This window comes from Aotus nancymaae, unplaced genomic scaffold (assembly GCF_030222135.1).
Source record: "Aotus nancymaae isolate 86718 unplaced genomic scaffold, 86718_ANA_hifiasm-v0.15.2.pri h1tg000014l, whole genome shotgun sequence".
Taxonomy (NCBI): domain Eukaryota; kingdom Metazoa; phylum Chordata; class Mammalia; order Primates; family Aotidae; genus Aotus; species Aotus nancymaae.
The window spans coordinates 16,318,731-16,607,088 of record NW_026988425.1 but is presented as its reverse complement, the minus strand read 5'-3'; the positions used below and the strand labels follow the sequence as shown (position 1 = coordinate 16,607,088).

Here is a 288,358-nt window from a genome sequence, read left to right as displayed (position 1 = left end):
GATGAATTGTAGTGGCAAGTTTTTTCAAGCCAATTTTTAATTGTTCAAACTAGAAGAAATGGAGAACCTTAGAGTAGAAATAAGGCTCTAGGGAAAGGAAATAAAAGAATTGTTCCTTTTGCATGTTTTCTAAATACTCCCTGTTGGCTCTTAATGAGATGCTTGATTGCATGTTGGCTCTGGAGTTGCATGAAGCTCTGCCATAAATTAGTGAGATGGAGAGAATTTGAATGAGGGTATTGCAGAAGCAGGCACACTGGAAACCTCTCCCCATATTCCATTTGGCTAAACTCTGATTCTGTGGATGCATGGTCGGCATTCTCAGAGCTATCTTCAAGTTAACCAACTTTGCAAATAACTTTCTGCAATCACTGGGCCAACAACTATGCTAAACAGGTAAATTTACATTGACTGGGCACATTTACTTAAACCACTTTCCCACTCCCTTCCCAGTCACCCCCATCTCCTTTCATTAAGAAAACCCAGTCATTGATTATTTGTCTGAATGAAATAAGTTCCTATGAACATAGAGTGTTTCTATTACAAAACAGATGAGAAACAGAAAGGATGGAACAGTGGATCGCAAGGGGAAATAGTCCTAAAGCAAAGCAGCAGAGATTAGAGGGTTGTAAGGAAGAATTTCCAGAGAAGTGCATAGAAAAAGGTTACCTGGGTGAAGGAAATTACTGAGGAGGAAAGAAACAGCTCTCTATTATTTCAGGTGGTTTGACATCTCCTACGCTGAGGAAGATGTCTTCTGAGGGCCCTTCAATTCTCAGTGAAACAGGATTCCCTGGTCGCCCTTGCAGGACATGCAACAGGGGTGTGGCTCTGTGTTCACCTTCCATGAGCTCAAACCCTTTAAGGAAGGTGGAGCATGCAGAAGGGCAGGTGCAGGAACTGTCTAGGGCTAGGTGTCTGAGACTCCCAAAGCCTAAGTGGGTGTGTGTTACAGTGGGTTCTTTTAGCCTTGCTGTCCATGGATGGCGTAAGTGTTAACTAGCTCAGTAGAACCTCTGCAGTTTTGCAAGTGCAGAGAGCCGGTGTGACAGCTTTCTGTATCCCAAGTTCTTGTCCAGCATCCCGGAAGAATTGGGCCACACATGGGCTTGAAGGATGAATGCAGGGGTTTAATTGAGTAATGGAGCTGACTCTCAGCAGGATGGTTGGGGAGCTGAACAGGGGATGGAGTGGGAAGATGATCTTCCTTTGGAGTTTGGCCATCCAGTGGCCGATTTTCCACCTATCCCCAGCCAAACCCCTCCCAACATTCCTTCTCTTCTCTCCTTCTCTGCCACACCATTATGCCATTCATCTGCTAGTCTCCTTGTCTCCCCATCTGCTTGTCTGTTTCTGGAGCCTGGGGTTCAGGGTTTATATGAGTACAAGATAGGAGGCATGGTGGGCCAAAAGGCAACTTTTGGGGTGCAAAACCAGAAATTCCTGTTCTCACTTAGGGTGGCGAGTGTCCAGACTTCAGGGTGGGGCCTTTGCCGGGGAACGACCCTCTTCTACCCAGTATTTCCCTGTCTCCTGTCCATATCATTGGCTGCTTCCTCAAATTAAAATTTAATTTGGCTTCTTGGTTTATGGCAGCTTCCTTAAAAATGGTGAAGCTCAACTTGGGACACCAGTGATTTTTTGTCTCCCAGAAACATTTGAGAAGGTCTAGAGACATTTTAGTTGTCACAGCTGGGGAGGGGAGAGGCACTACTGGTATTTAGTAGAGACCAGAGATACTGCTAATGTGCTAGAATGTACAGGGCAATCTTCACAACAAAGATTGATTGTGCCCCAAATCTCAAGAGTGACAAGGTTGAAAGGAGGAGCCAGTTTTTTTAAATTGTACTTTAGGCTCTGGGGTACATGCACAGATCATGCAGGATTGTTGCATAGGTACACACATGGCAATGTGGCCTGCTGCCACCATCCCCCTGTCACCCTCATCTGGCATTTCTCCCCATGTTATCCCTCCCCGACCTCCCCACTCCCCTGCCGTCCCTCCCTTGGCCCTGAAAACAGACCCCAGTGTGTGATGCTCCCCTCCCTGTGTCCATGTGTTCTCATTATTCAACACCTGCCTATGAGTGAGAACATGCGGTGTTTGATTTTATGTTCTTGTGTCAGTTTGCTGAGAATGTTGATTTCCAGATTCATCCATGTCCCTACAAAGGACATGAACTCTCCTTTATTATGGCTGCATAGTATTCCATGGTGTATATATGCCACATTTTCCTTGTCCAGTCTATCATCGATGGGCATTTGGGTTGGTTCCAGGTCTTTGCTGTTGTAAACAGTGCTGCTATGAACATATGTGTGCATGTGTCTTTATAATAGAATGATTTATAATCCTTCGGGTTATAAATAAATCCTGTTACTGGTTATACCCACTAATGGGATTGCTGGGTTAAACGGAATTTCTATTTCTAGGTCCTTGAGGAAGTGCCACATTGTCTTCCACAATGGTTGAACTAGTTTACACTCCCACCAACAGTGTAAAAGTGTTTCTATTTCTCCACATCCTCTCCAGCATTTGTTGTCTTCAGATTTTTTAATATCGCCATTCTAACTGGCATGAAGTGGTGTCTCAATGTGGTTTTGATTTGCGCTTCTCTAATAATCAGTGATGATGAGCATTTTTTCATATGTTTGTTGGCCTCATATATGTCTTCTTTTGAAAAGTATCTGTTCATATCCTTCTCCCACTTTTGAAGAGGTTTGTTTGTTTTTTTCTTGTAAATCTGTTTTACTTTTTTTGTAGATTCTGGATATTAGCCCTTTGTCAGATGGGCAGATTGCAAAAATTTTTTCCCATTCTGTTGGTTGCCAATTCACTCTAATGATTGTTTCTTTTGCTGTACAGAAGCTCTGGAGTTTAATTAGGTCCCATTTGTCTATTTTGGCTTTTGTTGCCAATGCTTTTGGTGTTTTAGTCATGAAGTCCTTGCCTATGCCTATGTCCTTAATGGTTTTGCTTAGATTTTCTTCTAGGGTTTTTATGGTGTTAGGTCTTATGTTTAAATCTTTAATCTATCTGGAGTTAATTTTAGTGTAAGGTGTCAGGAAGGGGTCCAGTTTCTGCTTTCTGCACACTGATTGCCAGTTTTCCAAACACCATTTATTAAACAGTGAATTATTTCCCCATTCCTTGTTTTTGTGAGGTTTGTCAAAGATCAGATGGTTGTAGATGTGTGGCATGGCCTCCAAAGCCTCTGTTCTGTTACATTGATCTATATCTCTGTTTTGGTACCAGTACCATGCTGTTTTGATTACAGTAGCCTTGTAGTAGAGTTTGAAGTCAGGTAGTGTGATGCCTCCAGCTTTGTTCTTTTTGCTTAGAATTGACTTGGCTATGTGGGCTCTCTTTTGGTTCCATATGAAGTTTAAGGTAGTTTTTTCCAGTTCTGTGAAGAAGGTCATTGGTAGCTTGATGGGGATAGCATTGAATCTATAAATTACTTTGGGCAGTTTGGCCATTTTCACGATATTGATTCTTCCTAACCATGAGCATGGAATGTTTCTCCATTTGTTTGTGTCCTCTCTCATTTCCTTGAGCAGTGCTTTGTAGTTCTCCTTGAAGAGATCCTTTACATCCTTTGTTAGCTGTATTCCTAGGTATTTCATTCTCTTTGTAGCAATTGCGAATGGGAGTTTCCTCATGATTTAGCTCTCTGTTAGTCTGTTATTGGTGTATAGAAATGCTTGTGATTTCTGCACATTGATTTTGTATCCTGAGACTTTGCTGAAGTTGCTTATCAGTTTCAGGAGATTTTGGACTGAGATGATAGGGTCTTCTAAATATACAATCATGTCATCTGCAAATACAGACAATTTGACTTCCTCTTTTCGTAATTGAATACCATTTATTTCTTTTTCTTGCCTGATTGCTTTGGCTAGAACTTCCAATACTATATTGAATAGGAGTGGTGAGAGAGGGCATCCTTGTCTAGTGCCGGATTTCAAAGGGAATGCTTCCAGTTTTTGCCCATTCAGTATGATATTGGCTGTAGGTTTGTCATAAATAGATTTATTATTTTGAAATATGTTCCTTCAATACCTAGTTTATTGAGAGTTTTTAGCATAAAGGGCTGTTGAATTTTGTCGAAGGCCTTCTCTGCATCTATTGAGCTAATCATGTGATTTTTGTCTTTGGTTCTGTTTATGTGGTGGATTACGTTTACAGACTTGCGTATGTTGAACCAGCCTTGCATCCCTGGAATGAAGCCTACTTGATTGTGATGAATAAGCTTTTTGATGTGCTGTTGCAATTGGTTTGCCAGTATTTTATTGAAGATTTTGCATCTATGTTCATCATGGATATTGGCCTGAAGTTTTCTTGTTGAGTTTCTGCCAGGTTTTGGTATTAGGATGATGTTAGTCTCATAAAATGATTTGGGAAGGATTCTCTCTTTTTGTATTGTTTGGAATAGTTTCAGAAGGAATGGTACCAGCTGGAGGAGCCAATTTTTATGGTAATGAAAAGAAGGACCACTTTATATAGTCATGAACAAACTAATAGGAAATTAGGAAGGACTTAATTTCTTCTGACTAAAAGGAAGGAAATACAGGCAAGGAAAGGCAAAGATGTGACAAGATGATTTAATGTCCTTGTCAGATATATGTGGTCACATGACATAGAGGTCTTGTCTGTATGGCTTAGAATCACTTTGGCTACCTGCCCAGAGCCGCAGGGTTATAACTGATTTGCATATAATGATGTTTACATAAAATGTGTAGTTGTAATAAATACAAACAGTGGTGGGTTTTTAAAAGTTTTTTTAAATGCACCTCTTTCTTCCAGCGCTGGATAATTATCATTTACTGGGTACTTACTACATTCTGGCACTGTTCCTCAATATATTTAAACAAATATTTACATTTAGTTTCTTTTTGTTTTGAAACAGCAACCTACATCAGTTATCCTCATAAGAATAGGTTAATTGTTTCAGAAACAGAAGGAACTTTTATTAGGTCCCTTGCTTTTCCACATATATTGTAAATGAGTACAGAGGAGGTACAGATTGGGATGGAAAGACTTTTTCCAGGTTTCTGCAGGAGGGAGAATGGGCCTTATGGACTTACAATATTAACAGTCCTAAGGAGCTTACAGGGATTCACACATAACAACCTTAAACAACTTTGTTTGATGTCTATTTCCTCAGTCTAAACTTTGAATTTGTCTCTAATGAGGTCTTCCTACTTAAGGGTCTGAATTCTGTCCTTTACTGCCAACCAGCTAGAGGTGAGTCATCCACTCATCTGAACAAGATACAGGATTTGTTGATCATTTATTTTGAGGAAACCAGGAACCTGGTAAAATTGGATTCCAAACTTTCTGAATATGGTAACAGGTGCGTTTTTCTGTGATGAGTTTCTGTATCTGCATGATAATCTAAATAATCTATGGCTCTGAAAATGTTAGGAACCACGGCAGTGGTATGTGATGCTAATAAACCCAGGATTACAAGCTTCTACTCTCTATGGCTATCCGCTGTAAATAGAAGAATCTCCATGCTGTCATCCTGGACCTCACAATTGACCCTAAGAATTGCATGCAAATGTGTGTGCTGTTAGTCACCGAGGAATCAAGAAAAACAGTATACATGAATCAGAATCCCCCACTGCCTCCCCTTCACATGGTAGTTGCCAACAAGGAAGACTTGTTATGAAAACTCATCAATCAGATCTACATGTGGAGCTTCAAATAAATGACACTCATCTTTCAGTTCAGATGTTGGAACCGGTAGAGAGGTGGGCTAGAGAAGACAGATAGATGGGGAATAAAAGGAAAGTTGCCTTTATTATTGATAAAGCTGATGGGAAAACATGGTTTTAAATGTGGCCTGAATTCCTCCTGAATTCAAAAGACTTACTCTAGCTGTCCCAGATTCAGCTGAACAACCGCAGGGGAGCTTCTTTCCGTAGCCGATCAGAATGTCTGATTTGCAGAAGGGGACCTCATCTCTGAAGGGGCTGCACCTGGTGTTACTTCCTTCTAATCTTCTGATCTCATCCACCAGGTATTTTCTCTTTCCTGTAGGACCAGTGAGTGAAGGGTGGAAGGCAGTTTCCCTCAATAATTTTCCTTCTGGAGTGTTGGATGCATATTTTCTGCTCTCGTGAGAATATAGAGTTAGGAATAATTTTCTTTCCCAGGTTTAAGTGAATCTCTGCATCAAATGCAATTATAAAACAATCTTGATGGAGACCTATCTTGAGTGGCTTGTTTCAAAAGTAGAAATAAGAGTCTGTCAAGACCATGCAAAACAGAAAATGTATTGATTAGAGAGGTTTCTGAGAGACTTCCCGTAGAAGGGTGGATCCCTTTAGCCAATATCATGTAAAGCCAAATGATGAGAGCTAGACCTTTGTAAGGAGAACTACAATTTGCTAGAAGGAAAGGCTTCAAAGTGAGAAGCATGCAGTGAGCCACAGAGAAGCAATCTCCCAGGAAAAACTGTGAGTTGAAGATGGGTCACATTCTGGGAAGGACATTTACATGTGTTTTTCTTCTCTAATTTTATCTCTCTTGACTCTACAAAAAGTTCTCTGGCTTTCTATCAAGCATCCAGTGAAATTTAAATGCTTGCAATTTGTCACCCTTCTTAAATAGTAACGGTAATTACCTCTGGGAAAGGTCAGAAGAACCAGGCTTTGGAGGCATAATGTTCTCAAGAGGCTTTAGGGTCCTTATCTGTATGGTAACACAGTGTCCCAATTTGTCTGGCCTGTCTGTCTCAGTTTATACCTGATGTCCTGGTATAACTATTAATATCCTTCCATTCATTCTCAAGAGTGTCCCAGTTTGGATAATAAATCATATAGTCATTCCACTTTTTCTTTAATGTTTAATTTTTTTCTTTTTTAAAAGAGGAATAAATTTATTGTTATTTATATAATTAGAATTAGTTTTATAAAAGGCTGTAACATGATTCTTGCCTTGCGGGGGAGTCAATTGGTTGTAGTAATAAAACAAGCATCAGTATGATGCTTTTCAGCTTACAGAAGACTTCTGCTAGTACTTCTGCTAGAAGAGTTAAATGGGCGGGGTTTAATATATTCTGAATAGATGAGTGAATGGGCGAAGGTAGAGTGACAGGCATAGCAGGCATTAATGCATTAGCTACACAAAAATTGTCAACAGCATCTCATACTCATGTACTTTTGTTCTCACCCAACCTAGTGACGGTATTGTGTGGGACTTTTTCTTTCTTGCCTTTATCTAGGAAAATGATACTTGGAATTGTGCTGGTCTTAACACAAAAGTTGGCCCTTCTCCCCAACTCCTAATCTGTACTTTCTTTAACCTCTAATTTAAGCTATTTTCTAGCTTCCATTATGATGCCAATTATCATAGGCATTACTGTACAAAGTAAGATAAAACATCACCATTCTCTCTTTTTTTTTTAGATGGAGTTTCACTCTTGTTACCCAGGCTGGAGTGCAATGGCTCTATCTTGGGTCACCACAACCTCCGCCTCCTGGGTTCAAGTGATTCTCCTGCCTCAGCCTCCTGAGTAGCTGAGATTACAGGTGTGCACCACCATGACCGGCTAATTTTTGTATTTTTAGTAGAGACGGGGTTTCACCATGTTGACCAGGATGGTCTCAATCTCTTGACCTTGTGATCCACCCACCTCGGCCTCCCAAAGTGCTGGGAAAACATCACCATTCTCAAAACAAACTACTGTGGGGAACTGTTTCCCAGTTTCTTTTGTTTGACATGGAATCATTGAAGTCTCTCTTTGCATGAGACCCTCCAGCCCATCTTCTCTGCCAGGTTGTGGGACCCTGGCTGTTGTATGGCATTTATTAATATGTCACACAGAAGAGAAGGAAGAACCTAGCAAGTCAAAAGAGATCACCCTTTTCCTTCTTTCCCTTCAAACTCACTGTCAGGAAAGCGGATTAGTGGGTGGCAGTGGTGGTATTTGGATTCACATTAATAGTTATTTCCAGGACTGATAGCCCACCCATAGTCTTCAGTGAAGGTAGTGTTGCTTTTTAAAATTAGAAAATATCTTGGAACCAGTTGGTAGACAGCCATTGTCCCAAAGTCCAGTTAGTTGTCTTGTGCCCAGTTTTTAATTTTTTTTGACTCCCAGTCACCCGTGGATGTCCCCGGATCTAGCAAATAGGGGTCAACATCTGTCACAGCAAGGGGTACTGAGACCTTGCTCCAACCCATTCTGATTAGCCTGCGCCATGCAGTTGTCAAATAACCACCCCACTTGTTCTCCTGAATCTCCTCGTTAAGGTGCCTAAACATGAATTTGGCATGAGTTTCCCCAACTTTAAAGTAGGAAGCAAACTAGTAAGTTTAGATCAAGCTTATTTTTTTCCTGGTTTGTGTGTGTGTGTGTGTGTGTGTGTGTGTGTGAATGTGAGTGTGTGTGACTGTGAGTGGTAGGAGTGTGTGTGTGTGCATTCATGCATCAAATCGCCCTGACATTGTCTATCTTTTAGAGTGTCTCCAATTAAGATTGCTACTCAAAAATTTGACTGTTTTGTTTTCATTGAAAACACCCTTTAGAGGTAGGTATTCCCTGCAAACAAAATATGAGCTCCTGTTTGACAGATGGTCATCCAAATTTTGGATAACTTTGATAATGGAAGATCACTACCTCAGAGGTCATTTGCCTTCTGAAGTAAATTACACAGCACAGCCTATTCTCATTTCTCAGAAATGTTCTTTATCACAAAAAGCCACATATAATCACCAGCAACAGGATTAGTCTGTCTTTGCTTAGAAAATATTTCTCTGGAAAACCTTTTCTTAGCCAATGTTTTCATTTTCATATGCATGAACACTTTATAATATTTGAGAAATGTTACAAACCTAAGGAGACCACATGATTATGATTTCTATCTTGTGACTGAGAAGTATGCTTTGTGCATATTTAGGTAATCCATTATTGGGTTAATCAGTCATTCTTATAAAAGGAATGAATGAATGAATGAACAAAGGACCCCAGGCAGAGGTTTTTTTAGCTTTCGAAGAAAATTTCTAAGGATGGAAACTTCCACTGTTCACAATAACAAAGACTTGGCACCAACCCAAAGTCCATCAATGATAGACTGGATAAAAAAAATGTGACACATATACAGCATGGAATACTACACAGCTGTAAAAAAGGGTGAATTCATGTTCTTTGCAGGGACATGGATGAAGCTGAAAACCATCATTCTCAGCAAAGTAGCATAAGAACAGAAAACCAAACACCGCATGTTCTCACTCATCAATGGGAGTTGAACAATGAGAACACATGGACACAGGGAGGGGAACATCACACACTGGGGCTGTTGAGGGGTGGGGAACTAGGGGAGGGATAGCATTAGGAGAAATACCTAATGTAGATGACTGGTTGATGGGTGCAGCAAACCACCATGGCATGTGTATACCTATGTAACAAACCTGCACATTCTGCGCATGTACCCCGGAACTTATAATAATAATAAAAACAGAAACTTCATGAGCTCTGATTGGCCTATTTCAATATTTTATTATGGCAATGATGATGAATTTCTCCTTATGTCCAACTGAAATCTCTGCAGCTTTATAATAATCAAATTTATTCCTTTTTCACACTCCAGGTAGGTTTCCTTTGTCTGGTTCCATTCCAGGATCAGCCTTTGTTATTGATAAGGCAGGGGCAGAAGGAAGAAAGATCTAATATGTATTACAGGCGTCTAGTGTTCTAGAGCAGAGCAGGAGTCCCCAGGCTGCGGGCCACAGATGGTACCAGTCCATGGCCTATTAGGAACCAGACTGCACAGTAGGAGGTGAGTGGCCAGTGAGTGATTGATGCTTCGCCTCCTGTCAATCATCACCAGCATTAGATTCTCATAGGAGTGCAAACTCTATTGTGAACTGTGCATGTGAAGGATCTCGGTTGTGGGCTCCTTATGAGAATCGAATGCCTGATGATCTGTCACTATCTCCCATTACCCCCTTATGGGACTGTCTAGTTGCAGGAAAACAAGCTCAAGGCTCCCACTGATTCCACATTATGGTGAGTTGTATAATTATTTCATTGTATATCACAATGTCATAATGAAACAGTAAAGTACACAATAAATGTAATGTGCTTGAGTTATCCTGAAACTATCCCCCTGGCACCCCCTCCGTGGATAGGATAACTCAAGCACATTACATTTATAAATTGTTTTCCACAAAACTCTTCCCTGGTGCCAAAAAGGTTGGGGACTGCTGTTCTATAGAATGCTATTACCAAATTTATCTCCCCATAAAATAAAGGGGAGCATTTTTTTTCTTATTCTAGATACATAATTGTTTTAATAAATAAAAAACTATTCACTTTCCCCTATAGCAAGTGAGGCCAACTCTGTTTCTGTATCAGGTGATATTTCAGTTTTGGATATTCAGAAGAAAGGAAAAGGTTGTCATTGTAAACATGTAGGGAAGAATGTGTTCCAAATTTCTAGAAAAGCTGTATGTTGTAATTAGTGCTCAAACATAAAAGAAAGAATAATGTATTTTGCCTCTTGACATTCTCATTTCTAATTAAGCCAACTAGGATACCCATTCAAACCTTCCCAGAGTATAATCAGAAAAGCACAGAAAGAAATTTTATCATGGGACTTCCAGTGACAGGACTTTTAATTCTGGTTATATAAAGAAATATATTAATACATAATTTAATGGCAAATCTCATGATTTTTGTTCAGCCTTTAGCTTCGACTACTTTTGAAAGGATGCTTATCTAAAAGACATTAGAGAGCCTGTAACTTATCCTCTTGATCTGCAAAGAGGGAACTGAGGCTAATGTATTGCTTGTAAACAAATATCCTTCTTCAAGGGATTGAGCATTGAGGAACAGTGCTGTACAACTTTGGACAACATTATTCATCTCTTTATTTTTATCTGGGTCAGATCAATCTCCTGCCATCCTGCCTCCATGGCTCCTTCAGTTAGAAAGAAGGACCGCACAGCATCCAATGACTCTGGTTTGGTGGAAAGTGTCCCCTAAGACTTCCAACCCTTTTTAATTGAACTCTGTGGTTGCAAAATAACCTCTGGGTTTCTCAGCAGGCTTGCCTATACTAGGAGAGATGTGGATCATTCTCCTGGTGCAAGATAACAAATAAATTGTCACCATTCTGATTTTTAAATGTTCCTGTGAATTTGATGGTTTTGAGGTTCTTTAAAAAATACAAAAACCTCTGCGTAGATTTGAGTTTCCTTCATAGATTCTTTTTAGTATCCCAGGAGTAACAGGAGGTGTAGGGTGTTAGGAGAACAGAAGGCAGGGGATAGAGTGAAATGAATGGATTTGGGTAATATTACGGGAGTAGAGACATGAGTGAGAAGAACAGTTAGAGTGAATGATTAGACATGTGCAAAAAAGGATAATTCAAGGGTGACTTCTTGAACTTTGACTTCTGAATTCAACCAACAAAAAATCTGAAGGCCAGACCCTGGACCTATGTAATTCCCCATCCTCTGCTTTTCTTCCTTTACTTAAAGCCCCAGCTCTATAGCCACTTCGCTAGCTGGTCAGGTATCTCTTGCAGGACTTAATTCAGTCCCTACATCACAAGAGAGACTGTTTTGTTAATAAAGCCATGGAACCTTCTAGATAGGTTTCAATGTGGGCTGACCATCTTCTGAATTTTACTGAAAAGTGAATATTGCTAAACCGAACATCTAGGGATTATTCTGTCAGGACTACCAATGGTTCCGTCTACATTATGCTAACAGTTGATCACTTAACTCATTCAAACAATTGTTCCTCTCCGATAGTGGGCTTGAAATTCTGTTATCCCTTTCTGAATTGCCTGTTGTTTGAGGCCAAATTGCACGTCACCCGTTGCTTTCGTATTGTGAAAACTCAATATATCTACTTCCCTACTGAGTCAGAAGGGGACAATTTAGATTAATATTTTATATTTTAAATGCCTCCAAGATACTATCTGATTCATTCTCATAACAATTTTGGGAGACAGGGAGGAAGCAGGTAAATGCACATTTCACGTAGTTTTTACTTAGTGGAAAATTTAGTGCTGTTAGGGCAAAGATGAAAAATGAAGAAATTATTCATATGGAATCTAATTGAAGATCATCATTCTTGATGACATTTATGACTTGCTTCTGGCAGGAACTTTGTTTGTTGTAGTGATATGAGGAATATTCTACTCTGTATTTGAAGGTGACACCATTATCTCCCCCATTAGTTGTGTGTGGGCTTTCAGATGTTTTTGTAATAGAAAGGCCAGATTTTCATTAAGCCATTTGCACTCTCTCTTGACATTGTGACGATTGACACACATTTCTGATGCCTGCCTTGGGATAAGTATTACAGCTATCACCACACTCAGAGAAAAACAAGTTGCCTGCCTGGGGATTTGAACTTTTGCCACTGGCCTCATTAATATGGTGTGCTAACCAACTGAGGTAGCCAGGGGCTATGCAATTATAAAACAGCATGAATCAAACCTGGTCTAGGGTTCTGAGATTTAACCTTTGAATATATCCATTAGCTATGACGTTATCTCTGTGGAAGAATGTGGCCTTTCTCCAAAGATATTTACTGCAAAACGATTTGCTGTGAGCCTTCATAGAAATCTATTTTTCAAATTTAATAAGGACAGAAACATTAGTGAATCTTGAGGAAATAAAACTTAGTGTTTTGCTAATGTTTTTGAATGATATTTATAATATGTCATTCATCTATGATGATTGCTCTCAATAACTTTTTAATAATAAGAGCATACTCGAATGACATCTGAATTTATGTTCAGCTATTTACATCTTATTCACATGTAGGAGGAACTAGCATTTTAAAATTAGATCACAAATATCAAAATATTACTCAAAATGGCAGCTTCTTAGAAATGCTAGAATGTGGCAAAAGATCCATGAATGCATTACTAGCAAAAAAGTGAAGTTTTTGTAGTCAGTACATTCCTTCAAGCTACTTTAAAAATGAAGCGCTTCATTATATTGTAATTATTAATGATTTAAAACCAGTGGAGGTTTTTAATATGGATATAAAACCATTCTAGGAAGTGAAGATGCTACGGAAATGGTGTTACTTTTATAAACTGAAAGCAGCTTGACTATTCTGATTGGCAAACAAATTTCTGTGTCTCCCTCGCTTCCCTTATTCAATTGGTTATCAGGTCTGGCTGATTCTACCATCCAAATAGTTCTCTAATCCAAAGCTGGTGCCAGGACCTCTATGCTGGTCCAGACCACCCCCATGTCTCACAGGAATGATGGCAACATCTCTGATCTTGTCTTCTGCCCCTAATCTTGCCTCCCTTTAATCCATTTTCTATAATTTATAAAATGCAAATGAGATTATCTTACTTCCTGATTCAATTCTTGCCAAACATTTTCTATGTTCTTATGATAAAGTCTCCCATTATTATCATTCCTTCCAAGGAAGCCTTCCTACATGGGTGTTGTATGAGCAGTGGGTGTATGTGTGTGTGTGTTTGTGTGTACAGCGTTTTGGGGAGGTGGTCTCATATTAATAAAAGACCTCATGTTTAGACTTCTTTATTTCTAAGAAGTTTACTTCCACAGTCATTGAAATTTATATACTTGTGCTGAAACATTTAAGTGCAAACATTTAAAATATTCAATTATTAGAATCCTCTTTTGACATTTCTTTTATTTTTTGAGACAGAGTCTTGCTCTGTCACCCAGACTGGGGTGCAATGGCACGATCTTGTCTCACTGTAACCTCCACCTCCAGCGCTCAAGTGATTCTCCTGCCTCAGCCTCCTGAGTAGCTGGGATTACAGGCACGTGCCCCCACACCCAGCTAATTTTTGTATTTTTAGTAGAGATGGGGTTTTACCATGTTGCCCAGGCTGGTCTTGAACTCCTGACCTCATGTGATCCACCCGCCTCGGCCTCCCAAAGTGCTAAGATTACAGGTGTGAACCACTGCACCTGGCTCATTTCTTTATTTTGTAATGTCCTGGTAGCCTAAGGGACAGATAAATTGAACTGGCCTTGATTTCTCTCAAATGAGAGGCCCTGCTGACAAGCAACTGCATATTCCCCAGCCCTTCAGGAGGATTTCTTGCTTTGACTTCCAAATACTCGCAAGTTCTGAGCTCTTTCATGAGTGTGTTTTGTTTTCATAACTGTTTGATGCTCTCTCTTGTCTGTGGAACTTCCCACAAAAGTGTTCTTAACAATGTTTTCACTTTCCTGACTGAATTCTACTCATATTTTGATCTTTCAGGTCTTAGTTTAAGACTTGAAACTTAAACTAAGACAAAAACTTTCTCTTTCTGGAACTTTCCTTGATAAAGATAGGTGCTGTTCTTGGGCTTTAACGGGATACAAAGTTGGGCATGCCTAGCTTTATCACCTCCCTCAATAACCATTAGGCTTTCTTTCCTAAGGGCTAAACAGAAACCATCCCTTTCAAAAGACTGCTCTGCTGTTATCAAGCAACCACCTGATGCTTCTCCTCTTTTTGCAGTTTTGGCACAATTTACCAGCATTCCTTCCTGATGAGAGATCACTAACCACGAAGTGGGTCTGGCCAGTCTACGGAAGATGTGTAGTGAGGGCTTTCACATCCTCTGCTTCACCTTTTGACATCAGAAGGCTGAAAACTCTACCCTTGGATCGTATTCACGTTGTCATTTTTAAAACATGGGTCCCAAGAAGAGGCATGAGACTCAACTGGGTGTGTGTGTATTTCTGTATTTCTCCTTTCGTAAATATTCGTGACTTCGCCTGTAGCTTATGGAATATGCACATTCAGCCACCAGGCTCAGCATAAATTCCCATTTCCTTTTCCCTTCCCTCCAAGTGTCTGTTTCCAGCTTCTGGCCAGAAAACTATACTTCCCAGCCTGTCTGAATGGCCACCCTGCTGGCTGCAACCCTTTATGAGAAATAAAACTCTCCTTTCCAAGTTTTTAAAAAGATAGGTGCTGTTATCGTACGCCTCTCACTGGCCAGTTCTTAGAGTTTTCCCCATCGAATTTGCAAGCTCTTGACATTCTTGCTCATGTTGGTATTCCTGATGTCTAGCAGAGAGCTAAGCATCTTACAGGCATTGACTGTGTGTTAGTTCCATAGTTGCTGCATGGGGACAGGGACTTTGTGCAGTTCACTGCTATATTCCCCAGCACCTATGACAATGCCTGGCACATAGTAAATGCTCAATAAACATTTTGTGAATAACTCTCTACTACATAATGGGACACATATGACACCACTGAGATCTTTGGTAAGTGCTATAAATGTACATTATTCATGTCAGGAATCAGAGTACAAATGCATCCCATTGTAAACGCTGAAACAGGAAGGGACTAGCCTGCCATTTCTCTGGTCTATCCTTAGAATCTGTGGTTTGTCCTCAGAAAGCAGGAAGCCATGCTTGTCAGCCACCACATTTTTGAGCGTTTTTTTCTTTTTTAATAAATTAACAGTAACTTGCTTCAGTGGAAAAAAATAATGGATAACAATTATTAAAAAAAAAAGCACGGTCTTTAACTTTGTCTCATGAAAACTTGGCTGCATTTTTGCCTAGATAACAAAAGGTTCAAATGATTGAAAAGACAGCTGACCCTAATTAGCTAAGAATACCAGTACAGCTTCATGTTTAAATTTTTCTACCGTGGTTCTGAATTCATAACTAAGAAAAGAAGAAAGGCTTCCCAGATGGCTTTTAGTGCATTAAAAATGGGAATAACAAATGTTTAAAAATATTTTCCAAGGCTCAGTTTTTTGATATCTATGTCTATGATTTATAAAACTAGGAAATAAATCTAAATTTTTTTCCACAATAGACTATAACATAGACTTTCAAGAAAATTATCCAAATTCTTAGAAGTTAAGGTTTTTATTGTGTAAGTGCTTAACAACTTATAACAACTATTAGTACTTGGATCTCTGTTTCTAATTTACTGTTACTTTTACATACATAAATATAATTTAATCCTTATGCTATTTTTTAAGCCAAGTATAATTATTCTTTCTTTTTTTTCTTTTTTTTGCGGTGGAGTTTTGCTCTTGTCTCCCAGGCTGGAGTGCAATAGTGCGGTCTCAGCTCACTGCAACCTCCACTTCCTTGGTTCAAGCAATTCTCCTGCCTTAGCCTCTTGAGTATCTGGGATGTGGGTGTCTGCCACGACATCCAGCTAATTTTTGTGTCTTTAGTAGAAACAAGGTTTCACCATGTTGGCCGGGCTGGTCTTGACCTCCTGACCTCAGGTGATCTGCCTGCCTTGGCCTCCCAAAGTGCTGGGATTACAGGCATGAGCCACCAAACCCGGCCTATTTCAATTTTATAGAAAAAGATTCTAAAGATTAGAATGGTTAAATGGCTTGCTCAAGGGCACGCAGGATGTGGTGGTGGAGTACAATGTCCTTTTTGTAGTTCAGCCCCTTCCTCTGAGTGTTTGTTGGACTCCAGAAAACGACTCTCCAAAAAGCTATCTGAATTATTGTTGTGTAACTATTATTTTGCTGCATCAGGTATTCCAGGAAAGTGGGCTGTCAGGGATGGTTAAAGAGTAGTTTCTCACCTTCTATTCAGCTTTCATGTCAACGTCTTTACCAGTTTCATGATTGACCTCCAGATTGGCAAATTTGATGAGAACATTGTTTTTCGCTTGTGTTTGAAATTGACAACTCAACTTCCTTTGAAGAACTTTTCCCTTCTGCTGCCACAATCCAACAACCCCTCCGTGGTCTGTGACAGCCATATATCAATTGCTTCCTCCATAGCTTGTCTGAACCTGAACTCACTGTCCTTCTCAAGTATTTTCCTTCCTGTGTTCTTGAGATTAATGATCAGTGCCATCATCACCTCAGTTGTCTGTGATGGTTAATGGTATGGGCCAGCTTGGCTAGGTTGGTCAAATGCTAGTCTTGATGTTGCTAGCTTAGGAAGGTATTTGGTAGATGTGATGAAATTTACAATCATTTTAATTTAAGTAAAGTAGATTACTCTTCATAGTGTGGGTGGTCTCTTCGAATCAGTTGAAGACTTTGAGTAAAAATTGAGATTTTCCAAAGAAGAAATTCTGCTTCAAGACTATAACATAGAAATTCTACATGGGTTTTCAGCCTACCTGGCCAGCCTAACGGATTTCTGACTAGCATCAACTCTTACATGAATTTCTAGCTGGCAGTCTTCTCTACTTAGAGTATTTCTCTCTCTCTCTTTCTGTTCAATTGTTTTCTGAACGATTGAACAATTGGAGGATAAGTTAAAGTTATAGCTTACTACTAAATACTTCATGTGTGTTCCCTATGAGCAAGGATGCTCCAACTACCAAAATCACTGATGCAATGCTGTTAAGTCACTGTCCATTTAACATTTTCTGATAGTCCCAATAGTGCCATTTATAGCTATTTTTGTTTCTGACTCAGAATCCAATCCAGGGTCGTGCATTGCTTTTTAGCTGTCATGTCTCTTTAGTCAGTTCCTCAGCAACCCTTTGTCTTTTATGACTTTGGCAGTTTTTCAGAGTGTGTGTCAGTTATTTTGTAGAATATTCCTTGATTTGTTTTTGTTGCTGTTTCCTTATGATTGGATTCAGGTTATTTATTTTTGGCAAGAACATGACAAATGTGATATTGATTATGTTCCAGAGCATTCCAATTAAGAGTTTGAAGCCCAACACATAAGACTCCTTTGACCACCCTGATTCCTGTTCCTGACTCCTACATCCCCCCTACTTCCCATCCCAATTTAGAGATAACCATTGTTAAATATGAAGTCTCCAGTCTTTTAAAAATAAATTTACAAACCTACGTATGTATTAAGAGACAGTCTATAGTATTGTTTTATACTCCTAAAGTTATACAAGTAACTATACATACAAAATGTCTGCATGTGTCTGAGACCCATCCTTGATGATGCATACAGACCTTATGTGATTCCTCTGACCAGCTTCCAGATTGTGCAGTTTCATGTGGGCCAGGGAATTTTTCCAGGTGGCTAGAATATAGATTCCACAAAATAATATCTATTTTGTTTATTACTATGTCACAAATCCAGGGTTATCCCATCATCCATGCTCAATTAATGTCTGCTGGATGAACTGGAATAAAGTGCTTTAATCAGAGGACTCTTCCAGGCCAAGTCTAGGGCAGCTTTCCACACAGGGCTCTATTATCAGCCAAGGGACTTATTGATCCCAAAGGCTGTGACATTTACTCTTGTGTTCTGATGATGATGGCAGTTCTGATAGATAAAATCTCATCTTTCTGAAAGTTTCCTTAAATATTTATTTTTGGATTCACTCTGCGAGGGCAGAGTTGGTAATCAAGATCAACGTAAGTTGCTGGATGCACACACTTCTTTACTGTCGTAGGAGAACATTATTAGTATTTGAGAAGAGCAAGTCTCCATATATTGCGGCTATTAAAACTTCAACACAAAGCTTTTTCAGGATGTTTTAATGATCAGTGAATGACTTAATGAATGTTGAGCTGCAGGCTATTAACCCTGACTCTGACCTCTATTAGCTATGAATTAACGCAGAGATGTAGGCTGCTAAGAAGGGATCAGAGTAAGTATAGGGAGTAATTAAGCTTCAGTGGGTCCCTAGGTTTTTGCATTTCTCAATGTAGTAACCTGTGTAATTACCAAAGAGAGTTGATCACTCTGAACTTGGGAAAAAAGAATTTTTGTTCGTTGATTCTTAATTTGCATGTGAATGAAATGGGGTACATCCTTTCTTCTCACTTTGAAGATAGTGGGAAAAGAACGAGGCTTCAATAGAGTAAAATTGATGATAGAGGAAAGCAACCACATGCTTTCAACCATGTAATAGAATTGTCTGGGGGAAATGACTTAGTATTTGTGTTTTCCCCAAATACACTTCTATAATTGGCCGAGTGCAAACACAGAGGTTTTCACCTTCCCACAAGAAGCGGGTAAAGCGTATTTCTTCTGATCAACAGAATATCTGATTAGGTAGCGTATTGTTCAACTCTGACATGTCATCAAATGCAATACTCTTTGAATATTTATGAAGCATCAGGAATTCTATTGGTTAACATATTTACTCTGTAAGATTTTACATTTGTAGTTTGTAGACTATGAACAAAACAAAAGTCATTCCCCAAAGGTGATTATTTGAAAACAATTTTCCCTGTTTTATGAACCAAATCTAGTCATTTTGATTACATTCCTAATTTTTATCAGGTTTCCCAGTATAGGATTCTAGTATTCTGGAGACTTTTTATGCCATTTTTCATTAGGAAGAAAGAAAGGAAAGAAGGAAAGAAGGAAAGAAAAAAAGAGAAAGAACAAAAATAAGCCTTTTCTATTTTTATAACTTTTAATTTCAAGGGTATATGTGCAGGTTTGTTCCATAGCTAAACTTGTGTCACGGGGGTTTGTCATACATATTATTTCATCACCCAGTTATTAAGCCTAGTAGCCATTAATTATTTTTTCTGATCTCCCTCCTCCCAACCTCTGCCCTCAGGTAGGCCTAGTGTCTGTTGTTCCCCTCTATGTGTCCATGTGTTCTCATCATTTAGCTCCCACTTATAATTGAGAACCTGCGGTATCTGGTTGTCTGTTCCATTATCTGGTTGTCTGTTCCTGTGTTCATTTGCTAAGTAAAATGACCTCCAACTCCATCCATGTTCCTGCAAAGGACATAATGTCATTCTTCTTATGGCTGCATAGTATTCCATGGTATGTATATATATATCTCTACACCACATTTTCTTTATTCAGCCTAACATTGATGGGCATTTAGGTTGATTCCATGTCTTTGCTACTGTGACTAGTGGTGCAATAAACATATATTTTCAGATGTCTTTATGATAAAATGATTTATATTCCTTTGGATATGTACCCAGTAATGGGATTGCTGGGTCAAATGGTAGTTCTGTTTTAGGCACTTGGAGGAATCACCACACTACTTTCCACAATGGTTGGACTAATTTACATTCCCATCAACAGTGTATAAGGGTTCCATTTTCTCTACAACCTTGCCAGTATCTGTTATTTTTTGACTTTTTATTTTTAAAATTTATTATTATTATTATTATTATTATTATTATTATTATTTGAGACAGAGTTTCACTCTTGTTGCCCAGGCTGGAGTACAGTGGTGCAATCTCGGCTCACTGCAACATCCACCTCTTGGGTTCAAGTGATTATCCTGCCTCAGCCTCCCAAGTAGTTGGGACTATATGCACTTGCCACCATGCCCAGCTAATTTTTTGTATTTTTAGTAGAGACGAGGTTTCACGATGTTAGCCAGGATGGTATTGACCTCCTGACTTTGTGATCCACCTGCCTCAGCCTCCCAAAGTGCTAAGATGACAGGTGTAAGTCACCACAGCTGGCTGACTTTTTAATAATAGCCATTCTGACTGGTGTGACATGGTATCTCATTGTGGTTTAGATTTGCATTTCTCTAATAATCAGTGATGTTGAGCTTTCTTCATGTGCTTGTTTGCTGCGTGTATGTCTTCTTTGCAAAATGTCTATCGTGTCCTTTTCCTATTTTTTTTTTCCATGGGGTTGTTTTTTTCTTTTACATTTGTTTAAGTTTCTTATACATGCTGGATATTAGACCTCTGTCACCTGTATAGTTTGTGAATTTTTTTCCCATTCTGTAGGTTGTCTGTTTACTCTGTTGGTAGTTTCTTCTGTTGTTTAGAAGCTCTTTAGTTTAATAGATCCTATTTCTGTTTTTGTTGCAATTGCTTTTGGTGTCTTTGACATGAAATCTTTGCTGTTCCTATCTCCAGAATAGTATTGCCTAGGTTGTCTTCCAAGGATTTTGTGGTTTGGGGTTTTATGTTTTTTATATTTACGTTTCTAATCCATTTTGAGTTTACTTTTGTATATGGTTTAAGAAAGGGGTCCAGATATATTCTTCTGCATATAGCTACCCAGTTATCCCACCACCGTTGAACAGGGAGTCCTTCTCCATTGCTTGTTTTTGTCAGCTTTGTGGAAGATCAGATGGTTGTAGGTGTGTGGTCTTATTTCTGGGCTTTCTATTCTGTTCCACTGGTCTATGTATTTGTTTTTGTCCCAGCACCATACTGTTTTGGTTAATGTAGCACAGTAGTGTAGTTGGAAGGCAGGTAGCATGATGTCTACAGCTTTGTAGTAGCTTTGTAGTTTGAAGTCAGGTAGTATGACCATTTAATGATATTGATTTCATACCCATGAGCATGGAATGCTTTTCCATTTGTTTGTATTATCTCTGATTTCTTGGAGCAGTGTTTTGTAGTTATCATTGCAGAGATCTTTCACCTCCATGATTAGCTATATTCCTAGGTATTTTATTCTTTTATGGGAATTGTGAGTAGGATTGCATTCCTGGATTGACTGTTGTTGGTGTATAAGAGTGCTAGTGATTTTTGTACATTGACTTTGTATCCTCAGACTTTGCTGGAGTTGTTTATCATCTTAAGGAGTTATGGGGTTTTCTAGATATAGAATATGTCATCTGCAAATGGATAGTTTGACTTCCTCTCTTCTTATTTGGATGCCCTTTGTTTATTTCTGTTGCCTAATTGCTCCAGCCAGGATTTCTAATACTATGTTAAATAGAAGTGGTGAGAGAGGGCATCCTTGTCTTGTGCTGGTTTTCAAGGAAAATGCTTCCAGCTTTTGCCCATTCAGTATGATGTTGACTAACATTTGTCATAGATGGCTCTTATTGTTTTGAGTTGTATTCCTTCATTTCCTAGTTTATTGAGAGTTTTTAGCATAATGGGGTGTTGAATTTTGTTGAAAGCTTTTTCTGCATCTATTGAGATAATCATGTGGTTTTTTGTCTTTAGCTCTGTTTAATGTGAAATGTTATTCTGATGAATTGCATTTATTAATCTGTGTGTGTTTAACTGAACTTGAACCCTGGGGATGAAGCCTACTTGATAATGGTGCATTAGGATTAGCTCTTTCAAATGATGCTGGATTTGGTTTACAAGTATTTTTTTGAGGATTTTTGCATCAATGTTCATCATCATATTGGCCTGAAGTTTTCTTTGTATGTTGTGTCTCTGTTAGGTTTTGGTATCAAGATGATGCTGGCCTCAAAGAATGGAAAGGGAAGACTAGTACCAGACACTGCAAAAACATGCTTAAGTATACAGACTAGTGACACTATAAAGCGATCACATAAACAAGTCTGAATAATAACCAGCTAACATCATGATGACAGGATCAAACCCACGCATATCAATACTAACCTTGAATATAAATGTGCCAAATGCCCCAATTAAAAGACACAGAGTAGTAAAGTGGATAAAGGACCAAGACCCAATGATATGCTGTTTTCAAGAGACTAATTTCACATGCAGCAACAGCCAAAATAAAGGGATAGAAAGAAATCTATCAAGCAAATAGAAAAACAGAAAAAAGTGGAGTTGCAATCCTAATTTCAGACAAAATAGAATTTAGACTAACAAAGATCAGAAAAAAAACAAGGACATTACATAATAGTAAAGTGTTCAATTCAACAAGAAGATCTAACTATCCTAAATATATATGCACCCAACACAGGAACACCCAGATTCATCGAATAAGTTCTTAGAGACCTGCAAAGAGACTTAGAGTCCTATGCAATAATTGTGGGGACTTCAACACTCCACTCACAGTGTTAGACAGATTAGCAAGGCAGAAAATTGACAAAGATATTCAGGAACTGAACTTAGCACTGGATCAAATGAACATGATAGACATCTACAGAACTTTCCACCCAACATCAATGGAAAATACATTCTTCTCATTGCCACATACTCTAAAATTGACCACACAATTGAACATAAAACAATCCTCAGCAAATGCAAAAGACCTGAAATCATACCAACCACTCTCTCAGACCACAGCACACAGCACAAAAAAATTAGAAATCAAGAATAAGAAAATCACTCCAAACCATACAATTAAATGGAAATTAAATAACCTGCTCCTGAGTGACTTTTGGATAAATAACAAAATTAAGGCAGAAATCAAGAAGTTCTTTGAAACTAATGAGAACAAGAGTATAACATACCAGAATCTCTGGAACACAATTTAGGCAATGTTAAGAGGGAAATTAACAGCACTAAACACCCACATCAAAAGGTTAGAAAGATCTCAATTTAACCACCTAACATCACAACTAAAAGAACTGTAGAAACCAAGAGCAAATCAACCTCAAAGCTAACAGAAGACAAGAAATAACTCAAATTACAGCTGAACTGAAGGAGACTGAGAAAAAACCATTCAAAAGATTGATGAATCCAGGACTTGGTTTATTGAAAAAATTAATAAAATATATAGAACACTAGCTAGAGTAATAAGGAAGAAAAGAGAAAAGATCCAAATAAACACAATTAGAAATGACAAAGGGGATATAACCATTGACTCCACAGAAATATAAATAACCTTCAGAGTATATTATGAACACCTCTTTGTACACAAACTAGAAAATACAGAAGAAATGGATGAATTCTTGGAAATATACACCATCCCAAGACTGCACCAGAGAGAAATTGAATCCCTGAATAGACCAATAACAAGCTCTGAAATTGAATCAGTAATAAATAGCCTACGGACCAAAAAAAAAAAAAAAAAAGTCCAGGACCAGATGGATTCACAGGCAGATTCTACCAGATGTACAAATAAGGCCTTTTCATAAAATTAAATTAAATTCTACTTATCAAGGGCTATGAAACTTTGTTTCTAGGACACTCTGGTTTCCCCTGAACTATAGATATGATAACTCATGTGCAGAGTTGATCGTTAATGAGGAGGGGCATCTTTAGCAAGGAAAGGGGGAATCTATGACTATTGACAAGTGCAGAAAACTTATAAGGGTATCTAAGTCTTGGAGACTTAGGCTTCAACATGCATCTCTTAAAGAAACACATGGTAAGGGATGACAGGAAAGGAGCAATTATTTGACAAAAATGCTTGGAGGACTCCACCTCCTCTCTACTCCTACCATACTTGAATAATTTTCCCAAAATATGTGTCATGAGAATGGTCTTTACAAAAGAAAATGAGAAGAGAAATGGAATATATGTGTGTGTATCTGCATTATATGTGTATACACATGTATATATGTATATTTGTGAGGTGTGTGTGCGTGTATTAAGCCTGGGATGGAGGCTGAATTAATACTGATAATATGAGCCATTTCAAAAATGGTGAAGATGTTTATCCAGTTTTCTTAAGAAAGCAGGACAAGTCTGCCTGTTTAGCGTCATTATGTTGTACAATGAATAGACATTTATCAAATATCTCTGTTGAGATTCACTTAGGGTGGTGGCAAAATATTAAGGAGACTATTAGGGAAAGTTATAGATTATAGTCTCAAACCTTTTGGAAGTCCGAAAGGTTTTACTGGGGCAGGCCAAAGGTGGCCAGCTGGTCTGTCACTAGGGACTAAGAGATAGGGATGATCAAAGTCCTTCCCAGTTTAAGTTGTTTATCCCACATTCCTTTGTCTCTACTCTAACTGTTTACTCATGTAAACTTTGTGCTGGATGGTCCTTTCAGTGAGAGATCAAAGGGGAATTTTCTGTTAATAGTGTTTACTTTGGGCCTGGAATCTAAAGCTTTTAATCATTTGTAAAACCACTCTTTCAACCATGTTAATTATCCAGAGTGTGTTGACTTAGAACCTCTGTTGTAAAATCGTAATGGAATAAATGTGTGAATGCACAGAGGGTCTTGGTCGATTGGTTGCATTTCACTCTTTGAAAGCATCCAATGGCCATCCCTAGCCTACTTGAATCACTGATCCAGGTGTGAGAGTGCATTCATTCATGCGTCCTTGAGTTAGGGTCTGCAGGCCAGACTTCCGCAGGTGGTGGTCGATGTCTCATACCTCCAAGGTGCTGGTCACTGTTCCAAACACTGCAGACTCAAAAAACAAGACAGACTAAATCTTTGTCCTCATTGAACTTATATTCTAGCAACAAAAAAAGACAAGCTACAAGTTAACAGATAAATATCATTTCATATTGTACCAAGTACCAGTAAGACAAAAAAGCAAGGTAAGGACATCAGAATCAAAGGGAAAGGCAATTGGCACAGGGTGGCCAGGGAAGACCTCACTGAAGCAAACCCTGATGATTTGAAAGAGTCAGTCTTGTGAATATCTGAAGTGAGAGTATTTCATGGAAAGAAGGCAGCAAATGTCAAGGGGAAAGTTTGGAGCAAACATACTATGTTTGAAGGAGAATGGAAAACCCAGTGACCCTGGCTTAGTGGCTAGGGGACAGTGGCAGGAGATGAATTAGAAAGGCTGGGTAAAGCTGTGTTATGGTCGGTCTTACAGGCTATGATAAGGAGTTAAGATTTTATTCTGAATGTGATACAAATTTTTGGATGGTTCAAAACAGAGATGTGACATGAACCTAGGTCTTCTTCCCCACATTTTGCAGGCAACTTCCAAACTAAAATAATGATAAAGAGAATGGCTTTCATAAGACATGAGTTTAATTGGGCATGAGCATGGGATTATAATCCAGGATACACATGCTATGACAGGTCATAGGCATATCTGGAGAGATGGGGGCAAAAGGAACTTTTTAAAGACAAAATGCAGAAACCTATACAAGTTGTTTTAAAATGTTACCTTTGGCTGCAAGGATTAATAATGAGGGTGGCATCAGTCCAAGGTTGAACAGGCAGTTGCTGGGCAGATGTCCTCACGGAAGTATTCTTTGTGCAAGGTTGCAGTTTTCAAAAAGTTCTTGTGATAGTTCTTGTAATCAGGCAAATATGTTTGAAGACTCTCTTTTCATAACCTCCTGGCTCCATTTAGTCTGGGTTTAACATAAATGGCTCAATTTTGGTACTGACAACTCTCACATTTTCCCCTTTGATCAAAATCTTTCTCTGAAAGCAAAGCTGATCAATCAACCTGCAGTTAGGTTTTGATTGTCCTTTGGTGCTGGGATGGACCTGACCTGGTTGATTTGGTCCCATGTTGGAAGAAAGTGATTGGCTAGGAATCAGTGTCAAAATATTTTTAGCCAAGACGAGGAGGATTAGAAAGAGTGTCTCGTAGGCTGATTCTGCCTATAATATATTGTTAGTTCAGTTTTGTCAGCTTCATGGATGTTGGTTATCATTTTGAAATGTTGCACCAGCATTATCCTATTAAATGTTGTACTTCTGCGAACTTTGACAAGCAAAGGGTACAAAGTTTAAAAAGGATTTTACAGAGTAAAAATAACAGCAGTAGGATTACACAAAACCCCAGTTTGAATAATGGTGCTGAGCTATGAATCTGGCCTGAAGGCAACCACTTAAACAAATCAAAAGATCACCATGGGGTAATTGAATCAGAAGAACCTGGAGGAATTCAGAATTTAGTCCAGATTTTAAGTTAATAACAAAATCCCCCAAACATTGAAGGATTCCAGTCTAATAACAGGTATACTATGGCTTTTTTTTTTTGAGACATAATTTTTCTCTGTAGTTACCCAATTTTTACCAAAGATAATCAAAATAAGACCATTTGTTTGTGCAGTAAGTTTAGTTTCACTGAGGTTGGGCCTGATTATTTACATAAATGGAGCAAGAATAGCAATTGGCCACATGGGAATCTCAGATTTTAAAACCTCTCAAAGTTCAGGGATTGTAAAGAGACTGAGGGAAACTGGCTGCAATTGGGTTTGGTTTGGGGGAGGTGGAAACATTTGTCCCCATGCCATTTTTCAACTGGAAGAAAGGAAGGAGGAAACTAAGGAATGAAGGAAAGGAGAAAGAAATAGGCCCCTTACGTAATCATCAGTCATATAAAGACCTGTCTCTATGGCATGCCTTGGTTTGGTTGAATGTGATATTTCTTAAGAATAATGATAGACTGGATTAAGAAAATGTGGCACAGATACACCATGGAATACTATGCAGCCCCATAAAAAGGATGAGTTCACGTCCTTTGCAGGGACATGGATAAAACTGGAAACCATCATTCTCAGCAAACTAACATAAGAACAGAAAACCAAACACCACATGTTCTCACTCATATGTGGGAGTTGATGAGAACATAAGTGGGAGTTGATGAGAGCAATGAGAACACATGGATACATGGAGGGGAACATCACACACTGGGGCCTGTCAGGAGCCCTAGGAGAAGGATAGCATTAGAAGAAATACCTAATGTAGATGACGAGTTGATGGGTGCAGCAAACCACCATGGCACGTGTATACCTATGTAACAAGCCTGCATATTCTGCACATCTATCCCAAAACTCAGAGTATAATATTCTGCGCATGTATCCTAGAACTTAGAGTATAATCATAAAAAAAGAATAATGACACTGAAGTTTCCCTGTTATTTAAAGACACAAGACAGAGTAATTGTCAAAATCACCACCACTTAAATTTGATAGTGCAGCACGTGGCCCAGTGGCTGGTCAGTCTACTGAATTTAAGAGAATGTGTTTCTTTGTCCTCATTAAGGTAACTACTTGAACAGCAAAGAATTAATGCCAAATTACATAAAAATTTTAATAAACTAAGGATAAAAATTGGACATATTGATTAAAATCTGCAGGGATATAGTAATGTTATAATCAGAACTACATAAAAATTTTAATAAACTAAGGGTAAAAATTGGACATATTGATTAAAATCTGCAGAGATATAGTAATGTTATAATCAGAACTTTTTTTTCTGTCATCTTTGATTTTCAAAAAGCAAGGAACATCCCAGTGGCAACAGGCACAGGCAGCAGCCAGAACGTGGTTTCTAATAACATTCTCAAACGAAAGGAACCAAGGCTTTGGAGAACTGGCTGATTCTAGGATTGAGGGAAGAAATAGACAAGACGAGGCTAGAGCATCTGGCAGCATTGGAAAGCAAGGAACTTTCCTCCCTTCCCCCCAAAACCCCACAATGATAGGATATGCCAAAGATGCACAGGAGCCAACGGAAATAGCTCCCAATGGCCCAAACTGAACAATTTGAACAACAACAATAACGAAAAATAAAGCAATATTTGATTGTAATTCAAAGTATAAAATAAGTATCCAAGAGTTTATACTGATATAAATAAAATGATGAATCAAATTAACAAATGGGAGAGAAAAGACAAATCTGTGCAGAAGAATTCCAAATAAGTTACATGGATACTTGGCCTTCAAGCAGGAAGAGCATAACTTTCCATTCCTCAGGTGTAGGCTGCAAATATTGACTTCCTTCCAGTATGGAAAGTTCAGTATGGAGAGGAATGGGGTAAAAGAGCAAATTGACTATGGACAGATCTGGTGATCAAGGTCAATATCAGTCGTAAAAAATCATGCTGATGGCATGTGATGTGATACAAATGGCACTTTACCTCTGTGGTCTTCCTCTCTAAAACCCAGAATCCCAGTCGTCTTATGAGAAAAATATCAGACAAGTCCCAATAGTGGAGAAGTCTACAAAATATCTGATCAGTTCTCATACCTGTCAATGTCATCAAAAATAAAGAAGGTTGACAAACAGCCACAGACAAGGGACATTTAAGAAGGTGTGATGGCTATAGGCAATGACAGGAGAGGAATGAGAGGTTAAAACTGAGGAAATCTGAATAAAGTATGAACTTTAGTTAATAAGAATGTATCAATATTGAATCATTAATTGTAACAAAGATACCATACTAATATAAGATGTTAATAATATAAAGAAACTGAGTGTCGTGCATACAAAAGTCCTCTGTACTCCTTCATTTTTCTATACAGCCAAAACAGTTTTAAAAATAAAGTCCATTTTCATAAAAGCCAGGAGAGGTGTTTGTTAAATTGCAAAATGACAGCAAGCCTGGGACTAGGGTGAGACAAGGGAAGCACTAGCTTCAAGTGTAAAATTAAAGACAGCACCAAAACCCCCATCAATCTGCATAAATATTTCACTGTGATATTTTTAAAAACAAAATTAATGCAAAAAATTAGGATGAACCCAATGTCAAAAATGTAAACGAAGACAGATCAGAATCAGTGGCAGGTGGACCCTCAGTGGATCTTGAAACGAAAGGAAAAATCAGTAATGTGGGTCAGATTCTAATTCTGTTTTCATTTGAAATTTTGATATTTTGTTTATCCTGGATGATTTGCATTTGTTTGATTTGTAAAAATATTGCCATAAGATATTTATGTTGATTCCTGAGTTTTTGCTTAAAGTTTGTGCTCAGATGAGTGCCTCACTCAGCCCTAAGTATCTGTCATGCTTAGACTTCATCATCTACCCCTCTGCGTCAGCCACAATGCTTCCTTTGCTCTTCCGGAACATCCTAGGCATGCTCCTTCATTAGGTCTTTTGCACTGGAATCCTTTCTGCCTGAAATGTGTTTCTTCCTGGAAAATATGTAGGCTGGTTCCTCAGCTCTTCTCAGTTTATTGCTCAAACAGCACTTTATCTGAAATATCTCCTGTGGCCTCTCCACTCAAATACAATCTCTATCTTCTCCTGTAGTTCCCAGTTTTTCCTTTTTGCTGTCTTTCTCTTTTCACCTCCATGGACTAATCGCAATGTAAGCTGCTCTGTATTTTACTTATTTTAAAAAATTTATTGTCTGGCATCTACTAGATTGTAAGCTTAGTGGAGGCAGAAGTTTCATTTACTGTATTTGTCTATTCTGTTTCCTGCCTGATGCATAGTAGGTTCTCAGAAAATATTTGTTGACTGAATAAGTAAGCAGTTTAACCACCAGCAGCGCCACTGAAAGCCTTGAAGGGGTCACATTTGACTCAGGTAGACATGAAATGTGAAACGTTTAATAATCTAGTAGAATAGACTCAGTTTGAAAGACTAATTGAAGTTAAGAAAAGTTTCTGGGAAATGACGTTGGGTGTAATCATTATTATTTTTTTAATATTGAAAATCTTCATTTGTAATGACCTTCTGCAAGAAAACAGTATCTGACCAGGATGCTCCCAAAATGACTTGGAAAAAAAGATGTCAAAATCTGTGCTATAGAATTCCAATACATCTGAAATCTGAAAATACATTTAACTAATAGCAAGTGAGGAAAATATTGACTTATTTTATTGCTGTTGGTGTCACTGATTTTACAGAATTTATCCAGAAAGGACAAAACGTTGCTAGAAATGTGAAAGTATCTGCTTCTGTTGATTCAAAAAAAAAAAAAAAAAAAAAGTCTCACTAATTATCTTCTTCCCCCCACAACAATAATGTACTTCAAACAATTAGGAAAGTGTAAATTGTAATATGATAAGCATTCAGATTCTTCCCAACCAGTATGTCAAATCATACTATTTTTTCGTATTTGCTGATATTTTCCTGTTTTTTCCCCTAAGAAATAGAGCCTAATGGCTGTGATAGATCCTGTACCTCTCCTCATTTTCCTGATTCTTACTAACTGTCCAGTTTTCTTTCCTAAATTTGCTTTTAATCATACTCCTGTATATTATTGTACTTTTATTACTATGTATGTATCCATAAACAATTTATAGTTGCTTTGCAGATTTTTTTAACACTTTAATTACATCATTCTGTACATGTTCATCAGAAACATTTTTCTCTTGTTAAAGGCCATGTTTTTTTAGTCATCATGTTGATACATGCGGTTTTGTGTACTGTCAGTTTCTATTGTATAAATACACCTTTTCAAAATGCTGCATGCATTGTTCCTTACACATATCTCCTTGTGTCCACAAAGGAGAATTCTCTAAGATTGCTGCCCAGGTGTAGGTCTGTATATCCTCCACTTTGCTATAAATCGACTGATTGTTCTCCAAAGTAGTTATGTCACTCATGGGCATTTTCCATTAGATCATGACATAGTTTCTATGAATTGCTTTTTGTACAAATATGATATCATCCAATCTGATTACTCACCTTGTACTCCATTGTTTTTTTCTTAGTGACTTCTGACTCTATCTGGAAAGCTCATCATACTCAAAGGTTAAAGTTTTATTAGCATTAAACAGTCTCTAAAGAATTTGACATGGATTCTGAAAATAATTTCATCAGAGGAGCTCAACAAATATTTTAAGTAATAGTTTTATCATTTGAATAAGTATGTATTTTCTATAGCTTATAACTCTGATAGACTATGTCTCATGTTAAGGTGCAAATGTATTGTTCGTTCTAAAAAGTCATTGCTTAACAGATGTATTAGGAAAGAAAGGTGTAGAAAAAGCTTGGAAGAGAAGACGAATATATCTTAAAACTGATTTAATCAGCATCCCTGTAGATCTTACTTTTTATCTCAAGGGTTGTAAAGCTGAGAAAGGGAAGAAAATGATTTGTGGTGCTTCAGTTAGAGCCAAGTTTATTGGGAGTATTCTTGGGAGAATTGGCAAAACAAGAAGTTCATTTGGTCAGTCTTCTTTGCCTCTGCTAACCTTCTCCCCATCTCCCTCCAGCTGCCCATTCACTGATGCTTGAGGTGGAGACAGGTAGAAAGAAAAAATAAAGAAATAATAATAATGGTAATAATAATAACCAACTCTGCACTGCTTTTGGGGGGCAACTTTTATTATATTGCTTCATTTCAAACAAAAGTAAGCTTTCTGATTCCTCTTTTTAACCCCACCCCATGCCATGCCATTTTTTCTCTTATTCTCTGATTCTATCATCTTTCTCTTCTTTTCACTTTCACCTGTGTCCTCAAAATGAAAAATGACAGGCATAGGACAGGTAGGTGGAGGCACACTAGGATGGAGAAATTATATCCATGACCTGCTTGAATGAAGCTGGGAGGACAGTCTTTTCCTTCAGCCCAATGTTTGCTCCTCCGGGGGGCTGCAACATCTTTTGTCTCACTCCTTTTAGATCATTCAGTCTTATTTTACCCAATGTCTTTTGGGTAAAGCAATGACTATTGCCCTCCGAGTCTCCCCTTTCCACCTACGAGAATATAATTCTTTCTGTGCCTTTCTGTATTGGGAGAGAACCTGCTTAGACAGCTGCTAAGAAAAAGTCTTTCAAATAATTCGTTCTCACTACAAAAGGCCTATTAGTGAACAAAGTAGTATGGCAAAAAGCATCACTTTAATTCAAAAGAACAGAGTCCAGCTGTCAACCTACATCTGCTGCCATTTCCCACATCCAGAAAGAGATCCTGGAGGTCATTTGGTAGAAAATGACTTTGTCAATATCAGGCTTAACATCACCACCATGACCGAGTTCTATTCTCCTATTCTAAAGTACAAACGGACTTTGTAAAAAGGCTCAGGTGGATGGAGGTTAACATTTTTCAGGACTTTAATGGAATTCCTGAACTCACTTTTCTCAAAGGAATGAGAGCACTTGACCTCAACGGACTAGCTGTTTAGAAATATATATGCAGGGAGAGGGATAGCATTAGGAGACATACCTAATGTAGATGACAGGGTGATGGATGCAGCAAATCACCATGGCATGTGTATACCTATGTTCAAACCTGCATAGTCTGCATGTGTATCCCAGAACTTAAAGTATAATTAAAAAAGAAAAGAAAAATATACTCAGGCTCCTCAGCTCTGCAAACACTAATGGAAGAAATGGGGTAAATTAAGAGATTTATCTTGGTGTGTTCAAATGGTTGAAACCATGTTGCTCAACTTTATGTCACTCAAATAATGAGTAGGAAAGTCACTTAAAATTGCTCCCTGAATTTTTCTTGATATGAACAGTATAAGGGTCTTTGTATCCATAGACTTGAGAAGTGGTTGGGTTAATCAAAATACATTTATTAATTGCTGACGTTAATAAATGCCCAGCATCATGGGTGACTCTCAGACAAAAAGCAACTCTGAAATCCTAGTCCTTTTACCTAGTAAGTGTTTTACCAGGTGTATTACTTTTCTTGAATGGAAGTTTCAAATTAGCACAAATTGGAAAACTTAAAAAAAAAAACAGAAATGTATTTGTTCAGCACTTAGAAGATCGAAGTCCTAGATCACGATGTAGCAGGATTGATTCCTTCAGGAGGCTTTGAGGAAGAAGCTGTCCATGCCTCTCTCTGAGCTGCTGGTGGCTGCTGGCAGTCCTTGGTGTTCTCTGGGTTGCAGATGCATCACTACAGCTCTGCCTCCATCTTCACATTACCTTCTTCTCTTTGTGTCTTTATGTCCTCTCCTCTTAAAAGGACACTAGTCATTCAGGCCCACCCTAAATCCAGGGTGAAATCAACTTGGGATCTTTAACTAATTATACCAGCAAATACCCTATTTCCAAATAAGGTTCCATTCTGATGTTCCAGGTAGATAGGAATTTTGAGTGGACACTAATCAGCCCACTACACCAACCAAATATGCAAGAAACAACGTCAACAGTGCTTCCTAAAATACAGCCTAGGGGCCAGTGGTAGTTCATAAAAATATTCTATGCATTTGCCCCCAGCTGTTTTGTGAGATGCTTGTGCTCATGGGAAGAACACATAATGATACCACCTCTGTCATCTGTACCAATGCCAAGCTCAAGCCCAGGGGAGCTGATAAGTAGACTGGATCATCCATATACTTAATGAGAGCACCAGGTCTAATTATGATGCATTACAAGCCACCAGAGACCCAAGTGTCCCAGGACACTGATTCCCATGTATCTCCAAACCTAATGAATCACACAGTTCTCTGAATCTGCAACCCATTGGTAGTAATGGTCAGACATTAGCAATATCCCATATCCTCAACCTTTTCTCTGTATGACCCTTCACCTTCTTGATCCAACTGAAACTCATTCCCTAAGGATTCTTATTCCCTATAAACTACTCAGATGGTGCTTTTGTTTTTCTTGTACACACCATGTGCCATGTGGCCTGGGGATGGGGTATATTGCTGCCTGAACACAATGTGTCCTCTCTTCTTCAAAATCCCTAAACCCCTCATCAGAATTCATCACCTGCTACCTTTCCTAGTTGTAGTCATCCACCAGGATGTACATATTCACATCCTCTTTGAGGCTTTTATTCTCTGGTTCATAGACTTTTTTTTCCAACACTGTTCCTGGTGATCTCAACATTCATATACATGATCCACCTAACATCCCAGCATCTCACTACCTTCGCCTTACTTCCAGAGATCTTTTCCCCCAACTCTTCTGAGTGCAGTACAGGGGAAATGAAATGTGAGCCACAAATATGAGCCATATGTGTAATTTTTAATATTAGAGTAGCTGCATGTACAAAGTAAAGAGAAACAGGCAAGACCTACTTTTAGTGGAATATTTTATTTGACTCAATATATCCAAAATATTGTTTAGACATGTAATAAATATGAGTATTAATGATACATTTTAAATTTTTGTAGCAAGTCTTTGAAACTTAATGTGTATCTACTTTTGCAGCATATCCCAATTTGAACTGGCCATATTTTAGTTTTCAATAGCCACATGAAGTTAGTAGTAGCAATGTTACGTAGCTCAACTCTAGAGAATGGTCATACACTAGGTCTTGTTATAACTGTTAAGTGAATACCGTCATCATCCTGACTTCAAGGGGCCTGAACCTGCCCTTACCTCCTCATTTGTTAACCCTAGAACTCCCAGCGCAAGCATTTTTATGCTCAATGAAGACCTCCCTTATCTTTCTAATGTCCATACTTTTTCTATTCTTTCCACTCCATCTACTCAATCTATAGAGCATTCTATAGATATGTACAGTTATATATGCCATTCTAGCTATTCCTTTTTAAATCTATATTCTGTCTATTCTAATAACCCTTTTACAAATAGCCTATCCCTTGCCTCTCTCTTTTGTACTTGACCAGTAAAACTCTATCTCCAGTTAGACTCAACTCTTGATCTATTTGTTGTACGCCTGCACCAGAACAGCTGACTGTGCCTAGAGAAGGTATGACCACAAGAATCTCAAGTGGGGACTCAGAATTGCCTTGAAATATACTGCATTTAGCCATTCAATGACTTCTCCCATTTTCGGAGACAGCTGTTGACATTTTCTCCTCTCTTCTCAAACTGATTAACTAACTCCTCATTTTAGTTAGAAAATAGAGGCAGTCAGAGGAGAACAGCCTCATTTTTCTACAGCAAATCTACCAGTTTAACAACATCCAAATCCTGCTCCTCTGCTGGTTCTCCTGTTGATAGGATGGTGACCACCTGCTCCTATCTCAGGCCAACCTCTCGTCATGGATCCGTTATTTCTTTTTTTCCTCTTAATTCTGAAGTGCCCAGTGGCTTAGGTCTCAAAATCCTTCTCTCTAACTGACCCCATTAAATCTCTTGTATACCCCTATGTGGTGATGTTCCTAATACTTTTTCCTCTCTGAGCTCTCTCCTGAGCTCCAGACTCTTAAGTCCAACCCCCCATCAACATCTTCTCCTTGAGGTCTGAAATGTATCTCAAATGTAAACTTTCCAGCTCAAACTTTTGATTCCACCTTCCCCAAACCACTCTTCCTCCAATGATTCATGTAAAAAAAGAGAAACCCCTACAATTTGACTCCTGATTCCTTATTTTCCCTCAGATGCCATTTCTAATTCTTCACAGAGCTCGTTGTGTCTACCACTAAAATATATATGAATCCAGCCCCAATTCCTAACATTTCCCCCTTTAGCTCTCTGGCCCAAGTCACCAGGGTCTTCCTGCTGTATTGCCAGAACTCCCACAGGGTGAACGTTTGAAATGTAAGTCAGATTTCTTCCAACCCAATCCATGTCTTTCTATCACACATAAAATCAAATTTTAACACTATAATATGGCCCGTAAGCCCTGTCCATGTCACTGACTTTATCACTTACTATTTTTCTCCTTTGCTTATTCCAGACCACCCACACTGATTTTCTTGCTGATATTTACATGTACCAAGGTTACTTCTGGATCAGGGATTTATACATTCTAGTTCCTCTCACTTGTCCTCAAAGATTTTTCAGGTCTCTTCTCTTCTCCAATGTTACCTTCCTGACCACCGTAGCTAACATGTAAACAAATTGCCACCCCCACATGGATCTTTTTCTTTTAGTCTTGATTTATTTCGACTTGTAGCACTTATTGGCACCCGAGATTACATTCCATATTTATTTGTTTACTTGTTTATGTTCACTACCCTCTTATAAAATTTTAGTTACATACATGTATGGACTTAATCTATTTTGTTTACTGATATATCCTTAGGACCTAGAATGAGACCTCAATGCTTGGAACATAATAGATGCTAAGTAAGTAATTGCGGAGTAAATGAATGACTCTAAGCCATATTTTTCTCATAAGAGTCCTTTATAACATAAATTGTCACTGTAATGTTTCACATAATCCATATGTCACATCATGTTTGACAAAATTACAATTCTATAAGGGACAAGCTTGCTATCATAAAGTTAGCAAGTAAGATAGGCATCACTCTGCTTCCATCCAATCTAAAATTCTGTATTCTACTCAATGCTTTTAATGTAACAGTGCTCACGTTTTAGTTTCTGACCTGAAAGAACAACCAGTGATATTTCTTATTTTTAGAAAATAAAGTTAAATTTTTGGTTGTGTTATTTGACCTCACCTAAAAGAAAAAATTACACTGACCAAGGAAAATTGAGTCACAGGAAAAATTGTTCAATGGCAAAGGAAAAGCAAACTGTGTAGCTATTTCTTTCTTTTCTTTTTTTTTTTTGAGATGGAGTTTCACTCTTGTTGCCCAGGCTAGAGTGCAATGGTGCGATCTTGGCTTACCACAACCTCCGTCTTCTGGGTTCAAGCGATTCTCCTACCTCAGCCTCCCAAATAGCTGGGACTACAGGCATGCGCCACCACGCCTGGCTACTTTTTTTTTTTTTTTTTAATTTTCAGTAAAGACCAAGTTTCTCCACGTTGGTCACTGTCTAGTTTTTGTATTTGAGACAGATACACTGAAATATTTCAATGTGAAGTTATATGATTGCTTAAGATTTGCTTTAAAATAATCTGGAGATCTGGAGCAATGGGAGTGGTTATGGATGAAACAAAATTGCTGAAACAAAACATTTGTCAAATAACTTTCCCTACTTTTGTGTATGTTTGAAAGTTTCCACACTAAAAATGTGTAAATAGCAACAACAAAAATACCTAGGAGTTAAACCAAGTTTTCATGATACCCACAAATAAATAATTAAACAAAACCCTCCAAAATTACAAAAAACAAACAAACTCCTCTTACTTTGTATGCACTGTTTTCAGAAGAGGGCCTCAGTCCTTGTTTGAGGTCTAACTGTCTCTCCTGCTCAGACATAATTTTGGCACCATCATTGTGTGGCCTCGGAAATGGTCCCCGATGGATCCTGAAAAGTCTGACCTGGAGGTGTTTGCAGCCAACTTTATGAGTATATCTCTGTGTTTGTTGTTGTTAGTGATGATTTGTTTGTTCATTTTTTTTTGACAGAGTCTTGCTCTGTTGCCCAGGCTGGAGTGCAGTGGCATGATCATGGCTCACTGCAACCTCCACCTCCCGGGTTCAAGTGATTCTACTGCCTCAGCCTCCGGACCAGCTGGGACTACAGGCATGCACCATTATGCCCAGCTAATTTTTGTATTTTTAGTAGAGACAGGGTTTCACCATATTGACCAGGTTGGTCTCAAACTCCTGACCTTGTGATTCAGCTGCCTCAGCCTCCCAAAGTGCTGGAATTACAGGTGTGAGCCACCATGCCCAGCCTGTTTGTTCATTTTTTGAGACAGGGTCTTGCTCTATTGCCCAGGCTGGAGAGCAGTGGTGCCATCATAGCTCACTGCAGCCTTCAACTCCTAGGCTCAAGCCATTCTCCCACTTCAGCCTCCTGAGTAGCCGGGATTACATGTGCAAGCCACTGCTCTTGCATCTCTGTGTTCTTGCTTCTGATCAGCCGTCTCTATTTCTCTCCAAGTGTTCTCCCTAGTGCAAACTTTTACCTTTCCCTCTAAGGTTATTTATTCCTCAGAAAGGCCACTTCCTTTCAACTGTGGCCCTGATAAACTCCTGGTTTGACAGACTATTTGCTATGGTTTGGCTGTGTCCCCACCTAAATCTCAACTTGAATTGTATCTCCCACAATTCCCATGTGTTGTGGGAGGGAACCTGTGGGGAGGTAATTGAATCACAAGGGCTGGTCTTTCCCATGCTATTTTTGTGATAGTGAGTAAGTCTCAGGAGATCTGATGGGTTTATCAGGGGTTTCCACTTTTGCTTCTTCCTCATTTTTCTCTTGCCGTTGCCATGTAAGAAGTGCCTTTTGCCTCCCGCCATGATTCTGAGGCCTCCCAAGCCATGTGGAACTGTAAGTCCAATTAAACCTCTTTTTGTTCCCAGTTTCAGGTATGTCTTTATCAGCAGTGTTAAAATGGACTAATACACTATTCCTTCATGGACTTTGCCTGATGGCATCTTAGGCAGCCGACTTCTCACCTCCCTCTGTTGCCTGGGTGGGAGGGGAGTATACATTTGCAGGTTTGTTATAATTCCCTCCATATTTCCAGCAGCTAGGACAGGAATAAAGCCTTATGGACAACTGTAATAAAAGAGGTTTCCCAAAATACCTAGAAACCGGTGCCAAAGGACACCTATCACTACTTACCACTGGAACAGATGCCCACTGTCAACACCTGACCAAGGCCTGTCCACTGTGGGCCCCATAGCAGCCCCCCTATTGGGATTGCCCTAGATTTTCAAATATAAACCCCTGCTAGAAACTAAACTTCCCCTTTCAATTCGTTCAACAGAGGACCTGAGGATATAAACAATCATAATCATATATGGGAAGGTAGCGATTTACCTTTGAGTAGGTTTAGCAGTGCTTGGGGGCTTGATATATTCTAAATGGAACTTTCAACAGATTTTATGTGATTATGAAGAAAGTTCTGACATTTATGGGCCTCCATCTCCTTACAAATTAATGGAGGTGACCTGAATTTCTACCTACCTCACCTGTTCATAACGGGCATTCTTATACAGGTGTGATCAGATGTGCAATACACTGTTGGTCTACACTGGCTGAGAGGTGTCACCATATAGTTAAAAAGGAATGCAACTGATTCTTTTTAAACAAGTGCTGACATGCACTTTTCCACATAACTACTGTTCTTTTCACATGGGTGACATGCAACACAATGCAAGAGCTCAGGGCATTTACTGTAGCTCTTCTTTGGGAATGGTTCCTATACTTTCTTTGGAATATTTGTGATCATTGTGTCAGGCTGATTTACCATGAGGACAGATTCAATTATTTTAAACAACTGTATTAGGGTTTTGGTTTGGCCTTAACTGAATCTGGTCATATGACCTGATATGGCTTGGCTCTTTGTCTTCACTGACATCTCATCTTGAATTCTAATCCTCACATGTTGAAGGAGGAACCTGGTGGGAGGTGATTGGATCATGGGGGCTGTTTCCCGCATGCTGGTCTCATGATGGTGAGTGAGCTCTCACTAGATCTGATGGTTTAAAAGTGAGGCACTTCCCCTTTGTGCCCTCTCTCTCCTGCCACCTTGTGTAGAAGGTGCTTGCTTCTCCTCTGCCTTCCGCCATGACTATAAGTTTCCTGAGGCCTCCCTAGTCATGTGGGACCATGAATCAATTAAACCTCTTTTGCTTATAAATTACCCAGTCTCTGGTAGTATCTTTATAGTGGTGTGGAAACAGACTAATGCAGACCAGGCCTAGCTAGTTCTATGGAAGGCAAAGAAATTTATTCTTATTGTTTGTGGTCATGTACCATATACCAGCTTAATATCAGGAGGTTTATTATCACAGAAAAAAGGGTGAACTACTATTGGATGATGACAATGGGCTTGCATCATCCTGTTGCGTATTATAAATTTGGATAATACACATTTGGTGAAAAATAATCATACAAAAATATCTAGAAAAATCATATAATCAACTGGCTCTCATATACGGTAGAGGTCTGTGTGAGAGAGAGAGAGACAGAGAGAGAGAAACTCTTGAATGACTGATAAACTCCCCCAAAGATAGGTTCAAAAAGGTTTGGAGAGCATCACTGAGGTAAGTCCATAACCTCTTAGAAGAATGCCTTTAAGGAGGATATCAGCAATCTGAGTTCTTAACACCTGCTATGTTGCACTTCAAACAAATACATGGTGATGAACATCACACTTTGTGTACTAGGAACATAACATGATTTTCTTCTACCTGCGTAATCAGATATGTGGCATAACAAATACCTTTTTAATTTCCTCATTGAAATAAATACGCGATCATGACTGTAAACAGATACTGGTATGATTGCAGGGTTTAGTAATACCTTTGGACGATGATTTGGGGTGTAATGATTTCTCCCTCCTTCTCCCCCATTAGCTTTGCCTCTGCTGCTGTTAAATGCTATCCTTTTAATCAGTCTTAATTGCTTTGCCTTGTACTGAGACTTGCTTAGGGACTCCTCAGAGGCATATTGTTTTGTGGGAGACAGCTGTTTTTACTAGCTCAGACTGACTGGAGTTATATGTAGTGATGATAATAATAAATTGTCTACACGTACACACACACCACATGGGGACCCACTGATGAAAATTAGTGTTTTATGTGTATGTGATGCTTCCTTTGCATTTACAAACGTTCAGCTTAACTCTCCCCCTCCAGCTGCTGCAACGAACCTGGTAAGCTTACAGAAGGGTCAAAAGTTGCACCCTCAACTTCCAAGATTCCCTTGTAATTTCCTAATGAACATATTTACTGTTTAAGTTCCCCCTTCCAGTTCTATTTAATAGGAAACCATACAGATCCTAGGCTTTTAGTTCTGCTCTTATTCCGTGAATATAAAGCAATCCCCACTTCCAAAAATGCATTATGTGTGAAATTGATATGTTTGTTAAGTTCAGCTACATTTTCTCTTCCTATAAGGCACTAGTGACTATAAAAAAGGAAGGAGCCCTTAGTTTAAAAATATTGATTTCCATTGGAAAGAAAAGTGGAATCAGATCCTTACTAATGTGTTTGATAATAGTTCTTCTTTGTTTAAAATTATCAATCAAAGTTTATTGACCGATTTTATAGTATTTGAAATGAATATATACTGGAAACAGATCACCTATTTGAAATAACATAATAGAGTCTCATTATAGTCTCATTTTAAATCTGCCTCTCATGAGCCATGTATGCCAATCTAATGAGATCTCTTAGTTACAGTGACAAATATCCCCTCTCACTGCTGTAGGAAGCATGTAAAGCAGAAAATACAATTGTTCACACACTGGTATTTCAATGGCAATCTATATTGACCTTGACAGTGGTATTAAAGGGCATTATGTTTACATGATATAAAGTATTCTTCAGAGCCTCTGGCTTTTATTTGTCTTTAGGTCTTTATTATAAATACTGTTTTTTTCCCTAGTTTTGCATATCCTCATTGTTTTTCCTTTTTTTTTTTTTTTCATTTTGGACATTAGCATATTATGTCACAGCTTCACTGCTACCATAATTTACCCTACAGGTTACCAGAGCAGTATAAATTGCAGCTGTAATTTCTCTTTCTCCTGTTTGATTTCCATTGGGACCATTACAGCAGAGTGAACTGGATGGCCTTCCCCAAAAGAGGGAGCAATTGGTGTCTCAGGTCAGAGGTGATCACACTGGCCCCATGGCATATGGTGTCCAGGGATGATGTGGCCAGTAATGAAGGGGAAAGTTGATTCTCCTGTTAAGAGCCTTCTCACTATTCTTCCAGGCTGGCCTTCATCTTCCTGTATCTCTAGCATGTACCTGTACCCCTGGCAGTTTTCTTTGGATGTGGTGTAGTAGAGACTGCATTGGTGAAGGCTTCTGCTCTGGACTCTATCTCTTCTTATGCCAATTTTGATGTGATGGCATCTTTGAGCCTATTTACTCATCTTTAAAATGGGTGTAGTGTAATGGAAAGAATCTTGGGATCAGGCAGACGTAGGCTCCAATTTCGGTTTTTCCTGTGACTAGCTGTGTGACCTGGAGTAGTTTCCCTCCTCTCAGGGATGTGGACACAGTGTAGAAAGTGGGGTCTTTGAAGGGGCAGCCTCCTTTCAGAAGTTTACATTTCTCTGCTTTCTTGCCCTACTGACCTCCCACTGCTTTTGTGAGTTTGGTGAAAAAACATTAGAGAACGCACTTTGAAAATTGTCTGGCAATGTCAGATGGTTTTAAATGGTGGAAAACATAATCAGAAGCATATTTTGATCAGATAATGATAACTGATGACAATGGTCACATCAGAAGGTCACTCACCCCTGTCCTGTCACAGCGACTTTTAGAAGGTTCAATGTGGATCAAGTTCTTATGTGTATTTTATTCACTTCTATTTTCATTTTTTAATAATCCCAAATAATCTGTGGCTTTCATGGTGTGAAATTAAATCCAAATAATTCAAAAGTTATAGCATTTTAGAACTAAGGGATCTGAGTTTGTCAAATGATGCCTGCACATGGCCAGTAATACAATGGAAGCCACTTACTTCCAGCTGCTTGCCAACCAGCTGCTTCAGTGTGCTGTTGTGCTGGTGAGACTCTATTTGTCTCCCTAGTTATTCTCTAGCCTTCTCTGCCCTGCTCAGTATCTGTCCTCTGTCTCTGTCCTGGAAGGCAGGTCCCTGTGGACCACAACCAAGAACCCTCCTTTGCCTTTCCAGTTGGATTTGGCCAAAGAGAGGCACTGGGAGGGATGTTAAGAGTGGGAAGAGGAGGAGGCCAGAGTGTTTCTTCTTTGCTTCCTCGAGTGGCCTGTCTCTCTCGGTAACTTGGTGACTTCAGCCATGGTCCCTCACTCAAGGCTGCAGGTAGGCTCCTTTGACACCAATTCCCATCCTTACCCCTCCAGCCCGAGGATTGGTCTCTGCTGTTGCTGTCCTCTTGGTGCCTCAGTGTCCCTTGTTTGTTCCTTTAGCTCTTCCCATATCTCTGTGAGTGGTCCTTTTCTTCCAGCCACTGTGTTTGGCGATCCAGGATGAATTCTGTTCCCTGCTGGGACTCTGATCTTCACTGGCAGAGTCCTCAATTCATCAAGTCCACATAGTGAGTACCTAGTGCCTCAGCTTCCTAGTCTCAGCCCCCGAAACATGTGAGATCATGAGAAAGCCTCAGCCCCGAGCTGTATCTGATTGTTCCTGCTAGAAATGCCCCTAATTAGTTATAGTTTTCTATTTTCACTTCAATTTGTGGGTAGTTGGGGGGAGGGTTGAAGCAAAACTACAAACATGAAAAACATTTCATCTTCTCTAAAATTGTTATTTAAGCAGATGTTCAAAGTAGTTTAGATAAGAATCTACATAGTAGATACACATATAAACTTAATAAACTTCCACACCATGAAAAACTTTTTTTGTTGTTTCAATAAAATGTGATAGTTGAATATGTAATGCCTCTAAAAAGTCCCTAAAGCATTTTAGGCAGTAGTGAGGGCATAAACTATACATACATAAAATGAGATAATTTTTATTATGTGATAACGTCAGGAGTCATAACAGCCATCCCAGGAGAGTGTGACCTCCTCTCTGGCCAGCAGATTCTCCAGTTCTTAATGTTAAGAAAATAAAAACTAAAATGGAGAAATTGTTTTTAAAAATTGGAAAGAATAAATATCAGTATAATACCAAACTCATCACAGTATGAAAAAGGTTTTTATATTTAAAACATAGGAGAAAGAAAGAAAAGGGTAATAGGGATGCTCAGAGTTTTTAAGAAGACGAAAAGCAAAGCGTAAAAAGACAAAACATTTCATAGATGGTGGAAGCTGAGAGTTTTACAAGATCTCATAATTTATGCTAAGTGGCCTCCCAACCTTTTGAAAAACTGAATGAGAAAAAAATTAAAACTGGACGGAGAATGAGTGTGATGACTGGACGGAGAATGAGTGTGATGAAATGACAGAATCAGCTTTCAGAAAATGGATAATAAGAAACTTCTGTGAGCTAAAAGAACATGTTCTAACCCAATGCAAAGAAACTAAGAACCTTGAAAAAAGACTTGACGAAATGCTAACGAGAATGGACAACTTAGAGAGGAATATGAATGAATTGATGGAGCTGAAAAACACAACACGAGAACTTCACGAAGCATGTACAAGTTTCAACAGCAGAATTGACCAAGCAGAAGAAAGGATATCAGAAGTTGAAGATCAACTCAATGAAATAAAACGAGAAGGGAATATTAGAGAAAACAAGGTAAAAAGGAATGAACAGAGTCAACAAGAAATATGGGACTACGTGAAAAGACCTAATCTACGTTTGATAGGTGTACCTGAATGTGACGAAGAGAATGCATCCAAGCTGGAAAATACTCTTCAGGATATTATCCAGGAAAACTTCCCCAACCTAGCAAGACAGGCCAAGATTCAAGTCCAGGAAATACAGAGAACACCACAAAGATATTCCTCTAGAAGAGCAACCCCAAGGCACATAATCATCAGATTCGCCAGGGTTGAAATGAAGGAGAAAATACTAAGGGCAGCCAGAGAGAAAGGTCGGGTTACCCACAAAGAGAAACCCATCAGACTCACAGCAGATCTCTCAGCAGAAACCCTACAGGCCAGAAGAGAGTGGGGGCCGATATTCAACATCCTTAAAGAAAAGAACTTTCAACCCAGAATTTCATATCCAGCCAAACTAAGCTTCATAAGTGAAGGAAAAATAAAATCCTTTGTGAACAAGCAAGTACTCACAGATTTCATCACCACCAGACCAGCTTTACAAGAGCTCCTGAAGGAGACACTACACATAGAAAAAAACAACCAGCACCAGTCACTCCAAAAACGCACAAAATGGTAAAGAGCAGCAACACAATGAAGAATCTGCATCAACCAATGGGAAAAACAGCCAGCTAGCATCAAAATGACAGGACTAAACTCACACATAACAATATTAACCCTAAATGTAAATGGACTAAATGCCCCAATCAAAAGACACAGACTGGCAAATTGGATAAAAAGCCAAAACCCATCAGTGTGCTGTATCCAGGAAACCCACCTCACATGCAAGGATACACAAAGGCTCAAAATAAAGGGATGGAGGAAGATTTACCAAGCAAATGGAGAGCAAAAAAAAGCAGGAGTTGCAATTCTCATCTCTGATAAAATAGACTTTAAAGCAACAAAGATCAAAAGAGACAAAGAAGGACATTACATAATGGTAAAAGGATCAATACAACAAGAAGAGCTAACGATCCTAAATATATATGCACCTAATACAGGAGCACCCAGATACATAAGGCAAGTTCTTAAAGACTTGCAAAGAGACATAGACTCCCACACATTAATATTGGGAGACTTCAACACACCATTGTTAATATTAGACAGATCAACGAGACAGAAAATTAATAAGGATATCCAGGACTTGAACTCAGACCTGGACCAAGCAAACCTAATAGACATTTACAGAACTCTCCAGCCCAAATCCACAGAATATATATTCTTCTCAGCACCACATCACACCTACTCTAAAATTGACCACATAATTGGAAGTAAATCACTCCTCAGCAAATGCAAAAGAACAGAAACCATAACAAACAGTCTCTCAGACCACAGTGCAATCAAGTTAGAACTCAGAATTCAGAAGCCAACCCAGAACCGCACATCCTCATGGAAATTGAACAACTTTCTCCTGAATGTTGACTGGATAAACACTGAAATGAAGGCAGAAATAAAGATGTTCTTCGAAACCAACGAGAATGAAGACACCACATACCAGAATCTCTGGGACACATTTAAAGCAGTCTCTAGAGGAAAATATATAGCAATAAGTGCCCACATGAGAAGAAAGGAGAGAACTAAAATTGACACCCTATCATCAAAATTGAAAGAGCTAGAGGAGCAAGATCAAAAAAACTCAAAACCTAGCAGAAGACAAGAAATAACTAAGATCAAAGCAGAAATGAAGGAGATAGAGACACGAAAAACCCTTCAAAAAATCAATAAATCCAGGAGCTGGTTTTTTGAAAAGATCAACAAAATAGACAGACCACTAGCCAAACTAATAAAAAAGAAAAGAGAGAATAACCAAATAGATGCAATAAAAAATGATAAAGGGGATATCACCACAGATGCCACAGAAATTCAAACCATCATCAGAGATTATTACAAACAACTCTATGCACATAAATTAGAAAACCTGGAAGAAATGGATAAATTCCTGGACAGTAGTCTCCTCCCATGCCTAAACCAGGAAGAAGTCGAAACCCTGAATAGACCAATAACAAGGTCTGAAGTCGAGGCAGCAATTAAGAGCCTACCACCCAAAAAAAGCCCAGGCCCAGATGGTTTCACAACCGAATTCTACCAGACATACAAAGAGGAACTGGTACCATTCCTACTGAAATTATTCCAAATAATCCAAAAAGAGGGAATCCTTCCCAAATCATTTTATGAGACCAACATCATCCTAATACCAAAACCCGGCAGAGACTCAACAAGAAAAGAAAACTACAGGCCAATATCCATGATGAACATAGATGCAAAAATCTTCAATAAAATACTGGCAAGCCGATTACAACAGCACATCAAAAAGCTTATCCACCATGATCAAGTAGGATTCATCCCGGGGATGCAAGGCTGGTTCAATATACGCAAGTCTATAAATGTAATTCACCACATAAACAGAACCAAAAACAAAAACCACATGATTATCTCAATTGATGCAGAGAAGGCCTTCGACAAAATTCAACAGCCCTTTATGCTAAAAACCCTCAATAAACTAGGTATCGATGGAATGTATCTCAAAATAATAAAAGCTATTTATGACAAACCGACAGCCAATATCATACTGAATGGGCAAAAACTGGAAGCATTCCCTTTGAAATCTGGCACTAGACAAGGATGCCCTCTCTCACCACTCCTATTCAATATAGTACTGGAAGTTCTAGCCAGAGCAATCAGGCAAGAAAAAGAAATAAAGGGTATTCGATTAGGAAAGGAGGAAGTCAAATTGTCTCTATTTGCAGACGACATGATTGTATATCTAGAAGACCCTATCGCCTCAGCCCAAAATCTCCTGAAACTGATAAGCAACTTCAGCAAAGTCTCAGGATACAAAATCAATGTGCAAAAATCACAAGCATTCCTATACACCAATAACAGACTTAAAGAGAGCCAAATCAAGAACGAACTGCCATTCACAATTGCTACAAAGAGAATAAAATACCTAGGAATACAACTAACAAGGAACGTAAAGGACCTCTTCAAGGAGAACTACAAATCACTGCTCAACGAAATAAGAGAGGACACAAACAGATGGAGAAACATTCCATGTTCATGGTTAGGAAGAATTAATATCGTGAAAATGGCCATACTGCCCAAAGTAATTTACAGATTCAACGCTATCCCCATCAAGCTACCAATGACCTTCCTCACAGAACTGGAAAAAACCACTTTAAACTTCATATGGAACCAAAAGAGAGCCCGCATAGCCAAGTCAATTCTAAGCAAAAAGAACAAAGCGGGAGGCATCACACTACCGGACATCAAACTCTACTACAAGGCTACAGTAATCAAAACAGCATGGTACTGGTACCAAAACAGAGATATAGACCAATGGAACAGAACAGAGGCGTCGGAGGCGACACAACATATCTACAACCACCTGATCTTTGACAAACCTGAAAAAAACAAGCAATGGGGAAAGGATTCCCTGTTCAATAAGTGGTGTTGGGAAAACTGGCTAGCCATATGCAGAAAGCAGAAACTGGACCCCTTCCTGACACCTTACACTAAAATTGACTCCAGATGGATTAAAGACTTAAACATAAGACGTAACACCATAAAAACACTAGAAGGAAACCTAGGCAAAACCATTCAGGACATAGGCGTAGGCAAGGACTTTATGACCAAAACACCAAAAGCATCGGCAACAAAAGCCAAAATAGACAAATGGGACCTAATCAAACTCCACAGCTTTTGCACGGCAAAAGAAACAATCAATAGAGTGAATCGGCAACCAACAGAATGGGAAAAAATTTTTGCAGCCTACCCGTCTGACAAAGGGCTGATATCCAGAATTTACAATGAACTAAACCAGATTTACAAGAAAAAAGCAAACAAGCACATTCAAAAATGGGCGAAGGATATGAACAGATACTTTACAAAAGAAGACATACAAGAGGCCAACAAACATATGAAAAAATGCTCATCATCACTGGTCATCAGAGAAATGCAAATCAAAACTACATTGAGATACCATCTCACGCCAGTTAGAATGGCGATCATTAAAAAATCTCGAGACAACAGATGCTGGAGAGGATGTGGAGAAATAGGAACACTTTTACACTGTTGGTGGGAGTGTAAATTAGTTCAACCACTGTGGAAAACAGTGTGGCGATTCCTCAAGGACCTAGAAATAGAAATTCCATTTGACCCAGCAATCCCATTACTGGGCATATATCCAAAGGATTATAAATCATTCTACTATAAGGACACATGCACACGAATGTTCATTGCAGCACAGTTTACAATAGCAAAGACCTGGAACCAGCCCAAATGCCCATCGATGATAGACTGGACAGAAAAAATGTGGCACACATACACCATGGAATATTATGCAGCCATTAAAAAGGAGGAGTTCACATCCTTCGTAGGGACATGGATGAACCTGGAAAACATCATTCTCAGCAAACCGACACAAGAACACAAAATCAAACACCACATGTTCTCACTCATAGGCGGGTGTTGAACAAGGAGAACACATGGACACAGGGAGGGGAGCACTATACACGGGGGTCTGTTGGGGGGGAGGGGGGATAGTGGGGGGGGTGGGGAGTTGGGGAGGGATAGCATGGGGAGAAATGCCAGATATAGGTGAAGGGGAGGGAGGCAGCAAATCATACTGCCACGTGTGCACCTGTGCAACAACCTTGCATGTTATTCACATGTACCCCAAAACCTAAAATGCAATAAAAAAATAAATAAATAAATAAATAAAAAATAAATAAAAAAAAAATAAAAAATTACCCAGGGTTTCAAGGAGAAGTTAAATGAGTTAAATAAAAAAGACAAATAAATGAAAAAACAAAGAAAAATAAGTTAAATAAGTTTTTCTTTTTAAAAAAAGACTAGAAATTGGCCAAGAATTAAAGTTTAGAGGGAAAAGGATAAATATATGTGGTTTAAAAAATCAGAATACTAACATAAAGCAAAGTGGTTGCAACAATTTGAAAGTACTTCCAATAATATAGAAGTTAAAAAAAGAAGAACCTTCAGAAAAAAAATGTTAATAAATGAGATATAATTCCATAACCCTTTTTCAAATGGCTTGGTGAAATAAATATTCAAGGTTTTTATTGTTTGTTACAAAAATATATGTTTTATATAAAAAAGTAAGTGGATACATGCTCCAGTATATTGCCACTAAAAAGGAACTAATATCTCAAATGAATCATCTGTAGAGTCAATGCAGAGCTACCGCAAGGGATCCTGGTACTAAAAAAAAAAAGCAAAATGTTTTACAGTTAATAAGCACTAAGAAATTGTCACCTTCCGTTATGGGTTGAATTATGTTTCCCCAAAAATTAGGTTGAGGCCCTAACCCAAGTACCTATTTGGACCTAGAGATTTGCAGATATAATCAAGTTTAAGATGAGGTCATTAGGGTGGGCCCTAATCCCATATTATTGGTGTCCTTATGAAAAGAGGGAAATTTGGATGGAAACAGACACACACACACACACACACACACACACACACACACACACACACAGAACACCACGTGGCAACAGAGGCAGGGACTAGAGTGATGCAGCTGCAAGCCCAGGAACCCCAGGGATTGATGGCCACCATCAAAAACTAGGAGGAGGCAAGGAAACATTCCACCCAGAGCCTCAGAACTGTGAGAGAATACATTTTGGCTACTTAAGCCACCCAGTTTGTGCTTCCCTGTTACTGTAGCCCTAGCAAACTCATGTAACTTCCTTTTTTCTTATGACAGCGGAGTCCTGAAGGCAGAGTGCTGAGTGGTACGTGTGCTCTATTCTGGGTGCAGGCAATAATGGGGTGCATTGTTTACAGAGAATTTGTAAGCAGTAGTAAAATTGGACTAAGAGGTGGCCTGTTTTTCATTATCACTGTATGTCAGCAATTCCAAACCACGTCAGTGATTATCAATTACTTCTCCTCGCAAGAGTGTTGTTGGTGTCAGATCTAAACATTTGCTGCAATTGTTGTTGAATTTTAAAAATGTATATGTAAACTTCAGATTGGTACATTTATATTCCATGTCCTTTCACAAAGAATCCATTCTACTTGGAAGTTAATTTGAACTCCCGAATATACAGTTGGCCTGCAACCCATACAGACTTGGCCACTCTTATTGCTTTTGGAGTAAATTTCTAAAGTTTCAGAATTGCTTGAGTGCTTGTCAGGGCCAGCTTGTGTCTTCCACTCCTCTGATGCTACATATTCCTGTGTTTAAACACTAAATTTACCCTAATCAGGCATAGTACTGTAATTGTCAGGATGAAACTTGAGCTACTTTAATTCTACTTCCTTATGTAACCATTTGGAATTTTTATTGGTATTTAAAAGTTTTCAATGTCAGGGGAGGAGGAGAGGGAAAAATTGAAAGCTGCCAGAAAGGTCAGAAAAGATATGGATACTGACAGCATCAGGAGGCAGGGAAATACTGGGTAGAAGAGGGCGGTCCCTGGCGAGGGCCTCGCCCTTAAGCCTGGACCCATGGCCCAAAGCAAGAACTTTACATCTGTTTCCCCCCTCAAATGTTGCCTTTTCCAAAACCATGCTGGCCCGCCCTGCCCACCATCCTGTACTTATAAAAACCCCAGGCTCTACTGACAGCAGAGTGGCTGAGAAGGAGAGAAGATAAGAAGCAGACGTCAGAGAAGGAGACAAGGGAAGAAGCAGACATCAGAGAGAAGCAGCTTGACTTCAGAAGGACAGCTTGATGGTGGGACCTTGGGATGAGTTTGGGTGGGGATTGTCAAACTCCAGGAGAAGAATACCTTCTCACTCCGTCCCCTTTCCAGCTCTCCATCCTGCTGAGAGCCACTTTCATTGGCAATAAAATTCCCACATTTACTATCTTCAATTTGTTTGTGTGACCTGACTCTCTGGATACTGAACAAGAGCTTGGGATACCGAAGGCTGTCACACTGAGCTGTTAAACACTTAAGCTGCCTGTGGATAGCAAAGCTAAAAGAGCACACTGTAACACATGCCCCCTGGTCTCCAGGGGTCATGGGTCCCACCCAGATGCTGCTGTGGGGCCGCACAGAGTTCTGCTTCTGCTGGCACCCAGAAGCCCTCATCTGGGCCCCTGTACCTGCTCACCTGTGTGCTCACCCTCCTGCAAGGGGTTGAGAGCTGCAGGCAGAGTAAAGGACCTGCCCTGTTTATGAGTCCTGTGAAGCGGTCAGGGAAAATTTTCTGTTTTAATACTGTTATGATTTCAGGAATTTATTGTGAAATAGGAGTTTTATGTGTCTCCACCAAACTTATTCTTGCATTTAAGACTTTTTATAAACAACTATTTGTAGGTCTGTGGCTTAACATGAAAGAAGCTTTTCTAAAATAAAACATAGTGTGAGTCAATCAACTATGATTGTGACTAGATGAATGAATTTTATTATATTGTGTATTGAACATGAATATGTGAAGATCAATGTTGACTAAGTCTTTGGCAGATTTACAAAGTTAAGCCTGGAAAAAGAGAAACTGTTATGTTATTATTCATTACAGAGATGAACCACTACATAGGCAATTTTTTGCCCTTTTCAAAAAAATGCTTTCTATATAATTAAAAAGTGCCAATCCATACTGTATTAGTTTTCTAGGGTTGCTGAAATAGACTATGGCAAACTGCGTGGCTTAAAACAACAGAATAATTTTCTCTTACAATTCTGGAAACTGATAGCTCAAAATCAAGGTGTTGGCAGGGTTGGGTCCTTTTGAAGGTGCTAACAGAGGCTTCCTATCATGCCCCTCTCAGACTCTGTTGGCAGCCTGGCATCCTTGGCATTCTTTGTCTTGTAGACACATCAATCTGAAACAGGAGAATTCCCTGATCCCCTAGTTGGACTTGCAACAGGGATGTTGGAGTATGCAGAAAGGCAGGTGCATATTTTTGGGCTCCAGCCCCACAGTGGCGTCTAGGGGTGTGTTACAATTAATGCTCTTTTAGCAGTTGTCACTTGTGGATGGCTAAGTGCTCAACCAGCTCAGTGGAGAGTCAGGGTGACAGCCACTTACACCCTGCCCTCTTGGTACCTGGGTCCTTGTCTGGCATCCAGGAAGAATCAGGTCACATGGACTTGAAGGATAGTGAATGCAAGGATTTTATTTAGTGCTGGAGGTGGCTGTCAGTGGGATGGATGGGGAACTGGAAAGGGGATGGAGTGGGAAGATGAGTCCCACTAGAGTCCAGCTGTCCTGCAGCTGATCTCCTTTTCGAATGTCCCCAGCTGAACTCCTCTCAATGTTCAGACACTTCTTTTCTTCTCTCCTTCTCTGCTGCATCACTCTGCCACTCTGCCACTCTGCTGCTCTTCTGCTCATAGAGCCTGAGGTTTGGGATTTATATGGGTACAGGATGGGGGGCATGGTGGGCCAAGAGGCAACATTTGGGCACAAAAACCAAGAATACCTGTTCCCATTTAGGGCCATGGGTTTCCATGCTTGAGGGTGGGGCCTTTGTCAGGGACCTGCCCTCTTCTACCTAGTGTTTTCCTGCCTTCTGTTGATATCAAATCTATGCTTCCATCCTCACATGTGTTCTCCCCTGTGAGTCTTTATCCTCTTCTTATAAGGACAAATCATTAGCTTTAGGGCTCACCAGTTAATCCAGGATGATCTTATCTCATGATCCTTCACTTAATTACATCTAAAAGACTGTTATTAGAATGAGGAATGGGCTGTATCTTTTGAAAGGCCACCATTCAACCCAATACAATGACTGGTTTTCTATTTTTTACTTTAATGCTTATTTTATATTTTATCATTTTAATTTTTATTAGCATGACTTTTTTATACAAACTCCATAAAAGAAAAATTTCACTGTCTTTTTCTTTTTGAGCCATTGTTATAATTTTAGTTTGTAATTATTATAAAAATACTGAAGATAATTATGGTGTACAGAGGAGAGGGGCGTTATAAAAGTTTCTGGTCTGAATGTCAAATAGCTGGATGTGAATTGCTCATGGGCTGCAAGGTCAAAAGAACAAAACAGAAAGAAGAGCACAACCTGGAAATTGGAGGGTTGAGAGAAGCATTGAAGAATTCAGCAGTGTGTGAAGTGTGTGTAAGGTCTCTCTGTGTAGACCTTACAGACGGGCTTTAGAGTCTGCCAGTCTGATTCATAACCCCAACATGCTGCCCTTATAATAAGATCTGACCTTAGCATCTGTGACAAAAATGTAAATGCCCTTGAGTTCAACCAAGCACAGAGACTTTTCAGAAGAGGGTACAGTGTAGGAAATTCATAATCATTTTTCTCTTGTGAATGTAGGTACGTCAGGATTCTCTAGGAAAAAAGAACCAATATACATATATAATATATATGCACACATAATCATGTGTCACTTAACAACAGGAACATGTTCTGAGATATGCATCGTTAGGCAATTTCATCACTGTGTAAACATCACAGTGTACTTACATGAACCTAGATGGTGTAGCCTACTATACACCCTAGGCTATGTGGGGACAGCCTTTTGCTTCTAGGCTAAAACCTATACAGCATGTGACTTTGCTGAATATTCTAGGCAACTGTACCAGAATGGTAAGTATTTGTGTATCAAAAAATATTTAAACCTAGAAAAAGTACAGTAAAAATAGTATCATAATCTTATGGGACCACTGTCATATATGCAACCTTTCATTGACTGAAAGATTTATGCAGCATGTGACTGTATATAAAAAGAGATTTATTATGAGGCATTAGTTCACATGATTGTGCAGGCTGACAAATCCCATGATTTTTCATCTGTGAGCTGGGAACCCAGGAAAGTCACTAGGGTAGTTCTAGTCCAAACATAAAAAGCTGAGAACCACGAGTGCCAATGTCTGAGGGCAGGGAAGATGCATTTCCAGCTCAAGCACAGAGGGCAAATTTGCCCTTTTCCACACTTTATATTTGAGCCCTCAATGGATTGGATGAGGCCCACCAAATTAGGGTGATCTTTTTTTTTCTTCAAAAAAAGAAATGGGCTCTCACTGTATTGATCTGGCTGGATTCAAACTTCTGGGCTTAAGTGATTCTCCTGCCTTAGCCTCCTGAGTAGCTGAGACTACAGGTATACTCCAGCTTCTTTTTTAGTCAATCATCTACTTGTTCAAATGCCAATATCTTCCAGAAACACCCTCACAGATAGACCCAGAAATAATATCATACCAGCTATCTGGGCTTCCCTTGGCTCAGTCAAGTTGATACATAAAAATTAATCAAGGTAGTAGGTGTACAAAGTAGGAACTGTGTGGGCTCTGGAGTCCTGGCAAGAACAAAGCCAATCCTGGCTGCTTAAGGCAGAGGAACATTAGGGTTGAGAAAAGTGGTCTTGAAAAAAATAGAAGATATGAGAGCACCGGGGCGATGAAGGAAGGAGCCAGCTACCTTTGCTTATTGTAGCATTTTTCACCTCTGATGAGAAAAATGGAAGATGAAAGAACAGTGAATGATATAAATGATTAGTAAGATATAACATGTCAGTTAAAACAGTCCTTTAATGAAGAAGTCATCCAAAACCTTTCATTTTTAAACTGGAAATGGGAAGTCCACAGAGGTCAAAAGTGTTACCCAGGAAGGCTGATTGCATTGGTATGGAAGCCAATATTCCATGATGCTGGAAAGAAACTTTCAGTGCTTGTTCAGTATATTGTCATCATCTGACCTAGAGATTTCCCTTAACTCTTTACCAGATATTTATGAAGCATATCTGAACCGAAGCAAATTTATTTATGCAAATATTTCATTTATACTCTCAAATTTTACTGTAGGAAAAAATCAAAGTAAAGTAGAAAAAAATCAAAAGCTAACTGAGTTAGATACCATACTATTCTCAAAAATATTTACCTTCTATAAATTTAGTCTCAGATATGTTAAATGACAACCACTTAGAAATGCATTACACAATTCTTTTAATAAAATGTAAAATCCAGAGTTAATAGCTATATATATTTTAATGACACATATTTATTGCTACACATGATTTATTGCATACATTAAGTATGAAGTTTCCATGGGCAATAATAAATGTGATTTATGAGTTGCAAGTTAGTGTGAAATCTATTTCTTATTCTATTGAGGACAGTCTCAAAACCCATCAAAACTTAGAAAAAAATTAAAAATAATCAAAGATTTATTTGTCAAATCATCTTTTAGTTCTACAAAATATATTTTAAAATAAAATTTATGTTTACATTTCCATCATGGTTTACTAAAATGAAAGGTGTAATTTTAAGGCTTTTTAAATTTTAATCACCTGAGGTTTATCATTATTTTTTATGGTTTTGGGTAAATAACTTTCTTTTGTATTTTTTAAAATTAAAAATTAATTTTGCCTATTATAAAATCAGTGAATGTAAATTATAAAAAACTTAAAAATCAAAAATTAGAAAATTAAAACATTTCCAACATGAACAGCATTTTAACAAATGTAGTTTTAAATTTTTTACATAAACATTTTTTAACAAATGAAATAGTATGTTATATAATGTCCAGTAATCTGCCTTTTGGTTAGTATTTTCTACTTTTTCATATAAATAAAATCATGTCCCATCTAGTATACACACCATATTACAGTTGCCCCAATTATAACCAAAATGTCTTTACAGCTGGTTTGTTCCAAGACAAATCTACTTCAGGACCATACATTGTTTCTTGTCATCATGTTAATTGTCTGTAATCTAGAACAAGGGCAGCAGGCCCAATCCATCAGGCTGCCTGCTTTTTGTAAATAAAGTTTTTTGAAAACACAAGCACTCTTATTTGTTTAAATATTGTCCATGATTGCTTTTTCTCTACAAAGGCAGAGTTGAGTAGCTGTGTCAGAGGCTGGAGAGCCCACGGAGTTGTAAATATTTACATCCTGGCCCTTTACAGAAAAGATTTGCTGACTTCTGATCTACAACAATCTTCTTTTTTTTATGACACTGAATTTTTGATGTGTCTGGGCCAGTTGTCCTTGAAAATGTCCCACTTTGTAGACTTGGCTGTTTCTTGCAGTATCTTAGTGTATTATTTTTATTGAATATTTTTGCTCATTCTGTTACAAAAATCTCAATACCTTTCTTATAGACTAAAAGGACACATTGAATGGAATGAATACAGGCAATTCTCTGGTCCTGCCAATTTTTCTTTTTAGCTTTTTTTTTTTCCTGACCTTTAACTGGGGATAAGTCTTTTCAACTTACTAACAACAACAGAAGTTTTAGTATGAAAATGCCTTGGGACAAAGTGTAATGGAGGAGATAGCATGAGTAAATGGCTTGATTTTAAAGCAGGGGATCATGGGGGATGGAGAAAATAAAGCAATGTTGGAAACTCAATCATACTAAGGTATGAATGACTGATAAGACCCAAGTCTATGAGCAATAGAAGCCAGCAGCCTACAGGACGTTTTTGGTTTCCTGAAAGAGTAGAAAGAATAACTATAAGGAAGAGAACTTTCTATTTCAAAGTTTTTCCTGGGGCCAATTCTGAGCAGTAACTATTGAGCAGGTAAGACGATTGCCCATGTTTTAATCTTCTCTGTAGGTGGCACTGAATAGTCATATAGAGAAATAAGGAAGCTGTATCACTTGCTTGGTAAAATTGTGATTAGATTTTTATCCTGTTATTTATAAACTCCAAATATCCTTTAAGAGTCTGTTTTCTTAAACTCATAACATTCTGTATTATTCAATGAATAATTTGAAAACTATGATACAGTTTGCTACAACACTAGCTTTTCAAATACTGGATCATTATTTTGTGACCTTGGATTATAGTATGTTGGCTGACTTCTGCCCAAAGCCGAGTTTACTAAACTTCTTGCAGCAAGGGAGATCTTCAGTTTATCTTAAAAGGAGGAAGTTAGGGAAGAATTTTTTTAAAAATAGGGTTTGGAGATCTGAGCCAAGTGGTTTAACTGGGCAACATCAATGGCATAAAAATGTAGGTTCGGCGAACAGAACAAAGCCAGGTCCTGAGGATGCGCTGTTTGCATAGGTGAGCACATTGTTGTTCTGATAGGAGAGCTGTTTGCCCAGATGAGCCAACTATTTGTCTTGATAAATTGGCTTGCAAGGATTTCCTGAAGCAAATGGTGCAGTTAATTATTGGTTTACAGTCTTATCTTCCTGGGTATGAATTACCTGAAACAATTAGGTCATATCGACATAGGTGGTCTCTGTTCTCGGTCCCAGTGGCTGAGTTTTGTTGACTCAGGTGGTCTTATATCTCAAGCACTTCATAAAAACTGAAATTAAAAAAAAAAAAAGCTGTGATGTTAAATTATTGCCTTGTTTCTACATACTTATCAGAGGTATTTGTTTTGTGTTTACCAAAATCACACTAAGTTTTCCAATTTACTCTCTTTATAACGATTTTATTTTGAGTGACCTCATTTGCTATTTGTAAAAACAAATATTAAAGGTATGAAGATACTGCATCGTTTTCTTTAGTAATAAGCATAGCCTCCTTAGACAACTTTTTAACTTTTATTTTTAATCTTTGTTGGTACATAATAGGTATGTATATTTATGGGTACATGAGATATTTTGACACAGGCATGCAATGTGTTAAAACAATCCAATTACATGCTTTAAGTAATTTTAAAATGTATAGTTAAGTTGTTATTGACTATAGTCCTTTCATTTTGCTATTAAATAGTAGGTCTTATTGACTCCTAGTATTTTTTTGTACCTATGAGCCATCCCTACCCCCCAACCTCCCAACTACCCTTCCTAGGCTCTGGTAACCATCCCTCTACTCTCTATGTCCATGAGTTGAATTGCTTTGATTTTTAGACCTCACAAATGAGTGAGAATATGTGATGGGTTTGTCTTTCTGTGTCTGGCTTATTTCACCTAACATAATAATCTCTGGTTCCATCCATGTTGTTGCAAATGACTGGATCTCATTCCTTTTATGGCTGAATAATACTCCATGGTGTATATGTACCACATTTTCTTTATCCATTCATCTGTTGATGAACACTTAGCTTGCTTCCAAATCTTAGCTATTGTAAACAGTGCTGTAACAAACATGGGAGTGCAGGTATCTCTTCTATACACTGCTTTCCTTTCTTTGGGTTACGTACCCAGCAGCAGGATTGCTGGGTCATATGGTAGCTAAGTTTTTAGCTTTTTGAGGAACCTCCAAACTGTTCTCCATAGTGGTTGTGCTAATTTACATTCCAACCAACAGTGTACAAAGGTTTCCTTTTCTCCATATCCCTGCCAGCCTTTGTTACTGCCTGACTTTTGGACATAAGCCATTTTAGCTGGGGTGAGATGGTATCTCATTGTAGTTTTTATTTGTATTTCTCTGATGATCAAGGATGTTGAGCAGCTTTTCATATGTCTGTTTGCCATTTGTATGTCTTCTTTTGAGAAATGTCTATTCAAATATTTTGCCCATTTTTTTATTGGATTATTAGATTTTTTTTCCTATAGAGTTGTTTGAGCTCCTTATGTATTCTAGTTATTAATCCCATGTCAGAGAAATAGTTTGCAAATATTTTCTTTCATTCTGTCAGTTTTCCCTTCATTTTGTTGATATCTTTTGCTGTGCAAAAGCTCTTTAACTTGATGTGATCGCAAGCTTTTATAAATTAAAAGAATAGAGCAAAGCTAACATGCTCATCAGAGGCTTCTGAAGTGTTGTTTCTAGTAAAATATGAAGATGAAATCTGTTTTTGAAGAAATATTTTAAAACAATTTTGCCAATTACTACTTCTTACTTATTATAAAAATTACTTTTATGATAAAACAATTTTGCCAATTATTTCTTTTATTATAAAAATTATTTCTTAATATACTTTCTACAAAAAATAAGCAGTTTTTCATTCACACTTTCTGTCACATTTAACAGATATTTATTGGGTATCTACCATTTGCAAGGCACTGTATAAAGTCTCTAGAGAATACAAAGGGGAATTTCCCCAGGGCCTTGCCCTTCAAGAGCTGATAGTTTAACAAAATGTGTGGCACAGAAAATTATAAATGAACTGAATGTTATGTAATTAATAGGAATAATACTAAGTACTTCCAAATGATAGTCTTTATGCATAATTTTCAAAAATTAAAAAATTTGGGATTTTATGCAAATATAGAATAACATGAACCAGAAGTTTATTAACGCATTAATGAGGGAACCACTCAGGTGAATAAGGTGGTTCAAAGAGCATTTTGAAGGACTGGGTATTTATAGGCACTATGAGAAAAGAATGGTAGAATATAATGGGCAGGTTAGATACAAAATTAGTTAATGTCCTGCAGGGCAGCAAAGTCATAACCTTGAGGATGATCTTTTCTAACAGAATAAAATTGACAAGTACACATATAATTTCACAGAGCCTAAGCCCTTAATTAATAGTAAACAGTAACGTCAAATGTAGGCACTCCCCAGAGATAATTAAATAATCTTTTTTTATGAGCCAATTATATGTGACATTGAAAGTAGTATTTTCATGTGGGAATTCCTAAACAACATTTCTTGGAAATGTTATTCTGAATCCTGAGTCCCCTTCCAAAAATCAATCAAGATAATAGAAACAGGGAAAACCATAATTCTTCTACAGGAATTAGAGCTTGATGGGCACAGTGGCTCATGCCTGTAAACCCAACACTTTGGGAGGCTGAGGCAAATGAATCATTTGAGGCCAGGAGTTTGAGACCAGCCTGGTCAACACAGTGAAATGCTGTCTCTACTAAAAATATAAAAATTAGCAGGGTGTGGTGGCACATGCCTGTAATCCCAGCTACTTGGGGGCACTGAGGCATGAGAATCACTTGAATCTGAAGGCAGATGTTGCAGTGAGCAGAGATTGTACCACTGCGCTCCAGTCTGGGAGACACAGCGAGACTCTATCAAAAAAAAGAAAAGAAAAGAAAAGAATTAGAGTTTAACAATCTATATAGAGACATAACTGGTTCAGAAGAATCCACTGACATCAAGTAGAACGCAAGTGTAGTGAAGTGAATGATTAATCATATGCAGAGTGAAAGGTTAAGGTCAATGCTTCTAGGAATCAGCAAAGATTTAGACAATTTTCCTTAACAGACATTAGCATGAGGATCAGAACCTCAACAGTGGAATTTCCCACACTTAGGTTCTCTTTCAGTTTGGCTGTGACTTGATCAATACCTATTGGCCGTTGGCATTATGAATAGGCAAGAAGGGAAATGGGATCTTTTAGAGACAGGAAGAAAATTGGTTGTGGGAAGGAAGAGTCTGGGCAGAATAATTGTTTTTTTCCTGAACTTGGACAGCATAAGAAGAAATAGATCAGACTCTATTATATATCCATGAAGAAACTAAAACACTAAAGTCAATACTAACCCTATTTACTCATGAATTCATTCAGTCCTTTGTAATCAATTCTTATTCTCTAGAATCTTGGATCGGTAATTTGCTTTAACGAAGTTTTTTGCTTCTTCTGCACTAAAGAGATTCCTGGATATCTTGACTGTCACTGTCTCTCTCTCTACAATCTCCTGACTCATACATATATAAACAAAATAAAGAGCAAAAGCATTTATATACACACCGAGACTCTCCATTAATTAATTCAGTTTCATTATAGTCTAAGGTGTAAAGCTATGTAGGGACCTTGGAAATTAGGTTCAAGCTGACATAGTACAAAACATTATTACTGCTTAAGAATGTTTGTTAGAATTTTGCTTAAATTTATTTGAACGCATGGTTTTGTTTTTTCACATCCTAAATATGATGTAGAAGTAATGTTAGCTATGTAATCAATAGACTAATATTAATAGTTTAGAAAATAAGATTAGTTATTTCTGCATGAGAAAGCAAAACCAAATAAAATAAAACATACACTTGAATTACATGTCACACAGATAACCCCAAGGAAAAGATACAGAGTTGCTATTTTTAAAATTAATTTTTTAAACTGACAAATAAAAATTGTATATATTTATCATGTACAATATGAGGTTTTGAAATATGTTTATGTTGTGGCATAGTTAAATCAAGCTAATTAACATATCTATTATCTTATATACTTAATTTTTTGTGGTGAGAACACTTAAAAATCTACTGACTTGGTGATTTTCAAGGATACAATACATTGTTATTGAATATACTCACCAAGTTGTACAGTAGATCTCCTGAACTTATTTCTCTTGCCCAACTGAAATTTTTTATCCTTCTCTGTTTTCTCAAACCAAAATTATTACATCAGTCTGACTTGTTCAAAGATTCACCTTCAATATGTGAACCTGAATTCTTGTTTAAAAATAGCTTCTAAGCCAGCAGTTTCTGACATGAGTTACTTCTCTTATTTTCAATAGTTAAGTAATCAAAGTATTAGAAACTCAATTTCTTTATTTTCTGGGAATTGTAACAAATAATTAATTTATATAAGTACATATTTATTTTTATAAACCAATCAAAATTTCTTTAACTGAAGAGGTGTTACAATCTACTTTAATAATAACCTCTGGAAGTAGGAGGGCATTTAAGGAAAGGTAAAGGCCTTTCCCAGTTACAGACACCAAGGTATCCAAAGAGCTTGTGGCTGCGGTCATAAAACCACAGGGCTTACAGGTCAGGGTGAGCACAGACATGTGAAGACTTACCTGTCTGGGTCTCACAGAGCAATTCTTTTTTCTGGATTTGAGATATATATAGATAAGAAAACAGAAAAGACCAATGAACTGGAAACTCTGTCATCTTTCACCAGCTACAGCTTATCAAATGCTCAAACCCTCAAACCAGATTCCCAATATTTATTTTCCTAAGGGGAATAATTTATCAGCATGTGCAAACACACAGCCACAGAGACACAATGAAAGCTTGCAGCTTTCTGCACAAACCAGAAACAGAACCAAATTTGGCCAAGAACTGGAAACAAAAGGAAAGATACAGACAGCATCAGGTTAAAAAGGAGAGAGAGGCCAGGCACGGTGGCTCACACTTGTAATCCCAGCACTTTGGGAGGCCAAGGCGGGCAGGTCACCTGAGGTCAGGAGTTCAACACCAGCCTGGCCAAAATGGTGAAACCCCGTCTCTACTAAATACAAAAAAAATTAGCTGGCATGGTGGTACATGCTTGTAATCCCAGCTATTTCGGAGGGTGAGGCAGGAGAATCACTTGAACCCAGGAGGTGAAGCCAAGACTATGCCACTGCACTCCAGCCTGGGCCACAGAGAGAAAGAGAGGGAGAGGAAACACCAAAGGTAAGGTTCTAGCACTGCTGGTTCTAGTCATTTTCTAAAGGACACGAAATTGGTTAGTGTCCTGTAAGACAATACAAGCATAATAACTGGATTTATGTTTTCAACTGGACTGAAATCTACAAATAAAATTCTAACTTCATAATGTTTATGCTTTAATCAAATAGTAAACAGTGAAATCTCACTTAGGGGCATTTCCATAAATAATTAATTCTTGGGTAGGCCTGTCAAAGAATGACATGTGGGCCTCAAAGACCTTGTATAGACTTTGGATTTTACCCAGAATGCAATGTTTTCAAGACAGTGATGAAGGTAGCTTAGATTAGGGTATTGGCAAGGGAAACTGAGAACACTGTGGATTCAAGATATACCCAGGATGATTGTCAGGTTACTGGCATGAGTGACTGGGGTATGTGGGTGTCAGTTACTGAGATAGAGAGAACTGGAGGGAGAGCAGATGGAGAGGAGGTAAGGGGTGGAATTTGGGAGGCAGCAGGTTAAAGATGTCTATGAGACAATCAAGAGGTTATTTTAAGTAGACACTTGGAAATTTGAGTCTGGGGCTTGAAGGAGATGGCAAAATAAGGGATCATGGCAGACTGGGACTGGAAATGTTTTTGGGCTTAGTTGACCTCAACAAGGAGAGACTGCTGGTGAGATGTGTGTGCAGAACAGAGACCTTGGTACTCCAATATTGGGAAAACAGGTCCAAGAGGAACGATCAACACAGGAGACAGAGAGCAAGAGGCTACTGAGGTAGGAAAAGAACCTAGAGAAGAGAATGAATTTTGAGGGTTTATCAAAGAAAACAGAAACTTAGTCACTGTTATGGGTTGAATTATGTTCTCCCAAAAGTTATGTTGAAATCTTAACTCCTGGTACCTTGGACTATGAGCTTACTTGGACATAAGGTTGTTGCCAATGTGATTAGTTAAGATGAGGTCATACTGGAACAGGATGAGTCCTTAATCCAATACGATAGGCGACCTTGTAAGAAAAGGTCAATGCACACGAAAACACAGACACAAGGAGAATATTATGTGACATCAAAGGCAGGAACTGGAGCAATGCAACTGCAAGCCAAGGAATGCCGAGGTTGGACAGCCACCATCATGAACTAGGAGGAGGCACGAAGGATTCCACCCAGAGCCTCACATCTGCAAGTGTGCATTTCTGTGGTTTTAAGCCAGTCAGTGTGTGGTTGCAACAGCCCTAGGAAGCCAGTAAATTTGCTGCCGGCTTCAAATCCAGCAAGATAAGGAAGGTAAATGTCCATTGGAGTAATATTACACTGAGCATTAGGGACTTGAGCAAGAGTGGCTTCGCTGAAGATAAGGCTGAGCCAGGCTGGAGCATGTGGAACAGAGAACAGAGACAGGTGAACAAGTGGAGGCTGCCTTGTAGAGCAGAAGTCCCCAAACTTGGTGTGCTGGCATCAGCTCTAAGATGACTTGGGAGCTGTGTGCCCCAACACAGTTGTAAGCTGACAACTTTTTTCATCATAATTTTAAGTAATCTCAGAAGATGTGCTTTTTGGCATATTATAACCACTGAAACTTTAAGATAAAACTATCATATGATTATTTAAACTATACCTAGGGGAATCAATAAAAAAATCACCATTTGATATCCAATAATTCACTTAAAATATTCATGAACAAGTTCTTAAACAGTTGGAAATTCTGTACCATTTTTTCTCCTTGTAATCTTATTTTCAACCGATTTCTTCTATAGAATTTCATTGTAATATATGTCTATGTTTGGATTTTTTTTTGAGCAATCTATGCAACAAAATATAGAAATTAAAATTAAATTTAAAAAAGTTCTTCTGACCATAAAATTTGAATATTCAGTATTCTTTTCTGGACTGGATCTGTTGTTAGTAATATTTGCATTCAGTTGGTCACAACAATATAGTGCATTATAAAATGAAAAATAATTATTAAACATATAACATTTGTTGGAAATACAAGTGTTAATGAGATAGAGTTTTTAAAGTAGTTTAAGTATTCATGGATCAATATTATTTTTTGCAAGGATAAGATAATTTTGTATCAATGCTTTTCCTACATTTTCTTTTTATTAATATGCTGTCTGATGTTCTCACTTATAAGTGGGAGCTGAATGATGAGAACACATGGACAAACGGCAGGGAAAACCACATTGGGGCCTGTTGTAGGGTGGGATGGGGGAGGGAGAGCATCAGGAAGAATAGCTAATGGATTCTGGGCTTAATACCTAGGTGATGGGATGATATATGCAGCAAACCACCATGGCACATATTTACCTGTGTAACAAACCTGTATGTGTACTCCTGAACTTAAAATAAGAGTTGAAAATTAAAAAAAAATGCTGTCTGAGAAAACTTTTCACACAAATAAGTAGATAAGAACAGAAGGACTTCTAGTAATGCCATTCAAAAAAATGTTAAAAACTTTTTTTAGAGACAAAGTCTTACTCTGTCACCAGGCTTGAGGTGGCATGATCATAGCTCATTGCAGCGTGGGACTCCTGGGCTCAAGCGATCCTCTCACCTCAGCCTCCCGAGTAACTGGAAATAGGCACATGCCACCATGGCTGGCTAATTTTTTTAAATTATATTTTATTTCATTTTAGGTTTTGGGGTACATGTGAAGAATATGCAACATTGTTGCATAGGTACATACATGGCAGTGTGGTTTGCTGCCTTCCTTACCATCACCTATATCTGGCATTTCTCCCCATGTTATCCCTCCCCAACTCCCCACCCTGCGCTTTCCATCCCCTAGTTCCCCCCGACAGACCCCAGTGTGTGATGCTCCCCTCCCTGTGTCCATGTGTTCTCATTGTGCAACACCCACCTATGAGTGAGAACATGCAGTGTTTGGTTTTCTGTTCTTGTGTCAGTTTGCTGAGAATGATGGTTTCCAGGTTCATCCATGTCCCTACAAAGGACACGAACTCATCGTTTTTTATGGCTGCATAGTATTCCATGGTGTATATGTGCCACATTTTCCCTGTCCAGTCTATCATCAGTGGGCATTTGGGTTGGTTCCAAGTCTTTGCTATTATAAACAGCGCCACAATGAACATTCGTGTGCATGTGTCCTCATAATAGAATGATTCATAATCCTTTGGATATATACCCAGTAATGGAATTGCTGGGTCAAATGGAATTTCTATTTCTAGGTCCTTGAGGAATCGCCACACTATCTTCCACAATGGTTGAACTAATTTACACTCCCACCAACAGTGTAAAAGTGTTCTTCTTTCTCCACATCCTCTCCAGCATCTGTTGTCTCCAGATTTTTAATGATCGCCATTCTAACTGGCATAAGATGGTATCTCAATGTAGTTTTGATTTGTATTTCTCTAATGGCCAGTGATGATGAGCATTTTTTCATATGTTTGTTGGCCTCATTTATGTCTTCTTTTGTAAAGTGTTTGTTCATATCCTTTGCCCACTTTTGAATGGGCTTGTTTGTTTTTTACTTGTAAATCTGTTAAACAGGGAATCCTTTCCCCATTGCTTGTTTTTGTCAGGTTTGTCAAAGATCAGATGGTTGTAGATGTGTGGCATTGCCTCCAAGGCCTCTGTTCTGTTCCATTGGTCTATATCTCTGTTTTGGTACCAGTACCATGCTGTTTTGATTACTGTAGCCTTGTAGTATAGTTTGAAGTCAAGTAGTGTGATACTTCCAGCTTTGTTCTTTTTGCTTAGAATTGACTTGGCTATGCAGGCTCTCTTTTGGTTCCATATGAAATTTAAGGTGTTTTTTTCCAGTTCTGTGAAGAAGGTCATTGCTGGCTTGATGGGGATAGTATTGAATCTGTAAATTACTCTGTGCAGTATGGCCATTTTCACGATATTGATTCTTCCTAACCATGAGCATGGAATGTTTCTCCATCTATTTGTGTCCTCTCTTATTTCATTGAGCAGTAGTTTGTAGTTCTCCTTGAAGAGGTCCTTTATTAGTTGTTAGTTGTATTCCTAGGTATTTTATTCTCTTTGTAGCAATTAATTTTTTAAATGTTAGTTTAGTAGAGACAAAATCACACTATGTTGCCCAGGCTGGTCTCAAACCCCTGGGCTCAAGCAGTCCTCCTGCCTTGGCCTCCTGAAGTGCTGAGATTTTAGGCATGAGCCGTGTCATCCAGCCCATTTGATTCTTTAAATACCTTTGAGTATATGGCACAAATCAGAGTGTACATCATAAAGAATCACGAAGTGACCATGATTGACGTAAGAATGAGGTTCTCCTTTAGTTGCAGCAAAAGTAATCATTGGAAAAGGATCTGTTATCCAGCTACTACAGTTATTCCCTTTCTCTCCACCTATACCATTTTGAATTATCCCTTTGTCTGGGCTGGGGGGAGTGGGTATTATGCCTGAAGGCAATGAAGCTGAGAAGGTTTAAGCCTCACCATTGCTTACTTGCACCTGACCCAGCAAGTGCCGGGGGTTGAGAGCTTTGCTACTTGAAGTGTGGATTGTGTCTGGGCAATGCCAGCATTACCCAGGCATGCCCTGGGTATTGTCAAATATGTACAATCTCAGGTGCCAATCAGACCTACTGAGTCAGGACCTACATCTTAATAAGTTCCCTGATACACGTATGTATTTTAAGGTTTGAGAAGCATTGCTATCAGGTATTCTAACTTAGAAGAAACACCAGGTTGTAGTCTATAAGCATTTCTAGTAAATTGCCCAAAGATGTCTCGGAAGAAAGGACCTGGTTTCCCAAGACTCTGGTATCTGGTGTTTTCTTTGCTCATTCTAAGTGCATATTCACTTTCATACCAGATGTTATACTCAGAAATTTTTTCTTAAATGGGACTTCCAATGTCGTCTAACTTCCAGGGCTCACAAAACCCACTGCTGTTCTTGGCTAAGGCTGTGTGCTGCAAGTGGAGGGGCAGGGGAAGGTGAGGAGAGGCCCAGATGGAGAGGAAGCTCAGCAGAAGTGCACCAAGATTGGGAGTGGTGACTGCTGACTTGAGGTTGGTAGCACCAATATGGCTGTGGGATTTTCTTTTTTTTAAAACAAGAACTGGAGGCAGACAAGAGGAAGGTGGGTGAGTGCATCCTTCCTGTATGAGTTTTACTGGGTAGATGCAAGAGAGGGAGAAGAGGAATGAGAAAATTAAAGTTATGCCTCTCATTTTATCCTCAGATAATTAGCATTTTACAGTTGAAGGAACTGAGACTTGAGTCAAATGATTTTCTAGAATACCACACTGTCCCTGACCCAGTTTATCACCTGTGCAGATCCACTTAGCCTTGCTGCCTTCCAAGATGTGATGACTCACTCAGTGGAGAGACCGCTGCCCCTGTGAGTCTGCAGGGGCAGGGGAGGCTGGTCTTTGGCATGGCCTCTATCATGGCTCTGAGGGAAGAGCTGCTCCTCTCTGATGCTCAACTTGGCTTAGCAGTGGGTTCCAGATCCTTCTACCACCTCTAGGCTCCTGCCAGGCACTGTGCTGTGGGTAATGCAATAGGGCTTCTCAACACCATTTAAGTGGTGTTCCCTGGCCCTGATGGGCAGCTGTTAGGAAGCTCTATTGCATTGAGAGGCCACTGCCTCCTAAAGCAATAGTGGGAGCCACTGCCCATTGGGTGGATTAAAAGAAGAGAATAGGTAAGAACTGGCAAGTGTATTCCTCTCCCCTGATGGGTGGTTTTAAGGCTCAGGGCTTCCCCATGGTGTGTCTAGGGAGGATCCTGTGCTGAGAACCAGCTGTGCCTTTCTTGGAAGCTCTGGCTGTCTCAGGAGTACACCACCTTCAATTTACTTTCTACCCTTTCTCCCTCATTCCGGATGCTTTGGGATTGTGCCTCTCAAGGAAGCCTTAGCACACAGCCCTGCCTCAGCTTTTGTTTCCAAGAAAGCCTGGGCTAGGACACTTTTCTGGGAGGCAGCAGAGCCAGCAGCAGAAGCAAATCCTCATTTTTGAGCACCCACTATATGCCATGCACGAAGCTAAACTCTAGGAATGCACAGCAAAATAACAAAAAGATGATCTCCTTTTTTTAGGAGACACAAATCCAGGCTTTCCCATCTCCTGATTTTGTGCTTTCTAGACTCTATTATAGTGATTGAAATGGACAGTTTTTCTCTGGAAACTGGATAGAATGGAAACTTTCACTAGATGGATCCTACTGGAAAAAGTTAAATGCCTCCCTTCACACTTTTCAGAATTCATCAATTTTGTTTTCAGAGTGGATGTAAAAGTATAGCTCTCTCTTTCCATGTAAATATAAAACAGAAAGAGAGCAGCCAGCAATATGCCCCGTAAAAATAATTCACCTCAAATGGGGAGATTCTTCTTTCCCTAGAAGACATGCTTTTCCTTCACTCTATTGATATATCTGAGGAGTCTTATGGTAATGTAGGTTAGAAGTCATTCTAACAATGAATGAATACATACCAGGCTTTTCATTTCTTGCCTCCCACATAAGTGCCATTATTTGCCCTTGATTCATTTGTTCATGGTATTTATTCGTTCCGTAACTGAGAAAAGGTTGTGGCACCGAATTCAATAAAATGAACAATTGACTCTGAAGTCATTTCAGCCTTTCGTGAAGAATTCAGCAGCCTGCTTTGCACAAAGAATTTGGACGTTTGGGAGAATTTGAAGCTGGCGTAGAATAGACCACAAAGATCAACATTTTACACAGGAGGAAACTAAGTCCCAGGGAGGGTAAGAGGATTTTCCAACATTAGCTAGCAGTAGAACTGGGACCACAGCCTACTCAGGCCCTTTTGCTATGGTGATGATTGGGAACTATTTACTTGATCAGGAAAATATTTTCTATTTTAATATTCAAGTATTCATCCACCTACGACAATCCTCTCTTAAAAGCAAGCAACTGGAATGAAGTCTACTTCTTTAAGAAAGGGCCATAACCTTGGACTTAAACATTTATGAGGAAAGCATTCCTATTTGCAACTGTTATGTAAGAATTTGGGAACAGCTGTAGCATAAGACCGTAGCATATAATGCCTCTTCCTTCACTCTACTGGCAAAGCCAAGACTATCTTGAATACATTCTCTAGATATCTCCCTGGCCTTACATTTTGTCCAGATTAAATGTGTCCAGAACACCCTACATATAATTTTGAAGAATTGACAATATTTAGCGATGATAGCATCATGGTAATCATTACTTTGAAAGTATACACCTAACTGCCTGGTCTAAATTGGAGAAAATGTTTACCCCATAAAAAGATTTAGTGGATTTTAAAGGTGGTTCCATCTACCACTTAAAAGTTTATATAAAATGATTGCTTGTCTCGTTTAAGCAAATTTTTGAAATTTGCTGCATAAGAATAATGAAATGAACTCCAATGAGATTAATTTAGTATAGTGCTTTCTATAATTAAATCTTAACTTAAGATTAGTACTGCAAATACGAGTAAGCAACCAAATGGAATACATTTTAACTAGGCCCTAAGAGTCTAACAGGAAAATCCAGGCTGAACAAAGAACTCAGGTATTATGCAAATTGAACATGTTTTATATGATATCAAACCATAAGATGGAAAACTTTGTTAAAGTTTCGATAGAAATCTAAATACTTTACACACTTACATTCTAAACAAATTCAGTCCTGCCCTCTGCAATTTTTCCTACTATTTTAGTTTGAAAAATTGAGGGAATATCTTCATGTCAGTGTGTAGTTAAAAGAGTCCTAGATTTTGATTTAGGTAACTGGGGTTCTAGTCCCAACTCTCCAGTAAAACAGTGTCTTGACAAAGCTGCATAACCTCTATCATTATTTGTAAAATGAGGGCTTTAGTCTATCAGACAATATCTGTGCTTCCTGTCTAGTTCAGTGACTCTAAATAAATATCAGTCTGTGCTCTCGTATTTAAATACACATTTAGCTCTTGGTGTTATTTTTATCATTACATGTTTAAGGAGCTTATACTGGCTGAAGTAACTTTGAGAAATAATGCTATACAAGAAAGTCATTTTACGTATACTCCTATTTTTTAATCAATCATGGCCCTTAAAATTGTTCAATGTCAATGTCAATCAGATTCTAAACCCTTCAGAAACATCAGATTCTCAAATTATAGCACCATGTCTTCCAGGGGGATATTTTCTGAATGAAAGAACATACTGAATATCTGCAGTCATTTGCAATTCATGAAGAATGCATCAGGTCTCTTATGGTTTACCACACTCAGGTGAAAGACTTAGTTGGCTAAATTGTTTATTTGTGATATACTTCATGATACACCTTTCCAAGTTTTCATGTATTCAGTCAAAGATCTTAGGGGTCAAAGACACTCATGAGTAAAATCTATTTCTGTCAAATAAAGCATAGTAGAAATATCACATTTGGTCATTGACCAACTGTGAATTACACAGGATCCATATTTGTGTCCTAACTTTACAGAAGAAACTGAGTTTAGGAGAATTTGAGTAACTTGGCCAATACTACACAGCCATTGAGCTGAGACCAGAATCTAAGCCTTTCACTCATTTCTCTGTCCCCTACACAATAGGTTCTTCTGATTTGCCTAAAATGAGAAAAAAAGGTAGACATGGAAGGTAAGAAATGCCGTATTCTATAAGTGGATAAAGAGAGCAACAAAGCAAAGGCGGATGGTTTGCCCAGTGAATCCCAGGGAATTTGAAAGCAGTCAAATGATTTATCTCACATATAATTTATTTTGCTTCTCTGGCCCTTAATAGAGATGGAAGTTAATTCTTGAAAAGCTAGCTTGCAAAAATAGTTCTTTTTTTTTTCTTTTTGAGATGGAGTCTCACTGTGTTGCCTAGGCTGGAGGGCAGTGGTGGGATCTCGGCTTTCTGCAACCTCCTCCTCCCGGGTTCAAGTGATCGTCCTGCCTCAGCCTCCTGAGTAGCTGGGATTACAGGCATGCACCACCACACATGGATGAATTTTGCATTTTTAGTAGAGACGGGGTTTCAACATGTTGCCCAGGCTGGTTTCGAGCTCTAATCCCAAGTGATTCACCTGCCTCGACCTCCCAAAGTTCTGGGATTACAGGCAAGAGCCACTGTGCCTGGTAACAAAAATAGTTTTTGTTTAACATCAGGAATGTTAAGGCTTAAATTAGGCAGTAGCAGCTTTAAAAGCTCAACTAATGGAGGAAATACCTCTCTCTTTCATTCTTAGGATATAGGGAAAAAGACAACATGGTAATAACGATGCTGGTGAAGGTGGTTGGTTCTTCACAGAAAAGGTTCCCAGGGCGATGAATAAAATTGAACAAAAATAATTTGATTCACACATATGTAGATTAAAATACAGAGATTTGCTAGATATATAATGATGTATTCCAAGTCAAAAAAAGTATCAATAACTTATTGCAGGACAAATATAGTCTGTTTGCTATATTGAAATTTCTTCAGAAAAGGAAAAGCAACTTATCTTTATATGAGTAATTGTTCATAGAATTTGGCATAATTCAATCATCAGTGAATGATTATTAAAAATAAATGCAAAGAACTCCATCTCTTTGTCCCACTATTTTGCCATTTGACAAAATGTCCTCGAGAATGTAAAGATTTGTTAACTCTGCATTTAATAAGAAATGTTAACATAGGTAGTATAATTCAGATTCTCAACCCCAAATGCCCATTTGGTGGTTCAAACATGCAACCAGGGTGGAGAGCCCCTGCTGTAGTAGAAAAGGCATGGGTCCTGATGTCAGATGTCTGGATGTGGGAACCAATTTTCCGATTTATTTATTTAATTTGATGGATTAAAAATATCAAATTGATTTTATTAATCTGTTGTATATAACATTTGAACTGTAGTTCTTATTCAGGGGTGAATCCTGCTGTGTACAGCCTGCAGCTCATATAATTTAGATAAGAAAGTAATATAAAAAATCTTACCATTGCAACTATTGGCAAACTGTACAATCAAATAAACATAAGGTTAAGGGTCAACAGCTTCACAGTAAATCCCACTCTGGCTTTAGCATCAGATTAGTGAAGGTGTCTTGTCGAAGAGTAGACATAAGATTGTGTTATGGCTCTAAAGGACTTAGCATAGTATTATTATGACAATGAAAGGAAGAATAAGGTTTTGTGAATGTCATTTGAAGTTGAATTATTATTGCTGAACATACGGTGCTACCCTCATTAGCATGTGTACATTGAATAGTTTTTCCCCCCCTAGAATTTCACAGTCAAGAGATAATCATTTACTGTTTTTAGATTGTTGTTCAAAATAGTTTACCTAATGACTAAATGAAGTAAGTCATCCTTAATATCACTGTGAGAAGTTAGGTACGTATAACTTGGGTCTGAAGCAAGTTATACGTACCTAACTTGTAAACAAAAGAATATTTGTTTAAGTAAACCAAAGAAAATTTGTTTGCTTACATGAAAAATATGTATATGTATTTTACATGAAACTGCCTGTGCCACTTTTATGTAATGTTGTTTTATATCTCCTATAGATCCCATCTATTCACATTCTTCAACATCGTCTAGATCTTTTATCTCATCATACATATGCCATGGTTGCATGTTCAATTCATGTGCTGAGGAAGATCAGGTCTCAGTCTCCAGTCTTCCCTCCTGAGTTCGAGATATATACAGATGTTTTCTAGACCTCCACATTCCACCCAAGTATCACTATTCACAACTGTCAGCAGGGTAACTGACCCCTCCCTGTCTGGGATCCCTCTCTTAGTGAAGGACACACTATCCACACAGCTACCTAAGAAGAAAACCTTGCAATCGGCCAGAGTCCTTCCTCTTCCTCACCCCTGACATTTGATGAACAACTAGGATTCATGGATTCTGCCCCTGTATCCATTATTTATCCCCTTCTCTCTCTCTCCATTGTCTCTCATTTGGATCAGGCCCTCAGTGTCTTGCACTGAACCATTGCAACATCCTATGAACAGGTTTACCGTCCCTCCCACTATTAGAGTATTCTTTCAGTAGTGTAAATTTGATCATGTTTTCAATTCCTCAATAGTTCACCATTTTTTAATGTAAAATTCTCAAGAGCATGCCACATTTATGATGTGGTCTCTAATTTACTCCTCCTATTGCTCTTTGGTTCAGTATGAAAGAGCTTCCTGAAGTTTTTAACATGCCAGCGTTCTCATTTCTGCACCTTTGGCCAAGGCTGCCTTTCCTGGTTTCTTTGCCTACTTCTGCATACGACATGAGCATGTCTCTAGGGCTCAGCACAGGCATTGCCTCCTGATAGAAGCTTCCCTGCTTCTCCCCACATCCAGACTGAGTTTGGTGCCTCTTTGCTGAGCTTCCTTAGCAATCTGTGTGCACCTGTACTTCAGCAGTAATCAATCTCTGTTATTCCTGTTCTCGTGTCTGCTTCTCTCACTAGACCATCAGCTCCTGTCCTTAACTTCAACATCTCTGATAAGTGCCACATAGGCAATGTCAACACATATTTGTTGAATGCATGAAAGGAAAAATAAGTATTGTTATGTACCAGGGACTGTATTGGAGAAGCGAATTGACATGAGCCTGTTTTGATGCCACCATGCAACCTTCTTTGGACATTCAAAGAAGGCCTGTTAGAAAGCCCTGTGGCATTTGCAAAATGCTAGTGCATTCTGAGTACTCCAAGGGGCTTGAGAGCATTGACTCTAGGCAGTACAGTGAAGATGAAGATGCTCGCCTTCCAAGCGCCTCTCATCCATTTCTGCGTTCCCACCTCCTCTTTGGTATCTTTCCATTTCCTCTAGGGGACTTTTGGTTTCACCCGCTCATATCCTCATGCTTGCTAAATACACCACCTGTGGGTCCCACAGATAATAAAATTAAATGTGAAGTTAATATTTACATGAGCTGTACTAGTCCATTCTCACACTGCTATAAAGAACTACCTGAGACTGGGTAGTTTATGAAGAAAAGAGGTTGAGGAACTCACAGTTCCACAGGCTGTACAGGAAGCATTGCTGGGAGGCCTCAGGAAACTCACAATCATGGCGGAAGGTGAAGGGGATGGAGGCAAGTGTGTAGTCCTTTCCCGTTTTCTCTCTCTCTCTCCTGCTCTACCATGGTAAGATAGAGCAGGAGAGAGAGAGAGAGAAACAGGGAAAAGGCTACATACTTTTAAACAACCAGATCTTGTGAGAATTCACTCATTCATTATCATGAGAACAGCAAAGGGGGAATCCACCTCCATGATCCAATCACCTCCCACCACATCCCTCCCCCAACACTTGAGATTACAATTTGAGATGAGATTTGGGTGGGGACACAGAGCTAAATCCTATCATTCTGCCCCTGGCCCCTCCAAAATCTCATGTCCTTCTCACATTTCAAAACCAATCATGTCTTCCCCACAGTCCCCTAAAGTCATAACTAATTTCAGCATTAACTCAGAAGTCCAAGTCCAAAGTCTCATCTGAGATAAGGCAAGTCCCTTCCACCTATGAGCCTGTAAAATAAAGAGCAAGTTAGGATAGGCACAAGATGGACGAATAGGAACAGCTCTGGCCTGCAGTTCCCAGCGAGAGTGCATCGGAAGATGAGTGAGCTCCACATTTCCAACTGAGGTACCAGGTTAATCTCATTGGGACTGGTTAGACAGTGGGAATAACCCGAGGTGGGCAAATGGAAGCAGGGTGGGGCATTGCCTCACCCGGGAGGCACAAGGGGCTGGAGAACTCGCTCTCCCAGCCAAGGGAAGACATTAGGGACTTTTCTGGACACTATGGTACTCTGGCTCAGATACGGTGCTTTTCCCACAGTCTACACAATCCGCAGACCAGGTGACTCCCTCCGGCACCTACAGTGCCAAGCTAAAAACCACTGGCTTGAAATTATTGCAGTCAGCACAGCAACCTGAGCTCAACTTGGTACATTTGAGCTTGGGAGGGGGAGAGGCACCTGCCATTGCTGAGGTAGGCGTTTCAACATTGCCTGTGTAAACAAAGCCGCTGGAAAGTTTACACAGCAGCTGGGCAGAGCCCAGCACACAGCTGAGCAAGGCCTCTGAAGGCAGACTGTCAAGTAGATTCCCTTGTTGCTGGACGGGGCATCTCAGAAAAAAAAAAGATAGCAGGCCACCTTCCTGGGACAGAGCACCTGGGAAAAGGAGTGGTTGTGGGTTCCACTTCAGAAGACTTAAATGTCCCTGCCCAGCAGCCTGAAGGCAGCGACGGATCCCCCAGCACAATGCTTGAGCTCCATTAAGGGACAGGCTACCTCAGGTTGCTCCCTGACCCCCATGTGTCCTAACCTGGAGAAACATCATACAGGAGAGCTCTGGCTGACATATGGTAGGTACTGTTTGGGGATGAAGCTACCAGAAGAAGGAATAGGCAAAAATCTATGCTGTTTTGCAACTCCTGTGGGTGACTCCCAGGCAAGAAGGGTCTCAAAGGACCTTCAGCAAACTCCAGCAGACCTTCAGCAGAGGGGCCTGACTGTTAGAAGGAAAAGTAACAAACAGAAAGAAATAACTTTAACATCAACAGAAAAGATGTCCACTCAGAAACTCCACCCAAAATCATCAACTTCAAAGACCAAAGGAAGACAAATCCATGAAGATGGTAAGAAACCAGTGCAAAAAGGCTGAAACTGCCAAAAGCTAAAATGCCTCTTCTCCTCCAAGGGATCACAACTCCTCCCAGCAAGGGAACAAAGCTGGAGGGATAATGAGTGTGATGAATTGACAGAAGCAGGCTTCAGAAAGTGGGTAATAACAAACTTTTCCAAGGTGAAGGAGCATGTTCTAACCTAATGCAAGGAAAGTAAGAACTTTGAAAAAAGATTAGATGAAATACTTACTAGAATAACCAGAGTGAAGAAGAACATAAATGACATGATGGAGCTGAAAAACACAACATGAGAACTATGTGAAGCATATACAAGTTTCAATAGCTGAATTGATCAAATAGAAGAAAAATATCAGAGATTGAAGATCAACTCAATGAAATAAAGTGAGAAGTCAAGATTAGAGAAAAAAGAGTGAAAAGAAATGAATAAAGACTCCCAGAAATATGGATTATGTGAAAAGACCTAATCTATGTTTGAGCAGTGTACCTGAAAGTGATGGGAAGAATGAAAGCAAATTAGAGAACACCATTCAGGATATTATCCAGAACTTCCCCAACCTAACAAGGCAGGCCAACATTCAAATACAGAAAATACAGGGAACACCACAAAGGTATTCCTCAAGAAGAGCAACTGCAGGACACATAATCATCAGATTCATCAGGGTTGAAATGAAGGGAAAAATGCTAAGGGCAGCCAGAGAGAAATGTCGGGTTACCCACAAAGGGAAGCCCATCAGACTCACAGCAGATCTCTCAGCAGAAACCATACAAGCCAGAAGAGAGTGGGGACCAATATTCAACATCCTAAAAGAAAATAATTTTCAATCCAGAATTTCGTATCTGGCCAAACTAAGCTTCATAAGAGAAGGAGAAATAAAATCCTTTACAGACAAGCAAGTGCTGAGAGATTTCTTCACCACCAGGCCTGCCCTACAAGAGCTCCTGAAGGAAGCACTAAACATGGAAAGGAACAACAAGTACCAGCCACTGCAAAAATATATTAAACTGTAGACCATTGACACTATCAAGAAAATGCATCAACTAATGGGCAAAACAAGCAGCTAGCATCAAAATGGAAGGATCAAATTCACACATAGCAATATTAACCTTAAATGTAAATGGGCTAAATGCCCCAATCAAAAGATACAGACTGGCAAATTGGATAAAAAGTCAAGACCCATTGGTGTACTGTATTCAGGAAACCCATCTCACATGCAAAGACACACATAGGCTCAAAATAAAGGGATGGAAAAAGATTTACCAAGCAAATGGAGAGCAAAAAAACCCTGGGGTTGCAATCCTAGTCTCTGATAAAACAGACCTTAAACCAACAAAGATCAAAAGAGACAAAGAAGGGCATTACATAATGGTAAAGGGATTAATGCAACAAGAAGAGCTAACTATCCTAAATATATATACACCCAATACAGGAAAACCCAGATACATAAAGCAAGTTCTTAATGACCTACAAAGAGGCTTAGACTCCCACACAATAATAGTGGGAGAATTTAACACCCCACTGTCAATAATAGAGCAACGAGACAGATAATTAACAAGGATATCCTGGACTTGAACTCAGATCTGGACCAAGCAGACCTAATAGAAATCTACAGAACTCTTCACCCCCAAACCACACAGTATACATTCTTCTCAGTACCACATCCCACTTATTCTAAAATTGACCACATAATTGGAAGTAAAACACTCCTCAGCAAATGCAAAAGAATGGAAATCATAACAAACAGTCTTTCAGACCACAGTGCAATCAAATTAGAACTCAGGATTAAGAAACTAACTCAAAGCTGCACAACTACATGGAAACTAAACAACCTGCTCTTGAATGACTACTGGATAAATAATGAAATGAAGGCAGAAATAAAGATGTTCTTCGAAACCAATAAGAACAAAGACACGATGTACAAGAATCTCTGGGACACATTTAAAGCAGTGTATAGAGGGAAATTTATAGTACCAAATGCCCACAAGAGAAGTGGGGAAAGATAAAATCAACACCCTAATGTCATGATTAAAAGAACTAGAGGACCAAGATCAAACAAACTCAAAAGCTAGCAGAAGACAAGAAATAACTAAGATCAAAGCAGAAACGAAGGAGATAGAGGCACAAAAAAACCTTCAAAAAATCAATAAATCCAGGAGGTGGTTTTTTGAAAAGGTCAAAAAATTAGATAGACCATTAGCCAAACTAATAAAAAAGAAAAGAGAGAAGATTCAAATAGATGCAATAAAAAATGATAAAGGGGATATCACCATCAATCCCACAGAAATACAAACTACCATCAGAGATTACTACAAACACCCCTATGCAAATAAACCAGTAAATCTAGAAGAAATGGATAAATTCTTGGACACTTACACCCTCCCAAGACTAAACCAGGAAGAAGTTGAATTCCTGAATAGGCCAATAACAAGGTCGGAAGTTGAGGCAGCAATTCATAGCCTACCAACCAAAACAAATCCAGAACCCGATGCATTCACAGCCGAATTCTACCAGAGATACAAAGAGAAGCTAATGCCATTCCTTCTGAAACTATTCCAAACAATATAAAAAGAGGGAATCCTCACTAATTTGATTTATGAGACCAACATCATCCTGATACCAAAACCTGGCAGAGATGCAACTAAAAAAGAAAATTTCAGACCTATATCCATGATGAACATTGTTGCAAAAATCTTCAATAAAATACTGGCAAACCAATTGCAACAGCACATCAAAAAGCTTATCCATCATGATTGAGTTGGCCTCATCCCAGGGATGCAAGGCTGGTTTAATATCTGCAAATCTATAAACATAATCCATCACATAAACAGAACCAAAAACAAAAACCACGTGATTATCTCAATAGATGCAGAGAATGCCTTTGACAAAATTCAACAGAACTTTATGCTAAAAACTCTCAATAAACTATCAATGGATCATATCTCAAAATAATAAGAACTATTTATGACAAAACCACAGTCAACATCATACTGAATGGACAAAAACTGGAAGTGGTCCCTTTGAAAACTGGCACAAGCAAGATGCCCTCTCTTACCACTCCTATTCAACATAGTATTGGAAGTTCTGGCAAGGGCCATCAGGCAAGAGAAAGAAATAAAGGTATTTGAATAGGAAGAGAGGATGTCAAATTGTCCCTGTTTGCAGATGACATGGTTGTATATTTAGAAAACCCCATCATCTCAGCCCAAAATCTCCCTAAGCTGATAAGCAACTTCAGCAAAGTCTCAGTTTGCAAAAATCACAAGCATTCCTATACACCAATAATAGACAAACACAGAGCCAAATCATGAGTGAACTCCCATTCACAATTGCTACAAAGTGAATAAAATACCTAGGTATACAACTAACAAGGGATGCGAAGGACATCTTCAAGGAGAACTACAAATCACTGCTTAAGGAAATAAGAGAGGACACAAACAGATGGAAAACATTCCATGCTCACGGTTGGGAAGAATTAGTATCGTGAAAATGGCCATACTGCCCAAAGTAATTTATAAATTCAATACTATCCCCATCAAGCTACCAATGACTTTCTTCACAGAATTGGAAAAAACCACCTTAAATGTCATATGGAACCAAAAAAGAGCCTGCATAGCCAAGACGATCCTAAGTGAAAAAAAAAACAAAAACAAAAAACAAAGCTGGAGGCATCATGCTACCTGACTTCAAACTATAGTACAAGGCTACTGTAATCAAACAGCATGGTATTGGTACCAAAACAGAGATATAGACCAATGGAACAGAATGGAGACCTCAGAAAGAATGACAGACAACTACAACCATCTGATCTTTGACAAACCTAACAGAAACAAGCAATGGGGAATGGATTTTCTATTTAATAAATGGTGTTCAGAAAACTGGCTAGCCATATACAGAAAGTTGAAACTGTATGCCTTCCTTATACCTTATACAAAAATTAACTCTAAATGGATTAAAGATTTAAACATGAGGCATAACACCATAAAAACTCCAGAAGAAAACCTACCCAATACCACTCAGGACATAGGCAGGGAAAGGACTTCATGACTAAAACACCAGAAGCAATGGCAACAAAAGCCAAAATAGACAAATGGGATCTAATTAAGAGCTTCTGCACAGCAAAAGAAACACAGCAAAAGAGTGAACTGACAACCAACAGAATGGAAAAAAAATTTTGCCATGTACCCATCTGACAAAGGGCTAATATCTGGAATCTAGGGAGAATTTAAACAAATTTACAAGAAACAAACAAACAACCCATCAAAAAGTGGGCAAAGGATATGAACAGACGCTTTTCAAAAGAAGGCATTTATGCAGCCAACAAACATGAAAAAATGCTCATCATCACTGGTCATTAGAGAAATGCAAATCAAAACCACATTGAGATACCACCTCAAGAGAGTTAGAATGGCGATCATTAAAAAATCAGGAGAAAACAGATGCTGGAGAGGATGTAGAGAAATAAGAACACTTTTACACTGTTGGTGGGAGTGTAAATTAATTCAACCATTGTGGAAGACAGTGTGGTGATTCCTCAAGGATTTAGAAATAGAAATACCATTTGACTCAGCAATCCCATTACTGGGTATATACCCAAAAGATTATAAATCATTTTATTATAAAGACACATGTACACATATGTTCATTGTGGCACTGTTTACAATAGCAAAGACTTGGAACCAACCCAAATGCCCGTCAATGACAGACTGGATAAAGAAAATGTGGCACATATACACCATGGAATACTATGCACCCATTAAAAAGGATGAATTCATGTCCTTTGTAGGGACATGGATTAAGCTGGAAACCATCATTCTCAGCAAACTAACACAATAACAGAAAATCAAATACCACATGTTCTCACTCATAAGTGAGTGTTGAAAAATGAGAACACAGGGACAAAGGGACACAGAGAGGGGAATATCACACACCAGGGCCTGGGGGGCATGCTAGGGGAGGAATAGCAGGGGGTGGGGGGATTGGGGAGGGATAGCATTAGGAGAAATACCCATTGTGGATGATGGGGCAATGAATGCAGCAAGCCACCACCACGGCACATGTATACCTGTGTAACAAACCTGCACGATCTGCACATGTATCCCAGAACTTAAAATATAATAAAAAAGTAAAAATAAAAAGTAAAAAGCAAGTTAGTTACTTCCAAGATACAATGCAGGTACAGGCACTGGGTAAATGCTCCTGTTCCAAAAAAGGGAATTTGGCCAAAACAAAGGGGCTACAGGCCCCATGCAAGTCTGAAACCCAGCAGGGCAGTCATTAAATCTTAAAGCTCAGAAATAATCTCCTTTGATTCCATGTTCCACATCCAGGGCATGCTGATGCAAGAGGTGGGCTTCCAAGGCCTTGGGCATGAGCACAAATGGTGAATCACTCACTCCACAAATGTATATTGAATGCTTCTTTTGTGCCAGGGGCTACAGGTGCAGTAGCAAACAAAATAGTCAGAGCTTATGCTATTATAACACTTACAGTGCATAAGGAAACTGATCATAAGCAAACAAATGCATAATATAAAGTTGAGTAGTGATAAATGCTATGAATACAAGTATAGCAGATAAATCACAAGTGCAAAGTTTAGCTCTTTTTGTGAGATAGTCAGCAGTGACCTCTTTAATTCTGAACTTCTATCAGAATCTGAGTGACAGAAGATATGGAAAACTGTGCTCTCTGTGGAAGTAAGATTCAGAGAGAAGAATCAGAAAGTCCAAAGTCTTCCTAACAAGAGAAAGCCTAAGGCTTTGAGAAACTGAAGAATCCAGCCTGGCTGAAATGGAAGAGTATTCAGAGTAGACAGAGGCCAGATCACAAGGCTCTGTGGGCCCTGGAAGGTATTTGAGGTTTTATTCCAGTATGATCTGAAGCCATTGTGACCTTCGGAGCAGGGATATGTGATTAATATTTTAAAAGGATCATTCTGGTTACTATATGAAGTATGGATTTTAATGGGATAAGAATGGAAGCAGGGAGACCAATAAAGAGGTTATTGTCATTCTTCAGGTGAGAGCTGAAGAATGACAAAATTAGAATGCATTTTAAAGATAGAGCTGGCAGGATGTTTTTGCTGATGTGATTGTGGATTTGAAAAAGAGAGGTATCAAAAGAAATGCCAAGATTTTTACCCTCAGCAACTAAAACAAGGTAGATTGGCTGAAGAGAAGGGTTGGGAGAGCATATCGTAAATTCTGTATTAGACAAATTACATTTAAAATTTTTCGTGGACATTTACATGTAAATTTAGAATATGTTTTCAGCTATAAAAAGCTAGTGTTTCTGGAAGTTTAAGAGCTGGAGATATAGCTATGAAAAATTCCAATGTGTAAATGCTTTTAAAAATTGGGAGATTGGATGGCTTAAACTGAGGAAAGAACGTGACTAGAGAAAAGTTTCAAAACCTGAGCACTGGGGCACTATAACCATCGGAGTAGAATTTTTCAAAACACAGGTTATGAACCAGTAGAGGTCCTGAAATCAATTTAATGGTGGCAACAGGCATTAAAAAGAATTAGTCAATACCCTGTAAACTGAAAATTATGAGCCCCTCAATTGACTGAATGGAACCTTCCTCTCCAGCCAAGGACATTCCAAAGTAAACCTAAAAAACTAGTTCAGACCATGATGGGAAGGAGGGGTTGGACGTGCCTCATTATGCACTCTTTCTTTTAAAATTCAGGCACAACTGATAAGCATTAACATTAAAACAGAGATCTTAAGACTGACAAAACAGACTCTTTGTAGCAATAAGATACCAAATCCCAACCTGATTCTAGTGACAGCCCATGACAGCTAGCAGGCCCTAAAAGACATCAGGGTATTTTACCCCAAAATATATTTCTTTGATATACTTTGAAGTGACTCTGGAAAGCTGTCTCTTGTGGGGAAAATCTATATTCTGTAGACAATCCTCTCTCCTTTCCAGGTCTTTTCTCGATCCAGGAGAGATTAATTGAGAGTCTAGCATTTTTTTAGTGGGGGTGTAATTAGAGATATTCACCATCTATTCTCTCTGAAGTTTGCTATCTGGAGGTTTCATCTGCATAATTAAAACCATGGTCCCCATAATTCCTTATCTTAACCTGAACACTCCTTTCTATTGATTCTAGGTCCTTGGATAATAATTTAACTCCTTCAACCAACCCAGTTGCCATTAAGAAAATCTTTGAATCCAGCTACAACCTATAACCACCCCCCCAATAACCCCACAACCCCCACTCTGCTTCAAGTCGTCCTGCCTTTCTGGGCCAAATCAATGCATAATCCATATGTATTGATTGATACCTTATGTCTCCCTAAAATGTATAAAACCAAGTTACAGCCTGACTACTTTAGGCACACGTTCTCTGGACCTCCTGGGGCTGTGTCATGGGTCATGGTCCTCCACATTTGGCTTAGAATAAATTTCTTTAGATATTTTACAGAGTTTGACACTTTTCTGTCAACAAGGCTAAAACAGATTAGACAACTCTAACTAGAATAGACAATTGTCAACATATATCTCATGTAGTAAATGTAAATTCCATTTTTTGAGACTTTTCTGTTTCTGGTTTGTGTATTAGGTTGCATTAAAAAATTTATGTCCTGGTATTTTGAGGTAGGAGCAGATGGAAAACTAGCAACAGAGACAAAGAAAGAATAGCCATTGAAGTAAGAAAAACCAAGAGAGTGTATGTCCCCAAATCCAGTAGAAAAAACTGTTTCAAGGAGAAGGAAATATTCAGTGTAAAGACATAACAATTGGGTTTGGTAACAGGAGGTCATTGGTAACTTTATCAAGGGTAATTTCAGTGAAGGAGTGGGGTGAAAGCTTGATTAGAGTGAGATAAAAAAAAAGAAGAGGAAGTAGAAACAGCAAGTTAAGTCATATGAAACAGTAGAAAAATGAGGCAGTAACTAGCGTTATGTAACTTCAACTCAGCATAATATAACTTTGTGGCAAAGCACAGTAAAACATGTCTTGGCTTTCTGACCTCCTGAGCTGGGAGGCAGTGGTATCCTCAGCCCACTGTCTCCCAGCTCAGGAAAGAATTACAATCATTGGTGTTTTGAATTTGAGTTCTTGTTTTGATGTAGTTCTGTTTCCTAATCTAATTTTAAAGATTTTTTTATAGTAGTCATATCATTTACAGATTGAACTGTTCTCTAAACCTAGTGCTACTTTTAAAATCAAAGAGTAAAGACAAAAAACATATTTTGAACTCTAATTCATTTTATAAAATTGATATTATTTTTTCCTTAATTGTTTGATAGAATTCATGTATGAAGCCCTATGTGCCTGGCATTTTGTTGGGAAGGTTTTAAATAAAAATACATGTCTTTAATTATTATAGGACTATTCTAATTTTTTATTTCCTCTTCTGTCAGTTTTAGTAATTCATATCATTCAAGTAATTAACCCTTTAAGTCTTGATATAAATGTTTATACATTTTATTATTCTTTTGATGTCTGTAAATTGTTAGTGATATTGTCTCTTTCATTCTTGATATTGGTCATCTGTTTTTTTTTCTGGTTTTTTTTTTTTTTTTTTGAGACAGAGTTTCACTCTTGTTACCCAGGGTGGAGTCCAATGGTGTGATCTCGGCTCATTGCAACCTCCGCCTCCTGGGTTCAGGAGATTCTCCTGCCTCAGCCTCCTGAGTAGCTGGGATTACAGGCATGCAAACCGTGCCCAGCTAATTTTTTGTATTTTTAGTAGAGACGGGGTTTCACCATGTTGACCAGGATGGTCTCGATCTCTTGACCTCGTGATCCACCCGCCTTGACCTCCCAAAGTGCTGGGATTACAGGCGTGAGCCACCGCACTCAGCCCTTTTTTTTCTGTTTTTATCTTGATCAGTCTAGGTAGGGTGTTACTGATTTTGTTAATATTTTCAAAAAATCAAAATTCTGTTTCATGATTTTCTTTATTATTCATCTGTTTTCTATTTCATTAATATCTACTCTTTCCATTTTATTTCTTTTCTTCTTATTTTTGGGTTTTTACTTTTTTCTCTTTATTTTTAAGGTGAAAGCAATGACCATTTATTTTAATCCTTTCCTCTTTTTTATATAAGCAAGTCGAGACATAAAATTCTCCTTAAATACTGCATTCCAAAAATTTGGATATGTATTATTTCAATTATCATTCATGTAAGAATATTTTCTAATTTCTTCTTTAACCCAGGGGTTATTAAGACATAGATTCCTTGATTTCAAAATATTTGGAGATTTTCAGATAACTGTTTTAAAATCAACGTAGTTAATTTTGTTGTCAAAAGACACGTTCCATATGATATTAATTGTTAAAATCTATTGTAGCTTGTTTTATGGCACAGCCTATGGTTGGTATTGGTGAGTGCTCTATGATTACTTGGACAAAAAGGTGAATTGTGTCAGGTCAGTTGATGGTGTTGTTCAAGTCTTCTATATCCATACAGAGTGTTTTTGTAATTATTCTGTCTATTACAGAGAAAGGAAAGTATACAATAAAAGGGAAACAGTAAAAAGATAGGCAAAAATAGTAAAAAAGAAAGTTAAAAAAAGGCAAACCATAAAATGCAATAAATAAATATAAAATACAAGTATACAATAGTATACTTTCATTTTCCTCTGGAATTAAGCAATGAGAGAAATTATTCATATTTATTTAAACATTTATTTTTTTCTGGAAATTTTCATTCCTTTACGTGGACTGAATTTTCACCTGATACCCTTTTCCATTAGTCTGAGTATTCCATATCTTAATATACCCTATAGTGCTTATCTGCTGGTAACAGATTCTTTTAGTATTTGCTTGTCTGAAAATGACTTTATTTGTCCTTCATTTCTGAAGGATAGTTTTTTCAGATTTGGACTTTCCCTTTCAGTACTATAAACATGTCATTCTAATGTAGTCTGATTTACATTGTTTCTAGTGAGATTAACAGTCTATCTAAGGATATTAGAGTTATTGTTTCTTCCTTGTAAGTAGTGTGTCTTTTTTCTTCTGAATCATTTTAAAAGATTTTTTTTTGTTTATGACCTTATTAATTTTGGAATATAGTCTTTTCCAAAAAAAAAGCAGTCATACTTTTGAAATCCTTAAAGACTGAAATTTATCCCATGTTGCTAAAAATAAACTATTTAAATTTACTATGGACCAATTTTCTTCCTGTTATGTATCACATTATATTGCTTCTTTGCCATGTCTAGTAACTTTTTATTATATGCTGGACATTATGAATGCCATATTGCTGAATACCTGGCTTTTGTATTCTTCCTTAACAGAATGTTGAGTTTTGTTCCAGCAGACAGTTAATTTACTTAAGCTTAATTAATTCATACCTCGTGTTTAAGGTACGCTAGGGAAATTTCAGAGTAGTTTTTACGTAGAACTAGATTAGCATTACCTCTCCTGGGTCTCTACTGAACGTTAGAATTATTTAATAAGATGTCTACACTATGACTAGTTATTACTCAAATATATCCCAGCCTGGGTGTCTTCTAGTAGCTGTTCAACTCTGTTTCTCAGTAGTTTTTCTCTCATCAGCAGTTGCTTTTCTTTTTTTTTGCCCCACATTTTGGATTCTTGCCCCATGCATGGAAAGTTGTGTATTGGATCCAAGACTAAGGAAAACCACATTCAGAATCCTGGAGGTCCTTTTCTGCACAGGTCTCCATTTCTGTTCCACAATGTCTGTCTATCTCAGGATACTAAAGCTATGATATCTGCATCCTCAGGGCAGAGACCTCTGTCCTTTCTTGCCCTCCACCCTTGTATTTGTCAGTGCTTCCAGGCAGGAAGCTGGGGTAACTGGGAATCATCTTACATTTACTTTTCTTAGGAATCACAGATCTGTGCTGCCTGTTTTCTAACACCTAAAAAAAAATTTCATATATTTTGTCCAGTTTTACTGTTGTTTATGGTGAGAGGGCTGGTCTGGTACAAGTTACTCTGTGATGACCACAGGCAGAAGGCCTCTAATATGTTTTGAAATACAGCTTATGAGTTTATAACATAGCCATCTTTGCAAGTTTTAAAAATTCATTTGTCTTATGAATGTTACATAAAGAACAGTTTTCTCTATTTTGACAAAATTGACTAGACTCTCTCGAGTCCCAGGAAGTAAAGTTTTCACTGCATAAAACTTGGACACCTTCCCAACATTTGCCCTTTCAAAACTGAAATGGCAAAAAGGAAAGAGTAACCAAGAATCTACAAGTAATTCTATATTCTGGACATCCCAGTGCAATCCAAGTGCTGATTTATAAAAAGCAAAGGGATATTTACTTTTTGAGCTTGGAATCGTTGATGAATTTCAAAGAGCACTAGACTAAATAGCAGAAGAGTTGAGTCTTGTCCTGGTTCTATCACTTACTAATCATCTGATCTTGGATAAATATGATAATTTCCTCATCTGTGAAATTACAACTGGTTTATCTACCTCATGAGATTAATATGTAGCTTAGATGTACTTAAATAGATTGAAAAAACATTGTAGACCATAAAACATTATATAAATATAAAATATATGGTTCCTTATACCTTGAAAAATATGAGCCAAATTTATAAGAAAACATGATAATTTTTCTAAGTGCAAAACATTCAAGGCAAAAAGGTCAATAATGGAATGGAAATAAAAACTTACTTAGAGGGGATAACATTTATTTTTTTGTTTATAAATTAATTGAAAACCACTGAGTGTTCTTAGAAGCAAAGAAAACTTTCTTCAGTCTAATACAAATTTTTAAATTTGGTGCTATAAATTGTTTTATAGTACTTTAATTTTATCTTAGTTTTATTTATGGGAGTGTTTTCTAGAAATAGTTATTACACTAAAAAGTTCATAGAAGAAAGGAATACCTCAATAGTTATAATTTATTCTGCTAGTTCTGATAATCATAGATGCTATGCCTTCAACTTTTGACCCAAATTCAAAAGAATATTTTCCTGCTCTCAAATAGCCTTTTCCAAAAAAGCAATCATACTTTGAAACCTTCAAAGATTGAGACTTACCTGATGTTAAAAATAAGCTATTTACATTTTTAAGCCAAACAGGATATCGTTGGGGACAGAACTTTTCTTTCCTCTACTTAATGGGCATATTTACCTCAAAGTCACAGAATCATAAGACATAAGATCCAGAAGAGATTATGGATATCATCGGAGACATGATTGCATTTTATAAAATTCAGCATTGATGGTGACCCACTAGGGGGTCCATATGCAATACAGACAGATGGGGGTTCAATACAAAATGGAAAATTAATCAATGCCAGGTTCACTCATGACTATAGAATGTATCACTTTATTCTCAAAGGTTATTTGGCTTCTTAATATTTTTGAATACTTTTGTCATCATTAGTAGAGAGTATTGTGCTCAGTATCTTGGGAAGTAACAAAGGAAGTGAACAATAGAGGTTCTTCCTGTAAATATCTTGCCCTGAGATGAGAAAGAAAGCCTAGTGCAGGGAGCTGTTATTGTCATTTCGATATACATGAGTTTGGCTGGCTGAATTGAACCAGTTTCACAGGGCTTACTATGTCCCAGGTTGATGTAGTTGTGATAGGTTCAAAAATAAAAAAGAGATGGTCCTTATCCTCTTGTACCTTAAAGTCTGGTAGTGATGAAAGATTCACAAAGACATAAAATCCAAAGCACTACATGCGTTAATACAAATGGGTCCAAGATTAAACGCTGTAATAAGATGAAAGGGAGGTGATAGGCAGTAAAAGTAGAGGAGAAGCCAGTGACAGCGGAGATGCAAAGGCTACAGATGTGTGAGGTATTTAGGAAGTAGACAATAGTAAATGGTAACTAAGTGGATGTGGTAGGTAAGGGAGAAGGAGGTGTCTAAGATGGCAGTGATTTGTTTGTAGTTTTAGGTAGATGGTTATGAAATGGTGCCACTAATCAACAGACAAGATGCTAAGAGCTGTAAAAATGAGTGGCACAGGGGACAGAAACAATGAGTTCCATTTTCTAACTTGTTGACTTTGAATTACTGTGGAAAATCCTGGTAGAAATGCCAGGAAGACCTTTGGAGATATATATCACCATAAGCCAAGAAAAAAGGCATGAACTCAAGAAAAAGATTTGGAGATTTATGATGTTTAAGGCATAATGCAAACAGTGGACACAAGTTAGGTTATCTAAGAAAAGGGGATAGAGAGAATATTAATCCGATAAAGAACTCCTGGAAAAGACCAAAATTTAAGGGCTAATTGAAGTAAAAGGACATTATGAATAAGGCTGAGAAAGGAGAGTCAGAAAGATAGAAGTGAATGTTGTCTTCTACACCTGCATGCATGGCTGACAGAACCCTGTGTGCTGTGGAATAATACCTTTCCATCGTCCCTGGGGAGGTGGATAATCAATATCGTAGTCTAATCATAAACTAAGCCAATCACAGACATTCCGCCTTGCTAGGGCTGATAATCCAGGAACATGTAATGCAGTCCCAGTCAGGAAGAAATAAGGGGAAATCCGAGGGCTACCATTATTTTTCTTGCTTTTAGAAATGGACCAAGGACATGATTTTCCTGTTTTCAGTCTCTCAAGGGACATGTCTGATGAGATTATTATGACTACGGCATCCCTCTTGAGATTCTGAAGTAGCAGGCCTGGAAATAAAAGCCAAGAACTCACTGAGGAAATCAGAAGAGGAAGAGGGAAGCACCTGAGGGGTTTTGTTGAGCAAACCTGAAACCGCTGGTCTCTGCCTATTTTTTGTGTAACAAATTATATCCTGTACATTGTTGAGAGAGAGAGAGAGAAAGAGGAGAGAAAGAAAAAGGAATGAAAGAAAGGAAAGAAGGAAGGAAATTAGTCAAATTGGGAGAGAGTAATATGAAAATCAGGGTAGTATTATTTACAAAGGATGGAAATAATTGCAGAGGATCATTGGTAACCCTAACAGCTGAAACCATGTGGTCAATATCCAGATGGTGGTAGAAAAGGAACAAAAGGGCATTGAGCAAGAGAAAAATAAATATTGACAACATTTTCCAGAGATTGGTTGAAAAGGGAAGGTAGGAAGACATCTAAAGAGATGCAAGGAGAAGAAATAATTAATTTTTAGAAGGAGAAAATTTTTCCTAATGTTCATAGGTAGGGTCAAGAGTTAGGGAAGATGGAGTAGCTAAAGATATAGTAGAGAGAAAATGATTTATGGGGAAAGTCTCTGGAAAGTCAGAAGGGGCTGGCTTAAGGAGAAAGAGGAAGGTTGTTACTTTGAAGAGCAAGGACATAACATTCTCAGATCCTGAGTGGAAGAGAATTTTGGTTTTGGAGAATGGAAGGGGTGAGTGTTGGTGTGGAAGCAGGAGTGGCCACATTCTGCATCCTTGAACACGCTCAAGCAGCTGCCTCTTGGCTAACTGAAGAGTGGAATTAGTCCAAGAATGTGACCCTGTTAAATCATGCATGTAATTGTATCCAAATGAATGACAGGTCAGTGGATTTGTTGCTATTATTAAGTTAAAATACATACCACAGAGCCCTACCAAGATTTGTGTGGGTCCCAGGCAATAAGTGACCACATCTATAAAAAAGCAAAAGATGAATTAATGTGTTAAAGATAAGGAGGTGATTTTGTAAGATTACTCCTAAAAATGAATAGTATATCTAGATTTAATATCTTGTGACCCAATTCTATTAGCCTAGTACCTTGACACATGGAATGATAAACAGTGTGTGTGTTCTTCGAATTTTAAAATTAAACACATGGATAGCAATTTGAGCATAAGCTGTTTGTTTGTTTGTTTGTTTGTTTGTTTATTTATTTATTTATTTGCCCATCTGGTTCATTTAGGCCATTTGCCTTGAAGAAGTCAGGATCCTGTCCATCTGGTAGCAGGCTTAGGAAAGGCAGGAAATAGCGTGGTTCCTGAAGGAGATCTAGGGTCACTTGTTCAACATGGTAAAACGTTAACATAAGATATGGCATGATATTATTAACTGTTCTTTTCTATTTGCTTACTAAACATTAACAACCACCCACTTGGGTTTGTCTTTTAATAAACATGGTACTTATTTGGTAATCTATTGCTATGTAATTAATTGCACCAAAACAACAAAAATTACTTCAGTGTTTCCTCTCACAATTCTGGGTGTTGACTGGGCTCCATCAGGCAGTTTTGCTTGGGGACCTCCCATGATGTTGTAGCAAATGGTGTCTGGGGCTAGAGGTATCTTGGGGCTCATCTGCTCACATGTTGGGACTCTTGTATGGCTATTGGCTGGGATCCCAACTGAAGCTTTAGGCCAGAAACCTGGCCTCTCTGTGGTCTTGCCATATCCTCGTAGCATGATGGCTGGGTTCCAGAAATGAGTGTCCTGAGAGAATCAGGTCAAATCTGAATTGCCTTTTATGTTCCACTCTCAGAAGTTCCAGAGCATCAATTCTGCTGTCATCACAGACCCTCCAAGATTCAAGGAGAAGGACAAACCGCCACCCTCTTTATAGGAGGTGTGTCAGCATCCACAGGGAGAAGGAATGGGGATGGGAGCTCTTTGGGCAGCCGTTTTGAAAAATAACATTTGCATACTGCCCAACAGACAGAGTGGATCTCTGTCTAGACGACAGTCTTCAGGCAAGTGCTTCACATCTTTTTCAACCCCACTATCCCATAAACCTTCTTGGGAGATTTTGGCTTTGTGGACCTACGTCTTCTCAGGCCACAAATGACACCTATGTACGCCATCTGACAAGTCAAGGCTGAAGTTATTCTTTGCCAGAGACATTCTGTAAAAAGTAGAATTTATTTTTTGCAGTGGATTTAAGTAAATAGCAAAACTGAACAGAGTACAGAGATTCTCATATACCCTTCCCAGTCATACATGCACAGCCTCCCCAACTGTTGACATCTGCCACCAGAGAGGTACACTTGTTACAACTGATAAACCAGCAATGACACATCATTATCACCCAAAGTCCAGAGTTTACATTAGGATTCACCTCTTGGTGGTGTATTCTTTGGGTTTTGACAAATATATAATGATGTATATTCACATTATAGTATCATACTGGCAGTTTTGCTGACAGAAAAATCCTCTGTGCTTGACTTCTTCATCTTTTCCTTTCTTCTGCAGCCTGGCAACCATTGGGACTTTTTTTTTGTTTTTTTTTTTTTGAGACAGGAGTCTTGCACTGTCACCTGGGCTGGAGTGCAGTGATGCCATCTCGGCTCACAGCAACCTCTGCCTCCTGGGTTCAAGCAACTCTCCTGCCTCAGCCTCCCAAGTAGCTGGGATTACAGGCTCCTGCCACCATGCCCAGCTAATTTTTTGTATTTTTAGTATAGATGGGGTTTCACCATGTTGGTCAGGCTGGTCTCGAACTCCTGACCTCAGTGATCCACCTGTCTCAGCCTCCCAAATTGCTGGGATTAGAAGTGTGAGTCACTGCACCCAGCCGAGACGTTTTAATTAAGATGTGCTGACTCTTCTTCCTGCATCTAGTCATTCTTTTTTATCTTCTTCAATCTGTATTGTATTTTGTTGTTACAATTACATTTCCTAAGAAAAAAAATTTAAACAGATTTCTCTCCTCATCAAAATGTCAATGGTTTTTCATTGCCTATAAATTAAGTTGCAAAGTTTCATTATTTGTGCTTATTGTACAATAATTAAATTTTAAAAAGTCAGTGTATTGACAAATAGTTGGCATGCAATAACTTGGTTTGAGGATTACTAATATAGCAAAATATTATTTTTCTTCATCTTCTATTTCTCCACTCCTAACTGAGCTCCTTTCTGGGGCACAGGATGTACCTAGCTCCATTCTCAATCCTCAGCCTAAATGAAGCTAAATTAGCAGAAAGATGTGTTTTGTAAAACCAGAAATAAAGAGCCATACTTCAAGCACAGTAACACCCTAGAGTTATGATAAAAGCTCCATCTGCTAGATGCTTCATCTTTGGGGTCATATTAGAAAAGATGGACTTTTTTTCATCCTTTCCTTCAGAATCAGGCCCTGTCCCAGATTCATTAATGGAGAGCACGGGGAGGGATCTGATACTTTTAAGTAACTAACAGTCTGGACTGAAGTCAGAGAGTAGGAGCAACTAGGATTCTTTGAAGAAGTCAAGAGAAGTCCCTACACCTAGAGCAGAAGTTCACACATTACAACCAGTGGTCCAAATCTAGTACACCATCTGTTTTATTTTCTTTAATTAAAAAATATGTAGTTGACAAATAAACAATATATATAGTCAAGGTGTACCACATGATGACCTGATATACATTGCGTACTGACAACCACAGTCAAATTAATTGACACATCCATTGCCACCCATAGTACTATTTGTATGTGTGTGTGTGGGGAGAAGGGCACTTAATATATACTCTCTTATCAAATTTCAAGTAAGCAAAACAGTATTGTTATCTATAGTTATCATACCATTCATTAGATCCCTAAAACTTTTCATCTTATAACTGAAAGTTTACACCCTTTGACCAACATCTTCTTATCCTGCCTGGCCCCCACCTACAGCCCCTAGAAACTATCTTTTTACTCTGCTTCTATGAGTTCAACATTTTTAGATTTCATACATAAGTGAGATCATATATGTGTTAGGGTATTCTTGTATTGCTATAAAGAAATATCTCAGATTGGGTAATTTATTACCCAATCGGTTTAATTGGCCCATAATTCTGCAGGCTGTACAGAAAACACAGTGCTGGCATCTGCTCAGCTTCTAGGGAGGCTTCAGGGAGCTTTTATTCATGGTGGAAGGTGAAGCAGGAGCAGGCACATCACATGGCCAGAGCAGGAGCAAGACAGGGAGTGTAGGAGGAAGGTGCTTCAGTTTACAACAACCAGATCTCATGAGAACTCACACTATCATGAAGACAACACCAAAAGGATAATGCTAAACCATTCATGAGAAATCTGCCCCAATGATCACTTCACCTTCCATCAGGCCCCACCTCTAGCACTGAGGATTACAATTCAACATGAGATTTGAGCGGGACAAATATTCAAAGTAAATCAATACAGTATTTGTCTTTCTGTGGCTGTCTACTACTTTCATCTGATGTAATGTCCTCTAGATATGTCCATGTTGTCACAAATGACAGAATTTCCTTCTTTATGGCTGAATAATATTCCATTGTGGATATAGATCACATTTAAAAAATTCAATCATCCATTAATGGACACTTAGGATAGTTTTCCATATGTCAGGTACTATGAATAGTGCTGCAGTAAACATGGGGGTGCAGATATGTATTTGAAATGCTGATTTCATTTCCTTTGAACATGCACCCAGAAGTAGGATTGCTGGAGGGTATGGTAGTTCTATTTTTCATTTTTGGAGGCCATTCTATACTGCTTTCCATAATGTCCCTATCAATCTATATTCCCACCAACAATGTACAAGGGTTCCCCTTTCTCCACACCTTCATCAACATCTATCTCTTGTTTTTTAATTATAGCCATCCTTACAGGTGTGAGGTGATGCCTCATTGTGGTTTTGATTTGCATTTCTCTGATGATTAGTGACCTTGAACACCTTTTCATATACCTGTTGGCCATGTGTATATCATTTTTGGAAAAATATTTTTTCAGGTTCTCTGCCCATTTTGAAATTGTGTTATTTGGAGCAAGAATTATTTTGTGGCTCAACTTTCATTATTGAGTTGTGTGAGTTCCTTATATATTTAGGATATTCACCCCTTATCAGATACATGATTTGCAAATATTCTATCCCAATATTTAGGTTGTCTTTGCATTTTTGTGAATTGTTTCATTTGATATGCAGAAGCTTTTCAGTGTGATGTAGTCCCACTTGATTATTTTTGCTTTGTTGCTGCCATCTGTTTTTTGAATAAAGTTTTATTGGAGCACAGCCACACCATTCTTTTATGTATTGTCTATGACTGCTTCTGTGCTACAACAGCACAATTGAGTAGTTGTGATAGAGATTGTTTGGCTTGTGAAACTTAAAATGTTTACTCTCTGGCCCTTTGAAGAAATGTTTTTGGCCTCTGATCTGTAAAACCACGGTGAAGAGAAAAGGTATCAGAAGCCACAGAAAGGAGACTGCCTTGGGACTTCCTGAATGGTCTTACTATAGGTGACAGGTCATAAAGAGGAAATGTACAAACTGTTTGGCATCAACTTCTGAATTCCGCACTGTGGGACAGTAGCAAGACACCTTCTGGAGATGGACTAGACATTTATGCACTTCCAAATAGTGATGTCAAAAGCTGTTACACAAAGATGAGAACTTTCATCATTTACAGTTTCATATCTCATTTCATCACATCACATTCTCTATCCATCCTTCACTATAGTCTTCTTCCCATAATGAGACCTGAGCCTTCAGGTTGCTGGGACTTTGTTCAAGTTTCTTCCTGGGTCCATAGTGCTTTTTCTCTTTGCTGAAGACTTTGTAGCTTCATCTGAATCACCACCTCCCCAGAAAGCTCCACATTCCTACCACCCCCACGGGATTTGAGCTTCCTTGGTGCCTCTTGGCACAATTTGGTGTACACCAGATTATTAGTGCATGTTTTTCTCTCCCCGACCAGATCATCAGCAACTGGATGGCAGAAATGGGGCTCTTTTGTTTGTCTTAACTTTTCACAAAATTTCAATCTCCCCAACTCCTCTAATCCCTATCTTCCAATTAATACAGTGCCTTATAGATTGTAAATATTTAGCAAACATTTATTGACTTGAAATGAGAGTTTTGAAAATAAAACCATCTTAGTTCAATTCCTCTTTCTTGTAGAAATCTAAAGAAAGAGTACTTTGGCTCAAAAGTTTTTTAGTGCAGTTGTTTCAAAAAGTAAAAATAATCTACCCATCTGAAAAAGAGCTACTACCCAGAATCTACAAAGAACTAAAGCAGATTTACAAGAAAAAAAATACAACCCCATCAAAAAGTGAGCAAAGGATATGAACAGACACTTTTCAAAAGAAGATATTTATGCGGCCAACAAACATATGAAAAAATGCTCATCATCACCGGTCATTAGAGAAATGCAAATTAAAACCACACTGAGATACCATCTCATGCCAGTTAGGATGGCATTCATTAAAAATTCTGGAGACAACAGATGCTGGAGAGGATGTGGAGAAATAGGAACACTTTTACACTGTTGGTGGAAGTGTAAATTAATTCAACCATTGTGGAATATGGTGTGGCGATTCCTCAAGGATTTAGAAATAGAAATACCATTTGACCCAGCAATCCCATTATTGGTTATATACCCGAAGCATTATAAAACTTTCTACTGTAAAGACACATGCACACTTATGTTCACTGTGGCACTGTTTACAATAGCAAAGACCTGGACTCAATCCAAATGCCCATCAAAGATAGACTGGACAAAGAAAATGTGGCACATATACATCATGGAATACTGTGCAGCCATAAAAAATGATGAGTTTGTGTCCTTTGTAGGGACATGGATGAATCTGGAAACCATCATTCTCAGCAAACTGACACAAGAACAGAAAACCAAACACTGCATGTTCTCACTCATAGGCAGATATTGAACAATGAGAACACATGGGCACAAGGAGGGGAACATCACACATTGGGGTAGGTTAGGGGTGGGAAACTAGGGGAGGGACAGCGTGGGGGCAGGGAGGCTGGGGAGGAGAAACACTGGGAGAAATGCCTGATGTAGGCGATGGGGGGACAGAGACTGCAAACCACCATGGCATGTGTGTACCTATGCAACAACCCTGTGGGATGTGCACATGCACCCCAGAACTTAAAGTACAATAAAAAAGAATTAGGATTTTTTTTGGTCTCTTTAAAGAATGTCATTGGTATTTTGATGAAAATTGCATTGAATCTGTAGATTGCTTTGGGTAGTGTGAGCATTTTAACAATATTGATGCTTCCAATCCATGAACAACAAATATCTTTCCAAAAAAAATTATTCTCTGAATAATTTTTAGAAGCTTAAAATCTGTCATCCAATGAAGAAATGAAACCTAGGTGTGAGTGGTGCCATGTCCTGAAAACAGGGGGCTAAATAGATATTATGACTGGAGAAGAAGACCACTTATGGCAGCAGCTACCATCTCTCTGCTCAGTGGAGAGATCAGCTGCTCCTCCTTCACTCACATCTACTCTGTGATTCTCACCTTCAGTTAAGATTAAACTAGATGGAAGGCTGAGCCCAGGAAGCCTGAATAAGATTCTTCTATCCCAGTATGTACATTTTGAGCTAGGAGGAAAGAGAGTACTGATTTTGTTCCTGAAAGAAAATCATACCATTCAAATATAAATTAATTTCCTCTCTTCAGTGGTGGCTGCCATTATCCCCAACTTGGTATCATCATTATAGTCATTTTGGGTTTTTAAATGGCATAGGAGAAAGTGATTAAATCAATTATATAAAAATGTTCAAAAATAGCATTGTTTTAGATGTGAGTGAATAATGAAAAGTTTAAATCCAGAGTAATTATTTATTTATTTATTTTGTTTGTATTTTATAATTTTTTACTGATATGTCATAATTGTACCTATTCTGGGGATAGACATGATGTTTTGATGCCTGTACAATCTGAATTGATCAAATTCAGGTAGCTGAGATATCCCTCACCTGAAACATTTTTATTTTCTTTGTATAGGGAGCATTACAATTCTTCTGGATACTTTGAAATACACAATTATTATTAACTGTAATTTCCCTCCTGCAGTCTCAAATAGTAGAACTTATCCTTCAATCTAACTGCGTCTTTGTACCCATTAACCAACTTCTCTTCATCCTCTTCTTCCCTCTTCTCTTCCCAGCTCTGGTAACCACCATTGTACTCTACCTCCATGAGGTAACTTTTGTAGCTCTCACATATGAGTGAGAACACATCATATTTATCTTTTCATGCCTGGCTTATTTCACTTACTATAATGATCTCCAGTTTCATCCATGTTGCTGCAAATAACAGAATTTCATTATTTTTTATGGGTGAATAACATTTTATTGTATATATATATATCACATTTAAAAAATCCATTTATCTGTTGATGAACACTTAGGTTGATCTATATTTTGGCTATTGTGAATAATGCTGCATAAACATGGGAGTGCAGTTATCTCGCCAATAGAATGATTTCCTTTTTTTGGGATACACAGATAGCAGTGAGATTGCTAGATCATATGGTAGTTCTATTTTTATTTTTTAAGGGTCCTCCATACTGTTATCTGTAACGATAGTACCAATTTACATTCCCGCCAATGTTGTTTGAGGGCTCCCGATTCTCCATATCCTTGCCAGAATTTGTTATTCTTTTTTGTCTTTTTGATAACAGTCATTCTAATTGGGGTGAGATAATACTTGATTGCTCTAATTTGCATTTCCCTGATGATTAGTGATGTTCGGCATTCTTTTATATAGCTGTTGGCCATTTGTGTGTCTTCTTTTGAAAAGTATCCATTCAAATCTTTTGCCTGTTTTTAATTGAATTATGTTTTTTTTTTTTTTTTTTTTTTTTTTGCTTTGAGTTATTTCAGCTCCTTATATATATTGGTTATTAATTTCTTATCAGATGGATAGTTTGCAATTATTTTCTCCCATTCTGTGGGTTGTCTTTTTACTTGGTTATTTCCTTTGCTGTGCAGAAGCTTAAAAACTAAAACAAGAATTGTATCATAAAAAGTGTATCTACTGACATGTATAATCTTTGTTGTTCTAAGTGTCATATAGCTGATTTGTTACACTGAGAGTTTAGTCTAATATCAAATGAGCCAATAAGGGCTAAACCGACAGCACTCAGAAGGACGGATATTATAGGGATAGTTACAGCCAAGGTAGTTGCAGTAGCAAGGGGCTTTTACTTTTTTTTTTTTCTAAAAAGTGAGTAAATAGATTTTGTTTAGGAAGAATTAATATTTAATATAAAATTTACTTATATATTTTAGAGGATTTTTTTTAATGAAACACATTTTGCTTCTAGGAGTCTACTATTTCAATGTTGTTTACTATCCTCATAGAGGTAGTAATATTCTCTATTCTTATTCTAGCAAGGAGTTGTAATGTTTATTTTGATATGAAGAATAGAAAAAAAGCATGCCATATGCAAAACTAAATCCCTAAATAAGACTACTGAAAACCATCATCTTGATGTACAGTGTTTTCCTGGCTTAGCTCAATGAAGGCAGAGCTCAGTGTTTGGATCAGAGTCAAATTCTCTCTAATAGCCATGAACGTACAGACACTAAATTTCTCTTTACTCAGATATAAATCCACTGCCTAATGTTAAGCAATCTTCATTGAATTGATATTCTTCCTCTCAACTTATTTTACTTAATCATATTTATTAGAGAAGTTTAGCACATCAGAAGTGCATTTAAAAATATTTCCCATGATTAACCTTAGGGCAAAAAACTTAATGCAATGTATATTGCCAAGTTCATTAACTATCTTCTTGATAGGCTAACAGCTGCATGATGAAGACAGTGGCCATCAATTAAATGAACAGTGATTTTGAGACCACAGTTTTCAATAGGGAATAGTCAGTTAGGCTGTGGGCACTGAGGAGCAGCCACTGGGCAGACATATTTCCAAGCATATTAGTTGCATACTTTATAGATAGTATTTGTAAGAAGAAAACCTAAGCAAATTTGTCAATTTTGTGAAAAACAAACAAACAAAACAAAATACATTTGCTTGGCTTAGAAGAATTTTAACAAAAGATTAATTTTTAGAATGGCATTTACAATATCATGATTATATATTAGTATGCAAAATTTGTTATTTATTTAAGGTATAGGCAGATGTACATAATAAGAAGTATAAAGTATCAAGCTTGCAAGTATCTTTATTCCCTTATGGAATGATGTCATTAAATACAAATACATTTAAAGGAGACTGCTGAAACTCACAGAACTGATATTTTCTGATGAAGCAAGCAGTATCTTATTTTGGGGAACAGAGTTGACTAACATCTCAAAGTAAAAAGGAAATGCTGTGAATTTCATGTTTAAATTGATAAGGTAGTACATTACAACACGGCTGACCCAGGGAAGGGATGATCCATCCATGACAAGTAATGTGTCAAAGTACCTCTCTCTTCTTGTAGAGATTCAATTGGATCAGGAGGGAAGTTGTTTAAATGGTGATACTTGTAAAAGGCATATTTCTGAGGGTCAGAAGACTCTTCTGACAGAAGCAGAAGTCTCTTCTCGTCATAAAACTTAGGACAACCCCTGAGCTGGTCCATGTGAAGTACGTAGCCCAGGACCCAGCACAAAGCATCTGCTTAAGACATTTAGCTATTATCATTATTAACCCAATAAGAATAATGGCATAAAAATCTCTAGGTTGCTTATTACCACCTTAAGATAAGGCTTCTTTAAGGATGTTGATTTACTATAACATTACACTATTGACAGAAAGAAAATGAAGGGTGTAATGTGAATATTATCCCTTGACTTTGCTCAGGGAAAATAAAGTTCTGTTTAGTCATTTATTGAAATTAAGAAGTTTCATGAAACCTGAGATTATTTTATCCAGAAGAAATCCAAATGTTATTAGGAAGCAGAAATATTAATTTTATATTATATGTTCATCAAGAAATCTGTCATTCTGGAGAGATAGATAAATAAATAAAATGTTCTAAAATTGCTATTCTCACCTAGGATAGAAAAAGACATTTGTTTTCACCAACCACATTTACTAGTGTTGGCTTTGGTCATATAAGAACTAGAGCTAGGTGTTCATTCATTCAGAAAGCATATTGAGTCCTCTCTTTTCTCTGTTTTCTAGATGATGAAGAGTCTGCAGAGGATAAGAAAGCCAAGTTCCTTGCTATCAGGGAGCTTACATTCCAATGAGGAGTAGGGAAAGTTAAGGATAGACAATAAGCAAAAAATAAACAATATACAATAAGTAATTGCAATATGCAATAAACAAAAATCAGGAAATGCACTGAAGAAAGTAAAGTCAAAGTGATGGTAGGTTTATTTGAGATAGATGGGGTTGGTGATGGCCTTGGTAATGACGTTTATGCTGAGTCCTGAATAGTGAGAATAAGGCCAGGGACCATGTCAAGATCTTTGGAAATATTAATAACATTTCAGGCAGAGGAGTCAGTATGATAAAGTCTCCAAAGATGGCTTCCATCAAGTCCTTCCCTTCCTATATGGACGTTATTCTGCTTATTAGGAGGTGGAGCCTTTTTCACCCTTCACTGAAATCTGGACTGGCATTATGAATTGTTTTCGCAGATATGTAGCTGCACCAGTTCCAGGCCTATCTTTTTAGAGACCTGGAAGCTTCTGTTTTCATTTATTGAGGCCAGCTGCCTTTAAAAAGTTTAACCACTCTGCAACTGCCATGCTGTCAGGAAGCCCAAGCTACAGGGAGGACTATGTGGAGTAACATGTAAGTGCCAGACATGTGAGTAAAGCCTTCACCAACCTTCTAGCCTACCCTACCTGAAAGCAACCATGTGAGTGAACATAATCATTATTGAGGAGAAGAATCACCCAGCTGAGCCCAGTCACTTCATAGAATTGTGAGAAATAACTTGTTAAGTCACTACTTTGAGGAGTGGTTTTTCATACAGCAATGACTAACTGAAGCAATCAGAACAGAACAGCCAAAAAAATGGAACTTTCCTTTTAGGTTGTCTAAATCCTCAGAATTGAGAGCAGTTAAAGCCTCCTCAAGTTCTGAAGAGAGGTTCTAGAAATACTCCCTGTATAACTTGCCAGGAGGTAGACAAGAAATTGTCAGATTGTTACTGAGAGCAGCATGCTTTGAAGTGTATTTGTAGGTACGAAAGTGCGGTGATGTTTCCCGTTCCTTTCTCTGTTGGAGAAAAAGAATGAATCCTGGTTCTTTTTCTAAGTTGTATGCAGGAGGCAGCAATTGAGTAACTTCCAGAGGACCCAGGGAGACTTTACTATTACTTTCTCTCACAGAGCTTGCTTATAGAAGCTCAGAGAACTGACTACTGCTGTCAGCACAAACGAAAAGATAATTCTTGGAGTATCTGAGATTTAGTTGGCAAAGAGGCTGTTGCCCACCTTTCGGTTGGAGAAGTCTGAAGATAGAGGCTGGCTAAGGCTGGCAATGGTAGGATGAGGAGAGTGTACAGCAGTGAAAGATTCTGCATGCCTGGGAGAGGAAAGGACACACATGTGGGAATGTGCCTAACAGCCATTTAGGCCTTATGGAGGCTGCCTCAGAGTCCCCCACCCAAAGGCTACTTGCTAAAGGGGAGGATCTCAAGCACGCACCATGAGATGGATGAGCTGTGGAGGTGGGGCTGAGTAGCTGGCCAGAGAATGTGTTGCTCACACTGGGGAACGTTGGGTGGAGCAGGGGCCTCTGCAGCAGTGGCAGTGGGATGGAGGATGTCTCTGAAGAAGTCATGGTACTGTCCATACAAGGCAGAGCTAGCATTTGGATGTCAGCTATGGCAGAGCACATTTGAAAGCAAGAGACAACTCAAGTAGCTCCAGGTACATAACCAGTCGTGGCATCTATTATTGCTAATCCCTCCTCACTCTCCCCAACCAAGAGGAGCCAGATGCTAGCAAGGAGGAGATAAAGCAAGGAGAGGGAAATAAGAGGACCTGAGCTGCCCGCTTCTGCTGGTTTCCAGGACCAGACCTGAGCTGGGGCCGGGGGGAGCTGACACTCTTTACACTGGGGGTGAGACCATATTTTTTATTTAGAAAGTGAGTGGAAAGCTAAGAGCACTGTCTGACATAGCTGGAAAGGGAAGGGAGGACAGGTTCAACAGAGCGTCTTTTAGAATAGTGGTGGGTGAAGAATCAAGCTCTCTCCTGATGGAACCCTCCCAAAGTTAGCCCATTCAATAGACCAGTTACAAGTTCGAAAGCCCTATGGGAGGAGCAGGTTTATTATGTTTGAGGATCTGAAGGAAGGCGACTGTGGCAGAAAAAGAATGAGCAGAAAGCAAGGAGGAGAATGGGGAGGTGAGTCTGGAGGGGAGAGCAGAGAGCGGGGCAGGGGTGAAGTCATGTTGCTTTGCAGCCCAGGAGAAGCATTTTGAATTTTACTCTGAGTGTTTTAGGAAACCACTGGAGAGTTTTAGGAAGAAAAATAATAGAATCTTATTTTCATTTGTTTTTAAAACCTCTGGCTACTCTGGGGAACGGGCAGTAGTGCGTGAGAGTAGAATCACAGACCTGCGAGGAAGCTGTTACAGTCATTGCAGGGAGAGATGGGAGACGCTGAAGAGAACGATACCAGGCGGAGGGGATTAGTCAAGTATTTTGATAACTGAATGAGATAAGTAAGAGATATATTTGGTAATGTTATTTGACAAATTAAAGGCCATCAAGACTGTTAGGGGTCGGGCTGATGCTATTTTTCAATGCATTGGACTTAATATTTGAGCAGCTCTTAGATTTCATTGCACATATGAATCCCCTGGGACTTGGTTAACATTGCAACTTCCTGGGTCTCCTCCTTAGCTCTTCTGATTCAGTAAGAAAGGCATGAGGCCCTGGAGTATGCACTGTCAAAAGCACCCAGGTAAGGTTCAGGGACTCTGAAAAACCCTGACTCGTTGCTCTGAAAGACTCTTCAGTTCCCTGTGATTTCTGCTTTCTCAGATGTCCAGTTAACTCTGCACTCTGAATTTCAATATTTATTAAATATTGTCTTACATTGGTTTCTTTATCTTCATCTCATTTTTTTAACCCTCGAGCATTAAACGCTTTGAGGACCAGCTTTTTTCTCTTTCCTCCTTCTTTTTTAATTTCCCTTCTTATGGAACGGAATTCTGGGTGCATAAGGACTTTTTAACTGTTTTTTTTTTTTAATTATCATCTGACTTCAAGATTCAAAATTTTTAACTGTTTTGAAAGCAACACAGCCTTCTTGATGTAAAAGCATTTAAAAGATAATGTATCGATTACAAGCTGAGCAATTTAGAGAGACAGAAGAAAAGCTTAGTGAAATAAATAAAGAACTCATTTTCTGTAGCATATAACAGAGAACTGTCTCCACCTTTCCCTTTCATAACCAAGGACAGTTTGGAAGAATAGACTTTGAAGCCATAGGCAATAAATGGTAAATGAAAATATACAAATGCCTTTATCAGACATTTTAATCTGAAAAGTGAAGAATACCCCTAAGGTAGCAGACGTTTAATGTTGTGCTATCGGCCCTAATGGAGGACAGCTTGCTTTTACCTACAACGAAATGGAATTTGCTCCAGATATCTGGATAACCCTGATGCAGTAGGAAATACGTGATTCAATCATATGGGGCATAATTACTCAGATTGGAACAAGGCAAAGTTGTTAAATGTTCTAAACTGTCCCAGACAAGATAATCTAGAGGCAGATTGGATAGGCATTATCTTTTTGACGCTCATGAAGAGAGGACATCATCCAAGTCATTACGGAGACAGAAACAAAAGGCAAGTGTGAGAAGAAGTCTATTCTTTTCTTCCAAATAATCAGCTTTTTAATTTTTATTTTTTACCAAAGGAAGTCCAAAAGACACTTTAGCAACAAAATATTTTTCTAACAAAATTTGTCTAGGAAAAATCAAAAATTGGTTATAGCTAGTAAAAGCTTTCTAGCAAAATTTGTCTAAAAAATAAAAAATTAGTTATATCTGGTAAAAGCTAATAGCTAATCCAAAGTGTGTGTTTACACCAAGTCAGATGTAGACAATTTGATCATCGAATTATCACACTTATTTACCCAACACTGAGGCCAAATCAACAGAAATCAGCTCACCAAAGTGTAGGCTATTTGCCATACCGGAAGAGCAGGTGGAAACTGCCATAAAAACCACTGGATTCAACTTTTTGTTTTACACAGCTTTACACAGCTTTATCTGAGACAGGGAAACACATGAAACTCTTTTCCCAAGCTGAAAAGAATTCAGTATGCCTCCTAATTGTTCAATTCTTGTAACAGCATACAAGTGGAAAGTAAATAGGCACACTGTTGTTTCAATAAGCTACAAAAACATCAGCCTCAAACAAAACTTAGATAAGATTCTTTCAGTTGCATATCAAGGGCTGGATAGTTAAGTGATACATGGCTGGACTATAATCAGCAACTTTTGTTTTTGGAAAAATACTTTTCCAAATAATAAAGTGTATTTAATGTCATTGAATTCTAAAGTAGCACATTATATCTTTTTGGTGCTTATGTTTACAAAAAAGTAGAGCACCACTTTTCCCATTTCGTGAGGAAGACTCTTGACCCTTTTTTTGGGCAAAATGGGATGTTTGATAAAAGAAACTATAAACATTGAAATATTGTTGTTTCTGCCACAGTGTGGAGTCACAATGTTTAGGGAAGAAGTGAGGTATTTATCAAGCTAATTAGTTTTTTTTTTTTTTTTTTTAAATTCCAAAACTTCTTAATAATTATTTATAAAATACAGTTTTATGCCTCCTTGGAAATAGCCTAAAGTACAATAAGTTAGTTCAATGGCATTGAAATCAAGATGATATAGAAAGGGCTGAGATGATTGTTCTGCTATCTCAAACTAATGTCTCTGCTAGAATCTACTTGATAGTTCTGATTCTTCAAAAAATATTCAATTTGGGAAAAAAATTGATATGTCTGGACTATGTCTGGAAGTATGATGTCATTCACCTATTTTTTCAAAAAGAAAGTCTTTGGGCACAGAATGATTTTTATTTTCATGTTATCAGATTGATCAAGCCATTGGAGCACAAATTTTCAATCGAAAAAGGAATGTGTTTGGTCTTGTTAATTAACACAGGAGAGTCGATTACAATGGGCAAGCCAGGCTTCTAGCATCAGAAGAGGACCTTTACAGGAACACACCTCATTAACTCTCCTGTCCCTGGGAAGCATGTAAATCTGCAAGCGAACTTCAGGAAGAGGAAAACTCTATTTAACCAGGTGATTTACAGCATCTTCCTGCTGGGGTCCTCACGCTTTGTCCATCCTTATAGCCTTTAGTTCATGAGAAATATTTCCCTTTTAGAAAAGAGTATCTAAATTTGCCCTTCAGCCTGAATGTCAGAACAGAAGACTTGACATAAGCAACAGGAAGCAGCCACACATGAATGAGACTTTTAAAAACATCACAACCAAAATATGTTCGAATTTTGACATACTATGGTTTGAGAATATAGGGCTACATGAAGAGTGGATGGAATTTTATTTTGTCATCTAGCAAAGTTCAAGGAGATATCTGGCCAGGGAAATCAACATATAAAAAGGAGAAACCACTGTTTAATTTTGTTTGTTTGCTTTTGTAGCTAAATAAAGTGATTGTCCTAGATATGCTCAAATTTACCATCTGGTTCTCATTCCATATTCTCTTGGTTTAAAAAAACCCACTAGATCCAGGACTGCCTATTAGGGCTATTCTGATTAGGAAGAGATGGGAGGACAGATGGTAGAATTAGGTGGTGGAAAAACTGATGGGACAGTGAACTACTTAGCATTAACACTCTGCTTCCAGAGAAGCTGACGAATACAGTTGGACTGAAACTCTAAGTTGAATGTCACACCTAGAAAAATTCCTCTGCAAAAATTATCCCTAATTAAAAGTAAAATTTTGACCAAACTGTATATATATTAACATAAAAGCTTTTCCAATTCTGTGCGGACCATCATTATGGTGGTTTGTTTTAGTCCACATTTATTGAGAATTTAATTTATCTCAGCATGCTGTCTCATTCACTTCTCAAATAACACTAAAAATAAGGTATTCCTACTATTTCTGATTTTCAGACCAAGAAACTGAGACTTTGAGAGTTACATAACTTGCTCAAGGTCAAACAACCAATAAGTGGTGGAATGGGAGACTCAAAGCCAATCTGATTTTGAAGTTCTTACTTACTATGCCATACTGCTTTCTGCAGACTTTAATAATTGCTAAAGCAGCCAGATCATATTTATCTGCTTTAATCCTCCATATTAAACATAACATTCAATATGTTGCTGCCAATGTCAGTCCTTTCCTTCCGCTCTTCTTTTGATATATGATTTTAACTTCTCTAGAATTGAGAGAGTTTTCAAATAATAACACATCCAGTACAATATCGAATCCTAGATGCCATCTCGCCAATCCTTTACATTTTCTTTTTCATAGCATTTCCTTACTTACTGTACAAAATAGCATTGATCATTGTCTAGCCCGTCTCAGTTCTGCTAACATGCACAATTAACTTTGCCACCACCCTTAGGCCTTCTAGGACATTAATATTTGACTGACTTCACTCAATTATTGACAGTGCATGTTTTAAATTCTTTTATATATATATTAGATTGTAATTTGCCAAGTTGAATTTCAGTTACTCTGTGGTTTTCTCCTCAACTGATTCCTCTGTCATTGCAGCAACTTTCAACTTAGAATCAGATTTTATTACAGTGGTGTTTTTGCATTCCTCCAGATTACTAATAAAGATGTTAAACCAGACCAGACCTTTGAAGTGACCCTTTGGTTTCTATTTGTATGCTGTTTCAGGAAGACCATCCAGGAATAGCTGAAAGTGAATGCAAATTGTGAAATTGTATTGCAAGAAGCTTCTAAACTTGTTATCAAGGGTCAAAATAATTCCCCATGTGACAATCAAATGGAAATGGCTTGGGATAGTGGGAATAAAACATGAAGTAAGAAGCGTAAGACACAGGGAAGTGGATGAAACAATTTCAGCTCTTGCTGCTAGAGATGACATGAAGAACAATGTGTCTAATGCCAGGATATTGGGTTTTTTTAAAAAAATGATGGTTTCCCCAATATTAAAAAATAATTAAATCATATGACTTTCACAGCACAGGTTTATTTTTCATCTCTTTGAGATCACAATGCCATAACGTGAATGTTATTGCCTAGAAATGGTGAAACACACAATGGCCCTACACAGCCACTTTCTCTTTGGCATCAGATCTAAGTCTATTAATTTCCACTGGATTTTGTCAGGTGTCTGAAATTTAGCAGTGCAACTAAGTGGCTTGTATATAATAAGGGTGCAACAAATATTTGTTTAATAGAAAATTCTTTATAATCAAATCGGAAACTCTGCCATATTAAAGAGATGCTCCTACAGGATACAATACTACCTCGTTCCTTCCTTTATCTCCCTTTTCACCTTTATCTCTGTAGGGCATTTGACTTCTATTTATTATACCTAAAGTGGATTATTGCTGTCTTAGACTGCTGGGGCTGCTGTAACAAAGCACTGCAAACTGGGTGCTTAAACAACAGGAATATACTTTCTTACAGTTCTGGAGGCTGAAAGTCCAAGTTCAGGTGCTGTCAGAGATGGTCTCTGGTGAAGCCTCTGTTTCTGGCTTGCAGATAGTAGCCTCTCTCTGTCCTCACAAGGTCTTTTCTCTGTGCCTGCAGGAGAGACAGAGCTCGCTGGTATCTCTTCCTCTCCTTATAAGGACATCATTTCCTAGAATTAAGGCCTTATGACCTCATTTAATGTTAATTACCTTCCTAACAGCACTATCTCCAAATACAGTCACATTGGAGATTAGGGGTTCAACTTATGAATTTAACCCAGTCCACAGCATAATCAGTCTCCCACACTTGCTGATGCTACCTGTCTCCTCCACATTTGAGCTGGAATCTCAGTTTAGGTGTGCTCTATTTCCCCTCTTTTCACCTCTTGCTATTGCTTAAGCCACACCCCCACTCCCGAGTCTCTGTGTACTTAGCCCTCCTTACCACCTCACTGCAATGCCCTGCTTTGGAAGATGTGAGGCAGTCCTTAGCCTCATGAGTCTGAGGTGACATCCTTGGCTACTGTCCTGGGTTGAATAGTGTCCCCCTAAAATTCTTGCCCACCCAGAACCTGGGAACCTGTTACTTTATTTGGAAATGGGCTTCTTCGCTGATGTAACCAAGTTAAGATAAGGTCATACTGAGGTAAGGTGGGCCCTAAATCCTACGACTAGTGTCATTATAAGGAGAAGGAGATGGAGACACAGGGACATGAAGACACAGACACATACAGAGGAAAGGCAGTCATGTGAAGATGCAGGCAGAAGTAGAGTGATTCAGTCACAAGCCAAGGAAAGCCAAGGACGGCTGGCAGGCAGTGGCAGTGAGGAGAGTGGCATGGGACAGATTCTTCTCCAGAGCCTCCAGATGGAACCGACCCTGCTGACAACTTGATTTTGGACAACTGGTCTCCAGAACCGTGAGAATACATTTCTGTTATTTCAAGCTACCTGGTTTGTGGGACTTCTGTTCCAACAGTCCTAGGACACTAACACAGTTGCTATGGCACCTGGAGCTGCAATCCTTCCTAACATATCTCATGCCCTGGTCCACCCGCAATGGTCCAGCATCCGATGACCTGTGCACCCCACGCTTCCCTGCACAACCACTCATTGGAATGCATTTCTACCCCTGCCTGTCCCAACCCTTCTGCTGGGACCTGTTTTAAGCGTCCCTCATCAGTCCGTGATCTACAGGAGCTATTTGGTCAGATCACAATCACACTGTTTAAATTCCCTTCATTGCCTGGAACAGTATCAGATTTGATTTCTTGATTATTTGTTTATTTTTCCTCTCCTCCATCCAGAATGCAAGTTCCTTGAGAGCAGATACCATGACTGTCTTGTTCATCATTGTATTCACGACAGTACCCAGAACTCTTGCCAGACCAACGAGTATTTGTTGGGCAATATAGAAAATGATCTGTATCTGTCATCAAAACTTCCTCAGTATTTTTTCTTAACCTTCTTTCATCTTATTCTTGCTCCATGACACTGCTTTTCTAGTAAACATGTTGAACAAAAGATTTTTAGTCATCCACATCGTGAAAAACTTGGGACTTGGCATTAGGAATATCTTGCATTTTCTTGGTTGTCACTTCTATACAATTTCTCCTACCTTTCCTTCTAAACCTCCAGCTCCATTGAGTCCCTGTCATTAGACTGTACCACTTGCATTCCTGCCTAATTGCTGCCTTTAACCAGTATCTGGTTACATCCCATTTTGTTGAATTGTTGATGACTTCACCAGACTGTCTCTTCATTTCAATCCCTCCCCATTCTTGATGATTTCAACATCCATGTCTAGGAGCTATGCCCACATTTTGGTTTCTTAGGTCCTCAGCTATTCACCTGTATTACTTATTCTCCATCCTATCCAGCAATTCACTCTTACGGTTTCACTCTTGACATTGTCATTGTCAATAAGGAGATTACTTAATAACCTTGACATCAAGCACTGACTTCTAACTCCTATCTTCCAGTCAACCATCTCTGTTCTTTGCACTTGAGCTATTTTTCTGTCTCAAAATTCTTCCACGTATATTTCCAAAAAATTCTCATGACTGGTTACAAACCGTATTAGTCTGTTTTTGTGCTTATATGAAAAAATACCCAAGACTGGATAATTTATAAAGAAAAAGGGCTTAATTGACTCACAGTTCTACATGGCTAGGAGACCTCAGGAAACATACAATCATAGTAGAAGGCACCTCTTCAAAGGGCAGCAGGAGAAGAATGAGTGCCCAGTAAAGAGTAAAGAGCCTTATAAAACCATCAGATCTCATGAGAACTCAGGTACTACCACAAGAACAGCATAGAGGAAACTGGCCTCATGATTCAATTATCTCCATCTCATCCCACCCTTGACACATGGGGATTATTACAATTCAAGGTGAGATGTGGGTGGGGACACAGCTAAACCATATCACAAGCCTCATGCTATCACTTTCCCCCTTAACCACCCTTGATTTCAAACCTTTCATTTTAATTACTCCATCAGAAACTCTTACTTCTGTATGTTGCTCTTATCTCCAAATCTCCCCTGCAATTCCAATTCAGCTATTTATTTTCTCCATGCTGAATTCAAGCAGCTAAACATTACTGGAGAAAATTATACAGTTATGTTGATTTGGCATACTGTAAATGATTTTAACTAATTATCAACAAATCTTCAATGAATGATCAACATTGTCCCATAATCTCACTGCATTTCCTTAACATGTTTAATTTCTCATTGTCCAAAATGTCTATTTTACACCCTTTAATCTCTTTATATCTTCTTCTCTGACCTTCAGCAGATGACCTTATCTCATAGTTTATTAACAGAAGCAATCAGATGGGAATTCTGCTTCACCCACCCTCAAATCTGTCAGTGTATCTCCATCTCTCTTGTATTTCTTGATTTCCCTCTTTTTACTGTGGAGTAAGGACTCCTGTCGCTATCTCATGCCACTTTGTCTCCCTACACCCTGGATCCCAACACTTTCTGAGTTCTCAGTTTGTACCTGCTGTTATCCATATCCAACTCCTGCATCAGTTTCTCTCTCCCTACAGGAACAATGTTCCAATATCGTCTATCTAAAAAAATGCTTTGACTTCACATCCATATCCAGTTATCTATTCATTTATTTTCTTTCCACATCTTAAATGGCTGTCAGTTGATGTTGATATGATGTCTCTATGTCACACTGCAATACTCAGCCCATGCTAACTGCACTTTCATCAGTACCACTCCACGGATACTCATTTGGTCAAGGAGGTCACTAATGACTACCATATTGCCATGCCCGATAGTTACATTTATCTTTTAACTTCCTTTATCTTAAAGCTGACTACTTCTTTCTAAAACAGTTTCTTCTCTTGGCTTCTGTGATACCACTCTCTCTTGGTTTGAGTTCTTTTCATAAACTTCTCCTTTTTAGACAACAAGTTCTCAGAGAGCCCCAGGGATCTCTCCCATCTCCCTTGCTACAGACACTACTACAGATCTCATCTACTCCATGCAATTTAATACTATCTGTAAATCAGTGACTCACTCACATAATTACCTCTGACATCTTCCTAAGCTCTGGGCTGGCATATCTAAATATCTAATCACCTTTTGGATATATCATAAACATCTCAAACTTAATGTGGCCAAAGAGAATGCATATCTCTCTACATCCCCTCAACAAACTCGTTTCTTCCCAGTATCTCTGCTTCAGTTAATGCACCCAGTTCCTTGAGCAAAAAATTTATGATTTGGTTCCTCCACCTGCTTGGTACCTTTCTATCCAATTCATAAACAACAGCTATTGAGGGCACTTCTAAGGTATGTCCCGAGCTTGACCACTTCTGGATATCTCTATTCCTATTGCCCTAATCCAAGCCGTTGTCAGCTTTCATTTCGGCTGCTGTGATAGCTTCTGAACTTGTCTCTCTGCTTTTCCCCTTGACACTTTATAACCCATCCTGTGCACAGTGGCCAATATAATCTTGTAAAATTTAAATATGATCTAATCACTCCACTTCTTAAAAGGCTGCAGGAGCTTTTTATAGCAATTGGGACAAAATCCAATCATTTTTCCTCTTACACTACCTACTTTCTCTGCCTACATTTCAAATTTCACCTCATGCCGTCACTCCTGACCCACCATGCTCCCACCACGTGAGCCTCCTTCCCTGCTTAGGACGCCTATTTCCTCTGCTGGGAATGTTCTTCCTCCCAGATCTTCACTTGGCTGCCTCTTACTGCCATGCATGCTTGCTTAATTGAAATATTACCTCTTTGGAGAGACCTTTGACCACACAACTTAAAACTGACACCTAGTTTTGATGTATTGCATCAGGTCTCTGTATAGCATTTTATCACCAGCTGACATATTCTCCACGTATTTTTTTTTTTTTTTTTTTTTGCTTTCCTTTCTCACTTGTAATGGAAGGCCCATGGAAACAGGTACCTTTTTTTGTTCAGAGAACAAACGCTATAAGCATGGCCTGACCCAAGAGTAGCTGCTCACTAAGTGTTTGCTGAAGGTGTGAATACATAAAGAGCTGAATAAATTATTACCATGTTGTATTCATGGAGGTTTCCAAAGATCACCAAGGTGTAGACCACCTTCCTTTCTTTTGCTGAGAAGATTTCCTGTAGCCCTCCGCTTGCTAACGGCCATGATGTTATTCAGTTTTAGAATATGCTTATTCTTTTATTACCCTGAACGTTTCATTTATTCAATTCTAATATGGATAAGTTATCAGCACTGCGAAGTTAGAATTTTTCCCTGCCTCAGAAACTACAAGATAATTAAAAATGTGTGGAATATACACAAGTGATAGTATATGATAGATGCTATAGGCTTGGGGAAAAAACTTCCCTGTTCAGTGATGCCTGAAATTGCTTTCACTGGGCAAGACTTCTCATTCCAAATCAGAGATAAAGTTTAAAGATAAAAGACCTGGGAGAGGTCTTGGTGCACAAGCATACAATTGGCACCTAAAGAGGGGGATGGGAGAGGCCATCTAGCAGGACCAGAAGTAAAGTCACTTCTGCATCAGGCCTCCTTTGCAACTTTATTCTGGTGTGGAAGTAAAAACTTGAGTCCTGAGAGCTGTATAATTCAGAATTGTTTGTAAGTAAAGATTTAACACTATGTTATGCATAACTGTCTTTTAGTGCCTTCCTTTCCTCGTCTTAGTTTTTTTTTCTCTCTTGTTTATATATTTTCTTTTCTTCATTTTCTCTAGGTCTTGATATTCCCTTTCTCCCTATAAATTTTCATAGGCTGCTCCCTATGTGTGAAAAACGTATTTCTCTTAATCTTTTCTCAGCAAAATCCCTCTCTTGCAAATTTGTTTTCAGAATTACGTTTCACCAAATATTTTCAATGCAGTCCCCTAATAAAATTCTCCCCCTAGGAGAATGCATGAGAAAATGGCTCAAGGAAGAAGAAAAATAAAACTGGATGTCAGTCGTCCGGGAAGCTTGCCTTCCTTCAGACTCACGTTTCTGATTTGCTCATTTAACCTGTTTCCTCTTTTGTTCTTCAGCCACGGTCCCAGTGGACAAGGCTATCCCTTCTTTATGTTCTCAAAAGCACCCTATAAATAATAAGCATGCCTGTTTTGTTGTAGTTTTCTAATGTTATCTGAATTGCTTACCTCACACATATCTTTTTCACAATGATAAATATCCACACTTTCCTGATTCAACATCTATTTTCAGTGAGAGACATAGAGTTAATGGTAATTCAGTTGTTCAGAGCACAGAACACAAAACCCAAGATATGGATCTAAATGTAGTAGTTACACATCCTTTCTCTGCACCTGAAATTGAAATTCAAGCCATAATTTATCTGAGAACCTCTATTTTATACGTAAGTAAAAGCAAAAAGGCAAGGTGAGAGTTGCATTGAGACTCTAAAGTAAAATAAAAATAGGTGTTCATAGACTCAGAAGATTAGGAGTATACATTCACTTTATAAAAAATATTTGTATACAAATATAAAGCAACAATGTATTATACTGATGGTTGATTTTGTCATCTTCAGACTAACTGATTGTTTTAATCTTTCCGAGAAAAATGCTTCAAATTTTCTACCAAGTGTAACGGGAGGAGGGCATTAAAAGATAATTTTCTGCTCTCTATGATTCTGGTTGGGAGTTGTTACAACTTGCTAAAGAAAATAGATGAAAATTTTATTATATTTTTAATATATTCTGAATATTGCTGTATTATCTTTATTTCCTCAAGGTATATGTTAACCAGTCAAGTCTATGTCTAATCTATATTCTAGTCTCATAAAATTATTAACACATTAAACAATACATCATTAATAAATGATACATTGTTTAAATGAAATCGATTGACATAATGTCAAAAATACTGAACGTTTGACTAGTTTAAAATTTGCATGTTGTTTCCTGTTTATTTCAGTTAAATCTCAACAATTGTGACAAGAAAGGAAAGCAGAAGTATTCTGCCCATATAGGGATGGGCGAACTGAGGGCCAGGGAAAAGCAAACTAGGATTACAATCAGTGCTGTGCTGCAACGTATTTAAGAACCAGGTCTCCTGGTGAGGGGAGGAGGTAGACCCCGGAACCCTGATTTGTGGCATTTGCCAATTCCTGTGATGTAAATATTTGCACTATGGTCAATTTCAAGTTGTCAATGTGAAGTCACTGAACATAAAGTGGGGAAGATATGGACATAATTGGTTCTTGCGACTTCATCCCAGCACCACACTGCATCATGGGAGTTGAGTGCAGCACCTTGAGTGAAGAGGGAAGGATTCCTAGGACAGCTATGGTGTATGATGGCATCTCACGGTACACAAAGCAAAGCTCACCTATGGGGTTTCTAGTGTGTGGGGACTTTGGTGGCTCCTGGGGCCTCTGCAATGGAATTTGAGGGCCTACCCTCTAGAGTGCTGTTATTTACTTACCACAGTTACTGGTTACTCCTAATCCTGTCATCTCGGTTCAAAGTTGTAACTCCAGGGGGAGAAAATCTGATTGGCCCAGCTGCATGCATTGTTCAGGACCAAGGGCATCCGTGGCAGAGATGCTGCTGTTGGAGCGTCATCCTCATGTGACAGTTGCAGTTTCCAGAGAAGGAATCACAGTGCCTTTGGAACCCCCCCTTAAATTAGGTATTAGGTATCTAATACGTTTTATTGTTTGGTCATCCAGCACCCATGAACCCTCTCCCAGTAGACACAATGTCAATGCATCCCCCGCATTTGAGGCCAGGCTTTTCAGGATACCCCATCTTAGGCTGAAATTGCAAATCTAACCACAACCAGTACTCCCTATATGAAATCACTGGGGAAGGGGTGAAAAGAGAAAGAGAACTTCTGTTTTCAAATGGAAGAGAGACTTAAAATTATATATGTAGAATTGATTACATTCTACATATGTAATTTGTACCATTCTGACCCTTTCCAAACCCCATTAAGATGACAACTGTAGAGATTTGAAAAGCCAAAATCCCATAGGATAAAGAACATAAGGGTGAAGAGAAGAGCAGTCACACAATTTTAGAAGCTAGAAAGAAAACAGGTGAGGGGTAACTGCATTAGCAATGCAGAGGAAATGGAAATATAAGCTGATGTGAGGAGTCCAAGTTACATCACAGAAGTCCCAAAATGAAAGTTTATTTTATTTCTATATTTTTTTGTTTCCATAGGTTATTGGTGGTGTTTGATGGTATTTCCATAGGAATAGGTGGTGTTTGGTTACATGAGTAAGATCTTTAGTGGCGATTTGTGAGATTTTGGTGCACCCATCACTCCCGAAATGGAAGTTTTTGAAAACGGAAAGCATCATACACCTCTGAAAATGGGGCATGGGGCTAGACCCTGAAAGGTTGTCTGAACATTTTTATGAGAAGCAACTATCCCAAGACACCCCTCTCATTCCATTTTAATCTGGATTCCAGATTTAATCCAGGTTGGATTCCCTTTCCCTGGCAAAAGACTAGAGGCTTATTCTATGGAGAATCTGAAGCAGAAGAAATCCAGGCTTGTGAATTCCTGGCTGAGAAACTGGGTACCAAAAAAAGGGCACTAAATGAAACACTACACAAACTTTGTGTGGGCAAAGAGACCACCTAATCTCCTTCCAATACCTGGCTCTAGAATTCCTACAGATAGAGTTATTCCCCTAAGAAAGAGAAAAGCAGCCCCTGGCAGCTGAGAGCTGGCCTGGCCATGTCAGCAGGTTGTCGGTGTGGCCAAGAGCCAGGGCCAGCTGGGTGGTGTGCGACTAGGGTGGCCGCATAGGACTGCATGCACAGAAAGGCCCCTTGCTAGAGGTTTAGTGCTATGCAGTTGCCATCTTGAAATTCTTTATTCTTAATTGATGTGAATTTGTGTTTTGCAAGTGAAGCCAGTGGGACAATGCAGCATGAACCGTAGGCTTGGAGCCTCTACTCAGGTGTGGACCCGTGCTCAGAACAGATGCTCTGAGCCCGTGTCCCATTCAGCCTCGTGTCATGTTTGTACCCCTCACCTACTGCTGCCCTCACTCGGGGCTAAGTTGCATGGTGTCAGCTGGGAGAGGCCACCCTCCAGCTGCAGCAGGGGCCTGGGTGCAGGTGTGAAGAGGGTCGGGCAGGGTAGGAGGCCTGTGCTGGCAGTGCTGTGTTATGTTGGAGGGAGTGGTGACTCTGCGGAACCTGTCTAACCCATTCTTCAGGTACCGGCACAGAAGCTGTAATCTCTCAGTCTCATGTCTACTGTGGGTTGCACCTTATTTGCTTATTTTATTCAATTATTAATTTTTTCATGTGTATATATTTATGGGGAACAACTGCAATGTTCTTATGTGCATAGAATATATAACAGTCAAGTCAGGGCTTCAGAGTATCCCCCAAAGAATATAAATATTAATTATTCTTCACCCTCCTACCCCTTCACCCTTCCCAGTCTCCATTGTCCATTACTCCATTCTCCACATCCATGTGTACACATTTTTTAGCACCGAAGGATGAATGAGAACATGTAACATTTGCTTTTCTGTGTCTGCTTCTTTCACTTCAGATATTGACCTCCAGTTCCATCCATGTTGCTGCAAAATACATGATTTCATTCTTTTTATGGCCTGATAGTATTCCATTGTGTATATATGCCCCATTTTAAAATCTAATCATTTGTTGATGGACATTTAGAATGATTCTATATTTTGGATATTGTGAATAGTCCTGTGACAAATATATGAGTCAGATATCTTTTTGATATATTGCTTTCTTTTCCTTTGAGTAGATACCCAGTATTGGAATTGCTAGATGGAATGGTAGTTGTATTTTTAGTTCTTTGAGAAAAAGTACTCCATATTGTTTATTTTTGACCATGATTTTCTTATTTTCCTTTGAGAACTGTAAAAATGTTTTAAATCTGAGAAAAAAGTGGGTTTCACTGGGCAAATTTAGTTGTTCTTTCTCAGGTGCCTAGGAGTGCAGCCCCTTTATGTCAAATAACTGTTTCTCAAGGAGTATGATGTTAGAATTTTAGATTGGACATTTCTTTATTATGGAAGTTTCCTGTCTCTGTTTGCTATCTGCAAATGTCTATAGTGCACCCAGTAACTGTGAGAACCCCCAAATATCCCAAAATATTTCCAAATACCTCCTGTGTTGGGCTTTATATACAAGAATCAACTGATGGGCTCCAAATTCTCCAGGGCATTTTTCCTGTGCAATCTGCCCAGAGCCAAGGGTTGAGACAGTTGATCTTCCCTGCAGTAGCATGAGTCTGAAGATGGAGTATTTATTTATTGTTTTTCCCTATCCTGTATTAGGTTGTAACCCTTTGGGATCCCATCTTCATCTGAAGCATCCCCTATTACATCCCACCCAGGGCTGGCCCTGGTTCATTCTGTTTCCCATATCCCTGGAGGCTGTGAAAATTAACATTCAAGTACACCTGGTTTAGCAACAGACCCCACTGCAAAGCTGGATTTAGTGCTCGTCTGACCTCAGTTCCTTGCTTAAGAATTGATTTCTTGATTTTTATATTTTATCCAAGATTTTCTAGTTATTTTCAAAAACTGGAGCAGGACAGCAATCTAAGTCTATATAAATCTTTTAAAGGAATCAGTAGTCACAAATTTTCTAGCATGATTATGAAAAGAATTGTTATAAAATATGTCATAGTAGCTTTATAATAAAGAGGAGAAAACATAGGATTTCATAATATATTTAATAACATATTTTATGTTTTTAAATGACATATGCTGCTGATAAAGACATAACTGAGACTAGGTGATTTCATAAAGGAAAGAGGTTTCATTGATTCAGTTCCACAAGGCTGGGGAGGCCTCACAATCATGGTGGAAGGTGAATGAGGAGCAAAGTGATGTCTTACATGGTGGCACCCACAAGAGAGCTTGTACGGGGATTGTCCATTTATAAAACCAGCAGATCTCATAAGACTTATTCACGACCACAAGAACAGTATGGGAAAATCCACCCCCATGATTGAATCATCTCCACCCGGCCATGCTCTCGACACGTGGGGATCATTGCAATTCAAGGTGAGATTTGGGTGGGGACCCAGCCAAACCATATCACATAGTATAGTGTTAATGTGTTAGGCTATTCTTGCATTGCTACGATGAAATACCTGAGACTGAATAATTTATAAGAAAAGAGGTTTAATTGGCTCACGGTTCTGCAGGCTATACAGGAAGCATAGCAGCATCTGTTTCTGGGGAGGCCTCAGGAAGTTTTTTTTTTAACACATGGTAGAGGATGAAGGGGGAGCCAGCACAATCACATGGCAAGAAAGGAGCATGAGAGAGAGAGAGACAGAGAGAGAGACAGAGAATGAGGTGCCTCACTTTTAAATGACCAGTTCTCACGAGAACTCACTCACTATTGAAAAGACAGTTCCAAGCCAATAGTGCTAAACCATTCACGATAAATCCACCCCCATGATCCAATTACCTCCCACCAGGCCATACCTCTAACACTGGGGATTGCAATTCAACATGAGATTTGGGTAGGGACACAGATCCAAACTGTCAGTAAATATGAGCATGTAGGAGCCAGACACATCTGTGTTTGAATCCCCACTGTACCACTTAACATCTCTGTGACCCTGGGGAAGTTACAGGACATCTTAAACTTCAGTTTCTTCCTCTATAAAATGGAGCAAAAATAACACTTGTCAAGGTGGCTGAGGGGATTAAAAAGATAGTATATGTTAGTTATCTCCCCTTCCTTTCTGCTTCAGTTGTCAGGGCTCCCAAAAGCCATTTACCCTTTTTTCCTTTCTTTTATTTTTTTTTTCGTTAAAAAAATCTTGTTCTTCTTTTGTTTTTGCAGGGGGTCTATCAATAAGAGCTAGACACACCTGGATGCAGATGGAATTTTAATTAAATTTGGAGTTTCAGAACCCCAGAACCAAAATCAGACTTGTGGTGGTCACAAATGGAGAACTGTTGTAATGGGATAAGTAGATAGCAATGCTCTTGGTTTCAGCTGCATTTGTGATACGCTATTGAGAGCAATTGAGAAAAGTTCCAGTGTAGTCACAGAACATGCACATTTGACTCCTTTGAATTATCCTACTTGGGACAGGAAGAGGAGAGAGCAGAGAGAGAGAGAGAGACAGAGAGAGAGAGAGAGAGAGAGAGAGAGAGAGAGAGAGAGAGAGGCAGGCAATACTGTGGTAATTCTACATGCTCTTCCACCAAATACCATGTACTCCTAAGTGAGACTGAAATGGGAGGGGAATTTGTTGTCAACTCCAGTGATCCTGTGGGTCTTTGATTGTGTGAATATCTCAGGCTACTGAAAATGTCTTGCTTTATAGATATAGGCTATTCATATCAAGTGGCCCTTAAATGCAAGCCAGCAGCTTCATTTGGTATCAAAGTAACAAAACAGCAGTCTGTGGTAACATGAGAAGAAATTTGGCTGTGTGGCCCTTGGGAGAGAAGGAAGGTCTGTTTGTGTTTAAGTGATTGTCAAGGATCATTTTTTTCTCACCTGGTTTCTGCCAAAAAGGCTGACTTTAGAACCCAATTGGGGTACAATACAACTCTATTGTGATTGAAATTTATATTCTTTACACAAAATCAGTATATTACTTTGATTAGTAAAAGCAAACATGTTTTCATATGTATGAGAAACCATAAAAGACTAGATATAAATTAGATGAAATTAACCAACAGCTAAAGCCATCTGCCCTCAAAATCAGAGGAAAACACTTTTTGTTTCCCAAATCTCAATCCAGGGCTGTTATCAAATACTGAGAAGATGAAGTTATAGCTACTATGAAATAAATTATAAATTTATTTATTTATGTAAATAAATAAATCTAATTGTAGCAGTTCATGGGTAATGTCTTACAAGATATGTGAAATCTCAAGAAAAATTCAGAATCAGAATTTTTCAGGGCTAACTAAACAGCGTCCTGGGGGTGCAGCAAGGAAATTTTTAACTTTCTATCATCCAATAGTTAAATAATGCAGCGGCTTACTGTGCAAACAATCGTAGCAAAGAGTTGACTCATTCTGTAAGCTATTTTGTCCAAGTTGGGTAGACTGGACACTCTGGCTATGGAAAATTATCCTCCTAGGAGGCCCTGATTGAAGATAGCAGGTGCCTTGTACAAAATCCTAACAGAAACAATGCAAACTGCTAAGTATGGACTAGATGCCAAGAGATTCTACAGCAATTTGCTGTTTGAGGGGATGTATCCCATATAATTATAAAAGTCACAACTAACCATCTGTTTCAATATCATGGCATTATCTTCTTGGTCAGCACCGTAAAAATGAACATTTTGTTATTTTTGATGAACACCATTTAGGTTTATCTGAACATACGAAACACAAATGGTGATATAATTCAACATTTATCATATGTCTAGAAAGTGAACAGTATGGTAGCAGACAGTGGGAGATAGATCTTTATAAAAAAGAATTCTTATTATCAAAATGTTTTCAGGCCAGCAGAGGAGACAAAGAATGTATGCAAATTGCTCTCATAGAAGGTTCAATGGGATTATTTACTTAAGACATTTATTGAGCAACTACTTTATGCCTGCCGCTATGGTACAATATAGCTGCAAATACATACAGAAGAGGTGGAGTCCCTGTTCTCAAGGAACTTGTGAGAAGGCTGCAGAGACAGGCCTACAGAGAGCAACAATACACTTTTTTAAGTGCTGTGATGGAGAAAAACACAGGGTCTACTGAGTGATAAGGGGAAGGGGTCTTACTCTATCCTCTGTGGGGAGCATCAAGGAAGACTTGACAACTGGGCTGAGGTTTTAAAGGTTGAGCACAATTAGCCAACTAAGAAAGGAATAGGAGGGAAGAAGGATATGCCAGAAAGAAGAAAAAGAAAATAACAGCGCAAAATATCTCATGGGCTAATTGTAGGTGTGAGAGAGTAAAATGTGCTCACGGATCTGCCTATGTATTTAGTGTGGCCAATGTGTAGGGGGTGATAGAGCCAGGCATGGGATGAAAAAGGCGAGCATGAGGCCCCGGCTGCCAACTCAAGGAACTTGGACTTTGTTCTCCAGTGGGACTTAATTGTGATCAAATGTGTATGTTAGGAAGGTGAACTTGGCAGCAGAGTGGATAAAGTCCGGGATGGAGGGCCAAATTGGAGATTGTGGTGAGTTAGAAGGCTACTGCCAGGGACAGGCGAGAAATGCTGAGGGCCTGGGCTAAGGCAGAGCCGGTCTTAAAGGGCATTAGCCAAATAACTGGAGGCTGAGTCCATAGACTTGGTGGCTCTTTTGGGGTGGCTCCATGGGAGTGGTGTCATCCTCCAAGATGGAGACCACAGGAGAGACTTACTCAGTCACACAGTGGATGAAGCCAGTCCTGCACCCAGAAGGTTTGATGTGTCTGACCACAAAATACTCAGGCAGCAGTGGAATCTGTGGGTTCAGAGCTCCCAGAGTGGTTGCGACTGAGAAGCATTGAGTCAGGAGGTACCTGGGGTGACTGAAACTGTAAGAGTGTTGAGAGCACTTTTCTCTCCAAGGAGAGAAACAGGATAAAAGAGTCATAACATTTATGCACAGAGGGAGAGAAGAACCCCCAAAAGAGACTGAAGAGGAACTAGTTGTGGAGGAACGCTATCTTGGGAAGCCACAGGAGTTGCAAGCAGGAGGACACAGGCAGCTGTGTCAGTTGTAACAGAGAGAAGGGAAATGGAGACCGAAAACCATCTGCTAGTTAGCAATTGCGACGTGTGTGGTCACCTTCACCAGCGATGCTTTAAGAGAATGCACGTAAGATGGGATGCGGCAGAGAGCTGTGTTTAGAGATGAGAAGGGAGGAGATTACAACGTTAGGTTAGAGAATGAATGAGGGAATCAAAAAGTGGAGACAGTGTTTGGAGATAACCCTTTCAAGAAAGTTGACTCTGAAAACAAGGAGAACGAGTAGAGCTAGTGAGAACTTTTTTTTTTTCCTCTCTACTTTCACACAGTCATTCAACATACAGAACACTTCTGTGAGCAGATGTTTAGGGGTTTTCTTTCACACACCAACAATTCTCCAGCAGACATCAACTGAATGTCCTATAATTTAACTCAATTGTGATACTAACTACATGGAGATAGCATCAGACACACCATGGGTTGAGGGCTGAGTCCCATAAGACTTCCCCAACTTCAGATGCCAGTCCTAAGTAGTATGTCATCACCCACACTTCTGCCCAGCTGCCTATGATTTGGTTCTGGCCAGGCACGGTGTCTCAGGCCTGTAGTCCCAGAATTTTGGGAGGCCTGGGTGGGTGGATAGCTTGAGTCCAGGAGTTTGAGACCAGTCTGGACAACATGGTGAAACCTCAGCTCTACAAAAAATACAAAAATTAGCTGGGTGTGGTAGCATGCACCTATAGTCCCAGCTACTTGGAAGGCTGAGGTGGGAAGATCACTTGAGCCTGGGAGGCAGAGGTTGCAGTGAGATTGTGCCACTGCACTCCAGTCTGGGAGACAGAGATCTTTCTCATGCTGTTCTTGTGATAGTAAGTCTCAGGAGATCTGATGGTTTTAAAAATGGGTCTTTCCCTATACTAGCTCTCTCTTTGCCTGCTGCCATCCATGTAAGATGTGACTTGCTCCTCCTTGACTTCCACCATGACTGTGAGCCGCCATGTGGAACTGTAAGTCCAATAAACCTCTTTGTTTTGTAAATTGCAGAGTCTCATGTACATCTTTATCAGCAGCATGAAAATGCACTAATAAGAGTGGTTTTCAATTGAAGAAGGAACATCTTGTTCAATGCAAATGGAGTTAAGAAGGTAAGGCAGGGATGCTTGCATCATGGGTGTGGATGAACGTGTCTGTGAGTTGGGTAGTCAATATTCATGGGTTCCATTTTCTCTATAAAGTATGAGGAAATGCCGGATTCTGAGTAAGGATGCTAATATGTCAAATTAGGAGTTGGAGAAAGGGAGAAAAAAGTGAGATGTCAAAGAAGGGATAAAAGTTATTCTGACTAATGCATCAAAGGTTTGTGGAGGAGGCGGTATTGGATTTAGTGCTAATGTAGACAGAATTCAGGAAAATAAAGAGAAAATAAGTTTTAGGAGGGGGATTATCATGAGCAGAAGCAAAAAACAGAAGAGCAAGGTCATGTTTAGGTCAGTAATGCACAAAAATAAGAAATGTTAGTTAGACCACAGGGTACATGAAGAAAACTTCACAGATATAATGATTTTTAAAATATCATATTTAGCTCTGTGTATCTAGGATCCAACATGGTTCTTGGTACAAAAATGGGTTCTCAGCAAATATCGGTTAAATGAATGAGAAGAAGAATGCATTTATAGCCATTTGCTCTATGGCAAGTTACGAAAATTAAAATAAGCATCCAAGGATAAGTAACAAATACTATCTTTTCATAGAAAAAAATTATTAAAATATCATTAGTTCACTGTTCATCTGTATAGGTGCTCCAGTTCTTATTGTTAGATAATGAATCACCCCAAAACTTAATGGGGTTAAACAGCAGCCTTTTAAATATAAAATTTCACAGATTCTGTGGGTGAGGAATTTAGGCAGGGCTCAGCTGGGAAATTCTTCTGCTTTTGGTGGCATTGACTGATATCACTCAGTGATATTCGACTGGCATATGTGCTCGTCTGGAGGATCCAATGTGGCTCCACTCATGAATCTTACACCCTGGTGATGGTGGCTGGAAGACTGGACTCCAGCTGGGACTTTTGATGAAACACCTATATGTGACTCTCCAGCATGGTGGTCTTAAGTACTTGGGATTCTTAAATGTTATCTGGCTTCCTGTGGAGTGGTGGTTCTCAACAAGGAGTGATTTTGCCCACCCAGGAGACAGCAACTTCAATACCTAAAAATAGTTTTGGTTGTTACAACCCAGAGGGAGTGTGCTACTCTCAATGAATGGGTGGAGTCCTGGGATGCTACTAAACATCCTACAATGTGCAGGACAAGCCCAGCTCGACTGCCAACAAATAATTATTCAGCTCAAAATGTTAATGAGAAACTCTGTGGTAGATCAAGTGGCCCAAAAGAAATAGGTAGAAGCTGCTGCAAGGCCTTCTCGAAGTCGTCTGGAGTCACTTCCACCAAATTGTATTGGTTACAAGAGATTCATAATTGTACTGGTTATGAGAAATTCACAAAGCTGATCTACATTCACAGGGAAGGGAACTGTAATTCACCTCCTGATGGGTAACTGGCAAGATCACATTGTACTAGAACATATGGATGGTGTATTTTTGAAAAATATCAGTTACCACAACAGGAGTGGAAGCATAAAATTAATGCCTTGGGGACAGAAAGGGAAAGCATTTAATGGCAGAAAGGCCAGAATTGTGAATACACATAACATGCAGATGGCAAAAAGAGATGGGTCCAGTCAACATGCATCACAGAAAAATCCTACTTCTAATAGGAAAACGGAGAGGGAAAACTGTCTCTTATCTTTGGTCCAGTTGACAAGCAACAAATCAGTGATGGGTGGACCGGTTGGGAAAAGTTAGACTTCTCCTCCTGCTGGTCCCTTGAGACACCAAGGCCTGTGGTCATCAATCATGCTGAGAGCACTGAGCTGAGGTCACCAGCATCTTCACCAGAGATACTCACTGAGCTCAGGATGCCCATGGAGAACAGTTCTTATTCAGTCTTTTATTGTCCTCCTCCCAGGACCTGGACTCAGGTGTGAGTACTTGCCCACTGGGCTGAGAACAATCTGGGTGATGACCTCAGTCTTCAAAATCTCCCCCTCCCTGCTCTTCTACCTGGTTCTGCCATCCTTTCATCAAACCTCTGACCTCCACTCTGCCTTCCATTAGCAGGAATGTTTTCCCGAGGGGATCCTTGGTCCTATATATTGCTTTTAAAAAAATAGTTTATTGATAGGGAATCTTTAAAAGATATTTAAACAGATCATAATATCTAAAAATTAGGAAATTTACATAAAATGAAAAAACATTCTTACATCTCTGAATGCATTGGAAATTCTGGAAATACTGGACCTACAGTCATGGTGGCAATAATTGTCTGGAGTTGGGTTGTTTGCCTTGGGAGATAAATTTTATTCAAAAATGTTTGAAATACTACATAGGAGATTCCCTTATAGGGATGCCTGCAACACATTGGCATACTAAACTCCCTAAGAACCCCTGAATAATAATAAAGAAAATGGTAATAACAATGTTTAGATTTGTTTAATGAACCACTTTCCAATTAGCAAGCAAATGCTTCCTTTTCAAAAAAATGTACTTTGAGACGTGTGGAAACAAAACATCAGCAGGCCCCAAGGCAGTCAGAGTTCCCAACCTGCACACAAATGCTGGAATCCGTGATCCTTGGCATATGACATGACATATTTTTTAGCAAAAATGGCTACAAAAAATACCCTCCTTGTGTCTGTTTTCTTAGTCACCTTCCATGGTGACTTTGGCCTTGGCTTAATGATTTGCCTTGGCTAATAGGGCAATAACAATGACACAAGCATGGACTTAAAATTCCTCATGACTTAGGGCTTGTCTTCACCTGCTGGACTAAAAATTCTGAAACTGTCATTTGAGTAAGCCTGAGCTAGCTTGCTAGAAAGGCCACAGCAGGGAGGACTGAGGTGTCCTGCTTTAGAACGCAAGCCAAAAGGTAGACATGTGAATGGGGCTATCTGAGACCAGCCAGACAAAGACAACTGTCCAGTGGATTTCAAGTGTAATCAAAACAGCATGTTGTACACCTCAAAGATACGCAACAATTTTTTTAAGGGAGTGGAAACTACACAAAAGTAGAGAGGTTAATTTGATAAATGCCTCTGAACATTGATTTCTCACTTTAGTAATTATAAATTCATGGTCAATATCGTTTTGTCTGTTCTGAGAGAAACTACTTCCAAAATATGTGAACATGGCCACTTTATTCGATCCAAGGTATGTGTGTCTGTTTTTAAAATGTAATTGATTCTTAGTCTATTAGAGAGAAAAATGATTTAAAGGTCTTTTAATTTTTTCTGAGATACAATATTAAAATAAGGCAGCCACTCTTACTCATAAAATTCCAATAATTTCAAAATATTGGCATATTATTTTAAAGACTGCCATAGATTAACTGCATATTATTAACTCAGTCCAATCTTAATGAAGATAAAACTTCAACTTGAATGAAAAAATGCAATTACATTTAACTGGTAAAAAAAAAAAAAAAACAGAGAAAATACATTATTAAAGCCAAGATCATTTCCTTATGTGCCATCAACAACACATGTGATTTTGGAACAAAGATCAAAGGCCTGACATTTTGTGAGTAAGCCAAAGAAGGTACCAGATCTAGGTTGTGGATCTCGATCCAAACGTGTGGACATGTGAGCCTACATGTTCTTGACTGGACAGGTTTTGTTAAATCTAATCATTTCAAGTTTTGAATCAAGTATAATTTTCAAAGTCCAACATTTGAAGTGTGGAAACTTGAAACTATATTTTACGGTTTAATGAACTTACTATCAAGATGCCTCTGCAGACAATTTTACCTCCATTTTTTTAAAACAGACTTCATTCAGTTTATAAAATTGCTTGAGAAACTTAACATCAAAACCTGTGCAAAAGTTGCATTGTTTCTGCCTCAATTTTCACCATTAAAATGCATAAGCAAAATAGTTGAAACAATACCTGTATATGAAAAATGAGCAAATCTGTTGATGTAACCTCATTAAAACTTTAGTTCTATTTATGAAATTATGCATATGGTCAAATATCAAATTTATAAAAGGGTAGATAGTAAAAAAAAATGGTTCCATATTCCACCCTTGCCCACCTGACCGCCAGTACTTTTTTGAGGAGTCCTCAGCGTTAGTTGCTTCATATATCGTTTTAGAGTTACTCAATGCACACTCAACCATTTAGGCAGGTGCCTCCTTTTTATTTCTTTCACTCAGGTGATAGCATGATATAAACACTACACCGAACTTGTGTTCTTTCCATCCCTCCCTCCCTCCCTTCCTTCCTTCCTTCCTTTTTCTTGAGGGAGTCTCTGTCCCCCGGGCTTGAGTATAGTGGCATGATCTCAGCTGACTCCTGTGTTCAAGCTGTTCTCCTGCCTGAGCCTTTCGAGTAGCTGGAATTACAGGCGTGTACCACCAGGCCCAGCTACTTTTCGTATTTTTAGTAGAGACAGAGTTTCACCATGTTATCCAGGCTGGTTTCAAACTCCTGACCTCAAGTGATCTGCCCACCCCAGCTGCACCACCAGCAGTGATGTGTGATGTCCTATTTCTCCAAACTCTTGACCTCCCAGTGTTTTGCACAATTTTGCCAAAAAGATAGGTAAGGATTAGTATCTTACTATAGTTTCAGTTTGAGTCTCATTTTAAGGTTAATATCTTTTCATAAGTATAACATATATAAATATATTTAAAATATATCTAGATATAGATATATATATATCTAGATATAGATTATATATCTATATCTAGTTATATATATATCTAGTTATATCTATCTCTATCTATAGACATAAATTATATATATCTAGATATAGATATATATAGCTATAATAATCTATATATTATATACATCTATATATAGATCTAGATATCTATCTATAGATCTATAGATACATATAAATATATTATATATAGATAATATCTATAGATCTATAGATCTATATCTATAAAACATATTTATATATATCTATATAGAGAGATATCTTAGCTACTATATATCTATCTATATAATAGATATATTTTATAGATATATAGATCTCTCTATATATAGATATATCTCTATATATTTTATAGATATAGATATATCTATATATTTTATAGATATAGATATTTATATATTTTATAGATATAGATATTTCTCTATATATTTTATAGATATAGATATTTCTCTATGTAGATATATATAGACATCTAGCCCACACTCAAGGCTTTTTCTATGATAGAAGAAAAATAGATTTTTCTATATCTCTATATCTCTATATATCTATAGATCTATAGATATATATCACTATATAGAGATATAGAAAAATCTCTCTATATAGATATATAGATATATATAGATCTATAGATATAGATCTATATAGAGATATAGAAAAATCTGTTTTTGTTCTATCAGAAAAAGCCTTGAGTGTCGGCTAGATGTCTATATATATATCTATGTATCTATATAGAGAGATATATATCTATATATATATAGAGAGAGAGATATATAGAGATTTATAGATATATAGGTATAGATATTTTAAAATATATTTATATTATATATGTATAAAATTATCTATTTCTTTCTATATATAGATACGTATTTTTTTAAGAGGCAAGATCTTTCTCCGTTGCCCAGGCTGGAGTGCAGTGGTGAAATCATGGCTCACTTCAGACTTAACTGATCCTCCCACCTCAGTCTCCATAGTAGCTGAGACTACAGGTGTGAGCCAACATGTTTGGCCTAAAACAAATATTTATGTTTACTTTTCTGTGAACTACCTATTCACGACCTTTGCCTTCATATGTAAGGTTATTGATTTCTTCCTTATTGATGATCTATGATAAATCAATAGTCTTTATTGTAAGTGTAGGGGAGGAGAAACTGTTTTTTTCTATCTTAGATGCATCAGTTGCGGCCCTGTGAATTACACTAACAAAAGACAGATTAACAAGAGAAAAACATACTAATTTATTTAATGTAAGTTTTATGTGACACAAGAGCCTTCATAAGGAAAGGATATGAAGAAATGGTTAAACCTGGATGTTTTCTTTTTCTTTTTCTTTTTTTTTAATTGTGAGATGGAGTCTGTTGCCCAGGCTGAAGAGCAGTGGTGTGATCTCGGCTCACTGCAACCTCTGCCTCAAACCTGGGTGTATTCATTCTAGGTTTGATGAAGAGTGGAAAGTCATTAAAAAATATGACAGGACAAAACGTTGTGAGCTGAGGGTGGTAAACCCGGGGAAACTTAGCAAGTCCTATTCATTCAGATTCCTGTCATCATGGCTGTGTCTTCAGAGATAAGGATGTTCCTTTCCTGTGGGACTAGGGAGGCCACCTCTCACACGAGGGTCTTATGGCCTGCTTCAGGGGACAGTCAGAGAGTCCTTCCTTGTACCTACTATTTCTTAAATTCGTCCATCTTAAAATATCCTCTATGCCAAGATGCCATACTAGTGAGTCCAGAACCCTATCACAAGCACTGTATATTTATGTAACTGAGGACATTAAGCTCCACGTGAATACTGCCAGTTCTTGTTTGTTTTTGGCTGTTTGCTCTTTGTCAGTTGACTTTATTCATGTCACTGCAGAATTTTAAATATATGGTTCACCTATTTTATAAACAACCTATTTTACCTTTAAACTTTCTCTCTGGGAGTCAAAACTATAAAGGATATTATATTTGTCCTGAGAATTTAGAATTAATCCACATTTTAAAAAATGTTTGCTAGGGGGCCACACATACCAACATGCTTAATAGGTTATATCTCAGAAGATTCTAGCAGCAATCAGGTAGACAGTGAGTATTCTCAAGTAGAATTTAGCCTCAAAACAGTTCATCTTTGAAATAATTCTGCATTTTATATGAAAAAGAGCATAGCACTTAAGATATAATGAGTCTACATTGAAAAATATTTATATTGGAAAACATGAAAATTTGGAGAAATGTTTGCTTTCATGCTCAATAAAATTTAACTGTAAGTGAATTCTGTGAAATTACAGATTGATGATGTGATTAAGATTACATAAATAGGCATACATCTGAGAGGTAAGTAAGAAATAAAATGATAACTGGATGAAATAAGAAAGATTAAAAACCATATGAAGATAAAGTTACAGAAGTCAGGTCGCCATTGAAACACCAGTTGATACTGCAAAAAACTAAAACATTCAGCCAAAGACTATCACAAATATCTTCAAATGCACACGAAAAGGACAGAATTATGAGCAAAAGAAAATGAAAACAAGCATGGGGTGCAGAGATGGAGAGCTGCTGATCTTTACAAGGACACTAGGGAAAAAAAAGGAGTTAACACAATAATGAGAACATTACAACATTCAAATTTCTTAGCTGGAAGCTACAGAAAACAACTCTGGCTAATTTAACCAGAAAAAGGAGTTTACTTGAAAACATTGTTTAGCTCACAATGTCTCCAAGAAGTTCCCACAATCATGTCTGGAGTCTAGGTTAGCAGGAACCGGGCAGACAATCAGGCAGAGGTATTCAGTTAGGACCGCAGGAACAATGAATGCAGAATACAGAACATCTCCACTTCACTCTGGGGCTTGGATGTGTCTGTACCTGTGGCTACCACTATGCTTCCTTCATAAGGGGCTTTCATTTCAGTCTGCAGTGGTACCTTCAAGTGGGCAAGTGTAGATTACATGACTGCATCCCAGCTGCTAGGCAGGCAATGAAAAGGTGGCATCTGTCATTTCCACTTTCTGTAGAGGAACAGGGGCTCTTCCTGGTTCAAAGGGGAAGTCTTCTATCATAGAAAAAGCCTTGAGTGTGGGCTAGACCTGAGGACTCACTTCTAACAAACTTAGTATAGCAAATGGGATGGGGTACCACTTCCAAGATTGCTGTACTGATGAAGCAAGTGGCAGGGAAACGAAGACAGCCTCAGGCCAATATCCAGGGAGGAGCCAAGGCCCTCAGCCCAGCATTCTGAAGAAAAATTGAATCCTGCCAGCAACCACATGAGTGAGCTGGAAAGTAAATCCATTCCCAGTTGAGCTTTGAGTTCACTGCAATCCTGACTATCACCTTAAATTGCAGCCCGGGAGACCCTGATCCAGAGGTTCCTTGCTGAGCTGTGTCTAGATTCCTAACTCACAAAAATGGTAAGATAATAGATACTGTTTTATTCCACTAAGTTTTAGAGAATTTCCTATGCAGCATTAGAAAACTATTTTTAAAAAAGCCAACATACTTCAGTGATTCTTATGAGGGTCAAGATTTAAGCTAAACTAAAATTATTGATTATTTAGCAAAAAATAGCAATAAAAATCCCATATTAAAACATAGAGGTGAACTTTCACTTTTAATCTCAGTGGAGTACTTTGTAACTGATCAATGCTTCAACATCAACAACCAGAAAAGTTGCATATTGGAAAATTCAGAAACTTCGGAGGCAGCTCGGGCTTGAGGAGCTAAGTTCCTAGAGATAAATGAGCTTACTGAACTGGATTTCTGCAAGTTGAGAGGATGATATACCAGAGCAAAGGAAGAAAGATGGAAGCTGGTAGATAAAATATTCTGTTTTCTTTCCCTCCCTTCTCTCCCTGCCAGGTATACCCCCTCTATTACAAACCGCCCTTAAGTGCAATTCATACAGCTCCTCAGAGTGTGTCCCATGCACTGAGCAAAGCTGACAGAGGCAGCCGTCCTCACAGCCCATGCTCACACGTGGTGAGTGAGGCTCTGCTCTCTCCCCTCTCCCACCTCCTCTACCTCCCCCACTCTCCCTGTGCCTCATTCCTGCTCCCTGGGATGGCAATTCCTAATAAAGAAATAGCTCATAAGCCCTCTTTCTGAGGCTTTTCTCAGGATTAAAACTAAATTCAAAATAAATGAAGAGAAACTAAAACATTTTTAAGACACTAGCAATAGCTAATTAGAAAACATAACGAAAAAAAGTGCCCCATAAGTTTTATCATGTTGTGTTTTCAATATCAGTTCAAAATATTTTCTAATTTCCATTGTGATTTCTCCTTCTGGAGGATGCATTAATATAGGTGAGGTGCTTAAAAGGTAAATGGTGAGCACTACGTAAGTGCTAGCTATTATTACCGAAAAGGACAAAGATAAATATGCACATACATGCATACACACATACTTATGTATCTCCACACACATAAGCATACAGTATCACAAGTAAAGGACAATTTTTAAAATATTAAGGTTTAACAATACACATGACATAGAAGAATAACAACTGGCATTTAAGGAGTATCCTATACATATCCGTGTATGACAATTTTAGGGACTATCTACTACTGTCTACATATTACAAATGAAGAAACTGAGGCACAGTAATTTGTCCAGATCATACATCTGAAAAGTGACGGAGCCTCATTTTGGACCTAAAAATCCAACGCACTTATGGGGAGATTTTAACAGCTAACTTAAATACCAGCATGTCAAGTGGACTATATTAAGAGCTTTTAAATTCTGGTTAGTTTAAATAATAAAAAGCATGGTCATCACTTTCCTTTTGCAAGTATTATTGAAATAAAATAAGAACTGTCTAAGTAAATCTACACGATATTGGAAGTCAGTAGGCTGCCAGTGGTGTAATAAAACAGCAGATTCTGGAACATAGAAAGCAGCTGGATTGATAGCAAATGCTAACAGAGCTGAGAATGTACAATCTCACCACATTATAACTTCAGCTCCCCCGAAAAATTGTTTCTTCCTGAGAAATTTTGTAACTAGTCGCACTGGGAGAAAGCATGGACTATGGGGCCTTCTGGGCACTGAAAAGGAAATGGCTGAAGAAGGACTGTTTTGTCCCCAACCTCACCCTTAGAGAAAGCTGGTTCTAGAATCGATTTCCAGGCTGTTAGTGAAAAGTGGCAGTTCGAACCCAGGAGGCCCTGGGAATGGGTCCTGGGTTGAAGATGCAAGGTTCCTGAAGATCCCATGATGCAAGGCTCTCAAGCTGCCAGATGTCAGGCTCTGCCCTCTTCCCTGTCCCACACACATATCCAACACAGCTACCAAAGGCTGGCCCTGTGTGATCTGTGTGCAGGTAGCTCCTCTCCCCCAGGACGCAGAGCAGTGTTGCCAAAGCTAGCCATCCGAATCCTCATCTCATAGGGTGAACAGACAGATAAGAACACCAAATATTTGAGTAAGAGTATGTATTATTCCGTTCTCACACTGCTATGAAGAATTACCTGAGACTGGGTAATTTATGAAGAAAAGAGGTTTAATTGACTCATAGTTCCACATGGCTGGGGAGGTCTCAGGAAACTTACAATCATGGCAGAAGGTGAAGGGGATGCAAGGCATGTCTTACCTGGTGGCAGGAGAGAGACAGAGTGAAGGAAGCCACACACTTTTAACCCATCAGAACTCATGAGAACTCACTCACTTTCACAAGAACAGCATGGGGGAAACTGCCCCCACCATGATCCAATCATCTCCCACATGGAAATAAAATGTTAACTAAACAAACAAAAGTCATCCCAACCCAAATTTCTACAGGCAACAGAATTAACAATAATAATAGTAATATTTATATTAAATTATATATTATACATATTTATATCACATTGTTGTTATTGTCATCTAGTTGCTACTAATAAAATGTACATATAAACATACATATTCCACATATAATTATATAACACATAATTCATTAATATTATTTTAAATTGGTAACATATGTATGTTAAATGAAATTTAAAATATAAATATAATAGTACTGATAAAATGAGCTTAATAATAAGAATTAGTCTGTTTAGTGAGATTCAATCTATAGCTAAATGAATAAAAATCCAACAGACTTATGGGGAGATTTTAACAGCTAACTTAAATACCAACATGTCAAGTGGACAAAAATTAAGTGATGCTATACGTGACTTTATACCAAACAAAACAAAAATGTGCCATGTTTTCAAGCATCCACAAAAATTTTCAAATATTCATCATAAATACCAGGCTGTCCAGAAAATCTTACATATTTTGGAGTATAAAAATTATGCTGGTTACTTTCTCCATGTGTATTTACATTTTAAAGAACAAACAAGCAAAAAATGTATGGTATTTTCTTAAGCATTTCATTTTTGGAAATTTTTGAATCATTAAAAAATAGTGTTAGAATGAAATTTAAAAAATAAAAATTATATTCCGGTTAGAATTCAATGAAAATACTCATTGAAGTGCATCCAAAGTGGTACTCCAGAGATGATTTACATTTTAAAAAAATAGAACTAAATATATGTAAAACAAAATAAGAGCAAGTAAATCAAAATTTTGATCTTGGAAAAGTGGCAAACAAGATAACACAAATAAAAAACATTAGGCTTGAGAAGAATATTTTTATAAATATTTTATTATTTTTTTAAATTTCCAACTATTATTTTAAGTTTAGGAGTATATGTGCAGTAAGTGCAGGTTTGTTGCATAAGTAAACATGTGCTATGGTGGTTTGCTGCACAGCTCATCCCATCACCCAGGTATTAAGCCCAACATCCATTAACTATTCTTCCTTATCCTTTCCCTTCTCCAACTCCCCACCCTCTGACAGGACCCAGTGTGTGCCGTTTCCCCCGAGGTGTCCACGTGTTCTCATCATTTAGTTCCCACTTATAAGTGAGAACATGCAGCATTTGGGTTTCAGTTCCTGCGTTAGTTTGCTGTTATCCATGGATGGCCTCCAGCTCCATCCATATCCCTGCAAAGGACATGATCTCATTCCTTTTTAAGGCTACACAGTATTCCATTATATACACATATGGAATAATATATATATTATATATATATGGAATAATATGTATAATATATAATATATATTATTCCATATATATTATATATATTATTTATATATATTGTATATAATATATATATTATTCCATGTATATATTATAATATTGTATATTATAATATACAATATTATATTCCATGTATATATATATTAATAATATATGTATTATTCCAAGTGTGTATATATATGTATGTGTATATATATATATGGAATAATATATATGTTATATATGTATCTATAACATATTATATATATTATATATATGTAATAATACCATGTATATATGTATATATACACACCATGGAATAATATATATATATTTTATATATATATACACACACACACATAGTATTCCATGGTGTATGTGTATATCTATCTATCCATATCATATTTTCTTTATCCAGTCTACAGTTGATGGGCATTTAAGTTGATTGTGTATCTTTGCTATTGTAAATAGTGCTGCAGTGCATATACGCATTCATATGTCTTTATACAAGAACGATTTATATTCCTTTGATAAATGCCTAGTAATGGGATTGCTGGGTTGAATGGTATTTCTGCCTCTAGATCTTTGAGGAATTGCCACACTGGTTGGACAAATTTACACTTGCACCAACAGTGTAGAAGTGTTCCTTTTTCTCCACAACCTTGCCAGCATCTGTTGTTTTTTGACTTTTTAATAATAGTCATTCTGACTGGTGTGACATGATATCTCATTGTGGTTTTGATTTGCATTTCTCTAATGTTCAGTGTTGTTGAGCTTTTTTTTTTACATTTGTTTATTGGCCACATGTATGTCTTCTTTTGAGAAGTTTGTTCATGTCCTCTGCTCACTTTTTATTTTTTTTTTTTTCTTGTAAATTTAAGTTCCCTATAGATGCTGGATACTAGACCTTTGTCAGATGCATAGATTTCAAAAACTTTATCCCACTTTGTAGGTTGTCTGTTTACTCTGTTGATAGTTTCTTTTGCTGTGCAGAAGCCCTTTAGTTTAATTAGATCCCATTTGTCAATTTTTGCTTTTACTGCAATTACTTTTTGTATCTTTGTCATAAAATCTTTTCCCATGCCTATGTCCTGAATGGTATTGCCTAGGTTTTTTCTTCTAGGGTTTTTATAGTTTTGGGTTTCACATTGAAGACTTTAAGCCATCTTGAATTGATTTCTGTATATGGTGTATGGAGGGGTCCAGTTTCAATTTTCTGCATATGGCTAGCTTGTCCTCCCACCACCATTTATTACACAGGGAATACTTTCTGCATTGCTTATTTTTTGTCAAGTTTGTATAAGATCAGATGGTTGTAGGTGTGCGGTCTTATTTCTGGGTCCCATATTCTGTTTCATTGGTCTATGTGTCTGTTCTTCTATCAGTACCATGCTGTTTTGGTTATTGTAGCCCTGTTGTATAGAACTTCCAATACTGTGGTGAATAGGAGTGGTGAGAAAGGGCAACCTTGTCTTGTGCTGGTTTTCAAGGGGAATGCTTCCAGCTTTTGCCCATTCAGTATGATATTGGCTGTGGGTTTGTCATATATGGCTCTTGTTATTTTGAGGTGTATTCCTTCAAACCTCATTTATTGAGTTTTTAACACGAAGGTATGTTCAATTTTATTGAAGGCCTTTCTGCATCTATTGAGATAATCATGTGGTTTTTTGTCTTTATTTCTGTTTATGTGATGAATCACATTTATTGATTTGCATACGTGACCCAAACTTGCATCCCAAGGATGAAGCCTACATGAACATGGTGGATAATAAACTTTTTGATGTGCTGCTAGATTCAGTTTGCCAGTATTTTGTTAAGAATTTTTGCATAGATGTTCACCAAGGATATTGGTCTGAACTTTCCTTTTTTGTTGTTGTACCTCTGCCAGGTTTTGGTATCGAGATGATGCTAGCCTTACAGAATGAGTTAGGCAGGAACCCCTCCTCTTCAGTTTTTTGGAATAGTTTCAGTAGGAATGATACCAGCTCTTTTTTGTACCTTTGGTAGAATTCAGCTGTGAATGCATCTGGTTCTGTGCCTTTTTTCGTTGGTAGGCTATTTATTATTGCCTCAATTTCAGAACTTGTTATTGGTCTATTCAGGGATTCAATTTCTTCCTGGTTCAGTCTTGGCAGGGTGTATGTGTCCAGGAATTTATCTATTTCTTTGAGATCTTCTAGTTTTTATGCATAGAGGTGTTTATAATATTCTCTAATGGTTCTTTGTATTCCTGTGGGGTCAATGGTAATATCCCCCTTATCATTTCTGATTGTGTTTATTTAAATCTTCTCTTATCTTCTTTATTAGTCTAGCTAGTGGTCTATTATATTAATTTTTTCAAAAATCCAACTCCTGAATTTGTTGATTTTTTTTAAAAGAGTTTTTCATGTCTCTATCTCCTTAGTTCAGCTCTGATATAGCTTATTTCTTGTCTTCTGCTACCTTTGGTGTTTGTTTGCTTTTGTTCTCTAGTTCTTTTATTTGTGATTTTAGGTTGCTAACTTGAGATCTTTCTAGTTTTTTTGATATGGGCATTTAGTGCTGTAAATTTCCATTTTATCACTGCTTTAGCTGTGTCCCAGAGACTCTGGTACGCTCTACACTGTATGTTTCTTCTCATTGGTTTCAAAGAACTCCTTGATTTCTGCCTTAATTTCATTATGTAGCCAAAAGTCTTTCAGGAGCAGGTTGTTCAATTTCCATGTAATTGTATGGTTTTAAGTGAATTTCTTATTCTCGAGTTCTAATTTGAGTGTGCTGTGGTCCAAGAGACTGTTATCATTCAGTTCTTATGCATTTGCTGAAGAGTGTTTTACTTCTGATTATGTGATCACTTTTAGAGTAAGTGTCATGTGGTAATGAGAAGAATGTATATTCTGTTGTTTTCTTGGTAAAGAGTTTTTTAGCTATTTATCAGGTCCACTTGATCCAGAGCTGAGTGCAAGTCCTAAATGTTTTTGTTAATTTTCTGTCTCAGTGATCTGTCTAATATTTTCAGTGGAGTGTTAAAGTCTCCTACTATTACTATGTAAGAGTCTAAGTCTCTTTGAAGGTCACTAAAAGCTTGCTTTATGAATCTGGGTGCTTCTGTGTGGGGTGCATATATATTTAGGATAATTAGCTCTTGTTGAATTGAACCCTTTACCATTATGTAATGCCCTTGTTTGCCTTTTTCATCTTTGTTAAAGTCCATTTTCTCAGAAACTAGGATTGTGACCCTTGCTTTTTTCTGTTTTTCATTTGCTTGGTAAATTTTCCTCCATCCCTTTATTTGAGCTATGTGTGTTTTTGCATGTGAGATTGGTCTCTTGAAGACAGCATACTGAAGGGTCCTGGTTCTTTAACAAGCTTGCCACTCTGTCTTTTAATCAGGGCATTAAGCCTATTTACATTTAAGGTTAGCCTTGTTATGTGCGGATTTGATCTTGTCATCATGATGCAAGCTGGTTATTTTGCAGGCTTATGTGGTTGCTTCATAGTATCACTGGTCTGTGTACTTCAGTGTGTTTTTGTAGTGGTTGGTATCAGATTTTCCTTTCCATATTCACGTCCATTTCCTGAAGTGCTTCCTTCAGTAGTTCTTGTAAGGTAGGTCTGATGGTAACAAATTCCTTTAGCACTTGCTTGTCTGAAAAGGATTTTACTTTTCCTTTGCTTTTGAAGCTTAGTTTGACTGGATATGAAATTCTGGGTTAGAATTTCTTTTATTTAGGAATGTTGAATATTGTCCCTCAATCTCTTTTGGCATGTAGGGTTTCCACTGAGATGTCTGCTGTTAGTCTGATGGTCTTCCCTTTGTTGGTGACCTGGCCTTTCTCTCTGGCTGTCCTTTACATTTTTTCTTTCATTTAGACCTTGAAGAATATGATTATTATGTGTCTTGGGGTTGATCTTCTCATGGATTATCTTCCTGGGGTTCTCTGCATTTCCTGAATTTGAATGTTGACCTGTTTACCTAGGTTGGAAAAGTTCTCCTGGATGATATCCTGAAATATGTTTTCCAAATTGGTTGCATTCTTCCCATTTCTTTCAGGTACCCCAGTCAGTTGTAGGTTTGGTCTCTTTACAAAATCCCATGTTTCTAGGAGGTTTTGTTCATTCCTTTTTAATATTTTTTCTCTGTTCTTGTCTGCCTGTCTTATTTCAGAAAGACAGTCTTCAAGCTCTGTGATTCTTTCCTCTGCTTCATCTATTCTATTAGTATTTGTGATTGCATTGTGAAATTCTTGCAGTGTGTTTTTCAGCTCTATTAGGTCAGCTATTTTCCTCTCAATACTGAGTATTTTGACTGTCAGCTTGATATGGTTTGGCTGTGTCCCCTGTATCTTGCAGAAGAAATTTCTAAGCAGCAAAGCATTCAAGATGTGACTTGGGTGCTGTTAAAGGCATTCAGTTTTACAAGGGAAGCAGAGCATAGACATTCAGAAAATTTGCAGCCTGACAATGTGATAGAAAAGAAAATTACATTTTCTGAGGAGAAATTCAAGTCGGATGCAGAAATTTGCGTAAGTAACAAGAAGCTGAATGTTAATCCCCAAGACAATGGGGAAGAAAATGTCTCCAGGGTATGTTAGTTACCTTCATAGCAGCCACTTTCATCACAGATCTGGTGGCCTTGGAGGAAAAATGGTTTCATAGGCCAGGCCCAGGGTCCTTGTGCTGTGTGCAGCCCAGGGACTTGGCCTGGAGCCCCCCCACAGAGTCCCTACGGGGGCACTGCTTAGTGGATCTGTAAGAAGAGGGCCACCATCCTCCAGACCCCAGAATGGTAGATCCACTGACATCTTGCACCATGCGCCTGGAAACACAACAGACACTCAATGCCAGCCCCAGAAAGCAGCCAGCAGGGGGACTACACCATGAAAAGCCACAGGAGTGGAGCTGCCCAAGGCCATGGGGTCCCACATCTTGCATCAGTGTGACCTAGATGTGAGACATGGCATCAAAGGACATCATTTTGGAGCTCTAAGATTTGACTGCCCTGCTGGATTTTGGATGTGCATAGGGCCTGTAGCCCCTTTGTTTTGGCCAAGTTCTCCCATTTGGAATGGCTGTACGTACACAATGCCTGTAGTCCCATTGTATCTAGGAAGTAACTAGCTTGCTTTCGATTTTACAGGACCATAGGTGGAAGGAACTTGCCTTGTCTCAGCTGAGTCTTTGGACTGTGGACTTTTGAGTTAATGCTGAAAATGAGTTAAGACTTTGGGGGAATCTTGGGAAGGCATGATTGGTTTTAAAATGTGGGGACATGAGATTTGGAGGGGCTAGGGGTAGAATGACATGGTTTGCCTGTGTCCCCATCCAAATCTCATCCTGAATTCCCATGTGGTGTGGGAGGGGCCCCATGGAAGGTAATTGAATTATGGGAGTGGTCTTTCCTGTGCTGTTCTCATGATAGTGAATGAGTCTCATGGGATCTGATGGTTTTAAAATGGCAGTTTCCCTGCACAAACTCTCTCTTTGTCTGTTACCCATGTAAGATGTGATTTGTGTCTTCTTGCCTTTGACCATGATTGTGAGGCCTTCCCAGCCATGTGAAAATGTAAGTCCATTAGACCTCTTCTTTTTCCCAGTCTCTGGTAAGTCTTTATCAGTAGCATGAAAACAGGCTAATACATAGCTCCTATGTTGTTTTATCACAATTCTTAGCTTCCTTGCATTGGGTTACACCATGCTCCTTTAGCTTAGCAAAGTTTGTTTTCTTCACATTCCGAAGACTCCTTCTGTTGTTTCAGCCATCTCTGCCTCAGCCCAATTTTAAACCCTTGCTGGAGAGGTGTTGCATGTCATTTGTAGGAAAGGGAGCACTCTGAGTTTTTGAGTTTTCAGAATTTTTGTGCTGATTCTTTCTCATCTTTGTGGGTTTATCTACCTGTGATCTTTGAGGTTACTGATCTTTAGATGCAGTTCTTGTTTCTCGTTTTTCAGTCTGGCTACTCTTCCCTAGGGCTACTGTGGTTTGCTGTGGGTCCACTACAGACTCTAGTTGCCTTGGTTTTTTTCAGTTACCTGGAAGTATCATCAGTGAAGGCTGTGAAAGAGCAAAGATAGCAGCCTGCCCGTATCTCTCAGAGCTCTGTCACAGGGGAGTACTGACCTGTTGCTGGCCTGAGTGCACATGTAGGTGGTGGCTGGAGACCCTAGTTGGGGGGTTCTTACCCAGTCAGGAAGAACAGAATCAGAGTCCTGCTTTAAAAGGCAGTCTGCCTGCATTTTGGTAAAGCAGCTACCCCCAGGAACTCCATTTAGGGAGAAATTAGGATCTGCCCAGTGAGGAGGAATTGATCAGGATCCATTTAAAGAAGCAGGCTGGCCACACCTTGACTGTGCCATGCTGTGCCATGCTTGGTAACTGCGTCAAAACAGTGGTTCCATGTTTGGAAAGCACCTCTGTTCCAGTTGGCTTGTACTCTCCAAAACCTGCAGGCTGGAATGACTGTGTCACCCAAATGCAAAGATGGTGGCCTATCCTTACCCCTGGGCACTCTGTCCCAAGGAGATATCAGAACTCTGTAGAATATGGGTAGGGGTGGCCAGAGGCCCTGGGGTTGGGAGGACCCACCTGGTAAGGAGGAATGGATCAGGGTCCCACTTAAAGAAGCCATCTGGCCTCACCTTGACAAAACAGCCATGCCAAGTTGGGGAACCACCTTTGCTACAGTCTGCTTGGATTCTCCAAAACTCATGAGTGGAACAGCCGATTTGTCCAAACAACAAAGATGGTAGCCCAATCCTCCTCCGCCTCTGCCTGCATTCCATCCCTGGGAGTGATCAGAGCTCTGTCCATAGTATGGGGGCAGGTGGGGGTGGCTAGAGGCCCCTGCTGGGAGATCTCACCCAGTGAGGAAGAACGGATAGGGATCCCACTTAAAGAAAGCAGTCTGGACAGGTTCTGGCAAAGTCACTGTGCTGTGCTGGCGGAACCCTTCCTCCTCTGGACCATTTGGACTTTCTAAAGCCTGCAGGCTGGAATGAGTGAGTTGTCCAAACAACAAAGATGGTGGCCCACCCCTCTGCTCAGGGACTCTGTCTTGTCTCAGGAAGGCTCTACCTTGTTGCCAGTGGCTGGCTAGGAGTCTAAGCCAACAGGTCTTATCTTTTGAGGTGTCATGGAAGTGAGGCCCATAGACTGATGCTGCTTGGCCCCCTGGATTCAGTCCCCCTCCTAAGGGTATGTACAGACTTCCTGCCTTGCCTGAGTTCCAGCCACCTTTGTCATTCCTCATGGGTGGAGTTGTTTTGCTGATCAGTTCCAATGTGAGGACTTGGATATTTCAGTTGAAGATGCTGTATTCACTCACCTCTTTCATCCCTCTGAGTGCCAAACACTGCAACTGCTTCTAATTAGTCCTCCTGGTCCCCTAGTATAAGTACTTTAAAAACAAGATGTGTAACTTTAAAAAAAAATTGTATTGTGTATATTTGAGCTTTACAACATGATGTTATGTGATACATGTAGATATTAAAAGAGTTACTTTAGTAAAGCAAATGACCATATCTGTCATCTTACATAGTTACTTTTTTTGTGTGTGACAAAAGCATGAGCATGGTGGTGCTTGCTGTAGTCTCAGCTACTTGGGAGGCTGAGGCAGGAGGATGGATTGAGCCTGGGTGTAAAAGTTGCAGTGAGCCTTGATCATGCCACTGCACTCTAGCCTAAGCAACAGAGTGAGACCCTATTTCAAAAAAAGAATAGCAAACAAAAAGACAGCTTTCTAAAAAAATACAAATAATCAGTGTTAAATCAAGATGGTACAAAAACTGAAATAACTGAAATTATTTCACAAAGTGAGAGAGCAAAAAAATGCTTGCTATATAAGTAGCATTAAAGATTAGTATCCAACCTAGACAAAGTGTCCTCAAAAAAAATATATATATAGGCTATTCACAGAAAAGGGAAAAAATAAATAACAGCAGATGGAAATGATGGGGTGAAGGAAGTGCTACTCCAAATATGGCATATTGGAAATTAAGAAAAGAGCAGAGGCAGGAAGGTAATTGCTGTGGTGCCTGAATGCATCCTCCCAAATTCACACATTGAGATGTAATGGCCAATGTGATAGTATTAAGAGGTGGGGCCTTTAGGAGGTGATTAAGTCATGGATGGAATCAGGGTCCTTATAAAAGGGCTTGAAGAAATGAGGTCACTCTCTTCTTCTCTTCCATCATGTATTCTCCTTCCATTTCTTCCACCATGTGAGGCACCTAGACAGGGCTATCTATGAGCTATAGGCCTTCACCAGATGCTGAACCTGCTGGAGTCTTAACCTGGTACTTACCAGCCTCTGGAACTGTAAGAAAATAAATTTCTGTTCTTTATAAATTACCTAGATATTTTGTTATGGCAGCACAGACAAAGACAGTCACTCTCTGACTTTCTCCCACCTTTCTCTTCTGAAAGCTGTCCGTAAAAGAATTCTCTGACCTTCTTCCACTGAAAATAAATCATAAGAATCTTATTCTTGAGAGAGTTTTCTGCCCTATACTGGAGGGAAGTGGAGAGGCCAAGAAAAATCTGAACAAATAGGCCTTGCCCAGTTTCCCATTTATTTCCATTTGACCTCCAATCATACTTCTGCACAACCGTCTGGAAAAATACAGTTTCCCCTGGGTCTTTGGGACTTCATTTATGAAAGCTCTCATGTCACATAAAATTTGATTAAATATATTTTCTATGCTTTCCTTTTGTGTATCTTTTGTTATAGAGGTTTCAGCCATGAGCCTTAAAATGGTTAGGAGAATATACAACTTTATCTCCACTACAGAAAGTAGAAAACATTACTAGTAATCAGGATTATGCAAATTAAAACAAGAAGATCCTATTTATATGCCTTCCCTGCCCACATTAGATTTTCAAAAATTCAAAAGATTGATTACATCCTGTTCTGTGGAAAGTGGAGGAAAAAATTGTAGGTGAAAGACAAATTAATAAAAATGTTTACAATGTAATTGGCCAGCATCTATCAAAATTTAAACTATACCACTCATCTTTTGCTTTAGATTTCCACTTCTAGAAACCTTTTGCATGAAAATAGCCACACTAAGATATATAAGTAGAAACATCCTGTAAGAAACAATGGGCACAACCTAAATTATTCTGGATGCACCTAAATTAAGATACATTCATAATGTGGACAACTTTGCAGCTTTAAAAAGGATGATATTCAGATCGGTGCAGTGCCTCTTGTCTGTAATCTTAGCACTTTGGGAGGCCAAGGCAGGAGGAACACTTGAGGCCAGAAGTTCAAGGCGGCATCAAATTTTGCTTGCATCACTGCACTCCAGCCTGCAGAATGAAACCCTTTCTCAAAAAACAAAAACCAAAAAAGAGGACAGTACCCAAGTATTTTGGAGACATCTTGACTCTGTGTTTCCTCTCACAAAATACCCTGTGAAGCCACAGAAACCGCCCCTGCCACAGAGCACAAGTTTCCAAAGCCCAGGCGGAGACAAGGTGGGAACAGAATCTGACATCGATGAATGGGTAGCAGAGCAGAAGGAGCAGGATTCCACACAGCGAGGCCCACCAGCAGCAGCAGCAAAAGCAGATGAAGAACCAGCTGGGAAAGTGAAGCAAGATGGAGTGGTAGACCACATCCAAACTAGGTCACTGAGCGGTTACAGAGGTTACTACAGTCACCACCAGGAAACCTAAAAGCACCCTCTTTGTCATCCCCAGGCCAGATGTCTACAAGAGCCCAGCTTCAGATACCTCCATATTTTAGGGGAAGCCAAGAGCAAGGACCCATCTCAGCAAGTAGAGCTACCAGATGCTGAGAAATTCAAAGGTCAAGGTGAAGCCAACTGGAGCATATTAAAAAGCACAGACTCTGATAGTACAAGAGGAAATGAAGAGGTGGAGTTCAATGAAACAAATGTGGACATAGAATTGGTTACGTCACAAGCAAAGGGGTGAAGAGCAAAGACGGTCCGAGTCATGAGGAACAACAGTAATGACACTGTAAATGCTATAATGGGATTAAAAATGGAACCATCTGAAGATGAGGACTCTTTTTTACTCATTTATTCATTTTGGTGTTTGAAAAGAGTAATTGCAGCTTATTTTTAAATTTGGCTGTTTCTGTGTGTTAATACAATTTAACTTCTTGGCAGTTTGCTGCTGCTTGGCCTCACACCTTGGGAGAGGGTGGAAGCTGAGGAACCTCATCAGACATCGAAGTGATCAGATATCCAAGCAGGTTCTCACTAAACTGACTTAGCAGGGGTTTTTTAAAAAAACGGATTTTACAAGGAAGTGCACAGAAGGGCATAGGGGAAGGTTCAGAAGCCTGATTAAAGTTTAGTCAAGTGAAGAATCTTTATCAAGAGTTACTATCCATGATCTCTTTGACTATTGGGAATTTCTTCTGCAGGTGTTTTTGGTTTTAAACCTTCTTGATTTGGATCACATTTTCCTACATAAGTCACATTTGTTCTTATCACCATCACCTCTCCTAAAAATGCAGGCGCCATTCCCATCGCCATCATCAAAAGTTTTGTTTTGTTCAATACGTGGATTTCAGCATAAATTATATACGCACGTCCCTATATCCTAGGAGTTTCTAAATCTAAGTGACTAGGGGTTCATAATGTTTTAAGTCTAATTTTTAGCTTTCATAAAGCCAATTTCAAAACCAAAATATCCTTTGAAATCAGTGGGAAGTCTGTCCAGAGAGCATTGAAGAAAATGAAAAATAAGCTGAGAGAAAGCGACTGCCACCAGTTTGTGACGGCTCACCTCTTGCATATGCATGACTTTTAGTCTATTTCATATTAGTTAGCTTTTAATTTTGTGCTCTTGTATTATGCATGGCCTGTCCAGTGAGTTTTGGGCACTGTCCTTCCTTCCTAATTGTTTCTACTTCTGTCAATTTAAAAAATATTCACATTCTCATTGCTATATATTTTTTCACTTTTGAAACTTTTCTTTTTCAGAGTTATCTTGTTTGTGTAGTTTGCCCTTTTAGTGGTATTTAAAAATTTTTAACTATTTCTCCTATACTCATCTCTTGGTAAGAGTTTTGCTGTTCCTCAGGGTGGAGTTTCTCTAACTTGGGCTGTTTTCTGTGCATTTCAGGATGTTTAACAGCATCCCCGGCCTCCGCCCATCTTGATGTCAGAAGAACTGTCCCACTAATGTGACAACCAATAATGTCTCCAGACATGGTGAGATGTCCCCTGGGGGTGATGGGGTAAAAGTGAGCAAAGCCACTACCATATAGGAAGCACAGACTTTGGATGAGTTTTAGGTTATATTATCATTTTCCATCATTATTTATAAAACATTATTGTCTGAAGCATGAAGATGAACAGGCCTTTTACATTAGGACGTTGTTTTCAGACAGTACCTAGGTAAAAGCCTGGGAAATGTTACACTTTCTCAACCCAGTGGCTCTCACTCTCCTGCTATTTCTCCCTGCCAGTGCCATCCAAAGACCATTCTGAAAGGGTATAGCTATGACCCTTCATGCCATCCATCTCAAAAGGTCAGGTATGAAACCCCTTCTCCCCCCCACCACCCCCTTCCATCCTAGCTTTCCCTGTGATTCGGGGGTATAAAGGGGAAAATGCAGATGGAATGCAAGTTTACCTCCGATGGATCCTTGCCTCTCCTTCTCCTACTGCTTAGCTCTCTTGGGTCTTAATTGTATCTCCTTTTGCTAGGTTGGCTCAGAAATGGAATATTTTCCTTTTTAAGGCATGCTAATCTCCCCAAGTCTCAGATTCCCCCTTTGTAACCCAGGGACACTAATATACATCTTGCAGGGCTGTTTAAAACACGGGCCAGCAAACCTTTCCTGTCAAAAGCCAGATAGGAAGTGTTTCAGGTTTTGCAGGCCACACACCATCTCTACTGCACATTCTTTCTTCCGTTATTTCATCCCCTCTCCCAAGTCTTTTAAAATTTAAAATATTCTGGTTTCGAGGTTTGAGTTACACTATTGTCATCTCCCCTTGGGTACTGGCATCCAATTAGAGGGTCCCGCATCTCAGTGCTCGAACCCTGGCTTCCCTCCTGGGTGAGCAGGTGCAGGTGGTAATACTGATGGGGTTCAGGATACCCTACCCCAAACTGTGGCACCTTGGCATCTGAGAGAGCAGCAGAGGCAGGAAGGTCTCTGCCCTTCTCTCACCCTTCTCTCCAGAGGCAGTCCATAAAATAATTCTTAGAGCTTCCTCTAAAGAAAGTCATAAGACTCTCATGTGAGTAGTACTCTCCCCATACGCAGAAGAAAGGAACATCCTTATCTCTGGAGACACAGGGAGGCAGAGAAGAATCTGAACAAACAGGCCTTGCTAAATTCTCTGAGTCTAGTACCATTAGATCCACCCACTTTGTTCAAACACAATTCTCCACAACTAGCCACCTCTTCATCCAACCTGAGCATAAAACACAGTTTCCCATGTTTCTTTAGGCCTTTATTCTAAAGATTCCCATGCCATGTAAAACTTGCATTAAAGAAATTGCTCTGCTTTCCTCTTGTTAACCTGTCTTTTGTTATAGGGGTCTTGGCTGTGAACTTAGTGATGGGTGAGACAGGAACCCTATTTTCCCCTACAAGTCCTCATATCAACTTGTCTATTTTCTAGAAAATTGCTTTTTTGTAAATGGAGCTGGCACATAAGGCAAAAAAATGCCTGCAGAGTTCTAGGTATGAATTGTGAATGTTTTGTGTCTCACTTCCCCTGAACACTACTAGGGCAGGGACGGTGACTTTCTACCCTAGATGAAAACGTGTTCAGGCCTCATGGTTTCTCTGCTTGTTTTCAGGTAATTACCCTACAGTCATTTTTATTTGCACGGTACCAGTTCAGGAATTAGAAAATTCAAACTCATTTAACCCAAACTGTCCTCTACTCTCTCGAGTGGGTTCACTTCCAGAAGGAAGTTTGCATGTGGAACGGGACGTGGGGTCCGCTGTGTTCAGCTCTCTCCCTGCTCGCCTCTTCCCCATGACCCTGCTCTCTCGTGACCCAGATTTTGCCCTAGTCAAAGTTGGGGAGAAGACAGGAGAGGTGAGGATAGACAGCAGCTCTCACTTGCTGAACGGCTTTGTCCTTCTAGGCCTGATGTGTGCTTAGAGCTGGGGGTACCCCAGTGTGACATCTAAGCTGACTCCTTCCTCGTTTTTTGAGCTCTCTGGAGGTTCTCTGCTTGGCTGATTGCTCCCTTGAATTTCAGGTCTGGATGTTCCCTAATGATTCTCTTCTTAGGGCACTGGGCAGTCCACATTCATTTTTTTTTTTTTAGACAGAGTCTTGCTCTGTTGCCCAGGCTGGAGTGCAGTGGCACGATCTCAGCTCACTGCCACCTCCACATCCTGGATTCAAGCAATTCTCCTGCCTCAGCCTCCTGAGTAGCTGGGACTACAGGGTGTGTGCCACGATGCCAGCTAATTTTTGTAGTTTTTTTTTTTTTTTTTTTTTTTTAAAGTAGAGACAAGGTTTCACCATGTTGGCCAGGCTGGTCTTGAACTTCTGACCTCAAGTGAGCCACCCACCTTGGCCTCCCAAAGTGTTGGGATTACAGGCATGAACCACTGCGCCCCACCCACGTCCACATTCTTACTGTTGGAGTTTGCTTGCTTCAAGAAAATACCCAGCTGGGCGACAGCCAAGAGGACAGCCTGCTGACTCATTCTCCTGCGTGGCTCATGTTTGAGTGATGATCCATACTCAGGATCCTTTGATTTGCAAACCGGAAGGGCAGGCAGACAGAAGATGGCAGCGGGCTCTTGCCTCCAGCACCAATGCCTGTGGCCCTCAGGATTTCCTGGGCAGGAGCGGATCCAGTTCACCATCTACCTCACATCTGTTCAGTGTCAGTCAGTCACCAACTAGCCCTTTGTGTCTCCAAATTGCCAAGAGGCTCCCTAAATGGAGAGGGTCCCCCCAAAGCTCCACTGGTAAGTTTTGGGGCTAGAAGAAAGCAGTTTTCCCCCAAAGCAGGGAGTAGAGCAGACACAAAACCATGATTCCTGCCACACACATTTATTCAGCATCTGCTGCCTCTAGACACTCCCGGTTGCAGGTGCTGGGAATACAAGCCCCTGCCTCACGATGGCTCCGTTTCTCATGCCAACAGCTCTGTATAAAGAAACCTTTCTTCCAATCCTGACTTTCTAATGATGGGGAAGTGAGTTCCAGGGTTGCAGCATCAAGCCCGGTGTTCTTTTTGGTAAATTCTGCATATGGGAGTGGTCATTGGCCTCACACACACTCCAGAATTCCTGCGATCATACTGGGACTCAGGTGGAAAATGAGGGAGGGTGAGCCCCACTGTAACACTTTCAACCTTAAAAGTGACTCTAGTGCTGGGAACTTAGTTCTCATGGAAGACAAATACAAGGGAGCTTTAGAAGGTGCCTAGAAACCTAGACTCTAGGTGCTCCTCATACACTAGTCACTCACGCAGGGAGGGCACGGATATAGCACTGCAGAAATACACCCCAGGATTTAAAAAGTAACATTTTTATTGTGGTGAAATATACATAACACTAAAATGACTGTTGTAACTATTTTAACTGTACAACTTAGTGGAATTACAGACATTCACAACGTGGTGCAACCACTAAGGTTTTTTTGTAAACTAGCGACGCTACATTGACGTTCTAACCCCTTTTAGCAGCAGTGAGTTGCATGGGTTTCTTTTTTGATCTTCTATGAATAATATAACATGGGAGGCATATGACAGTGTGGATAGGGCATGGGCTTGGGAGCCAGCCTGCCAGAGTGTGAAGGCAGCCTCTGTCACTTACTGGCTGCCTATGGGGGCACACAGCACACTGTCTGGGCCTCACTGTCCTCCTTCGTAGAGGGAGCCTAATAGTGCTTGCTTTATAGCACTGTGATGAGGATTAAATTCACATGTGTGAAATGCTTGGAATGGCGCCTGACCTAGTAAATGATCAATCAATTTTAGTTTTCATTGGTAAGTGCAAAAGAATTGTTCGTGTAGTGAGAATTCTGCTCATTTATTTTTAATGTAAGTCTTCTTTAAAAGTGTTACAATCACTTCATTCTCCTTTGTCCATTATATAAACCTTTTTTGAATACTCATTATGTGCCAAGGCATTTGTACTCAGCACTGGGGACAAACTATAAATGTTACATAAATATAAATGACTTGCCCTCAAGTGACTTACGGTTGGCTGGAGGAGGGTGGTGAGGGCGCAGGCCCACAGGGGCACTGCAAGGTCTAGCAGGTGCACTTTTCAAAGCTTGGTGGTGGAAGGAGGGGAGTATGGTATGAGAGGACATTTTAATCTGGTTATTTTACATGGCAAAAATCTGTAATTGACCATACTCAAAGGGAATCTCCTGAACAAGCCTCTCATCATCCTTCACTGTTTAATCAACAGGCCCTCAACTTTTCTTGGAGACTCAAATGCATGATGAGTATCAGTGACTGTACAGGATATAAGGCAAAATAATGCCTCTGGTGGCTACTCTGCTGTGTATAGAGCTGTTTGTTCTTAAATAAATGCTTCCTGCTGAGGTTTTAAAATTATAGGGTCTGAATTCTTTGGGACAAGGGCAGGAATATTAGCTGTTATTTCTTCTTCTTCTTCTTCTTTTTTTGAGACGTAGTCTCCCTCTGTCACCCAGGCTGGAGTGAAGTGGTGCGATCTTGGCTCACTGCAACCTCCACCTCCCAGGTTCAAGCGATTCTCCTGCCTCAGCCTCCTGAGTAGCTGGAATTACAGGCGCATGCCACCATGCCCAGCTAATTTTTATATTTTTAGTAGAGATGGGGTTTTGCCACATTGGTCAGGCTGGTCTCAAACTCGTGACCTCATGATCTGCCTGCCTGGGCCTCCCAAAGTGCCGGGATTATAGGTGTGAGCCACTGCACCCGGCCTTAGCTGTTATTTCATAATGCTGCTGCTCTGCTTACATTTCCAGGTTTGCTATGTGTAATTTGTTGTGGTTAGGAAAATTAGGTGAGCGTATTTATTAGAATTATATTTAAAATCATATACAGCATATCTTGCATCTCACTGGAGAGAAAAGTGGAAGCATTAAGTGGATTTTTATGTGATTGTGTGGGGTAGGTTGTGGTAGTTTTTTAGAGGCGGATTTGTTTATTTCTTGGTACTTAGGTGGCTGTAGGTTGCATTTGATGGAATAGTGACTTCTTGGTAATTATACAGTCGAAATTCTTGCAGTGATGCTTTTCCAGCAGATATGTGGTAGGTTTGTCCTACTTATCATTTACACTTTTATGTCACTTATCTCTTCCTTTTTTTTTTTTTTGTTTGAACAGTCACTCAGGCTGGAGTGCAGTGGTACAACCACAGCTCACTGCACACTCAACCTTCTGGGCTCAAGTCATCCTCCCACGTCAGCACCCCTAAGTAGCTGGGACCACAGGGGTGTGTTACCATCTCTGGATAATTTTTGTAGTTTTGCAGAGATGGGGTCATTTTAACAACTACAGCAGTTTCTCTGTCCCTTTGATTTTGTTAGTTACTGATATGAAGCACACCTGGTATACTTCTATTTCGCCTTCAAATCCCAGCTCAAATGACCCACTCTGAGGAACGTTCTTTAATAAATCATCTTTCTTCTGCAGAACTGTGCTTGCATAACACTTTTGATCCTCTTACTAGAACTCAAGCTATGTGACACGTTTATGTCTCTGTCTCTGTCTTCTTAGTTGTGCCATGGTTTTCTGAGGTCAGGCACAACCATGTATCACTCCAGTGTATTATTAAACACTTGCCACTTTCTAATTGTTAATTGTACAAATGAATGGTGGTTTTGTTTTTACACTCTGTCTTTTTTGATGACACCCAACATTAGTGGGATTCCCCCATTCACCTACCCACTCACACACACATATACACCAGCACATTGAGTTCTCATGCCCCAAATATCAAATACTATTTTTCCTTAATTGTATTAACTTATGCCCACTTTTTCAAAACCTCCTGCATTTAAGAATTCTTGGCTGTGGCTACAGTTTATAACTCTTTGTTTTACCTTTCAGTAAATATTCACTATCTTGTGGGGTGTAGTTTAATGTTGTTAGCTTAGCTGGGGGTGGGGTGGCAGGTTTAGGAGTTCAGCTGGACAGGAGGAAGGTGATGACAAGTATGGTCAACTGTGTAGGTAGATGTCAAATTCCAAGATGTGGGGATACTTGTACCTCTTTTTATCTGTTAAGTAGTCATTCCCCTGGGAATAGCATCTCTCTTCCTTCAAGGAATTACTATTTACTCACATCAGCTATGTCACTTTGTTGAAGGGATTTTCGTGACTGCTCAGCAGCTCACGGTCCAGGCTGGAGCATCATGATCCTTTTCTGGGATGTTTTAAAGTCTGGAAAAAGGGTGAATTGGGAGTGGTGTGTGAGGCTGGTGGTTTGCTGTAAACTTGGAGTTGCCTCCTGTTCTTATCTGAAGGAAGACTCTTCTAAGGTCAGGAGCCCAAGAAAGAGGCAGGGACTCTCTAGCAGCCAGGATTCAGTCCAGCACCCCAACAATTTCCAAAGAAAGATTTGTTTCAGTCTAGCAAATTCTCTGTCTAGACAACACATCCTCTGTTCTCCACCCAAACTTTCTGGAAATACAGTGACCTGTAAGTTGTTATTTGTATGGAACTCATTGATAACTTTAAAAAGGTAATCATTCTTTCAAATTAAGATGTCAGTTAGTATTTTCTCATTTAATCCACATTTACTGAGTTCTCACCAATGTCAGCCATCATACTAACTAAATGCTTCAGAGAAAAGGGTCACTGAAACAGATAGACCCAAATCAAGTGGCTTACTATCTAGCACGAGGGGATAAACCTGAATCGGTGCGTGCCTAACTCCACGATGCAAGGCATCACATAATAAATATCATAAACATCATGTTTAATGTGTGAGTTTGGTAGACGAATGGTTTTCAACGGAGGAAGATCAGGGTTGGCTGTATTTGAGATTCTTCTAAAGTGTGGGTGGCCGCGTCATGTCAGGTTGATTCACCTGCATTCCAGATGTCAGGCAGGTTTACGATATCTTGTGTACATGGTCATTCAGTGTGTTTTGATGCCTTCACGTATCTTATGTTAAAAGCACTTCTTAGCACTTGTTTCCAAGGTTCAGGGCAGAGACGACTAAGGGAAGAAAACAATGCTTGACCATTACTTTAAAAAAAAAGCAACATGATCCTTTACAAATCAAACATGCTCTTAATATACATTTTATTGTTTTGAAGACCTTAAAACATTTTTGGGGGAGGTTGAAATAAGTATTTTTGTAGGACTTAGTGAGCATTGAATGGTATTTGTATCCAGAATTTAGGTATTAGTGAGCTTTCAGAGAAGATACTAGATTCTTAGATAAATGCCACGGTAATGTAAGTTGGCGAGGACCAAGTCACCCAGTAACGGAAGAGAGGGGACAGGCTGGTTGACGTAGATTGGAAGCCCTTATGAGTGGAAGAGCCAGCAGGAACAGGAAACAATGAGAGAAGCAGCAGGCAAAGCTAGAAAGATTGGCAGAAAGAATGGTACCGAACTTAAGGGTAGAACTGACAAATGCTGGAATTTCTGACATGTCTTTGGTGAACATGATCAAGGTGATCCAAGGCATTGACCTCACTTATACATGGTAACACATGACTAATTAACCCCATTAGGCAAGCAAACTACACATAATATATCCATATATAATGTGAGATGAAAAAGAGTAAAACTGGGAAAATTACAGTGGAAAATTCTACATTAGATGGAAAGGTTATGAAATATCTTTTCTTTTTTCTCTTTTTGAGATGGAGTCTTGCTCTTGTCGCCCAGGTTGGAGTGCAATGGCGTGATGTCAGTTCAGGGCAAGCTCTGCCTCCTGGGTTCAAGTGATTCTCCCACCTCAGCCTCCCTAGTAGCTGGGATTATAGGCACCAGCCACCATGCCTAACTAATTTATTGTATTTTTAGTAGAGATGGGGTTTCACCATGTTGGCCAGGCTGGTCTTGAACTCCTGACCTCAGGTGATCAACTTGTCTTGGTCTCCCAAAGTGTTGGGATTACACGTGTGAGCCACTGTGCCTAGCTTTTTTTTTAAATGAAGTGCAGAAATCTGAGTGAAGTGAGGGAGTCAGCCATAATAACTGAAGATGGATAGGAGGGGTATGTACTTGGGAAATAGCAAGGATCCTAATGTAACAGAAATGAGTAGCAGGGAGGGTAGGGTAGGGTGGTGGGGAAGAGTATGGAGAGGTCTTTAGAGAGGTAGTCAGAGGCTATACTGAGTACTTGCAGGGGATGCTAAGATTTTTGGTATTACACTAAGTGTGATGAGAAGCCATTGGCGGGTACTGAGTAGAGGGATGACAGGACTAGACTTAATACCTGAATCAGATCATCCTGGCTGGTGTAATATGTAAGCTCAAGAATGAGAAGCAGGGAGACAGGAAGTTGTTTTGACAGTTTGGTGCAGTATAATAGTGGTTTGAATTGGGATGGTGGGGATGGAGGTGAAAAGCTGGAGTGAAATTTGGTGAGTATTTTGAAAGTACATTTGAAAAGAAATTTTCATATACTGAATGTATGATGTAAATCCTAGGTGACACCTAGGATTTTGGCTTAAACAACTAAATGAATGAACAGCTCATTTACTGGCATCATGAATATTTGATCATCCTTTCAATATTTGCTCAAGTTTGATAAACCTGTGTTTCCCCTCATTCATTTTTCAGTGGGCAGATGCACCTTGCTACTGACAGTTGTCAGTGGCTGCCGGCACACTTCTTTGTCTGATGTCTGTGTCTCCATCTCTTCCACTTGGGTGCCAGCAGCTGAGAGGAATTAATCCTTTCTGTGTTCCACTATTTTATATTTTTATGACAGAAGATGTAGTCAAAGTTACAAAGAAGGTGTTTTTCCTGGATCTATTGAAGACTCATTGGGTTAACTGAAAATCATGAAAAAGTTTCCCTTCTTTAGTTACGGGTCAGCTTTGGAGGTCATTGAAACTGGGAAAGAATCTTATGTGGCTACTGACCTTAGCAAAGAAACTTTTTATAAAACTTTTTCAGAAACAATTAACTGAGAGGACACATCTAGCCTTGTGGCCCTTTTCTCCTTTATCCATGCCACTCTGCTGTCTGAATTATTCTACATTGTTTATACAAAACCCATAGCTTTTATGCGGTCCTTTGAGTAATGATGTACTTTATCACACCTAGTAGAGATTTACTAGTCATAAATGGAATTATTTAGGGGATTCTGTACAAGTCTAGACACCCTTTAACTCAAGAACTTATGAAGAAGGTTTATGATGATCATAAGGCTTATGATTATCTTTCTTGACTGTGGCAATACACAACTTGTGTTGTCATCTTGACAGGTGAAGACCAAAAATGAAAACACAGCTACAACCACGTTTCTTGATTGTGATACGTTCCTGGAGATTTATGATTTTAAAAATGTGCTTGCTGGCTGCCACTCTGCTACCAAAAATAGCTAGTCTGAAGGGGCTAAGTGTTAGAGGACGTTCCTGGAAACCAGTTCATCGGAGACCATTTGTGACAAAACATTTCTGAATTATTTTTCACAATTTACTATCTCTGGTAAATGAAACGAATTTCTGTCAAAAGAGCTAGGTCTTCTTTAATAATCAAATATATTTCTTACTGCCAAAATGTGAAATGAAAAAAATGAACTTAAGTTGGTAGTTTACCGCAGCCATTCCAGAATATCTAACTATTAATGGGAGTCAATGGCACCAAACACACCATGTACTACAATGCTATTTTAGGAGGCAGAAGAACGGATTGGAAGAAAAAATTATTGGCATTTAAACCAGAAAATCTGGAGTCAGGAAGCTCAGAAGTTCTTTGTGAATAGTTCTATAACCTTGAACAAGTTATTTTGCCTTTCTGATCCTGGGTCTTCGGCTATGAAACGCTGCCAAAAATGACTGCTCTGTGTCGTTTGTGTCAAAGACTGAAAGCGTCACATCAGTGAAAATTTGGATAGACACATTGCTGCATATAAATCCGATGCTTTGGGATCTCACACTGCACGGATTCGGAAACTACTGCATGTGCACGATTTTCCGCCTAGTTCCCTGCAGGTGAGGGTTTTTTTTTTTCAGAAAGGTAACTGTAGCCCTGCCCTGAAGATGATGAGTGCCACAGAGATTTTTCAGGGTGGAGTTATCCAGAAATTGACTTCGGGGTGAGTAAAACTAAGATCCGGGGAAGGCTGCAGCCACTTTTCCAGGGTAAGGGGCGGTGTCATTTGGAGAGGACGAAAGTGATTATAAGCCACAGAACGTGGCGCCAGGATTCACCATTACGAACCATTTCAGGAAAAGAAGTTCTGACCTCGGAGGCACCAAGATCTTTACCAACAACCTGGGATGCTCCCTTCAGGAGGGAGCGGGTGAGGAGGACACAGATTCGAGGGCGGGCGACACAGGGAGAGGACAGAGGTTCCAGAGACTTCTGTTTTAAGGCTTTCGGGATCCCTGAGAGTGCCCTTGAGGGCTCCGAGCGCGGGGAGCGGGCGCTGGGAAGTGGCGGTTACAGTCTCAGGTCCCACACCCTTTCCCGCGCCCCCCTCACCGGTTCGGGAGCGCCCTGGGCACCAGCCTCGTGCGCCCCCAAGCCCACGCGGGTCTCTGCTTACGTCGTCGCGCCCCCACCCGGCAAGCGCCGCACCCACCGGCCCACCCAGTAACGGTTTCTGGACCCTCGGCCTCTCCCCCGCCCCCTCCTTCCCGGCTCACGAGATCCGCAGTGCTGCGCCTTTTGGAGAGGGGTCATCCACTCCGGAACCGACGTGAGCGGCCACGGCGCCGGCCCGCGGAGGCGGCTGCGGGATCCCCCACTTCCAGTCCGTCCCCTCGGCGCCGCACCCCAAGCTCTCTCCCTCAGCTCCGCGCCCCCCACCGCCCCCGCGTCCCCGCCCCTGCGCCCCCCGCTGCCCCTACCGCCCCCACTGCGCCGCTCCTCCCTCCCGCCCCCTCACTTCCCCGGCCCCCCCTCCGCAGCGCGGCTCTCACGCGCAGCCGAATTCGGCGCCGCCTCCATCAGAGCCGAGCCGGCGACTCCACGGAACGGCCGCCCCAGTCTCCGCCGCCGGGCCTTCCGCATCCCTTCCCCGTCCCGCCCCCCAGCCGCAGGCGCCCGGACTCTTCTCCCTCCTCCCTCGTCCCTCCCTCCGGCCCGCCCCCTCCGCGCTCTCCGCGCCTGCAGCCAGAGCCCAGCCCGCCAGCCGGGCGGGCAGGAGGGCGGCGGCGGCACAGCCATGAGCTTTGAGGGCGGCCACGGCGGCAGTCGGTGTCGCGGGGCGGAGAGTGGGGACGCCGAGCCGCCCCCGCAGCCTCCCTCGCCGCGGCCGCCGCCGCCGGGAGAGCCGGCCCAGGTCCCCGCGGCCCCCCGCTACCTGCCGCCGCTGCCCGCGCCCCCCGAGACCCCCGAGCGCGCCGCCGGGCCGAGCGAGCCGCCCGGGGAGGTGGCCCCGCAACGCAGGGGCGCGGACGAGCTGCCACCGCCGCCGCTGCCCCTGCAGCTCGCTGGCCAGGAAGTGGCGGCTGCTGGCGACTCCGGGGAAGGTCCGAGGCGCCTCCCGGAGGCGGCGGCAGTGAAAGGCGGCCCCAAGGAGTCTGAGGCCGACGCGGGAGGCGACGGCGAGCGGCGGGGCGCCGGCGACCAGCCCGAGACGCGCTCGGTGTGCAGCAGCCGCAGCAGCAGCAGTGGCGGCGGCGACCAACGTGCTGGGCACCAGCACCACCAGCCCATCTGCAAGATCTGCTTCCAGGGCGCGGAGCAGGTAAGGCCCGGCGGGACCCGGAGACAGCCGGCGGCGGCTCCCACTCGCGCCGGTCCAGCTTTCAGCACCACGGACAGCGCACGCCTCTTTCTCAGTTTGCCTCTGATGAGGCTCCTCTGGTTCTGCTCTGTGAGCGCTGGCTCCAGCGTGCGTTCTTTCCCCTTTCCCTTACTGTGAAGGCAAATAAAAATGTCCCAGTGGCGAATACTGAGTTTAATTTCACCTACACTTCTTTTTCCTTCCTGGCTTAGCAGCTGCATGTTCCTCAGGTGCTTTAGTGATCATGCCAAAAGTATATTTTGTGAATTACTCGATGGATTTTGGGTTATGCATAGAAGCAAACCTGTCAAATGTAAGGTGAAGTCCGTTTTCTACAAATGTATCTTGAGACGGATGTCATATCACAGCCAGAAAGGGCAGGATCTTTCTTTACTGCAAATTTTGGTGACTTAATCTCATGTATGTGAAAAGCATGTGATAGTTTTTGCAAGAGAAATAGGAATGTACTTTGAAAGAAAGGCTATTATGCCAACAATGTACTTTATATTCTGTCAGCAACACAATACTAAAATTATAAACATCATTGTAGGTGCATGCAAACTTATATGAGAGTAATCATGCGGAAGAAAGAATAAGTTTATGTCCCTCACAAATGTGTGGTCTGAGAAAACATTAGGTGTAATATTTTTAAAAGTAAGGAAATTGCATACGAATATACAGGCTTTTAGGAATATAGTGCCCTAAGTCAATATTTATGATGCTACATTTAGAAAAAAATAAAAGCGTAATGCTGCTTTCTGGGATGCCATGTGTTTCTTCTTTAGCAATGATTAAGAATAACTGCAGAGGAAATGCATCTGACCATCCACTTAAAAGTTATTAAAGAGATTTAATAGTACAGCTTTCCCCCACGGGTATTGGGAGCTATATCTTGCAGACATTTTGTATGTTGGTAGAATGTTTATGTCATAACTCTAAGCAATATCTTTGAAATAGTTTTAAGATTTTAGTTTCAGTCCCATCAGAGGTATAAAATTTTAATTTCATTTTCTAGGATAGAGCCTGATGCTGTATCCTGAGTAAATGACTTTGAAAGAAAAGAAAGGAAGCATTAGGTTTTTACAATAGATACACAGTCACAAGTATTCACACTGAGCTGTTTTCTTTTTAGGGTGAACTGTTAAACCCCTGCCGATGTGATGGGTCAGTTCGGTATACACATCAGCTGTGCCTGCTAAAGTGGATCAGTGAGAGAGGTTCCTGGACCTGTGAACTCTGCTGTTATAGATACCATGTTATAGCCATTAAAATGAAACAACCTTGCCAGGTAAGCAGCTTCAACATTTATTTTTCCTGAAATAATTTTGTTAACATAAATGCACTTAAGCTTAGTTATTACTAAGGATACTTACTTATGCTACTTAAAAACATTTTGTGCAAATTACAGTAAAACCAAGATTTAGAATTTGTAAACATGTGTTTTGAGAAAGCCATGACATTTTATCCGAGAAACTCAAAAGACATTTTAATCAGATGGTTTCCTTTATTAATTTTTTACTTATTCATAAAATGATACTCATCTTATTTTCTAAAAACGCAAGTTGGTAACATGACTTATACCCTACTTAAATCAATTTTATTCATTAGAAAACTCATCTTATTTTCTAAAAAGGCAAGTTGGTAACATGACTTATACCCCACTTAAATCAAATTTATTCATTAGAAATGTTACACAATTGATTTTATTAATATTTTGGTAACTTAAGCATTTAAGCCCTAATGGGCTCCACTTATGGAAAACAGATACAAGTAAAGGAAAACTTTACTGGTATGAAAACTTTGGTTAAATCTATTAGTTCTAATCTGAATGCTCTTTCCACTTAACCAGGCTTTCTTTTTCATATGATGTTCTTTCGCAGTTAAATTTTGGCTGATTTTCTTCTTTGCTGTATTCAACTACAGAGTGGATACAGAAGTATTCCCAACAGTTACTCTCAATAATACTACTGAAATAGTATTCTTACATATTCTTAAACTTTTTTTGTATAATCACATAATAACACAATACACATAAATCTACAAATGCCCTGGAAAATAGGCTTAAAAATTTATTGTTAAACAGATTCAGGTTCTTTGAACAGACAGGTAGAATATAAAATATTAAGAATGGCATCTTAAGGAAAAGCAGAATTTTGTGTAATTTATGATATCTGGTAGGCTGAAGTTAAGCAGACGTAAAAGAATAGGGTTCAAAGCAGAGACAAAGGAATAATGAAAGGAAAAATAATAGGGAATTGCAAAGTTGGGAGGGGGAAAATATAATAAACTCTAGTGTTCCTTGTTGCTATCTAAATCACCCAGTTTAATTTTTATTCAACAACGTAATATAGGTGGAACTATTAGTGTTTGCCGAAGGAACCTGAAAGCTGAATTACTAGTGCATTAATAATTTAAATTTCATAGTTTAAAATTTTTGCATTGTTTATATAGTTTGCAATTAATTTGCATCTCTGATAGTATCCATTTAAGGCATGATTAGCAAGCACAAAATGAAAATATGTATTTCTCAAGCTCACCTAAGACTTATGAATAATTTGGAAAGATAAAGCATAAATAATATGGATGAGTGATATTACCATGCTGAAGACAAGCACAAACCTGACACCTTTTCCCAGAACCTCTGATTGAATTACTTGGGTATCAGTTTATGAATCCATCATAGCTGTCTTGAAAAACAGATGAAACCATTTTCAAAGACTAGTATATAGGTAGTATAATTGGATTTAAAACAGTTTTATCAATAAAAATATGTGAGAAAATAATAAGAGTTTTGGACTCTGGAGAAAAGTTCCCCAAGAAGAGCTATGGTCAGACTCTCATTGGCTGAAAGAGAAGACTATTTCAGAAACTTGAACTTATGGTAACTATATGTTAATTCATTTGGGATGATTAATTTTGAAGTAAATAGAGATAAGCACTTGATGTACATTTTAAAATAGAGAAGAGATAAAGAGCTGGGCAAAAAATATATATTTACTAATTTTAATCCTATAGCAAAAAGAATTGGTTACTATTGCTTCATTTGCAAAAGATTCAATAGTTATTTTTAAAAAGTAACTCCACAAACTTGCATATGATTTTCCTTTTCCCCAAAAAGAACTAAAAACCAAAAACTAATCCAGTATTACTAACCCATTTAGGGTTAATTTTATTATGACATCTATAAATACTACTATTATCTGTAACCTGATCTGATTGTTGTAGTGACCTACAAAATCATATTTAGAAACAAAGCTGATATGAATGTGGTGATGACAGTTCAGAACATGCTGGGGATGAAATAACTTTCCATGACTGCATCAGATACACATCAAGCTTGGTACTCTTAATGAACAGAAATCAGTTGTAAACTTCCCCAAGTTTGAATTCTAACATATAGGAGTAGCTTATACTCAGGTAAAGTTTAGCTGTTTGTCTGACATTTCTGTTATGGATGACTCATAAACTGAGCATTCACTCAGATTCTTAGTTTTCTCCCTTGCTGGTGTGGAGCCAATCCTTTGTAAGCAGGTGATTTCTTGGATGTATATACACAGAGAAGAAACAATGATATTCACAAACACTTTGCCACGCACTGTTCTAAATGCTTTATGTATGTGGATATTGATACTTAATCTTCATGACAAGTCTAGAGGTGAGGAATATTATCATTCCTATTTTACTCAAAGGGAAACTGAGGCACAGTAAAGTTAAGTAACTTCTACTAGGTACCTATTTAATAAAAGGTAAAGCCAGGATTCAGGCTTAGTCAGTCTGGCCCAGGGTTTACTGTCTTAGCTGCCCTGTTGGAGAGTGTGCTTCTCAGTCCCATCCTAGCCACCTTGATGTTTCTGGGTCTATCATGACTTGTCCTGGAAAAGGCGGGAACTAGTTTCAACCTGGGTCTCTAAGATGGGTTGGAAAGGTTTTGACTGTCTATTATTGCATAACAATCCACTTCAATACTTGGTTCTTTAAACAACTGTCATTTATGATCTGTTAAGAGTCTATAGGTTGATGGAGGTCAGCTGAGAGGTCTTTCTCTGCGTGCCGCATCACCTGGAACTATCTTCATCCAAAGGCTTAACCTGGTTGGAACATCCAAGAAGCCTTGCTCATTTGACCTGGTTGTGGCTGGAAGCTCAGTTGGGGCTGCCACCTGGTGTCTTAGTTCTCTCTCCATGTGGCCGCTGCTTCTCACTGTGATAGCTGGGTTCCAAGCACATGAAAGTGAAAGTTACAAATGTCTTAAGTACCAGACTTGGAAGTGACGTGGTTTCACATCTGCTGGATTCTTTTGTGTAAAGCTAGACACAGGCCCAACTCAGATTCAAGGGAAGGAGAAATAGACTCCACTTCTGGAGTCTGGCCCTTCTGCCATCTTTATCCACCATAGGAGGTAGCTTCTAAGATGGCCCTGCCTTCCTGACCTGCTCTCTGCATTTGGTCCTCATGAAGTCCAGGTAGATCAGCACATATCAATGTAACTTCCCTTCCAGGGCTCTGAACCAAAGGAGGTTAAAACGATGTATGCAAGCACTCACCAGTGGTGTTTGATATATAACCTCAAGCACTTTCACAAGTGAGTATTACCATGTTGTATTTCCTTGTGCTCAGAGGAAGATGAGGACAAAGAAGGGCAAGGAGCAGTTACCAGGAAGCAGGTGTGTGTGAGGAAAATGTGCTGCAGTGAGCCTAACACCTTGGTTTTACTTGTTATTCTCACTGACATTTGAATTCTTTGAGAATTGGGGTCTAACCTCCCAATTTCATTGGATTTCACTGACGCTTAGCAATGTGACCCAATAGAAAGCTAGCAGATGTATCCTGTACAACATAGTTAAACCTGAATTGCTGTATCATTAGCAGTAGGGATTAATTAAGACATTTGAGGTAATTAAAATGCATTTACCTTCCTATCTACTTGCAGAATCTATTTTATTTATTAACATATCCAAGATGATACCTTAAGGACAATTTAAGAGTAAAGGCTAGTTCTGTTCTGAATCTGGTCTAAAATTAGTGAAATGGATGAACATATAAGATTGGTTTTATTTTGAGATGTTGGGAGCATTATACATTAATTAAGCCATATTCCAGCTTATGAATGGTTCAGTATTTTTTCCAGAGGCATGATAGATCTTTGAGAGGTAACATTTATGGGATGAAGTATTGTACGTGAAATTTTGAACTTTCTATAAAAGACAGACTGTATTGCCTAAACAAAGAAAAGCTCTGTAAATGGAAGGTAATATCTATGTTATTTTAGACAAACTACTTAAACTCTTTGCATCTCCCTTGACTCATCTTCAGAAAGGAGATGACAGTGGTACCTGTCTTATCCCCTGTTTTGAGAATTAGACACAAAATATGTATGAAATGCTTCGAATAACACCTGGTCCATAGCAGGTTCCATTTAAATGCTGGCTCTGGATATTATGATCTGTTCAGTCAGCTAAGGGATGGGGATCTTCACTTGCTCACTGCCACAGGTCCTTCTTGTTTACTTCTCATTGTGTCACCAAAGTGAAGTTAGTGGCTCCTCTTCCCACATCATTCTTTACCTTTGGATTTTTATTCCCTGCTTTTTCTGGGATCCCACCTTGGTTTCTGACCAAATCAGTTGACATCCATGATGAATGAATGAGCATTTTTAAAAGCAGGTGTAATGAGATATAATGATCTCAGTGCAGTGAGCATATTTACTCTCCAGATGTCCCTCACCATGGGTCTTATTTATGTCCTTACTGGAGTCTACTCATAATTGGAGCAATGAGATGCTTTTAAATGTGGCTAAGCACAGGGCAGCACTATTCAAGGTCAGGGAGCCATACTTTGTTTATGCTTTGGAAAAGCTTCTGTCAAGTGGGGTGCCTGTAACCTGTGAGTAGGTGGGAGGTTAGAGAAGTCTGAGATCCCTGGGGGGCAGTCACAGAAGGGGCAGTAGCTGAGCATCAGTCACAGGGAGTCGTGGTGTTCACCAGCTTTCCTTCTTCTTCCTCCTCCTTCGTTTCTTGGAGCACCAGAGGAAAGGACCAGTGTTATATGCCTCCCTTGCCTACTTGGGAAGGGATTGAGACTTGCATGTGGTCCATAGGCCTTTTCAGGGATTAGGCTTTGGCCATTGTTACTGGCTTATAATATTTTTTATTGGCCTTTCCCTTACTGCTTTTCATTTAAACTCTTCTAATGTGCTGTCAGCAGCAGATCTTCTTAATAGCAGTTAGAATGACTCGGAAATCTCTTAGCAAGGAGAAGGACTTGAGATTTTTTTTTCATTTTTATCCATGTTCTTAAAACCCTGGGATTTATCATAAAGGATTTCAATAAGAAGGGAATTAGATAGCAGGTAGGGGTTTATTTTGGCTATCCTTCTTAGGTACGGTTTCCAGACCTTCTTGTAGGACATAAATAGAAGTTTAATTAACTTTCCAAGGAGCCCTTGGTCATTGCTTTTCAAAATGGAGCTCCATCATGAAAGGGGCATTTCCACCTTCAAAACTGACTGTTACAAGGCGGTAGCTGACACACTAGGAGGAGCTGACAAATTATCATTGAAAACTGACTTTGGTTTTGAAAATGTATGAAGAAAACATCAGAGCATGAACTATCAGCATTGCATGCTGTCACTCGAAATCATTCAAGACATTTGCATTTCGTGGCTTAAAATTGTCTGCATATGTGCAACCCTGTGACACGGTGAGCCACCCCTTTGACTTTTTGTCTAACTGCTGCTCTTGCTACCATTCTCTGTAGATTTAATAGAAAATGACAAGCTGAGAGGAGACTTTTTATTACCATACCAGAATAACTAAAAAAAAAGATGCTCTGATGCAAGATTTAAATGTCTATCCTGGAATATTTTGTAGGTAACTAAAAATGTCAAAATGAACAGCATATCACAAGGCAGCTTTCTCACCTTAGGAGTTGTTTTTGTTTCATTTGCTTACTAATTTTCAAAACATAAGAATCTGCATTTCGCTCACTAGAACAGATGAATGATTTTCTGCTGAATAAAATATGTAAATTTTACTTTGTGTACTACTATAGCCATCTAATTTACTGTACAGACTACATGTACAGTGATTTTACAGTTTCTCCTAGGCCAGATGGTTCTGAGACAGTGGTAAAAGGAGCCAAAGGCCACTTAGGACGTTGTGCTCTGGTATTTGCTTTTAAACTATTTAGAATGAGGCTTGGGGACAATATGGACCCTACAGGTGATACCTCTCAGGACTTCCTTCTCTACACATCTTCTACTTTTCTATATCTTCTAGCCCTTTTAAGTGCATTCCCCTCAGACACATTCCTCTTCTCTGCTTTCTTTGCCCCTCCACTCAGCTTCCTGTAGAAGAAAGAGCGTATTCCTAGGCAGAAACGGCTTGACTTATGGGTTAAAGGAAATTAGGATGGCAAGAAGATTTGGCAGTGGTTGGGTAGAGGAACCTTGTCATGGCTCCAAGCTGACTTCACTGGATAACATTTGTATTACTATTTAAATCAGCAGTAGTTAGAAGGCTTTTCCTTTGCAGGGTCAGACAGGAAATATTTTAGGCTAGGAGGGTCATTGTAAGCTACGGTCGTAGTATGAAAGCAGCCGTAGACAGTGTGGCTGTGTTCCAGTAAAACTTTACTTATAGAGACTGAAATTTGAATTTCATATCATCTTAATGTGTCAAGAAGTAGTATTCTTTTTTAAAAAATGTTTCCCCTGCCATTAAAAAATGTAAAAACTCATGGGCCACACAAAAACAGGGGCAAGCTGGGTTCATCCAGCTGCATTTGGTAGTAATTTAAACAGATGAAGTATTGATATGGACTTAGGATTTTTATGACCTCTTAGAAAATTCAGTGGGGGGGGATGTTTCTAAATTTCTATGTTAATTTGTAATTTTGAATGAACTTATTGTAAACTTACATTATTTAGAAATGGTGGCATTTTAGCTCCATAATGAAATGCTGTTAACTTCTAAATGTTAAAACCATTGCTTCTTTGAAACAGTTTCTTGGTTGTATCAGACTCAAATCCTGAATTCGGAGGAGTCGCTTTGGTTAAGTCAGGAGTGGAAAGTAGGGGCGTCTCAGAGTAAGTGTCTTTGGAACAGGCCACGGTTCTTTTCTCTCCCTGAGTCCTGGAATACATTTTAGAGAATGCTCTTATGCCTCACCCCCCAGGCTGTATGCAGCCCAGCAAATATCCTTGCAGTATTGCCTTCTGAATGTTTTGAAATGAGATTATTTTAATTTGCTTAGGGTTTCTGGGCTTACGTTCTGAGGGACAAACATAGCAATGAGCGGGACAGGTTTTAGAGCACATTATATAACCAAGCTCAATACTGCTGACATTCATTTTCTTGGCCACTTTGTGGGCATTCAGTGAATATTTATGGTATGAATGAATAAATGAATGAATAGATGACACACAAGTGTTTTTGCAGGGTAGCCAGAGCCATGGAGGTGGTGTTATTTTCGCCATGAGAATACGACTCAAGAAAATAAAATTGCATTAATTACTCATATATTAGCCATCTAATAGTCATCAATTTTCCACTTGTTCTCAAGTTGATCTTCTAATAATGCTATTCTCAAGTTTCCTGGGCAAGTATGTTCAGTTCTTCAGACCATAGGAAAAAGCCTTGAGTGTAACACAGGGATCTATTTTTTAAAACCAAGATTTTTTTTTTATAAAAGCTTCCAGTGAGATGTATCTGCTCTTTTCAAAAAGTAAAATGTCATGAAAAAAGACTGAATGTGGAATTACCCATGTGTGACACCCTTGCTTTCTTGAGCTTGTCATTGGTTGAAGGGTTTCTTCTAGCATTTATTCAGGGAATTTGAATAATTTGTCAGAAATTTTGCCGTATGATCATGGATATAGATGAGCTGCTAAGAGTGTCTACTGGATATACATTTTTGGTGTGAAATCTGCCACCTGGCTGAAAACAAGGTGACTTTTTTGATGAGCAGTCTGCACAGTTGTAACATAACTTCAGACATGATTTTCCACTGGTGAATACAATACTCAAACCCAGGGAGATGTAGCCAGAGAACAGGCTATTTCCTCCTCACTAATTTCCTGCTTTGCCTTGGCATGTAGTTGTGCTGTGATGTGACTGATGTTTTGCTAAAGGGATTGGTATAAAGGAAACTCAGCTTCTTTCTATTTTGGGACCTTCTGAGAGTAGAATGGGATGCCTCTGAGGGCAAAATGAGAGTGCTTCCAACCCTTCAGAATAGCAGGGAATGGACTGATGGTACATAATCACCTACAATTACAAGTAAATGGCTGGCAGACACGGAGGAGTTGGCCAAGAAAAACTGCACTATGGTTTGTGCTTTCTGTACCCTTGGATATTTGACAACATCTTCCCTGTGAGCGTAACTCATCATTCAAAAGCTGTTCCACATGATTTAGCCAAATAAAGTTGATGCAAGAAGAGGTGGACTGGAACCTGTTGTTTGGGAAGACATGACAAAAACCTGGAAGCGTTTCTGTAGAGGTCAAGTCAATAAGGGACCTAATTGAGGACACATTTCTTACTCCATCCTTCCCTTAGGAGTGGAATGCTTTGAAAACTACTATCTAAAAAGATGCTTTCTCTCTAGTTTTTACCTCTTCAAGTTGGTTCGTTTTGAGTGATGACACCTGGACAATGTATCTTCATTAAAATAACAGAGTTCCATTGTTGCCTTATTGGGCCTTTTAATTTTTCTTCTGTTTTCGGTATACTGATTTGGTACAGGTGGCCAAGTGCTTAATTTGGGCACGGGGTGTTTGTGGAGGGATGCTGCCCGTGAGGACCCAGCTCTTACTCCAGAAACCCTCCTGGCACTTTTATGTTTTATATGGTATTGAAGTTGCGAAAGATTTCATCTCCCTACTCCATTTGTGTCTTGACTCTGAGCTGTAGAATAGTTCAAACGAATAAGGGATTATTTCAGAAAATTTACACAGGTTTGCCTTGGTTTGTTCAACCTGTTAAGAAGGAAACATCTTGCACAGAACATCAGGGGATTTTACTTAGATTCTTATTAACCAATTTCCAGAGACCACAGGAAATACTTTTGCCCTGTTTCCTCCCCCAGCTCCCTCCCTAGTATTAACTTGTTTCCTATGTTACATTTGTAGATATTTTAAAAAACATAAATACGTATACAAGTGCCCTCTCTATTATTTTTTTTTAAATAAAGGAAATAAAAATCTTAGAGTAGTCAAGAGCACAAGATTTTCCAGGCCTGTATTAAGCATTTAGTAAATACCTGTTTTATCCTTCTTCCATCTCTTTCCTCCTGTTCCTAATATCACCTGACTCTCATCTTTTGTGTGGGAATGAGTAGGTGGGAGATTTCCAGTGAGACCCTGCAGCCCCATGGAGAGAAGGGTACAATGAACAGGGTGGAAGTCTTTGCCTGCGTGGCATTCTCTAGGACCAACTATGCCAATCTTTCTTCCCCTGGAAGCAGGAAGAAACTTTGAATGTGAAACCACCTTTCCGTATCCTCCTAAAGAGTCCTAGTTTTCCCAGTGGTCCCTCACTCATACTACCACGGCTTCTATTAAACTCATTTTCAAATCTAGACAAGATTTTCAGCAATTTGAGAAGTTGAAAGACATTAAAAAATGCTAAGCCAACAAGATTACAACTAACTGTGCCAGAATTTTTTGGGTAGCTGTGGGTGACATGGTTCCTAGGCTACAGAGTGAAAGATGCTTTGTTACTGAAACATTTCTGAGTGATTTGGTGAAACATATAAGGATGGGTGATGAATCTCTCTGCCTCTTGTCTACCTCCTCCCCTCAACCTGAATACTACTAAGACTGAAAGTAGTATCTGTTACAGAAAAGAAAACTTGAAAAAGAAATATGGTTCTCTGTTTTGAGCATGATTAAGCTCTACTACAATAAGCTTCAGGGGAAAACACCAGCCATCCCTTGAAGGGCCTGTGGGAGAATTCCAGCATGAAGTGATGACGGGTGCGTGATTATTCATATAACATGACACAGTGACGGATCAGTATGTGTTTGCTTATTTTTTGGTCTGGAAGATGATTTTACTCATGATCTGGAGGTAGCCTCAAAGTCTTCTCTGTTGTTTTCTACTATGAGTTATAGAATTGGTACTTTTTTATTGATTCTTTTTTCATTTATTCAACACATTAACCACTACGATATAGCAGACACTGTTCCAGGCTCTAGAGTTACAGAGTTGGTTAAAACAAGCGGGGCCTCTGCTTCTAGGACTTAAATTATTGAGGGTGAGGGACAGAAGAAAAACAAGTGAGCAAATAAATACAAAAAATATCTAATTATAGATTGTGTTAATGATGCTAATGAAAATAAACTGGGTGTGAGAGTTAATTTTATGTGTCATGGGGAGCCCAGGTATTTGGTCAGACAGTATTCTGGGTGGGTCTGTGAGGGTGTTTCTGGGCGGATGAACATTGGAATTGGTAGACCTATAAAGTACACGGGAAAGGAGATGGCCTCCCTCATGTGGGGGAGCCACAGCCAGTCAGTTGAAAGCCTGACTAGATCAAATAGGCTGACCTTTCCTTGAATGAGAGGGAACTCAGTTTACCTGTTTCTAAGCTGGAACATCATTATTTTCTTTGGACTTGAACTGAAACACTGGATCTTTCTGGGTCTTGAATGTATCAGCCTTTGGACTAGTAGGCTTTCACATCTGTACTTTCAGCCCTCTTGACTTTGGACTTGAGCTAGAACCACAACCTTGGCTCTTTTGAGTGTCCAACTTGCTGATTGCAGATCTTGGGAACTTGTCAGCTTCCACAGTTGTGTGAATCAATTCCTTATAATAACTCTCTTTACACATACACACACACATACATATGCACACATACACACACATGTGTATATACAGGCAGTTGCCAACTTACAATGGTTTGACTTATAATTTTTCAATTTCATGATGATGTGAAAGTGATATGCATTCAGCATGCTCCTCAGCTTACAATGGGGTAATGCTGGGACATAAACCCTTCATAAGTCAGTGGACATCTTTGTGTGTTCCCCACACTCATATGTATATCTACACGCATATGCACACATACATGCATCCTGTTGGTTTTGTTTCTCTGGTGAAACCTGACAAATACACTGGATTATTAGAAAGAGTATGCTAATATGGATCATGTAATACTTGATCAGAGTGGGGTACATTCTTATAAACTCATGCTTTGCTTGAGTTTATACAAACTACACATTTGTGACTATTTCTATACTGACAATGAATTTGTAATCATATCTATATTTCATATATGTAACCATTTCTATATAAATGATTACGTATAGAACTGTATATAACCACATAAAAATTTACATATCTATGAAATATATATAAATGCTACATATAGAAATTTTTATATTTATCTGTAAATGTTTCTATATGTAACCATTTCTATATTGATAGAAATGGTTTTTATAGTTAATATAAACTCAGGCTTAAGCAAAGCATGAGTTTATATCGAGGTACTCCACTCTAATCAAGTATCACGTGATCCATTTTATCTATATTGATATACATGATTAAATATAGAAATATTTACACATATGTGCTTATACTCTGATTAGTGTACATATATATGTTTCCTAGCCCTTGTCTGTTGAGAGGGTTCAGTATTAGTGATACCTGAGTGAGAGAGTAAACTCACCTGGCACCAGACCTCAGTTTCTAACATCATTATCCAATTAAAAAAAATAGTCACATGCAAGATGAGACTGGAACTTCTTGTAGTGCCAGAATGTAAAGAAGTGCTCCCAAAACAAAAGAATTGGGGATAAGTCATCAAAGGAACACAAGAGCCAACCTGGAAGAACCCCCAGTGACTAAAGCTGGAAAAATTTGAGCAACAGTGTAACTTGGATTGTAACTTGAACTATAATATAAAAATCTGTAGGTGAACATCAATATAAATAAAAGATCAACAAATAAATAAGTGGGGGAGAAAAGACAAGTCTCCCTTACAGAATTCCAAATAATTGCACTGGTGGTTCAATGGTAGAATTCTCACCTCCCAATAATTTATGTATATAATCTCCCCTCCAGGAGGTAGAGCTCAATTCTCCCTGTCGTTTGTGCTTAGTGACTTGTTTCCAAAGAGTAAATTGGTAATACAATAGAAAGGATGTGGAATTACTTTTACAATCGAGAAGGCTAGCAAATTCTATATAGCCAAACGATCAAGTTAAATATTATCAGTGATAACTGGTAGCATTGTCAGTGATAAGTCATGTTGATAGCATGTGTCCCAGGTATGATGTGATGAGATTATTTCACCTCTGGGGTCTTCCTCTCTAAAACCCATAACTATAGTCTAACCACGAGAAAAGCGTCAGACAAAACCAAATTGGGGGCAGTCTACCAAATAACTTGAGGAGTACATCTCAAAGCTGAAGAATAAACAGGGTAAGTCTCAGAAACTGTCACGAACCAGAGACTAAGGAGCTATGATGACTAAATGTAATGTGGTTTCCTGGATAAGATCTTGGAAAGAAGAAGGCCATGAGACAGAACTAAGTATGGAGCTGAGTCAATAGTAATGCACCAGCATTGGTTTATTAGTTGTGACAAATAAGACTATAGCAATGGAAGATATTAACAATAGGGGGACTGGGTTCAGGGTGTATGGCAACTGTTTGTACAACCTTTGTAACTTTTATGTAAATAAAAAACTTCTCTAAAATGAAGTTTGTTAAAACAAACAAACAAGGATAATGTAGGGAAGGCCAAGGCTGGATAGAAGGTGTAGGGAAAGGCTGTCTGAGGAGGTGACATCACTGAAATTAGACCTAAAGGTTGATGACGATCCTACCTTTGAAAAATCATTTGAAGACCATTCTGGAAGAGGAAGAGTGACACCAAAGACTCTAAGCAGAGAAGGGTTGGGTGTTTGAGGGAATAAAAGGACCATGTGGCTGGACTACTTTGAGTGAGGAGGTGTAGAAGATGTCGTGAGGAATTGGAGTTTCATTCTAAGAGCAGTGGGAAGGTATGGAGCACCTCAGGTGGATAAACATTATTAACATAATAATAATAGTAGTAGTAGTAGATGCCTTCAGTTGCTTTGTGGAGACTGGACTGGAAAAGGCAGGCTAGAAGCATGGATGCTGTTAAAATGCTTCTTTGATGGATAAAAGGGACAAAATGGTGACTTATGCTAGGATGATGGCAGAGATGAAGAAAAATGTGTATGTTTGAAAAATACCTTTAAAGTAGAAGCAATGGGTTTTTAATTGTTTTTATAATGTATTTTTGGCAAAAAAATCTGGACTTTAATTTCAAGTTATTTATAGTTTTTATCTCATTTATTGTCAATAGTTATGACATATTTTGCTGTAGAAAAATTGTGATTGGTTACAGCGTGTGGGCCTAAATCCTGATGAAATGTTATTAACATGTCTGATGGTGATGTGGATGTCTTATAATATACTGAAAACGCACCATATTATATTTTAAAAATCCAGACAATTTGGAATCCTGAAACACATATGGCCCAAAGTGTTTTGGGTAAGAGACTTTGGCCTAATATTTAGCCTGTCCTAGAGAGTGAAGGTTTCTGTAAGTGTCTGCATGGTGTAGTTGATTTATAGTGTTAGGTGTAGTGGTCGGTAGTGTTGTTCAAGACTTCCATTTCCTTGTTAATCTTCTGTCTATTGAAAGTGGGTATTGAAGCTTACAACTCTTACTGTTGAGTTGTCCATTTCTCCATTCAGTTATGTGTATTTTTCTTCACATATTTTGTGACTTGGTTGTTAGGTGCAAATATATTTATTAAGTGTTCTCTCTTCTTGATGGATTGACCATTTTATCATTGCAGAATGTCCTTTGTCTCTATGTTATAGTTTGTTTCTGCCGCTATAACAAAATACCCCAGACTGGGCAATTTAATAAATAACAGACATTCATTTTCACAGTTCTAGAGGCTGGCAGGCCGGAATCAAGCCACTGGCAGGTTTGGTGTCTGGTGAGGGCCCGGTCTTCACTTCCAATTAGCACTTTGTTACTGCATCCTCTGGAGGGGACAGACACTGTGTCCTCACTTGATGGAAAGGACAGAAAGCCAAAAGCCAAAAGGGGGATAAATGCCATGTTATCACATGGCAAAGAGCAGAAGAAAGCAAACCTACTCCTGCTAGCCCTTTATAAAGGCCCTAATTCCATCTATGAGGGCTTTGCCCTCATGACTTAATTACCTCTTAAAGCTCCACTTCCTAATATTATTACATTGATGATTTCAAGTTTCAGCATACAAATTTTAGAGGGGCCATGATCATGCAAATCATAGCACTCTAATAACAAACTTTGTCTTAGTGTCTATTCTGTCTGATGTTAATATAGCTACTCCAGCTCTCTTTTATTTGCTATTTGCATGTTTTATCTTTTTAGCCTTTTACTTTCAACCTATTTGGTTTTTGCATATAAAGTGTGGCTCTTATAAAAAAAGCATATAGTTGGATTATAGGGTAATGGATTTTGGACCTGTGTGAAGTTATTCCTGGAATACATCCTTATGAAAATCAAATATCGTAGGAATTGCTTTCTGATTGTGATGTTATCAATTTAGCACAGGCTGAGATTCCCTAATCATGGTGAATGTGTGCTGTCTGAGATTATGTTTTTTTAATCCCTAGATGGAATTGCTGTGAATATTCTGTTAACCTATGTGTTTATGCAATTGTCCTCTTCCATAACTTGTGAAGGAACTGTTTTGTTTTTCCCTATTTTCTCCTTCCCCGACTACCTGAGACCTGTTGTGAGCAACTGAGGAGTTGTGGGAACCTGTTCTTTTCTAGTAAACAGGAGATTCTTATCGCCATTCATAGTTAGGTGCTTCTTCTGCGTCTCTGGAGCACCTTGATTATGAAGTTAAGTTGACACAATTAGCTTTTGTTCAAGCACTACTGTTAAAAATTTGTTAGGCATCTTCTAGAAGAGTTGATATAGTATGAGGATCAGTGTAATATAATGAAAAAAGCATGGACTTTGACAATATGAAGACCAAAGTCCAGATTTCAGCTCAGCCACTTACTCAGCTGTATAAGCAACAGTGCTACTATGTGTTTAATTTCTTAATGTTGTTGGAAGGATGAAATCAAGTAGCATTTACAAAGTGCTTGGCATTTGATGGTCTTTTATTGATTATTGAGTCCTAGTTTTATTAGAACAAGACTTGTAATACATAAAATTGTGTTAGATTTTGGATTTGTTGTATATTCATTTATTTATTCATCCACTTAATATTTCAACAAAGATGTGTTAATTACCTACTAGATACCAGTATTCGAGGCACTGGGGATGAATGAAAGTAAACAAAACAGATAAAATCTCAGCCATTACGCTCATACTTTGCAAATGGACTGAAATAAGAATTAATGATAAGAAATAAAAATGTTGGGCAATGGAGGAGGATATGAATTGTTGAGAGGTATTGTTAAAATTTTAGATGGAGTGATCAGTGAAGGCTACCAATCCATGATCTTTGGTTTGACTGACAGATTTTAAAAAACATACTGCCTTCTAGAAATAGGGTATGCTAGTGAATATTTGCCATGGTTTGTTTTCCTACTGAAGTATATTTCATTTTGGGTTTTAGTTTTCCATGAGTTAACGAAGAGGTCAATATTTATAGCATATAGTTTTATAGTTTGTATCAATATGTAAAAAGGCTTGATAAAGGTTCAGTTTTCTCAATCTATTTTATATCCAGTATATTACAGGGAAGACTCAAGACGTTGGTTTTAGGGACGTGGAAAAATGAGTACAATCAGACAGACATTAAGAGAAAAAGAACAATGAAAATGGATACTGGATTCTGAGAAACAGGTGCTCAATTTGCTCCTCCTGAGTTACTTAAAATATTTATTTATGTTACCGTTTTAAGCATTTAGTTTATAGAATTACCAAAGCATTAGGATTTCAAAAGCTTCTGTATATGATAAATTAGTTCTCCCTAGGATTATAGTTATTTTTAATATTGATTTTTATAAATACAGTGATAATACAGCAAGTGAAAAATAAGTTTAGACCTGTTTTCTCCTTAGACAAGTATGGTTTTTCTGTTAAAAGTCCAGTTTCTGAGATGGATTATTTTGAAGAGAAGCTTCATCATCTCATTGATTGCCCTCTAGGAACTTGGCTATTTGGAGAATGAGTATTTGAGGCTGTAATTTTCAAGATAATGTAATTGAGAGATATTGAAGTGGCTTGTACATGATTTGACCACTAGAAAAGACACACAATGGCTTAAAGAGGGGAAATAACTTTTTATGTTGCTCCTGGAGCTACACAAATTGAAATTTGGGCTTCCAGAATCCATTTGAAATAAATGGTTTCCATTTATCAGTGTGGTAAGATGCTGGGCAGCCCGTATTTTTGAATCTCTGCCATTGACAGTGGATATGAATATAAAGGAGTTTTGAAGGGTGAAGATTCCTTTCTCTGCAAAACCTTTAACAATCTGGAGACATTTTCTTTGCGCTTATGGTACTTAGTCAACCAAAATGGAATAATCCATTTCACAAATATGATGGGAAGTGTCATCCATCACTTAAAACCTTTAGCTTTCAGATTCCGTAAGCATTAGTGGGTTATTAAGAATCTTTTATTCAGGAGAAAAGTGATGGTCATTTCATGAGGCAGAAGATGTGCTATTTATGAACACATGCAGGAAGGCAGAGCATTTTTAGGATAAGTGCTCTCCATGGAGCCCTTGTCCGGGTTTCCTGAATTTGGCTGATTGCTTTCATAGTGGACTAGTTTAGATCATCTGTTAAAAGTTTAAAACCTTTCAAAATAAGCCAATGTGTTCTGAGGGTTTATAGGAGCCAGCATCCTAAGTGTGGGCATCCATTTCCCCAGTTAGACATCAGAAGAGCTTCACTGTGCAACTCTGCCCTCTAGTGTTTCACATGAACTACAGTTGTGTTCCTGGAATTTGACCCAGGGTGCACAGAGCTCCATTAGGTTAGAGATGTTTCTATGTATTTTTTTTCCACCTTTTTTGAAAGTAAATGTGACCCAGGCTCCGTTTACTTCAAAAACTGTGCCATTTGTTACTGCTCACCTAATTTGCTTAAAACGAAGGTGTCTTTTTCTCTATTTGATGACATTTTGATTTAATCAGTCATTGTCCATTTTCTTTATTCCACTTTGTAATTTGGGCATTTAAATCTTTACTCTGTTCAGATATTTTGAAACAACTACTTCTTAACTATCTTAAGAATATAAAGCATGTGACCTCAGGCACAATGTTAAATCCATTTAAAGTTACCATAGTGAGTACATTCAAATTTTGATTGTCCATTATATAGCTGGGTGCAACAAGTTCAAAAGTTAAAAGTAAAAGATAATTATAACATCTAGTTGTCTCTGCCAAAATATTTGTAATATATTGATGAGAAAATATTTTAGATATTTTTCTCAACTAAGAAAAAATTCTTTAGAGAATGTCACTTATTTGGATTAATGTATCTAAAAACAACCACTGACCAATTATTGGGGAAGTTTTGTTATTTGAAAGAGAAACAGTGGTTGTGTTTTGGTTTCTTTTGTTTGGCTTTAGATTTTCAAAGATGGCATTTATTTTGCTGAGGGCAACATTATTAAAGAGAATTAGATGAGAAACCATTTTCATGGTGTAAAACTTAGGAACTATATTTGAAAATGATGTTTTTAATTACTAAAGATTATTTTACCAATGGCATGCCATCCTACTGGAGGGTGAATTTTTTTTCCAAGCAGCTTAAGTTCTTAGTTAACGACCAGAGGAATATTAATTAAGCAGTAACTATTGAGGCACCGACCATCTCCTGAGGATCAGTCATTAATTGGGAGGGTGTATGGAGAATGAGCCTCTCTGACTGGTTGTGAATCCCTGAAAATGGCTCTGTGTCATGGAAATAGCTGGAAATAAAAAAAAGAAAAAGAAAAAGAAAAAAGAAGAGATAGAAATAATTTTCTTTTTCTAAATGGGAAATATAATTTTATTTCAGAGGCATAAAGCAATTCAAGAATATTAATAATGGGTATTAGACAAGTATTATTTGTCTGAAAATGCATACCTGTCCTTTTAAGATCAATGAGGCCAAAATTGCTCTTGGTTTGATGCACAGATAATATGACCTATTAGTTACTGAAAATGGGTGGTGTGCAAGTAGCTCTAAAGAACTCGATTTGTTGTACTGTCTCTGCCTTATTGTCTAACTCATATACCAAGAACTATTTGAAAGTGTGGCAAAAGTTAGAAGGAATACTGTGCTCTATCAGGGAAAACCTTTTTAACTGTGGGTTTCAGTGGTCTTTTGGGTGGAGCTGGGGCTTCTGGAACTGACTTTAGGAGTAGGAAGCTTCCGTTTTATGATGGTGTGTCCATAAAACTTACTAAATCTATTTTATTCATTTACATAACTTTTCAAGGTAGATCACTGAATTTTAATGTTACTGAAAATGATGTTTGTCAATATGTTTTTTTTTTTTAATAGTCACTTTAAATTGATGAATAGAAGTTGTGCTTATTTACTATGTACAACATGGTACTTTGGAATATGCATACATTGTGGAATGGCTAAACGGAGCTAGCTGACATATCCATTACCTCACATACTTACTGTTTGTTGGGGCAATCTACTCTGAGGAATTTTCAATAATGCAGCACATTGTTGAGAACATATGGACACAGGGAGGGAACAACACACACTAGGGCCTGTGGGGGGCGGGTGCGGGGAGGAAGATCATCAGGAAAAATAGCTAATGCATGCTGGGCTAAATACCTAGGTGATGGGTTGACAGATGCAGAAAACCACCATGGCACACTTTCACCTATGTAGCAAATCTGCACATCCTACATGTGTACCCTGAGACTTAAAATACAATTAAAAAAAAAGAATGCAATACGTTGTTATTAACTATAGTCACCATGCTGTGCAATAGATCTCCTGAGCTTATTTCTGCTGTCTAACCCTTATTTTATATTGTGACCAACATCTTCTCACCTTCGGCCCTTGGTAACTGCCATTCTACCCTCTGCTTTATGAATTTGACTTATAGATTCCACTTATATTTGACTTATACAGGGGAGATCATGTGATATTTGTCTTTTCTGTGCCTGGATTATTTCACCTAACATAGTGTCCCTCACGTTCATGCATGTTGTTGCAAATGAATAATATTCCATTATATATAGATGCCACATTTTCTTCATTCATCTGTTGATGGACACAAGTTGATTCTATATTTGGCTGTTGTGAATAATGCTTCAGTGTCTATGAGAGTGCAGATATCTATGGATCACTCAGTAGTCGTAGTTCTAATTTTTGGGGTAACCATCATACTGTTTTCCATAACGTCTGTACTAATTTATGCTCCCACCAACAGTACGTGAGCTCTCCCTTTTTTCCACATCCTTGCCAACACTTACCTTTCGTCTCTTTGATAATAGCTATTCTGACAGGTATGAGATGATATCTCATTCTGGTTTTAATTTGCATTTTCCTGATGATTAGTAATTCTGGGCACTTTTATATGCCTATTTGTATGTCTTCCTTTGAGAAATGTCTGTTTAAGTCCTGTGCCTATTTTTAATTGGATTATTTGTTTTCTCATTATTGAGTTGTTTGAATGCCTTATATATAGTGGAAATTAACTTCTTATCAGATAAATGGTTTGCAAATACTTTCTCTCATCTTCATAGGTTGCCTCTTCACTCTGTTGATTATTTCCTTTGCTGTGCAGAAGCTTTTTTTTTTTTTTTATGTAATTCCTATTTTTGCTTTGTTGCTTGTGCTTTTGGTATCATACCCAAAAAAATCATTGCCCAGATCAATGTCATGGAGCTTTTCCTCTGTGTTTTCTCCTAGCAGGTTTATAGATTGAGTTCTTATGTTTAACTTTTAATCCATTTTAGTTGATTTTTGTATATAGTATGAGCTAAGAGTCTGACTTCATTTTTTGCATGCAGATATTCACTCTCCCCAAAACCATTTATTGAAGAGACCATCTTTTCCTCATTGTGTGTTCTTGTACCTTTGTCAAAAACCAATTGATCATGAACATATTATTTCTGGGCTATTTTGTCCCATTGATCTATATGTCTGTTTTTATGCTAGCACCATGCTGTTTTGATTACTGTAGCTTTGTAGTATAATTTGATGTACAGTAGTGTGATGCCTCTAGCTTTGTTTTTTTTTTCTCAGGATTGCTTTAGCTATTCAGGGTCTTTCATGGTTCCATACAAATTTTAAGATTTTTTTTCTATTTAACTGAAGAATGGCACTGGACTTTTGATAGGGTTTTCATTGAATTTATAGATTACTTTGTCTAGTATGGACATTTTAACAATATTAATTTTTTCCAATCCACAAACACAGGATATCTTTTCATTTTCTTGTGTTTCCTTCAATGTCTTTTATCAATGTTTTAGAGTTTTCATTGCACATGTCTTTCACCTCTCTGGTCAAATGTATTTCTAAGGTTTTTTTTTTTTTTGTAGCTATTGTAAATAGGAATGTTTTATTGATTTATTTTCAAATAGTTCACTGTGTTTTGCATGGTCAATAACATGTTTTTAGCAGCTAAACATTTAGCAAAATGCAGAGCATATTAATTTGTCTGGCAATAAAATAATTACAGTTATGCACCACCTAGCAAGGCTTCCATCAATGATGGACCACATAGACTATGGTGGTTCCATAAGATCATAATATTGTATTTTTACTGCAACTTTTCTATTTTAGATACACAAATGCCATTTTGTTCCAATTACCTACAGTATTCAGTACAGTGATATATTGCATAAGTTTGTAGTCTAGGAACAATAGGCTATACCATATAACCTAGGTGTGTAGTAGGCTATACATTTAGGTTTGGGTAAGTATACTCTGATGTTCATAGAAGGACAGAATCACTTAATGACATATTTTTCAGATGATATCTTCATCATTAAGCAATGAGTGACTATATTATTATTAAATATTGCAGCAAAATATTGGTATACAACTGAGACAATATTCAATGAAATGGCATAAAGTGTCATTGAGAGTGAGGAAAGAAATGCTTGCATTAACATATCTGAATTGCATGTTTGTATTAAAATATATTCATTGAATAATTTCCTAGTAGTTCTTCACTGACAAAAGATTAGGATAGTTATAAACAACTATGAGAATTTTGGCACTATTAAAGGCAGTTTTAGTTTATATTTGGAAGACAAAGTCTTAACTTAAAGTAAGGTGCTAACTATGTATGGGTGACAGTCCTATGATATGAAAAGTAGCACAGAACTTCTTATCACTTGTGAGTCAGAATTTGGCCAATACTTTAGAAGAAAGAGAGCTCATTTCTCATAATTCATCAGAGTCTAATAGTGGAATTTCTCTCAGATGTCTGATCAAAACCAAACAATGTCAACAAAGTGACCTTGCAGTGATTAAATTATGCAGTTATTTATTCAGTAAATATATTCAGAATTCAGTACAAAGAATTTATTTCTTTACAAACTTAGAGATATTCATGGATTAAAACTAACTTAATAGCATAGCAAACTACAGTGGAAGATGATGTAGACTAGACAAGCATTTACTTTAAGCTAATCCCAACATGTTATTTCCAGGACTGAAACATTTATTAAGTATGTTTGAGAGCCATCTGGAGTAGGAGGTTACGAGTATGTTTGGGCATTTCCCTGCAAAGCGCAGTTTCTCAGGCTGACTAGGGCTGAACTTTTCGTGTGCTCAGACAAGAAGCATATTTATTATCATTTGTGTTACAATACAATGACTACTTCTAGAACTTCTTACTGACAATAATAGCTGCCGTTTGTTGAGCTCTTATGCATCAGGTAACTTGCAAAGTGCTTAGTAGGAATGTGTGACTTAATTCTCGAAAACCTGGGCAAGAACAATCAGTTTAGGAAAATTCTATTTTACTTTTAGGTGCTTCGGTTGTACCAAAATATACAAGATCAGTCAGACCTCTGAAATTCAGAAAACCTTAAATCAGGTGGGAAAATGGAAAGAATTCTGTCCAATCAGGGAGTCTGAATCCCACTTCATGCACCACTGAGCAACACTATGGGAGTTGGGGGTAAATTTACTAAACTGTTTTAACTACATAAATAATTTAGGAAAACATAATATTGTTAATATGTATTTTAAAAGGTAAATAATTCATTTAGTATAGATACCAATAGGATAAAAATGGATAATTCCTTCTACTTACCCCTCAGGCCCCACCCCAATCCATTTTGCCTCCTGGTGGTATGGCCTTCTAAGAGGTTTGCAAAGTGCATTTACATGTATAGACATATGTATCTGTGTTTACAATATTTCCTTCCCCGTAATGAGAAACTTCTACCTGCATTGTTCTATAGCATCTTTCACTTAATAGTCTAGTAGTAAACACGTTTGACTCTCTAATATTTAACCAATTCATTATATTCTTTAGAATGAATTCAAGTTTATCTAACAGTTTTCCTACTTAGGAAAATTAGATAGTTTCTAATTTTCCTCTGTAATAAAAATGATGTGCTGAACTCTACAGACACATCAGGTGTATCACTGTAGGTTTGGGTCAGATGTGGTGGGAATGTTGGGTTTTGAGTATGAGCCATTAAGCTTTTGATAGATACTTCCAAATTGTCCACCATCAGCAGTGTGTTAGTGTGAACCTCTACCAGCAACGTAGGATAGTGCCCATTCCACATCCTCAGTAACACAGACACTATGAATTGTTATGAATGTGGCATAAAAATTACATGTTTTTTAAAATTATACTTTACATTCTGGGGTACATGTGCAGAACGTGCAGGTTGGTTAGTTAGGTATACATGTGCCATGGTGATTTACTGCACCCATCAACCCGTTGTCTACATCAGGTATTTGTCCTAATGCTATCCCTCTCCTAGCCCCTCACCACCCAATAGACCCTGGTGTGTGTTGGTCCCCTCCCTGTGTCCATGTGTTCTCATTGTTCAGCTCCCACTTACGAGTGAGAACATGTGGTATTTGGTTTTCTGTTCTTGTGTTAGTTTGCTAAGAATGATGGCTTCCAGCTTCATCCATGTCCCTGCAAAAGACGTGAACTCATCCTTTTTTATGACTGCATAGTATTCCATGGTGTATATGCACCACACTTTCTTTATCCAGTCTGTCACTGATGGGGATTTAGGTTGGTTCCAAGTCTTTGTTATTATGAACAGTGCTTTAGTAAACATAGATGTGCATGTGTCCTTATAGTAGAATGATTTATAATCCTTTGGGTATATACCCAGTAATGAAATTGCTGGGTCAAATAGTATTTCTGTTTCTAGATCCTTGAGGAATCGCCACACTGTCTTCCACAATGGTTGAACTAATTTACACTCCCACCAACAGTGTAAAAGCATTTCTGTTTCTCCACATCCTCTCCAGCATCTGTTGTTTCCTGACTTTTTAATGATTGCCATTCTAACTGGCATGAGATAGTATCTCAGTGTGGTTTTGATTTGCATTTCTCTAATGAGAAATTGTGTACGTTGGACCAGCTTTGCATCCCAGGGATGAAGCCGACTTGATCGTGGTGGATAAGCTTTTCGATGTGCTGCTAGGTTCAGTTTGTCCGTATTTTGTTGAGGATTTTCACATCGATGTTCATCAGGGATATTGGCCTGAAATTTTATTTTTTTGTTGTGTCTCTGCCAGGTATTAGTATCAAGATGACAATGGCCTCATAAAATTACTTAGGGAGGATTCCCTCTCTTTCTATTGTTTGAAATAATTTCAGAAGGAATGGTACCCACTCCTCTTTGTACCTCTGGTAGAATTCAGCAGTGAATCTGTCTGGTCCTGGACTTTTTTTGGTTGGTAGGCTGTTAATTGCTGCCTCAATTTCAGAACTTGTTATTAGTCTATTCAGGGATTCGGCTTTTTTCTGGTTTAGTCTTGGGGGGTGTATGTGCCCAGGAATTTATCCATTTCTTCTAGATTTTCTAGTTTATTTGCATAGAGGTGTTTATAGTATTCTCTGATGGTAGTTTGTATTTTTGTGGGATTGGTAGTTATAGCCCCTTTATCATTTTTTTACTGCATCTATTTTATTCTTCTCTCCCTTTTTTTTATGAGTCTGGCTAGCAGTCTATCTATTTTGTTCATCCTTTCAATAAAACAGCTCCTGGATTCATTGATTCTTTGAAGAGTTTTCCATGTATCTATCACCTTCAGTTCTGCTCTAATCTTAGTTATTTCTTGTCTTTTGCTAGCTTGTGAATTTGTTTGTTCTTGCTTCTCTAGTTCTTTTAATTGTGATGTTAGGGTGTAGATTTTAGATCTCTTCCGCTTTCTCTTGTGGGTATTTAGTGCTATAAATTTCCCTCTACACACTGCTTTAAATGTGTCCCAGAGATTCTGGTATGTTGTGTCTTTGTTCTCATTGGTTTCAAAGAACATCTTTGTTTCTGTCTTAATTTTGTTATTTACCCACTAGTCATTCAGGAGCAGGATGTTCAGTTTCCATGTATTTGTATGGTTCTGAGTGAGCTTCTACATCCTGAGTTCTAATTTGATTGCACTGTGGTCTGAGAGACTGTTTGTTATGATTTCCATTCTTTTGGATTTGCTGAGGAGTATTTTTACTTCCAATTATGTGGTCAATTTTAGAATAAGTGTGTTGTGGTGCTGAGAAGAATGTATATTCTGTGTATTTGGGGCAGAGAGTTCTGTAGACGTCTGTTAGGCCCACTTAGTCCAGAGCCGAGTTCAAGTCCTGGATATTTTTGTTAATTTTCTGTCTTGTTGATCTGTCTAATGTTGACAGTGGGGTGTTAAAGTCTCCCACTATTATTTTGTAAGAGTCTAAGTCTTTTCCTAGGTCTCTAAGAACTTGCTTTATGTATCTGGGTGCTCCTGTATTAGGTGCATATATATATTTAGGATAGTTAGCTCTTCTTGTTGCATTAATTTCTTTACCATTATGTAATGCCCTTCTTTGTCTCTTTTGATTTTTCTTAGTTTAAAGTCTGTTTTATCAGAGACTAGAATTGCAACCCCTGCTTTTTATTTTGCTTTTCATTTGCTTGTCTTTTGCTAGCTTGTGAGCTTTATTTTGAGTCTGTGTACAGGCTGTATTCTCCTGAATATAGCACACCAATGGGTCTTGATTCTTATCCAAGTTGCCAGTCTGTGTCTTTTAATTGGGGCATTTAGCTCGTTTACATTTAAGGTTAATATTGTCATGTGTGAATTTGATCCTGTCATTATGATACTAGTTGGTTATTTTGCCCATTAGTTGATGCAGTTTCTTCTTAGCATTGATGATCTTTACAATTTGGTATGTTTTTACAGTGTCTGGTACCAGTTGTTCCTTTGCATGTTTAGTGCTTCCTTCAGGAGCTCTTGCAGAGCAGGCCTGGTGGTGACAAAATCTCTCAGCATTTGCTTGTCTGTAAAGGATTTTATTTCTCCTTCACTTATGAAGCTTAGTTCGGCTGGATATGAAATTCTGGGTTGAAAATTCTTTTCTTTAAGAATGTTGAATATTGGCCCCCACTCTCTTCTGGCTGGTAGGGTTTCTGCCAAGAGATCTGCTGTTAGCCTGATGGGCTTCCCTTTGAGGGTAGCCTGACCTTTCTCTCTGGATGCCCTTAACACTGTTTCCTTCATTTCAACCTTGGTGAATCTGATAATTATGTGTCTTGGGCTTGCTCTTCTTGAGGAGTATCTTTGTGGTGTTCTCTGTATTTCCTGAATTTCAATGTTGGCCTGTCTTGCTAGGATGGAGAAGTTCTCCTGTATAGTATCCTGAAGAGTGTTTTCCAACTTGGTTCCATTCTCCCCATTACTTTCAGGTACACCAATCAAACGTAGATTTGGTCTTTTCAAATAGTCCGATATTTCTTGGAGGCTTTGTTAGTTTCTTTTCATCCTATTTTTTTCTAATCTTGTCTTCTCACTTTATTTCATTGAGATGATATTCAATCTCTGATATTCTTTCTTCCACTTGATCGATTCAGCTATTGATACTTATGTATGCTTCACGAAGTTCTCCTGCTGTGTTTTTCAGCTCCATCAGGTCATTTATGTTCTAAATCTAAACTGGTTATTCTAGTTAGCAATTTGCCTAACATTTTTTCAAGGTTCTTTGCATTGGGTTAGAACATGCTCCTTTAGCTCAGAGGTGTTTGGTATTACCCACCTTCTGAAGTCTACTTCTGTCAATTTGTCAAACTCATTCTCCATCCAGTTTTGTTCCCTTGCTAGCGAGGAGTTGTGATCCTTTGGAGGAGAAGAGGCATTCTGGTTTTTGGAATTTTCAGCCTTTTTGCGCTTATTTCTTCCCGTCCACATGGATTTATCTACCTTTGGTCTTTGATGTTGGTGACCTTCGGATGGGGTCCCTGAGTGGACCTACTTTTTGTTGATGTTGTTATTATTCCTTTCTTTTTGTTAGTTTTCCTTCTAACAGTCAGGTCCCTCTGCTGCAGGTCTGCTGGAGTTTGCTGGAGGTCCACTCCAGACTCTGTTTGCTTGGGTATTACCAGTGGAGGCTGCAGAACAGCTAAGATGGCTGCCTGTTCTTTTCTCTGGAAGCTTTGTCCCAGACGGGCACCCGTCAGATGCCAGCTAGAGGTCTCCTGTATGAGGAGTCTGTCAGACCCTACTGGGAAGTGTCTCCCAGTCAGGATACATGAGGGTCAGAGAGCCACTTGAGGAGGTAGTCTGTCTCTTATCAGAGCTCAAACACTGTGCTGAGAGATCCACTGCTCCCTTCAGAGCTGTCAGGCAGAGACATTTAAGTCTGCTAAAGCTGTGCCCACAGCCACCTCTTCCCCCAGGTGCTCTGTCCCAGGGAGATGGGCATTTTATCTATAAGTCCATGCCTGGGACTGCTGCATTTTTTTCAGAGATGCCCTGCCCTAAGAGGAGGAATCTAGACAGGCAGTCTGGCTGCAGAGACCTTGCTGAGCTGTGGTGGGCTCCACCCAGTTTGAACTTCCCCGGTGGCTTTGCTTACACTTTGAGGGGAAAACTGCCTACTGAAGCCTCAGCAATGATACCCCTCCCCCCACCAAACTCAATAGTCCCATGTCGACCTCAGACTGCTGTGCTGGTACTAAGAATTTCAAGCCAGTGGATCTTAGCTTGCTGTGCTCCATGTGGTTGGAGCCCACCAAGCCAGATCACTTGTACCCTGGCTTCAGCCCTGCTTCTGGGAGAATGAAGGGTTCTGTCTCATTGGTGTTTCAGGTGCCACTAGGGTATGAAAAAAAAAACAAAAAAACTTGTTGCTAGCTCTGTGTCTGCCCAAATGGCTGCCCAGTTTTGTGCTTGAAACCCAGGGGAAATCTCCTGGTCTGATGATTGCAAAGACCATGGGAAAAGCGCAGGATCTGGGGTAGAATGTACCATTCTTCCCAGTATAGTCTCTTATGGCTTTTTTGGCTAGGGGAGAGAAATTCCCTGATCCCTTGGGGTTCCGGGGTGAGGCAACATCCCACCCTGCTTTGGCTCGCTCTTTGTGGGTTGTACCCACGGTCCAACCAGTCCCAATGAGATGAAGCGAGTACCTCAGTTGGAAATGCAGAAATCACCCACCTTCTGTGCCGATCTTGCTGGGAGCTGCAGATCGAAGCTGTTCCTATTCTGCCATCTTGCCAGCCAACTGTCCATATTGTTAAATTGCATTTTGCTGATTACTGGTGAGGTTGAACATTGCTTTCTGTTTGCTGACCATTTGCAGATCAATGTATGTGTGAATTATATGTTTATATTATTTGCGTGTTTTTGATTGAAATCAAACATTAATTTTTAAATGTATATTCACATCATTACAAAGTTCCCTCCCCTTTTTGGGGGGTGGCAGCTTGGTCTGTCAATTGCTGTTAAATAACTTACAATGTAATTGGGAGATAGATGTTAACAGATCATCACACAGTTACTTTTTGAACATCTTAGGATAGGATTACCTTTATATCATTAATTTCTAGCTTAATTGCCTTGTGATTAGAAAACAGAAAATATATTTGGCATGAATTCAGTCTTCCAGTGTTTACTGAGACTTGAATATTGGCCAAATACATGGATAATTTCTGTAAATGTGGCCTGTGTGCTTGAAAAGAATGTGTTCTCTTCAGTTGTTGGATGCAGTTTTTCGAGTTTAATTGGATTGTCCAGTGTGGCTCACATTCCTCCTTACAGAATTCTGTGAGTTCCCAAGGTGAACCTAACAGATTTGCTAGACATGTAGCTACAGAAAACCCCTGGCATCACTTTCCCAAAAATACCAGATGGGATTTGGTTTAGATGGTAGTGGTGGAAATCCAAATGTCCGGAGCTCAGAAAGGGTCATAATTTCTTTTTTTCATAATGGTATCAGGTAAGGTTCCTTGTGGCTGTGAAGTGCTCTGTGTTGTCAAGTCCACTCTCTCCTGTCTCATTGTCCTGATATGTGGCCTCCATTCCTAAGTTTATCTATCTGCCTAAGATAGCTGCTTTAGCTCCAGATATCACATCCACTTTCCCCATGTGAGGAAAAAGAGGCACATCTCTTTAGAGATGTCTAGAAAAGTCTACAGGTCATTTCTCAGAAGTTGCACACAGCACTTTAGATTACATCACATGGACCACAACTTAGTCATATGATCACATCAAACTGCAAAGCAAACTAGAAAATGTCATATTTATTTTAGTTAGCCTGTGACCTGTTTACTTTTCAGATTTTATTTTTTACTAAGAAGGATAAATAGACATTGAGCCACAATTAGCGTTCTCTGCTGTAACAAATTCTATCAATATGTAGCTCCATCAATAAATAGTTTATTGAATACAGATATCTTGCAGTGTAACAAATATTGCTCTTGACTGCATGTGATCTTTGTTAAAATAATTAGACTTCCACCTTTTCTACTTTCTAAAACACAGCACGAGCATGCTGTGTCTCTCTTAAGAGCTTCTTTGGCAGCTCCCAGTTGCCTAGAGTGACAGTCATGCTTCCTAGCATGGTAGTCAGGGTCATCATTGAGTTACCCCCTGAAGTTACTAGACATATGCCCACTTCCTGTGCTTCATGTAACCTGTGATCCTGACAAACCACTTGTCTTTGTTTTCACAGCACAAACCGGAATCCCATTTTAGTTCCTGTGCTGGCAACACTCTTTTCTCATCTAGGAAAGTCTTTTCTCTATTTTCTATATGGCTAAATCTCCTCTTGCTTTTCATGTGTAATCCAAAAGCCACTTGTCCTCCAAGCGATTTCCAATCACATCATATTACCTGTCTGTAATCTTCTCCCTCTTGCAACGTCCATGGCCCTTATCTTTTCTGGGCTTCTACCATTGTGGACACCCTTTTATCTCTCCGCTACATTGTGAAGTCCTTGAGGGCAAGACCAGTGCCTGATGTCTTTTTCCATCCTCTGCAGTGACTTGCTGTATGTGGAACATTGGACAATGCATCTGTAAGGGAGGTTGAAGTGAATGATTTATTGCTCTTAAAATGTGTGTGTTCAGTGCCATAATATTTACTTTATACACCTAAATTATCTTATTACATTAATGTAATTTATACTCTATGTGGTCTGGATGACGTTATTGGTGTTTAATCGTAGTAATAAGTAGAGAGATACATTTAGTTCAAAGACAGCGTAACTGGCTGCAGGTGGTGAGAGAACATTGCAGGTGGTGGCAATACCACTTACTGGCATATCTTAATATTTAAATAGTTTTATTCTTAGCCAAATAGAGGAAGCAGAACTTAGAAACAATGCCAGTTCCTGCCATTGGATTCATCAGGGGACACTTTATCCCATAAACTTTGGAGAGGGGAGTGATGAAATGTCTTGGGCTCCAGTTGCGTCTCTAAATCAGGGTAAGAAATGAATGTCTGCTTTTGCTGTGAAAACCATTCGTAGATAATCTTATCCTTACACCTATTCTTCTTGTCTTAGTCAGGATTTCTTTGCATCAGACTGGATCCTGACAAAATTTGGCTTCGTTTCTTTAAGACGAATTAATTAGCAGGGTTTGATATGGTTTGTAACATGGATATTGGTAACAAGTTATTACTTTTATATTATAGATATACTTAGAACATGTGTTAAAACTATACTTTGAGCCTTGTCCCAGAAACTTGGAACAAATCTCATCTTTAGAAATGGAAACAGTTAATTAGCTGGGCATGGTGGTGCACGCCTGTAGTCCCAGCTACTCGGGAGGCTGAGGTAGGAGAATTGCTTGAACTCAGGAGGCGGAGGTTGCGGTGAGCTGAGATCTCACCATTGCACTCCAGCCTGGGTAACAAGAGCGAAACTCCATCTCAAAAAAAAAAAAAAAAAAAAAGGAATGGGAACAGTTCTTTGAGAGACAGATGGGTGAGCAGGTAGCAACTGTCTGGTTTATAGCACACCCATCATAAGTCTAGCAGTTACTGTGTACTGTTCTTGAGAGATGCAAAAAAAGAACGCATTTGGGAAAAGTCATTTATTAATAACTGTGAGTAAAATCAAAATAAAATATAAAGCTCAACTGAAAAACCTTTGCATTCCTAATGAGTGAGATACTGGAAATATAGCTATTAATATTAGGATCAAAAACATGAGTTTCTGCTATACTCATTGTTATTTGAAATTGTTCTGGAAGTTCTAGGTAACGGAATTAGAATAGAACAAAAAATGGGCATAAGTTCTTTTTCAACACACTTGCATTGATAAAGAACATTACCTTTTGTCTTATCCCAAAACAACAACAACAACAACAACAAAGCTAAACTAAAAAACTCATTATTTTATTTGCCTTCCTTTGCTTAATGGGAGCTTGGATTTCTTTTCAAAGGTTTTTTGATGATGTTAAGAAGAGATACTAAATATTTACTTGCAGCAATAACTGGAGACAGGGAAGGAAGAATTGTGATTAACGTCAGCTTTCAATAGTTCCAGACACACACACACACACACACACACACACACACACACACACACAGAGAGAGAGAGATAGAGAGAGAGAGACAAGCTCCTGCTGCAGCTGCAAAGATACAAGACTGTAAGCTGTAAGGTATTTGACCTGCTAGGAGACAAAAAAGAAAAAAAAAGGATCAGCCTGAAAGTGCAGGATGTGGCAAGGGAATGGTTTCTGGGAAAAGGATTTGGGGCCTGTGAGTTGATACTCACAGTTTGGAGATCGTCTAGGAATGTTTGTGTGAGTATAAAATATGCAACTTTTTGACTTGACAATGACACCTCAGGGGGCTTATGCTAAGGATATAATTATGCAAGTTTGAAATAATGTATGCATGAGGATATTGACTTTAGTCTTGCTTGTGATAGAGAAATATTGGAAAAGACCTAAATGCTCATCCATAAAGGCTGGGGAATGATTATGTAAATTATGGCACCTGAATACAGTGGGTTACAGTGAAGCCAATCAAACTTATTGACTTGGAAAGATTTTTACATCCCTATTGTTCGGGGACAAAAATCAGGTTATGGAACACATATATGCTCTAAATTCCCTTAGTAGTTGAGTAGATAGATAGATAGATAGATAGATAGCTATTCATCTATCTCTATATAGCTAAGCATGTCTATGAATATAGAGCAATAGCTAGAAAAATAATTTACTAGAATATTGATATTCACAATTAAAATTTAACTGGGAAGGTCAAAGAAGGGTCTCATACAGTGGGAAGCACTTGAGTTTATTCGTTTATCATAGTTAGGATTTGAATGGGTGGAGAGGCAGGAACAGCATTTTAGGTAAGGGGAACAGCATTTTTTGCACAATGTTCTTTTGAAGCTGGTACTCAGAATTAATATAAGTTAGGGACTCAAGAAGCTTATAGAATAAAAGCTTATAAATTATAACCCAGTGTGGAAAATGCATCATGAAAGATGTGCCCAGGGTGCCGTGGGAGTCCTGAAAATGGGAACTGAACTTAAGCCTTGGGTATGGGGAATAGAGGTGGAGGGCATGGGGCTACATGAGGGAAATTTCTAGAAGAGGTGAGGATGAGAGGAAATTCAAAGGATGAGCTAGCTATGAGAGAGTAAATAATACTGGGGAAAAAACCATGAATGTACCGCAGACTTGATATTGCACTGATACAAAAGGCCACCTCCAACTCATGAACAGGTGATGTGTTAAACCTGCTTGTAGATCCCAGTTCTTTTCCCACTCACAGAGACAATGCAGGCTTCTCAGCCTTGCCCATGGAGGCCATTTAGCCTGTCTTTTAGGTAGAACCACATACTGTGTTTCTAAGTCGGATTGATTTTTGGATTTAGGTAGGCAGGAGCACATTTATCCTCAACTCTGCTCTTTCCAGCTTTGTGACAGACTTCCAGGGCCCGGAAAGGCAAGGCTCTCACACTGCATACTAGTTTTGAGCAGCACAGACTGCAGCAGGAATTGGCTCTCATAGCTCCCTGCTGTCCATTCTAAATTCTAAGAATTATATAATCTATTTGTAGTAATGTACTTTTTCATTAAGGAATGACCCACAGATGATGAAGTGCATAAATCTAAAGGTATAACTTGATAAATCTTTCACACGTGTACACCTGTGTCACCACCACCCAGATCAAGATAGAGGACGTTTCAGTTCCCAACAGGCTCCCTTGTATTTCCTCCCAGTAGACAGCCCCTCAAAGGTAACCCCTATCAAAATGGATTAGTTTTATCTGTTCATGGACTTTGTATAAATGGAATCTCATGTCTTAGTATTATGAGTAACCCAAGTTGTCTTGGGCTTCCTTGGGTTGACATTATGTTTGGGAGATTCATCTGCATGGTTGAGTGCAGCAGTAGTTTGCTCCTTTATTGCTGTGTAGTGTTCCATTGTACGGCTGTACCACAGGTGCAGGTCCACTGGTCAGCTATGCGGCTGTCTTTCTTCTTGGACCAGTGGACTTCTCAGAGCATGTTGTTCTTAAGGAGATGGCTGAAGCACAAGAGAAGATGACAAAGCAGGCAAATACACATCTGCTAACATTTCACTGGTCATAGCAAATTTCATGGCTGAGTCCAAAGTCAAGGTGCAGGGAAATACCATTCTTCTATGGAAGTGGGAGAAACTGCAGGGTTACATGGTCAAGGGCATGAATGCAGGGTGAAGTGAAGAATTTGGGCCATAAAGAAGTCAATGACAATGGATCTTAGGGTGTATGTATGTATGGCTTTAGTAGGTATTACCGAAGAGTTTTCCAAGTGCTTGTACCAGTTCATATTCCCACCAGCACTGTAAGTGAACTTTGGTAGCTCCACATTCTCGCCAACACTAGGTATTGAATTCTTAACAATTTTTCATTCAGACCTCAGCAGCCAGGAAATATCCATAATATAAAAGGTTTCCCTCCTTATTTCAACTTTCCATTACCCTTCCTCTTCATTGAATTTAGGCCCTAGGTCTTTAAAACAAGATGCACTAGTGATTTTCCAAGAAGACCTCACATTTAAAGGAAAGCCTTGGAAGTTGAAGTCAGGGCTTCCTTGGGGAGTAGTGCCATACTGGGTAAGGAGGACACTAGGCGAGGAAATGAGAGGGAATTTAACAGTGATTTTTAAATAAAGGGCTTTATAGTTTGAGCAGAAGGGAGACTAAATACTGATGCTCAAGATGTTCTTGGAACTCTCTACAGATTGACCAGTCAACACTTGTTCCACTGTGGCTGTGTCCACTTCTAAATGCAGTCACCTTAAAGAAGGCATCTACGATGACATCAAATGAAAGATCATTTTCTGAAGTTTTCCTTTCTTTTGAGAAAACTTACCTGAGAACTATGGAGATACCTTCAGTATTTCCATGCTGGTAAACTTAAATGCAATTAGCTGAGCATGTCTGTCTGTCTGTTTGTCTCTCTCTGCCTTTCTCGTTCTCTCTCTCTCTGCTTTTCTGCTAGTCTCTATATCAGTCTCTTTAAGATTTTTAGTGCAAAATAGCTAAGCTCGGACTTCTGGTTATGCCTCTTGCTAGCTACAGAGCGCTATAATGGAGGGCAGATGTTGTCTTGCTTAACAAGGGTGGCTGCTGCAGCCTGTGTGTCTGCTTCTGCACTAGCTGGCTTCCCTGAAAACTGCTAACAGGTGGCTGACAGTTGGTTGGAGGAAGATCCATAGGTGGGGTGGGGACAGGCAATGAAAGGATGGATGCTTATTTCCTCTTTCTCTGTCTCCATCATCAAACCTGCCATTCTGCACTTGCTTTTGGACAAGGATCAGTACTGATTATGTTTGGAAGTTGGTACCAGGGAAAGATTGCTAAATGTTAGTAGATCTGTGTAGGCCAGTGAGGAAAGAAGAAAAGTGAAGAGGAAAATCCCATCCACCGAATTTGGTTAATTTCTAAGTAATCATTCTTTTGTAAGAGACGTCTAAAAGTAGGATTATGAAATAGTTCCATTTATGATGTCTATATGTTTTCACCCATTATATGTACTTTCTTCATTAATTTAATCCTACCAGCTAGTTTTCTTTTAACAAAAAATAAATTCATGCCCTCTGTTTCCTAGTACTTTGTATACTTAATTCCTCCTCTGATCATTTATTAGATGAATATACTGTTAAAAGTTATACAACAGGATATGTTGTATATAATTTTTTAAAAATTTCCTCAAGTGTGTAATACAAAAATGAGGTGGAAGATGAAGAAAAACATGCATTATGGAAGTTTCCCCATGATGTGTTGCTATCATGTAGTCTTCTTGGTGGGATAGATACTTTTGGAATATACAATTATATGAACCATGAACCAGCAGTCTCTCCTCTATTAATTTCATTGGAGGTACACTCACTGAATGCATAGAATAGGCGAGGCAGTGGCTAGGCAGTGTGGGAGGAGTATGATGATGAATTATGTTTTCTGTCTTGAAGAATTTCTAGTAGCACATAGACAATGGACCCAAATAACTGCAAACCAATGTGCAGAGTATTAGGATTGCTCTGTAAGCTATACAGTATTTAGTTGCTTAAGCAGGTCCAGTAGATCCCACTGTCCAGGAATGACTCCTATGGAATGACTGAGGACAGATTCATGTTCACTCAACATATCTGAGAAATCCCAATTTGAGATTTCTGTCACACATTCAAGATCCTCTAGACCAAGCCTCTTTACTCAAAGAGGAGATGAGGTAGCCAAGCTCCCAGAGATAGTTAGTAGCTGGACCTGGTGTGTCTTACAAGTGATTTCGTTGCTGAGGGCATGATTTAATAAGCCCACAGACCAGGTTTTGAGTCTCTTTGAATTTACTTGCTTCGTAACCTTGGGCCCGTATTTTAACCTCTCAGTGTCCCAGTTTTTTCAGTTATTAAATGGAGATAATAATAGTAGTAACTGCGTCATAGGGTTTTGGGGAGATTGAATTAAATGATGCACATAATGCATTCAGCAGAGTGACACATGGACAAAGCACTGAGTAAATGTCACCTGGCTTAGCAGTGATTTATAAATCAAGGGCCATATAGTTTGAGCATAGAGAGTAAGTACTGATTCTCAAGGAGTTCTTGGAACTCTCTACAGATTGTCCAGTCAAAACCAGTGACTGTGCCCAGTTCTAAATGCAGTCACCTCAAAGATGGCATCTACTGTAATATCAAATGAAAGATGGTCTTTTGAAAGGTTCCTTTCTTTTGGTAAATTTGTGTGAGAACTATTGAAATACTTCTAGTAGTTTCATCCTGGTTAACTTAAATGCAGTTAGTTGAGCATGTTTCTCTCTGTCTCTCTCTCTCTCTCTCTTTCTCTCTCTCTCTCTCTCTCCCCCTCCCTCCCTCTCTCTCTCTCTCTGTCTGTCTCAGTCTCTTTAAGACTTTTAGCACAGGATAGCTAATCTAAGCCTTCTGGTTATGCCTCTTGCTATCTCATCTCCTGCAAAGTACTATAATAGAAGGCAAGAGTTGTTCTTTCTTAAGAAATGTGACTGCTACAGCCTGTATGTCTGCTTCTGCACTACCTGGCCTGCATTCAAATTGTGTTATAGTTGAAAGCTAAATTGAGATTACTGATTGTCCTCCCAGTTTAACTACTGTGCCACAGACTTCAAAACTTGGAAACAACCTACCCCAAACAGCTTATCTGGCTTCTGACAGCCTTTCAGACCAAAACTTTGAATTACTTTCAGGTCTTCAGCCCTTGGAGCTGAAGACATCATATACTCCAAATGATGTACCTTAGACATCATATACTCCAAACTCCTAAGGTCATAGAACTGAAGGAATAAATGAACCCTAGAGTCCTGGTCCCTGAGTCCAGTGGTCTTTCCTACTGTTCTCCAAGTGGTGATGAACCAGAGAGAATTCTACACTTTTGAGTTGAGATCATCCTCAACATGAATACTCATTTCAAAACTATCAGTGGAAAGAGAAGAAATAGAATGCCTTCAGCAAAGGAGACAGGCTTTGCTTAACTGCACCTTGTTTTGCTTATGTTTGGTTTTAGTGGGAGCTAACTGATGAGTAATAGGTGTCGGCCTCCATGTGTTTGAATGATTCGGCGTAATATAAAGAAGGCCACTGCAAGAGGTTGTAGGGACACTGCCAGCTCCTTTATTTTGATAGAATAGAAACAAAAACGTTCCTGACATCTGGACAGTGAGATTAACAAGATTATCACCCACTCGTGATTGAAGAGGTTGACATTATGCCTCAATTCTTTAGATTCTTTACAAAATCAAGCAGTTTTCTTCTGTTCTTGACAATTATTGTGAGCTTTGGTTTAAAGTGTTCCCTAAATCAATGACACTGAATGGTACACTCCATTTATGGAATTTGTGAGTGTTGGGGACAGTGTTTGCATTGGCCATTAGGGATTTGAAATGCTTTCACATAAACCCTCTCAGAGGTTCAGTTCATAAAAAAGGTAAAGTTGTATCTAATTCTTTACTTTGGACAAACGTAGATAAATCTTACCTAGAAACATAAGGAAGTTTACTACTAAGACACCCATTTGAAGGCTGTGTATCATATCTATATTCAAATATGGAGATGGTGATTCTGTGAAAAGTGGCTCATCTTTTTTTTTTTTTTTTTTCATAAAATCATGTACTGGAATGAGAAAAAAGTGATATGGTTTATATTTTTCCAAAATCCATTTCTGTCATTATTGACAGACTGGTCTTTTCAACACATGTATCATATTATATAGCACACATATGTTTTGTCCCTTATTCTAAAAGTACTTTTTCTGCCATAAAAAACTGTATTAGTCTTCTTGGATTGCTGTAATAAAATACTATAAACTGGAGGCTTAAACAATAGAAATGTATTTCTCACAGTTCTAGAGGCTGGGAAGTCCAAGATCAAGGCACCATCAGATTAGAGTCCAGTTTCTCTGATTCCAGAATGGTGACTTGGATGCTGTATTCTCCAGAGGGGAGAAGGGTCCCCACATGGTGGAAGAGCAAATGAGAGAGCAGATCCCCTCCTGAATGCCCATTCTGTAGCAGCATTAACCAGTTTCTGAGGACTCTGCCTTTCACTGGGCCCCACCTACCAACCCTACTGTGTTGTGAATTCGGTTTCTAACACATGAATTTTGGGGGACACATTCAAACCATAGCATCTTGCTTGAGGTAGTGTTTGGCAGATTTCTCTACTGTAAAATTATTCTTTCCCTCCCACCTCTTTCCATAATCTGCTTTTTGAAATTATACAGTAAGTGCAGCCCACACCCGAAGAGTAGAGGATCTTTGTTTTTTTTTTTTTCTTTTTCTTTTTTTTTTTTTTAAATTGCATTTTAGATTTTGGGGTACATGTGAAAAACATGCAGGATTGTTGCATAGGTGCATACGTGGCAGTGTGATTTGCTGCCTTCCTCCCCTTCACCTGTATGTGGCATTTCTCCCCATGCTATCTCTCCCCAACTCCCCACCCCCCGCTGTCCCCCCCACTCCCCTGCAACAGACCCCAGTATGTGATGCTCCCCTCCCTGTGTCCATGTGTTCCCATTGTTCAACATCCATCTATGAGTGAGAACATGTGATGTTTGATTTTGTGTTCTTGTGTCAGTTTGCTGAGAATGATGGTTTCCAGGTTCATCCATGTCCCTACAAAGGATGCGAACTCATCGTTTTTGATGGCTGCATAATATTCCATGGTGTATATGTGCCACATTTTTCCTGTCTAAAAATGAACGTACTCAGCTCATTCTACTAACCTGTAATGTCTAAGTGAACCCCAATCCTATCCCTTATCCTAATCCTAATGAGAAGATTTTGTCTAATGATTTTCCCACAAGATCTACCTACGACCTCTTTTTCTCATTTCTATCGACTGTTGCTTTTCCTTTTGCTGGTGTTCTATGGCATGCACATGGCATTTAAAACCCAGATTAAGACTGAAAAAGCGAGTTATCAATCCTCATGTTTCTACTTAATTTAACTGTTTGCTTAACAGCCTAAAAATTCAGATAATGAACTGAAAATGATTTTTTAATCACAGTGTTTGCACTGTGAAGTGATATACTTACTTTGGCACCATGGCTTCCTCACTTAGCTAATACAGTTTGGTATTTCACTGGATGTGGAGCTGTGTGATTCATACCTCTACATTCCTCTGTGTGTTTGATACACAGATTTCGATGTTTCTTTGATTAAGAATGAGAATGCATGCTTTAATGAAAAGTTAAAACCCCCAAATCCATCAAACCAGCGGATGAAGAGGGAGGATGATGGGATAGGAGACAGCATCAGTGAGCGCATGTTGAATGGTTAGTGCTGGAGATTACAGAAAAGGGAGAGAAGAAACTCTGCAGAGCGATGCTGTTAGAAAGTGTTCTGTTACATAAGAGGAGGGCAGGGAGGACCTGCTGATGGCTGAACATCGCGACGAATAACACCCCAGAAGAGTATGCATGGTCTGAGCATCAAGGAGCAATTTGTTAAAATCCGTTTTCAAGGGTACTCACTATTATCTTAATCAATATTTGGAGACTACTCAAGGACATATTCTTGACTTTTATGTTTTCTAAAGTTATTTCACAGTTTTCATTCTGAGTTTCTCTGAGAAATTATCATACAGATATTCTTACTGTTTTTCTGTTCATAAAGTTCTTTTGTATGTGTTAGCTCAGTAACTCCTTATTTCAAAAATCTGTGTTGTTCGTTTTATTATTAGTCCTACTTCAAAGATGCATCCGTTGAGGCTTAGGGAGGGTAATCTGTTTATTCTGGATTACTTGGTCAGAGATAAACAACTAAGAAATTCAGCTGGCTTCAGTGAAATGCAGTTGATTTTAACACAGATGGAGTGGGCATCGTCACTGCTAGGGACTGCTGAACCTGTGGGATCTCCTGACTACAGCCCTTAGAGTTTAAAGGGTAGTCCACTTAAATCAAACTACTTCTGAAGTCCTGCCAGTATTTTGAAGAGGTTTTGCTACACGGCTGTCCAAGCAGAGACTGTGTCTGGAGGTGTCACCCAAACCCAGGCCTGGATTCTGGCTGTACCTCCACTCCATGCCATACTCCCTAGGACCCAGAAAAAAATTTCTCAGAGATCTGCCTTTTGCTCTTTGACTTTGCATAATTTTGCAATTAGTCTCTCTGGTTTATGCAGAAAGACAGAATCAGAGTTGAGGAAAAAATGCCTTTGTTCATTGGAATGCTGGCCAGGGCCTAGCCCTTGCTTAGGACAGGTCTCCTTGAAAGGCACATTCCGGCTGTACAGTGTATCAGATTAGCTGTTACACTAATGGAAGGCGAAAGAAATAGGTTGAAAGGAGTTCCTGTTGGATGGGGAGAATATCGACATCCAGCAGCCTGGTAAGCCAGCTCCTGGGACACGGTGAGGAGGAACAGGTCAGCCAGAGTGAGCCAGCGCAGCCAAATTGCCCTGGTCCAACGGCCCAGACCTAGCGTTGTTAGAGGGACCGAGAATGACTGGCAAATGGGAAATGAGGTCAGGTCGAGACTTGTCTCCCTGTCAGCTGTCCTCTTCCACATGACTCTGCCTTCGTGACTCCAGCATATCCATGGTGGTCTCTGACTCCATACAAGTCTATTTTAGGAGTCAGAACCAGAGCCAGAGAAAGGGGTCATATACAAGGACTTCACACAGAATGAAGAGTCAAGGGCTGGTAAGGAAACTAACGAACAGAGAAAGTAGAGGGGAGGAGATATGGACGTAGGGTATTCTGCCCCGTTTAAGATTTGATACTATTTGCTTTTATCCATTAAAAGGTAAAATATAAAAAGTGTACACAGGGCTTTCCCTTTAAGTGGAGTTAGCGAAAAAGAGGGAGGCCGGGATAATGGAAGCCAGAACTGTGGGCTTCCCCTGGTTCACCAGATTGCACAGCTCACTGTGCTCCCTCAAAACCTGCATCCAGAACATGCAGGTAGTTTGATTCCTTACGGGAAAACCAGCGTGCGTGGTGGGGCTCTAGAATACATTTTGTTATATGGTTACCCTACGAACTGTCTACTTGGCTTAAGACACTATTGGGCTCAGAAGAAGGATTTTTGAAATTCATCCCCAATGCTCCTAGACTGGCATTATTTCCAGTGTTGCTATTTTTACAAAAGAGGTGAACATGACTGGAGGAGATGATGACAGAGGTCCCAGGTGGAAGAGAAAACCATGTCATGATTATGAGTTCTTGGATGCTTTTGCCTCTTAAAATCTTAACTTGGAAATGGCTTGCCTCTAAAACATGATACAGAGCGATCTTCCCCCAATTTTAACCACTTGTTGATAACTGTTTTAGTTTTGGAAAGAGTGAAGCCAACCCTTCAAGTGAGGTTTTGTCATTTTGGCCTGAGTTGATATTCTGTGTGACTGAGATAGAATCTGCTGTTTTCCTCTTAAAAATGATCACAAGGCTGTCTTCTAAACTTTTGGCAATGACTCACATGGAAACCATGGGTTGGCTCTGTTTTGCTTTTAAAAATCTTTGTATGAAAAGTGGTTTTCCAGAAAAATGGGAAGGAAACCCCTCCACAAATCTAGCAATGTCTTGATGGTTGAGGGCCTTCAGGGGGTCCTCATGCTGTGAGGCAATGAATGTGAAGTACTTGGGTACTGAAAAGTGCTTTGCACAGAATACAGATTTTGGAGACACAGGGTCAGGATATAGTGTTTTTTTTTTTTTTTTTTTTTTGGCTCTTGAGTTTCAATTCACATTTTCAAGGTGAATGGAAAGTAGATTTTATTGGTTTTTTAAAAACATCAATTTTCTTCAAAATATTACAGTGATTGTGCTGTGTGGACAAGGTTGTCCCAAGCCGTTAGCTTCTAATGGCTGTGTTTCTCTCACATTTTCATTTGATGACTTTCCAAGGACATCCTTCTTTTATTTTGCCAACAGACGATGGCTGAGCTTTTGCAGTTTATCAGTTTCCAGATGGCTTTCACATCCCTGTGGACGCTGTGCGCTCTTGGGAAAGGGCCACAGTTTTCCTTTTATTTTACTCAGTGCCTGAAACTTTGGGAGTGTTGACTGCTGATGAAGAGGATTTGTACTGCTAAATGCCTCTTGCCTTTAGATTTAAGATCAGAAAGTAAGACAGATGAAGACAGCTTTTCTCTAGTGGTATATGTCTAGCACCTAGAATAGTGCATGGCCCCAGGGAGACACTCAGTAAATATTTGCACCCTGAGTGAGTGTGCCTGCACCTGACGTGTCAAACATCAGTCATTAGATAAACCCTCTCCAATGCTTCCTGTCCAGAGGGTGGGAAGAAGCAGGGAGGTGCTGTTAGAGGTTTACTCCTTTGTTGGTATAATGACTAGACAATTCTCCAACTCACAGAATAAATCAGGAGTCCCACAGCTTTGGCCCAGCCCCCACAGCCCTTACACTCCCACTGTCATTGCTTGACCTCAGCATTCCTTCAGGAAAAAGGAAATAATTTTTGAACAGGCACACATCTGCTTAGGATGCCAGGAACATAATAAGCATTATATAAATGTTAGTATTATGATATTAGTGATGTCTCCGTGTTTTTCTGTTTTATTAAGAGTTCTGAAAAATCAAGAATAGATAAACTTTACGTTTTATTAAATTTTGTGAAATTCCTTTCCAGCATTAATGAAGAAAATAGTTCTCTCTTCGTACTTACTCATATGAAGAATTATATGGACATATTTTAAAATGTTGAACAGTGCTGCACAATTTGGCTTGCACAGATTTTGTTTAAGATTTTTTGCATTGAGAACCTAGGGAAGTTCGTGGTTTCCTTGTGTGCGTGTGCTGTCTTTGTAGGGGGTTGGTGTAGAGGTTATCTTGATTTCATAGAAAGGTTCAAAACCATTCCTTCTTTTTCTATATGTTTTGTAAATAGCATTGGAATGAGCTGTTTCTTGAAGAATTCATAGAATTCACTTGTGTGAAGTTGATTTTGTCTGGTGCATTTTGGAAGGGGTATTTGACAATTTATTGAAGTTTTATTTGTGGTAATTAGCTATATATGCAATTACCTATCATCCAGATTTTTACATTTATTATAATATTTTTGAGACAAAAATTTTTTATGATTTACATAGTCTGTGAATAATCTGTGGTTATTTCTATATTCTGACATCTATATTTTTTTCTTTATTTTGGTTAAGAGTTTATCTCATTTTTTGGCCTTCCATTTCTTGACTTGATCGTTTAGTTTATAAAAAAAAGTTATGCATTTTTTCTTATTTACTAATATAAGGAGTTTAGGCTGTGAATTTTTCTCTCAGCCCATTACAGCTGTATACAGAGATTCCAATAGAGGACATTCTATTTTCAGTTTTCTGCAAATACCATATTCTTGGTTTTGATTTCATTTTTGACACAAAGTTTATTTTGGGGAACTAAAATTTTACAGATTGCATGGTCTTTTGGTTTTCTGATTTGTTATAGATTTTTATTACATTGTGAACAGAAATTATCATCTATTTAATTTCTACTTTTGTGATTTATTGAGGCTTTGTTTTTAGATTGATAGTGAAAACATTCCTTAAAAATTTGTAGAGAAGTTGCGTTCTCTGTTTTAAGACATGGAATTCCATTTGTGTATCAATTAGAATGGCTTGGTAATTTTATTCTTATTTCTTACTTACCTGATCATTCTTTCTCAGGGAAGAGATTAATTTCAACATCTTTTTAAAATAAAAAAATTATTGGAATCTCTGTGCACGGCTATAATGGGCTGAGAGAAAAATTCACAGCCTAAACTATTTATATTAGTAAATAAGAAAAAATGCATAACTTTTTTAGAAACTAAACAATCAAGTCAAGAAATGGAAGGCCAATAAATGAGATAAACCCTTAAATAGCCAAAAATACTACTTCTGTAGTTTTTTAAATACTTTTGTAGTCCCGATAGGTTTTGCTATGTAAATGTTGATATCATATTTATAGTTGTTACATGTTCATTGTGGATTATACTCTCTACAATTTTAAAGTAGCTTTTTTTTTATTGGATTGTATTTGCTCTGAATTTAATGTGTCTGATAATAAGATCAAGATTCTTGATTTTTTGTTGGTACTGGTCTGATATACTTTTACCCAAGCCCTTTTCAACTTTTCTGAATCACATTATTTTAGATATTTCTTACATATAGCCATATGTATTAGTACATTTTAATACTGCCATGAAAGAAATACCCAAGACTAGGTAATTTATAAAGAAAAAGAGGCTTAGTGGACCCACAGTTTCACAGGGCTGAGGGGGCCTCACAGTCATGGCTGAAGGCAAATGAGGAGCAAAGTCACATGTTACATGGCAACCAGCAAGAAAGAGCTTGAGCGGGGGAACTCCCACTTATAAAACCATCAGATCTCATTGAGACTTATTCACTATCATGAGAACAGCATGGGAAAAACTGGCCCTCATGATTTAATTAACTTCTACCAGGTCCCTTCCACAACATAGGAGGATTATAGGAGCTACAATTCAAGACAAAATTTGAGTGGGGACACAGCCAAACTGTAATATTCTGCTTCTGGCCTTTCCTAAATCTGATGTCCTCATGTTTCAAAGCCAATCATTCCTTCCCAACTGTCCCCCAAAGTCTTAACTCATTTCAGCATTAACTCAAAATTTCGCAGTTCAAAGTCTCATCTGAGACAAGGCAAGTCCCTTCTGACTATCAGCCTATAATCAAAAGCAAGTTAGTTATTTTCTAGATACAATGGGGGTACAGGCATTAGGTAAATATACCTGTTCCAAATGGGTGAAATTGGCCAAAACAAAAGGGTTACAGGCCCCATGCAAGCCCAGAATCCATCAGGGAAGTCAAATCTTAAAGCTCCAAAATGATCTCTTTTGACTCCATGTCTCACATCCAGGTCACCCTGATGCAAGAGGTTGGCTCCCATGGCCTTGGGCAGCTCCAACCCTGTGGCTTTGCAGGGTATAGCCCTCATCCTGGCTGCTTTCACGAGTTGGCATTGTCTGCAGTTTTTGCACATGGTGCAAGCTGTCCATGGATCTACCATCTCGGGGTCTGGAGGATAGTGGCCCTCTTCTCACAGCTCCACTAGTTGGTGCCCAGTGGGGACTCTGTGTGGGGGCTCCCACCCTACATTTTTTTTCTGCATTGTCCTAGCAGAGGTTCTCCATCAGGGCTCTACCCCTGCAACAAACTTTTGCCTGGATATCCAGGCATTTCCATACATCCTCACATCCTCTGAAATCTAGGCAGAAGTTCCCAAACCTCAGTTCTTTACTTCTGTGCACTTGCAGGCCCAGTACCACATGTAAACTGCCAAGGCTTCAGGCTTGCACCCTCTGAAGCAATGGACTGAGCTGTTTATTGGCCCCTTTAGCCATGGCTGGCAGGCAGGGCATCAAGTCCCAAAACTGCACACAGCAGGGGGCCCTGGGCTTGGCCCACAAAGCCATTTTTCCATCCTGGGCCTCCTGGTTTGTGATGGGAAGAGCTGCTGTGAAGACCTCTGACATGCCCTGGAGACATTTTACCCATTTTCTTGGCGATTAACATTTTGGCTCCTTGTTACTTATGTAAATTTCTGCAGCTGGCTTGATTTACTCCTCAAAAATGGATTTTTCTTTTCTATTGTATCTTGAGGTTGCAAATTTCCCAAACTTTTATGCTCTGCTTCCCTTTTAAAAATAAGTTCCAATTCCAAACCATATCTTTGTGAATGAATAAAGCTGAATGCTTTAAGAGCACCCAAGTCACCTCATGAGTGCTTTGCTGCATAGAAATTTCTTCTGCCCCATACCCTGAATCATCTCTCTCAAGTACAAAGTTCCACAGATCTCTGGGGCAGGGGAAAAATGCTGCTAGTCTCTTTGCTAAAGCATAACAAGAACCAGCTTTGCTCCAGTTCCCAGAAGTTCCTCATCTCCAACTGAGACCACCTCAGCTTGGACTTTTTGGTCAAAACCATGCAATGAGTCTCTAGAAAGCACCAAACATTCCCATATCTTCCTGTCTTCTTCTGAGCCCTCCAGACCGTTCCAGCCTCTGCCTGTTACCCAGTTCCAAAGTGGCTTCCACATTTTGGGGTATCTTAATAGCAATATCCCACTCTACCAGTACCAATTCCTGTATTAATCAATTTTAATACTGCTATGAGAAAATACCTGACTGGGTAATTTATAAAGAAAAAGAGGTTTAATGGACTTACAGTTCCACATGGCTGGGGAGGCTGCATAATCATGGTGGAAGGCAAAGGAGGGACATATCATACTTGGCAGCAGGGAAGAGAGCATGTGTAGGGGAACTGCCCTTTATAAAACCATCAGATGTCATGAGACTTATTCACGAACATGGGAACAGCATGGGAAATACCTGCCCTTATGATTCAATTACCTCCCACTGGGTCCCTACTGTGACATGTGGGGATGATGGGAGCTACAATTCAAGATGAAATTTGGGTGGGGACACAGCCAAACCATATCTGCATACTAATTTTTTGCCCTTGGGGAGCGATTCTAGGGGTCTTTTTCTTCTGAGTTTTGAACATAATAGAGGCTTATTTATATAATTGATGTGTTTAGTTTTAATACCATAACCATATTTTATGTTATTCTTTGTTTTATTACTTAATTTTTATTACATGGTTTATATTTGATTTTATATTTTTTCTTGTTATTTGGAAAAGTCATGTAATATTGTAACTCTTTTAGATTAATTTGTAACAGCAGTTCCACAGATATATTTAGTTCATTATGTTTCTTTAGCTACTACTTATTACCCCTTAAACCTATGAAGAAATAAGCATTTTTGCACATATTTTCACCATGCATCCTTTCCTTCTAATTTTAGTTGACCATACTTTTTTAGCTATTCTACCATTTACTTTTATATTTTTAATAAACTTAAATTTCTTTTCCTTTACCATACTTGAATTATAAAAGATGACTCAATTAAATGTACTTCATTACCTATCCACTTCTCTGTGTACCCCCAAGTTTTGTCAGTTACCCCATTTTTACATTTATCCAAGCGTAGCCCATCTCTGTTCTATAACCATAGTTCTCACAGTTGCTTTACTTTTCATTTTTTGTTTAAATGTATTCTGTAATCTCTGCTAGTCATTTTTCTATAGTTTCTCATTTGTTTCCTAACTTTCTTTGCCTGTGGACTTGGGAGGCTTTCTGTCATGTCCTGATACTGAGTGTTGCTTCAGAGAAGCCCACAGTTGCTTCTGTGTTTCCCTTCAAGATAGATTTATCTTTCTATCCTGTCTGGATGCCAGAAAGACTTTTCTTTGTCACTGAAGTCCACTTACTTCATGTTTATTATTACATATTTGTCTGTTTTTTTTTTTCTGACACCCAGTATGCCCTTGAATCTTTCATTATGCAAACATTTTCTTGAATTACATTTTATTTATGTAGTCCTATTTGCTCTGTTTTCTTTTTCTGGGACACCATTTATGCATATATAGAATCTCCTACCCTAAATACTATCATTTTCTTCCTGAATTTTTAAAAGCATATTTAATTTATCACCTTCGTTAATTTGTAGATGAGAAACTGAGTCATAGAAATAGACAGGGGTAGCTAGGATTCAAGCTCTGGTCTGCCTTCCCCCATTTCAGAACACTTTTATTCCTGTTGAAGATCTTCCCACAGCATTTTGCTCTTTCTCACCCTCTGTCCTTCCTCTCCTTCTTTTTATTTCTTTCTCCTTCCCTTCCTTCCTTCCTTTCTTTTTTAAAACCTCTTTCACTTCCTCCCTTCCTTCCTTGCTTGCTTCCTTCCTTTCCTGTGGTCTTTGATGTATTTTTCCACATCTTCGTGTTGAGGAGAGCGTTCCAAACAAAAGTGTGACTGTTCCAAATAAGTGTTCCAAATAAAACCACGTATTACATAGTATGATATACTCATGCTTTTTGGTATTTTCTCAGTAGACTATCTGTCCATTGCCATCTATGTAATGATTACTTTTCATCTATATCAACACTTGAAAGTTTTTGCAACAGTGTTTCCCTCTTGGGCCACTTGATCTCATTTCTTAAAAGATACCTTTCTTTTTAAATTGTAGATCCAAAAACTGTAGGCAATATTCAGAAGAGATTGTAGATGACCAGTAGGGTGGGAGGAATTAATCTTGTTTAATTCTTCAAATTTTTTTGTTTTTTTAAATTCTTCAATTTTGGTTTCAATAATGTACTTAATTTTACACACCAGCTTTCCAATTCATGTCCAGTTTCAGTCCACTAACTCCTAGATCTGTGTTGGACACACCTGCACTCATTCTCTACCTTGTCTTGTGAAATTAGTTTATCCTCTGTAAATGACCCAGCAGGGGACCCTTTTGAATCTCATCTTGTTTATTTCTGTTCACTTCAGCATTTGACAATGTCAATATGAATTCATAAAGCCTCCTGGTTTGGTAACAGACCCTAAGCTGTTAAGCTTATATGTTCTGCCATTCTGCAATCGTTGATGAAAATATTCTAAAATGTGCTGGCCAGGAACTGACCTCTAAGTTTACTCAAAAACTCTCTCTTTCTCTCTCTCTCTCTCTCTGTGTATATGTGTGTGTGTGTGTGTGTGTGTGTGTGTGTGTGTGTGTGAGAGAGAGAGAGAGAGAGAGAGAGAGAGAGAGAGATCATTCATAATCCTGCAGGTATAAAGACTAGTTGGCATGATTTTGTGTTTTTTCTAGATTTAAATATACATGCACACATATAATTTTATTGAATTGTACTCATGTTTTATATACCTAAAATTTTGTATTAAATTTTTCTCTTTGTATTATTCTTTCTCATGTTGGTAAATATTCTTTACATATGGATCTTGTAATGGCTGCATAACCGTTAAATATAAGGATATGCCAGAATTTTTTTGGTGACAATTTATTTTTGTTGTTTTATTTCAAAATACTGCATATAGCTATATAATATAAACATGAACATTTTATGCCTTTATAACAGAATACTATAAACTGGGTAATTTATAAAGATCAGAAAGTTATTGGCTCATGGTTCTGGAGGCTGGGAATTTCAAGAATGAGGAGCTGATCTGGCAGGGGCTTTCTTGCTGTGTCATTGCATGGTAACAGGCAAAGAGAGAGCAACAAGAGATCAGACTTGCAGCGTCAAGCCCTTTATAATTGGCAATAATAAATTCATGAGGGTTGAACCCTCATGACCTGAACCTTCCCCATTAGGCCCCATGTCCCACATGATTGTATTACATTTCCAACACATGCTTTTTGAGGGACACAGTCAACCATAGCGATAGGAGACGGCTTATGAGAGTGTCTGTGCTGTTTTACATTCACACCAGTACTATGGGTGACTGCCTTTCCATGCCAACCTCAACATTTAACCTTATGAGTTTTTAAATTTCTTTTGATTTAATGTAGGAACAATGACACTCCATTGCTTTTTATCAATTGTTTCTTTTTATCAATAAGGATTGTTTATTTTTATCAACAAGGTTGATTATGTTTATTAGTCATTTGTATTTCTTCTGAAAATTTTCTGAACAGGTCCTTTGCCCAATTTCTGAGTGGGTATTAGAGTTTTGATTATTTCCCTTAAGGACATTTTAAATCAACTTTGTATAACCCATGGCCCGCAGGCCACATGTGGCCAAGTACAGCTTTGAATACAGCCCAAAACAAATTCGTAAACTTTCTTAAAACATTATGAAAAAAATTTTTAAGCTCCTCAGCTGTCATTAGTGGTAGTGTATTTAATATATGGCCCAAGACAATTCTTCTTACAGTGTGGCCAGGGAAACCAAAAGATTGGGCACCGTGTTTTAAATAATTCAACTTTTTTCATATTTTTGCAAATGTATGTGTGTGAGTATGCATGTGTATGTGCCTTTATCCATGAGCCTGTGCATATAACAATTTTTGGTTTCTATTTAGGTAAATTAGTTGGCTAGTGCTGTGTAAGAAAAGATCCAAAACTCAATAGCTTACAACAGTAACTCTTTGTTATTGTTTGTCAGTTTCTATGTGTCAATGTGGTCTCTTGGTCTTGTTGGATTCTCTCATGCCTCTGTGGTCAGATGTGGGGTGAAGAGATGTTTCTACTGATCTTAGCTGAGATCTCTTGCCTTTGGGGCATTGGCAGCCTGGCTGATCTCTGATGGTGCTAGACTAGGGCAACTGGGCTCTCTCTCCTTCAGCAAGTTAGCTTAGCTTGTTCAAATGATGGGGTTCCAACAAAGGTTTAGAACTCGTGCATAGCTACTTCAGACACATTCTGTTGAGAAAAACAAGTCAAAGGAGAAGACCAAATTCCAGGGATGGGGAAACAGGCTTTACTTCTCAGTGGGAAGAACTGCAAATTTTGTATGTTACAGAGGGCATGGATGCAAGGAAGAGTGAGTAATTGGGGCCATTTTTTTTTTCAATCTTCCATAGTAGGCAACTTAAAAAAAATCATTTTGGGATATCTCTTCATCCTTTTGATTCAGTATTTTTTCTAGGATATGTCAAGCTTTTATAAAAATTAATGTTTTCTTTTATTAAGTGCATGAAGATTTATGCTGTTTTTATTTTTTTTGCATCTATTCCTGTTGTTCATGTTTGTATCAGTTGCTTACTGCAGTGTGAATTTTGATTTACCTATTATGTTTTATTATTTTCTTGTAATTATTTATGTTTATTTCTATTGCTGCCAATTGTGTTTTCTTCTGTTCCTACTAACTTTTCATCTGAAGATTTTTTTCCTCTCCTTGTTATTTTCTGTTCCTATTTCTTATAAAGCATAGCTTCCTTCATACTTCTTAGATTTCCAAGAAGTTTTCTAAAATATCCTTTTTTCTTTAATAAAACATTAGCTCTCTTATTCTTGGTGTTCAGGTCAACACTTCACACTATTTTGTTCTCCAGCACTTTGTATGTAGATCATCCACATCCAAATACAACCCCTTGTTTCCCTGTTAGTCAAATGTTTTTGCCCTATCCTAGTGCTTTGCTTTTTAAAAAACATTCCTTTGACAACTAGAGTTCCACATACAAACTATTTATCATTGACTGTGAAGTTAGGTGTACTGTAGGAAGGTCATGAGGTCCATGTTAAGGAGGAAGATGCTAAAGACAAAAGTGAAGTGAAAAGCCGGATGCGGTGGCTCATGCCTGTAATCCCAGCACTTTGGGAGGCTGTGGCAGGCGGATCACCTGAGGTCGGGAGTTCAAGACCAGCCTGACCAACATGGAGAAACCCATCTCTACTAAAAATACAAAAATTAGCTGGGCATGGTGGTCTATGCCTGTAATCTCAGCTGCTCAGGAGGCTGATACAGGAGAATCACTTGAACCCAGGAGGCAGAGGTAGCAGTGAGTCGAGATCACACAGTTGAACTCCAGCCTGGGCAACAAGAGCAAAACTCCGTCTCAAAAAAAAAAAAAAGGGAAATAAAAACTCCTAGATGAAAAAAAGTGGAACCCTGACACAGGTACTAAGTTGGACTGTTGGGACCCACCTGGCTAGCCTGAAGGTTGACGAGATCAGCCGGAAAGGAACATAGCCAACTGGCCACTCATCACACCGTGTCCCTTCTCCGTCTCAGCTGTATGATTATTTCCTCTTGTTATTGTTGCTCTTAGGCCATTTAAACACCTGAAGAATAACTAATTTGGTACTTGGTTCTCAACATGAAAGTAAACCTGTCTGTAGGCTGGTACACATTCTGCATCCCTCTGCACCATCTGGGCCGTCTCCACAGTCACAGTTGGTGATGTGCTGAGCCCTTGCCATGGGGCTCTGGATCAGGGCTGAAATGAATGCCCCATAGCCAGTCTCTGAACAAAATTCATGGATTGCAGTCAGTGGCTTCTTTGCTGCTTCCTTTTTTGTTCTTTCTACATTGGTGAACTTTACCTTACCACTGAGCACCTGCTACTTAATTACTATGTCTCCCTTTAAATGATGCCACATCACCACAACTTAATATCTGACATCAGACCCCAGCAAAAGTTAGAACTGAGTAGGTATTTAGAAAAACAAAAGGACATATATTCCAGTTCTTCAGTACAAAGTAGTGATCTGTTCATTTAAGCTGTCCATCATGAAATGGCAGCATTCCCAGAATGTTTGAACTGAAGTGGATCTGGGAGATCACCAAGTTCAACTTCATCATTGTATCAGAGGAAACAGAGCCCCAGAGGGGTTGAGTGACTCATTCATGATTCCAGAGTGGGTAATTGAAAGACAGATCTCATACCCAGGTCTCCTAAATCTTCTGCATTTTTCTTTATCACCCCTGCCCACCCCCCGCCAGTTCTTCTCCTTGCTTTTTTTAATAAAATTACATTTTGTTTAGATTGCATTTTTTCTTTCATTTCTAGTACCAGGGTCACAAGTTTTTCACCCTTCTTTTAGTATAATTACATATTTGTATATTTATTCTAATTCAAAATGGATTGAATATATTTCCATAATTGATTTCTTGTTGTTTAGAAAATGATAGATAACTAGTTTATTGGGTAATTGTTTTCTACTCCCATTTCTCCGTAGAAGGTAATTCAAAGGGGTTATGCTACTGCTTACCGAACCAAACTACATTGCCGCATGTTACCTCTTCATGACAGTTATTTGCTTTCTTCCTTAAACATTAAATAGGAGTCATTGACATCAAAATCAGAATTTTGAACTTGTTTAAGGAATTACTTTGAACTGTTATAGCGCTTTCCTTAATATTACATGTTGATTTGTGTTAATTTACCTTTCTGTTCTATCTATTATTCAGGCTACCCTCTATTGATTGAAATATTCAAGGTACTGCTGGCTTTCACATGTATATTTAAAGGCATGTGTAAATATTCAACATTATTTTTATCAATTTAAAATGAATACTATATCAGATCATATTTGCCTGGTAAATTAAGAGGAGCCTTCAGGCATATGCATTAAAATAAGCTGTGTCAGATGGAAAAGATTTAGAAGGTGAACTGATTTCAGTGAGAATAGAAAATGTGATGCCTAGTAAAAATGATGTAAGGCCAAGCCTGGTGGTTCACACCTGTAATCCCAGCACTTTGGGAGGCTGAGACGGGAGGACCACCTGAAGTAGGGAGTTAGAGACCAGCCTGACCAAAATGGAGAAACCCCGTCTCTACTAAAAATACAAAATTAGCTGGGCATGGTGGCTCATGCCTGTAATTTCAGCTGCTGGGGAGGCTGAGGTAGGAGAATCGCTTAAACCTGGGAGGCAGAGGTTGCAGTGAGCCAAGATCTTGCCATTGCACTCCAGCCTGGGCAATAAGAGTGAAATTCCATCTCAAAAAAAAAAAAAGACATAAACATATTTGGGGTTAGACCGTCAGTTCATGGTTTGATCCTTGGCTGTGATGGCATTTATCTTCTACCTCAAAAATGACAATATGAATTAAAAGTGTAACTTGAGCATTCCTGATTCCATTCAGTGACACTTTCTGGATTGTTTTCACTGACAAAATCACTATTTTCATTTGTCCTTTTATGTCTGCTCCTTTCATATATGCCATCATCAAGAGAATTTTTACCAGAACCAAGAAGTTTTCTTTCCCAAGAACAATTTATTCTCTCTGTTTAATAGCACACTGCACTAATTGTATTCTGTAACTACCCAGCCATAATCTCTACAGAAGTGTATAAAACAACAAAACTAATATTCATAATGCCCACATATCACCAGCACAACATTTTTAAATCACAATTTCCTGACTATTTAGCATAGCAAATGTTTTCAAGTTCAGGATTTGAATCTTATTGAAGTGCTCACAATCTTCATTGGCTAGTAATACAGAGTAAAGGTTAACACAAAGATGAACACATCTAGTGTGTGTGTGTGTGTGTGTGTGTGTATGTGTGTGTGTGTACCTGGAATTTATGGTCTTTTAATCAGCAAAGGAGTTAATATGAATTGTTAGCTGAAAAGTGGACCAGATTTCCAAAATGAATCTGGACATAATTATTAAATTTGTTAAAATGAGAGTTTACCTGCATTTACCCAATGAAGTTAGACTGAAGGTTAATGGGCAATAAATAGTTGTCTCTCATTTCTCTGTAATTTTTAAAATAATTTGTCTCTGCTGATTTTCTTGAAAATGTATCTTGAAATGTTAAAAAAGGAAGGGATGGTAATTTTACTGATTTCAGATTTTATAGCATAAATTTGACTGCTGCTTCTTTTTAAAACTTTTTATTTATATGTTTTTTGACCCTGGTCTCATTGATAGGCTGTTCCCGCTCTGGTAACATATCTCTAGTGCCATATAAAATAAAATTAAGTTGGTGCAGATGTCATAAACAAAAGAATTGTGTAACTCATTGGAATAAATGTCAGTTGGAAATTACTATGTCTTATTGAAATACCTGAAAATAAACTCAAGAAGGATATTGCAAGTATCTTATTCTACTCTACAGTTAATTTTTACAAAGACTTTTTTAGAGTTACTAAAACTCAATGTAGAAATAAAATATTGCTGAGCCAACAAGTTGTTTAGAATATAATTTACTTAATTAAGATATAATGGGAATATAAAGTAACTCTTAATATTTTTATATGAACATCTTGAAGTTTAATTTGGCATAACTATTTCAATATAAAACAATTGACTTAAAAATAAAGAATTTGTTCCCATTTTAATGATGATTTTTAAAAATGGTATATTTTAATATGCTGCTTGATAGAAAGAAATGAAAGACACACTTTATTCTAGAAAAAGCGTTCCTAAGCAATGCCAATATAACCAAACAAACACTGATAATTGAAGATGATAGAAAATATTTCCAGTCATTCTGTAATCTTACATACCTATAAATGTGTTTGGACAGTCCCAGTTTACACTGTTAAATTTGTAAGACACCCGACTCCAGAGGTGAAAGCAATATTGTGCCGAGGTATATGGCAGAGTGCCAGCTCATGTCAGTTTCATGACAATGTCATGAACTATGGTGAACGATGTGTAAGTTCTGATTGCCATGTAGAAGGACTGAATGATGCTGTTAAAATTAGAGCCACTCAAGCAATAAGCTTGTCTTCTGATCAACCCTGACTAATCAAGTGGACTTCTTTGCATAAAAATATAAATGTTGAAAAGGGTGTGGTCATATATACAAAATAAAAGACAATTTTGAACGTTAAAATAGTGCAACAGGGAAGAATAAGTAAATGTCCAGGGCTTAAATATCCATCTACAGTTGATGGTTTATGAATTACTGGCATGAACAGATGGCCAAGCTTGCTCGCATTTTTCTTCTAAATTTTTGAATATTGAATACATTTGATTATGGACTTTGAATGACACATTTGAAATGGTGTTTTCACACACCCGTGCATATACACACATAAACACACAAGTTTTGGCATAGGAACAGTGAACTAAAATCCCTTCCAAAGAAGTTATTTTGTCAGGGCACCTTCTATGTTCAATGATTTTTTTCCCATACCCACTTCTTCTAAAAAGGATTATCCCCTAGGTCACACCAGCTTAGAAGCACATAAGTGGGAATGAAGAACGTTAAATTCGATTTCTCTGGTTCTTGCCTCTCCTTCTTTTAGTGGGACCCTGATCAACTTTAAACCCTTTCCCATCTCTTTTTTGGTATCCCTAGGGGTTATCCCAGTGAATTTGGGCATGCCTTGGCAGTTGATAGTTATTCAGCAATTTGCAAAGCTGTGCAGAAGTACCCAGCCAACATTTTTGTGCCTGCATTTGAACTGCCTGCCGACAAACGTGGTCCCTGCTGGGTCCTTTTACCTCCAGAGATGTGTTATTCAGTCACTCATAAGTTTCAGTGTGTGTCTGGAAGCCTTCAAAGAGCCAGGCTGCACTAAGCCTTGAGTCAGAGTACAGGGAGCATCTCCCTCTTCTTGTCTGGTGGTGCTTTGCCTGATAAATAGCACAGCCTTGTACTGCGAAATTTCAATAAAAATATAGGTAACCTGCATCAACCCTGGTTGGAAGCAGATAGAGCCCTCAGTAGGTTTTGTGGGTAGTATGAGTAGGGTTAGAAGTAGAAGCAAGAGATGGCAGGCACCCAGGGACTGCACTAGCAGCTGGGAGGGGCAGGCGCAGAGTTACTGCAGGCTGTGGCTGTGAAAGAGAGGATGAGCAGGGTATAGGAGAGTGTAGCCACTGCCAAGTTGATGGCCAGAAAGGGAGGAAGCAAGTGGAGCAGCTACTCTGACTTCACTCCACTCCACTTTCTCCCTTTGACAGGGTAAAGTCTTCTCCATTGACCCCATTCAACCAGAACCCAGAGGGGAAGGTATCTCCTGTGATTGAGAACAAAGCAGAGCAAGACAGACATGAGGTCTGGAGGGCCAAATCAAGAGTATTTGGCACATCTCTTCTCCCCTCTTCTCTCCTACGACACACTAGGTGTGTGCCTTAGGAGCTGCATCCAAGTAGGAATCTGCAGAGCTGATGCCTCACTGCAGTTGGGATGGTCCCTCCCTGCTGTGGAACAATGGCAGGTAGTAATTGTGGTCCTTGCGTTCCTTGAGTCCTTATCCAGAAGTTATTTGCAGCTACAAATAAATTTCTGCTGTGTTGATCCAGGTGGTTCACCAGATCTGTTCAGCTATGCCTTATTAGTTGTGATTTGGGGGCAAATCTCAGTCTCATTGGCTTAATTCAATAAAAAGTTCTGTTCCCTCACATTCAAGTCCGGTATGAGTCAAGGTCTTCTTCTATCTTCTGGAACTTGGGGCCTCCAAGGTCACCATGAGGGAGAGGATCACATAAAATGATTTTTTATGCCCTGCCGTTGTGTGACTGACATCTGGTCACTTAAATCTGACTGACCACTTACGTAGTCACATTGCACCAACCTGACTGCATGAAAAGGCGGGATGTTTCGTGAACATTGACAGTCTCTGTTCTGTGCCTGAAACTCAGCGATGAATATAACATCTAGTGAGCCTGGCCTCCTTAACACATGCTAATTGAGTATTCAACCTCTATGACTGTACATATCTACGAAGTCCTGTTGTCCTAGGAATTTCCACCTTACCCTGTGAAACTTGAATATTTCATATTGCTCTCAATATACTACTTTAATTATCACCACAACTCATTATTTGGACGAGCCATTGGGGAGGTGCTTTTTTTCTGATGGAGCTAAGGTGATGTAAGCAGGTAGATTTATGTTGCTATTAAAAATTTATGACCCCTTAAAAAATTCCCCCAATTTTTAATGCTTAATCAAGTTGTTAATTTGACTACTTTTAAAATGTTAAAAACCTAGTAAAGGTAGATGCTAACAAAAGCAGAGCTTTTGAAAATATCATCCCTTAAACAATGAATTTTATTCTGGTGAGTAGTTCATAGGGTGAAGTGATTTAATGTCAGTACTCATTAGAATCTGAACTCTGTGTGTCTCATTGCATGAGAAACTTTAAAACATTTGAAACGCTATACACGGGACCAAAGACTGGAGAAAGATATAGTATCTTTTAGCTTTTTTGCCCTAGGGAATTTAGGACCACCATATACTCATAATTTTTCCATATTATTATAAGCAGTCAGTTCTTATTTATAAAATGTCTACGCAGGACATAAAGAAGTAGCTGTTATAGCAATGAGAAGTATTAAATAGGGGCTTTGCCGTTAAGAAGTTAAGCTTAATTCCAGATGCAAAGTATTATAACTTGGAATAAAGTACAAAATAATTCATGTGTTAAAAATTAAAAATTAGTTTATCTGCCAACATATTCTAATAAATTATTTTGTTGTGAATTAGTGGCATTTATATGATACACTCTTGGCATATTGCCTCATGGAATTGGGGAGCACCATGCTAATCAAAATTATCTTTCCTTTCTTTCTGTGATCCCTGCCCCTTTCACTCACTACCCTGGCTTAAAACCATGTGTAGTTTGTGTTGCAATGATGTATTCTTTATCCCTTCATTAACAATGCCTGCTTGACTGTACTAGGTTACAATACTTAATTGTGGGCAGTAACTGTTGGCCAGAGTGATGCTGTTTAAGAAACCTGAACTAATGAATCTAACAGTTAAGGATTTCATCTGAATCCCTTATGGTGAACACTTATTCAAAGTGGTCTCTTAAAACTTGCAAGCAGGAAGTGATGTTCACAAATCAGAATGAGGAAATTCTCATTGCATTGAGTTAGTATCTACATATTTCAAGCGGAATACATCTTTGCTGTGTCTTTCTTATGGATTAAAGTAAAAGTGCAGGTTACTTTGCAGACCTATTGGTGTTTATCAAGTTAACCCATAAGGGATTTGTATGAAATTTCCTCCGCCTTTCTTATGTAGCGTTTCTTTCCTTCATAGAGCAAATGTAGTTGGATCTCCTCATAGTCGGGCCACTTATTCTTGGTTTCTTGACATGGGCCCTTTGATATTGTAATATAGCCATGGTCAGTATGAACATTTTATATGTATATGTATATATATGCACCATGTATATGTAAGTATATGTGTGTGTGTATGTGTGTGTGTGTGTGTGTCTGTGTCTGTGTGTGTACCAGGGTGCACCAGCTGAGAGTTGACTATGGAGGAGCTAGTCCCAAGGTCTCAGTTGCCTTTATAAGCTCCAAGTCCATTCCTGAGGGCTAGGCTTGAGACTGGATTCCTCATGGCAGCCCCAGGCATTACTAGGAAGTTAATTCTATGCTTTAAAACCCACATGGTAGGGGGCCATTTTGGGGACTCTTTATAGCACAGAGAACTCCAGGATAATGATGATAATAGAATGTGTTGAACATGAACTGTGAGATATCCCGGTTCTGGATAATGACATGTATTATCCTCAAGTCATACCACAGTAGCTTTACCAATGTTTAATATACAGATTGGCTTTGGGGCCCAGTATTCAGTTCAAACATCAGATGGCCATCAATGAGCTGTCAGCAGTATCACCCTCATGTGTTACATTTCAGCCCAGCATGACATATCACAGTTATCCGGGAGCTATTGAGTTGGAATTGCAAATTACAGTATTTGGCTTAAACTCCACTTTGCCATCACCCAACTGCCAAGAGTCCGAAAAATATTCTTGCAAAGAAACCTCAGATTGAAGGCAATTATAATAATGCAATCAAGCAACAGGAACTTGGCCAAGTCGACATTTCTGACATTAGTGCAGCCATGTTTCTAGAGAAAATAATGACAGTCTAATGAGATCTGACAGAATGTTAGGCAAAAACTTAGAAATGATTAAGAGGCTATTAGAAGTATGGATTTACATATTCCAGTGTTAATTATGAATCTTGCCCCTAAGCGTGTTGTGTTCAAGATATAAACTAATGATACAAACTCAGATTTTATCTGGGGTGTTTGTTTGTTTTTGAGATGGAGTTTTGCTCTTGTTGCCTAGGCTGGAGTTCAATGGCGCGATCTTGGCCCACCGCAACCTCCACCTTCTGGGTTGAAGCGATTCTCCTGCCTTAGCCTCCCAAGTAGCTGGGATTACAGGCATGCACCACCACACCTGGCTAATTTTGTATTTTCTCCATGTTGGTCAGGCTGGTTTCAAACTCTCAACCTCAGGTGATCTGCCTGCCTTGGCCTCCCAAACTGCTGGGACTACAGGTGTGAGCCACCACTCCTGACCTATCTTGAGATTCTAATTGTCCTGAATTGGTGACCAAATGCCATAAGAATTTGGCTACCTTGAAGATTAATTTGATGATGCAACTGAGGTTAAACAGGCTAAGAACACCCCCTAAATACTAAACTCTCTGTAGGCATCACTGAAGTGAATGGGAGTAAAGTTCCTTGAGATAGCATCTTTTACCCTTCTCTGTGGGAAATAGAACATGCCTCCAGTTTTGACTCCATTTCTAGAAAACATACTATTGTATTCTCTGCAAATCTATTAAGCAGCCCCTTTCACAGACGCATGTAGGACTTCATTGGTGGCTGTTTGCATCCTGACTGATGGTTCTTTCTTCTCCTGGGGTGATGAAGAAGGGTCAATTTTGCCTAGATTCCTGGGTCTTACTTTTGAGTTATCCCCTCCCCCTATAGTCTAACAAGTGATACCGTTGAACCATTGTCTAGAGCTCTGTGTGAACATTTCTTCCTTTTCTGTAACAGAAATCAATTCCAAAAACTTCTCCATCAATCCCGGTCATCCAGTCCTGCCTTGTCTGTCCTTCTTCCTAATAGTCCCTCCTGTGAGTCACTTTATGTAGGTACTGCTTGTCATTTAGAACCTTCAGGCTCTAGGTAGCAGTTCCTCATTTTCATCTTCCATCCTTTTTTCCTTACAAGTTCTCATGAATTCTCCATTGTTCCCAGGCCATGCTCCTTCCCATCCTGGTTATTCCATGCTCAGAAACTCTTAAAATGAGCTCCCCAGGCCCATGACATCACTCTTTTTGTCTCCCGAGTTCAGATGTTAGCCTGTTTCAAAGATTTCAGCTTGATGACTTTGTAGACATATAAAACCTGCTATGTTGCAATTCCTGTTTATTTTGGAGGAGGGGACTGTGCTGGACTTTTTCCTCTCAGTCCTGATTTAAATGTTCTATCCCATTGACCCATACGTATCTGTGCATTTTTCATGTCACATATTGACTTGCAAAATGTGGGTCTCTATCCCTATTAATTAAAGAAGGCTGTGACTTATATTTAATATAGCAGGGCAGCACATGTTAAAAATAGTCTTTTGCAAATCCATCTTTCCTTCTGCAAATTCTGCTAAACACTGACATGATGAGGACGATAGGAGTTGCTGCAGCAGGTAACTAGAACGGAGTATATGAATACATGGCTCTGGCCTGATACCTTGTTGTAGAAATGAGCCCACACAGTTTAAATAATAATACAGTTCACTGCAACACCATCATGCAAACAAATCAAGCTATAAAATGAAACCCTAGGAGTTCAGTGACAAGGTCACACAGGACTATCCCAAAGCCATGTATGGTGTATTGTTTGTGTGGGCCACTGTAACAAAGTAAACTAAGCAGGCTGAACAACAGAAATGTATTGTTTCACATTTGTAGAGGCTGGAAATCAGAGACCAAAGTGTCAGCAAGATTGCTTCCTCCTGAGAGCTGTGCAGATCTGCCCAGGGCCTGTCTCCTTGGTTTGCAGAGGACAGTCTTCCTGGGTTTTCATGAGGTCTTCCCTACAGAGAAGGGGAAGACCTGTATCCTAATCTCCTTTTCTTATGAAGAGGTCAGTCATTTGAGGTTAGGACCCACCTGGATGACCTCATTTCACTCTAATCACTTTTGCAGAGACACTATTTTCAAATGCAGCCACATTCTAAAGTACTGGGCTTAGGATTTCAACATATAAATATCTGAGAGGTCACAGTTCAGCCCATGACATACTGTATGTGGGAAATAAATTGAACAGACAAGAAGCAAAAGGTTCAGAAGAGGGAATGGCTTTCATTGGAGGAGTTGACTTCAAAGAGTAAGTAGGTTTTTGGTGGGAGGGACAAGGGCCAGCTCATGAGGAAATCCCATTGCGTTTACAGCATCACAGCATCAACACTGAAAGAAAGACTTGTCTGAGCAATACATGCGAAACCAACATGTTATAAACCAGCCTTTCTGGCTTAGCACAGTGTGGCTTCTGGAGAGGTATCTCTTAAAGGAACATGGACACGAGTGTCGGGTCTGATGGTTTTTAAACATCTCTGTGGCCCTCTCCTTTGATGATGTGCCTTCCACTCTGAAATGAGGCCAACAAACCTTCATCCCAGCCGACTTTTCACCTTGCTGCCAAGGAGGTTTAATCTGAAACAAGGAGGGAGTGGGTGGCAAGGCCGAGGGCCACTGTGGCTCCTGTGGTGTCGGGGCAGGAGGCCAGAGATGAAGAAGGGGAAACCACGGGACTGCACAGGGGAACCAGATGGTGTGCAGCAAAACTGTTCTGGGCCTCATTTTGAGATAGAAAGGCAAGGTGGTCGTTGGGCATGGGGACAAGAAGGCCATATTGTGAACTGTTAACATTTGTTGAATTCTTCTTGTCCTAAAAATACAAATATTGCTTATCTCTGCTTGGCTTTTAAGATAGTAAACACAAAGACCACACAGGTGATGAGCACTGCCATTCCAGGTTGCTGAACAAAGGAGGATCCCGGAACTTGGACAGCAGGTGGCACAGCAAGCCTGGCTTTCCTAACGAAGACTGGAGAGGCGTCTCAGTTCTCTCCTTGAAGGAAGTTCTTTTTCTCCCCAGACCCAGGCCTGGTGCATGCTTATACGTGTGCGTGCTTTCCCAGGGAAAGCGTAGTTCTTAGGGATCGAGGCTCAGGAATTTCCTACTGTCAAAGTTCTGAATAAGGCATTGAGTGATTGGTGTGGGTGATTGATATGAAGTAATGTACAGTGGGTGAGAAAGGGTAGGATGTCAGAGACAAATTGCCTATGCATAAATCCAAACCTACTGCTTTTTAGCCATGTGCCTTTGGACAGAGTACCTAAATTCTCTGTCTTCTAGTTTCTAGGAGGATAAAAAGAGTACCAGTGAGTACTCAAATGAGCATAATAATAGTACCAATGAGTTGAAGTCTTTATTGTGCATAGATTAGTACCCGGCAGAGTGCAGTTGCTCGAAAGTGTTAGCATTGTTATTATGGACAGCTGTGATAGTGTTGCTACAATAATATTCATGGTAGGATTGATGGAGTGGTGAAGACAAAGTCTGCCCGCTTCAGGAGAGGTAAGCTTATTTTATTGAGCATAAACATATTAGCTTCGCTTTTTGGATCTATGAATGGAGAGTGTTCACTGGGCCATTGCAGCCCGGTTAGCTGCCATTGAGAACAGCAACAATGCTAGTGTGACACTTGCACCTTGGACCTTCTGTAATTAGAAGAACTTGAATTTATTCAGGTATCCACTCAGATGTCACCTCTTCAGTGATACCATCTGTCAACAACAATATTGAGCAGGCTTCTGCTTCCTACTACCTTATTAATTCACCTTATTTTAAATCTCTCTATAGTAGTTATTACCATTTTAGATTTTCTGATTTGTTTCATTCATTTATTTACTTGTTCATGTAACCAATAGATACTGTGTTCCTACCATGTGCCAACCACTGTGTTAGTTACTAGAGACATAAGGGATGAATAAAATGAGAGAATGTCCTGGCTTTCATGAGACTAGCAGTCTAATGAGCAAGGCATATTCGAACTGAATAAATAAATAAATAGTAAATATAGTATGACAGATGGTGATAAACCTCAGGCAAAACAAAACAAAACAAAAACCAAAGGAGTGCTTGGCTGGAATGGGGTTTGCACTCCTACATAATGAATGTATTGAGGGAGGACCTCCCTGATGGATCCCAGTTGGGCAGAAATCTACATGTGGCCGTCTGTGTGAGGGATGCTGTTTAGTATCAGGAGGAGCAAGCGCAAAGGCCACAAAGTGCAAAGTATACTTGTATTTTTATTAACAGTAAGGAAGTCATTGTCGGGGGAACAAAGTGGGTTAAGAAGGATGTATCAGTTAGCTTTTGCCACGTAACAAACCACCCCAAACTTGTTTTAGAACAACCACCATTTATTTAGCTCACTAACCTATTAGCATGTTGGCTGGGCTCAACTGGGCAGTTCTTCTTCTAGCTTTGACCAGGCTCATGCGTGTCTCTAGCAGTTGCCAGGGCACTGAGTGCTGATTGCTATTTGAGATCTCAAGTGGGGTTGGCTTACCTCTGGTCCACACTGGTCTCTCATCCTCCAACAGATTATTTCATGGCAGGTGACTTTTCCCACATTATGTTGGTCAAAGCCAGTCTCACAGCCAACCCTAGAGTCAAGGGGGTAGGGAAATGGACTCCAGCTCTTGATGGGAGGAGCTTCCTCTCATGTGGCCATGTTTGCAGTCTACCCCAGGGAAAGTGACAGGATATGAAGGCAGAGAGTAGTGGAGCCTTTGTAAGGTGTGAATGTAAGTTTACATTTTGTTCAGAATGTCCATTGTAAATATAGGTTGGAAAGCCATCTGAGCATTTGAAGCAGAGCTTTAGCAGGATATGACTTACTAATTGAAGAGCAACTTGCTGGTTGCTCTGTGGAGAAGAGAACTCTAGAGGTGTCAAGTGGAAGTTGAACGACTAGGTAGAGGGGACTATGGTAGCAATCTAAGTGAGACTTGTACTGGGGAAGTAGCCATAAAGATGGTGAGAAGTTAACACTTTCCAGGCATGCATTGACTGCCCTTTTCTGTTGACTCATTCTTTCAGTCATCTTGAGTGGAAGCTCATTCTGGGCAAGGATTGTTTTATTATGCAATGTTTTCAGCACTTAGAGCCATGGCTGGCACCTGGTAGATATTCAATACCTCTTTGTTAAAGAGGGAGCAAATGAATCTGTGAAGCTTTACATTTCCAAGGTGAACTTGCAGAAAGCAGATAGAGCCCCATTCGCAGAAACTCCTTAGGATACTCCTCTAGCTCCAGGCTGTTCTTGGCCTGCTGCACAGATGCAGGTCTTCACTCCTCGTCCTTGGATGTCTGCTGGGATGGGAGTGTCCTTGAGCTAAGCACTTAGTGGCATATGTACAGACATAAAGCCGAGAGGAATTCATTTGTGAAGGGTTATTTAGTAATGCATTTTAAGCACATTCATTTTACTTCCTTGCATTCTGCATTGTTTATTTGAATCTGTGGATTGAGTTTTTATTGCTATAAATAGAAATAATAAAACACAGAGCCTTGGGGGGTTTATGCCTTAGAGGAATAATTGGTAGAATAAACTCAGAATTTGAGGACTCTCAAATGGTACTGTCAGCAAATCAGTAAACATAAATGTTTTGTTGGCTGATAGGACCTCAGCATCCCAAAGCATATAGTGTTCATGAATAGGCATTCTTTAACATTTTAAAACCCTCAAGCCTTCCAATTATCATGGCTCTGGAGATTTGGAAAAAAATAAAATATATTTTTTTTCATCCTGAAAGATCCCTTGTGGAGCATGTCAGGGCTGTGGTCCCTGGGTGATGTCTCGCCCTTAGAGGCATCTGGAGGTAGCAGATGAGAAACCAGAGAGGAAATGCCAACCTCCTCAGGGTACATTCTTCTATTCCTGCTACAGAGCTCAGCCCTGCTGAAAGCTCAGAGCTTTTGTTCCTCAGTTATTTCTTCCCTTCTGTAACTTTTTTTTTTTTTTTTAATTAATGTGGAGTCTCACTCTGTTGCCCAGGCTGGAGTGCGTGGTACCTCCCAGGATCAAGTGATTCTTCTGCCTCAGCTTATTGAGTAGCTGAGATTACAGGCACAAGCCACCACTAATTTTCGTAGTTTTAGTGGAGATGGGGTTTCACCATGTTGGCCAGGCTGGTCTCAAACTGCTAACCTCAAGTGATCCACCCACCTCGACCTCCCAGAGTGCTGGGATTACAGGCATGAGCCACTGCACCCAGCCACTCTTCCTTGACTCTTAAGTGTCTCTCTATTGTATTATTTCCGAGAGTCATTATATAGAGTTATGTAGCCTCTCACCCCCTCATTCAAAGAAATAGAGTAGAAAAAGCAAGAACCAAATAGAGAAACCTTTCCTTGACCCAGCCACTGCTGTAGTCTCCTTTCCCAGCCACTCTCCTTAAAAGTGTTATACACACTTCACTCTTTCCACCTCTTCACTGCCCTGTCCTCCTTCAGCTACTCCAAGCCAATTTATTACTCCAGTGCTTTCTCAAAACTGCCCTTGCTGAAGCCAATCATGACCTGGGAGAGGGATCCTAAGATGCCTCTGAATATGGTACGTGGCATCCTCCTTTGCCCACTTGCTTTCCTGATTCCTCTCTCTTGGGTTCCCTTATCTCGCTGATGGCTTAGTATAGTTTAGATTTCTGAAATCCTGATCCCTCCTCTATCAATGTGGCAATTATTTCATGCTCATAAATCCCACTCCCTACTTGACATTGTCTCTTGCTTGTTTAATGAGAATTATGTATGTCCATAACAGAATTCTTTGTCTTTTTCTCGAAACCTCCTCATTCTCCGATCTCCTAGTCTCAATGCACAGCTCCCCTGTTCACTTGCCTTTGCAAGCCTCCGTCTGGTTCGAGTCGCCCCACTCCTTATTGGGACCAGTTGAATGACCTTCTAAATGGAATCTCTACCTCTCTCTTGCTCATATCCAGTCTTCACTCAGCAGTGAAGGAGACATCACTTCTTGCCTTGAAACCCATTAGTGGTTGGTTCCACAATTAGCTTGGAAGAAAACCTCAAAGCCCTTCGGAAGGACTCACAGGTTCTTTCTGACTCAGCCACGCTTACTGTTTCGAGCTCCTTTCTTGTAGCTCATCCTTTCCCCCCACACATCCCATTTATGACTCTGCATGTTCCTCGGAGTTGCCAGAGATGCTTGTCGCTCTTCTGTTTGCCAGGCACACCTGTCCCCTGTTCTTCTTGAGGTGAATTCTTATCCATCTTTTAGCTGTCATGATAAAATGCCTTTTGGTCAAAGAAGCCTCTCTCAACTCCCAAACCTAGATGAGTTCCTCTTTTTTTCCTCTTTTAGAGCAGCCTGTGCTTTCTCATAAAACTTGTCACGATGTATTTTCTTCTGTATCAAAGAAAATCAATGTGAAAAATTTCCAGAGCAATCCTGGTGCTTAGCTAGTCCCCCTCCTCTGTATGTTAACTTAGGTTCTTCGTCTCAGACAGAGCTACTGCCAAACTCTTGCTCTTGCTCTTCTTACTAATTAGTAAAATTCCTGCTGCAGTTACTACTGCAGTATTGGTGTATTTGTCCTTCTCAGTATGTCTCTAACTTGTCACTATGCTATTATGTAGAGTAGCGTGCGTACTCACTCTTTGCCATTTGTGGTCTGACATCTGCATCTTCCATGTACCACATGAGCAGGAACTTGCCTGTCTATTCAGCACTGTCTGAGCAGCATCAAGAACAAAGTAAACATGAGGTTACTGTAGGATGAGCAAGTAAATTTTATTTTGTAGGTGATTTTGGAAGACAGTTGAATTGTTTTTTGCCTTTTTTTGAGATTGGATCTTGCTTTGTTGCCCAGACTGGTCTCAAATTTCTGGGCTCAAGCCATCCTCCTACCTTAGCCTCCTGCGTGGCTAGGATTACAGGTGTGTGCCGCCACACCCAGCTGACAGTTGCGTTTAAAGAAAGCAGTCACCAACTTCTGTTGGGCCTGTTGCCTTCATGTGGGGCTTTCCTGTAGGCTCACGACCAAATGTTGCTTTGCAAATCATTACCTGTGTGTATGCTGTTTTTCTCCAGAGGCGTAAATGAAGCTTAGTTCAGGAGTGCAAAGAAGGAAGCTGGTCCTTAAACGTGTCTACCCAAATGAATCAATCTAAGAACAGTTTGCACCATTTTATCAGATGATTTTAAAAGATTAGTGAAAACATACCGAATGGATAGATAAGAATGAATAATTCACAGCATCCCAAATGAACCATATTAGGTAGCACAGCCAATTCAGTCATATTTTATTTATCTCTGTATCGAAGAAAATCATTGTGAAAAATTTCCAGAGCAGTTTTGATGCTTAGCTAGTCCCCTGCACAGGTGTTAAGTTAGATGGTTCTTCTCAGACAGAGCTACTGCAAGACTCACCCATTCTCTTGCTCTTCTTACTAATCGGTAAAACTCCTGCTGCAGTTACTACTGCAGTATTAGTGTATTTGTCCTTTTCTGTATGTTTCTAACTTGTCAATACTTGCTCTGACATTATAATCTCCAGCATGATTCATGTTAGTGTTAAGTTCCCTCCCATCATCTCTGTCCTTCTGAAATGTCTCATCTGGGCAGCGTTCACTCTTCTGAGTTTTTATTGCCTGTACTTGAAATGAGTCTTAGCCCCTCCCACTCTCTGACCATACATGGGATGGAGGGACGGTTTCAGAGAAATCAATTTCTATTATAAAGGTGCTGTTCATGCATTTTCCCCAAATCCCATTTCTTAAACATTCATTTGTAGGTTGAGATATTTTTGTGCAGCTGTTCATCATCAGCTGTTCATCATGATGTATCTTTGCATTCTTTCCAAATCTTCCAAAATGTAGTACCATCGTTTGGTAGGCCGATAGCAGATTTTACTTTTTTTTTTTTTTTCAATCCTGGTAGCCTTAGATTAGTTTTTCTAAAGTCACTATGGGATCTTTTTATTTTGTCAATGTAGACAGAGTGAAACCAATAGCACAGCATTTCTTTTTTTAGAAGTTTGTATGGTAGCAGAAACTATTTTCTAAATCACTTGTAAAACAGTTCTCTGCAACTGGGGGGGGGGGTGGCAGTAACACAGAACTAAGCTATTTGAGATATTCAGTTTTTTTTTGATACAGTTGTAGGCATGAAAAACTGTGCAATCTCAACTCCTTGTTAGATAGAGCATGGGATTGGAGGTAGTCTAGTGGATGCTGTCTATTCCCTGGGGAGGGAAAATCCCTCAGGCCCTGGCACTGAAGTGTGGTCAGTTTGATTTCACAGAAATTGATTCAACTTTGTGACTGCATAGAGTTAGACAGAAAGTGTGATTGAAATGCTTCATATGAGGATACTATTAATAAGTTCAAGCATACTATTCATTGACCTGGTGATTTGATAAACAAAAAGAGCCTGATTTCCTTTGTCGTCTGCCATGTGTCTTCTGGTAGTCATGAATAAGTACATTCATGTTCCAAAGGCTGGAATCATGCTACTAAATGTTTGCCATCTCATTGCTAATGATTCTCTGCCTCACAGAATGCCTACCAACCCCAAAGTCACTTTCATTGAAACTTTCCCAGAGAAAGATATGAATGTAAAAAAGTAAACAAGCTCCAAATTTCAGTTTAACTGGTGCAAAATTTTTGTGCCTCTTTTTATTCCTTCCCTCTTATTCGATGTATTAAAAATACTAGATGCTTGCTACCATGGAGGCTTTCTGAATATGCAACTCTAAAATAAAAATTCTCCTTGTGCCCTGTTGCTTCTATCCTGTCTTCTACCTTCCAGGGCTCTTGATTGAGATTTATTGATGAGTTCATTCTTTTCTCATAAACTGATGAGGCTGTGATATCAGGCTCACTTGACAGTTGTCCTCAGTTGAGAAGGAAGCCAGTGCCCCAAATAGGAGATTCACGGACGCACAGAAGTGGTGCTAAGTGCCGATCTGGGGCAAGGACTATGCAGGAAATTGACAAATTAAGAACTGAGAGGGCACTTATTACAAAATAATGGTTTAAATTAGACTCACAAATTTTGTCTTACGTAAATTGGCTTGATACTTCATTTTAAGTTATTCTTCTTGCAAAATGCCCTTTACAAAGTCCCTCAGTTTCCATTAAAAATGGTACTGTAGTCAAGATTCATGATTTAATTCCTGAACCGCACTGATGGCAAGACATTTTTTTCCCTGCAAAAAAATGAAATAATCATAGCAGCCTGACACACGATGTGCAGTTAAATGCTGTAAGTAAATACCATCAAGTAGAAGAGCTTAGGTAAATGGTTTTTGATTCCACATTACAAGTTTTTAATTCTTAGACAACCATCCAAATAATCAAAGTAAATTTACTCAGTGGAAAAATACAAAAAAAACCACATTGCATTACATTCTATATTAATAATTATGGGGGCCATTTCTTCTTGATTATAAAGGTAAAACTTCTGGCCAGGCATGATGGCTCGTTCTTGTAATTGCAGCACTTTGGGAGGCCAAGGTAAGAGGATTGTTTGAGCTCAAGAATTCGAGACCAGACTGGGCAACATAGTGAGACCTCCTCTCTTAAGAAAAAGTAAAACTTCAAAGAATATGGACCCTTATTACACACAGGCAGTGGATCCTCTGATCCTACTGTTTGGGCAATAGAGTGATTCTAGGCAAAAAGGGAAGATTACCACTGTACCAAGGGTAATGCTGCTTTCTGGGAAACAAACAAGCTGGAAGTAAGAAAAAAAACAAAACAAAAACATTTAGGATATGTTGGCTATTTGCCTGCAAACATAATCACTGCAAAAATGAAACGGAAAAATTTCAGATTTTAGACCCCTGTGTATTTTCTTTAGTTGTGTAATCTCAGTTTTCATCTTAAAGCCAAGGTTTCTGTTACTTTAAATTGTAACATATACTACCTCTGTGAAAAGTAAGATCATTGCCTTCTTTTGAAAATGAAAATACTCTCAATATAAAATATTAGAATTAAGGAGGAGGATGTATTAACAGTTTCCCAAAGATATCCTGGTGTTGACAGTAGCCAAGAAACATAATCAACCTAAGTGTCTGTAAACAGACGAATAGATAAAGAAAATGTGGAGTATTATTCAGCTATGAAAAACAATGAAATCCTGTCATTTGCAGCAACATAGAAGGAACTGAAGGTTATTATATTAAGTGAAATAAGCCAGGCACAGAAAGACAGATAGTACATTTTCACACTCATATGTCTTAGCTAAAAAAAAGTTGATCTCATGGAGGTAGAGAGTGGAATGATAGATACCAGAGGCTCAGAAAGGTGGGGAGGGGGATGAAAAGAAGTGAGTTTCCTCCCAAAGAGATAGGTTTGGGTACAAACATACAGTTAGATAGAAGGAATAAAATCTAGTGTTTAATAGCCCAGTAGAGAGACTGTAGTTAACAACAATATCTTGTATATTTCAAAATAGACAGAAGATTTGAAATGTTCCCAAAACAAAGAAGTGATAAATGTTGGAAGTAATGGATATCATAAATACCATGATTTCTTAACTACACATTGTATGCATGTATCAAAATATGTACCCCACATATATCCATAAATATTACCTTTCAATAAAAATACTGTATTACATTTTTTAAAAAAGGAACTATAGTGTTGAGGTTCTAAGAGGTATCATTCTTCAATTATGCTCCTTTAATAGCTTTATTCAAATATTACCTTGATGCAAAAGTAATTGTGGTTTTTGCCATATATGTATGTTTCATTTAGGGAAGGTAGACTTTGATCTAACAAGACTATGTAAAATCTTAGTTTATTAAGTCAAGCAATAATAACATTGAGTCCATTCAGTATGTTCAGGAGTATTCTACCAAATTTTGGTCATACTTTTCATATGATCACTGGTCAACATTAATTATGGTTGTTACTGAACACTATTGAAATAGTAAACAAATCTTAGATGTAGATTGCCTCTTTTAGAATGGAAATATCCTCTACTCTCCAATGCCGAAAAAAAAGTATAAGCTACATTGAATATTGTCAATCCAACATATACAGAGCTTTCTATAGATCATGGTATTTACTAATGATTTTAAGAAAAAATAGTAGATCTGCTGGAGCCAAGTTTGTTGTGACTATATCATGCATTTCTTACTCTTCAGTTTACTAGTGGTGTTGGCCTTGTATTAGTAATTTCCTATCATCAGTACCATGAAATTCATGCTTTCTGGTTGTGTATTAGTCCGTTTTCACACTGCTGATAAAGATATACCTGAGACTGGATAATTTATAAAGAAAAAGGTTTAATGGGCTTACAGTTCCATGTGGCTGGGGAGGCAAGAGATAGAATGAGAACTAAGCAAAAGGGGTTTCCCCTTATAAAACCATCAGATCCCGTGAGACTTAGTCAATACTATGAGAACAGTATGGGGGAAACCACCTCCATGACTCAATTGTCTCCCACCAGGTCCCTCCCACAACATGTGAGGATCATGGGAACTATAATTCAAGATGAGATTTGGGTGGGGACACAGCTAAATCAGATTATTCCACCCCTGGCTCCTCCAAAATCTCATGTCCTCACATTTCAAAACCAATCATGCCTTCCCAACAGTCCCCCAAAGTTTTCACTCATTTCAGAATTAACTCAGAAGTCCACAAAGTCTCATCTGAGACAAGGCAAGTCCATTCCTCCTATGAGTCTGTGAAATCAAAAGCAAGTTAGTTACTTCCTTGATACAATGAGGGTACAGGCATTGGGTAAATGTAGCCATTCCAAATGGGAGAAATTGGCCAAAACAAAGGGGCTACAGGCCCCATGCAAGTCCAAAATCCAGCAGGGCAGTCAAATCTTGAAGCTCCAGAATGATCTCCTTTGACTCCATGTCACATATCCAGGTCACGCTGATGCAGGAGGTGGGCCCCCATGCCCTTGGTCAGCTCTGCCCCTGTGGCTTTGCATTGGGTAGCCCTACTCTTGGCTGCTTTCATAGGTTGGTGTTGAGTGTCTGTAGCTTTTTCAGGTGCATATGCAAGCTGTCAGTAGATCTACCATTCTAGGGTCTGGAGGTTGTTGGCCCTCTTCTCACAGCTCCATTAGACAGTGCCCCAGTGGGGACTACATGTGGGGGCTCACACCCATATTTCCCTTCTGCACAGCCCTAGAAGAGGTTTTCCATGAGGGCCCTGCCCCTGCAGCAAGTATCTGCCTGAACATCCAGGCATTTCCATACATCTTCTGAAGTCTAGGTGGAGATTCCCAAACCTCAGTTCTTGACTTCTGTGCACCTGCAGTCTCAACACCATGTGGAAGTGACCAAAGCTTGAGGCTTGCACACTGTGAAGCCACAGCCCAAGCTGAACCTTGGCTTCTTTTAGCCATGGCTAGAGTAGCTGGGACACAGGGCACCAAGTCCCTAAACTGCATGGGTGCCCTGGGCCCAGCCTAGGAAATTATTTTTTCCTCCTAGGCCTCTGGGCCTATGATGGGAGGTGCTGCTGCAATGGTCTCTGACATGCCCTGGAGACATTTTCCCCATTGTCTTTCTGATTAACATTTGGCTCCTCATTACTTATGCAACTTTCTGCAGCTGGCTTGAATTTCTCCTCAGAAAATGGGTTTTTCTCTTCTATTGCATCATCAGGTTGCAAATTTTCCGAACTTCTATGCTTTGTTTCCCTTTTAAAACTGAATGCTTTTAATAGCACCCAAGTCAGCGCTTGAATGCTTTGCTGCTTAGACGTTTCTTCTTCCAGATATTCTAAATCATCTCCCTCAAGTTCAAAGTTCCATAAATCTCTAAGGCAGCAGCAAAATGCCGTCAGTCACTTTACTAAAACATAACAAGTGTCACCTTTACCCCAGTTCCCAACAAGTTCCTCATCTCCATCTGAGGCTGCCTCAGCCTGGATTTCATTGTCTCTATCATTATCAGCATTTTGGTCAAAGCCATTCAACAAGTCTCTAGGAAGTTCCAAACTTTCCAACATTTTCTTGTCTTCTTCTGGCCCCTCCAAGCTGTTCCAACCTCTGCCTGTTACCCAGTTCCAAAGTCCCTTCCACATTTTCAGGTATCTTTACAGCAGCGCCCCACTCTAACAGTACCAATTTACTGTATTAGTCTGTTTTCATGCTGCTGATAAAGACATGCCCAAGACTGGGTAATGTATAAAGAAAAAGAGGTTTAATGGACTCACAGTTCTGTATGGCCGGGGAGGCCTCACAATCATGGCAGAAGGTGAAAGGCAGGTCTTACATTGGCAGCAAGTAAGAGACAGAATGAGAACCAAGTGAAAGGAATTTCCCCTTATACAACCATCAGATCTCCTGAGACATTAATTACCACAAGAACACTACTGGGGAAACCACCCCTACGATTCAGTTATCTCTTACCAATCCCTCCCACAACATGTGGGGATTATGGTAGCTACAATTCAAAATGAGATTTGGGTGGGAAACAGCCAAACCAAGTCAGGTTGTATCACTTTTTAATTTGGTAGTTTTTGATATGATACAATTATCTTGTTAGACTTGGAGAAAGACAGCAAACTATTACTTCATAGGCTGGATATTAGAGATATAAGTCCATACTACTGTCTGAATCTGCTATTGATAATGATAATGTAAAGATGTATAATTTTTATTATGTTGGCCATTAGCTGTGTGATCTTGGGTAAATCATCTTACCTTTGTCCTCAGTTTCTTAAGAGTTTGAACCAGATTATTTCTTAAAAAAAAAAAAAAAAAAACTTAAAGGAAACCTCTAATATCCTCTAGTTCAAATAAATATTCATTTTATATGATTTCATTGTGTTGCATTGTGATTGTGCCCTTCATATGTGAAGATGCTGCTCTTTGCCTGTGACTAGCAGCCTGTAAGTCAGCAGTGCAAAAATGCAAAAGTAGGTGGGCTGGTCAGTCTCCAGCATTGTACCTGGTCTCCTTTTAATAATGTATTTGTGCAAAACAATTTTATGTATATAGATACTGCATGATGTCTCAGTGTCCTACCCCAAAACTCTTTGCATTATGATTTTTGTAATTTAAAGGGGACCTTTACAATTGTATATATTATACAATTTTCTAAATTAATTTTTAAAAATATGAATATGATTTGTCCAGTTTTCTAGAGAACCAAGAGATAAACATATTCCTTAAATGAGACTTCACTTATATGTTATGCTAATGGGCCTGGAGAAAATATGGCAGGTACAGTATTACCCATTTGATAAAACATCACTGAGATTGTTATCTATCAGAGCACAGTGGCTGAATTTCTGGGAAGTTGGCCCTCTTTAACAATTAGTAACTAGAATCCCTTCTTTGAGCACATATGTTACAGAGATGGTGCTGAGTTGTTAATGAAAATTACCTCCTGTGACGCTGAGTTAGAAAACCTGGTGCTGTTTCTCCTCTATACTCACAGCACTTCACTTCTGGCACCAGGCATGTGGGGAATTTTCCACAAGCAAGTCTTCAATTCTGTATGCACAACTCAATTCTGACACAGCTGACCTGGAGATTCTACAGGCTGAGGGCTGAGTCCCACAAGACTACCCCCACTTCAGACACCAGCCCCAAGTCCATGTTGTCACCTCAGCTTCTGATGACCGGCAGTAAGTTGTGGGTTTCCATGCCTTCCCCCACCTGCCTTGGGTCCAGTCATTTGCTAGAATGGTTCACAGAACTCAGAAAACCACTTTACTTACATATTCCCATTTGTTATAGAGGATACAACTCAGGAACAGCCAAATGGAAGAGAGGCATAAGGCGAGGAATGTGAGGAGCACACAGAGCTCACATGCCCTCTCCGGGCACCGTCCTTCGGGCAGCTCCATGTGTTCACTCACCCAGAAGTTCAATGAACTCTGTCTTTTTGGGGCTTTATGGAGGTCTCATTACATAGGCATGATTGATTACATCATTGGTCATTGGCAACCGACTCAACCTTCAGCTCCTCTTCTCTCCAAGGAGTTCAGGAAGCAGGGCTAGAAGCGTTAGCCCTCTAATCATGAGGTTGGTTCCCCAGGTAACTGGGCCCCATCCTGAGGCCATCCAGGAGTCCCAAGTCACCAGTCATCTTATTAGAATACAAGACATTTAGCACTTTGAAAATTCCAAGGGTTCTAGGAGCTGTGTTCCAGGACATGGGGCAAAGACCAAATATGTGTGTGTGTGTGTGTGTGTGTGTGTGTGTGTGTGTGTGTATTTCTTATGTCACAGATGCTCCAAACAAGTCTTAATCCCCGAAGCAAGTATTATTATCCCTATTTTGCAGATAAGGAAACTGGGGATCTGAAGGTCAAGGGAATTTCCAAGGTTATATAGGAAATGGCAGTTAAGATTCTCATCAAGGTTTGACCATTTCAAGGTTATGACCTTGACCATCATCACCAGCAGGTGGAGAACATAGGTAGAGTCATGCATGTACCTCAAAAATGCTGTCTCCATAAAGGCTCCAAGCAGAGCTCTGCTTCTGTGGCTGCAGGAGGAAAACACCCTGGAGCACAGCTTCCTCAGGTAACTCAGCTACTTGGAGATAAACTGGCCTTGTTCTGTGTTGTCCACTCTCCCACTCTCCTGACCTTGTAATCTAAGGCCAGAGCAGCTTCCAAAGATCCTGGTGTCTGGCTTTGCAGCCTCATCTTTACCTTATCTCTCCTACCTCAGGCCAGCTGGGGCATCTGGAAGTAAATATGTCTGTTGTTCTCGGCCTCTTCTTTTCCTTATTTGGGCCCTGGGAACAGTTCTGCCTCCCACAGTCCCTTCCTCTCCCTGGCAGATGTCAAGACATGACCCTCCAGGTTCTGTACCCACCACTACAACCTGTGCCTGCCTTCCCTCCCTTTTCTTAACTAAAAAATGCCCAGATATAGGCTTATTTCTTTTAATAAAAGACATCTTTGAAAAGAGAGAGTTCCCTGGTCCCCCTTGCAGGACATCTACATGGGTGCGGTTCTGTTTTGCCACCTTGAACTCAAACCCCTTATGGGAGAGGGAGCATGCAGACAGACAAGTGTTGGAGCCTGGATGAGCACTTTGGACTGCAGCCCCACCTAGCTCCTGTGGGTGAGTGCTTTGGGCCCCAGCCCCACTCCAGATCTGGTTGTGTCTAGAGGTAGATGTCTGTGACTCCCAAAGCCCAAGTAGGCATGTTACAGTGTGCTCTTTCAGCTTTGCTTTCTGCAGATGGCTTGAGTGTTTCACCAGCTCAGTAGACCCTCTGCCTTTTCACAAGGGCAGAGCGCCAGTGTGACAGCTTTCTGTATCCTGAGCTCTTGTCCAGTGTCCTGGAAGAATCAGGTCACACATGGATTTGAAGGATGAATGTGGGGGTTTTATTGAGTGGTGGAGGTGACTCTCAACAGGATAGATGGGGAGCTAGAAGGGGGATGGAATGGGAAGATGATCTTTCCCTGGAGTTTGGCCATCCAGCAGACAAACTCCTCTCTGACCGCCCCAGCCAAACTCCTCTAGGCACTCAAACACCCCTTCCCTTCTCTCTTTCTTTGCCACACCATTCTAGAAGCCATTTGTCAACTTGCCTCCTCATCTCTTCATCTGATCTTGGAGCCTGGGGTTTGGTATTTATATGGGTACAGGATAGGGTGGCATGATGGGCCAAAAGACAAATTTTGGGGAACAAAAACAGGAATGCCTGTAATCATTTAAGGCTGAGGGTATCCAGGCTTGAGGGTGGGGCCTTTGCCAGGGAACCACCCTTTCTATCCAATATTTCCCTGTCTCCTATCTGTATCACATTAAATGTTGTTGTAGCTCTAATAATTTATTAGTTTATTGGGAGATATAAGCCACCTTAATTTAGTATTTGCAAAACATGCTTAACTCCAGTACTCCCAATCACAAACCTTTTGTCCAGACGTTTGTTGAAGATTAAATTATTCTTTAATCTTTAACATAACTGCCTAAAAGGCAATAATATATGGTAATCTGATTTTTAAAAAATCAATAGTGCTTCCACCAAGCCCTCCTCTCTTTTCCAAACCACTTAGTTTATTTTTTCACTCTAAGCAACTCTTGGAAGAGGAAAAACTCTAGAAAATTTGCTGGCATATCTTATATCAGATAAGCTCTGGTCCTAAGTAAAGCTGTTTCTAAGGTGGTTCAGCTGTTACGTGGATACTGTCATCTTCATTTCCTCTGTAATGTTTGTTATTTTGGAATGTTTGTAGGGACAATTGGAAACGTTGTCAGAAGTACAGGCAGTATGGGTGGAACTCATAACACAGCTCACCTGAGCCAGAGCCTGGCTCTACCTGACATTCATGGGGCAGGTGGTTTCTTCCATTTCCATGAGTAGTGGGCCACCTCCCTTGAATTGGCAAGAAAGATTAAGAATGAGTAGGAGTGAGAAGATATGACCCCAGAGAGAAGGAGAGAAGTTTCAGGGTGAGTCAGAGGCATTGTGGCAGAGTGATAGGAGCACTGGACCCACTCCACTGGTCATGTGGGCATCCCACAGCCAGGTCAGGGGCCATGTCACCGCAGTTAACTTCCCTGCACGGGCCACTTTCTTTTGCTTGACATAAAGGACCTCCAAGGTACTTTCTGCCTTTTTCCAACTGTGTTTTTGTGAGGATAAGTTCTAAATTGTGTATGTGCCAATCTGGATGAGGCTGAAGTCTATCGTCCTGGACCCATTCACTATTTCAGAACTGGATTGCTTTTTGCTTTTCTCTCCTATGTGACAACCTCTTCCATCTCCAGATCAATGCTGTCATTCAGTCTTCAGGGCTGCTTTTCCTCTTTGAGGCCTAAGGTGGGTGGCCAGATCCAGAAGCTGTTTGGTACCAGAATATTAGCATCCTAACCTTTTCGGATAGCTTTCTTCCAACTCCTGACCAAAGTCAGAAAAGGCCAGCTGTTCTAATCTGAGTCATTGCAGCTTATGGAGACACAAACCAGGATGGACATATAGTATTACAGAGTTATAGTGGCCTGTGGCCTTGGATGAGGGTTAGTTCAGTCTGCATCTGTATGTATCTATCCATCTATCTCTATCTGTATATATCTGTATCATCTTTACATATTCATCCATCTTTCTACCTATCCATCCATCCCATGTTACAAAGAAATCTTTCCTTAAGCAATGCACTTTTTTTCTCCATCAATTCTTCACTGAGTCACTTATCATTAAAAAAAAAAATCAGCATGTTATTCTATATATACCCACATAGTTTACCACATTCAGAACCACAGAGAATTTGAACATGTTTTTAACATGTCACACTGACCCTATCAGCACCTTAGCCATCACTGGGCATCATCCTCTCTGTGCCACCTGTATGAGTACATACACTTTCTAGACGCAGTCACTCTGTAATGCCAGGTGCTGGCTAACGAGGTGACCCATGACACACTGGGCATTACTGCTGCTAAGTTTCCCAGGAGACAAAGTGCAATCATCTTGAAAATAATGAAGTTACTTCCCTCTTGTTTCTTGTAAAAGACAAACATGCTTTAAGGTCAAAAGAGAACACAACCAGAGCACCCACAATCCAGACACATCCCCCGTTTAGTCTTTGTATGTGATAGACTGGAACAGGGTTTCTCAACCTCTGCACTATAGACAGTTCGGATCAGAAGGGATTTTTGTTGTGAGGGCTGTCCTGTCCATCATAGGCTATTTAGCAGCATCCCTGGCCTCTGCCCCCCAGATGGCACCATCTCTAGTAATGACAACAACAGCAAAGATCCCCGGATATTGTCAGATATCTTCTGGTGATAGGGTAGGGTAGGGCAGAATCACCCTTGGTTGAGAATGGCTGGACTAGAATGAGAAGCTAAAGTGGCTTTTTGGATCCTTTCATGCTGTCACAGCAAGCCACTCATGTAAAGAAACAAAACAAAAGCACACTTCGTGCATGGGCCCAATGTGTCTTGTGATCTGATGCTCCCATGGCATTGGGCCAAGTCACAGAACTCAGACATCCTGCCGGCAGAGAGCTCACAGTGTGGTCAGGGAGGCGGTATGTAAAGGGTCAATCATATTTCAACAGGATTTACAGGGAGAAAATGGGTCATACTGTTGGATGTTGTGTACATAGAGCTATCGGATTGCCACCCACACTGCACACTTTCTACTTTTCTTTCTTTCTGTTTTTTTTTGAGACAGTCTTGCTCTGTCGCCAGACTGGAGTGCAGTGGTGTGATCTTGGGTCACTGCAACCTCTGCCTTCTGAGTTCAAGGGATTCTCCTGCCTCAGCCTCTCAAGTAGCTGAGATTACAGATGTGCACTACCACACCTAGCTCATTTTTGTATTTTTAGTAGAGATGGGGTTTCACCATGTTGGCCAAGATGGTCTCGATTTCTTGACTTCATGATTCGCCCACCTCAGCCTCCCAAAGTGCTGGGATTACAGGCATGAGGCACCATGCCCTGACCCTCTACTTTGCAAATGACTCCTCTGGGGTTGGTAGACATGGTCTTATTTTAAATAGGGTGCCACAGAGGTACCCCTTGCTCATTCCCCCTTCTTGGAGCCTTGTTCAGGTTGCTCCTGCCTGGAAGGTCTCATCTCAGACTTTTATATCTCCCAGTATTCCCTGCCATTCACAGGCAGTCTGCCTCCTACAGGAAGCCTTTCTAAATTGCTTTAGCTTACATTGACATCTCTCCACCCAGCTACCATTATGAAACTCACAGTCTCTTCTGCACAGTTTATGGCTCGATGACATGCAGTATTGTTTGGTCCCCTCTGTTTCTTGTGCCATGATCTTACCAAGTAAATTGTGAGCTCTTTGAAGGTAAAAAACATATTATACTGAATTATTCACATAAAAGGGCTAAGCAAGTCACCATTTGGCTGTTTGTTGCTGACTTGCAAAACCAGACATCCGAGGAGAACTCAAAAGTATGGAGAAGGCAAGTGAAAGATAAAACAAAATTGAAGAAAAAACAGGAAGCCGGAGAGCGAGAGGTGTCTGGCCTTCTGTTGGACACATTTCTTTCTGCCTAATGAACTTCTATGGATGCTGCAAAACCCCAGAGCCCATGCTACCTTCTCTGTGCTTTTTCTGTGGCTTGAGATGGCTGGGGGCATCCACTGTAGCCATTGGCCAAGTATCTTCTCCCTTCCTGAACTGTCAGGTGTTCTGGCCAGAGGCTGGGGTATCTCAGTACATTTCTTCCTGGCTTGGCAAATAGCAAGTTCTCAATTAAATGTGAATGACTGCCTTAAAGTTTAAGCAAGGGGAAGATCTCTTTAGTGAGGACAAGCTTGTTCTTTATTATTACTGTAAAATCCTTATTGATGGGAAAACTAAAAGACTGCGAGGAATTCTAGGAACTCACAGAAAGGAATTTGTTTTTTTGTTATATTAAAATATTGTTCAAAGTAAAGAATAAAATATGAGAAGGTATCATAGCTATCCCTCCCTTTCCCCATTCCTTACTGAGGATTAATGAGCTGCCAAATCTCACGTAAGAGATTTACATTTCTTTATGTCAGCGGAAAGGATTTCTTTGCATTTCAACCAATGTGATATGCAAAGCACCGCAGGATGTCAGGAAAGGAGATGTGATTTGGAGTTGAACTGGGAGATGGGCCGGGCCCAGACACACTGGTGGTTATTTGTCCATCAGACTTCATCTAGAAGCCTCCAGAAGTGAAGGGCTAAGGGATTTGCCTTACTCAGAGAAGTCAGTTAATGCTCTTTTACCTGTGAAGAAAAATTACAGCTATGTGAACACCCACTATGTGCCCAGGCCCTGTGGGATGTGGGGAAGGGGATGTGTGTGTGACTGTGTGTGTGAGAGCGTGTGTGTGTGTGTGAGAGTGTGTGTATGAGTGTATGTAAGTGTGTGTGTGTGTGTTTAGTCCTCAAAATAACCTTACATAAATAATAATTACTATTATCCAGTTTTAAAGGTGAGGATAATAGGTTCTTTTTGCTCAAAGTCATACAGCAAAGACATGGAGCAACAGACCCTGGATTCAAATTTGACCTCAGAATCCAAACTCATTAGCCACCCTACAACCCTCCAGGAAGAAAAAAAAAAAAAACCCAAAAAACAAAACAAAACAAAAACTCTGAGCTTTTTTCCTTGAAGGAAATGGACTTCTTTGGGGTTCCCTCTCTGTTGGGTTGTGCCAGGAGTTTTAAAAGTTAAATGCATTTCAAGTATTTCACAATTGAATATAACACATATCAACCAGACAAATAATTGCCAAAAAGATTTCCCACATTTGGCTGTTTTAAGGATTTTTTTTCCAGGTCTTTAAAAATCATTTTATTGAGTTATTTATATGCCATAAAATTCCCCCATTTAAAGTGTACAATTCAATAATTTTTAGTAAATTTATAGACTTGTTCAACTTTTACCACCATACAGTTGTAGAATATTTAATCATCCTCAAAACATTTCTCATGTCTTTAATGGCTTTTTGTTATAGAATTCCTAAGGTAGTGGTGGGGAAAAGGAGATGGGGTAAGGGGGAAAGATGGGAAGGAAAGAAAAGTGTAAATAATAAAGTGAAACTAGTACTCTAGAGAATTGTAGAGCAGAAAGGGGCCATAAAAATGACTTAATAAAAATCTTCATTTTTAAAGATGCGGAAGAGAAAGGGTTGAGAAGCTGGGCAGCTCAGCTGAGTTGGTGATACGATAAGAGTCTGGTTTTCTGAATCTTAGTCTGTTTCTCCTGCAGTTACTATGATGCAAAGATATTTAGTGGTTTCAAACAACTGTTTTTCTTTCGCTAACAATTTTATGGTCTGAAAGGGTTCTGCTGGGTGATTTGTCTGTGATCGATGTGGCATCTGCCTAGGATTCTTGGGCAGGAGGATGCACTTCCATGAGAACTTCACTTACATGCCTAGTGCCTCAGTGCTCCTTGGTCTCCCTCTCCACATGGCGTCTCATCTGCCAGGGCCTAATCCCATGTGGCTTGAGCTTCTCAAGGCATGATGGTTTCAGTACTTCTTATGTGGCGTGGCTTTTAAAAGAGAGGAAACAGAAGCTGCCAGGTCAGTTAAAATCTGTGTTTGGAATTGATACAGAGCCACTTCTGCCATGTGCTGTTGGTCAAGGCATCCCCTATATTCTAGGGGGTGGAGAAATGGGCACAACTTCTTGATGGGGAATGGCAAGAGCCACATGGCAAAAAAGCACATGAACAGGATGTATTATTTTAACCATCTTTAGAAAATACAGGAAGTAAGAACAGGACTAGGCAGGTAAATGTCTCTGCGATATTCTTTCACATTCAAACCTGGTTCTTTCTTGTGATTTTGTAATCGTCATTGCCTTGTAGGATAAAATTCAAACTCCACAGTTAATCCTAGAAACCCCCCAAGCTTGCCCACATGGATTCTACTCTCTAGCAACAATAAAACCTCACTATTTCCCAAACACACCAGCTCCTGTACACATACTTCTCCTTGTGTGTCCTTCATCTTCCCTGGTCCTTAGCTGTCTCTCCACCTAACCAACTCTTCCAATTCAAACTCAGCTCAAGCGCTTCCTTGTTCTGGAAGCCTCCCCTGATGACCACAGCAGATGCAATTTCTCCGTTCACCAGGCACCATATTCACTTTTCTCTATCAGTGCATACCAAGCTGTATTGTGACATCTGTGGAGTTTTTCTTTGTTTTGTTTTGTTTTTCTACTTGGGCAGTGACCTTATGGTGACTTCTGCAGGGTCTGGCATATACCAGACATCTGACAAGTGCATGTTGAATTAATATCTTTATACATATTAGATGCTTAAAAGGGTCAGAATTCCATGTGTATTTTTATATCAGTGGTGTTGAGACAAGATAATTCCCTTGACCCCTTTGTGGGACTCCTGAAAGGGTGGCTCACTTAGCTAACAGTGCTCAAACCCCTTGCGAAATGGGGAGCACGCAGGTGAATGAGTTCAGGAGTCAGGGCAAGTGCCTTTGGGTCCTGGCAGGAACAAACCCTGTACTGGCCTATGGCAGCCGCTAAACAGTTCAGTAGAGAGGCAGTGTGACAGCCTCTTGATCCACACCCAGGCCCTTGTCCAGTGCTTGGGAGGAATAAGGTCACACAAGCTTGAAACATGGTGAATGTAGGGATTCTGCTGAGCAGTGGAAGTGGCTTTCAGCGGGATGTGGAGCTGGTACAGGGTTGGAGTGGGAAGGCAGTCTTCCCCTAGAGTTCAGCTATCTGTGGCTAAACTCCTCTCTGACCACAGTCTCTGATGTCCAGCTGCTTCTTCTCCTCTCGACATTCAGACACTTCTCTCTTCTGTGTGTTTGAGTTGAGTCTGGAGTCTGGGGTTCTTATGGGCACAGGACAGGGGGTGTGGTAGGCCAGAAGGCAACATTCAGGGATGTGAAGGAAACCAGGGATGTGAAGGAAACCAGGGACGTGAAGTTCTCATTTAGGACTGCAGGTCCAGACTTGAGGGTGGAGCCCTCTCCAGGGACCCCACCCTCTTCTACCCAGTATTTCCCTGCCTCCTTTATGTATCGGTGTCATCTCACAGTGTGACTTTAACCAAGAACTGAGGCAAAGCCCAGTCCCATGTAGTAGTGAACACTGCACATTCAACTCGGCTTAATGGGCTGTGTTTTTTCTGTTACTGACTCAGCCACCTTATGATCTTATAGCCATTATCTCAGTCCTCAGAACCCCAGTTAAGGAAGGAGGCCAATGCATGGAGGCATCAACACACAATTATTCTAAGATATATCCAATGCCACTTTATAAAGTGGAAGATTGAGGTCCTTATGAGAATTACCACCCAGTAGCAGTGCCAATTCACAAATCTCTGTTTGTCCCAATATAGTATAACGCCTCCCTGTGACTAAGAGAGGCCACTTTGTAAAAGATTCTGCATAAATTTCATGCAAGCAGTAATCTGCCTCATGCTATGGTCCCTAATTACTAACGGTGTTGTTCTGACCACCAGGAGAAATTGCATCGGCCTACATGAAGTGAAATATTTCAAGTGGGAAGGTCATTGCTTTCAATGAAAATTCTGTTCCAAAAACTACGTTGAAAACAGCAATATCCTGTTGAGAGTTTAAATAAGCTCCTTTAGCAAAGGTAGCTTTCAACTCCTTGTGGAGAGAACAAGTAAATCTAGTTATGACCACCTACTAATTAGTTAGATAGGGCTCCCCTGGGAAGCCTATATTTAAACATAATTAACACTCAATATTGAGGGGACTAATGAAATAAAAATGCATCACATGCAGATACACACTTTTAAGTCATATGGGGCAAAATCTAGTTACTAAGCCTAATCATATTAGACAGTTGACACTTGGGGAAGAGCTCCCTGGTTTGAAAAAATAGCTAGCACCTGCTTTTGTTATGAGAAACAATTAAAACTGAGAGGAGAAGGCCAAATAAACTCTTGAAAACTGAAGAGCTAAAACGCATTTTTATTTCAACTTTTAGACTGTTAAATCGGGACTAGTAAGCCTCTGACAAATATGAAAATCTACAACAATCAAAGAGGAGATAACGTGGAGAGATGAGATATGGATGGTTCTGGAGGAATCAGAGAAAGCAAATAGAGGAATAAATATGCTTTTCATTTTTTGTAAAATCCAGAATCTTTGGTGTGCCTTCTGTGGACTCTGCACCCATTAATTTAGTTGCTAAATTAATGTTTGCCAGTCAGTCCAAATATTTGTTGTTCCTGTTACTACTCATTTATTGAGGGATTTTTCTAAGTTAAACATAACTTTCCTACTAAGCATCTTTATTCCTTCTAAGAACACTTTTTACACCTTCTGCTGCTCTAATATACCCTCCTGCTGTGAATGGAGACAGATGGATAGGAGATTCTCCAAACAGGATTCAACTCCTGTTTCTAAAGACTTGGCACCTGGGGAAAGGGCAGCCTTTGCTGGAAGGATTTTCTTGGGTGGACAGCTCTTTGTGAGACCCGTCTCACTCGTGTTGTTAGCGTCCTGGTCCCTGGCCACCTACAGCTGCCTTCCCATTTAGCATCACTCTCTACTCCACATCCCTGGGCTCTGCTGGTCCTGATCTCTCTTGATAAACAAACCTTCACCTTGTATCAACTTTCCTCCTCCTGGAATTGAATTTTGGAACTTTCCTGGCTTATCTGGTCACTCTGGCCCTGGCCTGGTTCTCCTTTTGCTGCCTCCATGGCCCTGGGTCAGTTTTATGTTTGTTCTGATTCATCCACCACTTTATTCTCCTGGTTCTGGAGTTAAAGGGCAACCTCGCCCACTCCCATGTCCACTCCTCTTAAGTCCAGTTCCCTGAGGAAGGTGGGGGAAGAAAATCTCCTTATCAGAGTGAAGTCTTCCTAGAGGCTGCCTCCTCCCAGGGCTTCTTTTCTGGGGAAAGAACATTTCTCTCCTCCTTTGTAATCCTGGGACCCAGGCTTATTGTCTTGGACACATCCCAGGAACCCCCAGTGTAATACTTCAGGGTGCTTAATTTCTTCCTCCCGAGCAGCAAATCAAACTGAGCACATTGCCATAGTCCTGGGTCTGCCATGCTCATGGCCCTTCAAACCCCCTGGAGTCTCTAGGTTTCTGGAAGAAAATTTTTATTGACATTTAAATTCTGTACAATAACATGAAACCCTGACAGCATTCTCAAGTACACATGGGGAGCCTCCCACCCACCTGTCTGCTTTTCTGTTGGTTACATGACTGAGTTCAAGGCGTTTTAATTAAACAGAATGATGATGTATGGTCAAGACACCATCCCTCAGAGGATGTGCATTACCCATAGCCAAAGAAGCGGAGGAAAGATCTTTTCACACAGGAAAGTGAGTCTCGACCATTTTCTTATGCCTGATTCTTTTGTAAATAGCAACCAACAATTTTCTTTTTTTGATTTCTATGAATTAAAATTATACTGATTAACATCAAATGAGTGGTCTCTTTTTAAAAACTTTTTGATAACTGAACAAAACAAGAAGCTTTTGTTTTCCTGATACGATTTTGCTTCTGTTTTAACTTTTGAAGTTAAAATGGAGGAGAATGACAATCTGAACAATGGTGAGTCTTCTTAGCCACAGCTGTAATTTATATGGGTCGTATTTATTTTTGGCATTTAAAAATGTTTTTAATGAATGATATCAGTGAAAAATCAACAAAGTGATTGTTTGCATTATAATATGTAAGCAATTGAATTCTTTTTTTCCCTTCTCTGTTATGGGTTATAATAATTCTATAAAAATTTGAAACACTTTTAAATGTATCTCTATACAGTATCAAATTTCTACCATGTGGCTGATATGACAGGAGCCAATTCATAGTTATCGTAGTCCAAATTCATGTTTCTTAGAAATCAGAAATAAGTGGGTCATATTTCTTGAAAATTTGATCATCTTTCTTAAAAATCTCCGTTAGTAAACCCATAGTTAATAGGTGTGCATTCCTTGTTTAATGCTCACATCTGTATTTTTCTTTTGATTCGGTTTTGTCTTTAAGTGCTTGATAACATCTAGTGAAACTGGTCCTGGAGGTGTTTGTTATCTCATTTGTGGAAGACTTTTGATGATAACTTCAGTTTTTATGTAGAATTATTTATACATTCCATTTCTTCTTGAGTCAGTTTTGGTAATTAAGTTTTCCAAGCAACTTACTTACCTATTTCCTTTTTGCTATGGAATTAATGGGCATAAACTTATTTATAATATCTCCTTACTGCTCCTTCCATCTTTAGGATCAGTTATTATAGTCTTCTTTCATTTAATTATTTTTTAACAGTTTTTCCAGAGAAATGGTTCTGTGTTTTCTAATGATTTTCTCTAGGTTGTTTAGATTTCCTCTTTCTCAGGCAAAGCAAATTCCTTTTGTCTAATCTTTAGCTCAGCTCTGGTAAGTTTATGAAAAATGCTTTTCTAGCAGAAAAGACTCCTACCAAATCATGAAAATCACTTTTAATATGCAGCCTATAAATACAGCTCTACAAAGAATGGGCATATAATTAACTGAATTTTGTATCTACATGTCAACTTGATTACACATTGAGATGTTTTCTGCCAGCATTTCAAATCTCAACTTTAGTGATGCAATTTGCACACCATCTAAAGATGACTGAATGTAAGTTTTAGCTAAATTCATTTTCTGAAGAGGACACCTCTTAAGAGCAGGTGTTCTCTCCTGTGACACTGGTGAGTAATCCCACCTGTCATGGCGCACAGTATAAATCATCATACTACAAATGTATTAACTTACGATTCATTCTGGCCTGCCTTATAAAAACAAAGATGAAACAGTACCTGACACTGAATGATTTAAGGCCCCTGAAGAGATCTTCTCTCCCTCCGAGTTCAGCCTAGTTCCAGCTGAGCATGTGCTATTTTTAGAGAGAAAATTGGTTCCTAAATTGAGAAGGTTTATTAACTCTTTCAGACAACAGAAAGACAAGTCCACTTTCATCTAAATAGCTTTTTAGAGACCTGACGGAGTGTATGTCTTTCTCAAGTGCTTAGCTTACTGGTTGGAATGGATTTGTACAGGAAGAGACTTGGAGTACCCTGTCATTTCCTCAAGGAAAATTCACAGCTTTTTCTTCCCTCCTTTATTCTCTGAAGGCAGTAATAAACCTCCATTAATTAGTCATACTTCATTGATAAGAGTACAGTATTTGCCTAGTTTCACAGCAATCTGTGGTAATTATTGGAGTGCTTATCTAATTTCTCATGGAGAATACTCCACTAACACGGAATCTCCCACACAAAGATACCCAGTTCTGGGCCATGTACATTTTCAGAATCTTTGTAGGACTGGTGGACCTTATTGGTACATCTCTAAACAGCTACATGTAAAAGGAATATTACATAACGTCCAATGTGAGTTAATTTCTCCCAAAATTTCATTACAATTAAAGAGATATAACTCCTTGAGCTTGTCTTCTTCATGTTAATAATTTACCAAACTGCAGCTTTCAGATTCAAGAAATATTTGGAGACACCATTTAGAAAGCTATGAGGATCACGAGGTCAGGAGTTCAAGAACAACCTGATTAATATGGTGAAACCCTGTCTCTACTAAAAATACAAAATACAAAAATTAGCCTGGTGTGGTGGTACGTGCCTGTAGTCCCAGCTACTCAGGAGGCTGAGGCAGGAGAATCCCTTGAACCTGGAAGGCAGAGGTTGCAGTGAGCCAAGATGGCACCACTGCATTCCAGCTGGGCAACAAGAGCAAAACTCTGTCTCAAAAAAAAAAAAAAAAAAAAAAGAGAGAAAAAGCTATGAGCCAGATTTTGGAACTTTGTTGGACTGCTTTTGGAGTGTTGACTTTTCTCCATTCCCACAGACACCTTTTAAATAGGTATGATTGAGCTCATGTTGTTTTTCCTTTCAGATGCAGGATGCGTCAGTTTAAGCAGAGAATGAAGGGGTTAGAGCAGAGAAAGTAGGCAGAGAGAAGGGCATTTTAGAAAGAACTGAGGCTTTGGAGACAAATCTGAGTTCTCACTTTTTGACTAACTGGTGGCTTGGCCAGAATGGGTCTGTATCCTGTAGGCACTCATGAAATAGATGCAGCTGTCTGGCTGCGAATCTGGCAATTGAATTGGCGGTTGAAACTAAAGTCAGAGTTCTGTGTATTTCCAGCATTTCCTGAGTGTACTCAGCTGTGTGGTGCACAGGAGCAGGCATGAGACTCAGCTTCCGCCACCAGGAAACCTGCAGTCCAGGGACAGCGGGGATGGACACGACTATCTGGGATTCAAGTGTGAAGGAAAGAAGCCATCTCTCCCCACAAGTATAAATAGTGGACAGTTGGGGCTCAGCTAGAGGGATCCTGTTTAGGAGAGGAAGGGCAGGAGAGAACCGCTTTTTAGAAGAGGTCGCATTATTGCCACGTATGGACAGATGGATCGGGTGAGAAAAGAGGAGAGAGACGTTGCATGCTGAGGAAAGAGTGTAAAGTAAACAGTACACTTAGGAGAATAAAAACAAGTCATATGAAGCTGAATGGAGGGGTATCCCTCCCTCCTTTCCTTCCTTCCTTCCTTCCTTCCTTCCTTCCTTCCTTCCTTCCTTCCTTCCTTCCATTCTTCCTTCCTTCCCTGTTCCTTTCCTCTCTTCCTCTTAATCGCCCTCTTAATTGCCCTCCATTCCTTTTTTATCCTTCTGCCAGACTCTGAAGATAGGTGCTGAACCATTTAGCCCTCCTTGCTGAAGCTTAGAGGGGCAACTCCCCTTTCATTAGGAATGAACCCTGGGGAATTAACTCCAAGGAGCAGGGAATGACTCACAGCTTCAAGTTCAGCTGGAAAGCTCTTTCAGTAGCCTAGAAAAGACAGACTGGGAAGTTTCATCGGGAGAATTGTCATGGCACTGCAGAGGTGATGTGTAGGCCATTAATTGTTATGAAAACTCTCAGTGGAATTATTACATGGTCTGGTATAAGTGGTAAAAGCATGAACCTAGAAGCCAAACTGCCTGGGGTTGTACATCAGCTCCAGTCCTGACTAGATGTGAACCTTGAGCAAGTTGTTCAGCTTCTCTCTCTCAGTGTACTTATCTGTAAAATGGGGATAATAATAGTAATTCCCTCATAGTGGAGTTGTAGGAATTAAATGACTTAATACATATATTATCTCTTAGAAAAATGCCTAGCATGTATCAGTCCTATATAAATATAAGCTATTGTTACTAAATTACAAAATTTAGTAAATTTTATTAAATTATTTCTTCTAGTGCACTAAATGAGAGTGAACTTTCAAAAGAGATGCCAACTGGTCCCACTTTTGTCAGAAACAGTAGATGAAATTGTTTCGTAGAAGTAAACAGCTTTTCAGGAATATGAAAGAGTCATACATATTCAACTATTATGGAAAGAAAGAAAGAAAACAATAGCAACTATTTAGAGCCAATCTGGATATTGTTATATTACTTTCCTAGTAATAGGAAACACACACATACGAACACACACACATACGCACGAACACACACACTTAAATGAAGCACACCTGCACGTACGAACACACACACATACACATGGACACACAAACACATACACACAAACACACACACTCTTATGTATCTGTTTAGAGGAGACAGTGTGTTTATCTACTGAAATATTTTGTTCAAAGGTTTTGAAAATAGTCTCATGCACTTAAATCCCGGCCTTTGGATTATTTCCAAAACTTTTGGATGTAACATTGGGGTAGAGAAAGAAGTCTCACGAGACTTATTTTCTACTTTTATCATCGAAGCAAATGGCCCATTAACACGGCTCCTTCAGGCTGAGCCCATTAGATGATGCCCTCCCTCCAAGGGCAAGGACACTGGGTGAATATTTCTGCTGGTTGATGGCAAAATTCTTTCTTCTAGTGGAAGAATGAGAGCAGCTCCCCTTTTTGCACACAATGGTAGATATAAGAAAGCACCATATATAGTAGGCAAAGAAAGAAATTACCAAGAGAACAGCTGTCTTCAAAGGAAAATTCCTGTGTTTATAATTGAATTTAGTAATTTTGGTTTCAGTAATGGTATGTCCTCGTTAACTATTCAAAAATGATGTTAATTTTAAGGTTCATCAGTATTTGAGGAACATCTGTTTACTTTTAAGTACATTTACATATTTGCATTATTAGCAGAGTGATAGAAAAACCCCCAGAATTTCAGGGAGCTCACCATAGATTTTGTATAATTTATCCTTTTTTAAAAAATAATCTTCAAAAATCCCAAATTACTCCTTATATTTATAACAAAAATAATTTCTATGATGATAGTGAATAGTTAAGCTTCCCAGTGTACTATAATCTGGGATTGCTCTTTTTTCCCTTGCCCCTAGATGTAATCTTAAGCACGCTTATTCCAAACTGCCAAGCATTTGAACTGTACACAAATGTAAATTCGCTGTCACCAAAAGGAGTGTGAAGCGTCCATGTTTCTTGCTTCTGGTGAGCCTCTCCCTTCATTCACCCTCCTCACCTAGGAGCAGGCACACCTCATGTGTCAGAAGCATGCTGTACAGAAAATGGAAGAGCCCAGCACCTCAGGGTGAGTGTATGGCCACTTGATTTACTGGGTCCCAGGAAGCACCTCAGCCAATGCATCCAACAACCACTTCCATCCTCCCAAATCCAAGCATTCAGTAGGGCCTAACACACTACGTGACGGTCTACAGCCACCATGTTGAATTATCATGCAAGTAGGCTTGGATCAATTAATTAGTAGGTCTAATTGAAGCCAAATATAATTCATTATGCAGTTTTGAGCTATTCAAATTTAACTCCCCTAAGATTACATCGTATAATTATTGGCAAACCGAAAATAAGTATTAGTAAAGTCTCTTCCTGGTGAATCCTCCTTACTCACATTTGATTACCTAGGACTCCTCCAATTTAGGCATACATATTTCGAACATGCAGCCCACCACGTAAAAATCAAACACATGCACATACACACACACAACTGAACATCTTTGCCTCATGGACTTAAAAGTTTGCTTTGTTTTCATCTATCTGCTGTGATTAATAAATTGCTAAAGGGTAAGGTAATGTATATAGATATGGTAGCACCCATTTAGTATAGATGATAGCTATTTTCTTTTCTCACCATGTTGCATTCAAAACAAGTTTTAATGAGCATCAAAACTGAACAAATACAAGAGATACTGACACTTGATGTCTGTTTGGTGACACCAAATTTGAAATGATTAAAAATACAAAGGCCTGGCAGTTTGGAATAAATGTACTTAAAATTATGTCAGGGAACAAGGAATAAAACAACTTCAAACACATCTTGGAATACAACCTTGATTCATTTGTAATGGCAACATAATATCAACTAGTTTAATTATTTTTTATTTTATGTTATTTTACTTTAAGTTCTGGGATACAGGTGCCCAACATGCAGGTTTGTTACATAGGTATACATGTGCCATGGTGGTTTGCTGCACCCATCAACCTGTCATCTAGGTTTTAAGCCCCACATGCATTAGGCATTTGTCCTAATGCTCTCTTTCCCCTTGTCCCCCCACCCCCGACAGGCCCCAATGTGTGATGTTCCCCTCCCTGTGTCCATGTGTTCTCATTGTTCAATTCCCACTTATGAACTTGTTTAATTATTATTCATTCATAATTGTAAAAACACAAACCATTTCTCACTGAATTAATCTTTATATTAAAGTGAATAGAAATCTCTTTCTCACAGGATTTCACCAAACTTTGTGGTTTGGCTCTGTTTTTTAAAAGAAAAATAAGGTAAATCACTTTAGAGAATGAAATATTTCAAATGTACATTGGTATTTAATGTTTAACAAATGTAGAATTTAATAGTATGAATATGAAAGGTCAAATACATACTTAAAATGTTACATGAAAATTATTTACTTACGGTGTGTGTATGAGAGGGAGGGCGTGACAGATATACAATGAGGGAGAGGGTCAATGTGATAAACTTGCTATTCAGAAACACATAAGTTCAGACTAAAGGTAAGTAAAGAGTTTGATGAAATTTCAGATTCATCCTATGGACACTAATTGCTTACACCTGCTTTTTAAAAGATTTACAAAACTGGTTAAGAATTCTTCCGATGAGCCATATGCTGCAATAGCAGAGCTCTTCCACACAGAATGAGATTAGGCAGGTTGTTTTGAGTTTCATGGTTTACTGGCAAACCTTAATAACAATTCTGGTTTCGTTTCTGTTTCAATTATGCAAAAGTGAGAACATGACTAATTAATCCTCTCCAGTCAATAGCAGCCTTGAAGGATTTTTGGTCATTTGTACTGTAAATTCTTTTGAATAGTGATACTTAGGGCACCAAATTATTTGCCCCACTGAAGAGTATGTGCTGAAAATGTTTGTGAGCTTCAAAGATACTTCATGTAGGTACAAATTCTAAATCTTGACAAAAATGCTTCGTGGATTATCCATTAAATAATAAAAAGTTAGTAGTATCTGAGTATACAGAATGTACCAATAACAGATAATGTACAGTCTTATACTTCGCTTATGATTATTCTAGTGTGTTATGTTAAATGACTTTTTCACTGATGTTCTTGTATAACTTACTTGCTTTTTACATTTTTTTCCTACAAAAACAAGAGACAATTCCCTCTTTTTGCAGTAGCCAAAGGTATTAAGACAAACTGAATTACCAGATAGAGAAGTCCTCACCAAATGGTCAGAGTGTATTTAATTTCATGCATGCATGAACGATAATAATGTGATTTCCAGGTACTAAATATTTCTTAGCTATTCACACTCAGTACTATTATCTGGAATCCAACTAGATTAAACTTACAGAATGGTAAATTACTGAAAATAATGAAGTGAAGGCGAATCATTAATCTTTATCTGCTTGTCTATTTTTTATAGCCTGTATGAAATGAAAAAATTCATTTGGGGGCCGCTCAGGTTTCAAAAGGTCTACCATGATGAAAAGAAACACAGGATCGAAATTGTTTTTTTTCTTTTTTAATTCTACACAGCACCTTTCTTACATGCCTCTGTTTTTCTTTTAGTGGCAGAGCATTTCTATAACACTGGTTGAGAAAGTTCAGATGATTGCTGTAATCCTAGGATCCCTGTTCTTAATAGCCAGTGTGACTTGGCTCCTCTGGTCAGCCTTCAGCCCCTATGCAGTGTGGCAGAGGAAGGACATCCTTTTTCAGATCTGCTATGGAATGTATGGTTTTATGGATCTAGTGTGCATAGGTAAGACCATGACCTTCAACGTTAACACACTGTCAGTAATCCATTTCTTTCAGCAATTACGTTTTCACTATTTGGATCTAATAGAGAATGTTGTGGTTTGAGTTATCTCAGTCCTCCAGTTAATGGATTGCCTGCGGGTCACAATTGGGCTGCTTTTCTAGGAAAGCACAGCATCTATATTCCCATGTAGTTTGAAAAAAAAATTAACAGGATAATGCCCATTTTTTTTTATTGCATTTTAGGTTTTGGGGTACATGTGAAAAACATGCAAGGTTGTTGCATAGGTGCATACGTGGCAGTGTGATTTGCTGCCCTCCTCCCCTTCGCCTATATCTGGCATTTCTCCCCATGCTATCCCTCCCCAATTCCCCACTCCACCTCTGTCCCCCCACTCCCCCCCAACAGACCCCAGTGTATAGTGCTCCCCTCCCTGTGTCCATGTGTTTTCATTGTTCAGCACCCACCTATGAGTGAGAACATGTGGTGTTTGATTTTGTGTTCTTGTGTCAGTTTGCTGAGAATGATGGATTCCAGGTTCATCCATGTCCCTACGAAGGACACAAACTCATCACTTTTGATGGCTGCATAATATTCCATGGTGTATATGTGACACATTTTTCCTGTCCAGTCTATCATCGATGGGCATTTGGGTTGGTTCCAGGTCTTTGCTATTGTAAACTGTGCTGCAATGAACATTCGTCTGCATGTGTCCTTATAGTAGAACGATTTATAATCCTTTGGCTATATAACCAGTAATGGGATTGCTGGGTCAAATGGAATTTCTATTTCTAGGTCTTTGAGGAATCACCACACTGTTTTCCACAATGGGTGAACTAATTTACACTCCCACCAACAGTGTAAAAGTGTTCCTATTTCTCCACATCCTCTCCAGCATCTGTTGTCTCCAGATTTTTTAATGATCGCCATTCTAACTGGCATGAGATGGTATCTCAATGTAGTTTTGATTTGAATTTCTCTAATGACCAGTGATGATGAGCATTTTTTCATATGCTTGTTGGCCTCATGTATGTCTTTTGTAAAGTACCTGTTCATATTCTTCACCCATTTTTGAATGGGCTTGTTTGTTTTTTTCTTGTAAATCTGTTTTAGCTCGTTGTAAATTCTGGATATCAGCCCTTTGTCAGACGGGTAGGCTGCAAAAATTTTTTCCCATTCTGTTGGTTGCCGATTCACTCTATTGACTGTTTCTTTCGCCGTGCAGAAGCTGTGGAGTTTGATTAGGTCCCATTTGTCTATTTTGGCTTTTGTTGCCAATGCTTTTGGTGTTTTGGTCATAAAGTCCTTGCCTACGCCTATGTCCCGAATGGTTTTGCCTAGGTTTTCTTCTAGGGTTTTTATGGTGTTAGGTCTTATGTTTAAGTATTTAATCCATCTGGAGTCAATTTTAGTGTAAGGTGTCAGGAAGGGGTCCAGTTTCTGCTTTCTGCATATGGCTAGCCAGTTTTCCCAACACCACTTATTGAACAGGGATTCCTTTCCCCATTGCTTGTTTTTGTCGGGTTTGTCAAAGATCGGGTGGTTGTAGATATGTTGTGTTGCCTCCGACACCTCTGTTCTGTTCCATTGGTCTATATCTCTGTTTTGGTACCAGTACCATGCTGTTTTGATTACTGTAGACTTGTAGTAGAGCTTGATATCCGGTAGTGTGATGCCTCCCGCTTTGTTCTTTTTGCTTAGAATTGACTTGGCTATGCAGGCTCTCTTTTGGTTCCATATGAAGTTTAAAGTGGTTTTTTCCAGTTCTGTGAAGAAGGTCATTGGTAGCTTGATGGGGATAGCGTTGAATCTGTAAATTACTTTGGGCAGTATGGCCATTTTCACGATATTGATTCTTCCTAACCATGAACATGGAATGTTTCTCCATCTGTTTGTGTCCTCTCTTATTTCATTGAGCAGTGGTTTGTAGTTCTCCTTGAAGAGGTCCTTTACATTCCTTGTTAGTTGTATTCCTAGATATTTTATTCTCTTTGTAGCAATTGTGAATGGCAGTTTGTTCTTGATTTGGCTCTCTTTAAGTCTGTTATTGGTGTATAGGAATGCTTGTGATTTTTGCACATTGATTTTGTATCCTGAGACTTTGCTGAAGTTGCTTATCAGTTTCAGGAGATTTTGGGCTGAGATGATGGGGTCTTCTAGATATACAATCATGTTGTCTGCAAATAGAGACAATTTGACCTCCTCCTTTCCTAATTGAATACCCTTTATTTCCTTTTCTTGCCTGATTGCTCTGGCTAGAACTTCCAGTACTATATTGAATAGGAGTGGTGAGAGAGGGCATCCTTGTCTAGTGCCAGATTTCAAAGGGAATGCTTCCAGTTTTTGCCCGTTCAGTATGATATTGGCTGTTGGTTTGTCGTAAATAGCTTTTATTATTTTGAGATACGTTCTGTCGATACCTAGTTTATTGAGAGTTTTTAGCATAAAGGGTTGTTGAATTTTGTCAAAGGCCTTCTCTGCATCAATTGAGATAATCATGTGGTTTTTGTCTTTGGTTCTGTTTATGTGGTGAATTACGTTTACAGACTTGCGTATATTGAACCATCCTTGCATCCCCGGGATGAATCCTACTTGAGCATGGTGGATAAGCTTTTTGATGTGCTGTTGCAATCGGCTTGCCAGTATTTTATTGAAGATTTTTGCATCTATGTTCATCATGGATATTGGCCTGAAGTTTTCTTTTCTTGTTGAGTCTCTGCTGGCTTTTGGTATTAGGATGATGTTGGTCTCATAAAATGATTTAGGAAGGATTCCCTCTTTTTGGATTATTTGGAATAGTTTCAGTAGGAATGGTACCAGTTCCTCTTTGTATGTCTGGTAGAATTCGGCTGTGAACCCATCTGGACCTGGGCTTTTTTTGGGTGGTAGGCTCTTAATTGCTGCCTCGACTTCAGCCCTTGTTATTGGTCTATTCAGGGTTTCAACTTCCTCCTGGTTTAGGCTTGGGAGGAGGCAACTGTCCAGGAATTTATCCATTTCTTCCCGGTTTTCTAGTTTATTTGCATAGAGTTGCTTGTAATAATCTCTGATGATGGTTTGAATTTCTGTGGAATCTGTGGTGATATCCCCTTTATCATTTTTTATTGCATCTATTTGGTTATTCTCTCTTTTCTTTTTTATTAGTCTGGCTAGTGGTCTGTCTATTTTGTTGATCTTTTCAAAAAACCAGCTCCTGGATTTATTGATTTTTTGTAGGGTTTTTCTTGTCTCTATCTCCTTCAATTCTGCTTTGATCTTAGTTATTTCTTGTCTTCTGCTAGGTTTTGAGTTTTTTTGACTGACTTCTCAAATGAGACACCAGCACTCTCTTCTTCTTGAGGGCCAAGTTCATGAATGGACAAGGTGTAATTGTGCTCATCTCTCAAGGACATGGAATTGTTGGTGGGATTATCATACTCATCTTGGGGTACTATTTGAAGGGTGTGTGGCTGCCCACAGGTCAATACAAGAGTAGAAAAATGGCATACAATTTTGGTCTTAGAAGGAACCACCACTCCAGGCTGAAAAATTTTGTAGTAGGGACTATATGCCACATTTAATCCACCAAGCTTCACTGTGATTTCATAACGCCCAGCCTTGCGCACAGTGAAGGTCACCTTTACCATGTTGGAATTGGGCTCCTGAAGGACTTCCTGGGTCACTGGAATTTCCACTGCTAGCTCGACATGAGAGATGTGAACTCTTAGTCCTACAGGCCGATGTGCAGGGAAAGGCTGCCCGTTCTTATAGAATAAATGCACTCGGAAGGCCATGCTGTGGCCCACCTCATAGGGATCCTTCCAATCCCAGGAGACTTTGCAAGACCGGGGATCCAGGTAATTCCCCCGCACGTAGTCATAAATAGTCTGGTCCCCTCGGCGCTCGCGGTCCTCATTCTGGAGGAAGCTGACTACACGTGCAGCAAGCTCAAAGAGGAACTTAATTGTGAAGAAGAATGCAACCACAGACGCTGTGATTCCACCAATAACGTAAAACATCAGGTCCCTTCAATGCCGACAGACAGCCGAGGATCACAGCCACAGCTTTAAATGAGGGCCCATGTTCTGAGAACCAACTAGAGCACTCCTATCACCAAAACAGGTAACTTTTGGTGCCTTTCACCTTGTCTTCCAACTTCCACATGAAAGAAAAAGGCCGCAAGATCAACAGAAAGGGTTTATCCATCAGACTTTGTCACAGTATGCAGGTCAGTGTTTCTGGGATGAACTGGATGAATTCCAGGGTAGAGAAAAACAGCCCAAGAATGTATCATTCCTGGACTTCTCTCTAGTGCAGGGTGCAACCAACTGCCAAAGGATGCCCCAGCATCCCGAGCCGGGGGATGCAGCGCGACGAAGTTCCAGCTCCGCTGTCCTCGGAGGCGGCGGCAGCACTCAGCAGAAGACAGGCTCTCCACCCTCCAACTGAGAGACCCCAAAGTTGGTCTCTACCTGGCCTAGAAACCGGCATGGGGGTTTTCCGTTTCCCCAAGAAGGATAATGCCCATTTAAAGTGAGATGTTGTGCAACAAAAAGAAAGGAGGAAGAGTTGAAATTATTTGGAGTGAGTGATACAAGGATAGTCAGTTATTTCTAAGGAATAAGAGCAAACCAGTTGCCCTTTACAAGGCTGGGGAAGCACTGGCCTAATGCAAATGGCAGTACTGTATTGTGCATTTGGAGAGAGGACAGACGCCGGGATGTCTTTCATCATGATGCTTATACAGATTCTCTGAGGGCAGAAAGGGCCCCTTGGAAGGTTAGGGACCTGGGGACAGTTTTCCTTGCTGGCCTGTGTCTCTTTATTTTACTTAATAAATTCAGTGGCTTAGAAGAAAAAAAGTGTCAAACATTTTAGCTAAAATAAACCCTACAAAAAGGCTACTTCTGTGTTTCATTTGACCCATCTGTTGTTTCCCTAGTACTGGGAGAAAACGAAAGCCAATCATGCAGCCTTTATGTGGAATGTGTGAGGTGCATAGGCGTCGCAATGGTGACCAGCTGTCAAGGGGTAGAGCGGTGTGGGTGGCTGTAGAGGGGCTCCACGTCATTGGGAGCATTTTCCTGCTCTGATGAGGTAGAAATGCACAGGCTCCACCCAGACCCACTGAATTAGAAACTTCAGGGGTGGGGCCCAGCCTTCTTGGTTTTACAGTTCCTCTGAGGTTCTAATGCATGCTGAAGCTTGAGGACGACCGGCTTCAGTGAATGGATGCTAAGCTTGGGATCAAGACACTTGGTAACTAATTCTGGCCTCTGCTTGGGCAGGTCACCTTCATCCCTCCACACTTCTGTTCTCTCACCTGTAAAAATGCAAAGGATAATTCCAACCATGCAAGTCTAAATAAAGGAAATGATGATTATAAAACAATTGTGTTATTAATTAGCAGTTGTAGATTAAGTATATTTGATTAAGTTGGAAACATTGAATAACTTTGAGATCACTTAAATTTAATATCTCTACTTACTAGAGCTTCAATTTGACTAGCAATTTTAATATCTTCAGACATTTTTTCCTAAAAGAACTTTATAAATGTTTAAAACACGATCACCATGTTTTTTATTTTATTTTATTTTTTTTTGATTTTTTTAATTTTGATTTTTTTTAACTCTTTTCGTTCCTCCTTTCTCACTAGTATAAGTCTAATAGGAAAGAAAATGATAAAATTTCAGGCCAGAAATAAAAAAATAAAAGAGTGAAATGTTTTGAATAATATATAAACTGAATAGATGTTGCCTGAATAATTGAGCTAATCATGTATATGAACAATTTGCATGAAATGTGATAATGCGTATGAAAGCATTTGGAAGTTCTAAATCTTTATTCAAATATAATCTCTAGGACATTGCTCTAAGTAAAGAAGAATCACAAAATTGATCCACAGTTTGAATCCCTTAACACATTCAAAGATAGTGTTTATTCTCTTTCAGCATGAATGTTATAAAATGAGGTGTTCCATTGATATTAAAAGGGGAGGTGCAAAATAAGAGCCAGTTAGCTCCCAATGCAACCTGGAAGGGCAAAAGTCCAGTTGACTTTCTTGCCATCAATATAAACTCTCAAAAAAATATCATGCATTTCCTGGTTAGGACATGATGTTTTTTAAATTTCACAATTTGCATTTCGTGCTGAGTTATTATATCTTAAACTTTGATTGCTAATGTTAGTATTTTAATCAAGATTATTACAATTCTGGTTTCAAGAGCACAGACATATGAACAAATAATCTTTCAGTAATATATGACAATTTCAAGCTTCTCTTTTGAAATTTGAGCATTTGCCCGTTTTATAAAGTCAAATTTCTTAGAAACAAAAACAGTTGCCATTTTTCTGGAGACACTTTGGAGAGTGAGAATTTTATCTGAGTCTTAAATATTGACAGTATTTTTCAATGTGTTTGTTTTAGCTCATCAAGTCCTACTTTTATCATTCTGTGATCTATTTGCATATTTTGAAAAATATTAAAGAATTCAGACTGAACATTGTTTATTTTAGTTGGCAGTTTCACTAATTAGTCTGTTCTGGCCCAGAGAATATCTTAATTTTTTCCCCAAGAAATTAAGAAACTATTATAATAAAGAAAGCAAAATACTCGTAGGCTACCAATAGCCAATTGGATTGCAGCCAGTAAGAGCTCCTGCTAATATTTCAAATTAATTCAAATGTCTGCAAATTAAACGCAGACAGTAACAAAGATTGCATTGACTGTACCTTAAATACTCCTGACTGGAAGACTTAGAGGCAGAGTTAGTGTGAAAAGCAGGTTTACAACTCTGAGTCCCATTTCCTTAGCTCAGTTTAATAAATATTTCTTGAGAACTTCTATGTGTTGAACAGTATTAGGTTCTGGGAGTACAAATAAGAGTGAACCACTTTTCTTCCCCCAAGGAGCTCATGGGGAGGACAGGCAGGTAAGTAAGTGATTAGAATACAGTAGGATGTGCACAGTTGGGGAAGGCTGCACAGGAAGGAGTAGTTGGACCACCCCAGGAGAGACGAACTCTGTGCTGCTGTGTGTAGGGAGGGGAAGGTTTCAGGCCCGTTTCCTGGGGAAGTGATAGCCAAGCAGATGAACAGATGAACAGATAGCTTGGCAAATAGAAGCTGGCCCCCTTCTTGCCATGGGAAGATTGGCTTCCCATTCAAAGGGTTATTAATATAATTGGCAACATCCCTCTTCCCTGTCTGTCCAAGCTTTCCAAACTTGATTCTACCTAAGTAGAAAAAACAGATTGGCAGTTTCATAAATACTATGTGAAAAAATAATTCTGAAAATCCATAGAAGATTTTTCCAGAATGCAAAAGCGTTATCATCCAGCCAGTCTATATAATGCGTAGGAAGAGTTGCATTGTTAAATAGAAGTTACGATTTGGAGAACGTTTATTTACTTGGGGAGATTTATTTACTTATTCCTAGGCACGGTACATTTGTTTGTTGCTTTCATTCATAATGAATACATTTTCTTCTTTCCCCAAAATTAGTTTTTTTCTTGCTATTAATGTTTTGAGTTCTCTCAAGGATCTAACCACTATTATAGTTGAAATGTCTAAATCAGGACTGTTCAAAATAACTTTCTACAAGGATGAAAATATTCTATATCCGTGGCATCCAGTTCCATTGACACTAGCTAAATTTGGCTATTGAGCACTTGAAGTATGGCTGGTGAGAATGAGAAGTTAATTTTCAATTTAATTTAAATAACCACATGTGGCTAGTGACTACTATATTAGACAGAGATTCTGGATAGTGGAATGGTAAGTGTGTAAGAGCTTGAATAACAGGTTTCCCTTTGCTTGTATAAACGGGTTGCATTTGCTAAATGATAAAGGAATTCTTTTCCAAGAGAGGCGAATAAAGTGAAAATGAGTTTGAGAATTAAGAGAAGGGTGTTAAAGTGAGCCAAGAGTCGGACGGAGATAAAGGAGAGACATGTTTGACAAATGACTCTTTTTGTTACTGGACTTTTTAAGAATACTTCTCTGGATCCAGTGTGAATTTAATTTTCAGTCCGTAGTTATTATAAAATTCACATCTGTTTTAAGGAAACTGGAATGTAAAGAGATTATATTTGGGGAGCACTTCTACATGTTTAAATAGATGGCATGATTGTACACCAGGAAAACTAATAGAAAGGATTTAAGTCACTAAGATGTTGTAGCCAGTGGCAGTAATTTAGAGAGAAGTAACAGCCAAGGAAGCTCCTGTTGGCTCCCTGCTAAAAGAGATTTCCACAGTGGACAAAGGAAGATGAGCAAACCCAGAAATGAAGAGCACCTGCCCGACAGAAGCCTTGGGCAGAGGATTTGCTTCTTCACTCCACCCTGGGCACATTGAGAAAAAAATAGAAGACCATCATTTCTATTGACCCTTTGATTCAAGGGAAGCTAGCGTCATGAGAAGAATATGTTTATTAATGAGTAAAAGTTTGAGGGACTAGAAGAGGGCCCTGTGATGACAGGGTTGATTTTATTAACTTACATCTAAAAAGTGAGGGCAGTCCCAAGTCATTTTAGCATCTGATAAGACCAGATGAGGTGAGTTCAAGTTCTTCTTAATAGAAGCAGCAACCAAAACTCTGTAATCATCAGTGATATTTACAAAATAGAGATAGTAGTGCTTGTGCCAGGTCTAATCAACACTGTAAGTTAATGGCAAAGCCAAGTCTGGAAATGTTTTAATCTTCCCTCAAATACTATGGGAAGAAGCTAGTTATGTTTACAACATTTAAAAACGTGGATTGCTTTTGGTCTTTTAAAATTTTTCTTAATTGTCCCCATAATATGCACACACAAGTACAATTTGTGTTTATAATTGTGAAATCTATAAAGTTAAAAAAAGACCAGTTAACTCACACTCCCAATTCTTCTCTGTTACTTCCTTTGCAGAAATGTCCCTTCTTTGCATTTTGATGTTTATCTTCCGTATTTTTCATTAGGTTTACATGGGTATAGGTATATGGATACTTCTGCAATTTATTTATGAGATCATACGGTACATGGTGTTGAGAAAATAGTCTTTTATTACTCAATGATATAATCTAGAGATCTTTGCCTGTTATAACAGATGTACAACAATGTATTTAACCTTTTAGGTTGTTACCAATTTTTGCCATTAGGGACCATTCTGTAAAGGACATCAGTTTATGTGAATATTTCTGTTAGCACCATTCTGAGAAGTGGGAATCTGGGTTAAGTAATAATCATATGTTAAATCTTGATAAGTCCTTTTATATTGCCACCTCAAAAGGCATTATCGATTTGTACGCCCCTAATACATGTGAGGTGAGGTCCTGTTTCCTCATACCATGCCAACTACGTATATCATTACTTGTTTGACATTTTAATTAGTGTTTTTACATCATTTTAGTAATTTTCTTAAAATTAATTCCATAGCCATTTGAGTTTGTGGGACAATTTTATCTTAAAAATAAAAGAGAGAAATGGCTCTACTAGGTCATGCCAATGTGCTGCACATCCTACCTTTTGTCTTTTGGGATTCCAGGGGTGCCACATGCAGGGACATAGATGAGTTCTAATCTGTAAATACTAAGAACTGATCAGGATCAGAGATCATTGCCTCTCAAAAACCCTGCACTCTCCAGCATACTTTAGGAGTCCTTGGGTCACTTTTAAAAAAAATCTATGATACTTTTAATGCTGAGGGGATTTTTTTCTCAGTCTGTCTCTTTTTAGTGTAGAAAGTGCTCCCTGAAATTGCTTCAAGAAAAATAGTCCTCTCTGTGGCTAAAGTACTGATCCTGTTATTGCCTATGGTTCATATTATTTTATTTCTCAAATTAAAGCACAAGCATGTACAATGGAGGAGATATAGACACACACACACATACACACACACACACACACACACACACACACACACACACACTCTGATCCCTGATTGATCCCTGATACATACCCATGAGGAATCAAAAATATTTCTCTTGGGGCTCTTTTGAAATAGTGAATTAAAGTATAATGTAATTGTTTATGTTGTCCTTCTTTAGAAAGCTACAGAGATTAGGGAATTTTAAAAAATAACCTGAAGTATACCAGAATGAGGATCAGATCAAAGTATCTTCTTCTTGTACCAATTACAGTTAATATTAAATAAAAATCCTCCTTCTACTGAAATTTCATGCTCTCCAACAAACTTTTATTTTCCTATACTTTGAAATGAAATCGTTTTTCTTTAAATCCATGTAAACTGTTTTTTTTGACCCAGAATCTTCCTCCATCACCCAGGCTGGAGCGCAGTGGTGTGACTATGGCTCACTGTAACCTTCATCTCCTGGATTCAAGAGATTCTCCTTCCTCAGCCTCCTGAGTAGCTGGGATTACAGGCACACACTACCATGCCCGGCTAATTTTTATATTTTTATTAGAGATGAGGTTTCACCATGTTGGCCAGCCTGGTCTTGAACTCCTGACCTCAAGTGATCCTCCTGCCTCAGCCTCCCAAAGTCGTGGGATTATAGGCATGAGCCACTGTTCCTCACCTATGTAAATTCTTACAGTTATTATTATAGTCTTTTTGAAAATCTGTTTGCCCTATTTGATAATATCTCTGGTTAGAGCTGCTTTGGTACAAACAAGAAAACTACTTAGAGTTACCAGTTGGGAATATGTTCACATTTTATTATAGAACTTCAGAATAATAAATACCATATATTATTGGTAATTTGTGGTCTTAGATTGACTGTATTGGACATATATTTACATTTTTTAAAGTGAGGGTAATATTTTTCTCTTGCTTTGATATTGCTTCACTTTGGTACTTTTTTTCCAGATAGAGCAGCTACAAGTATTATATAATCTAACATTTTATTGACATGAAACTTAAAATATACATTTATTAACTCTGTGATGTAAGAATAAAGATAAAGAATTTTGAAAATGAAATTCAGGATAATTAAACACTGTGATCACAAATAAGTTTCCCACATGCAAGATGGCCACTTGTCTATTTAATACTAGGATGGTTTCCTCCTAATATGATGCTTCCAGGTCATCTTCGTCCTCCCTGTAGTTTGCTTTGTATGAATATAAACCAACTAGCATACGGAAAGCATAATTAAGAAAATAAATCTACTGCTAAAAAAAATTCTAATCCATTCCAAACAAAATATACATGACTTTTAGACTATCTCTTTTTAAAAAATGTTTCATGCCCTCTGGTATCTTTCAGCATGATTCAGGAGTTGACAGTGATTTCTTAAATTATTTTAGGTTAAAAACATACTTACTGAAATTAAAGAGAAAGAAATTAGCATTGGAAGTTTAAATATGTCATAATTTACAGCAGAAAAAAAACGAGTTTGATGAAGACTGCAGGAGAGCCATATCATAAGATATGGTGATACGGTGAACAAGGCTTGGCAAATCGTAAGCCTTTCATTGGCCCACAAGTTCATCAATCATAGATGAGCGTGCTTGAAAGAGTAACTGTTGGTAAGGCTTGCAAAATGTGTAGCCTTTGGATCATTGTAGATAAGTAGCAATTTCTTAAGCTGTAAAATATTTACGAATAAATATAAAATGTATCAAATAGTTTCAAGTGAAGAATGTAAAACTACCAATCAGAATGTTCCCTAAAGTCTTCAGGGCGTTTGTGGTTTGGGGGATGTCTGAGTAGACTAAGCTCTTTCCTGCTCTCCCTGTGGAGAGCCAAGACCACCAGAATTCAGTGTGGTCTGATTCTGGGCCACTTGCACAGTGAAGATACTTTCTCTATGGGAAGTGGAGACCATAGCTGCCAGCCACCAGCACCCCCATGCATCTCAGAGCTGTGCAAGCAGAACAGCTGTACCCCATTCAAAAGTGTCATCTATTTTGATCAAAAGACTTTCATCACAAGACATTTGGAGCCCAGATCCAACCACTCAATTACCACCCAATCACCACCACCACCACCACGCCTGGAATCTGAGCTCCTTTGGTCACTGAGGATAGCCGAGCTTTGGAGGTTGACAGGCCAGCATTCAGGCATGGAGTGGGGTTGCTGAAGGCTGCTTACCTGCTGAGGCTGACACTTTGGGTAAGGAGGCAGGGGGTTGTAGGAGGTGATGTTGCTGTGTCTATCTCATTTCGAGTTTCATGGGAAGTATTAATGTGGATATGTCTGCATAAATCATATGGCACGTGAAGAATAAAGCTCACCTTAAACACTATTTATCTTGATAACCAGGAGAGTTGATTAGCCTAGTATTTCCTTTTGAAATCGTCTCATCACTACAATTTTCCCTCCAGACAGAAGATGTATATCAGCCACCTCTGCTGCAGGTGCAGGAAATGCTTCCATTTCCTGTTTTATAATTTGATCTGGGAACTACATCTTCCCTCGCACCACCGTTTGACTACTAAGAAAACCTTTGAGAAACTGCTCCTGCAGGAAGGACAGGAACATTCTCCTCTTGCTCAAACCCCTGTGGGTTTTCCTTCCAATTTCATCCCAAGTGGAGGAGCCCTGGGCTGTGAGATTGGCCGTGCTGGGTGTTGGTTACTCATGCAGACAGGACTGTTGCAGGTTTTCATGTTCTCCTAGCTCATTAGGAATCATTTCTTAAATTGAGTAGAATTCCTTTACAAGCACAGATCATTATTTCCTGGCTTCAGACTATCTTAGCATGCTTCGCGCCCCAGGAAATGCCTCGGCTTCATTTAGAAAGAGTCTGATTCAACGTGATGAGCCTGAAACACCAGCAGCAGCGCATTCTCCAACAGGAGTCCCTGCCTCGGATCCTTCATGCTTTGAGCACATACTGGGAAAGCCCCTGGAAGGCCGAGGCAGATCAGCCCTTTACAATGTGAAAGAGTCAGAGGAGAAACAAAGCTTATCCTTTATATGCTTTGAGAAGTAGGCCACTATTTTTTCTGTTCTCTGGAGGTACAAATTATGGGTTTTTCTATGCCTTAATCATACTGATGTTTACCGATGTCTCTAAAGATTATTATCATGGTTGGTTATGAGTGATACCATTGCCTTTAAAATCCTGGGAAATAACATAGTAGGGAACTTGTTTTTGCTACTTGCCCCTCGCTGCTGTGCATGGAATGGTCTTTCCAGGCTAGTTAACCCTTTAAGGTCTCCTCAAGCAGGGAACACACCCCCGCCTAACACTTTGCTCTTATTTGACTTTGTACGATTCAAGTTCCTCTGGAGAAACCGTAACCTCATTGCAGAGCAGCAGACCAAATCTGTTATTGTTGACTTTCGTCTCCTCCATAGGAGATAGTGTGACACTTTCAGTTGTCTCTTTCAATTGGGCAAGTCTAGCCAAAGCTGCATTTGTCATCTGTTGAGCCAACATTCATTGCATGTTTACCGTGTGCTGAACCGGAAGTACAGGACGGAGATAGAAATAGAACAAGGCTTGGCAAATTGCAGCCCGAGGGCCAGATCCAGCCCACCGCCTGTTTTTGTACAGCCTGGGATCTAAGAATGGCTTTGACATTTTTAAATGGTTGAATACATTTAAAAATTTTCGTTTCATGACATGTGGAAATTGTAGCAAATTTAAACTTTGGTGCCCTTGGATAAAGTTGTACTGGGAGGCAGCCATATCCGTTTATTTATGTGCTGTTGATGAGAAGTTATGACAGTGAATGAAAGGCTAGCACGGCCTGAAAGATTTACTATCTAGCCCTTTACAGAAAAGGTTTGTGGAGCCCTGGAATATACTGGAATATAACAATTCCCTACTTTCCACCTGAGGAAGAGGAGATAGCCAGGGAAATAAGCAATTATAGCCTAAAAGTGCCAGGAGAGAAATGTATGTGAGAGCTAACAGGGGAGGTTAATTACACTTAGGACCAGCAAAGTCCGTGGGGGAGAAGAATTTCAAGGAAGAGCAGGAATTAGGATGGGGCCCCGAGGGAGGCAAATGCCTAGACCTAGTAACGTATGAAGTCATGTCATTTTTAAAGAAATCGTATGAAATCTGGTGTGGCGAGAACAAAAGCTGTTTGTTAAGGCGTAGCAGTAAGGAAAAGGATCCTGTGGGCGGAGCTTGGGAAGGAGACCAACCTGAATGCTCGGGGAGCCTCAGAAGGATCCCTGAATGTGGCTGATCAACTTAATACTGAAGAGAGATATTTGGTAGCCTGGAAGCATCAAGGAGAGTGAGGATGAAAAAGTGGGAAATGTTACAATAACCCAGGCCAGTGATTAGGCCTGCATTAAGACTGCTGGGAAGCTGCTAGAATTAAAAAGGATGAATCACAAGATATGGTGATCAACTGGATGGAGGTAGGGTGAATGGGTGGGGGAGAAGGAGCAAGAGGCCCTCAGGTTTTATTCACAGAGGCTGATTGGCATATGCGCCATCAGTTGCCAAAACACTGGATCTTAGAAGAGGGGTAAGGGAGAGAAAGGTCACAGGCTCCTTTTGAACGATTTCTTTTTGCAGAGTTTCTGGGGAATCCAAGTGGATATGGCCAGTATGCAGCCAGATTTAAGGGTCTGGAACTCAGGCTAGAGGTTGACACTGGAGATTTACATCTGGTGATTAAAACCAGTGTCTGTAGGGAAATGCCTTGGTGAGAGGAGCAGCAATTTGGGGAACAGGATGGAGAAACAGGAAGGGGAGGGAGAGGAGTGTGGCCGGAAAAGAAGAGAGCGGGATCAGGCACATGAGGAGGAGGAACTCCTAGGAGGCGCAAGTGGCCAGCAGTGCCAGATGTCCTGTCAAGGGTTAGGTGAAGTTAAACCAACAGTCACTCCCTGGACTTGGCAGTGTGGGAGTAATGTGGATGGATAAGAGATTGCAGTGAGTTGAGAATGGCTGGGATAGGCAGAAGGGGGATCAGAGGTGAGTTCACAAATCTTAGCTGACAAAGGACACAGTTAAATGAGGGTAGAAGCCAGAGAGAGGTGTGGAATCGAGAAAGTTTTTGTTTGTTTGCTTTAATACTAGTATTAGGCATGGGTGAATGCTGAAAAGAAAGACCCAGAAGAAATCAGAAGAAAGAATGAAAATCCAGAGATGGGAAGAGGTAGCTCAATGTCCTTGGGACTGAAGAGAAGAGAGCCCGGCACCCAGGAAGGGCTTTGCCTGGCACAAGAGGGACCCCGTGTTCTGAAAGGAGGTGGGCACAGCTGGAGGCATCTGTAGATTCTACTCTGAGAGAATGAGACATTGAGAGGCTTCCTTTGGAAAGATGCCTCGTTTCCAAGTAAGTAGGTAGTGTGGCCATCTGCTTAGACAACGGAGGCACAGTGTGGGAAAAGACTCAGAGGAGAGCAATGAACGTGATGCTCAGCTGCTGAGAGCACTGGTGAGAGAAGGCTGAGCCCCCTGTAGAATCACTGGGCATGACTGAGCACCTCCTTGAGACCGGAGCAGGGCCACTGGATCCACAAGGCCATGCGGCTATGGGCTGTTCCCCATCAGGGGTGAAGAGTCAGTCGGTGCAGAGAGGTGAAGTGGCGAGACTGGGTTAAGATCAGGTCTTGTTCTGCAGAGTTTCTGGAAGGCAGAGCAGCAAGATCAACCTTGCCTTCCCCCTCAAGGGAGGATAGAATGGCTTCAGGATGGGCTGAGCTTTCTTGGCTGCTAGGGAAGGAGCCAAAGCCAGAAAGAAGCTGGTGCAGTGGGAAAAGATCATGCAGTCTAGGGCCTCAGAGTCTTTAGGAGGTGGAAGAGGGTGCACTGAGATTAAGAAGGTGGGTGAGTGGGAGGCATTGGAGGTTGTTTTCAGCAATGGGATGGGACAGCTTCAGAGCTTGGACCTGGAATGGTTTCTGGAAGAGCAAGACCCAGATGGGGGCGAAGGAGGAATAGCAGAGGGCAATGGGTTGTGTATGTTGGGCTGTGGCCAAGTCATCCACATGAACCCTGAATCATGTGGCTCTAAGGGGACGGAGGAGGTCCAGGAGCCAGGGGACAAACCATCCATCACCAAAGAAGGTAGCTGAGAGGTCAGGAGGGCACATCTCCCGTGGGGCACATTCCATATGTGAGTGTGCACATGTGTGTGTTTTCTGTGGCTTCACCCTGTCACTCCATGGTTTTCCACAAGAGAGGCTGTGGGAATTCTAAACACATGAGACTCAGGAGCAACTTCACAGCTTCTGAGAGATCTGAGTGTATCCCTAGGAAATCTAATGTGAGCTTATGTAAGAGGCCAAATCAACATGGGAATGGGAAGCTTTCCTTGGAAGAGAAAGCAGAAAGTAGACTGTGCATCAGTGAGGCCACATTACAAGAAGAGCCACCTGTCTTCATCCCTCACTGGGGAAGGCCCAGAGGAGGCTGCTCTCTTAACCTGAAAACCAGATGAATCTTCTTCTGGGGAGCAGTTGGATTTGTACTATTTTGCACCAAAGAACTTTCTCTCAAAGGAATGTGGACACAACCATTCTTCTAAATGATGCTTCTATGCAGAGCACTGAGGATGTGGAACCGTGGGTGCTGGCAGGCAGCGGAGACAAACTCTGGGCCACCAGGAACCTCACAGCTGAGCATAGAAATGAAGCCTATGGATGTTTTCAGCCGCTTCCAAGTAAGGAACTTGACATCGAGTTTTTAAGGATGCATCTCCTGCGATAGATCTAAGATTGCATTTACTGTGATCCGGGCAACATTCTAAGCACTTTACCTCAATTTTTCTACTTAATCCTCACAACTACCTCAGGAGGCAAAGGTACTGTTACCATTCTCATCTTAGAGATGAGAAAACGAAAGCACAGATGAAATGACTTCCCCAAGATCAAACAGATGGCAAACAAGACCCAAAATAGGAACCCAGACCCTGTCGCTCCAGAGCCAGTGTAATGAATAGGAATACTGACATGACCCACATAATTCTATTTATTGTTTGGTGAAAACCCCTCTTTATATACCAAGCTGAATAGCTTGAAGAACTTACAATCTGTTGTTTACATACACAATAAAGTGAAGCTATTTAAATTACTTTCTCAAACACCTAAGACATGGTATAGGCAATAAATACTTTTTAAAGAATAGATGAACTGATTTTAGATCAGAAATGGAGAAAAAAAATTTCTTGAAAGCCCAAAGTATTCATTCACTTATTCTAAATTAACAGAGTCAAAAAGAGTTAAAAAAAAATGGAAACATTAATAGGGGGAATGGAAAACATGGAATACACCATACTGAAAGCCGTTTCTCTCTTGCCACTGTTCTGAGTGAAACCATTTCTTACTAAGAATTATCTATGTAAAGAATCACATCCTAATCTTGAATTTTCTTACTAGGACACAGAATAGAACATTAAGGAAACTAGTGTCTGAGCATTTTTATATTCAGGTTAAAAATTTCATTAATATTTCAATTATAAGCATCTTACTGGTGCCATGCAATGAAATAGAAGAGTTATAAATTTTAATTATACTTAGATGGTAGTTTCTGTTTGGAATTTTTGCCTTCTTCCTGTAGGATTTAAGAGAAGTGAAAAATGAAGCCAACAAAAATTAAATCACCTATTACTAGTCACAAAGATAAACAGGTTTTAATTAGACGATTCAATTTAGATATTTTAAAATATTATTTTTGCTCACCCAAAATGGAATAAGAAATATGTGTATGGTTTACTGTGAAAATGATTAAAATCATTTTTTGTGAGTTTGCAGTTGACAGTTTATTCACTGGAGAAAATTAGCTGTATTTATTTTCACTTGCCACTAGGAAAAGCCCACCAACTATCTTAGAAAGTTCTTAGAAAGTCTCTTTCTAAGAACTGGACTTAGTCCATATACTAGAGTGTGGGAAACAAATGGAAATCTACCAAAGCAATTCCCCATGCTAAAATCTTAAATTAACACAGAAGAGAGACATGGATAGGCTTTTTAAACCAAATACAATTTCACTGAATCAGGGGTTGCAGAGTTGTTTATCTTCATAAAGTGTGAGGGTTGCCACATTCCTCCTCTGCCCTATCCAAATGCTGCAATGTACCCTTTAGGATAAAGGCCAGAGAAAAATTTACCCATCTCAGCATTCGGTGTTACAAAAAAGAGATTTTAATTCTATCATTTCTTTCATAGTCAGTGTAATATCCCTTCTGGCCACTGGCCTTTTCACAGGCCGAGGAGACACCAGTGATGACTGGCTTTGGCCTAGGACGATTCCCGAGGTCTGAGTTGTTGCAGAGCAAGCACGCAGGCATCCTGTGTCTGCCTCCGATTGGGGCTTAGGCACTTCCTAGGTACAGACCCCTGAGCAAGCCCCACTACAGCACTTCTCTGGGTCTCAGAGTCCTCATTCCCCAAAGTGAGAGGGTTAGGCTAAATTATACCCACTATTTTTTAATTTTGAAATTCGGTGACCGTGCTTGTCTGCCAGGCTCCTGATCTTCTTACTTCTGTGATATAGAAAGCTCCTCCTTTGCAGCAAGGTGTTTCATTTGTGCAGGAATTGAGAGATGGAATTGAAACTTCATTCAACTGCAAGTTAACCGATACCAGTCCATTCCGCCAGTCATAGGAGAACTCTGGGCTATCTTAATGATATTTACTCTCTATAAAAATATTGGGCTTGTTCCTTTATTTCTTTTATTGGAAAAAATCTATGTTTTTTTTTTCTTGAGCACCGTAGGGAAGAAACTTAGATAATATAACAATTCTTCTCTCCTGTGAATTTTGTTAATCTTTTTTTAAAAATTTGATAAAGAAAAAAGATACACCATGTTTTTTGTAATGTATAACCTTCACAGCTTTTGAGAAGTATTCTTTGAATGTGCCAATAGTGGGTTTGTGCTCCAGGGTTACTAATCAGAAGATCAGGAGATACTCTCATCTACAAGGAATTTTAAAAATCAGTTAAATGAATGATTTATTGATTGGCTTCTTAGGAAAGCAAGAGGTCAGAGGAATGGGCAGCTTCGTTTTTACTCTCTGTATTTTGCCTGAAATAGCACGGAGGAATCCATATTTGCCTCCTAGGCTTTAGGCCTGGGCATAGCCCAGTATCTCAGTTTGTGATTGATACAGGCAAGCATTTGATGACCTGGCCAGCAAGACAGTGGGGGAGGCAGCTACAGTTTGCTGGGGCTGAACACAGATCCTTTTAAAGAATTTTAGCTCTTTTGCCCTTGCCATGTCCTCTGCCCATATTTTCCCTTCACTCCTCACCAACCCCCTAAAGACCAAACCCCACTGGTGTAGTATGAACCCCGATCCCTAAACTCTTTACCAATCTAGTCCTGAACTGTCTGTCTTGGTTTGTCTTTGGTATCTGCAAATATTACTTTAACCTTTCAAAGAACCATACTCAAGATCCTTTTCTATTTTCATAGAGCAGTCACAACTAGATTAAGTCATTCCTCGTGACCCCTTAGATCCCAGTGATGGCTAGATGGCTACTCTCCTCTCTCTCTCTCTCTCTCTCTCTCTCTCTCTCTCTCTTTCTCTCTCTCTTTTTCAGCAAAGACTCAGTTTTGACCAGGGTACTGAGATGGGAACAGGTTCCCAACGGCAAATAAGACATAGTTCTGTTGTCAGGGAGCACACAGCTGATTAGGGATTACAGGCATAGAAGCAAATTGTTACAGTACAGGTAGTAAGGATATCAGTGCAGATATTTCCTGTGGAGTGGTGGGCAGTAAAAGGAGGAAAAGGTTGATTTTATTTGAGTACATCAGAGGAGAAATTATGAGAGAATCTGGATCTTGAAGCATAGCTAATACTTCATTGTGCAAATATAAGAGTGGGCACTCCGGGAAATTATCCATCTTACACTTCTAGCTCAGGTTTGCTAAGAAGACAGAATTAGCAGAAGTTAGTGCAAGAGGAGAGAAGAGTCATGGTGTCTCCTAGGCTACTGGTTTAACTGACTTGGGGGATGGTCATTTACTACAACAGAGATGGCAAGACAAGGGCAAATTTAACCTGTGTCAGAACCTTTAGGAAAAGGACACGCTTCATTCACTGCCAATTAGTAAAAGATGAGGCTCCATCTGACAACTGGGCTTTGCCATCTTGTTCTTCTAGGCATTGGTGTCATCAGCACTGGAGATCCAGCACAGATGTACCTTTTGTGTTCAGGCCAATAGCTGCAGACTTCATGAAGCAGAGAGGAGGACATAGACAGTGTCAGTGTCATAGAATGAACACTGGTTTTCTTGTGCGTGCTTCTGCAGAAATTCTGACCTTATTTAGGATCTTCATTATTGCACTAATCATTTCTACATGTGTGCTCTTATCTACTTGGGGGTGGAGTGGGTTGGATCACCAATATTTAGAAATTCGACAGCCCCTTTGTGTCAAGGGTTTTTGTGTCATGGTAAGTTTCAGAATAATTCATTGTCCCTATTGTGTTTCTTGCACAGAGGATTTTATTTTCAGTGGTAATGATGCTTCTGTGTTTGAGCCCTTGAGCTGTAAGCTGTGATGATCAACATGCCATTCTCAGCCTGGTTCTGCGAATTTTACATGGTTCTAGGTCATTCTGGGAAGAGCAAAGCTCTATACTATTTATAGTCAACAACAGAAAAACCAACATATCTTGGTTAATTTCGCTAATGGTCTATCAGTGTTATTTATCTTTTCAAAGAACCAACATTTTGTGTCATTCACCTTTTGTGTTTTGTTTCAGTTTCATTTAGTTCTGCTCTGATCTTTGTTATTTCTTTTCTTCTTCTGGGTGTGGGTTTGGTTTGTTCTTGTTTCTCTAGTTCCTTGAGGAACTAGACCTTAGAGAGTCTATTTATTCTCTTTCAGACTTTTTGATGTTGGCATTTAATGCTGTGTACTTTCCTCTTAGCCTCACTTTTGCTATGTCCCAGAGGTTATGATAGGTTGTGTCAATATTATTGTTCAGTTCAAAGAATCTTTTAATTTCCATCTTTATTTTATTGTTGACTCAACGATTATTCAGGAGCAGGTTATTTAATCTCTATGTATTCGCATGGGTTTGAGTATTCCCTTTGGAATTGATTTCCAATTTTATTCCACTGTAGTCTGAGACAGGACTTGATATGATTTCATTTTCTTTCTTCAATTTGTTGAGACTTGTTTTGTGGCCTGTCATGTGGTCTATCTTAGAGAATGTTCCATGTGCTGATGAACAGAATGTATATTCTGCAGTTGGGTAGAATGTTCTGGAAATATCTATTAAGTCCATCGGTTCTAGGGTATAGTTTATACGTGCATTTTTTGTGGGCTACTTTTTTTTTTACATTATTTGTTTTTATATGGACAACAGGGGAGATGCATATTCACAAAATCCTTATATATAATGAAGACACTGCAGTTCCCATATATCTGGGTTTTAGGATATCAATTTATGACAGCTTTGCTTTGCTTTGTGAGCTCAGTGACTTTTGTGATGACATATGTGTATCTTACAGTCTTTATATCTTTACATTTTATCTTTTGCATTTTTTGAAAATATATATATTTGCATGTAGTTCTATATATTACTATATATTATTTTACATTATATTTTTACATATAGTTCATATACAGTTATTTGTATATAGCTTCATATATAGTTCAGTCCAACAAAAAATCATTAGTACATACGGAAGTAACCATGACTTATGTTTATTGCTTTGATGCATATTAATGAGACCCAACAATGGATTAGTGACTTTTAAAGTGATTACTTCTACACTCACGTCGAAGTTTCCATAACTCTTGGATATTTAAGTTTGGGGTAGGTTAAGAAAGTGTCAGGAGGATTCATGCATTTTATTATATTCTAGCAAAGATCATCACAGCAAAGCTTGTCTTGGGCCACAGTCTCATTTGATTAATCCTCTTTGAAGCAACCATGCTCTGGTCTTCACCAAGTAGCAGCAGAAATTAAGGAGTCAAAAGTGGCACCAGTTTTTTCAAAGGGCTCTAAACTGCTCTTCTAGCACATGGAATTAAACAGAGCCCAAAGTCCTCATTTGCTTCCTGTGCACACTGACTACTCAGAATGACATGGGTTATATCTATGTGTTATAGAGTTCGGGTACATAAATATATATGAGATGTATTGAGACTGTAGGTGAACTGCATCATCCTCATTTAAAACATGAGTGAATTAAGTTCTGAAGGTTGTGATTTAAGTAAAGCTTATACAGTTAGTTTCCATCTTTACCATCCTTGTGTGTCACTGACATTATTATACCTCTACTAGTGTGGGTGAAGCAGCCACTCCCTCCCCTCCCTTCCCACCCGTGGGGAGAAAGGGTTAGCGAGGCTTATTTGAAGGCAACACTGTGGGTGATGAGAGCTTTGCCTGGGAAGCCACACTCACCCTCAGTTCTCCTAGGAAATGCAAGCCCCTGATGAAAACCACAAAGGAGCGCAGAGCAAAACTCTGTGTGCTGTTCAGTCAAAATGACCCTTGGGAAAGCTAAATAACTCACAACTCGCAGCAGGTATTTGACCAGCAGCATATCTGGTGTCTGCTGAATGCTCTCTTTCTGATTTGCAGACCACCATCTCCCTGTTATGCCCTCACCTGGCCATTCCTTGGTGTATGTACACACACATACACACACAGATCTGATGTCTCTTCTTTTTCTAAAAGCGTTAATCCCGTCATGAAGGCCCCACTCTCATGATCTCATCTAACCCTGATTACCTCCCAAAAGCCTCACTTCCAAATACCATCACACTGGGAATTAGGGCTTCAACATATGAATTCATTGGGGACACAAATGTTTAGTCCATAGTAACCTCTTTTATTTGGTTATTCTCTGATTAGAAGACACTTCTATACTTTTTTAGGATGAATGGGACTGCAGTACCCAAGGTTTACATTTTAGACAAATTTATGTTCCAATCTCACCTCTGATTCTTCTGTCTTCATGATGCTGGACAGCTCTCTAGGTATGAATTTTCTCAACTGTAACAGTGTTCAAAACTAGTACCTATTTGTACAGTTGCAGTCAAGATTAAATGAAAATTGTGCACGTAAAGCTCTTAGCACAGTATTTGGCACAGAATAGGTTCTCGATACAAACTTTATCTTATGAAAAGCAACCAAACTTATCTAACAAAAGCTGAGACTGGTAACACGATATGAAATTTTTTGACCAGTGGTTTGGTAATTAACGTCAGATAGAATTTGTTTGTATTTGATCACAAATTTTGTTAAGTCTCTATTAATTATAACACTTCACATGTTAAAGTAAACATGGACAAATGGTGTGTGTGTCTGTGCACAAGCATGTGAGCATGTGACCATATGTACCTGATAACCTTCACCATCACTTCTTTGGATAAATAGCCTATATTCTGATACCGGAAATAATTTCGACTAACGTGCCACTTCAAATTTTTGAGTTTGTTTTTCTTATATTAAAATCTGTTTATTTCAATAAAACCAGAAATTATTTAAGCCTACTTTTTCAAGGTTATTCTCTAACAAAAATGTTTCTTTGCACTTCAGTAAGGAGATGCTCCAGGTAAACGTTACTAGTAAGAAACTGACAAAAACCAAGCAGCCAACCACACACACACATGCACGTGCTCCTCAACTCTCAAAACCTTAAATTCCCATGAATCACATGCTTTGGATATCCATGCTGTTAATAAATGTAGCAAGTATCCTAAAATATTTAGTATTTACATTTTATGGAAGTGATCATTGCTTTTTGCTTCATTTAGGCTTAGTGACTCAGATGAAAAAGTAAGTCAGTCTGTTCTTATATGACCTGAAATGTCAAGGTGACAATTCATTTGATCCTCAGTAAGAAAGCATACTAATAGAGTTTTTTAAAAGCTGGATTTTCAACAGAATGAGCCAGAGTTGAATGAATCCTTACCCTGGCTTTAAAGATCATAGTAGTCACACCTTCTCATAACCACTACCACAAAAGGCATTTGCCATTAACTCCAGAGCATTTAAAGTAAAGTGAGGATAATGCACATTTCAGAGAACAGCCTTGAGGGTGGGAATGGAATTTCATTGCATTTCAGTAAAATCTGAGCTTGCAGAGGGCAAGGAGTAATTCTGAATGCTCATGGGGAATAAAACAAAATCTAAACATCATTCATAACCTACGGCAATTAAAAAGCAGCCCACAGAGCTGGAAATTCAAAAGGACTATGTCTTCATGAAAACATCAAGTAGCTCTCTCTCTTTAAATTTGGTTCAAAATGTACTATAAAGATCTGTGGGGTTTATTTCTGCATATTGGTTAGATTTATGTATTTAGAAAAGAGCTACCAGGAATATATTCCCAGAAAGTGACTTTAAGCTCTAGTAAGTGATCTGATTTCTGCCCTTACAAAGCAAATCAATAAAAAAATAGGATCCTGCAAAGTCAGTGGTTTCTCTGGTGAAGCTGTGTTCCCGAGCCCCTATCACCGCGCTTACCCAGGATGAACCTGTCTCAGGCTGTAATTGTTTTGTGATTAGTGTGAATGTGTGTTCCCCACCACACAGATTCACTATTGATTTTTAATTAATAACAATGTCTTGTATTTATATACTTACCATCCCAGAAAAATGTGAGGGCTTTATAGTTGATGAATTCCAATTTATCTTTATACTCCCTGGCTGAATATAAAGATTAGGTATTCCAATTTCATTTTGGGGAGGAAAAATAGAACCTGAAATGTTAAATTATTGACCATGGGTAATTCAGAAAGCTAATGATAGAACCACCAATTACAATCTGGTAGCGTTGACTTTTCATTCTGGCTTTTTGCTGAAAGTATCTGATCAGTTAGGTCAACTGTGATTATTCATTTGGAAAAGGGAGTTGATTAAAACAATTATTTGAAATTGTTATGATGAACAGAAGTTTACATTTCTCCTTGTACTTTGGTCATTATAATAACTGGGCTTAAAATATGTTTGCTTGTTAGACCACGTGCATTTTTTATGTAGCCCATATTAATATCTTTGGAATAATTGTAAGTGACATGTATCAGAAATTTACCTCCTGGTAAGGGAGAAGTGCAAAACATAAGTTTTGACATTAGGTAGGTGTCACTTTTCAAGGACTGGGTATCTCTTTTTATAAAATTAATTTATTTAATTTAAATGTAATTAATTAATTTAAATGTAATTAATTAATTTAAATTAAGGCCCCAGTGTGTGATGTTCCCCTCCCTGTGTCCGTGTGTTCTCATTGTTCAACACCCCCAAGGACTGGGTATGTCTGTCACCTACCTGGCATTGTTTTATCTGACAAAAACATGTAATTGTCTCTCCAAGAAAAACATGCTCAAAACACTTACCTTATTGTACCTATTGGAAAGTTACTACCAATCTTTCAGTCACCCATTCCTCTAGCCTTAAAGACATGGGACTCGGATTTTCCCCCTTTTTCCCATTCAATTTTCCCTAAGAATTTACTACTTTATTTCCCTGTCTTATCCTTACTGCTATCACTCTCCTCTTTATGTATAATGCAGTGACCTCCTTATTGCATCCAACTCCCCAAATCCACTTTAGATTAACTTTTCCAGTAAATTCTCTGTTATTTTTGAAATTTTGAATTTTCAGTCACCAAAAATACACAGAATAATATGCTGAGCATTAATATCCCTACCACCCAGCTTTAAAAATGCAACATTTGGGACACCCAAATGTTGAAACCCTCTTTGAAGCCACTTCCCAATTTTGGTTCTTTCCTTCCTTCCTTACTACCATGAATTTAGTGCTTATTATTCTCACTGATGCTTTTATACGTGTACCACCTATATGTGCCTTCGTTAAAATGTATATGTATTGTTTATTTATTCCAGTTGTTTCTTTCTGCAACTTTCATTTTCTTCGTTGTGACTTTCGGATTGTCATTATGATTTCAGAGGTATCCACATTAATGCATATGACTATATTTCCTTTTATCTCATTACTCTTATCCATTGGTTTTACATATAATTTATCCATTCTTCTGAGGAAAGACATTGAAATCCCTTGCAATTTTTTTCCTCAAATACAAGCAATTAGGTAGTAAACATCTTTAAACTTGCTTTCTTGTTCATATTTGTGAGAGTTTCTCTAGGGAATATACCCAAAGGTCTAAATGCTAAAAGGTGGAATCTGCTCATTTTAAAATGTATTATTAAAATGTGGCTGTGCCGGCTGACATGCTCTGCTCACATGCTGTACTTCATCTACCAAAGGCTCTTCATTGATCTCTCCACCAACTTCAGTGGACTTTCAGCCTCCTCAAAGAGGAGAGCTCTTTCTCATTTTTCTATCTGGGAGACCTTCCCCAGGGACTACTTTTTGTGAGGGATCACAAATCCAAAAGCCTTTGGACTACACACTGAAATGTAGATGTGTGAAATGCAGGGTGTGTGATAGATCTGGGGTGGATAGTGGAGATGGCGCACGTGCTAGTGTGTCCTGTCTGACTTATGGTTTCCACATTCGCTGTATTATTTTCCTAAGAGTCTCTCTCAGAAACGTGGAAAGAACCAATTCACTTTATAGCAGCAAAGAGCAAGAACCCTGGAGCCAGCCTGCCTGGGTTTGAATTCCTGCTCTTCACTGTGACTAGTTGTAGGTTTTTGAGCAAGTTTCTGAACATCCCCAAGGCTTGGTTTCCTTATTTGTAAAACTGGGGAAGTGCTAGGACTTACTTTATAAAGCTCTGGTGAGAACTAAATGGGATAATATTCATAAACCTCTAAAGTAACTGTTCAATTCATTTTTGTTGAATTGTTGAGGACAGTACAAATAACAAAGTTTATATGGTTTTTGCTCCGCATCAGGCATTGTTTCAGGAACTGGGGAAACAGTAACCTTAGTATCTGTAATGGCCTTAACGTCTGTCTCTTTCTTAAATTAAACTGCCAGCTGGGTTCAAGCCCCTAATGCATTGCTTGGCCACACAATAGGCACTTAAGAATATGTGTTAAATCCATAAATGAATCTAATGATTCTTCTAAGAATAATGATTCTTCTAAGGCAATATAAATGCCCAAGGCAAAATCTGAACCATGATGGAGCAAGGAAATTATATCCACAATAGCTTGACTCTCTACATATTAGTGTATTCTTATTCTTTAAAAATGGATTATTTCTGTGTCGTATGGGTAGCAACTTGCCATTAGTCATACTATTTGAGTAGACAGAATACCATATGCTTTGCTGATGATGAATAACATAACTATTTTTGGATCCCTTACTTGTATACAAAATAACACTCCCAACCTTCGATCATCACCAGTCTTTTTGGTTTTGATTTCCCCACATTTTAGGTCTCATTGTTCATGAAGGAGCTGCAGTTTACAGAGTGTTCAAGCGCTGGCGAGCTGTGAATTTGCACTGGGATGTGTTAAATTATGACAAAGCCACAGACATCGAAGAAAGCAGCCGGGGAGAGTCTTCCACAAGTAGGACTTTGTGGTTGCCATTGACAGCTCTGCGGAACAGAAACTTGGTTCACCCAACTCAGTTAACCTCCCCAAGGTTTCAGTGTGGCTACGTGTTATTGCACCTATTCAATCGGATGAGGCCCCATGAAGACTTATCAGAAGATAACAGCTCGGGGGAGGTTGTGATGAGAGTGACTTCAGTGTGACAGAAGCATAAGAGGATGCAGTGTGGACCAGCTTGCACATTTTGGAATGTAATTGCAATGAATGGCGAGACCATAGCACTTCTGAAAACACACATCTATGAACTTTTTAAAATTTATGCTTTTTATATGAGCATTTGAATTACAAATACATTTTTCTGAGAAAAAGATTCCTCTTGTTCTTCATTGTCTGATTTGTCACATCTTTTATAAGTTGGTACTTGAAATCATTATACATTTAATTTAACTATACTCGGTTAAAAGAATAATGGAAGTTATCCTTAAGGCCAAAACTATTTTTTCTTGCTTGTTTTAAATATATTTTTATGAAAGCTTTCACTCTGTGTGTAATTTTTCAGACCTGTTACGAACGGGTAAGCGATTAGGATGCTGCGGGCAGATTCCAAAGTGCCTGTTGGTTCTGCAACATGGAGACTCAGAGGTGATGCTCTCATGCCTTGGGCTGGTTGGCAAACTGAAGCATGACTTTTTGCTGTGATGAGGTAACCAGTCACCAGGAATGCATGGTCTAGGAATTATGACTTGTTATCTAATTTCTGAAACAGAGAGCTTGTAGAAAGATAAAAAGGAGTGGAATAAAATAGTTTTACTCTGGTACATATTACATAAGCAGAGCCTTGCATACTTACAACCCCAAAGGCTCACCAAAATGTTGTGTCCTGGTACCTGCAATCATGATAATGACTAACATTTTTACAGCCCTCCGACAGACCTATCACAATTAATTTGGTTATTTATTAGTGTCTTGAATTTTTTGAGCACCATCTTAATTAGATTTTCTTTTTGTAAAACCTTACATACCTTTTAAAATCATTGAAATGCTAACCCTATTACTTGGTTTAATGAGGTTCTATGAAATTTGTTTGCCAGTAGTGAGAAGTCTTTTTCTTTTGCTAGGTGAGTATTTTTTGAATGAAAAGAGAGAACGAAAAATGAGGCTATTGACTCCCCAGGAACAGGTTGCTAACTAGTGGTACCTGGGGATTTTCAACCTTCTTATCTACCTAATGGAGGTAATTGGCACATTTTAATGAACAACCACAGAGCAGAAGAGAAGGAAGGAAGGAGGTTTTCCCTAGAAACGTGAATTGAACGTGCTGGTTGTTGAAAGTATTTAATGACTAGATTTTGAATCATATAAAATAAAATGCTTCACATTCTATTTTCTAAAAATGACTTTTGGGTGATTAATAATAGAATAGTTCACATTTACATAATGGAATACTTCACAGAATAGATTGTGATTCCTCCACAGCAAGTTCTCCCAAAACTTGAAGTAATATTTTTCCAATCAAAAACTGTGTCACAAATGATAAGGATGGGACAATTTGCAGAAATGCAAAGAATGAATCATAAAAGAAGGAAAATTCAGCCATTACTTAAAGGAAGATTTAGGCGGTGAGGATGCTAAACAGTGTTTCAAACTTTGACTGATTGCTTGTTTTAATCTGATGTTCCATGAGCACAGTCCTGGGTGAGATTCCTGAACAGTTACACCAGTAAGGCAGATCATCAACAATACAAAGCTTAATAGGGAAAAATTGTGGTTACTCTGGACATTACAATTTAGAGCATTGTGTTAAAAAATACGGACTAAGAGACTTTAGACACAAATTAGACTATCACTGCTCCATGCCCTTTGAATCAGTGCACACCCTTGCATTCATGTCAACTCACTCGAGAACAAAAAGGGACAGAGGATGAGAAACCTGCTGTTTATAACGATTGTGTGGGTGCACGAGGTGGAGGCGACTGGAGACGAGGGCATGATGGAAAGGAGAGTGGATGATGGAAATGTCCATCGGAAAGAAACATGCACCTAGCCTTCCTGTTTCCGAAGACCTTGCTCTTTGAATGTATCTTTTGTCTACATCCTGTCTTCACAACTCCCACCTTCTCACACACACACCCCAAATCAATGTTGGAATAAGAAATCTGGCAGAATTTCCACTCAACAAAATTTACCATCCATGAAATGATTGCATAGAAACTCTAAAGAGGCAGAGCATGGTGGTTCACACTTGGAATCCCAGCAGTTTGGGAGGCTGAGGCAGGAGGATTATTTGAGGTCAGTTCAAGACTAGCCTGGCCAACATAGTGAAGCCCCGTTTCTACTAAAAATACAAAAATTAGCTGGGCGTGGTGGTGCGTACCTGTAATCCCATGTACTCAGGAGGCTGAGGCAGGAGAATCACTTGAGCCTGGGAGGCAGAGGTTGCAGTAAGCTGAGATTGTGCCACTACACTTCAGTCTGGGCAACAGACTGAGACCCTGTCTCAAAAAAAAAGAAAAAGAAAGAAAGAAACTCAGAAACACTCCAAGGGTGGGGAATCCATTTAGAGAATTTAAATAATAGAGCTTTAAAATAATTAAAATGCTTAATATCATCCTATATGAGTTGATGCCATAATTCAACCTCAGGCTGTCTTGCATGTCAAAAACATCTATGGTAAGGCAATGAGTTGGAAATATTTTAAATTATTATTTTCAAAATCTTTTTCAATATTATACAGATTTAGAAGCTGTATGCAGCCTGTCTCTTTTCAATAATTTGTAGTGGAAACACAGAGCACTTTCTGTGTTGGGCACTGTTAGCAGTGGGGCATGGATAAGCCAGGTTGTCAGGAAGACTCCGTGTGTGTGGATAGGCTGCACCACATTGTATGTGTCATCATACACGTGAGCCAAGGTGCCAATCTAGAGGGGTTGTCAGTTGCCCTAGGGCAGCTGGGAAAGGTGTCCCTGACAAGCTGACAGGCCGTGGGGTCTGGAAGCATGAATGAATACTTGCTCATCAAATGATAGAACATTCTGGAACAGCTATGGAGTAAAAGGCATGTTCCAGCAATAGAGAGGCTTCATGTAGGGGACCGTGGGCCACAGGTGAAGGCATGACCCCACCATAGGTATCTGAGACTGAATCTCATATAGAAGATGGTGTTCGAGCAGTGGGTGGTAAGATTTAGCAGGGTCATTTATGGGGGATGGATGTTCTCACTCCACCAGTTGCTGCAAATTCAGTGAGGCAACAGAAGTAATAGGGCATCAAATGGACTATGCTGCTTTCTTTTCCTCTCCGGGATGATAGCAATGGCCATCATTCTTAAGAGGAAAGCACATCATAGCTCTTGTAGAGTAGAGGACAGTTTCTCCATTACTAAATGAGCCCCAAACAATTTCCAGGGTAAACACATTTTGTCATCTGGTTTTTTTTTTGAGACAGGGTCTTGCTCTATTGCCCGGCCTGGAGTGGAGTGATGTGATCTCAGCTCACTGCAACCTCTGCATCCTGGGTTCAAGCAGTTCTCATGCCTCAGCTTCCCAGTAGCTGGGATTGCAGGTGACTGCCACCACATCTGGCTAATTTTTGTATTTTTTAGTAGAGACGGGGTTTCACCATGTTGGCCAGTCGGGTCTTGAACTCCTGACCTCAGGTCATCTACCTGCCTCTGCTTCTCAAAGTGTTGAGATTACAGATGAGCCATCGCACCCAGCCAATACTTTTTGTTGTTTTTTATTCTACACATCCCAGTAACTAAAAGCATGCCATAATAAAGCAAGCTCTCTCTCTCGTTTTTGCTTCAGCCTGGGACTGTTTCTCTTTTCTGTTTCTTCCCTTATAAGTTAGCGATGTTAGCCTGGCCTGTTATTTTTGATGATGCACAAATGCGCCCTCTTCCATGGCCTAGATATGGGAGGAGGATTTGTCATCTAGCAATTGACGTGTCACATTTATTTGTTTATTTATTTATTCATTCATTCACCATTATTTTTCTGAGACAGAGCCTTGCTCTGCCGCCCAGTCTGGAGTGCAGTGTGGTGATCTCAACTCACTGCAACCTCCACCTCTCGGGTTCAAGTGATTCTTGTGCCTCAGCCTCCTGAGTAGCTGGAATTGCAAGCATGTGCTCCCATGCCCAGCTCGTGTTTTGTTTGTTTTTGTATTTTTAGTACAGACAGTTGTTTGGCCATGTTAGTCAGTCTTGTCTCAAACTCCTGGCCTCAAGTGATGTGCCCGCTAGGCCTCACAAAGTGCTGGGATTACAGGTGTGAGCCACCACGACTGGCCTGATGTGTCACTTTAAAACAGAGGTATTGCTTTGCCTATATGTCTCTTAGTATATAGCTTAGTTTTTAAATTATACCTTTTAATAGCAGTAAATTACAAATAGCCAATATTTTAAACTTCTCTTTCCAAGTTCAACCTTTTACAAGCTAAGATGTGGCAAATTTTGTTTTAAATTATGTATGAAATAAGTATTATATAATACCTAATAAAATGTTATATATAATAATGTAATATATAATTATTTCATTATGTACATAATATACATTATTTACATAAATGGCATAATTTATACAAAATTATATGATATGTGTTCTACATATTAAGAAATAATAGGTTAAAGACCTTAAAAAGATACTTTAGGCAGTTAGTTTAGTGCCAGTTTATCAGTTCAGAAAAAAATGCTTCCATCATGTGTGGGTGATACAGAATTGCAGCAGATGCTATAATTTATAGCAAAGCTCAGAGTTCTGGACCCCAGTGGTACCTACAGATTAATTCATTCCTTCATAAAGGCGCCATTTTGTACACTGTAGGTTTATGTGGTGAATTTGTTAAGGAGTTTAAAGTTGTTTTGGCCAGGCGAAGTGGTTCACACCTATAATCCCAGCACTTTGGGAGGCCAAGGCAAGCAGATCAAGAGGTCAGAAGTTCAAGACAAGCCGGGCCAACGTGGTGAAACCCCATCTCTACTAAAAATCCAAAAATTAGCCAGGAGTGGGGGCAGGCGCCTGCAATCCCAGCTACTCAGGAGGTTGAGGAAGGAGAATCACTTGAACCCAGGAGGTGGAGGTTGCAGAGAGCCAAGATTGTGCCATGGCACTCTAGCCTGGGTGACAGAGCCAGGTTCCATCTTCAGAAAATAAATTTAAAAAAAAAAAGTTGTTTTAAGGTATTTTCTCCTTAAGAGAATGAAAATAATTCACAGTTTCCTATAAAGTTTTGGTATTGTGTTTTTTAATCATGTTGGTTTTGTTTATGTGTGTGTGAGATGGAGTTTCACTCTTGTCATCCAGGCTGGAATGCAATTACTTCCTGAGTAGCTGGGGTTACAGGAATTCACCACCACATCCAGTTAATTTTTGTAGATATGGGTTTCACCATGTTAGCCAGGCTGGTCTTGAACTCCTGACCTCAAGTGATCCACCTGCCTAGGCCTCCCAAAGTGCTGGGATTAAGTATTTTCTATTTCTTTTCCAAAATAAGTCAGCAGTCACTCAATTTTCTTGCAACTTTTCATATTGTTTTCTACATGCAACATAGCTTTTAGGGGAGGAATTATCTTTTTCTGATATTACATGTAGGGGAAAAATGTTCGCTCTCATATAGAGAAGAGAGCTTAATGCATCAGTAATGATGAGCTGGGCATTTAGAAATCTTGCCTATGGACCCATCGAGCAGGGATATTCATGGCAACTGCTGGACCTCAGAAGGAGCATCCACTGTGGGCAAGAGGAACCATGACAAGAAACATCTTATTACAGTGGTGCAGTTATCTCTTGGTCATCTCCACGATGACCAAGCTGTGCAGGGGCTTTGGGACCATGGAGATCTGTGCAGAAGCTGCTGTGGCAATGAGAACAATGGGTGGAGGCTATAGAAACTCGCTAGGACACTCTTCCCATAATACTCTTGAGAATGTCAGGATTTACTAAAAAGGAAGAACTAGTACATGGAGTAGGAGACCAGCAGAAGGGAAAAAGCACTCTTCAACTAAGTCCTTTATAATAAGGCTGCTTTTGTTAGCTGCAGCTCTCAGGATGCTTCCTTCTCTATGGCCCCATCCTCATTCATTAATCTTGGCTTGGGCAAACACAGTAGCATTCTCCCTACAGTGCCATTGTTGAGGTTCATAGTGGGGTCCAGCTTGCTCCTGCTGGGCGTGTTAATGAGGATCAGTGTCCCAGATGAGCTGCAGAGGCTTCCCCTCTCAAGGAGGTGAGGAACAAGCCAGGAGCAATGGCAGCCAAGGAGAGGATGAGGAAAGGGTGGGGGCACAGCGATCATGAACCCAAAAGTGACCCTGTGAGGTGAAAAGGAGGGGAGGCTGCTGGGAACACAGGATTAGAGACAGGCTGATTTCAAGTTGATGGTCATGTGGAGGATGGAGTCAAGTAAACTGTCATTTAGAACAGAGTGGTGTAAGTGCTGTTTTGCAGAAATGAGAACTTAAGGAAGAGCACATGGGAAGGACGAGTGGCTGAGACCGAGGGTTCAGGGAGAGTCCCCTGAAGGAGGTAACCGTTTAAATTGAGAACCTGAAGAAGCAGGGCTAACTGAAGAGGCAGACAGAGTGTGTACAGAAAGCAGGCACATTTGCAGAGAAGCAGAACACTTGGCAATTTACATGTAAGAGACTGATATAGTTTGGCTGTGTCCCCACCCAAATCTCATCTTGCCTTCCCATGTGCTATGGGAGGGACCTGATGGGAGGTAATTGAATCGTGGGGGCAGGTCTCTCTGGTGCTGTTCTTGTGATAGTGAATAAGTCTCACTAGATCTGACGGTTTTTAAAATGGGAGTTTCCCTGCACAAGCTGTCTTCTCTTGTCTGCCACCATGTGAAATGTGCCTTTCACCTTCTCCCATGACTGTAAGGCCTCCCTAGCCACATGGAACTGTAGGTCCAATAAACCTTTCTTTTGTAAATTGCCAGTCTCAGGTGTGTCTTCATCAGCAACATAAAAATGGACTAATACAGAGTCACAAAGAGAGAGAAAACAAGGGAGAGCTGCCTTGATGCCTCCTGGGGTCAGCAGGATGAGGGAGCCCTGTGCTGACCCTGGGACAGGGAGCTCATGGCAACAGGGTTGGCAGAATGATCCTATGTCCTTTGGTGGCCTCGCTGAGTTCATGTGCACAGAAGACAACGTGGAGATGACCAAGAGGCAATCAGATGTGTGAGTCCAATGCTCAGAAGCAAGATTGCTGCTAGAGCCTTATCTGTCAGGGACATAGATGGGACCAGCACCTGTGGAAGGAGTGAGGATGGAGTCGGGGAGAGAGTGTGCAAAGTGTGGAGAAAGACCAAGGGCATTAAATATTTAGAAGCCAAAAGGAAAGACTGCTTCAGAAACAAGAGTATCAAATGTCCCTGAAAAGTCAAACCAGGACTGTGAAGCCTGTGGCATTTAACAGCAAGGAGGACCTTGGTGCTCTTGACAGAAGCAGTTTCAGTGAAATTGCAGGTGGGGGAGAAGCTGCAATCTAATTGTGAATGGCAGGGACAAGTAGGTGGTGGCTGTGTTTCTCAAAATGAGATTTCCTTTTCTTCCTCCTTTTTTATCTTTTATTCTTTGTTTCTCTCTTTTCCTTCATTTCAACATGTGAGCTCCTTGAGCACGTTTAAATGGGAGTTGAAATTGTTAATAAGCGAGGGCGATAAACCTTCCTGAGGAGGGCGGAGCGGGTGGGGTCTGGAACCCTGCACAGCATTTGAGCTGCAACTTCAACCAGAAGGAACGGAGTAGAGCGTGAGTAGGGTGGCATGTAACTGCATAGCTTTGGTTAGAAGGAAATTAGGGAACTCTGCTTGGTGGCTTCCACTTTCTCTTTGAAATAGGAGATATGGTACTTCATATTCAACCTCTCTAAACCAGAACTCTTTGTTTCTCCTTGAAAACCTGTTCCCCTGTCATCTCTGAAAATCAAAATTGTATTCCTGTAGTTGCGTAAGCCAGAAAACCTTGGCATTGTCCCTAAATCCTTCATTCCTTTGTATCCCATCTTCAATCTACCAGTGAATTCTATCAGTTCACTCTTTAACATTTTTCCAAATCTAATCACCAGGCTTCACCTCCCTTGCTGGTATAAGCCACCATCATCTCTCACAGGACTATCTCAATAGCTCCCTGAGGTCAGTTGTATTGAGTTGAATGGCGTCTTCTCCAAAATTCATGTCTTCTTGGAATCTCAGGATATGAACTTATTTGGAAATAGGGTTTTGCATATGTAATTAGTTAAGATGAACTCAAACTGGCTGAGGATAAGCTCCAAATCCAATGACTGGCATTCTTATGAGAAAAGCAGGTGAAGACACAGAGAGACACAGACACACAAGAAAACGTGACATGTGATGATAGAGGCAGAGATTGCAGGGAGGAGCTGCAAGCCATGAGGGCCAAGACTGTTGGCAGTCCCCAAAGCTAACATAAAAGGATGCTCCCCTAGAGCCTTCGCAGCAACCATGGACCTACTGACACGTAGACTTAGGACTTACGGGCTCCATAACCATGAAATAATGTGTCTAATTTTTAAACCACTCAACTTTTGATATTTGCTATGACAGCCACAGAAAACTAATACACTTCTCTTGCTCCCCACAGTCCTAGCTCAGAGCAGCAGAGTCATCATTTCAGAATGTAAATCAAGTCATGTCATTCCTCTACTTAAATACACTCAAATGGGGTCCCATCTCACTGAGATTAAAGTCCATGCCCTTGAAGAGTCCCGCAAGGTCCTGCGTGATCTACCTCTGTGACCTCAGCTCCTACTACTCTTTTACTTGCTCAGTCCAGCTTGTGCGAGCTTTGAAACATATAAAGCATCTTCCAGTGCTCACTTTTCCTTCAACCTAGAACACACTTGCCCACATGTCCTCATGGACCACTTTGCTTCCTTCCTGTCCTGAAGTCCTCCTGGACCACTCTAAAATGGAGCTCTCCTCCCGATCTCTACTCCCTCCCTCCGCTTTATGCTCCCTGGAAAACTTTCCAGCACCCAACGTAGTATATGTTTATTTACTACTCTTTTCCTCCACTAAAACATAAACTTCATGAGAGCTGAGGCTACATTTTGTTCAATGCTACTCCCGTGATGCTTAGCATGACTGGCACACAGCATGATTGGCACACAGTAAGCTCTAGACAATTTTTTTTTAAATTAAATGAATATGCAATGAATAAGAAAGGAGATGTTAGGATTGGAGGAGATTGTTGAAAGTTTAAATATGGTGGAGGATGGGAAAGGGAAGGACCTGGGAAAGAGAAGGCCTGTCTGGAACAGTTGATACCAGAAACCATGACTTTACTGGGTCAGCCATGTGTGCACCCTACACCTGGGTTTAAGTATAAAGTCTTGCACAAAGTAAGTTAACTTGTACAAAAGGATGCCTTGATCAACACTGCATACAGTGTTAACTGGACAAACTTTGCATTAAAAAGAATCATGTGACAGTGTTCAAAGCCAAATAAATCACTATTATTCACTTGCTAGGAGATTGCAATGCAGGTGCTGGTCAGATTATATAACCACTAAGGTTTCTTATAGCTCTGACACTTGG

General features: G+C 39.3%; 2 protein-coding genes across 2 annotated transcripts; one reads left to right on the top strand and one right to left on the bottom strand.

Annotated features, from left to right (window-relative positions):
- The first annotated feature begins 156,740 nt into the window (after positions 1–156,740).
- Positions 156,741–280,075, top strand: MARCHF11 (membrane associated ring-CH-type finger 11). Its single transcript, XM_012475319.3, has 4 exons — positions 156,741–157,481; positions 158,653–158,808; positions 251,364–251,556; positions 278,672–280,075. The coding sequence occupies exons 1-4, from the start codon at positions 156,957–156,959 to the stop codon at positions 278,992–278,994; spliced, it is 1,197 nt and encodes a 398-aa protein (XP_012330742.3). The 5' UTR covers positions 156,741–156,956; the 3' UTR covers positions 278,995–280,075.
- On the bottom strand, positions 254,814–255,659 carry LOC135274746 (apoptosis-resistant E3 ubiquitin protein ligase 1-like). Its single transcript, XM_064375739.1, has one exon. The coding sequence runs from the start codon at positions 255,549–255,551 to the stop codon at positions 254,814–254,816; it is 738 nt and encodes a 245-aa protein (XP_064231809.1). The 5' UTR covers positions 255,552–255,659.
- Positions 280,076–288,358: the final 8,283 nt, after the last annotated feature.

Excerpts from the sequence above, each read along its gene's own strand:
- MARCHF11 (XM_012475319.3), top strand. The coding sequence starts at position 156,957 with ATGAGCTTTGAGGGCGGCCACGGCGGCAGTCGGTGTCGCGGGGCGGAG. Across the intron at positions 157,482-158,652 it reads GCTTCCAGGGCGCGGAGCAG|GGTGAACTGTTAAACCCCTG; the intron begins GTAAGGCCCGGC and ends TTTTCTTTTTAG. Across the intron at positions 158,809-251,363 it reads AAATGAAACAACCTTGCCAG|TGGCAGAGCATTTCTATAAC; the intron begins GTAAGCAGCTTC and ends TTTTTCTTTTAG.
- LOC135274746 (XM_064375739.1), bottom strand. The coding sequence starts at position 255,551 with ATGTTTTACGTTATTGGTGGAATCACAGCGTCTGTGGTTGCATTCTTC.